At 38.4% G+C, this 288,358-nt stretch overlaps 4 protein-coding genes and 1 pseudogene across 4 annotated transcripts; 4 read left to right on the plus strand and 1 right to left on the minus strand.

The window, feature by feature from the left end:
- Positions 1-3,214: 3,214 nt before the first annotated feature.
- On the plus strand, positions 3,215-133,813 carry LOC143363920 (two pore potassium channel protein sup-9-like; the record flags this gene model as incomplete). The annotated part of the gene is made up of 4 exons (XM_076804450.1): positions 3,215-3,500; positions 127,951-128,156; positions 131,227-131,512; positions 133,533-133,813. Coding segments are annotated over 4 exons (1,059 nt in total), but the record flags the coding sequence as incomplete, so codon positions are not given.
- A 44,983-nt stretch (positions 133,814-178,796) lies between these two features.
- Positions 178,797-187,278, plus strand: LOC143363921 (uncharacterized). The gene is made up of 2 exons (XM_076804451.1): positions 178,797-179,193; positions 187,223-187,278. The coding sequence occupies exons 1-2, from the start codon at positions 178,797-178,799 to the stop codon at positions 187,276-187,278; spliced, it is 453 nt and encodes a 150-aa protein (XP_076660566.1).
- Positions 187,279-192,545: 5,267 nt separating this feature from the next.
- LOC143363922 (putative ferric-chelate reductase 1 homolog pseudogene) lies at positions 192,546-193,321 on the minus strand (annotated as a pseudogene).
- Positions 193,322-206,777: 13,456 nt separating this feature from the next.
- On the plus strand, positions 206,778-207,959 carry LOC143363931 (uncharacterized). The gene is made up of 2 exons (XM_076804459.1): positions 206,778-207,197; positions 207,435-207,959. The coding sequence occupies exons 1-2, from the start codon at positions 207,163-207,165 to the stop codon at positions 207,715-207,717; spliced, it is 318 nt and encodes a 105-aa protein (XP_076660574.1). The 5' UTR covers positions 206,778-207,162; the 3' UTR covers positions 207,718-207,959.
- Positions 207,960-249,005: 41,046 nt separating this feature from the next.
- On the plus strand, positions 249,006-250,967 carry LOC143363923 (uncharacterized). The gene has a single exon (XM_076804453.1). It carries the CDS (start codon positions 249,006-249,008, stop codon positions 250,965-250,967), a length of 1,962 nt encoding a protein of 653 aa, XP_076660568.1.
- Positions 250,968-288,358: the final 37,391 nt, after the last annotated feature.

Here is a 288,358-nt window from a genome sequence, read left to right on the forward strand (position 1 = left end):
ATATGAAAAAATAACACGCCTTCTACTTTTAAATACAAAACTCGTACTGAAATTCCTATAGCTGAACTGCAGATGTTCATGCAAAATAACAGTCTTCTTCATTAATTGTAAGAAGCAGGAGTGAAATAAAGGTGTTTCTTATTTTACTAATTATAATAAATTGAAAATAATGTAGGATTATACCCTTCTTTTTTATGTATTCACTACTCTGTATTTTATTTACGTTTCTGCTATAAATGCATAAAATCCGCAGTCTATCTATGTATAACTTCACAACAATGTTCGTACTTCTCAACTTTTTATTCTTATTATTTCAAATTTTGATTCTGCTTCTTATACACCGATTTGAAATTGGTCACGTAATTTCCAGACACTGAAATAATTCTTTGCTGGACAATTGAAGTGCTCAGGGCAATAAACGGTCAGCTCGATTTCGACGTGACTGCCCACTTAGATCAATCGTTCGGAGTAACAAATAGTCTGAGCGACTGTAAACATTCGGGGCAACAAACAGTTACAAACATCTCATGATATGACCGTTTGTTGCACCGAATTATCGAAAGAATTTGTTCTTTTACCATCACGTCGAAATCGAGCTAACCATTTGTTGCCCTGAGATCTTCAATTGCTGGTATATAAACTATCTGTTAGGATTAGGGATCAAGAATGCACAGTGATGAGAACACTTGTGTGTTAGAAAAACCTTTAATTAGATATAACTTTGTCTCTCGCAGAGTAGTGGGAGGACGCGACGAAAACGCGGGAAGACCGCTCGACGCGGCAGTTATACCAACTCAAACGCAATGCGATGGTTGCATTCGGTGATTGGTGCTGACGTCGTACCAACACAATCATAATTTGACAAAAAAAAAATTGATCAACGATCCACCTGAAATCATATTAAAGCGTTATCGAAGGCTGTACTTTCAGAACTCTTCGTTAGTTTGTGGCTTTAACATTTGTACATCATGTAGCAGGGAGGGGAATTATAGTCTTTTCGTCAAAAAGTTTGCGAATTCAAACGACACTATGGAGATGGAAAAATTTTTGTCATGCCTGAACCCAAGAACTGAAGCTTCTCTTTTAAAATGATCCCTCAATTACTGTATGACGTTTTCAACCGTTCTATTGAGCTTTCAAAAATATATGTACATACAGGGTGTTAAAAAAACCATTCAATATTTATTTGGTATATAGAACACATTGTGCTGAGTAAAAAAGCCTTAGGAAACATAGGTCGAAAGGTCAACACAAGGAAGAAAGTAACAAGGAAGTTACAAGGAAGTAAGTAAGCTGATCATAATGCTAGCAAACAAAAATATTCATGTCTCAGAAACGGTTCACCCTTTGACCTATGTTTACTAAGGCTTTTTTACTCAGCACAGTGTGTTCTATACCCTATAAATATAGTCCCACTTTGTACAATACTTTTTTTCGCAGAATTTCATAATTTATCCGAATTTGAGAAAAAATATTAGACATTTCATTCAAAAAATTGAAGGTGATTCTCATATCTCGATAAAAAAGCAAAGTAATAAAATCAGATTAGAACACTGTATGTCCCTCAAAAAACCATGCAACTTTTGTTCGCAACATTTTTTCGTACAACAAATAACTTACGAGTTATTTGAGATCGTCACGTTACGAGACTCACCCTGTATAAACGCATATGCAATATCTGCCGCAATGTTCTTTAAAACAACACTGCGGTGTTCGCAGTCTAAAATGAAATATAGAAGGCATTTTTGCAGCCAGCTCTAATGCTTTTTTTGCATTTCTTCCTCTTTATACTTTTATATCGTTCTTTATTTTCACAAGTATAATTGAGTTTCTACCTGTACCTCTACAGTGTGCATTGCACCCAAGTGGAGATTAAAATTCAATGGTCATGAACAGTTCTTATTTTTGTTAGAAATTTAATTCTTCAAGACGTACTGCTCTCAAAATTTTACCTATAGTAAAATGCTCTACATTTTCGAAAATTGTGGCAGTCGTTTTATGTCGTAGAATAAAATTTTGTTCATTACAAAACCGTGTAGGTATCAGACAGGACGGCACATGGCACCTAGCTATTTTCGTAAAATACGGTTTTTAATATGAAATAAACAAATTATTAAAATAGGTAAAAATGCTACTTTCTACGACTCTGATTTTAAAAAATGTTACTTCTTCATAAAGTTTGTTGATAATGAAATATTTTTCTTTAATAAGTTTATTTAGGAAAGTTTTATCAATATATTTGTGATATTTTTCTGATTGAAATGACACCAAACATGACACAATTTGGATTATATTTTCTTATATAATTGACGATACAGTAAAACCTCGATTATTACCGATCGATTAGTACCAGTCAGTGGAGTTGCGCGTTCATTCTGTCAAATCTTTACTAATTTATACAATAAATTTTGTTGTGCACGAATCACTTCGGACTGAACTGTTTACATGTGTACCACGTGTCTGAATAATGGAGAATTCAAATATCATCAGTTCGGATAATCGAGGCTCTACTGAAACGTCAATTGAACAAGCGGATATGCTTCAAATTATAGCATGTTTGGACTCATTTTAATAAAAAAAATGTCGCGAATATATTGGTAAAAGATTCTTAATAAAATAATTAAAAAGTTTTGTCATTGGTAGACTGCGGATTTTATGCATTTATGACAAGAATGGGGTGGAATATAAAGTGATAAATACATGAGAAGAATTTACGGATATTGTTACATCACTTCTGACCTATTAAAACTATTAAAAATAGAAATAAGTTTCTATTACTAAGATCAGCAGTCTAGTCAGTAGACTAATTTTGTAGGACATTCACACTACGAAGCCTATTTCATTTATTGTAAGGACAGGGAACTTTATAAATAAACCTCATTGAGAACTAAAATTAAGTTAACCCTTCGCACTCGAGTGGCGACTCTGAGTTGCCACTAAAAATGGGCATATAATTATTCAAAATATTTCTTACATTATTAAATTCCTATTTTATAAACTAGTAAACATTTCAGTATTGTGCGTGTAAATTGGATCAGTGCCGTACGAATAAAATGAACAAAATCGTGTAAAATGGAAATATTCTGGGTCGGAAGAAAAATTTGGTTTTGGAATTAAAATAGCTCCGAGCGCGATGGGTTAGGAATTAGATTTAAAATACGTTCGGTTGGATTTAAGTGTGCAATATTTCAACGGGACGTTTTCTCGTGTTAAGGTTAATTACGAGGCCAGAGCAAAGACCGTGGAGAACATTTGGATAATCACGGAGAGCCTGAACGTTCTTTACCGTGAGAATTGGACTAGGCTGGCCGCGCAGGAGATCGCACGTTTTCAGGAACAACTAGTGAAGAGGATCACCGAGGACATGAAGGCGACCCAGAACGTCGGGACCTACGTTGGAAGTTCCGCCAGCGATCCTGTGACCGAGCGACGTGCCCCAGAGTACGAATGGAACTTCGCCAAAGCATTCTTGTATTCTCTCACGGTGGCGACTTCGATCGGTAAGTACTTAACTGCATTAACGTGATATTAGGTGTCACGGCGGACGTCGTCCTCATTGAATTCGTGACTCGATTACTGTAACTTCGGTATCAGCAACTGCTCCAAAACCGGGGCTGCTTATGTTGTTGATTGACTATGGTCACAATAATTTCTTGTTCTTCGAAAAACGGTTTTGAAATACTTAGTAAAATTTTATTGCCGCGGTAATGGGTCTCCTTTGAATTAGTAAGTCACTTCTATGATAATTGTAGGGTATTCCCACCATTGTGGTTTACATGGATTTTAGGATAAATTAATTGAAGGAGAAAGCCGAAAATAATTTCGTTGGCAAGGCTGTTTCATCGCTATGGCATGTGATAAATGAACTATATTTGCCACCGAATTGTCAAACATATGATGTTCTATATACTAATTACTGACATCAAATACATGCTAGGTAGGAATGAAGAGAACTAGATAGAAAATAAGAAATAACACTTAATGGGGACTTTATAAAACACTTAATAAAACACGTAACACAAATAAACCTTAATACTTAATTAATTAATTAATTAATTAATTTATATTAGATTTTCTATCTTGTTATCAAATTTCGAAACTTTAACGTTGAGGATAGGTTACATTTGTAATTTAAGCACATAGATATTTAAGAAATAAAGTATAATTTTTACATTACTTTACAAACATTTTTAACTACAATATTCAATAAAATCTAATGTTTCTAATATTAGTAATATTAGTAATTCAAAGCGAACAGAAATTTAAAACAAATATATATATATATATATACTTATAAACAAAAGTCGTGAAATATACTTTCTCGCTTCTTCTTTTCATTTGTCCTCGCTAGGAGCTATATATTTTGTTTACCTCGCACTCGTGCGTCCACTTTCGTTATTAATCACTGTTAAAGCAAGTCAGTTGTATAAAACCAACTAAGATACATTAAGTGGTGCAATAAAAAATATGTTTCCATTTTTAAAAAAGAGTGAATGACCTTAATATGTTCTCTGCACGTCCACCTACAAAAAAAATCTGTTATTGTCAGAATGTGCCCCTCTTGATACCATTCAACTCTACGTGAACGATTTTCCGCTACGAATAATAAATAGTCATGTAAATGGAAATGATAATATGTGGTAATCCACCCTGTGTATAAAATTCAAGAATCATATTTTATATATAAAATCACTGAACCGTAAATTCCACGGAAAACAAATCTTGTAGTCTGATCCATAGGAAGCAAATACGCAAAGTAATTGAACCCGGGGAGCGGAATGAATTCGACTATCTCCTTAAAAATATTACCATTATTCGAGCCAAATCACAATGGGTTAATGCAATTTGTGCTGGCATGCAATCAGCGAAATAACCATTCAACGTAAGAATGGTGAGTTTATCATCAATATTTTCTCGTGGGCTGTGCCGCTTCATACAGGCGGAAACCAGGCCAAGAAAATTGCAAACGTTACAGCGCGATGTAATTAGTAGGTCGATAGACCAACGCGACTGGTAAACTATGAGGAGCCCGTTCAGAAACGAATAATTACTGGAGGCAAATACTATAACATTTCTAGACGGTGGCAGTGAAGCAGCCAGTAACACAAGATAGCGATAATGGTACCACGGCGGGAGGGGGGGGGGGGGTGGTGGTGGTGGTGGTAGCGAAAGATACTTATCTCCTCTGATTTCAACGCCGGGTTTTCGCCCGTTTTACCCGGGGTACATTATTTAACCGGTTAGACGCCAAGTTCTTACGGGCGTGTAATCTCGTCGCCAAACTCTAGTATTTCGCCTCCATGATTTTTGCCGACCGATTGAAAATTTCTCGCCCGCTCGAAATTAACTTGCACAATTTGCTGCGACGTTCTTTCGCTGCGCCAGCGTTTCGTCGATGGTATTTATTTCAAGGCAGACTAGAAATTTATAGTCTTCTATAAACACGTAAAACATTGGCCAATTTGTCATCCAATTACCCCCTTTTTGTCGAAAGAACGCGTGTTTACTCGTCCTCTCATTGCTCGCTGACTTTCCCTTTTGTAATTTGAGCGTTTGCATTATTTTATAAAATGTAAGTATTTATAAATAATTCATTACTGCTTTAAAATAAAATTTCAGTTTGTAAGAATTGTGATCGTTACTATTGAAACTTTATTTTGCCCGCCAGTGTATAACTTGGTACAATAGGAGGGATGCCTGACTAATGGTAAATTATGCCACTACCGAAGGAGCTACTATAAACAAGTACAATTCGTAAGGTGCCCTATAGGCAATACAATTTTTAACAATAGAATCACAGAATCCATTTGGGTTATCAAGGAGGATTTACGTAAATTTTAATCAGCGAAATGTGTATTATTTATACTTTTTTATTTCGAATATTTCTATATTATATGCGTTTGTATACGTATTTCAGTAAATATAGGCAGAAAATGTTCGTAAATCCAATGTTAAATTTATAAATTTATCGCTATTAAGCCTTCGCATGACACGTGACAAAGGCATTATAATGCCTGCCTTCCTATTATTTATAAATAGCATTACTTGCGCACAGACACATACGCTATATGAAAAGTCTGGAACAAAATATATTAATTACAGTAGTACTCATTTTAATCAATATGTTGATTTATCAGCTAGGAGTTGAAACACCATTTCACACGTAACATATGTAATTTTATTGACGAAAATCTGTCATTGGTAGTGTGAATAATATGATTCTTTAAATGTGAGTGCAAGTATCCAACAACTCATCATTTTTGTAATTTGATTTTTGAGTGAAGATGCCCAACATACACTAACAAATGCAACAATTTATCAACTTATTTCTATTATATTTATCCTTTACTGTTTTGATGTCTTTCGGAAAATGATATTCAACTAATCCTTCAACAAATTTTCAATAAAATTGATTAACTCTTTCATTGCCACAGATATTGCAAAAAAGAATTCTTACAACTTATGTTTTTTCCTTATATTTAATGGAAATTATAATTTCGTTGGGTGCAGAAATCGTATATCACGCTTAACTTGTCTCACGAATAGGAATTATGAAAAATTTACAGGTACGATCACCGCAAAATACTAACAATAGTTTTGTTGAGAAGAAAGCTTGTATAGGAAAGGTTACATCGCTTTATAATGTGGCCTGCAGTATTGTTAAACAAATATTTGCACATTAATACTTCCCAAAATACTTAACAAAAATAAAAAGATTTCAGTGTAGCTATATTTGCATACAAAAATGAATTGTTTAAATATAAATTCGTCAAATTATGCTAGTAGCTCTAATAGTTTTATTACTGTTTGATTGCGGAACTTTATGCCAAATTAAATTTGACAGAATCAATTACGAGAAAAGGGGGTCTCATAAAAATTTATACTTTCTGTTAATAATTTTAATCGGTTGTATATAATGTACCAGTCATATTAACACTTTCGTTACCATGGGCGAGATATCTCGCTATCACTATGTCGCGTGTACGACGCAACGGACGAGATATTTCGCGTCAAAACGGTCGTTTTATCGAAACACGAACTTATCAGTCAATAGTAGCCCTTGTTCTATTTTTCAACCATTTTTTAACCATGAACTTATAGATTTAATGATTATCAGAAGTAACAGATACTTGCGTCAGGAAGGTTTTTCCTATCTTGTTTTCACACGTAATGATATACAGGGTGAGTCACCTAACGTTTGTACCTCAAATATCTTTGTTGTTTCTTAAGGTATGTAAAATATGGTAAGGACAAAGTTGAATGGTACAATGGAGCTGACACGATGCCAAAAAAAAATTTTGTTTTTATGTCATTTTTTTAAAGATATCAAGGTCACCTTGACTTTTTTAAATGGAACCACCCGTTTGCGTTCGTGCGCGCGGTCGATCCATCGCTTGTCGGTTTTTCGACGTACATCAAAGGCCTCGTACAAACCTGAACGTTTCGACGAACATTGCGCCGAACATAGCGCCGAACATCGCGCCGAACATCGCGCCGAACGGCGCGCCGAACAGCGTCTGAAACGCAAAATCGCGCCGAAATGAATGTAGACTTTGCGTTTCGTTCGCTGTTCGGCGCGCTGTTCGGCGCAATGTTCGTCGAAATGTTCAGGTCTGTACCAGATTCTCTAGTATAAGATACCATATCAACGATACGCGAGATATCTCGTCCATAGCAGCACGAAACAGAAACTGCAACGCGAGATATCTCGTCCATGACGTTGAGTAACGACCGTTTTGACGCGAAATATATCGCCCGTAGCGTTATACACGCGACATAGTGGTAGCGAGATATCTCGTCCATGGTAACGAAAGGGTTAAATTCGGTTGAACTTCACCTTCTGGGACCAAAATTTTTTAACTTCCTTTCTATTATCCTGTAGATCTTGACTTGAAAATGCTAAAAATCGAAGTTTTAATGAGTCAAATTCACTAGTTCGAAAGTTATGCGTGTTTATTGGTCCCAAAGAGTGAAGTTTTTGTCATAAATGCATAAAATCCACAGTTTATATGATCCCCCACTGTAAATGATAAAAGTTGCATCAGTCCTATCTAATTTTCTGAACTCAATTTAGAGAACGCTAAACAGTACATTGCTATGAATACGGTTGCATTACAGCAATAACAGAGCGTAGAGCACGTCCAGCACGTCCCACGATCAAATATGACTGTTGAGAAGTTTGTTAAACGTTACTATGCAATCCAAGACTCAAAGTAGCCTAAAGATGAGTGTGTTCCGCCATAGATAGTATGTCCTTGAATAAACACCGTGCTGAAACGGTAGACCAGACCGGGCCGAACAGTTTAAACAGACAATTAATCGGATGATTAAACATTCAAGTGCCGCGTGACGCTTCAAAGGTAAGTGGTCATCCCCTTCGTAAATACGAAATGAGACGACGAAGAATTTCACGCCCGGACGATCCCTGACAAAACCTACTGGTTTCGCACATGCAGATATCGACCGATTTTCATTTGATGGCGGGTGGGAATGCACAATGGAAAAATAGCGTGGAAGCAACAAGAGTCAATGGTCGGCGGGGCCGGAAGGGTGAAACAGTGGTTGGGGAGGGGGAGGAAGGCTAGTATGGCCAGCATCAATTTTTAAGGCAAACAAAGTCCAACATTAACGTGTAATGGCCACCGACCTCGGCCGGACATCTGTTGTCCGCTTTAAATATCAGAACCCGCCTACCATCGACTCGGTGCTCGACAATTCCAAACCGGTCCGGCTTACCGATGTTCGAACCGAGTGACGTCACGTCCGATCGTTTACTCTGGTTATTACTGAAACAGATTGGAAGTTTATGCGTTTTGTGGATATTACGAAAAAAAGGGAGGAGAGGGCCAGAAAAAAATCGAGGTGAAACGAAATGGAGGAACGAATGGGAATACGAAGCAGCTTATCGAATTATCGTTGGAATATATATTTCGCTTACTCCTTTTCTGACTTTCTAATGCATCGGCGATTTATACTGCGGATATTCGGCTGGCTTACGCCACGGAAGCTCTTTACTCGCGCTTTGTATGCGTGAGGGTACGGTATATATGCAAATTCGCATGGTAGTCTTCGACTTGGTTTAATGAGTGGAAGTCATAAAAATATGTCTTTCTCGTACAAACATATGTACGTACACTCGATCGCCAATACTCGAAAAAGGGTGAGGCTTATATTAATATAGGTTAGTGTGATTAAATGGTTACTGTAAGAAATCACTCTTGATAAATTAGTACAAAATTTCTGGAAGTTATTATTAGATTGTGGATCTTTATTCAGAATAAAAATTGCCCAGGCCAATTGTAGGAAAGTAAAGGTAAATTGGTAAATTTCAAAAAGTCAAAAATAATAGAAGAATTACTTGAAAATGATCTAATACCTTTTCAGGTTTGTACTCGACCAATTTGTCATAAATGCATAAAATCAGCGATCTAGTTATTATTGACTGTCTGTAGCTCGAATTTTTCTTACAAATGTAAAAAAATCTATGTAAATTTTTTATGAATTTTCATATTTGTTTGTCTAGGAAAATAATTCGTCTGTATTACCTGTAATATAAGATTACACTGTCGAACACCAAAATCGTTTTGCAATACCTGTTAGGTGATTCTTATACACTTTGTCATCCTAAAACAATGAAATCAACAATTTGTTTATTTTATTAGGATTAAATTTTTATTGAATTGTCTTCAACTTGAAATTCTACTAACAATAAATCTCTACAAACTACATATTCTATAAATACACAAAATCTAATTAATTTAATCTAAAGGTTTATTTTTAGATGTAAAAAGAACACAAAGTTGAATAAAGTCTTTGTAATATATCACTTAAAAATGGTATATGCACTTTTATTTATTGATCAGCTGTGTACAGTTTGTGAGAATAATCTGACATAACAAATGCACATAGAGTTACAATAATTCGCCACTAATTCACCATTTCAGAGATCCAGTGTGTTCAATTCTTTTAAAATTTAAATAAATATCCAGTGTACAATATTAGTTGATTATAAAAAAGATAGATACCAAATTTAATTGATTGTAATTTTTTTTTATTTTCTTTGTTTTTAGCATCAAGATCTCAAAAACATCGCTTCGTCATTCTATAGAATCATAGAACATGAATCATAGAATCATTGTTAAATGTTTCTTTCTCTCATCGATACTTTCTTCACGATTTTCTTTCTCACTGTACTTTGAGATTTCTACCTTACCATTCTACTAATTTTCATTTTCTCTATTTTTCTCTATCGTCTAAGCCCTTCCTCAACTTTCTGTCGAACCTTTATTTTGTCTTAATCCCTTACCCAACTCCTCCAGTTTCTTTTACTTCCTTTCGCAGATGGAAAATGGCCAGTCACAAGATGGGACAAATTTAAACTCCGATTTAAACTTTAAGAAAAGCACCATTATCTTCACAAGAACTAGGTAGATGATTCAATTTAATTATAAAATGATACCAAATACATTTGAAGTTCTTACAAATGTACAATATTTTGTTCATTCATAGGATCCATACCAGGGTGGCTCTTATTTTCGACTTTTGAATTTTGTTTATGCTCCCCTCTCCCCAAGAATGTACCAACTAATAAAAAAAAAACTGTGCAAAGTTTGAACACCTGCGAATAACGGGATAACGTGCCCCGGGCCATTAAACATTAAAATAATTAATTAAATGTTCATAAAATCGTTTTTCTCGAATATCTTATATATATATATATGTATAAAAAGTATTGACTGTATCGAAAACTAATTAACTTTTCAACGAACATTAACGAAAAATATGAATTTTTTTGAACTTGCGGAACTTACTTTGTTTTAATTGTATATTATTTTACAGGAAATTGCATATATTTCTTTTTTTTTAATTATATGTCACAAAAATGTTTAAGTTCCACTTTATCAAGGGTGAAGGTCTTATAAAGAGAACTACGTTTCAAAAAGCCCTCTAAAATGAACCGTTAAATAAATATAAGCGAATCCGTAGGATTTCCGGTTCGTAACATAAAATAATTTCTATTTACCGGTATCTTTCATAAAATATTCGACAAGAACGTATATTCTCCCAATAGTAAAATTTGTTAATTTGGTGAATCATCTTTGTTAAATCAGACATTTTCTCACCTTAAAAATTACTTTTTGTTATTATATCAGAGTAATTATTATATCGTGTAAAATCATATAATATGAATTTATAAATTATTTTCTGACTTTAACAGTGTTTGCACAATTATATTAAAATTTTATGTATACAGTATTTATATTTTTATAGTACAGTTGAAAAGGTGGTACTGTCTAAAATTTTTTAGCCTTGTTTTAAAAATTGCTATTTAGGAAAAATCACATCATATTTTTCACTACTTATCAAGTACAGCTTTCTTCAGGACATATTTTCATATGTAGATTATGTTATGAATGTTGAAAAGTATTTTGATGATACTTTTCAGGAATTTACAAAGTACAATAAACATTGAAAAGAATATCCAAAGACTATGTTAAAGTCATTCAAATAAGAATATTAAATTTTGTAATCATGAAACAACATATATAACTATAACTGGTATGCAAAATTTCCATTCTATATTTGCCTTGAGAAGAACCAACAAGAATAACAAAGTGTTGAAAAGCTAGAGGTCACTATATAATAAAAGAGGAAGCAAAATTAGCATAAAGAACATATTTACTTCATTCTTAAAACACATTTTTCAGAAACTCTTAGCGTATACACTTAACGTTTACGGAGTATACAGTGCTTCCACTTTGATTAAGATTTTTCACATAGATTAATATAGGTAATATAGGTATATGTAAAAATTGTCATCACTTTAACAAAATTTTTAAGTGTAAATGTATTATATTCAAAGTTACGTTATACGTTATCTTGTGAATTAATATACAAATAGAATTCTATGTAACTCATGAATAAGGAATCTTTAATTAACCTTTTAACTGGAAGTGACGAGTTAATTCGTCATTAAAGTTCGCCATCACCTTTCAGATTTTTTTCATTTTCTCTTTATTTAACGAATGTCTCTATGACGATGAGTCGTGTTATATCGGTATAAATAAATTATGTCTTTGTATGCATTCGCAATTGTATAGTCAGCCAGTAAAAAGGCTACAAATGAAAACAGTTATAAAACCGTTTAAACAATTCTTTAGTCGTCTTGTTATAAACAAATTTCATCGAATGCAATAAGTAAAACATAATGGTTATTTTATTTTAGATTCAGTACAATGCATTTATTTCAATGACACATTCGCTTCGAGAAATTATAATTGAATAAAGCTGTGCATTTCGCACAACACGATACAACCATTTCCAAGTTTGGGTCAATCACAACTGTGCGCGCGTTAACGTGAAAGCCAGACTAGAATTAATTTCAGGAACCATATCCACCAACCCGAATATGATTAAATGCTTCCACAAAAACAACGTACGCTTAGTTTCTCAGTGGTACTTTGTAATATGACAGCTGATGATTGATGAAATCGAATATCAAAAGCTACAGGGCGTTTATTGAATAACTTAACAAAACAACGTCAATACAAAATAAAATCATGTTGTCTTGTGGATGGTGAGTACTGTCGGGATAGGTTACGGGTATTAAAGGTGTACCGCTCGTGGTTCGACTAGACTTTATTCTGAGAGGGACAATACACCCGCGTAGCCCGCGTGTCCGCTCTCGACGAATTCTCTTACAGAACTAACTTACGAACTAACCATTCGCTCGCTAACGCATCCTCACAACAATCCCTCTTTCTTCATTCTCATGGTCTGCATTCGCTCTTAACTAAACTAAACACGCTCACCCTACGCGACACTCGACCCAGTCATCTAAACATCCACTCGACGCTATCGCGCAGCACGCAACCCGATATTCATTCTTACAAACATACTTTCTTAAAACTAAACACATGGCGGAGACGTGGCGCCAGCTTGTCGCCGCCACAGTCTCTATTTGAAGCTGTAAATATAATTACAACTGTACACGCAGAGTAATAATTATTTAACCAGATCAATTTTCCTTCTAAAGCGACTTTTCATTTATAACTAAAAAGATATAGCACTTCTACTAGTAAATAAAAATAATCTCATATTTCTAAAACATTTAGTTTTGTTGTATAGTTAATACTAATAAATCTTTATTAGTACTATTGCTTGGAAAATAATGTTTCACAAGTTCTATGTAAAATCATAAATATTTACCAGAACTGGAATACAAATTTTTAAATAAAAAAAAGATTATTGATATTGTATAAATGATTTTGTAACAATGATATCCCATAATTCTCATGAAGTACAAGCAATGCGCACAATTAAATATTAATGAATAACAAAGGCTTATTAAAAGCTACACACGTACAATAAAAGTGTATAAACTCGCTTTATGCAAAATTCGTGATTTGAATTAATTTTAAATTGACTTTGTCTACTAATCGAGTTTTTTAAAGGCTATATAAGGGACCACACGACAAAGTATTTCGCCAACACAGTCATTCAAAATGTCGTTTTAAAATCACAAAGAACTACTTTCTACGAAAATGAAAAATGTCTAGTTTCAGGAACAATTACATAGAAATGTAACTTGGATGAGTGAGTAAATGAATAACGCGAAGTTACTGGTACGAAGTAATTTGCATTAACGTGTCGCACTTAATTATATTCCCGGGCGCGGTTGAGTACGAGCGTTGTCGTGTTTTGTCTCGTCGGTAGCCTCTTCTAAATTAACTCTTAGTTTTCCAACTAAAAGTTCCCGACGACGAGCTACCCCCAGTCTCGTCTTCTTTATTCCGAGTAACGAACTTTTTAATTGGTTGCCTCTGTATTCGAAAAATTTGATCTGCTCGTATGTCGCGGCAACGAGTGTCTTTCTGGAATGTCATAAAGAGCGGTATGAACGTGCTTCGGAAACGATGGTTACACGCGATTCGTGACGCTTGTGATTACCGTAGAAACTTTCCTCATACATGTCATAATTAATAATTAATAATAATGTGTAACGGTACGCGTCTCGTACGGGAAGCGTAGCGAGACGGGTAAGCCCTCCCCGGATTGGCTCAGCGGCCAGGGTTCTTTGGGGAGGGAGGAGAACAGGTGAATAAGTGAAATACCTGGTTGCGGTGAAAAACAAAAGAATATTTATTCAACTCGAGTAACTAGGTTCCTCCCGGATTGCCGGTGGGTCCGGTCCGGGTCGGTCCGACACTCGGATCCGCCTCTCGGGCGGCCTGGTACACGAAAGAAAAGAAAAGAAACTATAGGTGGACGCTTGGTGCGTGATGCAAAACAACTTACTGGTCTAAGCTTAATTGCTAAACGAATTCTTAATCTACTGGTTACCCCTAATAACGAAGGAACCCTTAACCTACTCGTTAACCCCAAAGAACGGATGTTTCCTAAATCTAGACGCTAGTATTAACGCGGGAGCGGCGGAGCTCCGTATCGGTGGACGAGGTCGAACCTCGCGGCGGTTCCCGGAATTTCTCGGCGGAGCGCCGTCCGCCGGTGGACGGCGGCGGCAGGAAACGGAGCGGTATTCGGTGCGGTACGCGGTGTTCGGCGGCGCGCGGAGCGCGGGGCGAGCCGGGCTCGCCTAGTGTCGGTGCGAGAGAGACTCGGCGCGGCGGTCGGGTGTTCCCGTCACGGGCCCGAATCCCCACGATTCCTTCTGGCGCGGTCGCCTCGGCGAGGTGATCGGAAATCGCCGCGGCCCAGCACGTGGTTGTGGATTGGCGACGTTCCTTACGTCGGCTGGGCTCGCGGGGCGCGGGGAGGATTCGCGGGACGCTCCGTTTGTCGTCCCCGGATGGCCGCGGCCCGAGTTCGTATGCACAGACGTATACCTAGTGCCTACGGCTCGATGCCGGCGTGGTCGGTTGGTGACTAGACTCCTGGAGCGCGAAGCGAAATCTCCGGTCAGGAACGCGGGGTGCAGGAACGGGCCCGAGGGGTGGGGATGACGGCCGGAGTGTCGAAACGACGGTGCACTGAAAAGTACAGGCCGTCGATCGACCGCCTCCCAGAACCTACTCGCGGTCTCGGTTTTCGACGTAGGGGACGAGAACTGCGTGTTCGTCCGGTGGTACACCGAGGCTCGCACGTTTCTGCGCGGCTGCGAGAGGACCTGGGCTCGGGTGTTCGCCCGAGAGCTGCTCCAGGCCAACTCCGCTCTTGTGTTTTTTTTTTTTTTTTTTAGTTGTTTTTCACTTGTGTGTGGGGTTGTACAGTACCTGGGGAGAAGATTCCCTTTAACCTGTATTAGACGTGGAGGGATGAGGTGTTATGGGCGGCGTGTTGGATGGGGAGGGGTCTGTATGACCTTCATGAGTGGATACTAGGATAAACTTTCAAAAACCTGTATACATGGTGGGGGGGTGGTGGGGTTTGTTTAGGTTAAGGTTTATTTGGGGGTTTTGGGAGAGTGTGCTGAATCATTCTGGGGGTGGTGCTGTATCTGCGTGTTTTGAGGTAGAGGTTGTGTGGGTTGTGTTGGCTATGAGTGGGTTTGGGTGGTCGGGAGTGAAAGCTGTATGTAGGGAAGCGGTGATGTATTGTGAAATGGGGGGGATTTGAAATGTTTCGTGTAGGATGTGTGCCGGGGTTTCTTGGTCTGCGTTTAGTATTATTTTTAGGAATTTGTTCTGTCTTGTTTGGATTTTTTGGAGGTGTGTTTTGGCTGCTGTGATCCAGATTTGGTGTCCGTATATGAGGGCTGATCTGGCGCAGGTTTGGTATAGGAGTTTTTTGGTGTTTAATGTGAGAGGGCTTTTATGGGAGATGAGTGGGTATAGGAGTCTGAGTAACGGGTTTGTTTTGTGGATTCGGTCCTGTATGGTTTTGGCCCAGTTGAGCTTTTGGTCTAGTGTGAGTCCGAGGTAGATTACTTGTTTGACCCACGGGATTGGGATTTGGTTGAGTGTGATTGGAGCCGGGGTAGGTTTTTTGCGGGAGGGGTGGAAGATGATAGCTTGAGTTTTTGTTTCGTTTAGTTGGAGTTTCCAGTCCTGGAAGTATTGTGAGATGGTGTTTAGGTGATCCTGCAGGTTTTTTGCGGCTTGTGTAGGTTGCCAGGAGGAGGAGTATATGGCTGTGTCAGTCTGTGTCAGGCTGTGTCAGTCTGTGTCACTCATGGCTGAGTGCCTTTTGGCCCATGGGCCCAGTTTCTTGGAGTCTTCCTCCCCAAGCTCCCAGCTTGGGGAGCAGCTGATTACTGTGATCGGAGGGAATTGCAGGAGAGAGGTCCGCAGTAGGTGATGGTCGTTGTTGTCCGGGGGTGAAATTGGGTTTACCGTTACGGTGCGCGTGTGATTTTTCGGGGTGCGCGCGCGAAGTGGTTTACGGCGAAAGCCTGCGAATTTTTGCTCGAGGTGTCAGGTATAGACCTGTGTGCTCACGACGAGGGGTAGCGCGAGACTGAGAATGCCCCGATCTGATGTCCGCTCTTGTGTGGTTCCGTCGCGATCTTTATAGCCCGAGCGCGGACCTCGTGTGCTCGTTCGCGAATCTTCGGCACACGTCGATTGGTCCGCGCCCGGGCCGGTTTCGCGGATTGGCGCGCGGCTGGTCCTAGTCGTTGATTGGCGCGGGCCTGGTCGAAAACTCGATAGCAACGAGACGTACGTGTCTCGTTGCAAATGTATAATTCATTGACTCGACGAGTAGCTTTAAAAAATTGTGAACGCATTATTTTTTGGCGCAATCGACGAGAACCGATTCATTTATAATAAATGCAGATCGAATAAATTCGAGAGCAATATTTGTGTAGTTTTATCGAACAATTTTCAATATTATTTTGTATTGTAAGATTATCGTTGCTTTCAATTACGAATATTTACATATAACACTTTACATATAATACTTGTGGGACTCATTGAACGCATTTAGTATACATATCGACAATGTTCTCATCTGTTTATTTCTTATGACGGTTTTCATTCAGTCCCTTTATCGATCCACGGTACGCAAAACGAGCCGCACCCACGATCCGTCCAGGCAGAACGTTTGGTTTCTTATTTTACTTTAAATTATTGACAGTTTTTCTATATGTTGCAAGCAATTTTTGAGTCAATGTCACTATAGTAAATATCGTTTACGTAATATGATAAGAAAATGAGAAAATTGATTAAGAATATATAAATGGCAAAAAATTGTTATGAATCGTATTCCCAAAGCCTGGAGGATCACAATCTAGAATTCCTCTAAAACTAAATGCAAGTTTAGAAGAGGAACACAGTAATCTATAATACAGAATTTCCCTAATCACCTTGACGAAAGCCCCGCTCTCCTCGCAAGTCAAACGCCGCTCGGATATCGGTCGGATATTCCACAAGAATTTCCACGGAAATAAAAATTAATCGACAATCGGTAGAGATCGAGCTACCGAACGGAAATTCATGAAATTTCATTTGCCACAGGTTCCTAAATACTCGAGGGAGCCGAGATACCTTAGGAAAAGTTTCCCTAGAACCCGCAGCTGTTTGTATACCAAAGCCATTTGCAAATATCACGCGACACTTACGATAAATCTGGTCCGGCCCTCAGGCACATAATCCGGTTTACGTATCGCGAGAGACGAATCGTCTGTTTGTATTTCTCGATATGAGGTCGCATAAATATTTGGCCGATTGCCTCTCCGCGAGCCGGTATTACGTATTCAGAAAACAGTTCGAGTGTCTCTGCGCAAGGACCAAGGCCTGGGAAATACGGATCTCTAGGAACCAAACACAATTTTTATCCCCAAGGACGATGTACCTTGTATATCATCTACTCTACGCATTCTTCGAGTACGTCCAGTTTATCGTCTAGCACTTCCCAGAAGCGTTAATTCCAAATACGATTGGAGAAGTCTAGTTTGATGCTAGACTATGAAGCAATTTTCTAAAACTGAGACTTGGTACACTTGCTATCTAAATAAAGTAATCTAGTAAATATCTACAAGGAGGTTTGCAATTATTTACAATCTCCACCGATTTCAATGTCCTTCACGCATGTTGTTAAGATCGACACTATAAAAAATTTTTTTAATTATGCATGGTATCCCAGAAAGAGTATAGGAACAAGAAATAGGCGATTCCCGAGGTAATTTCTATATAAACATTATTTGGTTTAAAGCAATAAATAAATAATAATAATTATATAGTGGATCCAGAAAGTATTTGAACACTCACTTTCCGATTCTTGAGGAATAGTTGATATTTGAACTGTGATAATTTCCTTTAAAAAATAGTACAATAATATAATTTGGTTTAATTTTGAAGCTCAAAGCCTCTACTTTGTAAACCGCCACTCATTTTTTCTAGGATATTGTTGCATGATATAGCAGGTGAAAAACTGAGGGCACGTTTCTGATCGAAAGTGCTACAAATTCAAACGTCTATAAAAGAACCAAAATATTTATTTCTGAATGAGTCTATTACAGATTTGAAGATTGAATCTTCCCCTTTACTACGATTGCATAAAACTTTATCTACGATTTTATTTTTGCTGCTTTATAGTACAAAAATGTAAAACATCATTTGATGAGTTTATGCCGACGGTGTACGCATAATAAGTATAATGACTATAATAAAAGACTACGTAAACAAATTGCAACGCCACGACACACAGTGCGGACAAGTCGGCACATCTCACTACATTTTTATTTGACGATGCACGAAAATTTCCTTTGGCAGAATTGCATATTAGCAGGAAATTCATATTATTATTGATTTAAAAATCATTTAACAATTTTTTTATGCATAAAAATAATTTTTTTTCCAACTTATTAATTTTATTGTTAAATTTAATTTTTTGTGACTAATTACCATTACATATGCATTAGTAACCAAATTTAGATTTTTGTAAAAAAATTTGGCCATGGAGGCATTCTCTAAAGTGCCAAAAATCGAAAAATATTATATTAACTGTAAATGAGTGTGCAATAATAATTCTATGTAATGGAAAGTGCTTACCATCGAATATGCATTCTTCATACATTTAATAAAGTAGATTTATTTTTTGTACAAATTTTCAACGGTGGTTTTATTTGTTAATTGCATATAAAACTTCAAATTAACATAAAACAAAAACGGCAAAGTATATCCTGAGATTCATGCATATTCGGATACATTACTTATTATAGTTTAAGAATTTCATAGTTTTGTCTGCGACTTTTTGCGACTCTCAATTTTATAAACTTTTTAAGAAGTGTCCATACCTTTCCTTTAGGATCTATCGTGGAAAATTTGTTATTTCCTTTTTAAATGTATTAGTTATATTGTTAAATTTCATTTTCTGTGAATAATTAACAATAAGTATACATTTGTAAACAAATTTGGTTGTAAAAAATTTTGCCATTTGTTCGCCACAGTTACAGTGGGGAATTTACTGGGAAAGTTCAATATTCGTGTATATCACGATATGAAATACATTTCTTTTGCAAAACATGCGTATTAGGATGGAAATTGTTAATAATAATCATATAATAACCATTTTTATGCATAATACAATTTTGCAATAATTATATATCAATCATTTTTATATATTATTAATTTGTTTTTAATATATGTTTTATAACTATTGAAAAAGTAATAAGTATGTAAGGATAGATCGAGATGTGCAAGATCACGAGAGTCAATGATTTTGGGTCGCAATCAAAGTACTGAGAATGACTCGGATAGCGAATAGCGTTTTGTTAAGTTTATTCATTTTATTCACTAGTATTATAATTTGTTTAAGTTTATTATTGTTAATTTTACATATGGTTAATTTATTATTAATTTTGTTCTAAACTTGTTAGTTTTTAAACATAAATTTGGTAATTTTTAATGATAAATTTTTTTTTTTTGTTAAAATTAGTAACTATATTGGTAAATATAATTGTCTGTTAAAAATTTCCTCTATATATACATTAATAACCAAACTACGAGAAGTGGCGAAAACCGGCCTTTTGTCCGAACTGTGCGACGCACGTTGCAACGTCCATCGTAATGTCCGTCATATCAACGTTGAGAGCAGTTTACATGGGATCTACTCGTAAATAACATTATCGGTAGTCGAATCACAATCTAATTAGCTTGGGAAAAGTTGGTTTTCGAAACGAATGAATCTACGCAAAAATTTTACTTTGACCCTCTAATTTTTCATTTCCCGCCGGAATGGAGCGAGGTTAGATATGACAAATACTTTATGAACTTTTTATATTATTTTTGTCCGCTACCGACAAAATTATTGCCATATATTGTGACACACTTTGTAGTCACCGACATGGAGCTTTCTATTAGAACTCAAATGGAACAGAAATGGACACAGAAATCGCTTACAAGCTTTTCCATATGATGTAAAATGTATATTTATTGCTACAGGAAAACAAGGTGTGAAAAATATGTTTCAAAATTCGTCAAATTTTTATATCAATTACATTTCATAATGGAGGTACAGCTCCGTGAGACTACTTTATTTTACTAAACTCCTACTAACTAAGAATATTGTAGCGAATTTATGAATCCAGATGAATATTAGTAATGTGTAGTTACGTGCTTCATGCGATTCGTATTTATCTTTCTCTAAGAGACAAAATTTCGCCATACCTGATGTCAATACCTGTGTCAATTTTTTGTATTTACATTATTTTTCGAGAAATGAAGGTGGCCTTGCGTTTTTTTAAATATAACGCTGTATGTTTTTTAATGTCATATGGAAGTGTGCATCAAGATGATTTCACTCATACGTAGCACAATAACTTTGAAGGTCAGGAATGAAAGAAATACGTAAATTGAACATTTTGATTGAACGCTTCTGTTTTCTCCTTTACATGGGATAAAACTAGACAGGATCATATCAAAACTTCCTATGTATCAATCTGTTCAGGCCTCCCCTAAATTTCTTTCGATCCCGCACGTTTCATTCCGATTCCCCTTGATATCCATTACAATCCTAAAGGGTAATTCATTTGTAGTCGAACAAACTGTCTCGGCAGCACGGTCTGCCAGTCTTCGCAGCAACGCATAAATCACCATTAAATTAGCCTGTGTTTGGTCTCGATGCATCATGCCAGTGAAATCCACACTATTCGCAATATAATAGATGCTGGGTGTGCGTTTTCAGGTTTTGTCGGATCTTGTTCCCTGGCACGAGCAGGCTTCGAATGGTGATAGTCAGATGAGGAGAATCCATTAATCATCTCAGGTGGTTAGTTTCACGTCGTCGTAATCTCCGCACTTGCGTCCCACTGTTCGTTGTCAAGGTTGTCGCGCATCCATGGCGGTGTTTTATCCAAGACGGGGGTGATAGAAGGAAAAGAGATAGAGAACGAGAGAAAATGAGAGTGGGAGAGGGAGAGAAGAGAGAGAGAGAGAGAGAGAGAGAGATAGAGTGAGGAAGCGAGAGGGGGAGGGGAGAGGAGAGGCTGATCCGTGGTTCTTGAGCCGGGCGTGTCACATTTTTCTCTCCTATCATCTCGGCTGCTTTTTACCGAGGACACTACGTGGGCATTTTGTATGGACACTATAATTTCTTCCGCCGTTTTCTGTTGGCGTCGCACACAGGCTCGAAGAACACGGGAATGGAAAAACGAAGCGCGAACGAAGGTGACATCGACAACCGACCGGCCGCCAGGCCTGGCGAGCGCCAAAGACACGGCCTTTCATTCTCGGCAGTTTCACGAATTTTAATCAGAGGATCCGAGGCGTCCTAAGACGGTCGGGAGCATTCGACCTTTCCGCGACTCGCTAATGGATTGCTAGGCGAGAAGAGGTCGCGAACTAATCGCAATTTTGTTCTCCGTTTCAGTGCCGTGTTATCTCATCGACCTTTCGCCACTCTTTCCCAACCCCGTCCTGCTCGTTGCCTCGTAACACCCTTTTCTTTTCCTTCCGACACGGCTGATTGCACTTCAATATTGCAAATCGGTGCTCGGACGTGCCACGCCGAGCCCACCGAACCCGCGCCGATCCCGCGCCACAGCGCCATGCCGTTCATTCGATAGAAAATTGAATAGCATGGAAAAATTGGAGTGTACTCGGTTTTAGCAAACGACTGCGAATTAACGAAATAGTGGGATCGGAGAATATAGAATATTCGGGGAAGATTGCTAGTCCTCGGGGCACATCCGAGGATCCCGTCGAAATTCAAGTGATAGAGGATGGTCGTTAAAACGGAAATCAATGGAAAAACTTATACCGACGATGCAAGGACTGGTGATAAACAAAGACAGACAGTTGAAAAAATCCATACACACTTCAAAATGATAGACCTTTCTTGAAAATGGGTTAAAAAAAACTTGAGGTCAAACACTGACATTGTTTTAAAAATATTTCGATTCATCACATGAATCAAATGAAAATCATAACAGTAAATAATAGTTACTAATTTTGAAAGAACGATTGAATGGTAGGCTCTTTCCAGGCTCTTTCCTGGTTTTCCAAAAAGTAAATAAAATTTTTGAATAATTTAAATAAAATGTAACCATAAAAATTTTATAATACAATATTATATAGGTAATGATACAATATAACGTATATTTCACCGAAAATATCTCCGTTGTTTTTAATACCTGATATGAGAACATGTTTCAGGAAGAAAATGTTTGCTTCAGTGGGGCGATTATTATGACGGAAAAGATTTTTTTCTCTAGGTCATATTTTCCGTTACTTCAAGTTCATTGCCATTTTCTTTTAATAGGACGCGTTATTTTGATTAGTGTGACGTTATAGTTAATGAAAAGACAAATTCAAGAATGTATAAAAATGTTGACCTTTAAATGACCTTCGAAGGCATTATTCTCCAAAAAGCATAACTATAGTTCCGGTGAAAGTCTTAGGTGACCCTGTATACACTTTCATGACAGAAAACATGCATCTATTTGTTATTATGTCATTTATCTCTTTCGCATAAGTGGATGAAACATCTTGTCATGCAATATGGTTTACGGCATGCTTTAAAAAATATCTTGCAATGCAATGTCTTGTTGCATATTATATGCAATAAAAATAAAAAAAAAAATGAAATAAGATAAATATGGATATGAAGATGATTATTAATGAAATATTCATAAAACTAACTTAAAATTCAATTATATAGGTCATAGGTAATAGGAAAATGGAAAATTCATTTAATATTGTTGTAATTATATTCATTAAATAGTATTCAATATTTGTTATAGTATTTAAGAACTTTAATTATATTGATAAACGAAATATGCGATCCTGCCAGGTATAGGAAAACTTTTATTTTTGTATTTTATTAGGTTTTTTCCAACCAAAACTATGTTAATGTTAATGGTTTCTTGTTAATGGTAAAATCCCGATTTAACCGTTTTTTTTCTAAGCACATTTCCGAACGTGCATCTGCGAGATGCGTTGATCTTCTTATTAAGCTTTATGTGAACGAGCGACAGCTTAGGTTCGCAGCCAGAACCTAAAAAGTTGGGTACATAAAGCCTTTGGAGAGCTAGATCAAAGTAGACCGAAGCGCTGCCGTCGGCGGATTAATAAAAAATAAAAATTTTTCATGAAGGAGCTCGTTATTTTATGTTGAACAAGCCCGTCAACATTAATATTCTTAAACGAAAACCACGACTCAGAAATATTTCGTATATCGTGTCACTCGCAGCGAAAATCGTACAAGACACATCATAGCAAACGCTTAATTACACGTCGCTTGAGTGTAACACGTGGATTACAATAAAACTGCCATATGAGATCATTCTTAAACAAAAATGTTTCATACGTGTTTCTATATTCAAAAAATCTTTTCGGTTAGGACTAAAAAGTTTTTCCTCGGTATACCAACAGCTATTTTATCTAAAAAGTGTTTCAACGGAGCTGCTGTATTATTTGATTTTAAAATTTGATTCCGAAATATCCATTTGCTTAGTAATGTGTAAAAATCGTATTTATTGTCTATAATCTTTTATTTACATATTGGGTTCAAATTTAGAAAAAGAAATGCAGGAAAGCAGAAACCCTAATGATTAAAAATGCTTTTCAATATGAATGTATAGCAACTCAGAAATTAATAATATCATATTCTAGATAAAACTACAAAAATATTGTTTGTAATTGCCCAAACTATATTTCCAGTAATATTGTAAACTGGTTTACAAAACATGTATACAAGGGATATTACTTGTTGTCAGTGTATCTTCTTCAAGGTCTATTTGTTTATGTATTTTTTTACATTGTATATCTTAGGTTCTTCCTCAATAACTAATAACATCGTTCTGCTTGCTCTAACATACAGTACACGCATAAAGAGTAGCATACATTTCTTGTAATTCAACTATTATTGTTACATAATTACGGAAAATAAGTGTCCAAATAAATAGAGTAATATAATAATAGAAATAATAGAATAAATAGAATAATAAATCATGTGCACGTAATGAAAAGTTACCACGAAAATATTGTTACGGGTTCGGGGCATCTTTAAAGAATAAAACGAGTGAAATACCAAAGAGACCTTTATTAAATAGAGGAGGAGTACTTACTTAGCTTTGCGACTTCCCTCAGCGACGTTCGTCAACCGACTCACTCTTGTCTCCGTTGTATCGTCGTCACTAAGACGACGCGGCAACGAAGACCATTCGGCGCAATGTCTCGATATCGAAACATATCGATACTCGTAAGAATATTTACTGTGCCAACAACTTTCAACCACCTTTCAATACGGCCAATCAAATTTTAAAACATTGAAATATCAAAGGATTTACTTGGCGATTGTCAACAAAGGGATGTTACACGTTCTTTCTGTTTAAACCAATTCTTGATTGTTGGTACTTCGGTTTTCCGCTACGGTGCATCAATCGAATCTAATAGCGAAGCACAGAGTAAGGAGCGTAAAAAAAAAGAGATAAAACCGTTTGAGAGGATCGTGGTGAAGTTTCGTAGTGGCAAAGAGGTTGGCTTTTCCTTTCGTGTTCCGTTGAGTTCGAATGACGCTACCCTGTGTTTTCCACGTGTCTCTTTCTTTCCCTTTCTTTCGCGTTACGCAACGCTTCTTCAACGTTTTCTACTTCGTTTGTTTTCGCTTGCGTCTCACCACCGTGAAATTCCAATTTTCATTTTCTATTTTCGCTAGCCCTGACTACGAGCACCATCGCGAAATCCATCGTATCGAAAGCAATTTAACGTAATTCCAATTGAGAGTAGATCGGATTGAGACAGAGAGAAAAGTTTCTGTTGCCTTGCGCTTCCTCCTTTCTTCGTCTCGTCAAAACAAACGAAAATCTAATCGGATGCTCACCAGTTTCTCCGATGCGCGAAATTTAGAGATGCTAATGTTTAGTAGTACATGAAATAAATAGAATTTTAGAGAGTACGAATTATTTGATTAATTTCAAAATCAAATAATGAAATGATTTTAAAACATTATTTGGATGTTCCAACGAACCATTATTTCAAATGGCATGTAGTCAAATAAGATAATATATTATTTTTACGATTATTTTTCAAATAATTTACTGCGATAATGCCCAAGCCTGGTATCAATGACCAGGCAATATGAAGTTCTTTTTTACTGGTTGAAACTGTTCTTTTTAATCATAATAAATAAAAAATGGTGATAAGGGCATTATTTTTGGTTTAACTTCACCTTGGCAACCCACAAAATATTCAACTTTTTACTATATAATCCTGTACATCTTGACGAGTAGACGCCAAAAATCGAAGTTTTAAGGCGAGGAATTCACTGATTCAAAAGTTATGCGTTTTTAAAGTTGAGCGATTGCACTTTGTTCTGGGACAAGCTGTCATCGAACAGTAATTAAAATATATAGAATCATATACGCGATTTCAAAGAGGAGGTATAATCCAGGTTGGTTGGGATTAGGTCGTTGGGTGGGGGGGGGGGTGGGGAGTACCCGATCACGCTTGCAAATGTACGTTATCGAAATCAGCGCGTGCTTGTGCTGCTATGCAGCGATTCCGCTCATCAAACGTCGCGCAGTGCCGAGCACACACCAACATGGCGGCGCCCCTACCTGTCAAAAACTCTTCACACGTCGATCGACTCGGAGAAGTGACTTCTGTTTGTGTCTACACACTTGCAGTTATTTGCAGCGTGAATGGAGAGTCCATAGATACAAGCTCCGTTCCTAACGTGTTAAAATCGCTCAACTTTAAACACTCATAACTTTTGAATCAGTTATTACGAACCAGGGCTGCGAGCAACGCGAGAGGTTATGACCCTAGGAATATTCACATAAAGAAATCATACGGTATCTTTCCATAAATAAAAGGGCCTGTTGGGGCGCTTTTCGTTCTCAGGAAAAGAGATTAGAAAATTCTAGTCGAAACGAACGCGGAGAAAACCTCCATACATAACACAGTGAATTCCTCGCCTCGAAACCTCGATTTTTGGCATTTTGTCGTCAAGACGTACAGGATTATATGTATAGTAAAAAGTTAAAAATTTCTGGGTTGCCAAGCTGAAGTTTAACCTGATTTTTTATTCGTTCTGTTACGAGATAACGTGACCGAGGTTTGTTCGTGTGAACGGGATTTGTCGTGATCTAGCAGGTGCCTGTTTTATCACCGGGTTTCACAGGTTGGGTAGTCGTGAACTAGCCGGTGTCTGTTTCATCACCGGGTTTCACAGGTTGGGTAGTCGTGGACTAGTCGGTGTCTGTCGCACCACCGGGTCGTCACTAAATAGAAAAGAAAGGGATAATCGTGAGCTAGCCGAAGTCTGTTGCACCACCGGGTCGCCACTAGATAGAAAATCGTGAACTCGCCGATGTCTTTTTCACCATCGGGTGTCACAGGATTTCGGTGAAGGTAAAAGGTATTCGGAAAAAGTCGGCACTCGTAACCCTTTAAGAATTGTCGATAAACCTCGTGCGGTAAAGGTTTATGGAATTGGGAGAATTGCTAGTTACTGGAGTTTTAATGGATATGGAAATAAAGTTAAAGACTCTCAAATGTCTAATATCAAACTACCATATATTTTGTATAGTTATATGTGGGTACACTTGTATCAAAGTGTACGTAATTGTAGTCGTGGAATTCTATGCTCCCGAGCTCTCTGTTTTGACGCAATGGGAAATGCGGGGGTTGATTTGGTCGACTTGCCTTGACGGTAACGGTTTGTAGCGTTTTAAAACTGATTAAACTACTATGACTATGGGCAAGCTCGAACCCTTTATATAGTTGAATTCTGTTAGAAATGACAGTGAGGGTATATGGAAATCTGGAAGACATTTCTCAGAATTTTCCCAGATGCATGGGATGTTGTGCAATGGGAGAGTTGTTTATTTGGGCGTGTGAGCCGGACCTCCTATATGAACACGTGGTTCCAAGAAGGGAGTAAGAGAGTTAGGTAGGCAAAGTCTTCGTACGTACCAGCCTTTATAATACAAATGGGTTATGAAAAAAATTGTAAATTACTGAAAGGCGATTGGGAACACGAACGACGAGTAAACTCGGCTTCCACGGCGAATAAGTTAAAATAACTCTGAGGATGATGTCGAGCAGACGGGCGCCAAACAAATCTTATATTCTCATTTGTCTTTTTGAACGGTACAAGTTTTCTCCACTCTACAATCCCAACAGAGACATTCAGTTGTTCCGTTTCTCGTGATTCACCCCTGACACGAATGATCGATCGCTTCTGGAATTGTAGCCCTCGCAGGATATATTTTTTAATCTCGTTCTCTTCCCTTCGAATCTCCGTCTCGCAGATTCCCTTGCTTCCTTCATGACATTACCGACAGGGGCAACTTTCCGATTACGCTTCTTCTTCCGACAGCCATGCTTCATAAATTGTAGATTGAATAGGTGAAACGAACATCTGAAAATATATCTCCCCTAATTTTTCTTGTCTCATGGAACGTACGTATACGTGGCTCGCGGAGCCTCGGACGACCTGCACGGTTTTTCTATATCCTGCCATTGGGGTCCGCATTACGAGAGGAAGAACATTTCTTTATATTGTGCTTCACTTTAACTCTCCCCCGTTTCCTCCCACCGATTCGTTTTTGTTTACTCCGAAAGAAATATTGATAGTTTGCTACTAAACGTCTAGCGGCGCTACAACCTTCCTTATCGAAGAAAAATCCGGAGAAATGTATTTCACTCGATATAATTAAACGCTCGCTCATGCACACAGATTTCTTCTTCCACACAACCAATTTCACTTCATACATTTTTCTTTCACTCGCTAATCACGCATATCCACACATTCACTTCTCTTGTTTTTATTGAATATATATTTCTCGTTTACAATAAAAGTAATAATTCTCATACATAATTTATTTCGCCGCAATAAAAACAATAATTTTCATGCATTACATTACTTAGCTAACAAAAACAATAATTGATTTTCATGCATTACATGCATACACATTACCTACTCACGCAGAGAAATATCAAGCTAAGATATGAGGCTAGGTTTATTGTTGTTCTATTTTATTTAACAGAATTATCACAGTTTAAATGTCGACGACTTTTCGCAAATCAGAAATTTAGTAATTAAATTAATTTTGGATCCACTGTAAATGCCTTCGGTTCCTTCGATTACAAATACAGATAACTATGATTAAATAAAAACACTTACAATCAACGATTTTATAATAGATTGATTGTAATCCTTTATATCGTTAATAATATATCGAAATTCTTAAACTCTTAATTTTTATGCTGTTTTAAATTCCACCAACTCTTTCTTTCCATAAATGCATATAATCTGCAGTTTACTTATGAAGTTCAGTTGCTGTTAGAATTTAACATATAAATAAAAAATGGTAATTTACAAGAAACATAATTAATTTTAATGTAAAAACCCAATTAATACATGCACATAAAAAGAAATCCCCAATAATCACTTGATGTTTATGCGATCTACAAATAAAATTGATTAAAAAGAAAATGAAATATTATATGATAACATTGTACTTCTAACTAAAGTGTTTATTGCACATGTTGTCAAACCATGGCATTACACACTTCGAGTAAAATATGATGACAAACATAATTTTATAAGAATTAAAGCTATGTAAATGTTATATATGCGTACGAATATATATAGAAAATAATTATACTATAATATTTAAGTTCGTTATTATGAATATTTAGTTTATAAAGTATTTAACGTAACATCTGTGTACGTGTTTACAGTTGTAATATGAGAGTGCGATTATGTTACGTATTATCTTTTTCTAATCAATTATTCGTCCACTCGCTCATGTTTTAAAATATATGCTACGAACACAATAAATAAATATTTTTATCTATGTATATTTTTTCTTCTAAATATTGTTTCAATTAAGTGTAAGATATAAGCAAAATACGGAATTTATGCATTCAAGATAAAAATGGGTAGGTGGAATTTAAAACAATGGGAAGATTAAAATAATATATTTACATCGTATACTATTGTCAACTGATTGAAATAACTGAAGAGAAAAGAACATTCTATGTGGCAAACAATTTCTATTTTGCATAAAAATTCGTACTGTAGAAATCAGATGTAAAGTACAAATCCAAATAACATCTTTACCATTTCAAAATTGCTAATTAATTTTTAGATTAATCGAGTTGAAGAACTCGCTATCTAAAAGGGAACAAAGGTATCGAAATTAAATCGATTTATTGTCACTATACAGAAGGGAACCATATTCTTTTTTCTTCTCTACTTTTCTTTTTCGTGGATAATTCACGCGTGAAAAAATCCGCACTCTGTGCCTACACATACTCATCTTGATGGAAGAAATAATAGTAACATTTTATGCTATCTTGTGTTTTCACGAGGTGATAACTCTGGTACCCTAAAATTATGTCTGCGGCAGTAATGTATTCATGACTGCGTAGAAAATTAACTAAATGTTGCAGCATAAAATTACACCTGTCGGTGTAATTCCGTGATTTATTATATTAAATCACGGAATTTTTATAATGTTCTTTGTAGCTCCTTCGAACTTTACTCTCATACACTAATATGTGAATATTGTTGCAATGTTATAAATAAATTTGATATTGATAATTTTCATGTGCACAAACTGAAAATAAATGTTTTCTTAAGTACTGTTGTCGAAATAGACTTTCAATTTGATCATTATATTTATATAACCACATAAAAAGATTGTATTACAAAAATCGTTAACAGATATGGAAGGAGGGTGTTCGGAGGTAAACACAATAATACTATACAACTTTCGTTTCAACTATTTTTAATATCACTTGTTGTTCTTGAGATGCTTCACGAAAAAAATATCGAAATTTTGTTAAGGTCTGATTTCACCCCTTTAATACGAGAAGTAGCACGTCAAAAAATAGGGTTGTATGAGGCATAACTTACTCTAGTTATATGCAAAGTTTCATCTTAATGGCTCTAATAAGTGGAAAATAATAGAATAATACTCCTAGATTCTCCACCCATTCGTTATTAATTACAATGTAGTGATCCTTTACTTTTCTGAAGTAGTATATTACGGTAATAGCAAATGTATGTGTTTAGGGCAAAATTGCAAAACAAAGTAGGTAAATAAAGAAATGAATTTATTGTTATCCTATTTCTAGTGGAACAGGGCGATGAAAGGGTTTATATTCGACAAGTGTAACCGCGATAGAACAGTTCATGAAAATAACAATTCTAAGCAAACAAGCACTTTAAAAGAGACGATAGAACGGGTGAGAATTGCTCGGTAGAAAGATTGCAAGGGGGTTGAACGATGTCGACACGAGACAAGATAGCGAGAATAGTTGCCTTTGATTAATGCGATACGCCTCTTGTAGGGAAAGTTAGTTCACGTTCCACATGAAAACACTTTGAGACTCGAATACAACAGAGTTTGAAGAATAAAGCGTTAAAAATTTTTTCCTTTCTTGACATTTGCTTCTTTCCCATGAAGATCATGCATTAAAATGCAAAATTTTATAAATGATATTGAACCACAATAATGCACGTTCATCAGTACAAAAAAGGACTTCTTAAAAAAAATACCGGATTTTATTTAAAAAATTGGAGCCTATAAATATTTTAATACAACATCAAATATTGATGCCGTAAAATACATCTGACGTATTAAAATCAAGAAAACATTGAATCTGATATATACATATGTAGTATGTCGGATCTCAATTTTAAGTTGAGAAAATGAAATTGACAACCTTAAGCACTTTAAAAACAAAATGTCTTTCGTAATACGCTTCTACTGCTTTATTGTTAAATAAAAATCGTAAGATTAAGAAATTAAAATAACGCCGGTATATGTAAATGACAATCTTATTTTATTACAGTTTTAAATTAATATTAATCTATTGAAACTTTTGATATAGTAGGTCACAATTTATTTTATTTTGGATTTTCTGCATGAAAATAGCGCGATAAAGTCTGAAACTTCTAAAATTACCATAAATCTTGTGCCCGAATGTAACAGCTCAAGCCTATATTATCTCGTAAAAATGAACGTGCCATAATTCCATGTAATATTGCAGCAACATGCTTCACAAAGACAGTCGGACAGTCAGACAGTCTTGCACATTCATTGTACCAGCAAATACAAAGTTGACCGTCGATTTGGACTCTGTATTTCTTTCAACAGTTTTCTCCGCAAAAACTTAGCCATGTAATCCACCGTGTTTCCCAGAACCGTTTCGCGCAGACGGTGTGCTGCCTCACCCCGTCTTTTTTAAAGGTATTTATCCAAGAACAACAGCATAAATCCATAAACAATAAGCCTGTCATCAGGAACCGCTGTTTGTTGGGAGAATTCGGTCGAGAAGAAAATGTTGTCCCCTCCATTTCCATTTATTTGTAGCTCATTATAATTAAAAATACGTCACGATTTGAAAATGTACGATAACGAGCTCTGAATACGATCTGCATCCACAATGTTTCATACTTTTAAGTTTTGTAATTTAGTGATCTAATACGTTTGATACAAAATTACAATATGTTGCAAATGATTTTCCTGAAGTTGGTGAATTATGCATTTCCGTTAACATATTCCATAACTCCATAACATACTTCATAACGACTCTATAATATTGTTGATATGAAAGATCAATTTAGAAAATGATTTCTGTACTTAACATTTATTTCTATTGTATTATTTCTCAAATAACGTAGTATAAGGGAATAGTACCCCTTTCAATTTTCGTTTCTCTCTTCCGCTACTACTCAAGTCGGCATTTCATATATTCTTTTTTAACGATACGTTGTAGATGCGACGTAGTTCCACAGAGAAAATTTTAACCATTCCACAATCAGTTCGAGGACCGTTCGAGGATTGGCGTGACAGTCAAGGCCAAATCCCTGCCGGCTCCCTTAATATTCGATTAAGGGTTATTGTGTGTCCAATCGAGGCGAACAGATTCGAAGTAGCTTGAACTCTAGTAGGCACTCGGTCGCGCCCTGAAAATTGCAATTGAGCAAGGTGGCAAGTAGCACCAAAGAGGTATTCCGTCGATATGTTTCGACGTTTCGCTAGACGGCGTGTTCAGTAGACGGGGAGAAATAGAACAAACGAGAACCGAGGTAGCTCTTGTTTTAATTCCAGGCCCTGGGTATCCTTTGCATATTCAGAAGTTTTGCGCCGCATGGCAGCCCGTTGTTATGCTAAGACCGCGAGGGTGGCCTGGTCGGCTTTTAGCATATTCTGACGATATTTCCGGCAGTGCCGTATCTACGGAACTTCCGGCAGTACTGTTGCTCTCAAAGTCTCCCCTCTTTCACCCTGCCTGTTCTGCTTTCTTCTTCTTTCAGTTTCACGCATCTTGGTATTATCATCTTTAATTACCTACCACTCGGTTCGTTGTGTCTTCCGTGTTCTCCTGCGTTCATGTCATCAACCGGGCTCGACTCTGTTTGCTATTCGATTGTTGATCCACGAAACATGGGCAGCTGTGATTAGTAGACTGTGTCTGTTTTTATACGAAATCAAGATACATGAACTGCGTAGACATACTTTGTTTTTTCTTAATCTTTCGAACGAGTTGGAAACAGTGAAATAGTATATTTCGAAATTCTTCAAAAAACATTCAAGGGGCCAAGGGTTTTGAATGCCATTTTTTTTACCAAACTTCACGAATTTTTTGCATTGGTGGCATTATTGCTTAGTTTATTATCATTTTTAGCACTGACAACATTGGGTGGATCCATAGTTTATACATAGATAATCCCCTGTCCAGACCCCCCTCAGTTCCAGAAGTACCATCTTTTACGTTTCATACGCGCTGCCCACGAAATTTTTGAACACAAGTTGTATTTTAAGAACATAAAAGTGCAAGAACATATAAAGAATTTACCTTCAAACGACGTTGCCAGAGGGAATGCCCTTAGACACTAGAATTTGTAGAAAGATCTCCGCAGTCTACTAATGAGTAAAAGGTACTGGTGAGACTTAATCCTAAAACCACGGAAACTGACCTGTCTGCAACTTGTTGCGACGGGGTGTCTCGATGGGATCGCATACCTATCTAGTCAAAGCTTGCGCCGCTCTCTTGAAATGAATTAAAATGTGAAGATGATAATCGAAGAGCATATCCCAAGTACTACTGCATAGAGAAAAGTAGTTACATAGTCTAGTATGTCGTAGGTACTATAAATTATATTGCATGCTAAACTCAATCCCTTTCTCCCAGCTACACAATATATTTCGAATACTGTTTATTGTTCTAAAACACCGATTATAGCAAGTGAAAATACTCATGTTAGTGTTTGGGTCGAGGCGGATTTGACAGTAAATCATTAGAAACATTTGAATATATTCTATGAGAGTTTAAGTGTAATTTAGACTCAATTCAATTCGCAAGAGTTATAATTAAACAATTTCTATTTCTACAGTACACGAAAGTATGTTTCATTTATTAGACACATTGGTGTATGGTTTATAGACGATTAAAAATCATGAAAAATTGTGATTTTCACCAGTTTTAATCGTTTGTAACCAATTGCAACATTAAACAATTTCTATGAAATTTACAGCATGCGTATTGGGTTGGTGCAAAAATAATTGCGATCTTTGTTCTTGAATTTGGAGTTAATATTCTGCTTTATTTCCTCTTCGAGATATTTTTCGATAATCTGATTTAATAATAGCACAGTAAAAGTAAACTTCTTTTCTCTGTATACACCCCAGTCAACCAAATTCGCTTCGAGCAAATTTTAATCAATGTTTGTAATTGTACTTTGCGAGCAAAAGGCGGTCATTTTGGTGCCAAGACCATGCTTGGAGCAGAATTTGGTCCCTATTTGCTGGGAATTTGCCGACCAAAACTTGTTGACAAATGGGGTGCTATACCGATACGGATGACCGCCGCAGTTTGAGGTCAAAGTTTGCATTCGAGGCCAAATTGAAGGCAAAATGAGGACAGAGGGCCCTCGTGTAGAGGGCAGGTCGGGCATATTAAGAGCGGACTTAAACCTTGCTGTAGAAGGGGGAACGGAATTTTATTTAAACTTCTAAATTGTATAATTTTATGTTTCGTGTATTTTCAATAGTTTAGTTACCTCCTACAACAAGGTTTATTTAGATTTTACCCTATGTTTACTCTAAGAGCAAGGTTAGGTTCGCTCTTTGTGCGACCGACCTGCCCTCTACACTAGTCTGCCCTCGCTTTGCCTTGGATTTGCCATCGAATTCCGCCTGAAACTTTGCACTCAAATTCGAACCACATGCCGAACCAGATGGATCGCAATTTGTAGACAAATTTTCGTGGCAAATTCATAGCAAATCAAGAGCAGATTGTTTATTGGGACATTATTCGAGTTTTAAAAAAAGAACACATCCTTAAAAATAATAAAACTTTAATTGACAATTATTGCTAAAACAAGAGCATTTATAATTGTATAAATTAATTTTTTTCATTCGAATTTATCACCGAGATCCACAAAAATGTAGAACTTGTATTTTATTTCTGCCACAGAAATGATACGGGAACGAAAAATCGAATTATGTCTATAGGTTTGAAAAAAATATGGTGATTAATGTGAACGGTAAGTGATATAGTTTGTGCTCCTCGAAATAAATTTTGTTCTTTGTTAATTAAAAAAAAAAAAGGTTGAAAAGGTATTGTGATAAAATAAATTTGTGTTTGTAAAAGGTGAACTTTTTATTATGATATTTATATGTTTTTAATCAAATACAGAATAAAAACGTAAATGAACAATTTATTTTTAAATCTACTGTAATTATAATTATTAACTGTGTGTGTACGAAGTACTTACATGTATGTAAAAGAAATCCCCTACACTATTTACAGTTCCTACACTAGTCGCCAAATAGTCACGAAGTAGACAGCGGATTTTATGCGTTTATGGGAAAGGTGGGTAGGTGCAACTCGAAAGAATACAAAGATTGAATGAATTTAATTTTCATTTCACTTTTCAAATATTGTTATCAGCTTTCTGAAGTTATCAAAAAAGGAACGAAATTTCTGCTTGGCACCAGACTCTTGCAATTGATAAAACTTAAACTGCTGAAATTCGCAATTATTTTCGCACCAACCCAATACATAGTTTATATGAATCTACAAAACATATTTTTTAAATGTTAGCTACAGATTCAGATAGACATGTCTTAAACTTTTAAACGAATCCTTCTAACTTTGCAAAAAACTTGAAGTGCAATTACAAAAAAGTTATTCTGATTTAAAGCGTGTATGGTTAAGTATGTGTGTCACTATGTGTTCAATCGTTAGCGTTACACCACAAGAAACAAAGGCTCTCCTAATCCAAAATTGTGAGTTTAGGTTCCTCCTGATAATTGATTTTCGTAACGTTACGTAATTTTACTTGATCACTGTTGATCCTTGTGAATTTAAAGGAATCAAATCATTGTCTTACTGTCTTGGCATTTTGCACGTTTATCCTAAACTGTTCTTCACTCAAGGTTAGTTTTAGTGGCAGGTTTGTCAGCTGTTTAATTGCCGATAATTCCTGCGTGTTTCGAAATTCGTGGAAGATAGATAATCTCACCATCATTGTTCAGTTCAATATTAGTTTATTGAATATCGGACAGCAGAGTACTAACGAGACATCGTACTAATAGAAACAAGTGACCGAACATGGAGTAGTACAACCAATCTGGAATATTGCTATTTGTAAGAATCATACAAATGAACGTTTGTCAATCGACTACAGACTATTTCATATATATTGAAATGCTTAAGTCAAACCAACATTAGTGACGTGACAGCAACGTTTCATTTTGCCACTTCTCCGAAGCCGTCAAAAGTATATTTTGACGTATTTCTCGAATTTAATACTATTTTACCGTGCTTACTGTAATTACTTTTTTCTGTTTATTGCTGGTATATGAATATAAGTATCTTTAAGCGACGGTTTTCTGGTAGTTTTCCTTTTTTAAAGGAAAGAATATTTTTCTCAGGACATCGCGTTTTTAACTTCGTGAGATTTCAAATATGGACACTCAGTGGTGGTTGAATTAAGAAATATTTGAATTAAAATTTTTCTCTTGTAGGTTATTTTGTTAGGTATCAGGTTGCCTTCTAGCATGAGAAAATGACGCCCAAAATGAATAGTAGAGGGCGAAGAAAATATGGCTGATGCTGAAAACTGATTCGAGAAAACTATATATTTATTTATTTATTTATTATTGCTTTAAACCAAGATATGGATTTCCATGACTGGAAATCATGACTTCATAACCGAAATCTTAGTCGATGAAAAGACTAGAATTGTTTTTGTGTGTTTTCTATGAAAATATGTCTTGTTTTACAGCGAATCTATATTAAAAGTTATTCACGTAGTAGAATGATAAAAACTGGAACCACAAAAATTCTTACTTCTTTTGACTGATTTTGAAAGAATTGACATTAGAAAATCAAAATGGTATTCCATATCGAACTACTTTTCTCTAATTGTACGGACACTTATAGGGTCAATATTCGTGGCGACCTAGAACGAAATATCCGGCGCGATTGCGAGACAAAAATTTCCGGTCAGCTTCAAAAGTGCCATCTTTCTTCATCGAAATTTGCATTCAAACTAGTCTAACTCCACCTCTAGCTCCCTCAGGTATTCAGAAAAAGTGCGGATAACGTGGTAAACTTCTACGCAGCCAGCGATGAAGAAGCTGAACGAGGCAATGTGAAGCCGGCACCGTAAGCTTGCAGTCATTAACATGGCAATAGCGATTGTTACGGTGCAACGGCCCGCTGCCATGGTGGGACGACAACTTTGTCCTCGACGATGGCTGCGGCTGCGAGGACGAAGAACTTGTATACCCTGGGGAATACATTAAACGCAATCTCCACCTTCGTCCTGGAAAATAACGCCGCCGCCTTCCCTGTCCATTCTCCACCAGAGTTTGGACGTTTCGAATTAATCTGGGTTTTAGAAGTTGTTCGTTCACCCCACCAAAGACATATCTTAATTACCAACTGAAATAAGGATGCCCTATTAGAATCGGAACTTCAGTTAATGATGTACGATACTACTATTTTAGTCCCAATTCATAAAACCAATCACAGAAAAACGTATCATAATTGTGTGTGTGTGTGTGTGTGCGTGCGTGTGCGCGTGTGCGCGTGTGCGCGCGTGTGTGTGTGGCGGGAAAAGATCGAGGGAATATTAAGGTCAAAGAAACTCTGGAAGAAGACAATGGGTGTAAAGGCACCGGAAAACCCGGAACCGGAGGATGCCAATTATCACGAGAAATTCCGCATATGGAACGAGTGGTATAATTATGTTGAACACCATGAGTGAGGCTCAGTTGAAGAAATATAACCATGAAAGAAACGTTGAGAATTTGTGGAATTTGGTAAAATTCAATATGACGGCTGAGACGGAACAATTAAAGACGAAATCTCTAAGCGAATTGACTAACTTAAAAATGAAAAGAGGGGAACACATGGACGACTACATAAATCGAGCGGAGGGAATGAGAAATAAATGCAGGCAATTGGGTAAGGATATCGAGGATTATGAGTTAAAAATGTTTTTGTTAAAGGGTCTGAGAGCTGAATTTGAATCGAACATCCGAATTTTGGAAAGTCAATCAAATGTATCGATAAATGATATAAGACATGCTCTCAAACAAGAGGAAATACGCAGAGAAAGGAAGAGAGGTGAAAGGACTGTCTGGGACAAAGAGAGTGTCCGAAGAGTACGAGAGAACATAAAAGGTGACATTAAATGTTTTAACTGTGGGAAACGAGGCCACTTCGCAGATCAGTGTCAAGCACGGCAAAAATGCTTTAACTGCAATGAAATGGGACATATTGCTGCGGAGTGTAGAAAACCGAAACCAAATATACAAGGAAGATGAAGAGAATATAGAGGAAATCACCATGGGAACACTAAAGGAGGGTGAGACTATACTAGAAGAGAGACAGCGACAAGAACAAATGAAACTATGATGAGTATAAGAGAGTGTGAGCGAAAGAGTGTATACGAGAGTGAGTACGTGGATCTAAATAATAAAAAGTGTAGCGATAAGAAAAGAGATATAGACTGTAGCAAGACACATGTTGAATGGCTCTTGGACTCTGGCTTGACAAGCCATATGCTGAACGAGGCCAGTATGTTTGACAAATTAGAATGTGACAATAGGCAAATAATTATAGCAGACAAAGGGGAGAGAAAAATAGTTTCAAGACGGATAGGAGACGGTAGTGATAGACCAAACAAATGTAAAGATTATCTAGTGTATTACGCGTTCCAGATTTAAATTCAAATTTACTGTCGGTTGAGAAGTTTACAGACTTTTAAGGTGAAAATTGATAGTGTTCAGATTTGAATATCGCGCCGATTTCGCGGATCAGCCGTCGCGAACGTGATGACGCGATTTGTCGACTCGGCCGCGACCGCGACGTCGTAATTCGCGATTACCGTGCGAGAGCACATACGCGTGCCAAATAATTAGGCCGGTGGTCCCCTCCCCCCTGACTAGGCAAGACGAACGTCGGTTCGTTACGCGTTCGTCTCGCTCTCGTTCCGTCTTCCGCTGTAGCGCAACCACGTGCGACCGAGAATTAGTTTCTTAAAGTTTAATTCAACCCACAGGTTATTCCAGCCACATTTATTGTTCACCGCTAAAATACATAAGTTCACATTAAGTGCGCGACCGCGTAAAACACAAGAGAATGACACAAGTAATGACACAAGAGAAGAAAACAATGCAAGAGAATTAGAAAATCTAAATGATGCGAATGGAACAGGAATTGAAGAAGGCAGCGATGAAAATAACGAAAGAATACAAGAAATAAGGGATGAAATGTCACGAAACAGAGAAAGACCTAAGGGATCAACTAGGGGTCTGGAGAGAGAAAAACAAGAGCAGAGAGCCAAAGGAGAAAATGTAAAGTCATTAAGAATTAGGAGTAAAAATTCAGCAATGTCTGTAACAGATATAGAAATACCAAAGAATGTAGAAGAGGCAAGAAATTTAGATCAATGGTCAAACTGGAAGAGAGCAATGGACGAGGAAATGGAATGTATGAAAAAGCACAGAGTTTATTATTAAATTAAATATAAGTAATCTGTCTGCAAATGTAAATATTGAATTTCAATATTGTCAGCGTTTTATGAAAAATAAAAATTGAGCAAACTAAAAAATAAAAATTAGGGAAGTATTTCCTAATTCTATTTGTTAGGTACTGTTAGTTATCTACTGTTACTAATGTCGTAATAAATAAGTAGCTAACGCTGGCAATAAATAGAAATACAATATATAGCGATTTTTGTAATTCTCGATCTAACAGGAAAAAATATTGTTCGGTGAATCTTATGAATGGTCAGAAAGTAGAGAACAGCACCTGACCGGTTATAAACGTCGTTTCATTTATCTGACTGCGTTTATTATTTCACGCACAACCCAACCTTTGAAAGCAACTGGAGAAAACTTGAAAAGAACGAGGTTAAAGAAAGATATTTCCACTTCCCTCCTCCCTCGTTGTCCCGTCATTCGCATTTATGGTTTTCACTTTCTATAAATGTTCATCGAGCAGACAAAAGCGTCTTTTCAGACGGAAACGTTAACCTCAATTTCGTCGGTGTCCGGCGACGAACTTTTATTGTAGTGGACGTGAATCGAGAGTAAGTTTCCACGGGTAAAAAACTGGCTAAACAGAAGAAATATCGTGTCTACTTCTTATTCCGTTCACGAGCCGCTCGCAATCTAGAACTGCGTCGAACCGACATGCTTGAAGAGACCGAAAAATCGAACCCAGGACGCGATAAACTTCTACGGCGAATGCTTCCTTAATGCTCGAGATACACCGCCAGTCTCGAAGTTATATTGCAGGCCTCGTGAAAATAAACTCACCCCTTTCTCACGATTTGCTGCAGCACCGACGGCGCCTGATCCCTGTTCCACCAATCCCGGATCTGTTACTTATCCCTTCCGTGAATTGGACGAGTGCTATCATTTTTATCCACTAGATTGTACCCGGTTCTGTAACGAGTTCTTTGTTCGACTTGCGACTTCCGATTTTAATGACGCACGGAACGTTTCACTCTCGAACCCTTCAGAGCGGTACCGTTGATGTCACGAGACCAGAGAAATTTACTCGAATTGAGGAGAATACAGTTACCCTCACTCTCTGCCAGTACCGGATTAGTCACGTAACAGTGTGACACGTGCACGACAGAGACGATACGCGTCACGTGACCGTGCCGTGGCGGTAGCGTGGCGAAATAGAAGGAGAAGGATAGAGTGGGAGACAAGTCCTAATCTGACGACACTGGGCACAGTAGTCTCACCGTAACGGTAATATCGTCGGACCTGCCGAGCGACAGTTCTAGTAGAGGTGCTACATTTTTTTGTAGCCTGCCGAACGTAGAGAAGGATAGCGATTGAAAAAAGAAGAGGAACTGAGGTTCGACGTTTCGACTCTGTGTCTCTTTTGCCTCGATCGTAACTTATGTCGCGTTTATAGTGTCACTTTAATTAGAAAAACGAAACGATTACGATGGTAAAAGTTTCATAAAAGAAATAAAAATTTAGGAAAGTTGCAATCTTTTGCTTCGCTTGCATTAGTGCTAGCCTCACGGATACTCTTTCCCCTGCTAGCTTCGTCATCGAGTGTGTTTAACGCTTGACTGGTTCCAACGAGGACCCCCCCCCCTCCCCCCTACCACCGTGGTGGGAATAAAATTTTGACAGTTACGGTAGAGGCCTTCATGACAGTTACGGAGTGAATACTGTATTCCGATTTAGAGTCGTCAATATTTATACTGAATATGATTGTAAATGGTTAGGTTGTTATAGGTTAAGCGTTTTGAAATGTGATATACAGTCACTCGCAATAGTATTCGGACACTTTTAAACAGGCGATAAATTGTTTAATATTAAATCATACGGCTTGGATTTTTTTTTAGCAGTTAGAACAACTAGTCTACTACATGACTACAGTAATATTATCTTAATTTACATTACAATAAAACAAACCAATAAGAGAAATCAAAGTAAATAAAGATTCAATTACATCTGGAATTTTTGTATCTCGGAATGAAATTTGTGGTTCTTAATAGCTTCGCTTTAACAATTCGGGTGGCGGATGACACCTCAAAAGATATGTAGGGCTATGGATTAACCCTTAGCACTCGAATGGCGGCTACAAGGCGCCACTAAAAATTGCTGTCTCATTATTCAAAATATTTTTTACATTATTAAATTTATTAATTATTATTATTATTAAATTTGTAAACAAATTAAATGTTTAAATTATTAAACATTTCAATACTGTACGAGTAAATCGCACCATTTTCTTCACTTTTCATTGTAAATGTTTCGTTTCGGAGTTAAAATGGCTTCGAGTGCAAAGGGTTAATAATGGAAATAAATTTCTATTGGACACTTATCTGTTGTAATTTAGGTACAAAACTTTAATTTTGCATAAAGATCCGTAGTACATGTAATCATAAGACAAGGGGTTAAGAGGATATCTATCCTGATATCGAACTTTTAAGAAATCAATTTTCTTGCATTTTTTAAAAGTGTAAGTGCCGTTGAACATGTTTACAAAACGATTTGTTCGAATTCATAAAATTAATTCCGTTATAGGCGTTCGAAGACTGGAATTCAAAATCTGAATTACGAGTCTGACTCGATAGTACAGGGGAGGGGGTTAAGGGGAGAACCTGATATACATATTGTAGAAGGTCGAAACACTCGAGTTCTTTTCCTTGGACAAATCTTTTCTCTATACCCTAAACTAAGTAAAAATATACCTTAGTATTCGTTTGCTTCTTTCATTCTCCATTCATGGAATAATGTTCAATATTATTCATTAATGTTCAATTATAGTATATACAGGGTGAGTCACCAAACGTTAGCACGTCAAATATCTTTGTTGTTTCTAAAGATACGTAAAATATGGTAAGGACAAAGTTGAATGGTACAATGGGGCTGACACGATGCAAAAAAAAAATTTTGTTTTTATGTCATTTTTTTGGAGATATCAAGGTCACCTTGACTTTTTTTAATGGAACCACCCTTTTTTAAACACCTACAATGATAGTCCCTTTCATTAGGAATTCAGTGACTATAATTAGTCCAAGGTCATTCAAGGTCAAGGACAGAAGAGTCTTAAAACTGTGTAATGGATTTATGCTCGTCGTTATGTAATTGAATGATTACGTGGTACCTAAACGTGAAAGTTAGTCTACTCTGATATGGGGTCCATTTAGCATTAGCATGTCAGAATTGCTATTTTAAATTTTCATTTGTATTAATGAGATACAGGTTAAATTTCACCTAGGCAACCCATACATTTTTAAATTTTTATTATACGTATATGCATAAACCTGTACAATTGTACATCTTGACGAAAAAATGTCAAAAACCAAAGTTTTGGCGAGGAATTCACTGGCTTAAAAGTTATGCGTGTTTAAACCACCATTTAACCACCATATATCTTCGCCAACTGTATACCACCATTTTGTTCAATGTTGTATGTTATTTTCGTTTAAGGAGGTACAATATTTTTGGATTTTAATCTCTCACAATCATAAAATTGCGTGTCTTCTGATAATTGCCTCAGATAACTTTCAAATGAGAAGAGAACTCACGGTATAAACTAAACTAGAAAACATAATCAGTGGAAAAAAAGATTATACCCGGAACGAAGTTCACGGTAATAATTCGGAGCTCGTCTTGTCAGTGGATTCGCATAGATAACTGGAAACCCGTAATTACCTGTCCGATACAAAATCGATGTCAAAGCGAAAAGACTAGATAGCGACAGTGTAGCGGACGTGATCGAAAACAAGCATCGGCCGAGGGTTCACGGGAACTGGATGCGCAATTTGTTATTCCTACAGGTAAACCTTGGGTTAAACCTTCTACTGTAAAGTCCTCTGATTTTTCGTTACAGGATTATCGATACATTTTTAACAGCTAAGTGCGAAACGAAATCTTTCGGTATTATATATTTCCCATTTTTGTACAAAACGTTACGCGACTGTATAGAAACTGTGGGAACACGATGGAGAAGAACAAGAAGAACATTTTATAAAATCGTTTAAAAAACAAGCTTTCTATGTAAAAATTAATTTTCAATGAAAGATAATACAAGGATGCACATCTCTATATGAAAGTAATATTTACCTTGCAATGTAAGATTATAAAACGTCTAAAATGCACGTTTTGAAAAAATCTTAAGAATCCCGTTTTGAAAAGTGAATCGGGAGACTTTCTTGAAAAGTTAGAACAATTAGTTTACTCTAGATGACGTGAAAAAAATTTTGGGAAACTTTGCACTGAGCTGTGCAAAAGACTGAAGGTTGTTTTTTAAAACTCTTCCATGTGGTTCTGTATCGAAAATTTAAAAACTGTGTTTTGTAGATATGTGTCAAATAGTAAAACAAATAATTAGTTTTATATAGCAAAGTAAACTGTAAATTTTATTACCTGGTATTAGAAAAAAGTGTCTATATCTTTTTATTGCGATGTATGCATTATAGTGTAGTACATCAGAACAAAGTATAACAGGAGTACCTCACATATTTGATCCAGAGTGCAGCTTTAAAATAGTGAAAGTTATACGAAATTTTGTACAACAAAATTACATTGTTTAAAAAATGTTACTCTGAAGTACAAATTCAGTTTCGAAAATGATGGACAGAAGAGAATTAAGTATATGACTTATTGTTAAGTTGAATATAAAATGTTTTCGCAAATTAAATACATTTTTATTTTCTCGTTGCAAACCAATAAATTTCACAACTTTCAAATTATCGATACCGCCACTCGTCAGCTGTTGAAAATGGAACAGTATAACAAAGCCAGTGAATTTCGTTATATCAATCACTGTAATCCGTGTCGGACGTTAAAGAATGAAGACACTTTTCGGCTACTTTTTCTTTACCTTAGGAGATCCCACTATCTGCTCTATGGATCTCTCGTTCCCTTTCCATTTACCTTTTTGTTTCTTCATCTACGAAAGAAGCTTCAATTGGTACTATGGATTACGCTACCATCATCGGCGACCTCAAACCGTTCCATTCTTACCAAAACGCTTCTTCCCGAAGTTTTCGTCACCCTTCATTTATTATATAAATTCGATCGCTTTAGTCGACTGCTCGTAACTTATCAACGTCATACATCGTTCTTTTCGATTAATCAGCTGACGACGACAACGTGTGCGTTTCAGAAAATGAAAAACTTCGAACTACCACTTTAATTAATGTTAATAAATATTTTACTCAATTAGTATTACTCGTTTTTCTAATTTGAACATGCTTTAATAGGATTATAAACAAATGCTTTTATAAGAACATATTTTAAAAACATATTGGTCGTTTGCTGCAATAATGACATACGGTGGGTCCAAAATGTAGTTGGACACTGCTTTTCCGGTTTTGGAAAAATTGTTGACATATGAATTATTATAATTTCGTAAAAAGAAATAGAACAACCATAAGCCTTGACTCATTTTAAAGCTTGAAGCCTGTATTTTTTCAAAGCAGTGTTCATTTTCCTCCAAGATATTCTCGCATGATGCAATAGGTGGAAAACTGGAGACCCGTGCTTCCTTTAAAAAATGCTGTAAATTCACGTCTCCGAGAACTTTCAAAAATTTGTATCGTAAATGTAATTGCCATAGATATGACAATTGAAGCCTCATCTTTTCAACGACTCCTTAATAATTGATGTACGATTTTTTCCACTGTTTCATGGAGCAAAAATGACGAACAAATTCGGTCGGGTCAAACCCTCATGATGTAACTTATAAAGTATTCTTTTTTTTTTTTAAGTATTCTATCCCCTTTTCTTCTTTTGAAGTTGTCCGCTCGACACCGCTTAGTGCCATAACGAGAGTATATGTCATATTCTATCCTTTTCCAACGGAAGATATCGCTGCACGGCCGATCGCTTTATGGTCTTCCGGACATCTTTACGGAACCCATAAACTCTCTATCCACTCAACCCTCATCCACAATACGTCGGAAGCCGTGCCGAGCCGTCGTCTTATATCGAAAGAAGACTGTACTACTATAAAGCTGGCGGCACACCTCTCACTGAAAGCTCGACAAAACGGCTAACAAAACTCGTACATCAATTTTTTAAATATCGTTGTGAAGAGGAAGCTTGAGTCCGTAAACTTCTAATGGTTTCAGTCAGGGAAAAAATTTTTCAACGTTTTCACAGGAAAAAATCACATCAGGAAAAAATCTTAGAATAAAATTAACGATGGATTATGAAATTAGAAGGTTCTAGTTTTAAAATAAGACCAAACTTATTATTATACGATCATTTTTTACGAAATTATCACAATTTTCCGAGGATCGGGTATTTAGTGTTGAAATACTTTTTGGACCCACTGTAACTAAAAAGGCACGATTTTATGAAAATACTCTACCATTCAAATGATTGGCAGCGGTTATAATTTTTAGTTAAACAAGTCCTTTCTATCTCAAATAAATTTCATTTCATTTTAAATATAAGACTACTATTTTATTATTTTTTTTTTTCAAGCTGATATAATTTTTCTAGTACGTAGGACCATGTTTTTTTACAAAATTAGTAAATAGAATTCCAAAAATAGCTTAAAACGTTATCAAAAAGATGGTCATTTTGACGAAGCAAATTTCTTTGAGAACTAATGTAATACAAAATAAAGAATAAGTTAAATATTTAAAAAATACTTATTTGTTAAAAGGCTCTTCGCATACAGGAAATCGGAAAATTAATTAGCTTTGCAGAAATTTCATTTACATATTATATTCTTTTGTAAGAGATTGTGAATCACGGCGCAGTACCAGATTAATAGTAATTAATAAACGAGTCACGTTTTGAACTTAGTTAATGACATTGTAATTGTATTAATTGTCCCATAGTAATTCATAAAGTGATTTGCCTGTTGCACAGGAATTGGTGGACTCTAATTAATTTGTACCGTTCCGATCGCAATCGTCAAAATAATCTATTCTGCAAGTGCATCATTTACATTTTTAATTAAGTCGTAAACCGTGAAAGATTGCCAATTATGATTGGCCAGGACGAATGACTGTGACGTCGAAAAACAACGTTGACATTTCAGGTGTATCATTTTGCAATTAAACCGTCAATTATTCTCTAAATGCAAGAAGATATATTACGACGAAATACATAAAATAAAACCAAGGATTTTGTCAGTTACTCATATATTTCTTGAGGATTGGACACATTTTTTTATAATATTGCCTAATCTGTCGAAGTTACAATTTTTAAGTCAATTGATTAGCAAAAGATAAAATTACTTATATCTAGACTGTAAATCATTGTGCAAAATAAAATGTTTGTACATCAATTGCAAGGTACAGAAAAATAAATAAAAAATTTCTATCAGTAAAAATTGATGTCTATTGAAATGAATACATATACAGACATTCTTAAATTATTTTAATCTCTTTATACTATTATAAATTGCACTTATTATTTTTTGTCATAAGTGCATAATTTAAATCCTTATCGTCTATTTGTTTTTACAGCTCTATTTCTTGTTTTCGACTCAATCAATAAACGAAATTCGTTACTTTAAATAAGCAAAATAAACTCGTTCGGTAAAAAATATATTAAAATATTGAATATAAACGATAAGAACGAATTTATTATAATAAAAATAATACTAAATAAATTATCACTTTTGACAAGATTAAATTTGAAAATTTTTGCAGTTCGGACACGTTTGAACACTGCAATTCACAAGAGCTATTTCTTTCTTTGAAAGGAGGTTATAGTAGGTAATATACTATAGACATAGTTATTAAATTATTAGGGCCACAGTACGAAAAATATATTTTTTAAATACATAATGAATATTGTTCTGTTCAGGACTGCTAAATACATGCGATTTTAAACATTAGTACTTCCTACAAAAATAATAAGAATTCCTTGTAATTACTCAACTTGTGCGATTGGTGTCAATTTGGTACAGAAGTCTCCTTGAGAAATTAGTAACCATGTTCTGGGATTCCAGCACATTAATTGTTTAATACTAAATGTGAGATTCATTTACGCGGGTTATACAGATGCTAGGGAACCTTGGTTAATGACTATTTGAGCTTGCGTGAACGGACCGGAGGTACCAGTGCTGGATAGACTCTCGACTAGCCGAGTTAGGTCGCAACAGTGGGTATAACTGATTAACGACTTCGTCGTTCACGACTACGCATGTGTTCGATTGGCTAGAACAAAATGACCAAAGCAATGACACTGTCGAGTACAGAATTGCTCCCTGCGGTGACATGCATGAAAATTCTCCGCGTACCTTACACATAACTACATCCGAGCAATTAGCAAGGTCATGAAGTATGCAGATGTAACGGAGATGTTAGTAAACCCATGAGATATTACCATTGCGTGTGCAAGGCGCATCTAACATGGAGGCCAAAAACCAAAATTCTAATTCCATTACCCTAACCAGTTAGTATAGCACACAACTTGAGTGGGATGTGCCTTCTCAAACTTAACAGTATTCAACGATCTTAACCTGATGTCTTAATTCCTATCGAACAGAATGTAACTAATATCGTTCTATCATTTTGACAACGAAGTAGCCCTATATTATAGTGTACTATTTCTCTGAAACTAACATATCAGTTTAGGGTTAAAATGCTATGTGGAAGACCTACCTCCCATCACTTCAACTTTAATATACGGGGAGGACCATTTAAATGGGAACACCCCATCTCTGTTATTGATGATTTTATTGGAAAAAGTCCTAAGGGCAAAGTCATACTATTTTAATAGGTAGCAATAAGGTTTTTTAGTCAAGGTCACTTCTTTCAGAAATTTCAAGGCCACCGAGGTGCCCCTTGAAATAATGCAACTTTGTCCTGAGGACTTTTCCCATAAAATCATTAATAACAGCGATGTTTAATTGTTCCCATGGCTTGTCCTGTATATTGTGAAAGATACCATCCTGGGTGACCTACAGAAAATTTTTACTATTGCTCGCTAAATTATATTTACAAGTAGAAGGCTATAATAAATTCCAAAAATGAAATATACTCATTTTTCATAACAACAAATGTAAAATTTTCGCTATCTTCTTTACTGGTTCTGCAGATGTCTAATATTGATTCTACTTCTTCTTTTGTTACTATAATTTAAAAATATTTGACAAGCTTTTGAAGTTAGGTGTTTAGTACTTTTGCTATCATCTCGTTTTTCGTTGACTTCGAACTAGCTTGTACACCAGTTGTCTAAAGGGTTGAACGCTTCCAGTTGAGGTTATTCTCTTGTCGGTACAAATGGAATATTATTTTTCTCCAAATATTGAACTTTTAGAGTTCTACGTTCTCGGTTCATTGTTTGAGCGATGTAAACTGGGACATTCGGACGACTAGTTGTCACATGTATGGATGTCACCTCTGTATGTCCAATGGGATTTTTGTTGTTAGAGGAAGTTTGAAAATTTTTGACAAAAAGTTCTGCAATAGTCTTTTTACCCATAGCTATGTTTATCAAGGAAATCCCATGATACACATTCTGCACGGAGATTTACTAACAACTGTCTGGGTAACTTCGAAATAATACTAAGCTCTCAGAAAAACAAATTGTTTCCTTCAATTTTTGCGAATACGAAAGATTAAAAATAAATTTTGCAAACATATTGGTATTGCTAAATATTGTTAGTACTGTTGCTGACAAGAGAGATCAAAGTAAATATCACAGTAGCAAACATTTATACTCGTTGCCAATATTCTACATATGAACCAATCATTTATCAAATTAACTAAGTCCATGGTATATAAAGTAGAGAAAACTTAAAAGGATGATAAAATGATAAAACAATAAAAAAAAAAATAAAATTATGGAAACGATAAACTGATAGAATTCAAATAACTTAAAGATGCTGTTATCTTATGTTAATGTATCTCGTGTATCTTAAAATCAATGCCAACTATTTCTATTCCGCATAAAAATTCGCAATCTGACCATATATCGTACATTATGATTTTGACCATTTAATTTATGGTGTTCGTATCGAGTCAATAATGTTCATGTATAATGAACTTTGAAGTAGGCATTGATCATGTACTTAAAAATAAGTGTATCTGTAAAATTATAGTCATATACTCAACAAATTAAAAAAGTTATATTAAAATAAAGATGTAGCCGGATGAATAATAAAGTAGTTCTGATGAATGTAATTGCAATTGAAATTACAAGGCGCAAGAATAATTAAACTTTTACACACCACCCTAAAACAAAACCAAGTTTGCGAAAACAAATGGTACCAGCAGAGAAATGCAGAATTTACAATTCGGCGTGTTCGGATGGACAAAGTGTATACTATATTATTGATTGCAGAGTAAGGGTTGTCCTTCGAGCGTTTCGGTTTCAACTCGCTGAATATTTGCTAGCGGCAAACACGCCCCGACGACTACAATCACAACAATTTTCAAGTTCGTGTCTGCCAAAGGAAGCTTTACACCGGGAACTCATTACTAAACCTCGAAGGACGCACGAGGCAATTGTCGCGATGACCTGCGAGCTTCTTTACAGAGAATTCCACTTCCCTTTGTACGCATAGAACTGTGTTAGTTGCAAGATCTATGGCACCGTTTTACCACCCATATGTCAAGGAAGCCTTTGCGGTAAAGGCGACCCAAGTAAAACTGATGTATGTAGATATCGAACACATAAATGGAAAACTAGTGTGCGCACGCGTTGATCGTGGTCGCTAACATTAAAATGTTTCTCTATATAGTGTGTGACTGAGCTTCCTTACTTTTCAAAACTTCAGTAATCTTCAAGTCTAGATTTGCATTTGGGATTTCTTTAAATTTTGTTCCCAATAATTCCCTATTATTTTAAGTGTATTATTTCACATCCACTTCAACAGATAGTTCCTCCATATTCAATTGGTACTCATTCGAAACCATTTTCCATACTAATTTTATTCAAAATAGCGAAATACTTATGAAATTTACTATTATAAAATATAATGCATATTTAAACTGGTGAATTATGTAAAAGTGTTGAGTCACATTCAACATTCGGTACAAAGAGTTAAATGGAGAAGTTAACTTAAAAATTTCCACTTTTTGTTAACACTAGATTTACGGAGTACTAAAATTGAGTATTTTACATTACTTTATAAACATAAGAAGAATGTGTCTATCCAAGTTTTTAGCCATTTTTTAAATGACACATACCTGAAGAAATAAATTTGTTGAGTAACTCCACATAGATGGATCTTCACAATCTCAACAATCGTAAATTAAAAATATTAGTGTATTTTCCGACGTTTCGGGCAAGTCTCGCGGCGCAGACTCTTTTGGCGTAGAGCCTATGAGGAGGCGTAAATTCCTCAATCGATGTTTCTCGACGACGCTACTCGGTGCGACCTTACGATCCCTTCGGATGATAAGGATTATAATTAATTCTATGAATGAAAGTTACTGTTGCAGTGTGCAACACGGAACTACAACGGCTGGTCCGCGTGGTTGCCAGTTCCGGAGCCTAAACAGTTGTTGCTTATGCGGGAGTTGCACTTAGACTGATTTTTACCCCAACTCCACTCCGTGCATTCGGTGTGGAGTGGGGGTATTCAATTTCGGAGTGCCAACGTCGCTGGATTTCGGCGGGCGAAATCACAGCTGTGGGCCCGATGTTCACCGGCCGGGGACCGTCGGATGGTCCCGCGATGCCACCTTTGTAAGTCCACGTTTTACGACAGTACGGTTAACTGTTGAGGGCGCGAAGAAAATTCTACCGAGCAATTAAGAAAGGTTTCATGAAGGCGACTTTCTCAAAAGCAGCCCTAGAGACCCGTGTCATAAAACGTGTTGACCATCTGCACACCAAATGTTGGGTCGTGCCGATTTTTCAGCCGCGAGTAAAATGATAAAACTATTGTCAAAGGGATCGGTCCCTGGTCCCACCTTGAAATAGCGTGCCGCGGATTTTCAAGGGGATCTCCCGTTTACTCGCGGCTGAACAATTAGAACCCGTCATTTTGACGGGTCCCGTAAACCTAGTGTTAAAAAAAGAACCACATAACATGAAGCAACTATCTTAGCCTACTATAATACAGAAACACGTACATTCACATATAAGCCTGTGTGGAAATTCGGATAATTTGACCATATGAACCTAGTGTTGCTTATTGTTAATTAATCTTCTCAAAAGTCAGGCAAGTTGTAAGTTTCGAGGTCAGACTTCAATTTCATCCAACGTTAGCTGGTCAGTGATTAACAAACATCTGTCCGTTCCATTTACATTTGATCGTTTTTCTTCCGCTAGTGTTTCTATTATTCTTCCACACTGCGCCTTTTATTTTTCTGTACTGTGTTTCTATTTTCATATGAATATTTGTGAGTTCGCGAAAACGTTTCAAACCAGTCCTGTTGTATCCATGAGCGTTGCGTGTGCGTTGTTTGGACGAGGATAGTGGACTATATTTTTTTGCAAATCCAACTATAAAACTTTAATTCGTATATGGAAGAAATACTTAATTGTTAGAAATACAAATTTTTGAGGACGAGCACCTATCCTAATACATATCAGTACATGTCAAAATTCAGAACAATTACATTATTTTTATATAATTAAGAAAGGGTTTTCATAAACTATATAAAACGTAAGATATTAAGGTGAAACTTCACTTCCGGAACCCATCAATTTTTAACTTTTTTCATATGATCCTGTAGATTTTGACGAGAAAATGTCAAAAATCCAAATTTTAATGTTAGGAATTCTCTAGTTCAAAAGTTATACGTATGTAAAGTCGAGTGATTTTAAGCGTTCCTGACTGGTAAGACTGCCACCATATGGGTATGTACTCAATGTCCTGGTTTAACGATCAGAGCTGTTAGATGGCACAACAAGCACGCAGGTGATGTCGATAACGCAGATTTGTATTATTTACTATGGCTATAAAGAATTTATAATTCCAAAAAAATATTTATTTGTTAAAAATCAGGAATTAACCAGGTAAATTGCATACACACCAAAGTACATGCGCATGAAAATATTTACAAGTGACATTTTAAGGTTGTTCGTGGTTCGTTATCTTCACGCATCTTTCTGCACTGTAGGACGCAGCAAAGTCGTGTTTCTTTTTCATGACTGCAAGTAGGGTTGGAATAGTGACCGAATCTATTTTGGCACGAAACTGGTTTTTGCGCTTCATTACAGACGAGAGGCTCCAAAAAATACATGCGGCATATACGCGACTTGTCACAAGATAGTGTACAAGCTAAAGTATCGATGTGGGGATTAAATATTCACAGCAAAAACCGCTAAGCTTTTCACGTGCTGTCGTGTCGCGTCCTGATTATTTATGGTACGAATATTCCGTTGAATACGCGACGCCGAGGAAATTGAATGATCGAAAAAAGTTCTTTGACACGCGCATCGCTAGAAAAATTGCTTTTTCCCCTTGATCGTACGTTCATGCTGTTACATCAAACCGATGAATATACATAGACAATTATAAACATATTTAATCCCCTTCGCGCTAACCTACGACTATTCCGATCTTTCGATTGAACGCGCTGTTGACATCAACGTTTTGCAAGCCATTACGGAATCGATGTTAGAATTGAAAACGGAGTGATATTGCATAAAGCTGATTCTAATTTTGTGAAACATATACTCGTGCAAAGCTTTGCATTTTTAATGATTTTACATTTAATTTTCTTTTTCAACTGTTCTAATCGCTCAACTTTAAACACGCATAACTTTTGAACCAGTGAATTCCTCGCCTTAACACTTCGATTTTTGGCATTTTCTTCTCAAGATGTACAGGATTATACAGGGTGAATCACGAATCGTGATCAGTAGAGATTACATATTCTGTCATTAGCAGTCCGCTCGAAAATATTTTTATCAACTTTTGCATGGTTCAATTGAGCTTTAATGTGATTATAAAAAATTATTTGTCAACGCTTCTTTCAATGTTTTTTCAAGGTCACCTTGAATTTTTTGCAAATAAACATATATTTTTTTACGCCTATCTGTTAGAGGATTTCAAGACGAATTCGGTAAATATCGGAACATAACATTTTTTCATCTGAGTCGAGAAAAAATTAAAAACTTTGTATTACAAGGAGTATCATATGCTACGCCGTTGTACGCGTCCCAATGTTGTTGGCAAATCGAAATTTGTTCTGACCTCTTGTTTACTGTTCGTAAACATTTCGTTCTGTACGTTGGAACATACCTAAATGATATTTGAACAAGTATGTCATTAGTACAGATTCTAATGATGAGTTATAGTATCGACGAAAAGTTTGGGAGTGTATAACGATAAAAAGGTTCTAGAGTGTATAACAAGATGTTTAAGTATCATGCAATACAAAAATACAAAAATTTATCACATATCTAAGGCTAGCCTTTAGCGCATCCTTTGTTATTTTTTTTTTTAGGAGAAGCGTGCCTGTATTTTCCAGTGTCAAATGATTCATTAGTTCAATAGATCAAGTATTATGAGGTAAATATGTGCGTATTCATGTAGAGCAAGCTCTGCTTGCCTAACATTGTTCTATCGCAGACTAGTGTGCTATGCTGCGACAGTAACAAGCATAATCAACCGCTCAGTAGGTTCAACAAGCGATATTCAGCATATATTAATTATAGGTCCATCCCCCCTTCTGTGTCGTCTCGATTCGATTGCCTGCATAAATTCTGCTCCGTGATAATGATAGCGTCGGCCTCTGAATTCAACTATTCAGATAATTTGTCTTCTGCAAAACATAATTCACTGATTTTGATTCGAGTAGCGAGAGATATTATACAATAATCTGAGAAAAAACAACGAAAATTCAGGATTAATTGCAAGAAAAGCGGAATTCAATAATTTCGTAGAACACTTTAACTTTATAACAAAACAGAGAATATATTTAGACGTAATAGAGCGTGATTTCCAGATTATTCTGAAAATTATTTTATAGAAGCTATCCTGGCACTTTTAAACAATACCTCGAATTTGCATAGATATAATGTAAAATTAAACTTAGCCACTGAATGAATCGTGAACATCTATACATAATACATAAAATAAATATAATAATATAAAATCAGTATAATATAATTATATTAGTATCCCAATAAAAAGTCTTTTATTGAATAAGAAATTGTTCAAGAGGAGAATAAAGAAGTAACTTAATGTAAGGCCAACAACATTATCCAGTTAAAAATACACAGTTTACTGACATTTTATTTAAACTTCTTTACACAACTTGTCTCCTAATTTCCTTAAAAACGCCAGAAGATTAAGAAAACACAGGAAAAGAAAAAGGAAAAGTTACAGGAAAAATGTTTTAATGTTTTTACAGACGTTTCAATTTGTGATATTCTGGACTAAAAAAGTGACTTCAGTTTCCCAGCCGCTGTATCATGCGAAAATATTCTAGATAAAAATGAGATTAGATTAGATTAAAATGAGTCCAGGTACATTGTCGTCCTATATTTTTTAACGTAAATTATCATAGTTCGAACATCGACAGTTTCTCCAGAATGGAAACTTTGCATGTTCAAATACTTTTTGGATTCATTGCGCGAGGAAAAACAACTTTCTTCAAGTATACATGCAGTGAATGAAGAAAAAAGAAATTTTGCGGTATTGAATATAGATTTTTCCCCACTTAAGTGTTAATGTGATTTTAAAATGTCCCGTAGGCTAACTACACAGCAGCGAATATCTTGTTTGCGCAAATATTCTTGCTCGAAACAGTTTCTCTTCGAGACAGTTTCTCAAATTCTCTGCGTCATCGTTGGGAAGTAGGAAGGAAAATGGTGGAAGGTACACGATTCACGGAGAGAGAGAGAAAAAAGAGGGGTGAGAGAGAGAGAGAGAGAGAGAGAGAGAGAGAGAGAGAGAGAGAGAAGGAAGAGCACACCTCTCCCAAAGGCCACTACCACGAGAAATATTTTTCACCTTAGCAGCTATCAAAGCCAGACGCCTCCTTTCCGATTCTAAGGCTTCGGCGTTGGCCCCGTGCATCCTTAGAATCGGCAAAGCTCGCCAGATTCAATGGGAGGGCACAAAGTAACGGAAATCGTTAACTTTGATGCCAATTTTCAGAGTTTCGTGAGGTTAAAAAGAGTGAAATACCTCGAGTTTTTTTCGCGAAATACCGCAAAAACTTTCGAACCCTACGGATTCCCACTGTTTATACAAAGGATCGTTTATTTCCTTTTCCGTTGTGTCGCGTCCTCTTTCGTTATACATGCTCGGTCCAGCTGGTTTCATGGGATTCTACCTTTTCAAAAATATCTTTTTCGATTCTGGAATTGGACATAAGTTCCCATTCAAGAGCTGTTTGACGACTAAAAGTGTTATATACATATGTATTTCCGTTGAAGCTGAGCGACGTGAGTTGCTTGTGAAAAGTAAATTGCCTCGTTTCCATGAATGTAAAACTCGAACGGACGAGTTAACGATTCAATTGTTCCGCCATTTTTCTATGTAAGCCCTCCCACGGTAAATTACAGCACGGCTAATATATTGGAAAGAAAATATTTTCGCACACAAGGCAATGAAACTATTATTCTTTGCACCCGTTTACTATTTCGTCATGCCGCGAACAAAATTTGCTCCTCATTTCTTTAAAGACGCTTCAATTTGCTAGCAATTGGTGTGACTAGATTCAAAATCATTAGGTATAGTATGCTACAAGCATTGCTTATTTTTAGGTTGTGTACATATTACATAAACTTAATGATTTCTCTGCAAATAATTTTCCTGCTTGCAAGTAGTACTAACTGATGTTAGAAATTACATGATGTTAAATGTTGTATTTGTACACAGATTTTATTGAAATAATGAGATTCATAGAATTTTATGAATTTTATGTTTAAGTTTGCTTTTGTAGGTGAAATGTATGTAGGATTTCCCTATTTTCACGATGTTGCGATCGAATTAAGTAATCGATCTACGCGGGCAGGGATCAATTAATGAGCCGACTCGCAACGAGCATATACTATGATTTAATGGAAAATAAAATGATGGAACAAAGATTGGGTACAACGATACAACCTTACACGGCGACGACCGACGCGAGACTCTGTCGATCGTCTCTCCTTCGCATTTTTTATCGACGTTGTTCGATTGTCTTTTGTCTCGACGTTATTCGTCCGTTTTTTCTCTGAACACGCGTTCGCCTGTTCTTCGCGGGAAGCGCGTTTCGCCTGTTTTTCGCTGGAATCTAGACATCCCACATGTATGATGTTAAGGGCCCGGGATAGTCACATGACTTTTTAATTAATAATTTCCATTCACTGCCTTCAGACACAGACTTAAGATCCGTTTTGGTCTTGATCTTGGTCTTGATTTTTCGTCCCCGAACGCGTACTGAAGTTACTGACAAACATTTCACAATTTCCTCGCTAAATGTGACGTGGAGGTCAACATATTGCACCTAGTTGGATTCGTTTTTTTTTTATAAACTATAAGACTTTTGTAGTGAAAATATGCAGTCCCATTAAAAAAAATACGATGACCTTGAAATCTCGAAAAAATGACCTTGAGAAAAAAATTCGATCCATCACCGTATTGGCGGCTTCGAACAGAATATTTTCTCTCCCTGACATTTTTTCTATCACACAAAATAAGCGATATACTTAAGTTGGTCAAGTTAGGTGAAATACCCTGTATAAGGACGAAAACTTGAGGCACGTAAAACCATTTTTGGACGGTAATGTAGTCACTCTACCTTATCGCGAATCTACGAAGACCGGGTACTGTATTCGTAAATAGATTTTATTGAAATAGTAAGTGTAATAGAAGTTATACATATACAGTGGATCCAAAAGTATATTTCACCTGATGTAATTTCGCAAAAAATAATCGTACAGAAAACAAACCTGAATAAATTCACAAACTACTTTGTGTAAATAAAATGACCGGAGAGAATCAAAAATGTGTCCAGTATGTTAACAATTTTGAAAAAGTGAATACTTTGACGAAGGAACTGTTGGTTCATTAGTTCCATTCCATTCTTTACCTTTACTACAAAGTATCAGTTCGTTCAATTTCGTTTCAGTACACAGAGCCATGTTATACGATGAATTCGTATTGATATGATATATCATAGCATAGCTCTGTCTGCAAGCGAAATTGAGCAAACCGATATACATAATTTAGGATCAATGTGCTGTGAACGTTCAATTTTCAAGTAAAATGAGAGCGAAATGAAACAAACGAATAAAAAATATTGTTACTACATTTGAACGGAAATTTTGCCCGTTTTTCAGTGACACAATTGTGACTAGATAATAGAGTACGATATTATAGGAATACTATTTTTTATGCAACACAGATCAAATTTTATTATAGACGATATATACCTTCTTTTCTTTGAAAAATTTATAATTTGATATCAAGCAAATTTTCATATTATGCTACGAAGAAATGAGTTCTACATCTCTACACAACCCCGACCCTTAGAAGTTATCTGTTGTGCATGCACTACTGCATACAATAGGAAACCGCTCGTGGGAAACAAACACATTAGTCGAGCATAATTTAACAAGCATTCGGTGAATATTCAACGTGTAATCTCGAAAATAGACCTTTTCGTTCACAATACATTTGCACAGGTTTTAACATACATATGCTTTTCTAACATACATATTTTTGTGGTTATCAATAATTGATGATATATAATTTGGTAATTTTCTTCTTCATTTTAAAAATTTCATAATGATTTCATTTTCGAGTGAATCCGAGTGATTTTTCTCGTGTGATTGTGTTTCTTAAGGATTTATGGTGACAATACAGGAATATTTATATCCGGATTCGTCCGGATTCAAGGATAATAGTTAATTTTGTCCAATCTGACATTCGTCTAATTTTTCCTTCATTTTATTTAATTAAAGTTTTGTTCATATATGTTTTATGCTTTATTTATTTTTATTTATATTGTTTATTCATTATTTGTTGTTATTTTTTATAATTATTTGACTTATTATTATTTCTTAGTACTTTCTTTATGGACTATAGATTGCTTACCGTTTTACCGCTGATTGCAGCCTGTGTCGTATACAAAATATTTGTAATACATAGATTCTTTTTCAAATGTTGATATCTTTGCTAACAATTATTTTTTCAAATTAAAATTTGGCTTATTTTAAGGAGAAATCGCCAAACTTCTCGATCATATACCTAAAAATTACAGAAAATATTTTTGGGTGATCAAAGCACTAAAAAACTATGAAAAAAATATTTACAGTTTGATACACTCACCTTAAAGGTGAAATTTATCCCCAGAAAACCATTTAGACAAAATTGACATAAAAAATCAGAAACTAGAAACTTCAACCTTCAAAATGATGTTTGGATTACCAGGTACGTCAAAAACTTGACGTGAAACTTAAGTGTTTTGTTATACTACATAAGTGCCTTCTCCTTGTTAGTGCCAGAACGAGAATGTCATATTCTATCCTTTTTCAACGGAAGATGCACAAATTGTAAACAAATGTAAAATGAATAAATTAATACAAAATTAACACTATTTATGCATAAAATGATTGTTGAATGATTAATAATATAAATTTCCTCCTAATATGCAGTTTTGCCAAACGAATTTATCGTACATCATGATATACACCTGTAGTGAGATATGCGCCGCTAGTCCGCAGTGTGCATCGCGCCACGAGAAAGTAGGAATAATCACTTAACCGGTCGTGTAACTGAAATTCTCGTAAGCGACAACGCAACGTGACCCGAATCCATCAGGAATTGAACTGTCCAAAACACGGTTGATTGGCCGTCAACGCGGAAACATTTAAACGTGAATACCCAAGTTGCACTCATATAATATTTGCGTGCCGTCCGACGCAACGGGGGAAATACGGCAATGTATATGCATATGTATCGGGGGAAATCGATGGTTGACACCGTGACCCTATTACAAACAGTCACCGACCCGATCATCTTTCATGGAAACCCCGAAACGGATCCCGCGCATCTTTCCGACATACGCGCAAATCCGAGATGTTATTTATTTATTATTTGTTGCAACGATCGCGCCGTCACAGGTCTCATACGCAGGCTGATAGTTCCCGGCCGCGAACGTTGCATTGCTTTTACGGTTCTAGACGCAGTTGCACGCCACACGAATATTCCACTGCACTGACGCGAGAACCCGTCTGTTCCACGCGTTGCACCCGTGTAAATTTAAATTTTTCTGTTGCACAATGCACACGGCCCGCCGATAAATGGCAGAAATAACCCGTAAAAGTATCAAGCTACTTTGAGCAATATTCGAAATACGTGGAAATGCTATTCCCGATGGCCACGATACTAGTAAATATGTATATTATAATAAAAATTTTAGAGGCCACCTCCTCCGCTACGGGTATACGCTTCATTATGAGATCCCACATATTTCGATACAAACGGTTCAATAATTGCTTTAGACGAATATTGGACAATTTTCTCGAAAACGACGCGACAAATGAAAAAAATTGATTTTATATTTTCGACTTATTTTCTCATGTAGGGACAGTCAAATCGCGGGAGCGAGAACACAAAGAGACCGATTCCTTTGAGACTTTTATTTGTCGCGATGAGTATTATACGATGCAATAAAAAACAATTTCGACCTTGAAAAAAGGACCGAGGTCAATTATGCGGTCCATTTTTTAAACAGATCTCCACCTATCCAGAGGTGCAGAATCACACTATAGTGGTCGCGACATATAATTTTGAGACACCCAATCATAAAACGATGAAAGTCATGTGTTGTCAGAATTGCTCTTGGTTGAAATCCTGTCGCAAGTAGCCTGATGACTTCGAGCGCAAGTGATCAAAGTAACAAGTTGCTCGAGAAGTTGGCACAATTAAAGAGAACGTCAATATTTCGCAATTATAATTGGACCGATTCGTGGCTAGCCTTTACCCTGGCAGAAAACGATACGAGCGTTGCATGGACACCCAGAATTCCTTGAAAGATCCCCAAAGCAATTCCAGATCTGACAGCACCGATTCCAGTTCCATCGATCGTCGCGGAATACAAGACGAAGGCAAACTGCGAGCACATCGTATCACTTTTCCTCGTATAGATTGTAAGTGAAGCTTAGAATCTCGACGCCTGAACCGAACGATGGAAGAGAAAGGACGGTGTGTAACAAGACAATCCAATATCCTTGTACCAGAAACGCCTCCGGAACTGACAGCTCTACATACTGGATAGAGGTTTTCCCTACCTCTCCGTAAACACTGACAGTGCCCTTTGTCCCTTGTGTGCCTTCTGGAATTCTGATTGACAACGTTATCGAAGGATCATGCCCAAAATTGGTAGCAACAAGACTATTAATTTCCCGTCAGGTCAACGGACATTGTGCTAAGAAACTGACTAATACATTATTATTGTGTATTGTTGAAACGATAAGTGCTAGAGTTATTTAAAGTTAGAGTTATTTAGAGTTATTTATATGTAATGGGCTAAACGCACCATTCCATATAACAGTACGCGTGTGTTTTATATTCTAATTACTATAGAGAATATGATAAAACTTATGGTAGTCTTCAACATTTTTAAAAAATTTATGCTTTGAATATTGCACTTTACAACATTATTAGCGTGAACTGATATCGTCAGCGGAAACAATGTAAGCTTATTTGTGATAGTGAAGTTGCATCATTGTAGTCTGCCTACGAGCATCTTCTGAATGCATCGTTAAGTATCCAACAGCACTGTTAACTTTTAATAATAGTAATTTTATTAACAAATGTTACACGAGATGAGAAATTGATAGAAAAATACTGAGTAGCACAAACAAAGAAAACGACCTAATTAGCGAAAAGCGTAAGGAGATAATATACCTGTACAGGGTGCGGCCGAATAACATGTACAAGCGGGCACGAGGCGATACCTTATGAGAAAATAAGAAAAAAATATAGAATAGAATTTTTTCATCCGGAGCTTTGTTTTCGAGAAAATCCAGTTTGAAAACTCAGCGAATAGCATACTATTCGATATTCATCGTCAGACGTGTATGATCGTTATTTGGCCGCACCCTAATTTCCATCTTTTTAATATTTTCTGATATGTGTATACTGGTTTGTTTAGAGCAGTACTATGAGTAGAAATATATCTGTTCAACATGTTGAATAATATATATATATATAATTAAATAGGTCACAAGTTATACAAAAATAGTTTAGCACATTTTTATTCAATAATGCAATTATTTATATTGCGAGATAAAAACAAGAATAGCTATTTGAATACCTGTACTGAAAAGGATACCACACATAACTTTATAAAACTTGTGAAAACACAAATCATTGACTGCGGGTTCTAATGCAAACAAAAATTTTGTGTATCAATTTCAAGATACAGACACTACATAGACATCTATTTTTGTCCTAATAATCTTAGTAAGCAAGAAATGATGCAATACTACCTTTAAATTCTTTAAATTTTGTAGTGCTTTACAGTTGATCTAATTTTTTCATAACGCATAGAATCCACAATGTAGGAATCATAATGTAATATGTTGAAATTGTCTTTTATTTTTTTGTCGATTATAGAATGTAAGGGGTGTATGACACATAGTGATAAACTAATGTATCATAATCTCTAGTTAACAATGTTCAACACGAAAATATTTGTACGCGTCTTAGAAATTGGGTGTTACAAAAAGTTAAATAATATTAATGAAATTTAAATGATCTGCTGCGAGCTATCGCTGTAAGAAAAGCGAACACGGAAGCGATATTTCCACTTTCCCTACATCATGCTCCGGCAACCACCTAACCGAGGGTCGCGTCTGAATTTCCATAAAAATTAATACCAATCTACGGGGCTCGTTTTAGGAAACTCCTAACGCGACGGTTTGCGTGGCCTCTTTCACTTCACGGCTACAGCCCATCTCGTAATCATATAGAACGGAGCCAAAATTGAACGATTTGTGTTACATTAATGCTCGTCTCTTTCCACTACATTCTTAAAAATGTAAAAATATCCATTTTTCCCTACAGGGGAGGAAGTGCAGCATATTTGGAATACCAGTTTGTATAAGATGAATAAAAATTTGCAGCAAATACTGGGAACGAATAAACGTGTATATCGTAGGGTAACTAATCAACTAATATACTTCTAACTCTTACGATTAGTAGGCTCAGTACTAGAATTATAATTATATATTTATATTTTTACATACAGGGTGGGCCGGAAATTGTAGTACAAGCGGACAGGGGGTGATTCTACATAAAAAAAAAAGGAAAACATTTCGGTATAACATTTTTTCATCCGATGCTTCGTTTTCGAGAAAATCGAGTGAGTACGAGTGAAAATGCAGCGAATACGCGTGCTATTAGATAGGAATCGTCTTGCGCGTCTGATAATGATCGACCAATTCTACTTACTTCCTGCATATATATATTAAAGCACACGAACCTGACTGATATTTAAAATCGATTTTCTCAAAAACGAGGTGTCAAACGAAAAAAATTTCTTTCTTTCTTTCGATTTGAACGTAATATTAACACGTTATCTGCCGGCGACTATTGCATACTTTTTTAAAATCTATGGTCCATGGCTGAAGATTGTTAGACACTTCGACAGCGATAGCAATTTCAATCATGAACCAACAGGTCAACCCAAACAACGTAATCTATTCGTTTAGGATTACTTTTTCAGACTGTTAATTGGACATACAAGGTCAACACTAAATGTTCAACACATAATTATAACATGCAAAAACGTGCAAAAAAGTCCCTACAAACAAATCAACGAAATAGGAACAAAACAAATACTTCTAACAAAATATTCTCTATTGTTCTTTTCAGACAAAGGACGTTTATTTACCGAAAGAACAGCAGAAAATTCGAGTATCTAATACATCTAAAGTGATCACGGCCAGACAAACTCTGCGATTAAATATATATGATTACACAGGGAGGAAATTAGTCCGATAAATCAAAGGGAGAGTCAAAGGACCACCAGTGTTTGACAGAAATGGTATGAGGTGGGGATCATGAGATCTGCGCAAGTAAGGGTGGAAAGGCAAAGAGTAGCGTAGGTTGAGTAGAAGGGGTTATTGATATTATTATAGGTCCCTTTGGTTCTCCATCACTCCGGCGAATGGTTATGTACCCTATTGGATGATAAAACGAGAACATATCTATTGCAAGTTGAAAGTATGCTCTAAGTGAATTCGCTTTCTGATCCGCACATTGGTTGTAAATATTAACAGTATTAACATCGCGACTACATACATTTTGTATAATTTCTGAAACAAAGTGTTGGTGGGGTAACTTAATAAAATGTAGAAGCGTTGTTATTATTAGTACACCTTCACGCTTGCACCGACAGATGAAACGTTGTTTTACGCAAGACAATTTTGATACATAGAACGTATTTTAAGCCATTATAAAGAGAATATTACGCAGTTACTATAACACGAAAATGTTCTATTTACACATGAATGTTCTAACTGACTGATTGTGGATATTGCAAAGGATACAGTAAAATTATTATTTATAACAAACATTTGTTATATTTTCTATCATCGTTGCAAAAATATAGTTTAATTGCTTAATATTTTATAGTATATTGCAATTCATAGTATACTATATTTCATGTACAGACTCTGCGATGTATCGATTACTATAACTTTTACATACATGTAAAACGTGGATGCGAGTTTTCATGAAAAAGATAGAGCTGCAGATATTACTTTACCTAGCGTATTAAACTCACTTTCTCTTGAAACCTTTGCACACAGAAACACATATAACAAAGAATTATTATATTGAAAAATACGAGAAAGAGTTTGACAAGGAGCAAACCTTTGGTATCGCGTATACGTTGGCGCCAGTAACTAATGGTTAAATATACGAAATGTCATAACTGTGTGAAATAGACATAAAAAATATCAGGTAACACCAAAAGTTTCTGTGGGTTCTTGTTAATCATAACTAAACTACGGATCTTTATACAAAATAGAAATTGTTGACTACAAATTGACGAAACAGGAGCTGAGTAGAAATTTCTTTGATTTATTAATGCTTTTAATCAATCTAAACTAATACATTAATATTTTTACATATTTTGAATCTGTCAACTGCTTTAAAAAGAAGGAATATAAATATTAAAATATATGGTTTAAATTTTCTCTGAGTATTCTAGAGATATTTTAAAATTACGACAAGCAAAATATTTTTATTTTAATAATTGGATGCATAAAAGTAAGTTCTTGTATTTCATCTTGTCAGAACGAAATGTTTACAAACAGTAGGGAAGAGCTCAAATCAATACTTTGGATCTATCAACAACATTGAAACGTATACAATGGCGTAGCACACGATACTCTTTGTGATATTACAGTTCTATTCTAGAATATGTGTTTCTTTAATCTTTTCTCGACCGATATAATAAAAAATACACGAATTGAATGCACGAATTGAATATTTATTATTAGATATTTAAAACTATTTTTTACCTAAAACTGATCGTGGTGTCATATTACGTACTGTGATGTCTGAGTTATGAGAGATTATTCTACTTGTATATACATGATACGTAATACATTTCGTGTTCCTTCTACGCATGCATATCGATTGTATTTATCCACATACATATACGAGTTATTAAATTGGAGATATAAATATTAACAATATTGATTACAACATGTTCAAATAATTGTTATAAATAGTGATATAAATGGTGTAAATTTGAACATAATTCATCGGATACTTTCTGCAACAAGTAAGATACGAAAATTGGAGGTACTTAGAACTGAATAACTAGAATGGTTATTGTCTTTAAGTTGTTTCTTATTATTAGACTCCGAATTTTATGCATTTTTGACACAAATGAGTAGGTGCAATTTAAAACAGTGAACACATTTTAAAAAGACTTTAAGAGTATTAATATATTATTTTCGCTACATTCAAATTATTTGTGAAAAATATAAATTTATATTTAGCTCCTGTGTCTTGCAATTGATGCACAAACTTTTTATTTTGTATAAAGATCCAGAGTCTACTTACTATGAATAATGTTTCTTATTATCAGTCATATTATGAAATTAAGAATACCATGAAAATTATTTAATTTCAGCTCTGAGGAAGACATTTATAGTGCAGAGAATGGGCGTAGCGATATTAGACTTTTTAAAACTGCATACAGTGTAGCTCAGAGATCGAAATAACTTTTCTAGAAGACATTTTTTTATGTTTTTAATTTCATGTAAAATATTTAGTCGTTCTCACACTACCTTAATATACTGTACACACATTTTAGGCTCAAATAGCACTTGGAAGGAAGTACGCGCAACACGTTACCTATTGTTTTTATCTAAAAATTGGAAAAATAATATTCTTCTTTAATGCAATACGACCACGATTTGTCAGACAAATTCGCTGAACATTCATGAACACTGGTATTACTTTCGTTTGGATGCACATTCATTGAAGCACATTGAATGCATGTCTGGTTCTCAAAAGGTTTCCAGTTACATATTTTTAAAGGAAACAAGGTGACAGGTACATGGAACGTAAACACGTAGACGGAAAATAAAGGTGCTGGAGAGGTTGCTGGTAAAAAGTTGGAGCCACGAGTTTTACAATATTTGGACAGCACGACACGGACTAGCTGCCGAGCTTTCTGCAAAGAGAAAAACCTTTTCACGTAGTTTATGCAGAATGTATTCTGCACTACTAGTGTACTAGTATTTAATTTTTCTAGTTTGTTCTTCCTTTTATATGTCGGACAACTGAAAAGCATATTCATGTATGTGATATTTTCCGAAACTAAGTGGACCATTGCAGTCTTTCGAGCAATTCTCTGCCTGCGCTCACAGATGATCACCAGAAAATTATGGTCTCCTCAGTTAAAAAAAAAAAGACAATATGATTCTACAATTTGGCTCTATATTTTTTAATTTACGATTATTGAGAGCGTAAGTCCAATAGGTTTATTTCTTTGAGCAGATATTACAATAAAATTCGTTGATAATCTAAATACATTCTTTTTTTTTTGTTTATTAATGATTTACTTTAACGCGGTTGCATTAACTGCCAGATCTTGTTATTTTTATAAAGTAATGAAAGTAGTCACTTTTAGTGCTCCATAAGCTTGGTATTAATCAAATACGTAACCACAACTATTTTGCACAGAGTGTCGCATTAACTCTACTTACCACAAATATCACCACTATTTTAAATCATAAACGGGAACAGTGATTATGAAAATTGAATAGCCGGAAGAAACGTGATAGAAATCGTTTTATTTTAGTGTAAAGCAAATCTGAATGCCAATTTCAGTGTTTAATAAATTAGGTAAAATAATAATACAGTAATAATGGATATGACTAAAATATTCTTTCCATCTATAAAGTAAAAGATCGTAAACTTGACCAGAGAGAGAAGTTTGACATGTATGAACTTGGTACGGAAGGATAATCGGAATTTTTTATAGTTAAATTTAACAGCATCGTGAATTCTCAGTATAATAGAGCTGAAAAACTTTTGTCCTAAAACGTTGTCCTTATCGTTACAGAGTTGTTTGACTTCACCCATCTTACTACATCCACTGTGAAGCTTACACAAAATCACGGTCGATATTTCGAAAAGTACTATGCTTTGCTGGAATACTCTATAATAGCGTATGAAGTAAATTATATGTATATCATTTATGCATTTCCGATTTTAAAAATCGTATCAATAATTTCCACTAACATTTCATACTGTAGGACGTTAATAGTGGGCCTTAAAGCACCATTTGAATCATCATATGCTGGCAAAACATGATAAGTTTTACGATTACTTTTTGGTCGTTCACCTTCTTCATTTATGAGATTGTCATCTCTATTTTTGAGCTTTTTCTATCATTGACAAATGTCGTCCTCAATATGTTTGTTTTCTTACTCATATAAACAAAATAAACAATTAAATCAACTAAATAAATAATAATTACTAATACTTAATTAAATTAAGTAAACAGAATACATAATTTACATTTGAAAGTAAAGTTGGATATGTAAATAGAAACTGAACATGGGACTTAAAAGATTAGCTTGGTATCTCCAAATGATATTTGATGGGAATTTGTCACACATCCAGTAACATGCAAGCGAGGAGCGAGTGTGCGCAGCAGCGTGTGCGCGTGAGCAGTATTCTTTTGTGTGTGACTATCGCAAGGCATCGAATGATGCCACGTGTTGTATACATGATCATTTAACATGTATCAATTATGTATCGTTTATTAACAATTAAACAGTTATATAGAAATAATCCAACAATATTATAACAAATCTGTGGATTATAACAGTATTTGTCTTGATTAAAATAATTCATAATATTTGCATTCTGAAATCGGATATTTCATATCCAACGACCTAATACAACAGTTACAATATAATTATTATCGATTTATACAAGGCGTTGACATTTGTTGACCTTCAATACATCTCCATAAACATCGCAAATTTTCTTTGTTGTTACCGTTGCATTAAATCCCGCATGAAAATGAAAAAGTACGCAATGACGAATATGATCCTCGAAAGATACGGATGCCGCCATTTTATTACAGGGTTGTAAAAAAAATTTTACTTTTTAGAATATTTTGAACACAGGCTGCTTTACCGAATGCTGTAAAAGAATACGTGCTTCCTCCTCAACGATCGGTACAGAACTTAAGGCAAAACAAATTCTTTGCAAATAATTGATTACTTATGGGTACCCCTAATAGATCGATTTAGATTGAGCTATGTCAATTTGAAGCTTGTTGAGATACTAAAGACTTCAGACATCTGAGATTCGGATAATCGAGGTCCTACTGTATTTAATATCCTGAGTGCTATTTTGATAAAAAGGCTATGCTATTGTTAAGATCTTACATAGGCATAGGATTAAAAACTGGCTAAGTGGTGAATGAATGGAACAGTATTCCAGAATTAAGCATAACAGAAAATATTTTTAAAAAGATAAGAGTCAGTTGATATTCAATCGTAACTGGATAGTCCTGGATAAGCATTTTCCTTCTTAAATTGCTACAATATTTACAGAACAATTCCCGGTGTGTCTATTGTATCAGCTGCGATCTATGTGGGTTTAAGTAGAAAAATAGCAGGGTTCCAAGGATACAAGCATGCAACACTTCAATACCGAAAGGATATATTGAAATTCCGAATCCTTAAAATAGCGAAGGTGTCACATCCGCATCATGAACGCAGATCCCATCGTAATCCGAAACACAAACTGTTCCTCTTCCTACGGCACTCGGCCGCGAAACACGGACCTCTGATATCCAATGCATCCAATATCACACGCAATTGTCTTTCCACGATGTAAAGTCGAACGAATGATCTTTGATCCGTGCATCGCTATCTCCCACACGCGCGCCCACAGACACACACACACACACACACACACACACACACACACACACACTCACTCATTACAAAAATACTCTGGTCTCACGAAGCCAATTCGGAGATCGGGCGGAACGGCGATAAATCAGGAACGAAAGAGAATGGAAACGATACGATCGAGACGTCGACGGACGCGTTTCTCCATTATTTGGACGTGGACGACACAAAGGTACACTCCTGGACAAAATGATAGCGCATGTGTGTTATCTTTAATTTCTCGAAATCTACATAGAATTTATGAATGAAGCACACAGTATTGTAATTGTTACCACACAGAAAGGAAGAACCTGCTAGTACATAAAGTTTATATAGACAAGATTCATATAGACAGTGGATCCAAAAACTATTTGAACGCAACATTTCCAATTCTCGAAAAATTTCTGATAAATATTAATTTCGTGAAAACAAATAGTACAACCATAAGCCTAGAATCATTTTAAAGCCTCTGCTTTCGCAAATCCATGTTCATTTACCGCTTTTCATATTTCTACATGATGTAGCCGGTGGGAAACCGAAGATCCATTTTTCCTACAAAATGCTGCAAATTCAAACGTCTCCAATATCTTTGAAAAATGTTTCTCCTAAACGAAACTGCCAGAGATCTGAAGATTGGAGAATCCTCTTTACAACGAGTCCTTAAAAATATATGCACGATTTTTTTCACTGTTTTATGGAACAAAAAGATGAGGTACAAGTTCAGTCGTGCAAAGCCCTCGTGGTGTAATTTATACTACTGCAAAGTTCGCGGCACACTTCTCATACAAAACTCGATAAAACGATTAAAAAAAGATCGTACATCAATTTTTAAGGGGTCGTTGTAAAACGGAAGCTTCAATCTTTAAATCTACGGTAGTTTTAATCAGGAAAAGAAATTTTCAAAGTTTTCACGGACGTTTGAATGTATAGCATTTTCGAGAAAAAACGCGTCTTCAGATTCTCACCCCAAATATTATGAAAAAAATCTTCGAATAAAATTAATGGTGGAATATGAAACTAGCCACTTGTAGCTTTAAAATGAGTTCAAATTTATTGTTATACGAATCATTTTTTTTTTCGAAATTACTACAGTTTAAATAGCAGGAATTTTTTCCGAGAATCGGATATTTAGTATTCAAATAATTCTTCGATCAACCGTATATTTTCGCAAAGAAGAAAGTTACATACTACTTACAAGGTAATTAATAACGGGTATATTTGCTTTTGCTTTCAATTACTTCAAACGTTCTATTTGATAAGGATTTATACATGGTGTTCGATAACAGGTGAGAGAAAATTTAAGTCATGGTTCTCCATCACCGCCTCCACTCGATAATTCCATAGGTCGGATATTAGAAAAGCGGATTTTAACGAGAAGACAGGCTCAATGTTGTCCAACGATTAAGTTGTAAATCTTTAAAACACTTTCACCTCGTTGAGGTCCCAAATGACACCTGAGGTAAGCAGGTATCTTTTTCTTGATATGTGACTGTCGCGCGCCCTGTCACACCAGATTAAGACTTGTCTCTGTGGTAAAGGTCTTGTTCAATGAACACGGATATTTGTTGTAAGGATTTATTTCAGGACGGACAACTGGCAGAGTGACGTCTAGACTGGTAGCTAATGACTGACTGACCAGGTTTCCATCGCCCTGTCTACTTATACTTCTCTCTGTCCTTTGTGGAAGGGAAAAATCTCTTCCAAATAATGCTGGTGTCCTCCAGACCTTACGCACGTAGGGCTCTTCCGGTCGTGGACGACCGCTGCCCTCTTGTCGAAGGTCCTTCGGCACTCCACGATTTATGGTACCCGTGTGCAGCTATTGAGACTGTGACTAACTCGAACTAAAATCATGCTAGGGTCTGAAACTAAACAGTTCTCTCAAAAATAGCTTTGTCTAGTCACGTATACCATAAATCGTATTCAGCAGTTTTCTAACTTTCTCTAGTCCCTACATCTCCCACCCTTACCCCTTACTTTTCCCTTTCTGCGACACTATCCCCCCATTTCCGGCGGTGAGCATCCCCACGCTTCTGCCATGGCACGGTCACGTGACGCGTTTTACCTCTGTCGAGCATGTGTCACGATGTCACGTGTGACTAATCCGGTATTGGCAGAGAGAGGGTAACTTTCCCCTAAATTTCGAGTCAATTCCCCTGATCTGGCGACACTGATGGGAGCCGAAAGGAGAGACCTTCCGAGACAGCTCGCGGGGTTAAAACCTTTTCGCCTTCGAATACACAGGGTTTATTGACTGTCACAACTCGCGTGGCTGCTTGACACGCCGTGGTTATTGGTTTCGAGCCGTTGCCACGCGCGCAAATACGCACCAAACGGATGTGCATCCATAAGGATACGCACGTATAAAGGTGCAAACACCACGGGCTGGTCTTGCGCTCGCAACTAGGGACATGCATTACGGTCACGTAGCAATATTCAAATAAACCGCGGCAGAAAGCAGCCCAGCATAATAAGTTTCTGGCTCCCCTTCATCTATCGGTCCGTTCTTCACCCCCCGCATCAGCACGGGGAAAAATAATCGGGGACGGGGTTGGGGGTTTGCTCTCGGCACGGTGAAGCTTCCGACGGAAAGCGGAGAAATATTGCGATCTTCGACGTTTACCAGGCCGCACCCGTGGAAACCCGAGGAATTCGAAAGGAAATTACTCATGGACGGTGATTTATAAGTAATACGGCAGATATTAACGCATGGATGCACCGCATTGTTGTACTATGAAAATAATTTCAGTCGTGCATTATTTAAGAGATCTCGGGGAAATTGCAGCTCGTTTAAGAACGATTCCATGCCCGTTTCAGATGATTGCCGATTAACTTTTTATGATCGGTGAATGGAATTTTAGTTTTGTTGCTTTTCAATTTGCGTTTGGACACGTTGCAATGATTGCGAACGCTAAGGAAACATTGCCCTAGAATCTATCAAGTTTACAGTGAACGAAATTTCTGGACGAACCTTACTGGTTTCAATAAAACATGTTAAGTAATTTTCAAATTCAAGTGATAGATACTTAACACATCTTGCGCGGGAAGCGACTAAAGTCGCTTTTCACGGATTATCGATGGGTTTTTGTGATCGATGTGTTATTACAATAAAATCGCGCGTTGCAAGAATGAATGCAACACGGTAAGACTTTCGCGGCAAAGTACCCGCGCAAGATGTGTTAAGAAGTTTCAAATTTATAATATAATTTCTAATGTTTTGTAACAGTAAATAACATAATGTGATATGTCGTTGAACTCGTCTCTGAAAATGCTATCGTATTATGACAAAAAAAATATGGTCAATCCATTTAAAAAAAGTAATTTGACTTTGAAATTTCCCTCCCCACCATTCGAGTCGTGGAAAAAATGACACCATACGATTGTTTCCTTCATACCAAACAATTTTTATAAACAAATTTTTTTGGAACTTCAGTGCGTCACGAAATATTTCCGTTTTCAGATAAACGAAACACCCTGTATAATAATTTAACGTAAAGAAACGTGGCAAAATTTTTATAGAAACAGTTCAATTATCACAACGACTATACGCTGTTATAAAAATTACACGTCAAATATGTTATAACCAAGTGTTCGGTTGCGGATTTCAGAAGCGATACGCGGACGATAGTTCCACCCAAGGTCGTAAATCTTGGGCCCGGTTTTGGGCAGCCTTTCCAATGGTCGAGTGATTGGACTGCTTAGGAAGCGCGTTTCGTCCCAGACCTGCTAGAGGATTCGTCAGAGTAAGCCCAATATAGCAGGCCTTGGCTTAGACGCGTCGGATCTCGTCGAGTGTGATCCGTTTTTGTGAACGATTGCGAATAGCGTTTAGCGTCAGATCTCGACCGATGCGATCCGTTTGCGACTAAACTGAGAACTGGGTGTCACGATTTTCAGAGTAAAACTCAAAGTTGTGAAAGTCGGACTTCCCCTTCTGCAGTCATGTTTCGTGAGGCTGTTGTATGTATCGAGAGGGTGGTTCTCATGGAAGAGGAAATGCACTGATTGGTTCTGCCGAATGCTGCATTACCCAATCAGCGCATCCTTGATGATTTGTCACCCTGTTTAGGTGAACTAAGTGGGCCTTGCCCTGGAGAGCGTAAATTGATAACTGTCTGTCAACAAGGCTAACCCTCGACACTTCAAAACAGTGGCTTTTGGTTTGGGTGATCCTTCGTAAGGACTTAATTTATGACGTCTCGTAACCATAGGAAGTGAAAACAAACAAAAGGCAGGGTATGGCTCGAACGGTCGCCACATGTTGCACCGTGCCTAATCGTTGAAGGTGATCACTTAGTCACGAGCGTATCATAAATAATCGTCCGAAGGCAAACCCCACTTGTACGGTTCTTTTGCAACGGAACACAAGTGTAAACGGTGTGGACACTATCGACCTCGCTGTTAATGCCATCACGCTAAAATAAACTGAAAATAAAAAAAATTATAATATTAATAACTTTTTCTGCGCACAATATATCTATCAATACATAAGTCTAAGTCTAGATTGTAGTACTTCCATATAATACAATTCTATTCTGAGTTTCTTAATGTTAACCGTGATATTATCCAACTAACTATTCATGCAATAAACAGAATGAGAAGTTATTGATAAGTATAATTAAATTTCCAATTAATGACAATTTTCATACAAATATTATAATTAGAGTGCATAAGATTTCTATGAAATAGAAACATTCATCTCTATCGGTATAATCTTAGATGTAATTTCACCAAATTATATTTTACATTTATTTCAGTATTAAGACCAATGGAAAGTGAAATAAAAATATTGAAAAGAAATATTAACACCATTATAGTCGGTTGCTTGTGCTCGGAGAAAGGGCTGTGACTGTGAATGAACTGTGTGACTGTTCGAAATTCAACAACTCGTGAAAACATGGTAGAACGCATAAGGAACGCTTGCGCGGAAATTCCCGCAGATATGCTTCTGTCCTGTGTACAGTCATTTGAAGAAAGGATCAATAAGTGTATTGAAGTTGAAGGTGAAGGGAATTATACGTGTTCGGCAACCACAGCGATTTATTCTTTATTGAGAGAGGTATCTCTTTTAGGAGTTACACACAAGAAGCTCTTAGCGCGCGTCCGCTCGCGTTTATATACGTGCGCTGGGTCGAACATTCTAGATGTCCGACGTTTGAACTCTTTATCGGAGTCGCAACCATCAGCTATTTTGCTGACGGATTAATGACCGTTGGCTGATGCGTTTACGTGTTCGCACGTCGCTGAGTCCTCGCGGCCTCGCGGATTTGCTTACGCGAATACATGTTCTCGGTTTCTTTCCTAGCTTTCACTGTCAGCTGTTTTTGCTGACGGGTTAACGGCCGCCACAAAGGTCAAAATTTCGAACACTTACTCTAATTAAGTGAACAGTAAGAGGCAAGGGGACTCACATTAAAAAAGCACCTCGATTTGTGACAGGCAAGGGAACTCACTTAAAACAAGCACCCCAAAGCGAACAGAAAAATACTACGTCCACGTCGTTGTTCCCGGGTAACGCTAAAAGTAGTTTTTGTTTCATTGATAAACAAACCAATGGATTTGTCCAATTGCTTTCGATTACAGCCACGTCTGTGAAAGAAATTACACCAATAATATCAAATCAATGGAGAACCAAGATTTGCTATAAAAAAGGGGTTTCCTATTGAAGACTTTGAGATAAATCCCTCTCCCACCCCCCAGGAGGTGTATTTCTCGAGATATCCCCAATTTTCAACGATTTTTTACCCATTTTGATTTTTGTCGATTACAGCGCCATCTATGAACCAAAATGCAAAAACTCGTAGGTCAAATTGGGGTACTTTTTTCTGGAGAATCCAAAACTGCAATAAAAAATGGGGGTTCCCATTTAAGTTTTTTATCTTCCCCCAGGTCGAATTTGCTATCATTAGGTGTCCCCCTTCGAGACGAACAACTTTCACTACCCACTTTTTTTGATCTGATGCATAGTTCTCGAGATATTTCAATGTCTTCAGATAAATTGACCACCCTGTATATGAAATTATGTTTCTTGAAAAAATCAATACGTACATCACATTATATGATATTTAAGTAATATTTTCAAAAACATCGAGCTAAATTTCTTGAACTAAAAAGACGTGGCAGCCATTTTCCCAAAGTTATCTCTGCAAAACTCCTTTTGTGGTACCAGAAATGTTTCCATAGGGTTTCATTTAATGCACATATAAAGAATTCATAGGTATTATAAATGCCAATCGTTTATCACAGAAATGTCACAATATACTAGACAACAATTATAAATAAAAGAACATAAATGTCCTATTTAAAACCTGGTGCATTTAAAACAGAGTGCGTCTATACAAAAGTGGCGCTTGCAAATAGTATGCAAATTAAATAGTGCAATTTTTGGACTTGAAGAGCTTAATCGAACCTATACTAAAGAAAGTACAATTTATTTGGCAACTCCAATTGTCACGAACAAACAAACCATCACATGTCAAACGCGTAGCACATCCAACAGTTTCAACCATTGTTCGACATGGCTGGAAACGAATACTTGTCAGCTGTTAACAATTAGAAACGAAATTGCATTTTTACAGTGGACACGTGAAATTTCTAGTTTTCCATTTTTTTAAATGCCCAGTTCTTTCTAGATATATCTTTGGGAATGTCCTTTTCCTGTTTTGTCATTCATTTGACATATTCTTTATATTTCTCTGATATTGAATATAAAATCGATTTTGATAAATGAAATTAATATAATAATTATTAATATTTTTATTATTAATTTTATATAATATATGTATATAATAATGTCTATCTCAAAATTGTGTCTCCTTTTCAATATTATACTTTAATCATAAGTACAAGGTGTTGTTACAAAATGGACGATCATCCATCAAGATGTCATAGATAATTTTATCATTCCAGTTTGCCTCCTGTGTTAACATTTACAGATCTAAATCTGTCGCAATGCAATACACGTAAGTCATTAAATTCAATTAAGAGCAGCGTAGTAATTGAAAGGGCCTAGCCGATTAAGATGGTCAAAACTGCCCTTAGAGGTTTTTCAATGATTAATGAACCATTCGAAAGCTGACCAGAAAAAACCCCCCATCTTGCCCGTGAGGGCAGTTACAGGGTAAATTGGATTTCGCGCTTTTCCGCACTCTGATGCTTCCTAAAATTCTGAAAAAATGTGGCATATTTTGGATCCTAAGGCAGATTTTTGAGAATTTTTTCAGATTTTTGTATGTGTAAGAATAAGAAAAATGTGTTCAGATTGTATGTGTAATATCGATTATATAAATATTGGGGTTTAGCGAGGATCATAGGTGTAATGAAGTACACTCTGTAGAAATTAAATTTTATTTGCTGTGGCGAGTGTATGCTGATTATCTAACTCAGTGTTTTGCAAATTGCAGATTACAATCCACCGGCGGGTCGTGAAATCAATACAGTCAATCGCGACGGTGTGGCGCACTCTTTTTCATACATTATACAAAGTTCGCATTTTTTAATATTCGCGAAATAACATTCTACAGAAGAAATTAGAGGGGAAAATAACCTACACTCGTTTTAATTTACCAATTAACTTATCCAAACATCAGAATAGAATCTGTAGAACTGTATATTAAAAACATAAATGGGGGAAAAATGTCCCACACTCATTATAACCGACCAATTAGCTTATTTACATATCACAATAGAATTTGCACAAATGTATATTAGAAATTTTTATAATCTAATGCTCCCAAATTGTAATTCAATGATACGAACACGATTTAATGATACATTATTCTGCTATATAAATGCGAAGAAGGAGCTTATAAAACCAAATTCGAAATTCAGAAGGTCGCCATTTTGGTAAATAATGAAGTATTTAATTTCGTTTTGTCTATGCCATAATTATTATTCATACCGATTGAAATGTTACTTTGTTTTTTGCTATAGTGTCAGCCAATGAAGCACTTTTCTTACATTTCGACTTCAAAAAATTACATTATATATAGCCCAAATACAGGGACAGATCAGTAGTGATCTGCGTCGGTGGATCGTTCGTCGTTATACAAATCGTGCGGTTACCAGTAATTCGTTACGACACAGTAAAAAATGGGGTCGTACTCTGCCCGAAGCCGACGAATTAAATGGCGCCCCTCCCCCCGGTTGTTCGAACGCAGATTGGAAAAATCGAAACGCGTTGTGGACATTTCTCAGTCAATGTCAAATACACTATCGGCATCCGCGGGGGCAAACAACCAAAAAGGAACGGTTCGAATCAAATCGAATTTCCGATCTAGTCGAAATGATTTGAACGAATAGTGTCCTTCTAATCGTAACTCTGCCGTGCACTTCCGGCATAGTGCGCGTGTCTCATGCTTTTTTCATACCGCTCCCTTCGAACGCACTAACCTGAGATTGTTGATTCACTGGGCGCATCCGAGTCCGTTCATATATTGATGGCCACGCCATTTACATGGGGTCAAAGCGACCTGCTCGCAAACTTAATTTTCTTTTTGTGAAAGCTTTGTCTATGTGTAACGATTACATGAAGTTTAATTTAATATAAATAATACTTGCATATGGAAATAATTTTACATTTATTATTACGATGTTCAGTAACAGTGAAACGTACACTCGCGCCGGAAAGTATGTTGACACCTTTTCAAGCGGAATAACTTTTTTAAAATTGGTTCAAATGACTTGAATCTTTTTTAGATGTTACACCAACTAGTGTGCTAGAGAATAACTAAACAAACATTTTTTAGATTGCAATTGATTGGAATGATAAAAAAATGAAAAAATTATGATTATTTACTTTTTTATCTGAGCCTATAATGATAATTTAAAAAATGCGTTTTTTAGATTTCGATAACTTATATGCATACTGAAAATTTCAAAAATCGGTCAATGTTGCAATGAGCTACAAACGTTTCAAGATGATCACATAAGGAACGAAAAATCTGCGACTTTCACCCTTAAACTCTCATCTTAGGTGTTGGGGGATAGGGGAGATAGGGGGTTCTATCTTATACCAGGCTATTGGTATAATTATCATTCATTTTAAGTGCCACATTGTATAATACTTTTTTACGTAGTATTTCATAATTTATCCGAATTTGGGAAAAAATATTAGATATTCCATTTAAAGAACTGAAAGTGACCCTCATATCTCGAAGAAAAAGCAAAGTAATAAAAAACTGATTAGAGCACTGTATGTCTCCCAGAAAACCATGTAACTTTTGTTCGAAACATTTTTTCGTACAGCAAATAACTTACGAGTTATTTGAGATCGTCACGTTACGAGACTCACCCTGTATGCATTGAAATGTTTTCCTCCATACAAATGCAAAATTTCATTTACAGTACATACAATTCTACGTTGTATACCTTTGCAGTTTAATAATTTGAAAAAACGTATGTAATAGGTAGACTAACGATCTTTATGCGAAATAAAAATTTTCTGTATTAATTGAAGAAAACAGAAGTAAATAAAAAATCGATTTCATCTGTTAATAAGTTTAATCAATTATGAATACATGAAATCTGCAGTCCAGCAATGAACTATTATGAAAGAAAGGGTAAATATGGTTTTCGATCTGATACGGTGTCTCATGCAACGAACATACTCTTTCAAAGTCATGGAGTGTCGGAGTGAAGCAATTAAATGACCGCAAACCATAAAAAGAGCAACTTAAATGAATTAAAGAATAGGAAATTTGTAATCGTGTCATTTGCTTTTTCATTGGAAAAGTTAAAGATTCCGCATGCTCATCGAAACTGCAAATGCATTATATCTGCAATCTTGTTTCCAATTTTTCGTCGAAATGGGCAAACAGTTTGTAAAAGTCAAACTCGATTCTTGTCGGGCAATCTATAAATAGCGACGTTGTAATCATAACAATGCACCAAACTTTTTTTTTATTTTCGTTTCATCAATCTGAATTCTACGCGTCTCGAATTGCTAATTGGATAACGTTCTTAATTAAATTCCATCAATTTATCGACAGCACGTTGATACGATCCAATTTAAGCTCGGATCTCTACTTTCATGAATCAAGCATTTCAGAAGAGTTTCACAATTTTGCAAAAGTTTCGACAATTTTTTTTTATTTCACGCGTCACATGCCACGATGTACGCGTGAGTTTTACACAACTCTACTAGTCCGTGTATAGAATAAATCCCAATCAACGTTTTATTCCACACCGAGGTTTGTTTTTAACACTGGAACTACTGATGAGCCGAAATGCCCAGCTTTTAACTTTTTATAAAAATCGCAAGAGTAGATTTGCTGAAATTTAATTTATGTCATAACGTGTATCGATAGATCAGTTCGTTTGATAATTTTGAACAAAAACATTTTCATATTTGCAATCATTGTCGAACAACAATGTGTGTCATCGCGAACTGTCTGTTAATCCTAGTATTAACAAAGATCTGTAATCAATTGGATATTTATGTCTAATCATTTCCTGCATTCAAATACGTGTAATAATTGCTTAAGACATAAAATATAAAGTGAACTACGTACATAGACTATAAGTGATACAGACTACTTCCCCATACATGTTACAGATTAATATTTATACTGCTATAAATGGTATCGAAATATTTTTTTCTAACTTTTCTAAGAAAAGACCCATTCATATCATAAAGATATGAGTTAACGTCAGTTTAAGCATAGAAAACAGAGAGTGAGTTCACTTTTTACATTTACTTTTACTTATAAAATGTTTGTTTCTATTACAATCTACAGGTTAATTATATAAAACTTTGAGGTATAAAGCTAATCCCTAGTATCCTATCTTCAATTTTAATTTGGATGTATAAGTTTACTGTTAAATAAAAAAAAAAAAAAAAAATGAGAAATAACGTAATGACTATTATGTGTTTTTTGGCTAAAATGTGGTGATTGATTAAGGTACTATTTGTTCATGGTAAAAAGGACTACAAAATAGAGATAACAATCTTGTAAATGAAGAATGCGAATGACCAAAAAAGTCAATTTTTAGCGTAATAGAATCAAGATTGACAGAATAAGTTGATTACAATGGTGCTTACTTTGACCAATATGTTCATTTAGAAAGAAAGTTACGTTCGTTTAATGTTACTGTTATAAATTGAACATTTCATATGCAACAATCTAATAGGCTCATGTAGTAGCATGTACAAAACCATACAAATCTGTGTTGTGAAAAGATTAGCTCATAACATGTTATTTGTCGTTAAATTGTAATTTATAATCATACGAACTATAACAGAAATACTAATAAAAATATAAACACCAATTTCGAGCTGCTCCAATACTGAATAGAAGACTGCTAATGTTTTTCTAAAAACCAAATGCTCACATTTTGTTTTTATTATTCATATGGTAGGACGTACTGCTATTTTTATTTTTTAGTGCATTACAATCGTTACAAGACGGTTCGTCCACGACATTAATTATATTGTATAAATAAAGTTACGAATAATAATTCACACTTCTATTACATATTAAGTGGACATGGCCCCTTGGTAGAACAAGTTTTATATTTCCGTATTATTAATGTTCATGACGCAGCGAGAACGTTCTTGTAACTTCAATAAACGGAGCTCGTGGTGGAGAACTCAGACTATATTTTGTCAGCATCTCTATACTTTCTTTTTTCGATCATACTTCGATCGGTCCCCGGAGAACGGAGGATAAGCGAACTTTTGGTAAAGGTAGACGAGCAGTTGCAGCCACGTGGTTGGACAACCGGGTCGAACAGAGGAAAGTTGGTAGTAGGAAATGCGAAGAAGGTTCTATCTGTATATTCGTATTATCTCAAGCTCGGTGACACTTTGAAAAAGTTCCAAGTATCGATCAGCACTGTGTCGTTCGCTAAGAAAATCATCTTGCACCAGCTACTTCGGCTTTGTATTCCAATCTTTCGAAAACTTGCTGCCCAAACACGGTTACGTATAATTAACATTATAATCACACACCAGACACCCAGCAAACAAGATTCTGGTTCGACAATGATAATATAATAACTGGAAATAAGAAATACGAATTTTCTAAATTAATTGTGACAGTCAGAATTCTGTAATAAAATAAAACTGTACCTTTTCATTTAATGATATGAATAAATTTTGTCAAAGTCTGTGACTAGACTCTTAAATTCTTCTAATCTCAGTCAATCTACATTTTCAACAGGCTTCTAATTTGAGGACAAGAAAAAAAGTTTTCCTTTCAGCCGTTTCAATGATTGTCAGCAATGGCAGTCATCCATCGATGTACGGGGAGTAAAGAAATATTTGGTCTTGGCTCCCATAGGAAAATTTTACATCTTCATATCGATGTAGATCTGTAAAAAATAAGTGCCACAAAATTGTCCTTGATCTTGAATTTCAAGGCCAAATTTTGTTTTATCGACATGACGCGTAGAATACAATGCAATAAACAAAAAACTTGACCTTGAAATTCAAGGTCAAGCACAATTTTGCGGCAACTTTTTTTTACACATCTTCGTCGATCCGAAGATGTAGGATACTCCTATGGCAGCCAAGACCAAACATTTCTTTACATCTTGCATCAACAAAAGGCCGTTTAAAAAAAAATGGCGAATACAGTTAAGAGTTGTGTCAATGTTACTGTTAAAAATCGTAATGTTTCACTGACTAATTATCATTGAAAAAATCCGGAAAACATTGTACGTGCTCAGATAGTCGAGATGGTCTACTCCCTTAATTCGGACACGGGAGTTTCTTCTGTAATTCATTCCACTTCAACGAGGAAAGCCGTCAATTTGGAGTGATATATGATAAACCACTTACGAATTGGTTATCGCATCAGTCTTACTTTTTCACCCGTGCAGTATTGCACTGTCAGTGCGTTTAATGCAAGTACCATCTGCATAATATCCACTCGTAAATCCAGGGAAAGCCTGCCGCTAGCCCAGAAACCCCCCGCTATGTACGTACGAGGCTAGCTGGATGATCCCCGGGATTTTATTTTCAGAATCTCCCGGGAATATAGGAAGGGACTTGTCGGCGTGAGTAAACGGGTGTGAGGTGTAATATCGGCATTAATTATATTACCCCCGCATAATAGGCAAGCCGCTTTAGTGCCTAATTATTTCGTGATTGGTCTATCCCTTTCGAGAAGCGGACGCCTTCTCGGAATAAATTGCAGCCCGTAATATTTTCCGAATACAGAATCCCCTAATGCGCCTGTTGACGGGACTGACATATTTTGTTTAGTATATCGTTGATGGAATAGCCGGACAAAATACACGCTGCCTCACCACGCTGCCTAACCTAACCACATTATCCCATTTATCGTTCTTAATAGATAACTGTCGAAAGAAAGCTCTCTTTACAATAGAATAACTTGCTTAACCCCTAACTGGTATACTAGGGTCTTTTGTGACCCCAACAATATTTCTGTACACTAACGTTCTCTTTTGTATTCTACTATAATTGCAATTATCATGTTTCTTCAACTTCTTTCCAGAACATTTGGACCATTTACTCTTACAAAGATCAAAGACTTATTTAGTTCTTCAAGGTGGGAATATTTTCCATCGCGATTGACCTTCAACGATCTTGAATGACCTTGAGCCATAGGTCACTGGTACGTGTCATACACGCCTTATTAGATAGTACATAGAAAAGTACGTCATTCTAATTTAAAAAACGGAGTTGTCCTGCATTCATCCTCTACGCGTCCATCTACAAAAAAACTATTAGCGTAGAATTATTTTCACCCTCGAAACCACGCAAGTTTCGTCTGATGCATTTATTCCATCGCCAATAGCAATCGAGTTATTCAGGAGGTCTGTTTTAGGTGTCTCACCCTGTACAATTAAAGGAATCTGAGAAGATTTATACAGAACTTTAGAAAGGTCCCAGTACAACACTTCGTAATCTGAGTGAACACTGTACTGCTTAAGGGTTGAAATGTAACTAAACGACTTGAATCGCTTTCGGGAGTTAGAACGATTAGTTGACGCATAAAAGAAATTTTTAAGAAATTTTCAATTTGTCGGAATCGCGAAAAAAATATTAGTAGATGCTTTTTAAGTTTCTTGTCTGGGCCTATATTGAAAATTTGAAACTTCCGTTTGATAGATTTGTGTCAGATATACAGAGTGTGTCAAAAAGTATTGAAAATCCGGAAAGGGATGATTTCTTTTCTTTTTATTGTTTTGAGTAGAGGGGGTTGAAATGCATTTACGCACTACTTCCAGGGATCATCGCAACCCCGGGAAAGCGAGGGACTCCCCGGTGATTGTTCCCGTGAGGGGTACTATTTGCAAACTGGGACTACCCTCTAAACATTCTCCCTCCACTGACCTCCTCCTAGTTACCCTGGGGGCTATGCTTCTTCATCGAGGCACCTTTGCCATCTCGCGCTGGAGCATTTTCATTTCGAGATATTAATGAAAAATACAAACCAATTAGAGTGCGGCTAACACCTACTCGGCGAGAAGCCACGCGGAACGTACCGTCAGCGTCGCGCTGTTGTTGAGTCGTAAACAAGAGAAGAAAAAGAAATTGATTTTAACTCTTTGCGGGTTAACTTTGTTTTTTCAAATGGAAACCTATATTTTTTATTATGGGATCTTACTCTACTTAAAAAGACCAGCAATTTTCGTAGGATACTTTTTTTTTATCCGCGCACTAGTTTCGGAGATATTTAAAGAGAAGTAGAGCGAGCCATAGTTGTACTGCGAGAAAGTTTGTAATTACTTTATAACTATAACAAATTTTCAAAATGTTTTCCGTTTTTTCTAAACAATAAGACAGACGATTCTCAAATTCTGAACGAACATTTTTGATGGTATCTGTCGGAATAGCTCTACATTCCTGTACAATTCTGCGATGCAAATTGTTGACGCTTTCTGGCTGTGTTCTCTAAACAACAGACTTTAAGTGTCCCCACAAAAAGACGTCGACTGGAGTTAGATCTTAGTGGGAATCGATTGTTTAACCACTGGCGAACTGGTAACGTGGGGGAGCACTATCGTGTTGAAAGTACAAAAGTTTTTCACTTAACAGAAAATTGCCGTCTTCATCTGTTTGGTTTTCAAGATTTTTTGTTATAAGTGGATCAATGTCGTCCAGTGAATTTAAATACAGATTGCCATTCAAATTCTCTTGGAAAAACAGAGGACCTATAATAACATTTCCTAACATAAATAAATGTTTTTAATTGGATTAGGAGTGACGTTGATCATATTTGTTAATTCCTCAGAAAACTCAATCCGCCTGTCAAAGTCATCTTTCAACAACTTTTGATGCAACTGCATTTTATAAGGATGAAACTTGTTATGTTTAAGTAATTTGTGCACAGATCCCACTGATACAACAGTTACCATTGAAACTTGTCGAATTGAACTAGTAGGATTCACAGTGAACTGTCCTATAATTCCGATTTTATCAGCTTCTTTTATGAATTTTGGCTGGTTTCTTTTTAAATTTGTCACCGATCCTGTTTCCTTAAACTTTGCAACTAATTGTAACACGTACGTATGAGAAACATGTGTATCAGGATGTCTGTCATTAAACGTAGCAGCAGTTTGACGAGCACACTCATCAGGTCCATCAATAAAAATTATTTCTACTCATTCTTTTAAAGAATACACCATTTTATACAATTGATTGTACTACGATATAATATCTCTTATTACGATGATTCACACTTGACTAAATAGTACAATCTTATATTGAAAGACAGACAACATAAACAAGAGATCAATAGAGGACAATTTTGTTTTCAAAAGTACGTGCTAGTACAACTGAAAAAGATCAACGATTTGCGTCAAAGAATTTTACACAATAATATGCTTCGCTCTACTTCCCTTTAAATATCTCCGAAACTAGTGCAAGGATAAAAAAAAAAGTATCCTACGAAAATTGCTGGTCTTGTTACGTAGAATAAGATCCCACAATAAACAATATAAGATTCCATTTGAAAAAACAAAGTTGACCTTAAAATGACCTTGAAAACGCCACCCAAATAAAAAACTGATACTGCCTCCCTCTTTCCCCCTCGAAATCCTTGGACACGTGTTTTACACTTTTTTAATATCTTTCATAACTTTTGTAGATATTCGGCTGGAAAGTTATCAAATGAACACCTTGTATATGAAGCAAAGTGTTTATACGATGCTATAGGTTACTGAAAAGTTGAAATATGAATTTGATACTCGTTCCACGCGCTAAATAATATTTCTATACAAGCGCAGTCATTCATAGTGTTTGCACGTATGTATGTATACTATTCCGGCAGTCCTCACCGAGCATTCGTAGCAAACACATAAATTTTAATTGCGAGCGTAATATAAATACTCCGACGAAAAAGAAATTGAATTGCTCTTCGGCTTAAAAAATCGGTCAGTGAATTTCATTTTGTTTAGCCCGGCCGCATTTCATTACACCGGCGTCGTTGCGTTATCATAAATCTCATTTGCCTGGGTAATTCTGCTCCGGAGTATAATTTTGGCCGCGCACGCGTGAGCTTTTGTAATTACGGAACCATGCAAAAGAAAAAGCGTGTTCGCCAAATTAATTTCCTTTGTAAAACACCGACGGATTGCAACGTTCAACGTGCGACGATGAACTCGAATTTAGTTGACAGCCGAAGTGAATTAGAAGGGCGGACACAAAAGTGTCCGATTACCTTTTGTCCAATTCGTTCTGTAAACCGAAATTAAACGGCCGCCGTCACCGTTGCACAATGTTTTTTCACGAAATTATAATCCTCGTATTTCCGTACCCTTTCTACGGCAGCATATTTCAAGCACCAATGAAACACCGATCAATTTCTGTCTGCGACGAATAATTTATATACCAGTGCCCTTTCATCTGTATTTCGGATATTCCTCCGACTGTAACACGCCATTCTGAATAACGAAACTGTAGACCTGAAATTCTCATTTCACAAAAATAACCAGTCCCGCCATTAGTTGACTACAGGGTGTTTCCGAAATCGCGGTACAAGTGGCTAGATGGTGATTCTATATGCAAAAAGTAGTCGAAAAGAAGGAGCAACATTTTTTAGTTCGACGCCTCATTTTCGAGAAAAACGAGTTTGAATATTCGCCAAGTTCGTGTGCTCTAGTACAGGCCTGAGCAACATCTTCCCCGCCGTCGCTTCACGACCCCCACTACCAGTATGCAGATTCCAAATGGAACTTCATATTACCCTACCGTGCTTTAACCTCGTATATAGGTTCCTATATGCCCCCCCTCCCCCTCTCCGCTCTCTTCTCCAGCACTCAGTTATAAACGATTAAAACTGCGATTATGAGAAGAAAATCTTGAAAAACGAAAATTTTTCCCATTTTTAATTGTCTATAACTCGTAAACGAATTAGCCAATATGGGTAAAATTTTCACCGTGGATATAATTTATTCGAGTAAATAAGGCACATTTTTTAAATTTTCAATACAGGCTCGGATAAAAAAGTTGTAAAAGACCAATTCAAATTTTTAAAAAATATTTGTTACACCTCGTCTAATAAACTAATCCCTCTAGCTTCTCAAAAACGCTTATATCATTTAGTCTAATTTTAAAAATGTTATGCTCTTTCAAATAGTGTGGACTCAGTTTTGCTCTTCACTGTATACTGTATCTGTATGCATTGTTTTATCAGCAATTTTTGTAGTAATATTCATATTGTTGAAGTATTTATGCAGTCTTTGCCACTTACGATGGAAAAGCGTATGTGCAAACAGTGAAACAAATAGTGGAAAATGGTATGTTTATGTAATGAAAAGAAAACAGTGAGAAATTTGGGGAAAATCTTCTAAAAATGTAATAAAATGAAAGAAAGAAGAACGACCAAATTGTGATGTAAAATCACAGACAAAGGAAAGAATAATAAGATTATTTAATGGTAAAGATTAGTAAAAGATTAGAGAATCTAGAAAAATATAAAATTAGCAAACAGAAGTAAGTGTAACGAGTAAAGGAGGCAGGAGAGATACAACACAAAAAGTACAAGTGGGAAGAAGAAAGAAAGTACAAAAGGTTTATAAGAAATGTAGAAGTAAAAGTGAGATAGAATGAGAAAAAATTATTCAAGGATTAACAGAGAAGAAAGAGGCGCACTAGGTAAGGAGTTCGCGGCAATATTAAAAGAAATTAGGAGCGAAATGAAAGGGATAAAGCGGAGAGTAAGAGCGGAGAAGGCCATAAAAATAGAAGTAAAAAGCACGTGGGAAGAGCTAGTAGAGCTGGAATAAAAATGTAACTAGAGAAAATTGTAGTAAATGAGAAAGGAGGTAAAGGAACAGAAAAGATGGGTGGAAACAATTAGTGGGATATAATGGAAGTTAGGAATTATGCAAAAAAGAAGAATGGAAACAGATGGTTGAATGAGTTGTAAGAAAGAAGACAGAAAATTGTGGAAGATTAAATGAAGAGTGAAAACAAAAAACGGATACTGTGACAAAAATGCGCGAGAAGATGAGGATTTCGAAAAAGAAGTAATGAAAAATGTATTATTATCTAAATGTAACATATTACCCCTGGGAGGAAATACTCGATCAAAATCGTGAACATGATTGGTAAACAAATTATACGGGTATACTACTTATTATTATACTAATTATACGGTTATTATACTTATTTTATTTTTATTAATTATTATTATAATTATACAATTATTATTTTTATACGTATATTAAATATGAATAATGTACAATACACAGAATGAATCCCAGTAATATTCGACTTATTTAAAAAGGCGATAACTTTGTTTAATAATAGACCATACGAATTTACAAACTTTCACCATAACAACTTTTTCTGTGGATCTATATTGAAAACATAATAAATACATTTTGTAGATCTATGTCAATTACACATATTCTGAAAATTTCTTCAAAATTGGTTGATGCGAAAAAAACGACCGGCATGAAAGATATAAAAATCCTGATTTTCACGATTCTTAAGTTTGCAGTTCATTGCAACGTTGACCGGAGTTGATGGAATATTCAGGATATGTACATATAATGGACACAGATCAGCAAAATTAAAAATTAGTAATATTATTTAAATTTTCAATACAGACCCACCGATTGTTGGGGGTATAGTTGTGAACAACTTTTTTACATGATACCGCCGGACGACCTTCGTGTCCGAGATATTTGAAAAAAACTGTTGCTACTGCACAGACTCCGTTTTCTAACCTACAACACGACCTAACCCAGATTTAAAAAAAAAACAAGCATATTCATTTTTATATTAATATTTTCTTCATATGTATGTGACAAGTTTCATCATTGGATTCACTCTTATCGGTCAAAATATGAATTGATAGACACTTGGTTTGTTTGATTGAATAATTTTTCGCAGGGGTAGTATAACACAAAATGGTATAACAAGTCATGAGATCATAAGATTACTACTTTCAGTAGCACCGTTTATACGATAATAAAGTTTTACCGTCTAATTTAATAATCAGAGCAAAATATGTAGGTCGTTAATACTTTTGATCCTCGTTTATAAATGACCCTGAAGCTATAATTTTCCGGATGACGTTCAGTTTAATTAGATTCCATCTTTAAATCAAATATCTAAAATAATCTGTTTAAAAGCAGGGCGATAATGGCGATAAGAACAATTTAATTTTGGCATACAAATCCATGTTACTCGTCGATATACAGCTTGCGTTAATTACATGCAGTATCAGATTAATTCGGCGACTTTGATTTCGCGTTGAGTTCGCTGCTTTTTAATATTTCATACGTCCGCCAACGTTTGGATTCCGGTAACAATGGCGAGATTCTCGCATCATAAATATTGCTTCGAACACCGTTAACCGTCTGCGAAGTATCCTATCATTAAATGATGACATTCTGTAATTAGTTTCCAAGCACGATTTTCATAAATTTCGTATTACATCTGACATTTTGTCGCGAATGAATAACAGCTGTCGTGGGGCAACGAAGACGCGAGACACCAGCGAACGCGACGAAGGTGCGTGCTGCAGGAAAGAGAGGTTGGTGGGAGAAGCAGCAGAAATTTTTATAAACTGCTTATCAAGAAAACTATAATTTCTTTTTTCATTTTTAAAGGAGGGTTTTGAGAGGAACACAGATTAAATGAAAATGTGTTCCTTCTTTCAACATTCTTAAATTCTTCTAATGTCTTCACTGTTCACTAGTACACCTACAGTGAATCATAGTAATATTCGGACGCTTTCAAAAGGACGATAACTTTTTAAATATTGAACCATACGACTTGGACTCTTTTGAGAAGTTAGTATAATTAGGTTACTACACACATGGTATGAAGACAGAAAAATTTTGAAAAAATTGCAATTGGTCGGAATTCCAGAGAAAATAAAGGAATGAAATACAACTCTTAGTATTTTAGCTGTAATTCCGACCAATTGCAATTTTTCCAAAATTCTTTTTTACACGTCATGTAGTAAACTAATTGTTCTAACTTCTCAAAAAAATTCAGTCCGATATTAAAAAGGAGATCGTCCTTTTAAAAGTGTCCGAATATTACTTTGACTCGCAGTATTCATTTTCATCGTAAATGCATAAAATCCGCAGTATCAGCATTGTGCGTCTTACGATGACATGTGAAAGGCAAGCTCCGTAAAAAGCTAATTTCTAATTATACGATAACGTGATGCGAGTAACGCGTGCTAAGAGCAGACGAAATGCTTTTGCCATCATCGCGGAGCAATACCGACCAGTATCATGTATTATGCGACAGTTTCCGGAGCAAGGCGATTTTCGCGTTTTCTGCACGGATGCTTTTTGCTCTTGCGATTTTGCAACGTCGCGTTTCGCAGCGTGGATTACAAACGTGTTTTATCAGGGAAAGGGTTTTATCCAACACACACACCCCCCCCCCCCCCCGCCATTACCCATGTACCACTATCGTCTTCTTTGCACGTATTTTCCACGTTTTTCTTAATCAGGAAGAATATTTATTTTATACTTTTCGTGTGAGCACACGCCGTACAAATAAATCTGGAATGTGCATTTAGGTAACAACGAATTGGGAAATTTCTGGTTTCCAATATCCGATAACCAGAGAACCTGGTGAAGACTAATCCAAAACCTTTATTCAATACAACGACAAAGTACGTTGAGGCATGCTGCAAAATAGTTTCTATAAAAAAAGGTACGAGCAAAGATACTGATATGAACGTTTAGTACGTCTCTTGCATGTTGTTAGCGATGTATTTGTAACTTTTAAATGCACTATCGCAATCATAAATGAAATAACGAAATCGTTGAAAAATAAATACTCCTATTTATGCGATGCACACTACGTGATTACGTTATATTTAATTACAATATACATGGTCAAACATGCATAGACGGTGTGATGAGCGACGGGGCATGCGCGCCCTACGAGTGTGTGTGGTGGGGGGTGTGCGCTGAAACGCTCTCGGATGATGTACGCGCTCTTGAATGAGAGACTCACCGCACCCATGATCCCAACAAATTATATTCTTTATTTAAATTATACATTCAAAAGTCTACAGAATGAAAATTCTGTTCGCGCGATTAATAATACATTCACTGAACTTTATATTTATGCTCCGGACAATAGAGTCTCAAATAATATTTCGGCACGGCGACGGGCCCCGCTGATTGTGGCTTTGGCATTGGCTTAGTCGGAAACCGATCATTATTGCCACACCCTGATTGGACCATGTTTTTCGTTAATAATACCTTGACAAAGCGGCGGAAAACATTTTCGCAAAGGAATAAGTTATTTCACGTGACCTCTTTCAAGGAAATACAACATTTTTGGGACACTCTGTAGTTTGGATCTAAATACATAGTAATTATTAGGTATCTAGGGTAAGAGACCCAATTACTTTGGGGTGCAAATTACTGTGCCTATATTAATTATACATATTTTTAAAGCATAACGAACATTAACGTTGTCCGGAAAGTTCGTGTTGTTTTTCTGTAGGTGGCATTAGGATAAGTCTGAATATGTCAGAATGATTGAAAACAAATGGTATGTGTAACATAGTCCAAAAAGGTGATCTCTCAGGCATTTTTAGAAATAAGTTTGATTAGGATACATTAATTTTTTTAGTTGTATACGCTCTTAAATATGGAAGGGAACAGAGTGAATTCTAGGCATTTGATGCTTTTTTCTTCCAAAAGCTGTTGGAGCTTGGTTGGGATGTGCTACCCCATTCGCCCTATTAACCAGACATTACACCCTCAGATTTTCATCTCTTTAAGTCAATACAAAATTCCCATAATGACAAAAACTTTAACTCTTTGGTCGACATAAAAAAACACATTTACAAGTTTTTCGCCGAAAAACACAAGTTCCGTGAAAGATGGAGAAAGATTATGGGACAAAATGGCACTTATAATAATTCAATAAATGTATATCGAAATTTAAATGTACTGCGTTTGAATTTCCTTTAAAAATCGGCACAAACTATCCGGACAACCCAATACAACGTACATGTATATTAACTGATTTGAATGAAAAAAATTTAATATCTCGTTTTTAATATTCATTATGCTTTAAAAATAAGTATAATTAATATAGGCACAGGAATTGGCTCCCCCATAGTAATCTATCTATTACAATTAGACTATACATTTTCTCAGAAATTTATAAATTTATAGTAAAAAATTGTGAAACTGTGGTACAGTAAAATTTTAATCTTCTATTTATGAAGTATATCATTATTCTGTATGTGGAGAGTTGTAAGCTATAAATAAGTTCATACAAAATGCAATTTACAAAGGAAATTGAATGTACTATTTGAATTATATGAATATATGTACAGAGTGTACAGAGCCATAGGCGTATTCGGCATCATCGAAACGATGAAGATCTGCAAAAAAAAGTTGTCGCAAAATTGTCCGTGACCTTGAGTTTTAAGCTCAAATTTTTTCTATTGACATGACACGTAGAATATAATACAATAAAAAGAAATTTGACTTTTTACAGATCTTCATCTCTCCGTAGATGAAGAATACGCCTATGGCAGCGAAGACCAAACATTTCTTTACACCCTGTACATATATATTAATATATGTACATATAAATTATATTAATACAAAATATGTAATACATTATATTAAAATGTATTACTTCTAGTACTTATACAGAATGAGTTAAGTGTACTGTTACTAAGTATTTGTTCTAAAATTATTTCAGCTATCGACTTTATTTCTTTTAAATTAAATGATGGCTGATTATTTAGTCTACATAAGATTTTTCTAAAATGTGAGACATGACAAATTTTTAAGACTTATCGAACTGACAATGAGTAACATTTGCTTGAAGTATTTGTAAAGTAAGTAAAGTAACTATAGACCTACAATAAATTTTATGTTTCTACAAAGAAATTATTAAGGACAAAGAAGTTCTAATGATTGCAGCTATGGAGAAAATAATATAGAAAGGGCTTAATATGCTGACGCATTCTAAAAAATTGTAGATATCTTATTTGTAGCCCTTCCTTCTTACAAAAATTTCTTCCCACCCCTCTTGCCCCACTTAATTTAACAAATATGAAGTTAGTAGCTGCTACAGATTTGAAAAAACAGATTGTAACATATTGTATAGCTCACACTGTACATTTCACTGTATTCAGAAAAAAACGCTTTTAATCTTCGGCAATGATACAGGAAAAATGTTTAGGGTTTGCTAATCGTTCATGTCAAATATTTCTGAAGCTGTTAATCGTAACAAATTAATAATTCGAATATAAGTAAAGAACAGTAATCAAGAAAAGTACTTGAATAACAGGCTATGCTCCTTTCGCTCAAGATTCTGATTTACTCTAATGATTAGTAATACATTCTTGCTTCTCCATTTTCTTCTTTCTTCTTCTAACACCGCTTTAACTCACCTCCCGCGTGAACCATTCTCTTTCCAAGCTTTTCTCCTTATCTTTATGTGTTATTTCCCTCCCCGATTCGATTCTCCGATTTTATCACTTGCGGCAGTCGTCAAGCTTCTAACCGACTATGCACACATTCCCAATGGAAACATCTATATACATAGGACGGAACAAAAGCCAAATGTTGGTTGATAACTCAACTGTTAAAGAGAACCGCTAATCGTGACTGATGGAGAGACAGGAGAATAGAACCGAGGTGCGCGTCGCGAATAAAAATGTGACAGATAAAAGAGAATGAATGTCGGGACGGAAAAAAGAGCAATAGAGAAAGAATTATAAAAAGAGGGGCGTAATGGAGTGAAGCATGTTGAAGAATATCTAAAATGATAACAATGAGCGGAAAGAAAAAAAAAGAGCACAAGTAAAATGGCGGGAGAAAGGAATTTAATACATTAAATGCAGTACTATTAGCAAAGTTTAGTAGATATTAACCTCAAAGTCAAATCATTACAGTTAATCAAATCGTCAGGCATCTTTATTACGTAAAGCAAATCTAAAGGTGTTGATGATTCTCTCTCCTCATTTACGGGAGACACGATTTTTCCAACAGTATCACGGAAATTTTCATTCATTTCAATCATTCGTTTTCACGTTTATATTTTATCTTATAGCAATGTGCAAAATCTAATTAATGATATTTTTTGTTATAATTAAGTAAAAAAAATGGAGTACTCTACAATATTGTATATGTCAGCTTAAATGTAAAATGTTATTGTCGTATTTATTTTCTGTAATAATTACTCTTTCTGACAATAAATAAAGGTTCACACAAAATTTTTAATTATTGATTCAGTTTTGCTATACGCATCTTTAGAATCAGATTATTAGTAATTCGTTTGTAGTTATTCACGGCATATTGGAAACACGATGATTACGTATTTCCATACTTCTTTCCTGTACTAAAGTATTATATTGACGTTACTATTAATAATATCGACACATGACCGCCACAGCTGCATTTACAACGGCTTCTGACATAGACTAATGAATCCCGGGGGAAGAAGATGAACTGACAGAGTTCTAAGGGTGTCGATTTACTCTTATTACACCGGAAACTTGTCTTCACCGCAGTGGGGTACCGGTTGGTACGACATTCAAATGTCGATCAAAATTAGTCGAAAAAGATGGAAGTCTGCTAGCAGCTTGAACACCATGGAGATCCCTAACATGGTAATGAATTGCATTATATGAATTTTAATTGAAATTTAGAATTTGCTACGGTAACATCTCGACTTATTTCATCCGTATAATATATTATATATAATATAATAATGGCATACATCTTTGCCTAGATTAATTCGTCTACTATTTATTCGCAAAAGATATCTAATACCTGCAAGTTACAATTAAAGTAACAATTCTATGATATCAAGTAATTATTCATTTTTTATTACAAATTATTCTCTGAAAGTTCAATTTATTTTTTATAACAAATTAGTAGTTTATATAAACAGATAGGAGAGGAAGAAAGAAAGAAGTAGTCTGAAATATTAATCAAAATAGGATTACCAGTTTTAATATCTTTTTCTTTTTCTTGCATTAATTAGATTTAAGTTAGAATAGTATTGATAGTATTGATGAATAGTAATCTTTTATCGCAGTAAATAGAAAAGCAAACAATTAAACTTTTGCGGAACACATACAATCAAAATATATTATTCATCCCACTATTGTATAAAATATGTCTTTTCATAATGTAGAATTTATATGTAAGAAAAATGTGTGGATGAGTACACAGATGATGCTAAACTTTTCATCAAATATTTAAAAATAAATTTAAGGGATAAAAAATCAATTTTCTCAATAGATTAAAACAAATAAAAAATTATAGAAATATCAATATTTTACTAAAAATTGATGTTAATATCAACTAATAATTTTGTAATTGTTTCAATCTATCGTGTAGATTAATTTGCTACTCGCTCAAATAAGCTTACGAAAGAATTCACGTTTACCAAAATGCAAACTCTGAAAACCGATTTGATATTTTTAATTCAAAATGATAAAAAAAGATAGCTACCGAAATATATTGAATATGCAAAATCATATCGGATTAGCCTCCTTCCTTTTCCATTTTCAATTTGAAGAAAAAAAAATATTCAATCCTGGTTAAGGGGGCCGGCAGGCATTTGGCCTTGACTGTCACGCTATGTTATCCTGTGCCTTTTTTCTAGACATTTTACGTCTTAAATAAGTAAGTAATCAATTAAAAATGCATACCACCGCGTTTGTACATGTCTTCGCTATGTCTGTATAGAGCCCTTTTTTCGATAAGAACACTAAATCTCGCGAAATTAAGAGAATCTCTCAGCGGCAGCCATCTTGTGACGTCATACTTGCTTCAGAATTAGAATTTTCTGCCGAATATTGTTAATTACTCCCCGATGAGGTAGAAATTCGAAATTTGGGCTCTATACAGACATAAATTGGACTTTTAGGAAACACAAGTGACCAATTTTAAACTGCTCATTGCAATATTGAAGCGATAGTTTGAAAAGGTTTTGACCCATGCATAAGCATATGGATTTCAAACCCTGCCGGCCCCCTTAAGTTGAGCAAATAGGGTGGGGGTAACCAGTTTGTACACCTTTTGTCAAAGCTTTTTGATCGCCGCTCTTTTAGCCCTTTTTGAGAAATCGTCAAAGATGTAACCAGAATTCATGCACTTCTGGCACACACGGTTTTTATTTATAGAGAAAACAACATGAATAATCCACAACAAAAATAGACGATCTTTTACGAAAATTTGCTACCGCAATCTCTCTCCCAAAACTTTTGGGATAAATCATAAATTAAATCATTCGACATACATAGGTTAACACCTCTTTATAAAGAATAAAAAGCAGCATCGATCGGTGCATAAGAAAATATGTAGTTCCATTTAAAAGATCAAAGTTGACCTCATAAGTCCTTGACGTGTTCCCCTACAAAAAAAAAAAACTAATAATTCCAGTATATTCATCTCTAGAAACCATTTAATATCCATCCAAACATTTTTCGGTGCGAATAATAATGATAATGACCTAAATCAAGGTGGTAATATCTGGTGGCCCACCCTGTATATATAGTTTTCCTAAACAGTTTTTTGATCGCGTTATGCCGGAGTCTACCGGGTTAGAGCATGGCTCGATAATCGGAATACGGATCGAGATTCGAAGAAATCGTTTGAAAAAAGGAACCAGTCCTGTTCAAGTTCTCGATTTAACGACACGCATGGACAAGAGGGGAGAATGAGAAAACGTTGAGCTGCAAGCGACAAGTCCTGCTCACTGTCCCATTCTGCTTGAGCTGAAACGAAGGTCGTACGGACGAGAGAGATTTTGCGAGGAAGGTCGGCAGAACCAGCTGGAGAGTGGTTCACACCCCCGGAAGACGACGGTGGTGAGAGAATATCGTCTCGGATAGGTGAAAGATGAAAGGGGTGCGAGCGGGAGGTATTAAGCTGAGACTTATTCCTCCAGTAATTACGACTAATAGCCACCCCCTAGCGCCGGAGGAGCGAAACGAAATAGAGCCACCGGTATCTTGGCGCTGCCTGAGAGAGCCCGAGAGAATTCAGCGCGTCGGTAAACATCCGGACCATAAATTTTTCCAGGATTCCGAGGAATTTTCGTGCACTCCTCGAGCTCCTTGTAGATGTTCGGTGACGCTCCTTATTACCCAGAGAGGAAATGTCTTCGAGCGATTGTCGTGTTACTACTCGTCGTCAAGAGTGAAAAGATGCGACTGACTGAAGTATATCGAAATTGGAACAAATTCGCGCCGAATAAAATGCGAATCGATGGTTACCATCGATACCATATGTGCGAGCGCTATGATGAGTTTGTCTTCGACAGTTTCTGCTCGCAGACTCCGTTCCATCGAATTTGAAATTTTCGTCAGAAAATTAAGCAGTTTTTTCATTATCGGTAATATTTAGTATTTTCCTTTCTAATATTTAAAATGTATAGTATTTTAAGTTACAGAAATCGTGAAAATTCCAAAATGCAGTACCTAAAATATAAAAATAAAGAATTTGATATATGATACAATTTATTTTTATTGTCTGTTATAAACTAATGTTATATTACGTTACAATATTATATGTATAGTAATATCTATAATAATATTATAGGACAACATAAAATTGATTATCATTTATACAGTTGTAAGAAATCAGGAAATTAAACATTAGATTAGTGAACAAAGTTATGAAGTACCTCAGAAATTATAGTGATGGCCTCATATTGTATTTATAGTAAACAGTACTATTTGTGGGACTGTAGACAATATCTTTACCAGTTTTAATCTGAATTAATCAGATCATTTTAATCAGATCTTATAACAGATTCTGTTTGAAACATTCATTGCGAGTCTGGGGTTAAAAAAATTGTAATTACGAAGACTATCACTGAAATAAATGCTAGTAGCGAACTTGTTAAATTGTCCGTTATATTTGTGTGTGATTGAAGTAAAAATGTTGGTCGTTACTAATAAGATGGCGCTAGATACACATGCTAACTAATCTTGGGCAGTGTCCAAGTCTGAATCTGATAAACGATTACTCTTCTCGAAAGTTTCAATATAGGATAGAATATAATGGGGCATCTTCTGGAAAAGTTTTTTGATCCCCATCCAAATTTGTACGACACACTTACAGTGTCCCCAGAATTATTTACTTGTCCTTATTTCGGGGGCTAGGTAGATACCCCTGCCCACGGAAACAAGGATTACATAAATCTTCCGGGTACTCTTTTCTACCATTTATGTTCTTCCGCACTTTACCAACTTGCAAAACGTTGCAGACCTGTTCCTCGCCGGTCTATCTTCGATCTCGGCCATATTTCGCAAAAAGTCGGCAATTTGCTTCGACCCGTTCACTCGTAAAACGCTCGGCGCCGGTGAGAAAATCGCCACAATAATGGCAACCCTATAGACAGCCTGCAATGTATGTAGCACCGAATGGCTTTCCCCCGTGATTTATGCGCCGATCTTATCGCGTCTTTATTCCCTCAACTCATTGCAACGTTCCGGGCACGACCAGCGGGGCTTGCATTTCGATGAGACGCGAGCATCTTGCGTTCCGTACGAGAGAAACAATTACAGATTGGAAATTGCCAACAACGGTTCGAATTGATAGGTCACCTCCGCTATCGAAGTTATCGACGGTATCGTTAGTATCGATGCGACACGTTTCAGCGATCGCACGAATGTGGAACAAACTATAGCGTGATTAAAAGTTTCAAGAGTTTTGAACCATTGAGTCTCGTATAAGGGTCACCTTCGATTATGTCAATAGAATGCACAATAGTTTTCCTCGAATTCGAATAAAGCACCAAGTTCTGCGTGAAAAAAGTATTATACCACAGAGGGCTCAAAATTAATAACTGCAGGGACTTTCTCAAACTCGTTTCATTTTTTAAACATTAAAAATGAAGTTTATCGCGAGCTATCAACGATGGCCGTAAATTATTAGGACGTATTATTATTAACTGCAGAAACACTAGAAAACATTATTCCTTTACTCATAAATTTGTCTTAAAAATATTTTAGAAATTATCCATTTTAAGCCCTATCTGGTGTAATATATTTTATGGAGAATTTGGTACTTTATCCGAATTTAAGGAAATATATTAGACATTTCATTCAAAAAACTGAAGGTGACCCTCGTATCTCGATAAAAAAGAAATGTAACAAAAAAGAAGTTGCAGCACTGTACGTCCTCCTGAAAACCATGCAACATTTGTTTGAACAATTTATTCGTACCACAAATAACATAAGAGTTACTTGAAGTCGTCAGGTTACGAGATTCAGCTTATAATGATATCCAAATGTGAGCATCTTCTCCAGTACTACATTCATTTTCATTGGTATTAAATTGTTTGCATCTGTGACTAATTATTCAAATATATACGAAGAAATATTTTTTCGTGACTTTTTCTCAGCATAAAAGTAGTTTTGATGACATTTTATTAATACATAAAACATAAATAATAGTAATACAATTGTACTTTACATTCGATTATACAAACCCACAATACCAGATGTATCCAACAATTCTGGTATGTATTTCCCGATAGAATATAACGATCAATCATTATCTCAAGTCATATTTACTTTTACGATACATAATATTTACGAGTGTAGCCAAATTTCTCGTTTTAATGTGAAAACAGATTGCGTTGTGTCTGAACATAGATAGTACGTTATTTATTGGGCTTTTGTTTTCGCGTAGACGTTATTTTACGGACATTTGAATGTAACGTACATCTCTCCGCAATTAGTCCGTTAAATCAAGCTTTCACTGCAGCATGCTTTTATTACTTGAGTCCGACCGAATGTTTATTAATCCATTTTAATCTACTCTGCAAAATTATTCGCGCGGACTTAACGTGTCCCTCCATGAATGTTGATTTACAATTATCCACGTAATTTACATAATTACGTACACAAACAGTTCCAATTTGAATCAATAAACAAAAATTGTACCGCATGTTTAGCAAAATATAATCAACGTAACAGGAGAACAACCTTTTTGTTTAATAAAATATATTAATTAAAAATCGTACAAATTGTAGGAAAAGAATTAACATACTATACATGTAATATGTGTAATAATTAACATAAATAATTAACATACAATTATGTGAAACAGAAGCCAAGAAATTTGAGGCAACTCGAATAATCGTTTCCCCGGTTTTTGATCATGTTAACGGTCTACCACAACTGTTTCCTTTCATAAATTGCAAGATCTTTTACCAAATTACCATGCGATTTTTTTTTTAATATTTGAAATTATGGGAACAGTTGCTTGCTGACTTTTTTATTCAATCATTTTTGCAGTTTTGGTTTCACTTGATTTCTCGTTGCGACCCATGTCGACGTAGGTTAGGCCTACCTGACTTCTTCTTCGTCGCAGGCCACACGGTTCCCACCATCAATCTGTCCGCTCCTCCGCAGACTCCTTCTTATGTTATAATACAGGTGTTCGGTTGCGGATTTCAGAAGTGATACGCGGACGATTGTTCCACCCAAGGTTGTAAATCTTGGGCCCGGTTGGATCGCGGACGCGTCACTTCCGATACCGCCGATGTTTACTGTCCGCCAAATTAATCTTGAACAGCCGTTTCAATATTTAAGTGATTGGATTGAGTCGGAAGCGCGTTTCATCCAAGACCTGCTAGAGGATTCGTCAGTAAGGCTGATCTAGTAGACTCTGCCTTAGACGCGTCGGTTCTCGTTTCGTGTGATTTGTTTGTGTGTGTACGATTGCGAGAGCGTTTCGCGTCGGATCTTGACTGTCTGAGATCCGTTTTCGAATAGACTCAGAACTGGATGTCTCACGGTTCGTGTTCGATCCCACCGAGTTTTTCTTTTACATATTGTCAATCATCGCGAGGCAACAGCTGCATAGAGTACAAGCTGAAAGCCATTTTATGCCCTTCTCCGATTTCTAGCCATCTTTCGAAAATTAGAAGAATGCTAATAGGCCGTGCTCGAAGGCCGTACGCACGGCTCCCGAGGGTTTTTTAGCTGATGGCATTGAAAAGTGGCCATAAATGTCAATCCGGGAAATCCTCACTCCGCGTACCGCCCGCAATGTACCGGAGGTCCCGGATTCGAACAAAGCGGGCCTTATAGCCCGCACAAGCGTCTAACAGGCCAAGAGCCCTCTCTTGTGCCACACGTGCGCGTGCCCCTTAACCGTCGTCACCGGACCCAAGCTAAGGGGCAATAAATTCGTTAGCGAGCCACTTAGGCTAAATACTCGGGTTGTTCCGGGGTCCTGCAACTCGTTTTTTCCAATTTCCCTGGTTTGACTTGTGGGTGGAGACTTCCTCCTTGTTCCGTCGCAAGGAACAATTCAAGTGGTGCTTGCCTTCGGACAATTGTTTATGATACGCTCGTAACTAAGTGATCACCTTCAACGATTAGGCACGGCGCAACAGTGACGACAATCCAGGCTCGTATCACAGCCTGCCTTTCGTTTGTAGTCACTTCCTATGGTTACGGGACGTCATAAATTGAGTCCTACGAAGGACCACCCAAAACAAAAGGGCACTGTTCAAAAGTGTTAAGGGTCAGCCTTGTTGAGAGATCGGCATCAGCTTACGCTCTCCAGGGCAAGGCCCATTCAGCTCACCTAAACAGAGTGACAATCAGTCAATGATGCACGGATTGGGTAACGCAACATTCAGCAGAACCAATCAGTGCACTTCCTCTTCCATGAGGACTGCCCTCTCAATACATAGAGGAGTCTCACGAGACGGAAGAACTAAAAATCAAACGCTCTCACTAGTTTGATTCAGACATGAAACATTCAGTTCCAAGTCTTTTTCGAACATTCAATTCCAAGTCTTCAAACGTGAAACATTCAGTTTTGCGAAGACGGGGTTTCGTCGTCGGGCTATGCGAGCCTGGCAAGCGATCAGCTTTTGTCCGAAACGATTCTCGCGAGGACGAGCGGTTTTTGTCAAAAACGATGCTCGTGAGGACCGCTCGATCTGAGCTCTCTTCTGTTCGTGATCGCGTTGCGATAACATCGTGCGTCGCGCGTGCATCCAAGGTTCGATATAGCTCAACAAGTTTCGACGTGAAACATTCAGTTTGAAACGTGAAACATTCAGTTTCAACGTGAAACCTTCAGTTTCAAATCTATTCAAAAAGATGGATCTCCAATAACCAAGATCCGACGCGGAACGCTCTCGCAATCGAAAACAACGACCAAGCACGAGACGAACCGACGCGTCTAAGGCAGGGCCTGCTAGATCAGCCTTACCGACGAGTCCTCTAGCAGGTCTGGGACGAAACGCGCTTCCAATAAAATTACTCGATCAAATATTGAAACGGCTGTCCAAAATTAATTTGGCGGACAGTATTCCTCGGCGGTATCGGGAGTGACGCGTCCGCGTTTCATTTCTAAAATCCGTATCCGAACACTCCTCCACCGGGGAGGGTTGTCCCGGAAGATTCTTCCCCCTCGGGTCAGCCAGCGAATGAGAAGGACTTTTCCCCCAAGTTGGGATTTTTTCTTGGCACCACCGAGGTGACCAGCGAGCGGACCCCGGGACGGACCGGGACTTAGATTCGACACTCGTTCGACTTACACTCGACTTGCGTATGACGACTCGTTAGAAACTCGTCTCTTTTACTCGGAAATTCTTCGATATTCCTTATACCGCGTGAGTCTACTGGCTCCTTGAATTAGTTGCCTAAAGTTAGTTCTGCAGGCAACAGTTGTTATGTTATTACGTTATTAATAAAGATCTATTTATACACGAACGAAACAATTCAGTTTGAGTAAAACTCGAGAGTGATTTCGACTTTCAGTTCTTCTGTCTCGTGAGGCTCCTCTATGTATTGAGAGGACGGTCCTCATGGAAGAGGAAGTGCACTGATTGGTTCTGCTGAATGCTACATTACCCAATCAGCGCATCCTTGAATGATTGTCACCTTGTTTAGGTAAGCTAAGTGGGGCTTGCCCTGGAGAGCGTAAGCTGATGCCGGTCTCTCAACAAGGCTAACCCTTGACACTTCAGAACAGTGCCTTTTGGTTTGGGTAATCCTTCGTAAAGGCTTCATTTGTGACGTCTCGTAACCATAGGAAGTGAAAACAAACGAAAGGCAGGCTTGTGACTTGAATGGTCGCTACATGTTGCGCCGTGCCTAATCGATGAAGGTGATCACTTAGTCACGAGCGTATCATAAATAATTGTCCAAAGGCAAACCCCACTTGAACCGTTCCTTGCGACGGAACAACAGGCCTGGGCAACTTCTTCCCCGTTGTCGCTTCACGACCCCTACCAACAGTGTACAGGTTCCTCCCACTACTGGCTACTTCATATCACCCTTCTTTTATCATGGAGGTAATCAGTATTACGGATAACCCCCCCACCCCCGAGAGGAAGTCGGGGTTATGTGGGACTCCCCTCGGCCTGGCGGACACCCGAAGAACGGCCGACGGGACAACGTATACCGCACTAAATCCTCCATGTCCGTCCATAAGCTCCTGGGGATACCCGTGATCCGGTGTACTCGTCCTCTCCCTCCTCCGAACCTATGCTACCTGAGACCAACCCGCAACGAGCGACGCGATGGCCTCCTCCAACTTCATACTACCCTACCGTGCTTTTATCACTCCTGGAGACAACCTTCCACATAGGATTCTAGCCCAGCGACCCCTTCTCCAACAATCCATAGGAGCATGGTGGGGGGTGTATAAGGAGTGGGAACAAGACTCGCTTATGGCTCGCGAGTGTTATAGTATACGATAGGAATAGGGCCGCGATAGAAACAAATGCCATGCGTTTCTGGTGATACGACCGTCTGAAATAGCGGGGCAACGTCACTTCCCACCTGAGCGGAACGAAGAAGTGGGATACATAGTCGCCAGATCAAAACTTATTCCCCCACTCTAATTTCTCCTTCTACCACGCTATTCCCCCATGCTTCTGCCACGACCCGGTCACGTGATGCGTTCCGTCTCTGTGGTGCCTGTGTCACAATGTCACGTAACTACCGCGGTACTGGCAGAGAGAGGGTAACTTTTTCCCCTCAATTTGTGCTCCCTCCCCTCATCTGGTACAATGGTGGGAAAACCCTGACTTAGGCCTGACTTAGGTTACGTCTGTTGAGCTGAACTATACTTTTAAAACACGAAACTAACTGTTGATTGCGTGATCATTCGCAAATTAGCGACCGTTAATTTTGGGGCACTGGTCTAACACTGTTTGGGGACCAATTAACCCAAATTAACTCAAGTACCATACATTTTAGTATAATTTATTTTTTCCTAAGATTTTCATTTAAATTGATTTTATTTTTATTCTTTCGACCGCGAAGGGGACCCTTTGACTGAATTAGATCCTGAACTGCAGCCCATAAAGAGCGAGGTGAACTTTATTTGCTAACACTGTGTGTTTCATCCTGAAAATCTACATATGTAGTTTCCGAGACATTAAAAATAGTACACTTGTGCTATCACTTTGTCCAGGAGTGTATTTCATGGGATCTCAATTAAAATGTGAGCCACGTCTTTAGTGTTCTGCAACACAGGTAAATAATCCTCACCGGATGATGAAATTATGCGCGTTAACAGGGAAATTTCGTCAATAATCTACGGTAACGTTCTGACTAGTGTTCCTGATTTCTCAACATTTTTCATTTCTCGAGAAATGAGAAATAAGACTATATTTCTCGATAGTTCTCGATAATTCTCGAGAATTTTTAATAAAATAAAAAAATATTGGGAAATTTTTACCAAACTTTTATAAAGTGAAACATTACGCTTTTCTTTTGAAATGACTTCTTAAGAAGCATAATGCTTCTAATGTAGAATCAGACGATCTACTTCTTTTTTTTTTTGTAACAAAATCTGTAGCCGTAGAAAAATTTCTTCCATTTTGTGCGGATGTTGGCTTTATCGTATACAGAACAGAAGATTGGGTGTCCTGTTTTCAGTGGACTAAAAAATTTGGAATTCCTTTGTTAGAGCCTGGAATTTATTTTCTTCTGCCGCTAAACTCTTCACACTAAATTCTTGAAGGCTATCTGCAATTTCTAATTCTAACTGTTTTTCCAGTGATAGTTCCTCATTCTGAGAATCTGAAAGTTTTTCACTATTTTCATAAGAATCATTGTTATATTTTCCAAAAAGTCTGCTTAGAATTTGTTTTGCGATTTTATACGTGTTTAGTCGTGCACCTTTTGAGTGGTGCAGCTGGTGCAAGGAACACTCTTGTGCGTGTCGGTTTGCACTTTCGACTCTGACATTAACAGAGCCGAAGAAATAAAAAGAAGTACGCGGATTTGGTGGTGGACTACGACTCTACGGTTGCTCGGAGGAGTAGTGGTTTATTCGAGGCTACTTGGTTGACTGGTCTTGTCGTCTCTTGTCTCCTTGCAGCTAGTCTCGGTGTGGGTGGGGTCTAAGAATCTCTGTCTTCTAATTTGTTCGTGATTGGTTGACGCCTACCATTGCCAGAGGGAGGGTGACCTTGTGCCGAGGTGGCCGCGTGGTACCCTCACTCGATGGGTCCGGAAAGGCGTTATAAACCTGGGCCCGGTAGGGTGTTGTAAATTTTGTCCCGGGCCGCTACCATAAATGCTAGTGCATTACAAACGTGGTAGACTGGAGGTAGGCCGAAGTCTGCCACCCAGATGTTTGTTTTCGTCTTGTGACGGAACAATACGTATCTGCCTTGGATGTTAAACAAAAAAATGTATCTTCTGAATCTTTTTACAGAGATTCTGGATTATGCAGATATTTTATAGGGGATACAACAATCTTGTCTCTTCATTTAGATATTTCTTCTTTAATAACAACAAGAAACTCATTACTCGATTCAGTATTCAGTTTTTCTAAAGTTTTAAATAAGAAGTTAAGAGAATTTAAGAATTTATGTTATAAAATAAATGAGATTCATAAGAATTTTCCTAAATTTAAATTTCTTGAGAAACACTGGAATTTTTCACGAGAAATGAGAAATAATCAATTATAAAATTTCTCGAGAAATTCTCGAGAAGGAAGACTAGTTCTGACACAGAAACTGCGAAACACGGTGACGCATCGAACGACCCCCGGGTGGTTTATCCTTCAACCCTATCATCAACCTTATCTTTTGACGTGTTGCCTGCAACACGCTCAGCTAGAGAATGTGCGTTTCTATGAAGTATCTAGGCGGCCTCTGCACAGCAGAAGCTAACGCGAGAGAGATATGTTTTATGGGGTAACATTTCCTTGCCGGTGTTGGCGTGTACAAGCAGCTACGGGGAAGTATCTCATACACCAGGAGTACACACCGTCTCCATGAAACCCCAAACAATCTCCCTATTCCATCCACATACCCCTCTATTTCATGTTATTTCTCGATCTGTATACCTTTTTGCCGTGCTCCTAGCGCTCCTTGTTTTCTGCCCCATCGTTTCCCCCTTATCTCGATACACTTTTTCGTCCCCTCTTTTCTGTCCTATGTCCTCTTCTATATCAACTTCAAATAGCTTCACGTGTTTGCAGTGACACGTCACACTCGAGTACTTCAGCGGCCGGCGCGGCGGCGCGACGGTGGCATCGCGTTTATGTGACTTTTTTCGCCCAACGGTTATCGACTTGCGTCACGCAAACCGGACTTTATTAATCCCCTGCCTACCAAATTAAAGCACAGGTTTTTAGCACTCTTTCTTTCGTTCTAGGCTACAACCGCCACTGGTTCTCTGATCATTTGCATTCTGAGTATTTAACAGTGAAAAATAATATACAGCGGATGGTAAAACTATTAGATCCATTTGCATTAGTTGACGATTTTACGTTAGAACGATCAAGTTTTAACCGCAATTGTATCCTAGGGTTTCTCATGACTCCAACAAAATTGCTGTATACAACTAATTCTCGCTACTGTGTTGTACGATAATTGTAAATATCAAGTCTCTTTCACTTCTTTAGAACATTTGGATTATTTAGTCTGAAATTATACAAAATATATTCAAAGGTATCTTAGAAAATTTATACAAAATTTTAAAAAGGTCCTAGTACGATGCTTCGTAATCTAAGTGAGTGAACATTGTTTAAAAGTTAAATGAAAGCTTAGCTACGCTGAATTTTTAAAATACAAAAGCACATTTAGCAGCACTGTAGACAACATTAATCACCACATGGTAAAAAAATGTATTTTTGTACTGTGACTCTAATATTTTGATTATTACATAAAGTTCATCCGACCAAGCTTGAGTTCCAGAAATATCTTACGTATTAATAATAATAGAAAAACTCGCCCGACAAGAACGTGATTAGGTTTAAAGCGGCACAAAATGGTGTTAACAAAAAATTAAAAATTTCAAGGACACCGATGTCATTTAAAAAATAACTGTATATTTTTATTACTGTCACGTAATAGCAAACGTCAAAATAAATTCAATGAGAGTTGATATTAAGACATCTATGTGACCTTGAGTATGAAAGACAAATCGAAATAAATATAATAGAAAAGTAAATGCAAATAAAAACTGATAAAGAACTGCATTTTAGCATCGTTCGTTTATCGTCGTCACAAATTGTGCAATATCTACTAACCCCTAACTTTGTTTTGCAACCTAGGCTACACAGAATGTTACATAAAGGTCCCGTGTGCAAGGATCTTCGTCCATAAATCATTATCACGTTTCCACTATGTGTAAGCTTACGATGTGTCAATTGCCACTGACAATGAGTGAGGTATGGTTAATTTCTTTAGTTCCGTAAGCAAAGCTGCAATGTTCCGACTGTACTAAAATTTTTAACGAAGATTTTGAGGTCAAGTACGGTAATGAATATTTAACACTACGACCTTATTTACCGCGGTCAAATGACCGGTTTTAGATTTTACAATTATTGAAATTAAAAAAATTCATTTGTAGAAAATAATGAAATAAACCTGTCCAAACGTCTATTTTAAAAATTGCGGACAATCTCGATAAATTTAGCCATTTTTATAAGGCATCCTTTGCCAGATACTTCTAATGCTTGGTAGATTTAGTGTTAAAAGATAAATGGACGTACACTAGCCTCTCGACTGTACCGTAAAATTGTAGACGCCCGGAAAATAAAAATTTCTTTCTGTAATTGTTTTTTTATCTGTTTGGTCTATCTTTGAACATATATGAACCATGTTTTACTGTACATTTCTTATAGATTCAAGGTTCATAATTATTACAATTTTATTATTTTATACATTTATTAGACTATCATTATTTTATGTAGCCATTGAATTGTCATACTTTACATATTTATGAAACTAGTATATTGAAAACATTTTCATTTCTACGTTATACTTGCGACGTACAAACATAAACTTATTTATTTTAAACAATTTAGTGATATAATAATTGTAGACCATAAATGGGGAAATAATTACAACATACATACAGTCGCGTCTGTATTTAAGTTGACGCGGTCGAATTCCAAGAACCCGTTGCTTTGTTTTTCTAATGCACATGTTGTACTTGATCTTCTCGTCCTTTGCTTCTGTTACCATTGAGCATGACCACTGTCGCAGTTAAGCACAAAGTTTCGAATCGAAGGATCGCAGTAAGCGTAGTAATTACAAATATCTGAAATCCTTGTCCATATTTTACCAGCCGGAAAGTAAGTTGAAGCAAATAATTTGTTCATTTTCCAATCAAAATTCATGGTGTATAATTACTTTTTGATAATAATAGTCATAAAAAGTTTAATTGTAAACCTAGATAAAACCATTTCAAGCATGATCATGCTTGCAAAGAAGCTATTCTGAAACGAAAACTATAAACTACAGAATAAACTATCACTCATTTTTCCTCGTTATCGAGTTCAATACGTGCATGCACCTTCTGCATTCCCTTGCTAAAGCCAGACTGGTTATCCGGTACCATTTCATTTCCTTCTTTAGCCTATTTGCAAATACTGACACGTACGTATATTTTATATCCTGTCACATTAACGTCGCTTCTCTATAATCCTCTAGTCTCCTGTGCATCTGCCTCTTTCATTATTCGAATCCCTCCTCATCGATTCCTCTTATATTTTTGTACATTATTTGTAGAGTATTTTCCTTATCATAACTCACGATTCGTTTTATATGTGATTGTAGCACTGACGCTCTACACTCGCACGGCCGTCAGCAAGTCTTCCTAGACCCAGCTTCACAGTTTCAAGGAAAACGACAAATGTTGTTCCGTCTCAAGACGAAACATATGTTTTATTATATGCAAACATCTGGATGGCAGAATTCGGTTTACCTTCGGTTTGCCACTTTTCCAATTGTACTAGCAATTAAGGTAGCGGCCCGGGACAAGGTATACAACACCTTAAGAGCCCATCGAGTGAGGGTACCACGCGGCCACCTCGGACTCTTCCCATACCCAAGGGGGTGAGATTGCTGGTAAACGCGCGCACGAGGTTACCCTCCCTTTGGCAAAGGGAGGCGTTGACAAAAGTCAATCACCAATCACAGGCAAATTAGAAGACAGCGTGACTAGCTGCAAAGAGACACAAGAGACGACATGTCAATCGATCAACCACTCTAACGCAGTCAAGTTCAAGGCAATTAGTCTTCCTCCAATCGACTAAAAGTGTAGAATCGGAGTCCAGTATCGAAAATTTCACGTATTCTTTATTCTTCGGCTCTGTAGCGTCAGTGTCGAAGGTGCAAGCCGACACGCACAAGAGTGTCCTTTGCAGAAGCTGCACGAATCACAAGGTGCACGACTAAACAAATGTAGAATGTATTGAATAAACTGTGAGGTGTCATGAAATATTTTGTAAATGTTTTTAATGTAAACTTTTTAAAAATAGTGTACTCTAGTATATATTATGAAATAAATTAACTAAATAACCATTTTTACGTAAATATTAGAAATGTGTCTGGGTCTAAAAAGACCTACCGGTGCGACTGCCGTCAGCGTAAAATTTCGTCAGAGTCAAACACAGGGTGAGTCACGGAAAAGATAACACTTGATTTTCTCTGTTGGTATGAAAGATAAACGTAAGTTTCAAAAGTGAAATGAAACCGTTCAAAGGGGGCAATATAATGATATCGATCGATTGTGTGATCAACATTTTATTTTACGTCATTTGAAGGTCATCGATATTTTTTTTAATGCAACAATGTATTTTTAATCTCATTATGCGATGGCTAATGCCGAGACGAGTTCAACGACCTAGGGCACTATGATCTTGAAATGATCTTAAGTCCATAAATCTGAGTTCCATTACACAAAATCCCAACGTTTCAAATTGAAATTCCTGAGCGCCTGGTGAAAGATAATCTCCATCTAAATGTATTCAAACAATACACAACTTTGAAACATTTACTACGTGTCATTGTCGTCTACTCATTGCAGCAGTGTATCAGTATCAGTTCGTCGATAGACGTCTCAATGTGCATTCTTCAACACAAGAAAAGATCGATTTAATTGTTGTGTATAATGAGAGTCATCAGTGACTTAGAGGAGCCGTTTGTCTGCATGAGGAGCAATTGCCTGAACGCAATTGTCCGTACCCTTCGAATTATTCAATTAAAAAATTTAATGAGACTGGTAGTGTCGAAAATAAAAGATATGGGCGAACGTAAACTGCAACAAATTCAGCAAATACGGTGAATATTTTAATTACAGTAAATATGAATCCACACATTAACAGTAGACAGCTCGTTCGAGAAAGTGGAATTAGCCAGTCAAAAATTATGCTTTTATACGAATACTGTATTCCCAAAAATTGCATCTCTATTACATATCAGTTCATCAAGAATTCCAGAACCCCAGGGGTTCGCAGGCCAATGCTAGAGCCTGGCAGGTTCCTGGCGTGGCGGCACGAAGGCAGAATGAACAAGATGTATTTATTTAAAAAGCTATCAACCAGCACTTTTCAGAGTTCGTCGTGGTAATAGATGAGGAATACGTTGTTAAGGAATTTAAACGTTATAACAAACAACATAACAATTTATTACTACGCTAATAAACCTATCTGCGCCTCAGCCGCGCCTGTAGGAGAGTCCCCCCTATCTTTTGACTCAAACCTGAACTTTCTCGCATGTTTAGTTTTTGCGTAACACGTCATTTTTTATCAAAATCATGCATTTTTACAGAAACCAATGTTTATCGAGAACGATGCGTGATAGAGCAATTCTGCTTTCTAGACTTCGTTTTAGAATGACAAAGTTTAGAATCACCCAACAGGTATTGCATAACACAAAAAAAGTTTTGTTTTGTTGGACAGTGTAATTTTATAAAATAATTCCTCATTTTTCCGTTTTTATCTTTTCAGGTTCCTCCCCATTTTCCTTTCTCTCATTATTAAATATGTTCGAAAATTATGTGTATTTACGTTTGCCTCTTCTGCCTCCTTCGATATCTCTTCTAATTATTCTTCTCCGTTTCTCTCATAAATAGCTGCTGGTCCATTTTCGTATTTATCCTCTCTTCCTTTCCTTCTCCTCAATTTCCTTAATTCCCTCGTCAGCTCTGACCCCTTGTCCAATACAGTCCCTCCGTTCCTTCTGTTTCTCCCTCTCCCCTCCCCCTCTCACTCCTCCTTCAATCATCCCCTGCATTTCTTTCCTGCTCCCCCCTGCAAATCTATATCTTCCCCACCTTCCACTCTTTGTCTCTCCCACTTTACCTCTCATCCTCACACATTAGGTGCACCTCCGCTGGTTAATGGTCGAATTCCACTCCCTCCCCGTCTACCGTTTTTCTACCTCCCCATATGGATGTCTATCTCCAGCCGCATAATCTATTACCGATTTCTCTCCTACCTCTGTAAGAACCCACTTTCTCACGTCTTCCTCATCTCTTTTCTTTTTTTCGCGTCAACATCCTTCCTCTGTACATTCCCCATGACAATTCCTCTATCCTTATTTATTAACCCCTTGCCATATAATATCGAACCCGACCCACGATGGACATTTCAAATAGAATTTCCTATACAGGAGTGATATTCGCTTCTTTCAACCCTCGAACAGCGGACCATTTTTATATAGTTTAGGACCATTCACTGCTCCATTTATAAATTTTTTGAAATATATTTTTGTAGGTACTTCTTGTATATTAAATTCGTAAAAATAGTTTAATCATAGGCATTAAAAGAATGCAACTGAAGGAAGTATTAAGGATTTCGAGACCGATCTTACACACAAATTTTAGGAATTTTTTTCAGAAGAACTATTGAACTTTGGGCATCAGAATTTTGCACACGCATTTATGGATATTTTGGAGTATATACGTTATTTTTTAAATTAAAAATATATTTTTTATAGAGTATGTTTTAAGATACATGTGTTGACTGCTGCCATTATTCCGGTCCATCTACTGATCAAAAACAAAAAAATGAGGAAATATATTAATCGAACCTTGATTATATAGAGCCTTGATTGTATAGAACCTTGATTATTTACAAAATGGTGGCATTTTCAATTCAGGTTATTAATGTTTTTATATTTTCCGTCTTCAGCACGTTAAACGAATAAGAAGAAAACGACGGATTTTAACAGGGTATGTGCTGAAGATCCTTTAGAACTTTCAAGTCAATTGGTTAACTAGAAGTTTTCAGCAGTTTCGGAAAAAGAGTGGTTTCGAGAAAAACATTCTTCAAACGCCTATAGTTATGTTAATATTATGAAGTCAAACAAATCCTTTTGCACACATATCCTGCAACACTTGTACTTGAAAATGAAAAACCAGAATAAGTACTGGCGTTAAGTGACTTGCGATTATATGAGAAAGAAAAAGAAAGGAATCCCTGGTCACGGAAATGTTCGGTGGATGATATGAACTTTGGTGACGGCTTGAACAGTATGTGTTATCTTAAGAGCTCTCCAGCAGCGAGCATAGAAGGTGACACGAAGTCCTTAGATTCAGATCAAGTTGAAGTTTGATGGGTCTTCGGATACGAGCGCAAATCGTAAAAGCTTGAAACAGTACCGCCTAAATCGAACGAAAGATCTTTATACCTGAAGGCTTAGCTACTATTCAGTCTGCCGTCACGACTTTGCTCCTCTGTTCTTGGTTTTATAAGAGAATCTAGAGAGGGAAAATAAGATGAAACGTTAACTTACGATCAATGACAATTTTAGGGCAAATCCTAGTTTACCCAGGGTCTTCAATTTCGGTGCGTTTGACCTGCAAACAGGATTGGCCAGACGTTGCCGAGGCTTACTTCTGACGTCAATCCGTAAATCATGATCTCATTTTCATTGAGAGCTACAGTGGATCCAAGAAGTATTTGAATTTTTCATTTTTATTATTAATTTTATTCTAGTCATGATGTAGTGGACGAGAAACTGAAGGCGCGTTTTTTCTCAAAAAATGCTAGGTATATACATTCTGCGGAAACTCTGAAAAATTTTTTTCGATCACTGAAATTACCATAGATTTAAAGATTAAAGCTTTCTATTTACAACAACACCTTAAAAATTGTTATACGAATCTGTTTTCGGATACGCTTGAATGTGCAGTATTTTTTCATCGGTTATTTTAGAATTTTTGTTGAAAGACAAAAACATAAACAATCTTTGAAGTATGAATTATTTACAAAACGAAAGAGTGAAAATGAAGAAAAATAACATGTTCGTGCTAATCCCGAAATCTTTGTACGACTTCGACAATCGATGGAAATGCGCATCCCTGCGTGCATGGAATGACGCAACACCTTCCTTCAATTCAGCTTTCAACGTTAACCGTTCCGGAACCTACATACATACGTTTGAATAAACACTTTTGCTATTTCAACGTGTACAATATGTAAAAATCATAATAAACCAACCTTATTTTTTCAACTGGTATTTTCTGCCCCTTTTTAATCGAATTTCACATTTTTTATGTACTAGCATTGCGCATAGCTATCATGCCTTATTTTTCACGACCTACGCAGCCGATTCAATGCGCAATATTGAATGTCGGTTTTATTCTCAGTGACGATATAAAAAAATCATATTATCTTGCGCAGCGCTAAAATTTCTCACTATTCCATTTCGAGGAAGAAAAAAAAATCTGAACTAATAAACATTAGTACATTGTTCGCGTAAAACGAAGAAATAGAATACATTCGAGAAAGATTCGAATAGCATTTAAATATACTCAAGACAAATTGTTTTCTGGTGTTTTTGCTTATGAATAACAAAATATATTAATTTACTTCTAACAAATACTGAAAATACGGCACGAGAGAGATACGAGGCTTTTAATACTTCTAACAATTTTTCTAACATTTCTCGCTGTTAAATAGAATTAGATGACTTTCTGTGATATTTTGCAATAAATATTCAACTAATTAGAGAGTTTTGAAAATTTACAAAAACGCGGAACTTAATTCATTTACTTCAATTATTTACTCTTAAGGGCCCCAATAATTTTTAGATCACATCGAACTGAGAAAACAATTTTTTTAGGACAAAAGGACCAAAATAGTAATATACAGTAAACATCGTCTGAACACGTCATGAAAAATATATATTTGTTGTCAAAACTTCTTAGTTCTACCAAAGCGTCATCTACATTAATCCCCTCCTTCATACTTTACTTAAATCATCAGTGGGTGTCTTTCCAATTTTGAACGCCAGCGATGAAGTAAAGGCCGCCCACACACTCTCCGTCTTATCGTCCCTTTTGCTTGTCACAAGTCACAAGTTGCACTGCAAGACGGAAAAAATCAACATCATGGTGATTGCGTTCATGCCGGACAATATTGACGGAACGCACGCTCCGAAACGTACAATTTTGCCACACATAAGCCCCGCTTTGCATTACAACTTATGACTGCGCAAGCAAAAGGGACAACAAGATGGAGCGTGTGTAGCAGCCTTTAATCGTCCTCCTCAAATGAAAATAACAGAACGGTGTTTTTAAATTTGCCCGACATTTTCAGCGGTTCGTATTTCATCCACTCATTTTCGCATAAATGCATAAAATCCGTAGTCTAGTAACAACAAATTCGATGACAAATTAACTCGTCGTGCTCAGTTAAAAGTTCAATGTACAAAAAATTTCAGTGTATATTGTATATGAAAAATTGTCTATCCAAAAACATTTATCCGGTACTATATTCCTGTAAACGATAAACCGCTAGTAAAAACAGTTTTAAAACGGAAATTAAATCAACCCGGGATCCATTACTTAATCCCGGACAAAAAGCATCAAGTAAGTTGAGGGGGGGGCGGGGCTGTTTGTTATCCCACAGCCGTTCTCTTCCGTCCCTCTTTGTTCATCAAAACGAAGAATCAATATAAATCACCTGCTCGCAAACAGCTCCATCCGAGCTAGAAATCAAAGCGCATGCAACGGCGTGCCGGGCGCAACGCAGCGCAATGCAGCGCAGCGGCCAGCTAAATAATATCCAACGTGGAGCCAGCCGGTTGCTAGACGATACAGCCGTTGTCCCAGATCGTAATATCGCTTTAATTATGTGCACCGTATTTGCGCCAGGTCGCGTTATTAATTTCAGGTCCTCGTACAGAGAGACTTACCATTACGAGCTCGGAGGTTACGTTGGGGATCTCGACAGGCCTGTGCCATGAAACGACGCCGACGAGCCGGGCAACGAAGGGGGTGGCGCAGGTTAGGGGTTGTTGGCTCCTCTCTCAGAGTACTAGTCGACAGCGTGTGCTGCTGGCCGCATTGCATTCGCCTAACGCGACATACGGCTCATCTTCGAGATGTTATTGCGCAACGAAAGCGCCCCGTCGTCGTCCTGCCGTATGCAAATTATTTCGAGCGGCAAACTAAACAGCTCAAACTGGGACGTAGATGCTACCCGCAAGATAAGTCGGTCCCGTCGACGACGCAAGTCGAGAGAATCCCGTTCGTAAATCATCGTGTACCAGCTCACTGTTACCTCGTGACACATACCGTTACGTTACTGCAAAAATAATTGCGGTTTTATGTCTTGAATTTCAAGGAGGCGAGAGGGGAGGGGCAATACACCTACGAGGTCGAGAAGTGAGCTTACTTTGAGAATTTATTAACCCAACAAATGGTTACATTAAAAAAACATTTGGTACATAAGTTGTGTCGTACTTTCACTTATAAAATACGACATTTTCGTTAAAAAATATCCAATAGAAGTGGAACGGAAACCACGTTTATGAGGCAGTTTTTCAAAACGGTAACCATCATATCTCAAAAACTAGACCAATATTTTTTAAATATTTTACAGGAATACTTGACATAATTATCTATTTTTTGTAGAAATGTAGAAGTTTAAAACTTACGTGTTTCAGCAAAGATTGCGCGTTGTTTACGTCGGGTTGACCTTTACATATCATAGTAAATGTTCGAAGGTCATTGGTAATTGAAACGCTCAAGGTCATTTCAAAGTCAAAAAGGTGGTATCCACTAAATTCAGTTTTTTATTGTCTATCGTGCTATCGTAAAAAAATATACTATTCCATTTAAAAAAACATCGGTGACCTTGAAATTTCATTAGAAAACACGACATCAAAAAAATTTTTCTTCACCATTATATTGCCCCCTGCAATAGTGTCACTTTGTCCTCCGAAGTTTTCTGATAGGACTGTAAATACGAAAGATATTTAGGTGGGACTCCCATTTATGTGGGACACCCTGTATAATTCATTACTAAAATAGCAATATTCACACATCCCAGGACAATCGAGTAACGCAGGAACTTCCCAATCGATATAACTAAACCGCCTTTATGCGTTTGACAGGTAAGTTTTGAAAACGTTAATGAAATGGAACATTTAATAAAACAATTTATTAAACTGTTACGAAACATGCAGTGCAAAAAGCACTGTTTTCGTGAATGTAAAAGAAATGTAAGGCCTCAAACTGGCTGTATAAAAAGTTAATTGCATTTCAATTGACCTTTTTACCGTTTCAATTCCATAGCCACTGACACACAAGTTATGAATACGCTGACCTTTCCGCGTTTATAGCGGATAAAATTTATTAAAAATTGATTAAAGACAAAGTTAATTGCAATTAAATATACTTTTATATTGTTTTTCATTATTTAATTATTTAATATTAAATTTAATATTTAATATTATCTAATATTAAAACGTCCTACTAGATAATACATAGAAAAATATATCAATCTATCCAAAAAAACGGAGTTGACCTCCATATGTTTTCATTAAACATAACGCTTGGACCAGTGAATTCCTCGCCTTAAAACTTCAATTTTTGGCATTTTCTCATCAAGGTGTACAGGATTATATAGTAAAAAGTTAACAATTTCTGGGTTACCAAGGTGAAGTTAAGCCAAATAATCCAATCACGCTTTCTACTGATATTGTACCTTCGATACGAATACAATAAAATACACGCTTTGGAAATGAATTTCGCTGTGCTGACCTTTTGACTTGGAAGGAACGGTGTCGTGTGAAAAGATTGAATTCTTCGCTGTGGCATGAAATATAGATATCCTCTATCGTTCTGCTGTTCATTGTGCAGGCGCAAATTGGTCACGGGTCCAACCAATAGTGGCCAGGTTCTATTATTTTTACCGATGTAATTTCTCCTCGTTTTCCAGACAGTTTGGTTGGTCGTCTCGCGGAAAATGCAGCCGCGGATTGCGGTTACCGTGAAAATAAATAATCCCCGAAGTCTCTTCCGTTTCTCGTTTCGTTCCGCTTCGCGTGTCTCGTGTCTGTTACCTTTTTTATCGTGATACCGTCATCTCGTTACACTGTTCCGGCTTTTCCGTCCTCGTTTCGTGGTTCTGCTGCTTCTATCATCCACGCATCCTTCTACCTGAATGTAATATGGTGTTTTTGAAAATCATCGGATGACAAATCGCGCGCTTGTTTATCGAGCCGTGGCCCAAAAAACAAATCCGGAGAACACGGCGATGACCCGGATGGCCGTTTCGAGGAAGGCGATAATTACACGGGTCTTCATTTTCTAACAACTGATAATAAGTTCATAAAAAAATTAGTTCCAACAAAATTTTAATTTAAATTATTAGTTATTAGTTTGTGGGGTATTATGGTATATTACGTATTTATGCAAATAATCGGCAGTTCACAAACGTAGCGGAAAATGGTTCACGTAGAGTTGAATGGTATTGAAGTGGGTAAGGAGATATAAAATAGCAGAGATTGTCCTCGCTTCGTTGATTACTAATATCGATAAGCGCGAATGTCAGTGCAGTGCTGGTGTTGTTGTCTCGGAAGCTTACAACCGACTGGCGACTCTCGTTGCAATCTTAAACACGACGGAGTTAGAAAAGGCAAAAAGATAGGGGAGAAAAAGAAAAGAGAATAGAAAAGGAAAAATTGAGAAGACAGTGACAGCGATAGGGACAGCGGAAAAGAGTCATAAACAGACAAAGCTAAGAGGTAGGCGAAGGACCGAGACTAACGAAAACCAGAACCCTCGACGTTCTCAAGGATGCATTGGAAATTCGTGAAGGGCCGGTTACCAAACGTGCGACTAGCAGACAGGAAATAGAGAATAATAGCGTGACAGAGTTGGAAAGGAAAGAGAAATTCTTAGAAGAAATATATGCATTGGCGTACGTGGTGATATTGCCACCACAGTATCAAGAAGGGCACATTCTGACGTTAACAGTCTTTTTATTAATTAACATTTGATAATTAACTTTTTCAAAAAATGGAAACCTATTTTGTTGCCTCATTTAATGCATCTTGATATTCTTTACAAGAAAGTGTTAACCTACTTACATGAAAAAATGATTTATTTAAGAGATATGAGAGGTTCAATGTGACGATCATTTACAACTTAACATCCGCAAATATTGGAGAAGTATTTTAGAAGAGAAGAAGAGACGGGAAGACAAATAATGAAGAAGTATCGATTTTTTCACATAAGTAGGTTAACACTTTCTTGTAAAGATTATCAAGATTCGTTAAGTGTTACAACAAGAAATATATGTTTCCATTTTAAAAAAAGTTAATGACCTTTATATATCCTGTACGTGTCCACCTATAAAAAAAACTATTAACATCAGAATGTGCCCCTCTTGATACCATGTAAATCAAGTGGTAATATGCGGAGACCTACCCTCTATAATTTCTTTTGAACTCTTTCCACGTAACGCTATTATCATTTGAAAATCTATATGTATAAATGTTCAAATCGCTTGATAATTTTAGTGGTGCTGTAGTTATGCCAGACAGTGTATCTAGCTGTATACGTGTATGCGTACCTAATCCATATGTACTACCATAAATTAAAAGTTTCATGAATAATTCTGTTTCTGAATGAAAATAATAAAACGAATATTGATGTTCTTAACGCGAAAAAAGAGACACGTGGTCCACATTCTTTTAAGCGTGAATAGAAGTGATTCAGACGGTTGTCCTTGCCATTATAACAGATTTTTTAAAATTCTTAAGGAAAGTAATCCGAATGAACTATGAACTTTCGGTTACCACAACGGTTTCGAGAAGGGGTCAAACTTTCAGACCTATGTACTTACTGTATATTATAGAAATGCAGCAACGTCAGGAGCAGTTGTTGCAAACTTTACTCCGTAACATCACATCGTCCTATGCTTTCGACGATGCTCCGGAAGTTTCGGTATCAATACGCTACGTACAGCCTGGTGTAAAGACCTTTAATTGATTTCTCATCGTATGTCGTTACTACCGACTAAATTCCGTTGGCAGAGTTGAAGTTGTGGGGCTAGTACATTAACACTAGATTTACGGGACCCGTCAAAATGACGGGTTCTAATATTTTTAATTAAATATTATTAAGATTTTAAGGATGCATACATAAGAAATTATTTAGAAAATTTATTTCTTTAGGTATATATTATTTTAAAAATATTACTAAAAATGTGGGTAGCACGTTCTTGTTATTTTTATGAAGTAATGCAAAATAGTCGCTTTTAGTGCTCCGTAAACCTAGTGTTAAACTGAATTAGAACTCGTATGTTCCTAAACGAACTGCACGCGCAAACTTATACAACAGTCAAATTCTTTCGACAGTAATCAACTTTAGCATCGTACGATTCCTCTATCTTCTGAGGAATTATAAAAGCATAATTAGTTATCGAACCTACTTGGTTGTCTCACAAGTTTGTTTTGTCTTCGACCACTATGCGCAATACGAATCTAGTATATTATCGAAATAAAATTTCGATAAGCTGAAATAAAATATCAACAAACAGCTACAGTATATAAAGTTTAGATTGTTTTTGGAATAAATATGATTTTTCTCCTTTAAGGTCATGTGAAGGTCAACATATATTTGTATCGTTGAACTCGCCTTTCTATGAGCTGAACGGTGGAAAACCCTATTAAGTTCTTAAAGGAAACAAAATTACTGACAAAAATATCATAATAGACTATATGTCAACCACGTGTTTCTCAATCAGACTATATGCTACTTTGCACCGGTCATTCTCTCTGAATATTTTTTCCCGTATCATGAAAAGCAACCGAGACACATATTTTAACTGCTCAAGTTAGACAAGACACCCTGCGTGCTATACTGCATGTAGTATAGACTGGAGGTGCGTGTGTTTCTGTTGTTATGGGGTCCATTACATTGTACAAAACTGAGACTTGAAATTGGGCACTGGGTTAAACATATTTGATTTCTGCTGCATTTTCACTGTGTACAGCGAATAACATTCTTCTGGAGCATTAATCTGGGATATGTTTAATTGAAATCAACTGTCATTTACCGGGATCGAGTGGAAGTTCAAAAGGCAGGCGTAACGAGACTTTGAGTTTCGCTACACCACGTTCAAGTGAATTCGAACTCGTAAAGCATGAACAAGCATCTCACTTTGTGACGGTGACCATACTTACAAGGGAACATATTCAGATGCGAAAATCCGATTTTGATGAAACTTACGGGAGCTTATAGTTCTTTGAAAAATATTTGACACGTGTTTTTTTTTATCGGCAGACATCCACTTTGAAGGGATACAGTTTTATACATTCTTAAGACACTTTACGTTTCCCCCTCTCTCACCCTAACAACCAATAGAAATATTTGAAAATATTCGTGTTCTTCTGAAATGCTATATATAACCGAGGTAAAACTGATGTGCGGCATTTGCCACCAGCTCTTTTCAGAGCTATCATAAACGACGAGGGAAACTCCAGCTTCGAGGATTCACAGTTTAAAAAGGCTGCAGGTATATTTTAACCGAAGGCCCAACGACTGCAGAAATTCACAGGCGAATTGGCTATAAAAGTCGGTACCCTTACTCCACCGCGGTAATTAGCACCGCGTCACGCTGCTACCTGCGTCACCTTCTTTAGCTACTAATAAAACAATAAACGACACATAACCCAGTGGTATTGTTTAAAATACTATACACGTTTATACTAAATGCTTATATTTCGATGAAACAAGCCAGAATTCCTTCCTACGCACGCCAGGTGCAAGACTATCTTCCATTATGCATAATTATTGTTAAATGGCAAAAACAAAGAAAATCCTGAAACATGTATCCCCTATTTTGGATCAAAGATCACACACCCAAGTTTACATTAAAATGAACTAACAATAAATAAAAGAAACTGCAAAAAAAAATCAAATTTTTAATATATTGTTTAAACAAAAAACTTTTGTTAAAATTTTCTTGCGCGACTACATTTCCCATTGAAAAACACACAATTTAAAAAAAAAATTCAAATTTTTTCGACCTCTGGTTTCCGAGATATCTCAAAAAATATGGTTTTGACCCCCAACTTTGAGGGCTGTTTTCACCCCTTCAAAGTGGATGTCTGCCGATAAAAAAAAACACGTGTCAAATATTTTTCAAAGAACTATAAGCTCCCGTAAGTTTCATCAAAATCGGATTTTCGCATCTGAATATGTTCCCTTGTTAGCCAAACAAAAATTCGTCAAAGTTTCGTGGAGACACATTTTTCTAAATCCTGGATATAGTAAGATCAATCGTCTCTTATCAACTCGTATTATTTTTAATTTTTAGATATATGAATTATATTTAACCAGTTAGTAAAATGAAGGAAGGCTAATGCAATGAAGTGACAGGGGGATAGGAAAATTAAAGACTACAGAGGTGAAATAAGTAAGAAGAACAGTTTAGAACAGAGCTGCTCAATATGCCTACACTCCTCGTCAGAAAGATAGCCCAGGTGTGCTATGTTTAATTTCTCAATGACGCATGTAAAGTTTTACGTTTGTGACGTATAATATCAAAACTTTATGAGCTCAGAATATGCGGGTCGTTGAAAATAATTAAGAATATTATAAGGTTTAGTGTGCAACAAAAAAAAAATTGTTTTACTTTAAGAAAGAAATGATAGCACATGTACAATAAGAAAATAATAATGAATATAAATTTTAACTAACAATAATTACTTATCAAACGTATATACTTATTTAATAATGGGTACATCCTCCTTTATTTTCTATTACTTCTATTGTACGATTTGGTATCGATTTATATAGTTTTTGGATGTAATTTTGACATTCGCGTACAATTGCATTTTTTAATTCTTGTACGTGTTGATACTGCTTTCCATTCGCGTATACGCCGCGAACAAGTTCTGCCCAGCAATTTTCAATAATATTAAGGTCCGGGGAGCGTGCAGGCCACGGCAAAACAGATATATTATTTTCATTAAAATATGATTGGACCAATCTTGATGTGTGTACAGATGCATTATCTTGTTGAAAGATGTAATCAGGTCCAGAGATGCATTCTGCATGATTATTTATTTGTTCTTTGATTAAATTTATGTATTGGACACTATTCATTCTCCCATTGATGAACTTGATACTTGTCGTGCCGAAATAACCGATGACGGCCCAAACCATTACGCTGCCTCCTCCCATTTATCGTCGGATTGCTGACATTGTCCCTTTTCTTATGTCATGAAAATAATATTGGAACCCATCAGGACCATCCAGGTTAAATTTTTTTTCGTCCGAAAATAGTACTCTTTTCCATTTTTTTCCCAATGCACTCTTTCTTTTGCAAAGCGTAAACGTTCTGCTTTGTGTTTCGTTGTTAACGGAGGTTTCTTTTTTAATTTTAGCCTCTTAATATTTTTGCAGGATAGTAGAACTCGACGAACACTCGAAACACTGGCACTAACACTAGATTTTCCATTATTTGCTTCGTTGTTAACTGCGAGTTGGAAGCTACACGCATAATTGCTCGATGACGGCCGACCAGTACTTTTCTTTTTGCCATAATCTTCAACATTTTTTTAAGAAATTGTGTATTACTTTACGACTTCTTTTTATTACTTTCGATATTTTCGCTACTGATAACTGTTGCTGTTTTAGTTCAAGAATTTGCTTTTTTTCAGACTCGTTTAATTTTTTTCCGCGTCCCATACTTACAAATTTATATAATATTGTACTGTAATCTTTACTCGTTGATAGATCATGAAATACTGAGCATTTCTAAACATATTAACAGAGTGTGCTATCATTTCGACCTTAGTATGGAACAGTTTTTCTTTGTTGTATACAAACATCTACGACATTGTGATTTATTTCCAGCAAGCCGCATATTCTGAGCTCATAATATTGTTTTGATATTGTACGTTACAGACGAAAAATTTTACATGCGTCATTGAGAAATTAAAGATAGCACACCTGGGCTATCTTTTCGACGAGGAGTGTATTAGCGGGCAAGTGGGCACGCCGATGCCAGTGGGTACAGCAACGGGCAAAGCTACGGACATGTGACTTACAATTAGCGGAGTCGGCAGCTTAGCCGTAGCTGGCCACGTAGCTGTGACAAAGCGTGTGACAAATGCATGCAGCCTTGCCCGCAGAGGCGTGGCTTCGCGTCCGCCGTGCCGTTCTGTGTATGTGCCCAAGCAGAGTCGCCAGATCAAGACTTGTTCTCGCACTCTAATTTCCCCTTCTACCGCGCTATTCCCCACACTTCCGTCGCTGCCCGGTCACTGTCTCTGTCGTGCATACTCCGGTACGAGCAGAGAGAGGGTAAGTTTTTCCCCTCAACTTGTGCTCCTTCCCCTCTTCTGGCGACACTGTCCTCGGGGCAAGAAAACCGCTGCCCGTACGTGCAGACATTGATCAGCTCTGGTTTAGGGACTATTATATGTGTTGTATTTGTGACCAAATACTTTTTGAATTCACTGTACATCTTTAAACAAACGTACCTTTCTTAAGTGGTACTTAAAAATTTATTCCCTATTCTGTGTTTACTAAATACTTAATAAACACAATTATAATTTAAACGTATGTTAATGCGTTCTTGAATACACACCTAATAGAATTCAGCATCAGGGAGAGGGGCATTGTAATAAGACTTCCCCTAAGAAGCATTCGTGAATCGAACTATTTACGGATTTCTAGTTTCATTTTTGCTCTACACATTATTGCTCTTCGACTAATAAAACTCGAGCTGACAATCTGCCGTAGGTTCTAACAAATGGTAACAGATAACGGATACGAAAAGAGTCACACCGTTGTGAACGATAAGGCGGAACGACATTGACGAATAGGCTTCCGTGCAGTTCCGCGAGGTTTTCGCGAGTGCAATTCCATTGGCAATGGACTCGAAACCGCTATCATGCACGGTCCAGAGCAATTCCAATAGGCGATCCATTATCTTAAGCGGCGTCAGACCAATCGATTCGCCACTCTCCTTTTTCTGATTCCGTCCCTCCTCCCTCGTAAGGGCCTCCTTCCGTCGCATTTTCATTTTCGCGAAATGTTAAATGTCATTTATATATACATATATATATTTTTTTCTAAACCGGCTACAATGCGCCGCACAGACAAATTTTTGATTTTTATGAAAAAAAATTGTTTTTGAATAGCCTAATAGTACAATTTTTTTCGGAGATACACGCCTGGGAAATAACCTTTTGTCTTCTGGGAATTCATCAGTTTTCAGAGCAATAGTTATGTAATTACTCCGCCTATAATTGAATACTTAGGGGTCTATAAGTTATATGGGTTATTACAAATAGCTTAAACTATTAACTGGCAAAATAAATTTTTCACAAATGTTGTTTAACAGTAAGTAATATAGACTAACCGGAAGCCACGTTGCGTTGCGCTCATTTTTCATTTATGCAGGAATACAAAAAATCCTTTAAGAGACATCGATGTGACACTAATCATTTTGGCAAGGTGTAATACTGATCTAACTTTGAGACCCTTGGGTGCAATGTAAGTTTAAAAATCAACTTTCAGAATTTCTGAAAAATTTCTGAGAAAATCTGAAATAGTTAATTAGAATTAATTTTTTAAATAAAAAATTTAATAATAATTTTTTTACGTTAAATAAACAAAGTTTTCGTTCACTGGACCACTGTCGCAAAATTGCAACAAAAACGGAAAAACGAAAGAAGAGAAGTGAAGAAAATATATAAAAATAAACTATAATAAATAAATAATAATAAATTAACGATAGATAATAATAAGAGGGACTAACGGCACTCCATTTGAAGGCGTTGCCTAGTTATGCATTTGGATTGTCTCACTGGTCAATAAAAGAAATGATAATCGCTTCTTGAAATCACTGTTGTTACGAGCCAGGGCTATGAGCCGCGCGAGAGGCCGGCCAGGGGATTTTTACCCCGGGAATATGGTTTCAATTGTTAGTTAGGTACGCGGACGCACCCGATGCGAAATCGAGGAGCCGCTAGGATAGTTGACGTCGAGGACGCACCTGATGCGAAATCAGGGAACCTCTGGGAGGTTGGTGTCAAACGCAGACGCACCCGATGCGAAATCGAGGAGTCACTAGGGAACACGCGGCGAACCCGATTCGAAAGGAGGTTGTATAAGAGCGCGGACGCACCTGATGCGAAATCAGGGAGCTGCTAGGATGCGGAAGAACCCAATGCGAAATCGGGGATCCCCCTAGGATGGTATAATTTCGTGGACGCACTCAATGCGAAATCGAGGAGCCACTAGGTTGGAGAAATCTTCGTTGAATCGAATTTAAGTATTAGTAAGCCTCGTAACTTCTATATAATAATTTAATTGATACAATCCGAGCGGTTAGATTGTATCGTGTGGGAACGTTCAATTATTATATTAGGATTTTAGGCAATAATTAAGGGTACGCGAGTTAACAAACAAGACAATTTATTCTGAATTGAAATTACTACAAGTGTTGTTGTTTGTGTCGCGAATGAATATAATAAATGTACAATTAGAGGAATTGTTTACCTATGTTGCACGGTGTTGACGCACTGGCAATGCGGGGTTAGATGGCGATTGTTGAATGCCAAATAGAATATATACCGAACTAACGGAATCTATAAGGTTATGAATTGATTCGAAAGGGACTTTAACCCGATCTCACTAGACTTGACGCGACGTGACTGCACGAGTACTGAACCGCGTCTGAATCTTGACTGAACCGCTTCTCGACTAACCGAAGAGGATGAAAATGAACGGGTTTATATACCTTGAAAATGAAAGGGGTACTCTGTTTAAGATCTAATGTCACGTAGGGTCACAGTCACATTTTTTGTCGTTTCTAATGAAAAGCAGGCCTCAGTTAGATTTTCGTTGAAAGGGGTTAATGAAGGTTATCCGGGCTATTTCCTATCAGAATATTGATTAACGGATGCCAGAAGGGAGTGTTTAGAGATTTTGGTATAAAGAAGGCATACAGTATCTTTCGTTAATAAAAGGGGCCTGTTGGGACGCTTTTCGTTCTCAGAAAAGAGATTAGAAATTCTAATCGAAATAAACGTGGAGAACGTCTCCATACGTAACACTGTAATAATGATCGTTGTTTCAGTGATAAGTAACTTTTTGTAATTAATATTTGTTGTTAATTTATTATCACTCATTTCTTACAATTTATTTTTATATATTAAAGATAATTACTTTTTATCTAACGGTTTTGTCATTCTCTTCCCTCCACTTTCCTCCCGTTGTTCCTTCCATGTTCATTGATCCCTCAAAATCAAATCAGATTCTGATAGTATATTTAATTTGCATTTTTGGTCATAAATATCATTGTCATTATTAGACCAAAAACGCGTGACCAAGAACGCAGTAGAATAAAAGTATTGAAAAGTTTTTTTATAAATTCATATACAGGATGTCTCACCTAACTCGAACATCTAAAGTATCTCGCTTGTTTTTTATGACAGAAAAAATTGCAGAGGAAAACATTAGTTGGTTCAGAGGGGCAAATATTATAGTAGGCAAAAAAAACTGTTGAAGGTTATATTTTTTGAGATTTCAAGGTCATCGATGTTTTTTTAAATGGAATGATATATTTTTATTATCGCTATATGATAGCCAAGGTCAAGACGAATTCAACGACCTGTAATATTATCACCTCCGCGTGACCTTGAGTTTGTTATCACCAACGATTCTACACCACACATTTACACTCCATAGACGCTGGTGTACAACTTGTCGAAGTCATTTCGGGTTTTCAATGCACCAATAATGCATATTATGTGTATTCAGTTGTCCATGGTTAGAAAAAGTAGCTTCGTCAGTAAAGAGAACGTCATAAAAGAAATGTTCATTTCTTTGTATTTGCTGCAATGCCCATGTACAAAAAGCAACACGATTCTCAAAGTCATTGCCACCAAGCTCCTGATGTAAGGAAATATGGTATGGATGAAAATGACGTTGCAATATTCGGGACACACTTGCTTTGCAAATGCCTAAGAACATCCAATTTTTCGACAACTTGTAGTAGGATCAATATTGACTGTAGCCAATACAAAAGTTTCGGCATCTTCTCCAGTTTCAGGCTTTGCTCGTCTTCTGTTTAGTGATTTAACACTCCCTTTTCTACAAAACAATTGACCTATGCGGTCAAAACTTTGTCGAGGACGATGATTTCTCTCAGGGTATTTTTCTGCGTACAGTTGAGATGATTGTACTGAGTTACTTTTAGCCTCACCCATAAACTAAAATCATCTCTATCTTTTCTGCATCACTGTACACTATCGTTTCAGAGAAGTAACGTTATCTTTCACAATCAAATAAATCCCGAAGAATTTCTTAAACGTACTGATATCAGTCATCATAAGGAGAAGAATTTGTATCAGTGTTTACAATTTATTGTAAGCGTGTTTACAGTCAATAGTCAAAGTTCAAGAACATTTCGTGAAACCCTAGGGGACATGTCATCGTTGTTTCACTATTTAGGTCAAGTGTCCTACTTTTATGAATTTTGCGTACTCGACGTCACGTGAAGGTCATAATATTACAGGTCGTTGGATTCGTCTTGACCTCGGATATCATATAGCGATACTAAAAATATATCATTCCATTGAAAAAAAACTTCGATGATCTTGAAATCTCAAAAAATATAACCTTGAACACATTTTGTTGCTCATCGTAATATTTGTCCCCCTGAACCAACTAATGTTTTCCGTTGACATTTTTTTCTATCATAAAAAACAAGCGAGATATTTTAGATGCTCGAGTTATGTAAGACACCCTGTATAAAAACGTGCATGAACTTTTCAATCTGTATAGTTTACACTTTACTAAGTTTCAATTTATAATATTTTCGAGAAAAACCGTGTCTTCAGTTTTCCACCCACTACATCATGCACCACATCTGAAAAAAATGATTGATGGGTTATGAAAGCGTCAGCATTATCCACGGTTTATTGTTATACGATTTCTTTTTACGAAAATATAATAGTTTAAATATCGACAACTTATCGAAAATTGGAAATTTACTATTCAATTATGCCTTCTGGTACCGCTGTACTTTGAAACTGAAAAAAACGCTTTAAGAATTTAGACCTGAAGTATCTCTTTTAAAAAATTCAACGCTTGAAAGGCTACCAGATAATTGATATTTTAAGGGTTAAATACGTGAAAGGCGTTTCGACTCTTTAATAAACTGATGAAGTTTATTGAAAACTTAAAAAGTTTCACTTTGGAAGCTACTCAAGCTTCACTTGAATAAAAACACACTTTCCATTCAGTGTGTACTTACTTGGGAAACCTAACGTAATTTCGGCAATACTTACCCTATCTAAATACTTAATGATCTTTCTCCAGGTTGCGGTAGCATAACGCCGAAATCCACGTGGGGTAAAATCGCGACCATGGGTTACGCCAGCCTCGGGATCCCGTTGACTGTGGTTTACCTATCGAGCGCCGGAGGTCTGTTATCCAGATGTGCCAGAGGTGTCTTTACACGTGCTCTTTGCTGCTGCCTTTGTTCGAATTGCGGCTATTGTTGCTACGATGAAAGAAGAATGGAGGTGAGCGAAGAAACATTAATTGATAGAATATTTCTCGTAAAATGTCAAATGAAACACATCTATAGTACAGGTACAATTAACTATTACATTGTCCCGAATCTAAACTCTGGAAGTTCCATATTATTCGAATTCAAACGAGCATTGATTAAAGATTTTTTACTTTTCATACATATACAATACATATATTGCTCTTTGCTTTGTTGCTCTCTTCCAATTAACAATGTCTTGATAGGTGGAAGTCATTTGTATCCCAAATAGATACAGATTTTGCATGAACTCTGCACTCGTACAGGAACGAAAGGACAAGGAAATATATTTGCTGTTTATAAATGAATATATTACAATTTAAAGATTATTAGAAATTATTGGAAGTTTTAGTAAAACAATGTGATAACCTATTAATTTTAGAGGAATTCAACACGATCGTGAAAAAAAAGAAAATAGTGGAGAGTCTTGCACACGTAAATTCCTTAGGCATATGTATATACAGTCAGTCAAAAAAGTCTCCGTACACCGTACAAGAATTTATTTAAAGTTGCATAATTTTAAAGGAAATGGTAATAAATAAATAATTCTTTCGTTGTTATATTCAGAAATATAACATTAATTATTAGTGCAAACAAAAAGATGTTACATGCATTTGTTAACAAATAAACGAACTAAAATGACGAGCATAACAAAAATGAGGTCAAAAAAGTCTCCGTACAGAGACTGTGAGCGTGTAAATTTATTTCCTTTGTTAACGGTTCAGCTGAATGTTTACAAATAACTCTCAAGGAAACACTCTATGGTCAAGTATAATTTAGTTGCTTGACTGTTAGCAAGAATAAAAGACGTTTTCGCGAAAAAATTTCTCCGAAATGGAAGTACCACTTGCGACCAGAGATTTAATTATAAAATTAAGAGAAGATTCATTATCCATTAGAAAAATAGGTCAAATAGTAAAAAGGACACATTCTTCGGTACAATATATTTTTGAGAAATACGCAAAAACTAAATCTATTCAAAGTTTACAACGTACAGGTCGACCACAAAAATTAGATACTAATCATAAACGTGCAATCCTACGAACAATTCGTTGTGATCCACAAACGAGTGCACCAATATTGGCCAGTATGATAGAAAATGACTATAATATAAAAGTAGTGCCTGAAACTATTCGAAATGTTATGAGAAAAGCTGGATACAATAGTCGTACAGCCAGGAGAACACCGTTCGTAAGTAAAGTTAATAAAAGAAAACGTTTTGAATTTGCGAAGGCACACGTTAATAAGGATCAAAGCTTTTCGAATAATGTTATATTTAGTGATGAATGTAAATTCACTATTTTTACTTTGGAGGGAAATGTTAAAGTGTGGAGAAAACCAAATGAACAGATGAAACTCAAAAAACTCCCATCGTTTAAATAAGGAGGCGCCAGCGTGATGGTGTGGGGGTGTATGAGTGTAGCAGGGGTGGGAAATTTAGTCTTTATTGACGGTATAATGGATCAGCATAAATATTTGAACATTTTGAAAGAAAATTTAAAAAACAGTGCCAGAAAATTACATCTTGAAGAGTCGTTTATCTTCCAGCAGGATAACGACCCTAAGCACATGGCTAAGAAAGTAAAGGAATGGGTATTATACAATGTCCCGAAACAGCTGCATACACCTCCACAATCTCCCGACATTAATGCAATCGAACATTTGTGGGGAGCAATAAAAAGAAATTTGAAAAAATACACAATAAAAAACAAGGAAGACCTAAAATCTAATATATTGTTGGAATGGGAAAATATTCAGCCAAGTACAATACAAAAATTAGTTCAAACAATGCCAAAGAGGATGCAAGAAATTATAAAATTAAAAGGCGGTCCAACTGATCACTAATTAACAAATTATGAATAATAGTGTTACATGTACAGAGACTTTTTTGACCTCGTTTTCGTTGAGTTTTACTTTTTCCTTTGTTTATTTGTTAACAAATAAATGTAATATAGCTTTTGTTGCACTGTTAATAAATGTTATGTTTAGTGAACATAATAACGCAAGAATTATTTATTTATTACCATTTCCTTTAAAATTGTGCAACATTAAATAAATTCTTGTACGGTGTACGGAGACTTTTTTGACTGACTCTAGGTACTGATGCATGAAAAGATGTATGATGTTCAATCCTCATGAGACCGAAAAGCGATACATTTCTCTTGCACGGTAAAATATGAATATCTTCACTATTATACAGAGTGAATGTAAACTGTGGTACAGCAGGAAAGTGGAGTTATATTTCTCAGAGGAACAATAACTGATAAGTAGAGCAAATGAGAGATTAAATATTTTAAAATACATGAAATACAACACTTATTATTTACGTAATGTTAAAAAGGCACCTACATCATATTCATACATATATTATTTTGATCAATATACATATATACAGGGTCCCCCCGTTAAGTTATGTCACCATTTTTTAGGCATTTCCGATAGTGCAATTAAAAAATGGTTTTAGACAAAAGTTTGTCAATACTTGGCGAGTTACACGTCCGCATATTCTTAAATCTAAAAAAATACTCTTTACGTAAAAAAGTAAAGGTCACCTTGACTTTTTTAAATGGCACCACATGTTTTGGACATAATAGAATTGTTGCTGACGTCGAGATGAATTCAACAGTGTTTTATACTATGACCTTGAAATGACCTCAAACTCGAAAATTTTGTGCTAACGTAACTTTAATGAAAAATTATTTCTTCGTTTTTTCATTGCATTAATGTTTATCGTAAATGAAAATATTTTCCACATTGAAAAACTGAATAATGATAATAATAGAAGCATAGAAGAATTTGTTTGAGCGAAATTTCACGAAACAATTCTCAAGTATAACCCTTCCTTTGGCGTCTCTAGATGTATGTAATCCTCGAATAATTTGTGTATTTTTTTATTTGCAAATCCGTGTACACAAAGTTTATCTTTCCATGTTGATCTTGATAAGATAAATTTGGAAAGGAATATTGCAAAACAGTGCGGGAAAGTGAAGGCACTTTCTTGGTAGATCGATCTTAAAATTGCTTTTAAATTGACATGGGCCCAGGAGAAGGAGAGGCGAATGAGGAAGAAAAGGCAGCAGGAAGAACTGGCTCAGCAGCAACAGCAATTGCAGTTACAGGAGCCCTTTTATGTCCGCGCAAATGCGTCAACGTTCACGAGCACAGTGGAAATTAAGGCCAGCCCAAAGGACGAAGTGTCGAGTCTTGGCTCCGGTGACAGGCCAAACGTTACTATACTCGCACCAATCAGCATTTGTCTCGGTGCAATACTGTGCTACATTGTGGCAGGCGCTTTTACTCTGCACAAGTTGGACGACTGGTCCTTTGTGGGTACGTTGCAAAAGAGAATCCCGATTTTTCCCGAACGAAACGCATTGCCTCAAAAGGGATATATAGTCAACGATATGCATCAGAAAATGTCAAAAATTATTTAACGTGCCTTACCTACCACGGAAGTGAATTTCTAATTTTCATAGAGATTAGTATATTCCAATTAAAAACGATTACCTGATGAAATATTTACTGATTTACTGATTGAATGCGGACAATAAAGAATTCAGATAGCATCGGTTCGGATAATCGAGCTTATGCTACATCGTCAATTAAACAAATAAATATGATCCAAATCGTATTAAGTTTGGCCTCTTTATGTTCAGTAAAATGTCACAACTATAGTGGTGAAAATCTCATGAAAAAATAAGTAAAACCAATAAAGTTTTGTCATTACATTAGTAATGTCTCAACGATATATCTACTCCTATATCATGTCATACTATCGTGGGAAAATTTTTCTCTCCCATATATTTATAGGGACATTACACTGTGGTCCTTTATTTTAATAGCAATATTGTGTGTTGAAAATCAGTAACAAAAAGAGTCCAATTTTTCCAAAATTGAGATTTTGATACCTGTAAAATGTTTCTAGAAAATGAGGCCAAACTTTTTTAGAAAAATCCCAAAATTAACTTATTTTTGGAAGAAATTTTTTCAGCAGAACTATTATACTTTTTACATTACGATTTTGCGCACACATTTATGGGTATTTGAAGTACATAAATTGTTTTTTTTTTTAAATCAAAAACAATAAAAATGACGAGTTATATACATTTTTATGAAGTATGTTTTAGAAAATATTTGTTGAGCGTTGCCATGATTCTGGTCCTTTTGCTTCTGTTGATTGAAAACCAAAAAATGATGAATTATATTTAATCAGTACACATAAATGTGACTAAGTCCGAATCAAAATAAATTGAAAATCTTGATTATTTACAAAATGGAGGAATTTTCAATTTTGATTTTTGTAATATTTCTCCGCGTTTAATATAATTATTTAATGTGTAACTATTAAGAGCCAAGACTCCGTAATTCACAATGAGGTAGAGCGACTACGTTACCGACAAAATTAGGCGGAACATGATTTTACGTGTCTCAACTTTTCGTCCTTATATGAGAATATTTTTCACTGGGGAAGGGCTCACTCTAAAGAGGAGTGTTCAATCTAACGCGCTGGTCATGAACAGACGAAACTATGCAGATATTTGGCAATATAAATATTAGAAGTAGACCAAAAACCGCACAATGTACATGCCGTGCAATCCAAGCATTTTTATGCCATTGGATTAGTTTTCTGGATGAAATCGAGAGTAGCGCACGCTAGAAAATATCTCCAGAAACAAATTGAGCTATTTTTTGTCTTGATTCTCTGCGAAATAAAGCCAAAAACTTGAAACACGTTTCTGGCGTCAGAATTCATAATATCGATAATGCAGAGCAAAACATGTGACAACGACCCGTCGGATCAAACCAAAACGGATCTTAAGTCTGTGTCTGAAGACTGTGAACGGAAATTATACAGCAGTTACCGACCTGCTGACTCTGAAAAAGTCACGTGACTACCCTTCGCCCTTAATGATATAAACATTTGTGTATTTAGACGATTTATCTGAAATGAATATTCGATAGAATTGAATTGAATTGTATTTTTAATATATTCAGTTGTAATATTAATAATGTACAATTATTGAGATTGTACCGATGCATCTATGAGAATTTGTTCAACAAACTTATTTCTTTGGGCATATATTATTGTAATAATGGCTCAAAATTTAATAGATAAATTCTTGCTATTTTTATAAAGTATTGTAAAGTATCCCATTTTAACGCTCCGTAATCCTAATGTTAAGGATTAAAGAAAATGGATTCTTCGAAAGTTCAAAACCAAAATACCCCCTTAAATCTAGAATCGGAAGGCACTTTGATTGAAGAACCGATAGATTTTCATTTAAGATTACGCCAGCAATGAAAGGGTTATATTGTGCATTTAACCGTCTTGTTTCTTATTTGATCGCAGATGCAAGCTACTTCTGCTTCATGAGCATGAGCACGATTGGGTTCGGCGATATGGTTCCCGGTTCCTACCCCCGTCAGAATCTTTACGAGTCGAGGAACGTAACCATTTGGTTTTGCTCCTGCTACATAATGTCTGGGATCGCAATCACCGCGATGTGCTTCAACATCCTCCATGATGAGATCGTCCATAGGCTCAGCCATCAGGTGGAAAAACCGGAGCCGATCAAAGCCAGTCCAAGTGTGGACGAGCTGTCAACGGATCCTTTCGCGTTGACCTCGTGACAATTTCCGTCTGGCAACCTGTGCCACAGGAACAGCAACGACGAGAACGACATATGCGGAACAGATCCACCTACCAGTCTGTTCGCCCACGAGAACGAAATCAATATCTTAAAGGACTGTTTCAATCAGGTAGACGTCACTAGAGACTGCAAGCCGATTCTGAAGCTCGAGGATCACGTGCCGTCGATTCCTAGTGTTTACATGTTGCCGAAAGTTGACGAAGAGACCGAGGAGAATACGGAGATGTAAAACTTTACACTTCTTGTAGTCCGAACAAGTATGCTTGATCTAGGCAACAATGTGAAAAGTAACCCGGCGGATATAGATGAAACGCAAGATATATGTATGTTAAAAATAGAGTAATACTCGTTCTATTATGACGATATAACGTGTGCACGCGCGTGCTTCAGCGTATAGCGAAAGGTCGTTCGATAAAGTTCATCGTTCGTGTTGATCGCAAGAACAATTTTTTTCAATCGTCTTTCCGACTGAATCTTCTCGGGAAGAGAAATACTCCTTCTAGACCAGTGCCGGGCACGTTTGCTTCAATTCAGGCAAAATCGTCCCCACCATAGCCCGCCCACTATCCCCTTCCAGTGAGCGCCGTTACCGTGGGGCAACGAAAACGCGAGACACCAGCGAACGCGACGAAAGCGTGCGCTGCACGGAGGACCGATTGATGGGGGAAGCAAGCGTTCGAGGGGCCCCAAACGTGCCCAGCACTATTCTAGAGAATCAAGGAATCCATTGTTTTTAAACACTCATTTAAATAACAGATATTTAACTAGCGTTGTCGTGCAGAGTTATTTTCGACTGTACATTAACTGCTCCGAAGAAATAATTCCGAGCGAAACGCAAAATACAAGCAATGTATTCGCATTGCACACGAGAAACACAGAGATTTCAAAGAAAGTACGTAAGTGCAATGTCGGTTCCGAGATTAACATGAAAGTGCTTCTTTATCCCAGTCAATTTCAATCTTGTCGCTCTTATCGAATACAATGTTTCACAATTACAAACTAACATCAAACTTTTTTTACAATTACTTTTCAACTTTTGTGTTACGATAAGAAAAGGGGTGATTCCACATTTAAAAAATAAGTGGGAAATGTAGAATGAAATTATGTCATATTCTGTTGAATAGGTATCATGTGACAGGTCTGTTCACGACCGACCGATTCTACTCTCTGCAAATGCTAGGCGCGCGGACTTTACGGGTTTTCAAAGACAATTTTCTCGAATACAAAGCCTCGTGTGAACAAATTTTATTCTACATTTTCGACTTATTTTATTACGTAGAATCGCCCCCTTTTCAGTTGTACCACCAATTACACCGATCAATTGGTATATCGAAAACATATAGCAGCCAAGTTCATTTGTTTCAGTCAACCAATCGAAATGGCGATATCCGTGTAAACCGAGCTCAAGCTTAAGCATATAGAGCTAGTATACTCATCGGCACCATGTTTGATAAGTCCGGTAATGGTACCGTAGAAGTTCTAGCAGCAAGTAGGATGTCTTGAAGGTGCACGAAGTGTATCCTAAATGTTCCACGAATTTCGAGAACTGTCTACAAACGTTTCTACGTTAATTCAAGATTGCTCTTAACGAACTTTGTTACTGTACATCAGTTTTGAAAATGAATGACGACATGAGAAATCAAATGAAATATTTTCTAACTGCTGATATAAAAGTGATATAACAATATCGCTGATATAACAATATCGAACGACTTTCTTTTTAATGTGAGTTCAGCAGCTGCATAGTTGTTTCTATTCGGCACTCGGAAATGACATACCAACTTACATTGAAACGGACTCAATGTTTTTACATTACATCCCCACACAGATAAACCTTGTAACTCCATATTTAAACATTCGCAAAATAAAAACATTCTTACTTGTAATATAACTGTATTAATTTCTGTGTCTAGTCCGTGAGATGGAACGTTTCTATGTAATAAAATACGTATGTGCATGCGTATACACATGTACCAGTGTTTCTCATGTTCTACGCATTAAACGATTGTTCACGTACAAACGATTTGATTGAAATATTCTCCACCACTGCCGTAAACAAAAACTGTTACCTGTACGAATTTTAACGTATAAGCGCTGATAAATCTAATACCGTAACGGATGAATTTTCTACGAGGAAGGGAATTCGGTAAGCTTTTATACCCGTAATCTGTAAAAGTTCAATTTTTCAAGGAAACTTTAACTTTTGTACATATCTACCATTATTATCGATTTTTACTCGAAAGTTTTTATATTCTATAATACTTTTAACAAATTGTTTGTACTATAAGTTCGCAGGTTGCCCACAATACCGTGATCGATAATCAAATAACAATTATGAGAATGGAATCGATCACTCCTAGTATAAATATTCCACCGAGCCAACGACTAGACGCAGAAATTATCTGTGACAAATGAAATCACATTCCACTACTGTGCTCAAGAACAATAACTAAAGTACTGTTACAAGATAAGCACTAATCTTTAAGAGTGTTGCGTATGAAACTACCCATATTGTTTAATATTGATATTTGTCATAGACTATGAGATTATGGAGTGCGTAATGTATAGTCTGTTACAGTTAGCTGTAAAATACTGTTGTCCTCGTCGAGTACAATGCAGATCGCATAAATTGCAGAACACTCGCGTAATACTTTTTGCTAAATTATAACAATGCAATTGTTTTCCTTCCTTCTCCTTGCCGGTAACTTTTAAAATATTACTTTTACAAATCGAAGAATATTCGATTAATTTCTGATATTTTAGCTACGAGGAAATCCAATAAAAACACAGTGCACGTAATACAAACAGTAATTTATCAACATTTTACTTATAATCGATCAATCTTATGACACACGGCAAAATTATTGAGGTAATATGTGCTCAACATTCTGGCATTTTCCTACTAACAAGCAAACTTTTTAGTCATCCAAAATTCATACTGCAATAGATTGCTAAGATTACCTTGATGACGGTAACATAGTATGGTAAAATGCGCTACGTCACTTAAACTACGCCAAACTTAAATACCAGCTATGTATGTTGCACGATTAATCTGCAAAAGGAGAGTTAATTCCAACGAGCCTACAATAAAGGATAAACGATTATTCTGCAATCCTGAAAATAGTGTGTGGCATCTGCTCGGTACGTCCGACGAAAAAACATAGTGTGTAGTGGTGACTTAGAAGTGACCTTTTTCTGTTTCTTGTAACATATCATAAGATGTAAGCGAATGAAATGCTGAGATCTTTTCGCATTGGAAAGGAGGAGAAGAAGAAACGAGTGACCGATAAAACAATCGACACAGTCCCAATCTTTGGATCGCCTAGCATCGGGCCATTGGTTTCGACTGTGCAGCAAAATTGGCAAGCGAATTTCGTACGGCGGCGTCTAATAACAATCGATATTAGCTTGAGCAGTTGCTAGAGTTATCGTTATCACTCCGTTGGTGATTCGATGGAGGATCACGGACGGTAACCAAGCCAAACTTTACTTTGGTACTTGCACCAGCCCATCCAGCCACCGATTCAACCCAGCTAACCGAGCAAACTTCCTCACACTCATTCGATATCATTGTGAAAGACCATATGCGGCGTTTCTAGGTGCCGACATTTCGACAATTTATAAGTGAGTCACAATTATACTACCTCTGTCGGAAAGTATTCCACCGAATAAATCGAGCATCTCTTCTAAACATTATTCACATACAAAATCTCAATGCTAATGAAATGGCCATCTTTAGTAAAAATAAAAATTTAATCTAGAAATATGTTTTCCTTTTTCTCGGTGGTACGAAAAAATAATCGAAGCAATAAGGGTTAAAAGTGGTCTATATTTATCACATTGCTTACATCATTCTCTGTAACGTTCACATTCAAGTGAAACTGATTGTTTTCTTTGTATATGGCCGACTGTTCTTCTCTATTTCTTTAAACTACGAAAGGATCATTTTTCATTTCGAACAGGGTAAGGGACCCAATTACTGTGACGGTAAGAATTACTGTGCGCCTATATCAATTATACTTATTTTTAAAGCATAATGAATATAAAAAAGAAATATTACATTTTTTCCATTAAAATCAGTTGATATATACATATTTTTTAATATTCATTACTTACATATGCTTTAAAAATACGTCTGATTAATGTAGGTACAGTAATTGAGTCTCTTACCGTATTCATTCAAATAATTGCTTCAGTTATCGCCTAATTAATGTAGGATTGAGACGGGTAATGGGCTAACAAAACTTTGTTTAATAAAACAAAATTTTATTATAAAATGTCCAGAAAATATGATCAACGATACAATCAACCTCTCACGCTCGTGGTTCGGCGACAAAAGACCGCGAGGCCCGGCACCTCTGAGCATTTTATTTGTTTTTCCGAGTTCTCGAATTTTCCATGATCGTAACGGTCGCCATGCTTCTCGAAGCTTTCCATCGCAACGTTCCGAAACGTCGCATCGAGACACCTTCGAGAGGGAACGCTCGCGCTCCCACATTAATTTTGATTGGAACTACTCTACCAGGAGTAGTAATTTCCCTTTTAATCTCGTAACAGTGGAGACAACGAATCAGCGGACATATCGATGATTTCGTTAAGTTTAAAGATTTGTGACAGGCACACTTGTGAAACAATCTTAATCCTCATATAGTACATTCAGAGTCATTCTGAAACAGTTGTGGCCGTGTTTATTTATGTACTGATTCTTTATCCATTTATGCGATGATTAACATAATTTTATATAAATACAGTAAAAAAAGTACATGAACAAATTGTCAATAGTTGGATTATTTTGTTTAAAAAAATAGTACAGCAATACATATACCTGGACTGATTTTAAAGCTCCAAGCCTCTACTTTCGCGGACCACCATTCATTTCTTTTTAGGATACTTGTGCATAATATGAGAGGTGAAAAACTGAGGACGAGTTTTTGGTCGAAAATGCTATACATTGAAAAGTCTGAAAAAGCATAAAAAATTTTGTTTTCTGAATGAATCGATTACAGATTTCAAGATTCAATCTTCCCTTATACAACGACTGCTTCAAACTTAATTTACGATTTTCTTCTGACTCTTTTATAAAACAAAAATGAGTAATGAGTTTCATTGTGTGAGGATATTGTTCCTTGTATTATTGCAGAGATGGCAATAGACCTTCCATTCGAATTTCTGTAAATCGGCTAGAAAAAAATCGTAAATCAAGGTTTAAGCATTCGTTGTAAAGAGGAAACTTCAATCTTTAAATCTACAGCGGTTTCAGTCGCGGGAACAATTTGTCAATGTTTTTTCAGACGTTTCAATTTGCAACATATTGGAGACCACAGATATTTTCAGTTTACGAGCGATTGTGACATACAAAAATATCTTAAATAAAAATGAACGATGGATGGCAAAAGTAGAGGCTTCTATCTTTAAAATGAGTAGTCCAGCTAGATTGTTGCAATATTTTTTTAACGAAATTTGTTTAACGAACTTTATTTGTTTTCTATAGCAATCGGAACCATTCGTCTTTCGGATAAGGTGAAACTAAATCTAAGCTGAAGCAATTAAGATTACTCTTTTTAAGGACAACTACGTCGAATTTGTTCGGTGAACCAAAATTCTTTCCTCAAAATAATTCAGAGTATCCAATAAAATTCTTGAAACTGCAGACGGTCCGGAAGTAAAGCGAGCATAGCTATCGAAGTAAACAGTAAAGGAAAGTTTATAGTACCAACGTACTCGTTTATACGTCGCATAAAATTTGATATCAGAACGTAAGGAATATGTTTTAGAAGCTTCGTTACGTTATTTCAGTTTTAACGATAGGATTGATGGCGTACGCTTCTCTGCTGCTTCAAGACGTTATACGGTCTGACAACGGAACTTGTTTAAAGAAGTTGTAAAATTCTACTATTCAAACAAGTAATCTCCCTTTTTCAAATTGTTATAAATATGAAGTAAAAATTATTTTATGAAATTACATGTTCTGTTTAGAGAATGCTTTATCTGTTGATAAAATTTTTCATCTTAACATACTAGAATAAGGGAAGATGAAACACTGAAGATTAAATAATTACTAGACTGCGAAACTTTATTCAAAACGAACATGTTCTTCATCGATTATGAGAAGCAGGAATTGTATAAAATGTATTTCATCCCTTAATAATTTTGATACATTGAAAAAAACGTATCGATCTTCTTAGATTGTTCTAATCTTTTACTGTTTTATTTAACGCTCGGCCAATTTTTCGTAAATGCATAAAAATCCGCAGTCTAATAATTAAATTAAATTTATGAGCATATGCATCATTAAAAAGAATTAATGACGAATATCTTGAATTTCATACCTGCAGAGATGTAAGAAGTTTAGTTTTACAACAATTGTATTTCTAATTTGAATTTGCAAAATTGTCAACAAGTACCCATTGAGTCAAACGATATTTGGAATTGCCTTCTTAGATTGGCAAAAATTACGTTTAAAACTCTCTGCAAAAAAATGTTAATTTCGCTAAAAATATGTACACCCTTTGATCGTCTTGTAGTATAATTTCTGGTGTTGCAACACAATATGTAAATCCCGGAATTAGGCCACAATAAGAATTAAAATAAAATTATGAGGCATATATGTGCATTATTAAAACTAACTTCTTTTTTGTTAACCCTTTCGGCAAGAATGCCGGATATATCCGGCATCCATCTGATGACCTGTGTGTGTACGAGCGTCGGATATATCCGGCATCCATGTGACAGCCTGTATACACGAGCGCCATCTATAATGGCGGATTTTATATAAATGCCTTTTAATATTAAAACTATAAACGCCACTTGTTAGAGGAAACATTGTTTAATTAAACACAGTTCTTATTTAACGTTTAGGAAAATCTTCATACAAAAGACAACTGACCACGCGCTATGTGTGCATTTTCGGAGCGGCGCACAGTGTGGACAAGCGGGATATACATATGTATCTCACTACACGTGCATATCACGATGTACGATAAATTCCTTTGGCAAATTACATATTAGGAGGAAATTGATATTATTAATCATTGAACAATCATTTAACAATCAATTTTATACATACATATTGTTAATTTTTTTTTTTAATTCATTAATTTTATTGTTAAATTTCATTTTTTGTGAATAATTACCATTACATGTACATTAAACTTGTATAAATTTTCAACGGTGGTTCTATTTATTAATTGCATATAAAACTTCAAATTAACATATAACAAAAACGGCAAAATACATCCTGAGATTCTTATTCGGATATATTACTTGTTATAGTTTTGTTTGCTTAGGATCTATTGTGGAAAATTTTTTAATTTTCTTTTTAAATATATTAGTTGTATTGTTAAATTTTATTTTCTGTTTCCAAACAAATTTGGATTTTTGTCGAAAATTTTGCCATTTATCCGCCACATTCACAGTGCGGAATTTACTTTTATAGAAAAATTCAATATTCGTGTATATCACGAATTATTATTAATAATCAAATAATAATCATTTTTACGCATTCTGAATTTGTTTTTAATATATGTTTTATTTTATGATCACATTTAAAGTACTGAGAACGAGTCGGATAGCGAGTAGCGATTTGTTAAGTTTGTTAATTTTGTTTACTACTATTATAATTTGTTTAAGTTTCTTATTATTAACTTTACGTATGGTTAATTTATTTATTTATTTATTTTAATTTTTTAGTTTTTATAAATACATTTTTTTCAATAAAAATTGTTAATTTCTTGTTAAACTTATTAATTATATTGGTAAAATTCATTTTCTGTGAAGAATTACCTTTATATATACATTAATGACCTTTAGAGAACTGCCCAAAAATAGGCCATTTGTCCGCAGTGTGCTTCGCTTCGTACAGCCGGAGTGTCACGGCGACAGAGCACTCGTACCGAAAGGGTTAATTGTTCGAATAGCATTGCTTAAGTATATTTTGTTACAACTTCGACATAGAAAACTGTAAGCCTTTTTAAAAAGATATCAGTCTGTTTCTTACTTCAATCGCCAAACAACTATGCATCTGATACTATACTTCGATTATAAAGGTGTCCCAAAAATGTTGTACTTCCTTGAAAGAGGTGATTCCCGAGGTCATTTGATGTAACTTTTTCTTGTGTGGAAATGTTTTCCGTGGCTTTGTTAAAGAATTATTACCGAAAAACACGTACCAATAAGAACGCGGTTACAGCGCCTCACGTTGAGTGTGGCGTCAGCATTGGCCGAGTTGTAATCTGTCCACTGTAGCCGCGCTCTGATTGGTTCGTGTTTTTCGGTAATAACTCCTTAACAAAACCGCGGAGACGATTTTCTCAAAGGAAAAAGTCACTTTAAATGAGCTTGGAAATCACCCCTTACGGGGAAGTACAATATTATTGGGACACCCTGTATAACTAATAACAGTGTTCCTTTATAACACACGATCTATGTCCTTTTATCTTAGTCGGTTCCTCTCTAAATCAATATCGTTGATTAAACAAATATCTTTTTCCGTGATTTGGTTCTGTTAAAATTAGCGTAAATCTATATTCACTAAACTCTGCCTGACACACGTTCACAAACCTGAACTAACAATCCACAGCAGACCTACATAATTTTGGAACTACATTCGCAGTTTCAATAATATCTCCTCTCTCGGCTCAGTATTAAACTTTAATAATTCCCAAGTGGATAATCAATCTATACTAATGTACTTGTGCTAAGTACTTTAGCTTGATATTGTGTACAGTGACGATAGCAACTTATTTGACTTTAAATATGCACATTATATTAATATATGAAATATCCCTATCAGTGTCGGTACACAACTTAACTATGTCGAGTCACTTGACACGAACATTGGAGCAGGTAGCGATAAAATTCTGTCTAGAGTTTTCCAATCTGTAAACTTGTTATGCCTTGAGTATACCAATTTGCACAATGAAATTGAAACAAGATCACAAGTGCATACCGTTAATAAAATATTAAGGTAGTTAACAAATCTTATACCTAATAAATTTAAAATAATAAAATTCAATCATTACTTTTTCAAATGTATACGAACACACCAAACATTCTATCTTAAACACTCTTTACTTAATTTGTTTATCAATGAAATCACCGAAGGTATTGCAAATGGCAGTTTTTAAATCTATGCTGATAATTGAACGTTAGAAATAGTTTTAGAATTAAATTTTTCCATATTTTGAAATATAAAAAAAATTAAGTTTAGATTTTAAACGGGTAGATATGTGTATTATTAAGTAAGGTCTATCTAAAAGAATTATTTATTGTATAGTATTTCTACTTATTATAAGCACCAATACATGTCCATTAGTCAAATTTTTGATAGTTACTGATTTGAAAATTAATCTCCGTATGAAAATATGGCATATATGTGAATACACGTATATATCTTTCTGTATGTTGCGTAGAATCATTCTTAACTTATTTTACATGCAGCTCCTTTCTTCATGGGGTTACTCGAACGATTTGGTCACAATATCTAACATCTATATTTATTTTATCTTACAATTGCTATTCCGTATTGCCTCACTTGAAGTTGTTAATATTTCTTCAAAGATAAAAAACTGTGCCTTTATCCTTCTTCACTCTGGTATACATATAGTATATAGTATAACAAAATTCGTTTTCTGTGAAATACAAAAAATTCATATTGAACAGCTACAAGTAATCTTATGTAAGTATGTATCGGCAAGTTTTCTTTTAAAAGCTATACAGGATTCAACTAAGTGTGCCACCTAAATTATATGTAAACTATTTGGTATATGAAAAAATGGTTCAAATGAAAGTTGTATACTATCAAGAGTAGAATAAAGGTCACCTTCGAGTTTCTTTATCGTGAAGGGTAATCTTCTGGTCAAAGGGAGAAATGAATCCTAAATAAACAAAACTATAAGTGTATGTGGGATGAAAAATGAATAGTTACTGAGATAAATAGATAGATATAGATTAGAGATAGATAGATATTATTTCTCTATTAATGATTTTTAATGCAAGTAATGCTCAAATTCCTTGAAAGTCTTTGAAGAACCTTGAAGAAGTCCTTGGAAGAACCCTTTAAAGAAACTCAAGGTGACCTTTATATCTCGATAAAAGAGCACATTCATTAGCTGAATCACCCTTATAATCTGATAAAATTTTTCTATTAGCATTATCGGGATTAAGTAGTTCCAATGTTATTTTACAGAAGCGCATACTGCGGTTAACAATACCGACACGTCGAATCCATTTTCACAAAAGAACTATCTTTTTCATGACCGTATACTATTATCATGTTCCGGTCCAGCGTGTATTCCCATTGAAGATTTTCTTCCCACAAATCTCTTGACCTTGCGTCCTTACGTTCTAGCTTCTTCCCCTATACCTGAGAGAAATATAACCAAATTCAAAGCACTCGTCGACCGCCGTGAAAGTTTAACGCAATAATTTTGCAAAGAAAGTGTCCAGCCAGATTCTAATTTATAGATTTTCGCTTTCGAAACAAACAGGAAAATCTAAACCTCGTCTGGCCACCTTACCGAGTTAATAAATCTACTGCGCTGTTTGTAGTTTCCAAAGGGAATCATTTTAATACTCCACCGGAGATATCATTCACTTTAATACAATTTTGGTTAAATATCTTGTGTTTCTGTGAATTTATTCAGAAGAACATTCAAATCTAAATTAATTTAAATTTTAACCAAACTTTATAGTCATTTTTCATGTTTGGGTATTGTACTACACGAATGTCAGAAAATTAAATTAAATTATTTCGTTTTGCATTGCATCAACTTAATGTCTACTGTTACACCCGATCATTACAATACGGGTGTTATGCATTCATGACAAGATCGAGATGGAGCAATTTAAAACGGTAGAAACATTGAAAGAATTTAAGAATGTCAACATATCATTTGCAACTTATTAGAATTTTTAAAGAAAGGACGAAACATCTATACAGCTACTACTTCTGACAATTGATGCAGACAATTTTTATTTTGCATTGAGATCCGCAGTCTAGTGATAATATAATTTTTATTTATTTTAGATCGTAAATCATAGCCGGGGAACTTCTTCTGCATGACCCCCGCCATTAATTTTCGGGTCCTCCCACTCTTCAGCACCACTCCTAGCTTGACTTTATCTTCAGAGGCGGAGGACTGGCGCGGCGGCACGCGGGTCGCACGCTGTTTCTATCATACGATACCAGTCAAATGGTGGAAGACGCTGGTAAGCACTGAGAACGAGAACAGGGGAAAGAAGCAGTGTGTGTCTCGTGGGTCAAGAGTCACCAGATTAAGACTTGTCCTCCACTCTACCCTTCCCCTTCTACGACGCTATTACCCCACGCTTCTGCCACTGTAATCCGTTGTAATAATCTGTTGTGATCCGGTACTGGCAGAGACAAGGTACATGTTTCCCCTCAATTCGAGTCAACTGCCCTGATCTGGCGGCTCTGGGCGGTCGGTTCCCCGGCTCTGTTCTAGATTATTCAGTTTTGTTTTGTCTAGAAAAACGGCCACTGATGTTCAATATTCTTTTATAATCTAAAACTAAAAAAATGCAAAAGAAAATGTGTGTCCATTGCTCAAGCGAAGGTGCGAATGAGGTGTTAGACGGAAAGGATGTTTGAAGGAAAGAGAAATGATACAAATAACTTTATGCCCGTTCAATTTGCACAGTTATCGAATTGGAGGGATTTGCTTCTACCGTCCTTCCGATGCGGCGAATTCTATAAGAAATCGCGGCGTACATACTGTACTCAAACTCGACTCGACATTCTGCCGAATGTAACTAATTGTAAGCACACGAAAACATTATTAACGGGTCGTAGACAGACATTGATACTCATAACGAGATGAAACGTTGCCGAACTCTTCTGTAATACCTTGTATATAAGATTGAACGTTGTATAATATGAACGATACATAACGTAATATTTAATGTTAGAGAAACGTTATCGATACATTAGGACTAAATTTCTATTTTCACTTTGGAAACATTTTCGTCTAAACAAAAGCTGTAAGGACTCACATAAACACGTGCTATCAAAGTTTCTTATAGACTGATCATGGTTTATCGACATTCCGAAAGAACACTTTTATGCACTTCATAGAATTCACTATATTACTCGTTCCATTGAATGTAAATCTTTGTACAGGAGGATCAATGTCTCGAATTAAATGGTATTAACAATAGCATTAAAGTTTATTTACATCGTTGTTAAAGTCTATTTCACAAACAATCCATTAATTTTTAGTACCGTTTTGTTTATTTGTGTAATGTACGCACGTGTATGATTAATAGAAACTGATGTTAATATTTTACACGATGATGACAGTGAGCATAATTATCATTTCGTTCGAAATTATAGAAATTAATATTAAATACGCAAACGATTGGGCATCTATTACACAATCATATTGTTGTATAAAAGTGTGGAAATTTCGAAAAGGAAATTAACAAGCAAATGCTCCTAATTTTATAAATTTATATAAACATCACTTTTACACTTTTTGACGCATTCGATTATGTACAACAAAATGTTCATAACAGTCTATTAAAAAAGAGGGAGAGAAGCCAAGTACTCACTGACATAATGTTAAATTGTACACATATAAATATATTTTATGAATTGTCGTTTTTATTATAAAAGCACTGTAGCATTTGCACAGTCGCATTTGAATTTTATTACATTAACTTAAAATACCAAACGTTTGAATGGAGAAATACGCCGATCCTAAGAACGTTAGGCTAAGAACGATAACAATAATAATGTTCACAGTTCCCCCATACCCTCACTTTCATTAATAAATCATCTCACATATTTGTACAAATCGAACGAGTTTAAAAGAATGGCAAACGACATACCGAAAGAATAAAAATACGATAACAAATATTTCTTTCAAACTTGCCGCGGATCGTCGATCAAAATGAGTTTCGTGGAAAATGGAGGCCGAGTGCCATACATACTTATACGTAAGATTTATTTATTTATCATCAAGTTATGCAGTTTCGTTCACTTATGAAAATTTCTCCTTTCATCCGTTATCTTTGTACGTATCATTTAGTCTTCAGATTTTTTGCGAAAATCGTGGTGTATGAAACACATTGGAACGTCTCCCACACTTTTTCATTAAATCGCTTATATCAGCGCCCAATTTTTGTAACGGCGGTATATGTACATTGACAGAAGTATGTGTGAAAGCGAATAAAACAGAGAGGAAGAATACTATTTGGAACCTATGAAGCAGTGTTTCCAGTTGGTATCGTGTAAGAAATATAAACATCAATTAATAATTTGTAAATAGTTAAGGAAGTAAACGATATGGGAGCGCAATCGGCGTCATTGTAAATACTCCAAAAAAAAAAAACAAATTGCTGAGTACTATACGTCTGTATAATCGTTTGTCGAACAATGTATCTTATATTACAGGATAATAAAAGAAAACTAACTTATCAAATACTTCGTCTCCTATATTTATACCCCAAATCCCAATACATGATTTTAATTTATTTTCACTTTACAACTGAAATTTGTTTCCATAGACTATTTCAAGATACGTTTAATAACATATATTGAATAAGTAAAATCAATTTGGGTTTTACCAACCTGTTTAGTTTTATTTGACAAAAATAACATTTTTGCCAATATCTGGCGGAACAAAATGATAGCACACGTGTATAGAAACTTAAAATATCTACAAAGTGAATGATATTGTGTATTTAATATTTTGTTGCGCTTTTTTTATATTTAATGACAGGAGTGGTTCTGTTGGGTGAAGATTTATATAATTTTTTAATACTTTTCTGGATAAATTCTTCCCACTTATCTTGAGTACATTATTTAAAATCATTCAATAGTTTCAAATTGTCTGCTATTTTTGTATACTACCCTGACAAGATTTCTTGAACTATTTGTAATAATGTTGAGATCAACACTAGCGATCGCTTGCTTATGTAGCGTGGCCAGTTGACCACGCGAACATAGTTAGATATATATAGTATCGATTAATGGCGCGGAGAGGCAAATTTAAATATAAGATGTAATCGCGTATTTCATACATACGTATTTTATTTGGGCGCGATAGTTTAGAGTAGGTAAAGAAAGACCGGGAGAGTTCCATAGAGATCCTTGACGAAATTCGAGTCGGCGAGACTAATTGCGGAATTTAGAGAAAGTCACGCAGCCTCTTAGAGTAGCTTCTCCAATTCTACATAAATTAGGGATAGTCGAAGTCCGGAATCAGTTAAGGACAAGAGGTCATAAATTCTCAGTCAAGGACCTCTTGGAACTCCCTCGGACCTCTCTCTTGTTCGGTCCCACATGGCCCCACGTCCCTTGTTTTGGCGGGGCTTCACCCTCATGCGTACCCCACTCCCGTGCGTGCGCTATTAAGATCCATCCACTGCCAATCACCATCAAGCAGCAACCGGAAGACGAGTCATCCGACGAATCAACGCCTAGCCAGAAGATCCCAATTTTCCTATTGGCTAAGGAAGCGAGACGAGAAGGAAGAAGCGGGGAAAGGATTTGAAGCTCCAGGATGAGACAGAACTCATTGTAGAACCGAGGGAGTTACATCCCAAAGAACTACCAATAAAATCTATAACAATTTTCGCCATTTACTCTGTGAAGAAAGTTTATTTCTTAATTTCCACGAGCAGACAGAAAAATGCCATAGCATGCAATGCCTACATATATACGTGTACCTGTACATAATACATAATCTAAAGAGTTCTTTATAAAATTGTCTTAATAACTTAACATCCAGCAGAGTACCAATGGTGAAACCCAATGACATTTCCTTTTCTTATAAAGAGTTTTACTCACTGCAAAACGTGACGTAAATTGTTTAAGTAATAAAAATGTGTTTGTTTAAACAATATTTTAAGTAATAAAAATGTACTAGTTTAATCATTTGTTTCAATAATACAAATGTACTGGTTCAAACATTTGTTTTAATAATAAAAATTTATTTGTTTAAACAATCGTTTAAATAATAAAAATTTAATTGTGAAAACTAGCGTTTAACTAGTAAAAATGTACTGGTGCAAACATTTGTTTCAATAAAAATTTATTTGTTTAAACGATTGTTTAAATAATAAAAATTTATTTGTGTAAACTAGCGTTTAACTAGTAAAAATGTACTGGTGTAAACATTTGTTTCAATAATAAAAATTTATTTGTTTAAACAATTGTTTAAATAATACAAATTTATTTGTGTAAGCTAGCGTTTAACTAGTAAAAATGTACTGGTGTAAACATTTGTTTCAATAACAAAAATTTATTTGTTTAAACAATTGTTTAAATAATACAAATTTATTTGTGTAAGCTAGCGTTTAACTAGTAAAAATGTACTGGTGTAAACATTTGTTTCAATAACAAAAATTTATTTGTTTAAACAATTGTTTAAATAATCAAAATTTATTTATGTAAACAAGCGTTAAAAGTTTAAACGATAAAAAGTGTTCGATTATTAATGGTAGTCACTGTACCGTGGTACGTATTTACGTATTATGGTTTGGCAACGTCGGATAAAAAAGTCGGCCATCAGAACATCGAATACAATTTCGAATAAAAGATACATTTCATTTTCATCTCTGCCAAATACTCGTCCCGAATAAATCCTCAAATAAATCGTCTGGCCACATCGAGCTTCGGATATCGAATAAAAGTTACGAATAAATTTCGCCGCGACATCTGCCTTCGAATACATTCTGAAATTAATTTTTATTCGACGCCTAAAATCGTTCGGATGGTCGGCGGACGCCGAGTATCTACAAATAAATCCGTCGAATAAATGGGGGCGTTGCAATCGACCATCCGAATAAATCCTGACGTAGCCAGAAAATCATCCGGAGGCACGTCGAATACAAATCTCGAAACCAGACGCTCGTCGAATAAAGATACAAATAACTGCTCGCGATTCATCCGACTTCGAATAGAAACAAAAGAACAGAGAACTTGTATCCGAAGGCGCTTCAAATAAATTTTTCATCGGATACTGCCCAACTCTGTTATCTACCCTCTTTGTGCTCGAGAAGCAAGGGTCCGGACTCGTCGGCGAAGCCGACGAGGCGCAAAGTCGCCGCGATGCAGCAACTTCGCGCCGAGGAGGGGCCTAATCTTCCGAAACAAGTCTTAAATTGATCTGTGCGTCCTTCTCCTTCTTTTCGACCCCTTCCTTTTTTCTCCTAAAATCCTTCGTTTCCGAGAAAAAGCATCTTCCTGCTATTTCTAAGCACTTTTTGGAAATTTTTTCTTGCTCCCCGAAACCTCCTACGCCGTGACGTATTGGTTTAGCATCGACAAAAAATTTTTTTTTTCCCGCTCAAAATTGGTAGCTATTGATAAACTATTGATATGAATATTAATGAACTATTGATGTGTGTATTGATATCACTCCCTACTATACCACTTTATTTTATTTTGTTTAGAAAATTATTAAGAAACACTAAGATTGTTCATTCCTCAATATTTCTACTCTACTCCACTCGCGGTTTATGCAATATCAAAACTCTAACTAACTTTCTTCTCTAATGACTTCCTACAGAGAAGTTTCCTTACACACAATAGTCCTAACCATAACCCTAAAAACTTAACCGTAACCAACAAAAACCTAACCGTACCTCCAATAAACCTAACCCTAACCATTCACACTAGCCCTAAAACCTATCCCTAATCCTAAAAGTTAACCCTAATTATCGAAAACCTAACCCTAATCCTAAAAAGTTAATCCTAACCAAGGATACGCCGTGTGTCCAATTGGCGGGTCCTTGATGGAGAGACCTTGTCGGACCACTGCTACGTCCTGATGGACGTGGCCGTGGTCTCGGACCCGCCGTTGGACACGCCCCTCCGACGTGGCACCCCTTCAGCGCCAAGATGGGCGCTGAAGCGACTAGACGGGGACCTGTTGAGGGCCGTGATTATCGGCTCCGCCTGGCCTTCGGCCAGGGAGCGCGGGGTGAATGAGGGGGCGGCCTGGATTCGGGACACGTTACAAATGATTTGTGACGTGGCGATGCCCCGGGTCCAGGCTCAGCCCCCGAGAAAGACCGTTTACTGGTGGTCGGGCGGGCTGGCCGAACTCCGTTGTTCGGCCGGCCGTGCCCGCCGCCAGTACACCCGCGCCCGTCGCCGCCATTTCCTGGGCGGCGACGCGGAGCCGAGGGTTGCCGAGCTGTACAGGGAGTACAGATCGGCGGCCGTGGCCCTCAAGCGAGCTATTGCCGCAGCTAAGGCCAGGGCCTGGGACGAGCTCCTGCTCACCCTCCGTGACGATCCGTGGGGACGCCCATATAAGGCGGTGCTTGGGAAGCTCCGCCCCCGGGCGTTCCCTGTCACGGAGAGGTTGGACCCGGAACTTCTGGGGCGCGTTATCGATACCCTCTTCCCCCTCGCGGAGGAGGGGAGGTGGGTACGCGCCCCAGGTCCGACCATGGGATGGTCGGACGAGTTCCGGGTCACCGAGCTGGAGCTTGACCGGGCCGTCCGGGAGCTCCGGGCCGGGGGCAAGAAGGCCCCTGGCCCCGATGGGGTTCCCGGGAGCGTAATGGTCTTAGCCATAGAGGTCCTCGCCCCGGCGTTCAGGAGCGTCATGGACGCGAGCCTGCGCCGGGGAGTCTTCCCCACTGTTTGGAAGCAAGCGTGCCTGGTTCTCCTCCACAAGGAGGGGAAACCCGCAGAGTCTCCCTCTGCATACCGGCCGGTATGTTTACTCGACGAGGCGGGCAAGCTATTCGAAAGAATAATTGCCGCCCGCCTCGTCGAGCACCTGTCGCGGGGTGGTCCCGACCTGAGCGACAGCCAGTATGGATTCCGGAGGGGGCGCTCTACAATAGACGCATTAGAGCGTCTGCGCCTCCTCCGGGAAAGGGCTGTCGCTCGGGGCGGGGTGTTGATGGCTGTTTCGTTGGACATATCTAACGCTTTCAACACCCTGCCCTGGTCGGAGATAATGGGGGCCCTGGACCATTTCCAGGTGCCCCCTTATCTCCGGGAGGTGGTCGGCGACTATCTCCGCGACAGGGAGGTGGTGTTCACCGGCCGGTATGGCATGGTTTATACGAGGGAGACGCACCGCGGGGTTCCACAGGGGTCGGTCCTTGGGCCACTCCTGTGAAACCTAGCGTATGACGCGGTGCTGCGGGTTGTCCTCCCCCCGGATACGGGTGTCATCTGTTATGCAGATGACACCCTGGTTTATGCCGAGGGGGAGGACTGGAGGAGGACCAGGCACCTTGCTGAGGCCGCCCTGGACTGCGTGGTCGGGCGAATCCGCAGAATGGGTCTGACGGTGGCCGCCGCAAAGACCGAGGCGATCTGGTTATACGGATCGTCTCGGTCGCCGCGGCCACCCCGTGGTCGGGACCTGTGGATTCGCGTCGCTGAAACCTCCGTCGCGATCGGGCCCAGGATGAGGTACCTGGGCCTGATCATAGACGGCCGCTGGCGATTCGATGGACACTTCGAGCTCCTCGCCCCCCGACTAGAGAAGACGGCAGCCGCATTGGCGCGGCTGCTGCCGAATGTCGGGGGGCCGGATTTGAATGTACGCCGCCTCTATGTGGAGGTGGTGCGGTCTATAGCCCTGTATGGGGCCCTCGTATGGCACCGCTCGCTCGAGGCCAGCACGCCCAGCCGCAAGCTCTTTGAAAGAGTGCGGCGGCGGCTGGCCTTGCGGGTCATACGGGGGTACCGCACCATCTCCACCGAGGCGGCGGGACTCCTCGCCGTGATTCCACCCTTCACTGTGGTGGCGGCGGAGCGGGCGAAGCTATACCACATCGCCCGCTCCTTCCGCCGCCCGCCGGGGGTGGAACTCACGCGCGAGGAGGAGTCGGAGCTCGAGGGCCAGAATCGCCAGGCCCGGACGGAAGCTTTTTCGGAGTGGAGGGCGCTGCTAACGCCCTCCACACGTCCGATTGTCCGGGCCCTCCTGCCCATATTTTATATATGGTGCGGGAGGCGGGGAAGGTTGACCTTCCGCCTCACGCAGGTGCTCTCCGGCCATGGCTGTTTTGGAGAGTACCTGCACAGAATGGGGCGGGAGCCGACGGCGCAGTGCCAACACTGCGGCGAAGATGTCGACACGGCGCGGCACACTCTGGAGGAGTGCCCTGCTTGGGCCGGGCCGCGCCGTGTCCTGCGAGCCGCAGTGGGCGGGTGGGACCTCGCGCTGCCGACCGTGGTCGACCACATGGTCGACAGCGTGGGGTCGTGGAATGCGGTGGCCTCCTTCTGCGAGGACGTTATCAAGCAGAAGGAGGCCGCCGAGCGGGCCCGGGAACGGGACCCGGGCTCCGCGAGGAGGGTGTGGGCGCGGGGACGACCCCCGCGCCGGCGTGTGCCCCCCACGAGGGGGGCGGTGAGGGATGGGAGGGCGCGGGGGTCTCCCCCGCGTCAACCATTGCCCCCGGGAGTGGGGGGCGGAGGGGGTTTGGCGCGGGGAGTATCCCCGCGCCCTGTTTCGCCCCCACCTGTGGGGGCGCTGAATTTGGGGGCCCGGGGTGCGAGCTGACCCGGGCCCCCGGGGGGGAGCGTAGCTCCCCCCGTGATTGGCCGACACCCCCGGGATAGTTTTCCCGGTTAGTGGGGGGTGTCGGTCCCCCCTCCCCCCGATAGGGGCGGGGGACCGTGGGGGGTTTTTGGGGAAAGGAAGGGTCGGGGCGTGCCGGATCGCGCCTCCGACGGCCCTTCCTTCCGGTGGCGGCGTCCTCTTGCTCTGGCCGGGGCTGGTTCCTTCGAGACACCGGCCCCGAGCGGGGCACGAGGACTCCGGGAGCTGTGGGTGGACCGAGCTGGGGCTCGGGAAGCCCAATCCGAAGGCTCCAGGGATGGGGACACCGGGCGGGTCCCTCCGCCCGGGGTCTTACAGAGTAGGCAGTGGGGGAGGCTAACCGCCTCCCCCGGGGTGGCATGTATTAGCTGGGAGGTGTCCTGTTGAGTACTCGCGTGATCCAGGCACCTCCCCGGTAGCTTAGGTGGGCGTGGGTTATTAGTGGGTACCCCTTGGGGATTTCCCCCAAGGGCAGTCCCACATAACCCCGACTACCCCCAGGGAGTCGGGGAATGCGTAAAGCATTTTCCCACGGAAAAAAAAAAAAAAAAAAAGGGTTAGGGTTAGGGTTAGGGTTAGGGTTAGGGTTAGGGTTGGGGGGTGTCGGTCCGTCCCTCCCCGATTGGGGAGGGGGATCCGTGGGGGGATTGGGGAAAGGAAGGGTCGGGGCGTGCCGGATCACGCCTCCGACGGCCCTTCCTTCCGGTGGCGGCGTCTTCTTGTCTCGGCCGGGGCTGGTTCCTTCGGGACACCGGCCCCGAGCGGGACACGAAGACTCCGGGAGCTGTGGGTGGACCGAGCTGGGGCTCGGGAAGCCCAATCCGAAGGCTCCAGGGATGGGGACACCGGGCGGGTCCCTCCGCCCGGGGTCTTATAGCGTAGGCAGTGGGGGAGGTTAACCCCTCCCCCGGGGTGGCATGTATTAGCTAGGAGGTGTCCTGTTGAGTACTCGCGTGATCCAGGCACCTCCCCTGTAGCTTAGGTGGGCGTGAGGTTTTAGTGGGTAGTCTCCGGGGGCTTCGCCCCCCGGAGAGAATCCCACATAACCCCGGCTTCCCCCAGGGAGTCGGGGTATGTATAAAACATTTCCTCACGATAAAAAAAAAAAAAAAAAAAGGGTTAGGGTTAGGGTCGAAAGAGCCGCGGAGAGTCGAAGCGTTCGGAAAAGATGAAAGACTGGCGTGAGCTCAGGCCTTTTTAAATAAAAAAATAAACTTTTTCATTATTAATTATTTTTCTATCGGACTTTCACCAACATACTCGTGGCATTTTTCTAAGGAAAACGGTACCAAATATGACAAAATTCCGATGATATTTACTTGTGTAATCAACGACGGAAGTTTCGGACGCAAAGAAGGACAGCATATGAAAAGAAAGAGACGCGGCGAGTCCTTCCCGTCTCGAGTTCGACAGCTTGGTTTTCGCCGCGGACAAATAGATGTGGTTACTAATGTATATGTATTGACAATTACTCACAGAAAGTTAAATTTAACAATACAATTAATGATTATACATAAAGTTTATTGCTTATAAAATATAAAGAATATTAAATGTAAAGAAACAATTCTATAAGGTATAAAAAATAGCAAACAATAGAATTATAATTAAAACTTAAAATGACAGACACTTTTCAAAACTTTTATCTCTAGCTCTATGTTAGGGATACACAAGCTGAAAATTTCATCGAAATCGGTTGACGGAGAAAAAAACAACGTGCGTTGCAAGATATAAGAATCTGTGTATCTGTGTGTTTGTACAAATAGCAATAATACTGCCACCAAATAGCTTTATATGGATAAGATCCGTCGAAAGTTAGTTTCATTACATAACACTTTTATTTCGTTACTACCTTTACTTGAATAATTGCAGTCCAGCATTAGAAGTGGTATTATCGGTTAAATAAGTAAAAAAAAATAATTTTCTGTTTGTTACTACGGATCACAATAAGAACGATTGAATTTTGTCATTACTTGAATATTGTATTTATTCTTTTTGTTTATTCTATAACTATTACAGAATATATTTTGTTGAATAATCATTATTTTATAAATATCGCCATAAGTTCCAAATTAATTAATTACACCTATAAACTATCGATTATAAAATAATGATTACAATGGTGAATAATATGGAAAATAAGAAGGCAATAATAGTGTAATGAAATTATACAATAAAAAATAATTATTTTCATTCTACGCATTATCCGTTTATTTATTGCCTATGTCACTGACGTTTCTTCCGTAATTCACGAGCAAATGTTCTATTTAGGTAGCGAGCGCGGCATGTTTAGCGATGTTGGTATTTGAGATCAGTGATAGTTCCACTTTCTTAGTTCCACAACCGACGAGAGTATCTCGACATTGGGGCCGTTACCGACCGATCCCAGCACCCACCTGGGACCCACTTTGAGACACGCAGTTTAACACGGGGGCTGGCAGTCTTTATATATATCTCGTCGGTGCTGGCAGTCTTTATATACATCTCGTCGGTGGATCAGTGATAGTTCCACGTTCTTAGTTCCACAACTGACGAGAGTATCTCGACGTTGGGGCACCGACGAGATATATATAAACAAAGATTGCCAGCCCCCGTGTTAAACTGCGAGTCTCAAAGTGGGTCCCAGCACAGACGAGGTATAGGACTAGACCAATCACCATATGGGGCTTCGTGTCTCATATGTAAACAACTGGTTTTCTTACGCCCTCTACGCTGACGAACGATAACTGCTGGAACTAGATCCACAAGAATGATAAAATCTGGTCAAATACAAATGATTGACGAGTTATGTACGGGATGACTATATGTTCAAATTATATTTTTTTATTAGATGTCATAAAAAATATAATATTAATTATTACAAATATAACATTAAATAAATATAGATACCACATTTTCAAATTATAGAAATACAATTTTCATACATTTATTTTATACATTTTATTTATACATTTCTCCATACGTATAATTATTATTCGTATTTCTATAATTTTTTAACACTATTGATGCGCATCCATTTTGAATATACAGGGTGGCCCACATAACTCTGAACAGCTCAATATCTCGAAAACTATGCCATCGATTTTAAAGTTCTTAGTTTTAAATTGCATGGAACTGAAGGGCCTTTCTGACTACATAAACGTGAAGTGGCCTCCCTTCCCCTTTAATGGGGGAGGGGAGGTGCCTTTGTAATTTTAAATGGAACCCCCTATAAAATGTTACATATTTAGATTCTACCGGAAAAAACAAGTCAATTTTGTCTGAAACATTTTTTTGTCAGATACATCCATGATGAGATCTAACAGTTTGAAGTTTCGAGTTGCAGGTACTTGAAGCGCTCGGAAATAGCGTTATGGAATTATACGCGCTTGAGTCCTTTGCTTATTCATGAAGAAACACAAACAACAATATTTACAATTCTTGAGTTTGACTCACATATCTATGAAAATGTTTTCAGTTTAGAGCTGTTATTCAAGCAGTAACATTGTGATTATGGCTACTTTTGACACAGAAGTGAATATGTTATTAACGTTAGGTGTTTTTTGAACGTTATGGGATCAAAAAATGTCATGCAACATTTCATAATTTAGAAAAGCGGCTTCGCGAGCACGGTGAATTGTGTAAAAAAACTCGCAATAAACCTAAAGCTGTCACTAATGAAAATAATAGTGCCAGTATTCTTGCTGCAATTACATTAAATCCTCATATTAGTCAACGTACACTTGCACAAACATCACATATTAGTCGTTCATCAATTCAACGAATTTTGAAACGGCAAAAGTATCATCCATATCACATGGTTTTATCACAAGAGCTTTCGATAGCAGATTACGATCACCGCGTAAGATTTTGTGAGTGGCTGCAGGGTGTTGTGGAAAATGACTTTTTGTGCATAATACTTTTTTCCGATGAGGCCACTTTTATGAATTCAGGGCATGTAAATAGACATAATCTGCATTATTGGGCCGTGGAAAACCCAAATTGGATGCGATGGGTTCCCTTTCAACATCGATGGTCTTTAAATGTTTGGTGTGGCCTAATAGGAGATTTTGTGATTGGACCTTATTTTTTTCAAGAAACTGTAACATCTGCAAGTTATTGTGATTTCTTAAAAAATCATTTGCCTGCGCTTTTGGAAGATGTGCCACTGCACGTTAGAAGAGAAATGTGGTTCCAACAAGACGGCGCTCCTCCACATTTTGCAATCATCACCAGGCAATTTTTGAACGAAAAATTTGGGAACAAATGGATAGATCGTGGGGGACCTCGTCAATGGCCTCCTCGATCCCCCGATCTAACACCATTAGATTTTTTCTTATGGGGATATGTAAATGACAAAGTTATGTTTGAACCGCCGACGACAAAAGAGGATATGAAACAAAGAATACATGACGCTTGCGCTTCAGTGACTCCCGAAATGTTAAAAAGTATTAGAACAACTTTGATGTTTCGAGTAAATAAATGTTTACAAGCCCGTGGAGGACATTTTGAACATTTAATTTAAAGTACATTTTATTTCTTCACGAATAAGCAAAGGACTCAAGCGCGCATAATTCCATAACGCTATTTCCGAGCGCTTCAAGTACCTACAACTCGAAACTTCAAACTGTTATATCTCATCATGGAAGTATCTGACAAAAAAATGTTTCAGACAAAATTGACTTGTTTTTTCCGGTAGAATCTAAATATGTAACATTTTATAAAGGTACCACCCCTCCCCCGTTAAAAGGGAAGGGAGGCCACTTCACGTTTATGTAGTCAGAAAGGCCCTTCAGTTCCATGCAATTTAAGACTAAGAACTTTAAAATCGATGGCATAGTTTTCGAGATATTGAGCTGTTCAGAGTTATGTGGGCCACCCTGTATTTTGTAACTGAATTTGAAAAAGAAATTAAATTGAAATTTACTATATATTTTCATGTATATTTCATTTAAACAACATAAATTTTAGCTTTAAAGAATCATGTAAAATATCAATTAATATTAATTGTGAAATTCGAAAGAGTTAAGAATTAATTAATCAATAATTATGTAGTTGATCGTTTTTTGCGAGATGTCAATCTATGTGACTCAGAATGTAGTTGCGTTATTTTCTTTCACGTTTGTAGTGAGAAAATAAACGACGAACGCAATATGTAGTACGACACGTATGAACACAACTGCATTCATCGAGCTCGATCAGACTCGTCCAGTCGTGATGCCAGAATCATGGGTCGCCGCGGCGCGGCGCGCCGTCCCACGCGGCGGGGGTGGGGGCAAACCCTTTCGCCGGCTTGGCCCCACTCAGACGTATCGTCGTCACATTACCAAAATATCGAGCGCCTGAACCGCAATCGATTCCCGGTTCGGCGAGAGGCACATTTTGCTACAAATTTAAAACTAAAAAAGATACCAATGCGATATTTGGACTAGAAATTTTTTTTAAATCGGGTTTGATGTCGTATACTGAAATATGTTCTATATTTCTGAAATAATTTTTATTGTTGATTTTTAAGATAAAGCCGGATAAGATGGTCAAAAGTGCCTCCAAACCAAATTAATTTTTAGTCGCACCAGGCTCAACAAAAAATTACGAAAAAATTCATGAATATTCTATCTAATATCATACACGACTGAGATTTTTTTCATAATTTTTGGTTTGCAAAATCGTTTTTTCGAAAAAAATTCATATTAATAATCACGATGAGACACAAATAACATAATAACATAAACGTGGTCAACTGAAAACTTCGATATAAAATCGTCAATTTCATGCTTTCGGATTTGTTTAAAAATCGATTTTGCAACCAAAAATTATGAAAAAAATCTTAGTCGTGTATGATATTAGGTAGAATATTGATGAATTTTTTTTATAATTTTTTGTTGAGCATGGTGCGACTAAAAATAAATTTGGTTTGGGAGCACTTTTCATCATCTTATCTGGCTATATCTTAAAAATGGACAAAAAAAAATTACTTAAAAAATATAGAACTTATTTCTGTATACACCATTAAACCCGATTTTTAAAAAGAAATAGTCCTAATTTCGCATTGATATTTTCTTTTAGTTTAAAAGTTGTAGCAAAATGTGCGCTTCGCCGAACCGGGAATCGATTGCGCTAATCGGTGGAACGCGTCGAATAGTCGAGCAGGCAGCTCAGACGACGTTACGAGTCGGCGGAGACCGGAAACCGTTTTCCATAAGAGTTTTCAATATCAATTTAGTCTTCGTTATTCTCCGATTTATAGCGAATTTAGATTCGTTTTTATCAGAAAAACATCTCCAATCGGCTCATAATATTTTCATTACGATATTTTTAATAATAAGACAGTTGAGTTCTGGTTGTTCATTATTAATAGGCAATGTGTTACAATGTTGCCTTTCGTCTTCCGATCGTGGTCTTGAGAATTTCAGTGGCTCATTGTCAGTCAGGCAAGCAGCTGCCGGACACAACAATGCAAGCTCATAAGCATTGCTTGCTAATAAAAATCTAATTTTTGTAATAATTTATTGTCATGTTATGAAAATATGAACAATAAATTGTAAATATTTTTCTGGTAAAAATGAGTCCAAACACGCCATAAATATTATAGAATGAAAAGGAAGTTAAGGAAGTGTGTAGGAATAAAGTGTAAATAAATATACATAATTACGCGGAATATTTACCAAAAAAGTAACATTAATAATGATATATTTAAATACTAGCAAAAATACATAATAATGTTTTTAATACGAATTCCTCCGCATGTGGGTGAATTTGTGCTTCTTGATGCTCCCTACATATACGTACATGTACATTATATATGTATATGCGCAGATGATCTCCTAGAAAGAATACATTACAATTAGACATAAAAACATACTTTTACATATGTAATAAATTCTACTAGTTATTGGGCTTTAAAAATCAAGCCACGTTACTATTAAAACCAGATATACCATTATACGTATAATGCAATTGTAATAGCATGCCACTCTTTCATCTTAGTTCTTCTATTACTTCCCAATGCAGTGATGTAGTACATGCAGTGGTCAAAGTAATAAAATTAACCGGATGGGCCACGCGAAGGCGTGAAAGAAGGTCTTATACATCCCAGAGTATGTACATTAAATGTTTACCAACATCGGCATACGTGTACAAACGTATACACCACAATAAAATACACGAAGTTATATATTTACACATTTTATTAAGTAAAAGAACATTGAGTGTACTCCGAATCGTGAAAAAAAGAATAAATCAAGCAAAAAAATCGTTAAGAATATAATACAAAGTCTTTGCATGATAATAAAACATACAAAACAAAACTGCTACAATCACCATATTCCTTGAGCCAAAGCAACTACAAATGTATTCCAAATATTACAATGCAGCTGTATATATTTCTTAATTGCTTCTATAAAAAAATCATTTACAAAATGTTTATTAACCTAGTTTCCAGAATTTCATATACACAACGTATACGCAAATCTCTATGCATGATATTCCGAAAATATGATTAATAACTGATTTTAATGAATTTATTATAGACACACTTAAAAAGTATATTGAAATACCAACAGGATTATCGATAAAAATGAAAAAATTTAAACATGTCTGAAATGCGATAATTTGGAAAATGTTTTCGCGGAATTTTTTATACATCTACATTTCTTGCCGAGCCACACTGTATCCTTATGAATTTTTACTGTTAATGTAAAATATACAATGTCTTTCTTATGTTCAGCGCATTCGTCTTGGTTAAAGCAGTTTGGATATTTCTGTTCCACAGAACGTGAAATTATCGAAAATATCGATAGTTTATCTAATATGAATGCCTCGCTGCGTATGGATGGGTAAACCATGTCGAAAGTTTTATTTATAATTTTAAAAATGGCCGAAAAATGTACACTCGGGACACAAAGATGCCCAAATTCAATGTTATCGTGTACAATATATGCTCTAAAGGATAACAGTAGTTGCTCGTCTCGTGTGAACGTTGCATTATTCTCCAAAAACATATCGTAACACCTACGACATCCCGATTTTTCAATACATTTTTTAGCGATATACCCTGCAAAGTATTCAATCGCACACGATTCTAGCTAGCACACCGATGTTGACAGTTCTTCAATATTATCGATTTCAATATTGTCATCAAAACTATCATCATCTGTGTTCTCTTGGATAGCAGACAATGAAGCATCTGATTCCAACGTGGCTGATTCACATTGTGCTATCATATCCCCCGGCATTAACGGTGCATCGTCATCAGGCATGCAGTTACCACTATGTATACTACGATTCAAATTCAATAATATATTTTTTTGAATTGCAAGACGCACCGCTTTTACCGAAGGATTGCGATCATAGGTGCCACCGTGCATTCGAAGAACGGAAAAAAAATTTTCAATGCAATCGCTGTTTAAGCGTGATGTTATAAGGAACATACTGCCTTCTTCTTTTAAATCGTTCCACAACTGCAAGGTGGCATTTATAGATTGCCGTAATTGCAAAAGACATGGATGTGTTTTACGACCGTTAGAAGAAAGTACAAACCAATTGCTCATGTTGGTAACATGCGCAATTAAATGTTGATCAATGTTATTAAAACGCGAAATAGCACGCTTCATGGGATTTGGATCACTGGTAGATCGACTGTTTAAATTACCAAACAAATCATTAAGCGTTTCAAAGAAACTAGCTGTGTGTTGTACAGTATTTGTATTAATGCTACCAGTGAGTGAAGCGGTAAACATAGCAGCTGACACTCTTTTGCTAAAAACTTGAAGAGCAAGCTTACACTTCATTTTATCAAAAGAATTTGGAAAAAAATGTTTATCGGATAATTTGTAAGCTGCTCGCGTACTTTTATCTTTCTCCAAACTCCAGAGAAGTACTACATCGCGCCACGAAACTATACAGTCATTAATAGAAAAATCATAATTTAATAAATTATTCCTAATGCTCTTGAATAAATGTAAATAATCAAAAATGTAATAAATTTTTTGACCATTTCTTATAAAAAATGGCTTCTCAACAGAAACACGTTCATCTGCTACGCTTTGATAACTACTTCCCTGATCGGAAACAACTGCTCTGACTTTCAAACCTGTCTCATGCAGTGCATCTAATATTTCATCTAAAGTAATTGATAAATCATGTTTTTTAACACCAGTTTTTGATACAAAGAAAGCCAAAGGTTGTTTCCAATTAGTGAACAGCCCGCGTATCATAAATACAAGAACCTGTGTACCCACAGCTACATTTCTACCCAAAAATCCTAAATCTTCGAAACCTTCAATGACCTGCCGTTTTGGGTGGAAATCGAGACACTTTTTGATGGCCATTTCATCAAATACAAGGGTGGAATTACGATCTGCAATTTCCATGTAAGAAGATTTTAATTTTATCGCGTTAAATAAATTTGGACAAATTCCTGGCCAAATGTCGATTTTCCCGAACCATCGACTAATTGTGGATGGACTTGGCAAATGAAAACCAAAAATTTCACGCATTTTATGGTACAAAACGGGAGAAGTGTAGTGCATTGTAATGCATAATTGTTGCTCCTTTTTCGAAAAAATTCGCCACGATTTGAGTTTAAACAATATGAGGATGACAAATGTCAATAAGTACCCGGAAATTCTTTTAGAAATTGCGTTCTTCAAACATGTATCATCGATATTGCCTGAAGAAAGCTTATCTTGCAACCGATTCATTGCCTTACACTTTGCCCGCAATTGCAAGCGAAGAGCCTTATATTTTTTCTTCTCTTGCTCTAATTGCACCTGGGTTTCCATTAGCTGCTGTTCCAAACCATTACAACTTTGTATAGACATAGTGTCTGACTCAGTGCTAAAACTATTATTATTCATATCGGACGAATGAAAAATTTCCGGTACGGCATCTTTGCGCAGTCTACCCGACGCGTAAAAAGAATGATTAGAAAAATGTTGACTGCACACATATTGATTTTGTAATTTTTTATCAGACATTTCCACCCAATCATCTACGCCACAGTTAATCAGCCACGTTACGCACCTATCACTATCTCTCGTTGGAAATGAATGAAAAGAAATATTGTTCGTTGTAGTACGGTTTGTTAAACCACAAAAGGGATAGGCACACTTTTTATAGTGAGTTTTCCGTTCATTCCGCTTCATTGTATGCGAGAAATAGGATAGCAAAGTGATTAGAGAGAAAATAAGCAGATTACGGAACACTAGCTTTCTATAATAGTAAATGCGATATTTACTAAGCGCATGCAATATAAAATATAAATCCCATAAGCTCAACGTTTAAAGGTCCCTGAACTACCCACACCACGGTGGGTACCCAAAACTTCTTTATTCTTCATTATTTTTTCATGGGACTTCCACCAACATATTCGTGGCAGTTTTCGAATGAAAATGATACCAAATATGATATAATTCTGATAATATTTACTTGTGAAATGATGCGGAGAGTCGAAGCGTTCGGGAAAGATAAAAGACTGGCGTGAACTCAAGCCTTTAAATCAAAACTTGCACTCTTTTTATTATTAATTATCTTTTTATGATACTTTCACGAATATATTTGTGGAATTTTTCTGATTAAAATGATACCAAACACGATATTATTCGGATCATGTTTACACTAATTTTTGTTAATATAATTGTAATAGAAGGTGGCTTTAATTGTTCATTACACAAGTAAATATCATCGGAATTATATCATATTTGGTTTAATTTTAATTAGAAAAATGTCACGGATATGTTGGCGAAAGTTTCATGAAAAAATAATGAAAAATAAAGAAGTTGTGTAATTGGATTAGTAGTGGTCTTCTGGTCTCACACCGATATACCCGACCGTGTTATGTTACACACTTCGGGAGCGGCGCGGCGGCTCTCGAGCTTCGCTGTTCTTTTCTACATGCAACATTGTATCGGAGAGAGAGAGAGAGAGAGAGATTTTCTTTGCTTTCTTGTCCCTATCCGTCTATATGTCCCGTGTTTGGGACATTCAATGTGTAGGATCATTTACGATTCCGGCGTACACTGTGTGATGCAAATGCAACATTCGGCAAGAACCACAGATTTCGTCTAAATGTCCCTCGCCAGAATCGCGTAAGGGACTTATATCGAGAATTCACTGTATTATCGCCGTAACTGTTGCAAAGGTCTCTACCGTAACTGTCCAAATTTTATCTGCACCACTGATCCCCTTGGAAGCATTTAGTCAAGCGGTAAGCACGCTCTACGGTGCAGCAAAGGGTCGAATATCGGCGAGACTCACACTAATGCAAGCAAGGCAAAAGATAATAATTTTTCTAATTTTGTAATTTCTTTTATCAAACTTTTACCATCGTATTCGCCTTGTTTTTCTATTTCACATGACACCAAACACGATACAAGTACGATTCTAATTACTCGTGTAATAGGCGATCAATGTTTCAGGCGCGGAAGATGTCGGCGAATGGAAAAGAGAGAGACGCGGAGAGTCGAATCGTCGAACGGCAGTCCCTCCTTCTCTTTTAATCGCTCTCCTTCTCTACGTTCGGCACACTACAAAGAATGTAGCATCTCTACTAGAACTGTCGCTCGATAGACCCGACGATACGAAAGTTACGGGCAGACTACTGTAACACAATAACTGAAATCTGGGGCTCAAATACGGGCATACAGGGTCAATAAGTATGGGGATTGATTTTTTCCTGCCAACGGGAAGCTGTGGAAACCCGCTGGTAACTCTGCATTGATGCAGCAGGGCCATATTTTGAAGATTATCAACCCAATGTAAATATATCTTCAATAATTTTTTTTATGGCTTCAGTCCCGATACTCATTGGACAGATATTAATCATTAGCTTGCCTTTTGTGACATTTATCCAGGATCTCTTGCGGCACAAGACGGGGAAACACCAAATATCCATTCTTCTCGTAAAACGCTCGTTGTTGCAACGACAGAGACTTATTCTCCCTCGTGAAACGCATGCTGTTGGACATTTTCAGCGATACGCGTCTGCCTGTTAACATACATTTTGACAAATCAAAAGAAATTTTCAACATAGACATGTTTGCAACACATGAAATAATCTTCATCTGTATGCATTTATGGCACATGGATATTTGTTCCTATCGACAAATGCAGAAAATGTATATTTTGTATAAATATATCTATGCATCATTAAATATACATATGCATTTTTTTCAAGTTTGAATATGTTGTAGTTTTTAGTAATCTATGAACTATGTTTAGTATCTATGAACTGTGTAGTTTTTAGTAATTTATATTGTAGATTTCGTTGATTTTACAGACAAGTAAAAGAAAGTGTCACTCTTTTTTCATTAAATTATATGACTAGAACTAACAAACCTATAAAAATAAGTTTTTAGGACCTTATAGTGATAACTAGACTGCGGCTCTTTATGCATTTATGGCTTATGAAAATGTTTAAAAAATGCTATAAAATAAAATTCGATAGAATTTAGCATGATTTTCATTTGTTTTGGATTTACAGAGGCTGTTCCCATAAAAAGTAGTTTTTTATTTCATTTCATTTTCTGGAAAGTCTGCAAAAATTGGAAATTGCATAAACATTCGCAGTCTAGTGATAACATAAGAGTGTGTACTCAAAATGTTGTCATTTGAAAAAAATGTTTCTTTCACCATTTATTTTGCAACTGTTTTAAACAAATGCGATGTTTTCATGGCAGGAATATTCTTAAAAATTGAGGATTTGATTCTGAAAAAAGGAGGATATAGCCCAAAGTGTCTCCTTGGCAATTCTTTTTTTAAGAATTAAAATTATTTGAAGTGAATGCTGCACTTATGTTACCTCGTTCGGCCGCAGTTTCTACCGCCACCCGTCGGAGGCTGCATATCATGGTGCAGCGTTCATTTCAATAACTTTCATTTCGTCAATTTTAAACTGTCCGATGTTTTGAAAAAGGTCCTCGTATTCTTCAAATTTTGAAAAATGTTCCTGCCACGAAAACATTGCATTTGTCTAAAACAATTGCAAAATAAATGGTGAAGAAAACATTTTTTTTATTTCAAATGACAACATTTTTAACGTACAGTACACTCTAAGACTGTGTGTGCATTTGAGAGTAAAACTGTCGCGAGTTGCTCTCCAGAGTCAAATTCGTCAGTGTTTTATTATGCACGAAAGGAATAGCCCTCTCCGGTAGCAAATACTTCCGATGCAGACATGTATATATATGCTTCCATTTTATATATATATTGTTAATATTATCTAACACAAACTGTTATGTTTTGTTTATCACATTCACCATATAATTATTATTACCTAAGCCTTATCATTCAATTGAAAAATAGGTTGTATTATCACGTTTTATGTAAAACTAACGAAGTGGGTTTACACTTTTGCTCGTCACTGTAATAGTTTTAACCCTTTGCACTCGAAGCCATTTTAACTCGAAAATCAAACATTTTTTCTGACTTGGAATATTTCCATTCTATGTACACAAGAGCCGTCGGACCAATACACCCAGTGGAACTGAAATTTTTCTTTTTCAGTAGGACTTTGAAATTATAATTTTTCTTTTTCATTTTATAATATACAAACAAATTTAATACTGTAAACGATACTTTTAATGGCGCCTCAGAGTCGCCGCTCGAGTGCTAAGGGTTAAATTTAATTTCCGTTTATACACTGTTTTAGGTTCACTTAATATACGTACATATCTCCATTTATCGTTACGATAAAAAATACAATTACGACTACCATTTTTAAATTTCAAAGCTTCGTTTTTTTCGAAATTTTATCGTTTTAAATCCCTTCCATTAAAAGAATCCTTAATGTTCTTAACACTCGTTGGTGTCAGTGGAATCTATATATGTTTCAATATAATATACATATTCCTTTATGATCCAGTTACTCCGTTTAAATCACGTTGAAAGTTGAGAAACGAAATATTAACAAAATCTCATTTGACAGAGGTTGACAATCTGTATTTGACAGAGTTTCCCGGTGAATCCTGGAAAGCAGTTGCAACTGAAGCTGTTTTCTCCGTCGATGCAGGTGCCGCTGTGGCAGGGGTTCGATTGGCAGTCGTTGATGTTCGAGATTAAGCAGTTCCCGACAAAAAGTGCGGTTTATCGATCGGACCAGGTGAAAGTTGTAACGGTACCAAACATTTTTCGGTCCTCCAGCCCCAATCATCCCGATCGCTTCTTTCCGTGTTATAAGCGTAACTCGGAAAATTACAAACATTCTCAGGGGAGTGAAGTCGTCAAAGAGGCGGCTACCGTAATTAGCCTTAATTAGACGCATACAGAAGAGGAGCGCGAAGGAAGAACAAAACTGGTTCGGATGGTGGCACAGCTAATTGCATCTTTGATCGATCTATTCCTTGCGCTTTTTTCCCACCGTATTCTCATCTTCGTTGCACAGTGATCCGGGGATGGCGATAATAGCGCCAATTATCGGGAGTAATTAGACTCTACGGATCGCTATCTGTGCAAAAAAATTGCCAGACCAGGTGGTCCCAATGATCGCCGACATTGCTAACAAGAAACCTGAAGCTTTTCGCTGTTTTGAAGATCCACTTCTTCGAGAAAATAATTGAGCGTTCGAATGATTGAGTTATTACGCGGAGAGTTTTAATTTTACTGAAATTCTCAACTATTCATTTCTGTCTCTGTTCATCATTGACTGTTTCGACTAGCATTTATATCTATAAATTGGTGAACATATTACTAAAGAAACAAAGGGTATCACGGATTTATGCGAGTGACTGGAAGCGGCGTCTCGTTAAAAAGCCGCTAATCGAGTTTTACCGATCTTCGAGCGCGCTCTACGAATGCAGCAGGAGGTTTTAGGATCTCCTCATAGTGTCGAGATCATAATCTAGCTTCCAGACTGGAGCCAGACGAATCGCAGCCGTGCCGGTGGAGAAAGACAGGAAAGAGGAAGACGAGTTATCGGCGAACGGTGTTGGTCTCATGCGACGTGTCCTCGCCACAGGTGGTCTAATTAAATTACTACTATCCCCGGCGAAATAAATTGCATTAATTACGATCGAATTAAATTATTCATTGAAAAGGTGGTCTCCGAGGAAACGGGTCAACTAAATGCGGAGTTTATCTTCTGGGAACCGCGGAGAAGTTCTCTCTGAAGTCGGCCCCGACGACCGGTGTCCTGCCAGCGTGTGGTAATCTTCGGGTTTTGTGAAATAAGATAGCAGCCGGGTTGTTGTAACGTATGAATTAATTGCGAATCAAGCACTGGGGAGCGGCGCGAGGGGCAAACGGAATCCTCGGTCTATGCGAAAGTCGATCGAGCTTGATTCGTAGATAAACCTAGGCCGCATCCGCTAATTTCGAGGACGCGTTGCTTCCGAGCGAGCCCGAGACAATGCCCTTAATTGGAGGAACACTAATTAAGAAGTGCAGAACGGGGAATTCGACGTAACGAGAACCGAGGCACGACTATCGATAGATTCTTTAGCCGTGTATGGCAGACTTCTCAATGGGAGAAAGTTGTCGGTCAGGACGCTTGGCCTTCCGCGTTATAAAGGTTCCGTGCTGATCCAACGGCAAGTGGCTCCCCGCTCGCGGACCCAGAAACTTGATTTCGGCGTTGGATGCAACCAGCGATACCAGCTTCTCCATAGAACGTGGCATATAATACCGAAGAACTGACATTAAATCTTTTTCATTCCATTATTTTGTTCTTACTAGATTCAGAATGTGCCTCATTCAATTTTTTCTATATTATACGTATTTTCTTTCTGTTGAAAATCTACCTGACAGATAAACTTTCTCTCGGCGGAGGTAACAGAGGCAGATATCCTTGGAGACATCAACGATTGTCAACCGGATGACGCGCCGATTTTTACCGTATTTGCATTCACTTGATATTTCCCTGTCTCTTTTTTCCCCATTCAGACAATGATCCAGCTAATTCAGTTGTGAACGCACGTACAAGACGCCGGCGTACCGCCTGTCGCTTCCTTTCGAATCCTAAAGGCTGCGTACACAACGGATTTATCGCATTGAGCATCGAGCACTAATCCTTTAAATTTGTAAGGAATTTAAACAGACGGGAAGCATAAAATCATTTATTAACAACACGTCTTTCTCCGGTATCGGACCTGACGAGACTGCTCGTCCTTTTATCGTCTCGTTCGTTTTTCGTTTTTCGACGTTCGTTTTATCAATAACATGAACATATGAGTATTTACATAAACAATATATACAGTGGCGGATTAAATCTTAGCTTACAAATTTAAGCGTATGCCGTACGGGCTCACCGGAGACCCTGCGACCTTTCAAAGATTATTACATCGGCTCATCGGTCCGGAAATGGTGCCGAATGCTTTTGCGTATTTAGATGACATTATCGTATTATGCTTTTGCGTATTTCGACGACACCACGACTTTCGACGACCATGTCGCGTGGCTCGTGAAGATTTTTAAGCGACTTAAAGGGAAATGCGAATTCTGTCGGGAGGAGGTGCGGTATCTGGGGTTCGTGGAGAGCAGGGAGGGGTTGAAAGTCGATGTCGAAAAAGTCGCGCCTGTTCTGTCCTTTCCTGTTCAGCGGAATATAAGACGATTTGCGGCGAGACAACTGTGGCGATTTCTTGGTATGGCTTCGTGGTATCGGAGATTCATCCCGGATTTCGCTACAGTCGCGGAACCGCTGAACATCTTCCTACGGAAAGGACAGGCGTGGAAATGGGGAGACGGCCAGCAATCCGCCTTCGAGCAAATTCGAGAACTTATCGTGACCGCCCCTACCCTCGCGTGCCCCCACTTCGATATACCGTTTGTCCTCCAGACCGATGCGAGCGTTGTAGGACTGGAAGCCGTCCTGGCGCAAGAAATCCAGGGGGTGGAACGGTATGTGGTAATCGCATTTGCGAGTCGCGCGTTAACCAAGGCCGAGCGAAAATATTCCGCGACAGAACTGGAATGCCTCACGATAGTCTGGGCCGTGCAAAAGTTCCGGCCGTATTTGGAGGGTTACCGCTTCATGGTAATTACCGATCACCATAGTTTACGTTGGCTGCGTACACTGAAAAATCCCTCCGGGAGACCAGCGAGATGAGCATTACAGTTATTGGAGTATGATTTCGCGATCGCGTACCAACAAAGCGCGTTGAACCACGTACCGGATGCGCTCTCGCGAATGTACGAGACTACCGTTGAGGGGGAAGGGGAGTTGACGATCGTCAGCGCGACTAAATTGGGGTGGTGCGAGGAAAAATTCCGTACGGTCGAGGGAAACCCGAAAGGGCACTTGGGTTGGTCGATCCGCGAGGGGCAACTCTACTATCGCAGAACCGATCCATTAATAACTGAGATGCTTGGAAGCGATCTGGACGAGTGGAAACTCGTAATACCCGGAGATTGCGTTACCGAAATTTTGCGAGAGGCTTACGACGAGGAGCAAGCGAGCCACTTAGGGGTGGAGAAAGCTTACCACCGAGTCGCGACCCGATATTTCTGGCCGGGCATGTTCCGAACCGTGGTGGAATACGTGCGACGTTGTCACACGTGTCAGCTGACGAAGGTGGAAGAAAAACTCCCCTCCGGGCTGATGGGACGACGTCGTGACGAAGCCCCCCCCCCGTGGGTGGTCAATGCCGCCGATCTCATGGGCCCGCTTGCTCCGAGTCGCGCCGGATTTTCATACCTCCTGGTCGTTCAGGATTTATTTACTAAATGGGTCGAATGTTGTCCCCTCCAGCGAGCCACCGGGGTCAAAATTTCGGAGGCCCTCGGGAACCAAATATTCTCGCGTTGGGGTACTCCCGAAGTAATTCTCACCAATAACGGGACCGAATTCGTTAACAAAGCGATACACGAGCTCGCGAGAACGTACGGAATCGCGATCACGACCACGCTCCCGTACCAGCCTCAGGCTAATCCCGTCGAACGGGTAAATCGCGTACTAAAAACAATGATCGTGTTGTATATCGGCCGCGACCATCGCGATTGGGACGTAAATCTACCGAGTTTCCGATTCGCCTATAATACCGCGTACCATACTGCACTCCAATCCTCGCCCGCATTTTTAAACTTCGGACGAGAACCGAGACCGCGGGCATGCCGACGAGCAGACGGGGAACCGGCGCTCGAGGTAGGAATTTCCGGTACGGAAGACTAGAAAAGTAGAATTGCGCGTTTATCGACCTTGCGCCACTGGGTGGCGGAAAATTTGGATCGAGCGTACGAATCGCAAGCGAAACATTGTTACGGGTTTGTAACCGTATCGATTACATGTCGATATGTATCGATCGGGCGACGTGTCGCATGAGCAACGCGGACCCCCACCACGACGTCCCTGGGCGTCCTGTCATCCTTCTCTTAAGGAAGGATCGCAGGATCCCCCCACTAATTAGCGTGCGCGCGCATCGATCCCCACGCGATACGGATCGAATGAGGTCGATGCGCGAGAGAATTAGGCCACTCTACGTCTGGTCGCGAGTTTGTTCGGGTTCGGGAATTTCGGGCTGTTCGGTACGCAGCGAGCGAGTCAAACCGACTCAGGGGCGATACAGTCAAACCGACTGCGTTCCTTCGTCTCGTGATATCCTCAAACTGAGGAAGTGTCGTATAAACCGCACGACACGGATCCATAAAGTCCTACGAGCGGCAAGCATCGGCCGTAGCGATTAATTAAATAATAACTCCAACGAGACGAGGGAAACTGCATCGGTCTCGAGCCGTATTCTCCTCAAAAGGAAGCCAATTCTCACGTTCGTTCGGGAAATTCGCGATACGGTAATCAGAGTAAGTACGGTTAACGTCTTTCCACCGATACCGGATAGTCTCCGAACCCACTGACTAGTGACGACGGAGACGATCCTCAGGGTCGGGTGTCTGACCGACGCCTTGTACGTGTCCGTCATTCGGGCACTTCCTGCGCCAGCAACGAGTGCTCGTATGCTACGACGGCTCACGTTCGTTCGGGAAATTCGCGATACGGTAGCACGATCAGAGCATCAGAAAGGGACCCAGACGTGGAGCCAGGATAGGGCTCGGGCAACTGCCTATGCGAAGGCACTATTCGACGTAGTCGCGATCGACTAGGCGCGAATTGCGAACAATATTGATCCCGCAACCGTCGTACTGAGGTTACTGTACTTATAAAGATTTCGATTATTGTATATATATCAAGTATAACAGAATATATCTTACTTCTACCTCCAATATCGTCTCCGAATGATTCAAGTTAGTTTGAACCTCTCCGTCTTCCAGTGCCTGGAGGCACGAACCTTATCTTACTAGGGTTGTAACCGTCCCTATCTATCTATCAGAAGCTCAACGTTGATACGACTTCTCTCACGTGCCTTCATAGTGTGGAGGCGATAGCGTGCGCGTGGAAAGACACGACAGGAACGGGGAGAAGAAGAATAAAACGGTTACAGGTTCGGGGCATCTTCAACTCTCTCAATCAACAAGGCCAATGGTACCGCGGGAATAAACACAAAGAAACGAAAACCGTGGACCCGTCAGCACCACGACTAATTTGGCATTTGCCCAAAAAGGACGTCACAAGCAAGCCCTTCTTGCCCCAGGGAAAACCACGGTTTAAAAACCTGGGGAAATTAGCGGCCCACCAAGCAGAATAACATTAACAGAACATTAAAAGAACAGTTTAACAGTAGGTATCTTCTTATCCTGGGTATCAGGTGTCCTCCTTCCCCTTCCTTTGAAGTTGTCGATTCCAACAAAATTTCGGGGTCGAATGTCACGAGTACCACTGTAACGTAGGTTATATTGAAAAGACACGATATGGCAATTCCAGACTTAGCTCCGCATCATCACTCGAGACTATCTCCCCTTAACTATCAAAATTCGTCTGTCCCCTACTTCCGTCAAGGTGGCCATTGTGTGCATACGCGGAGTCGAATAACCCAAATCGAAGTTGAAACTATTCGAAATTATTCGAAATTATAAACAATGTCCATAACCGAACGTACACTCGCTCTCTCGTTCGAGTCATGCATCGTACCACTCACGGTACACTTCGATCAAGGCGTCTGCTAATGTCGGTCTCGACATGCAAGAACCGTAGACAAAAACTGCCCTGATCTTCCTCCCATCTGCCGTTCCGTCTCTGGAGCATCAATGACCCCAGATAGGATGCGGGGAGTAAGTGTACCAACATTCATTCGCCTAAATTTTCACCTAACTCCATGGTACCCCTAAACCTTGGCGTACGAATGAAGCGGGGAATCCTGACTACCTGTAATCCTTTCTAGTTAACTGTTCTTTCTCTCGACCACAATCATATCACAATCTTCCCAAAAGTCCAGAGCAAACAATACAATTTTTTCAAAAAAAAAAAAGTGATTTAAGCAACACAGTCAACCCAGAATCTTACGTAAACCAGTAATATCACCTCTCGTGGTACTTAGCCAAGCGGTCGACATGCACCACTTTGTACCCACTCTTAGGATTCTTGCGAATTCTATATACTACCTCACTCAATTTTTTAACAACAACGTAAGGACCTTCCCAACTGGGCTGTAATTTAGGACATCTACCTTTAACCCTATGAGGCTGATAAAGCCAGACCGATTCCCCTTCTCGGAAAGATCTTTCTACAATTCTGGAGTCACGATGACGTTTCATTTTTGTGAAGAGATCTCTAACTGTGCGCGGACAAATTTATGAACAGAATCCATCTTATCTTTAAGATTAGTTGTTTGGTATGTGTGGTAGTTTGGGTGTTAAGTAAAGATTCACCCAATACAACAATAACCATTTATTAATAAAACAACAAAAACTCAACAACGTAACAAGGAACAAATAAAACAACGAACTAACGACGCGACAAAATGTCAACGCTACGGAACGTGTTAATACTCGGACGGATGACTACAAACAACGGACGACAACTGACAACGACTGACTGACTACGACTCACTGACCTCTGTCATCCGTCAGAATCCGCGCTTATATCTATTCCCCGTGCCTCCAGGAATTTCCTTCGAACAAGGAAACTTCTGGAGTGGGGATGTCGCTTCCTGTACGTGCCCCTTGGAGAAAGTTCGTGTCCTTGCACCGAACATCCGTGTCCTGGCGAAAGTCAAGGGTTGGCGGCCAAATGTGCACGCCAAGGAAAAACCCCGAACCTGGTCGCCAAATGTGCACCCCAGGTAGGAACAGACTTCCGGCGACTAAGTGTGCGCTCGGGAAAAGCTTGGGCCTGGCGACCAAGTGCGTCCAAGGTCCCAGCCCGCGGACGACGCTCCTACCTGGGTCCGATCAACCCTTCTCCAAGGGGTCCGCCACAGTTGAGAACTCATCTAGACCGTAAGTCCCTTCTAAAGGACTTCCTCTAATCAAATCCAAGGGTAATAAAATTTCTCGACCATACAACACCATAGAAGGAAACAGTTTCAATGTCTTGTGTTCTGCTGATCTATATGCTAAAAGGAACAAAGGAACTAACTCATCCCAGTCTCTCTGATGATCGGAAACGAACATTGAAAGATATTGAAGAATTGTTCTATTCAACCTTTCTACTAAGCCATCCGACTGAGGATGTAGTGGGGTCGTCCTCGTTTTTTTTTTTTTTTTGATACCTAGTAATGCTAATATTTCTTTAAAAACATTCGACTCGAAAGTACGTCCCTGGTCAGAATGGACTTCTCGAGGGACACCATGACGACTCACAACATGTGTAATAAAGGCCTCAGCAACCGTCTTTGACTGAAAGTTGGGCAAACATACCACTTCTGGCCAACGTGTAAAGTAATCAGAAACAACTAACATAAAGCGGTTCCCGGCAGTAGATTTAGGAAGGGGGCCTAATATATCCATGGCCACTCGTTCGAAAGGAAAGCCCACATTATAAATCTGTAGTAACCCTTTACCAAGATCACGTGGACCTTTCCTCGATACACAAACATCGCAACAGCGACACCATTTCTCAACATCCCTAATACAGTTATACCAGTCAAACCTTTTCCTGATTCTACTCAATGTCTTATTCACTCCAAAATGACCACCGGAGACTGAATCATGGGCCTCTCGAAGAATCATCTCCCGTTTACTTTCTGGAACGATTAACTGCCAAACGATCTTACGACCACCCGCAGATTCCCACCTTTTGAATAACAGGCCGTCCTTAATGTGGATACAATTCCAAATAAGAAAATAAAATTTAGCTTCTGGCGTAAAAGATGATAAGGTTTCCTTAGAAGGCCTCTGTCCACTACTCTTACTTCTTAAAATCAATTCTAAATTGGGGTCGTTCTGCTGGGAACCGAACCAATCTTGTTCATCAAACAAATCACATTCTGTACGAAAAACAGGAATCTTTTCGTTCCGTAGACTCGCCTCTTTCTTTTCCAAACCAGAACAACGCTTGCAGTCCTCTTCCGAACAAGGCCTCCTAGACAATGCATCAGCATTAGAATGTACCCTTCCACTCCGATGTACAATCTCAAAATCATATTGCTGAAGACGCTCGATCCATCTCGCCATTTGACCCTCTGGACCCCTTCTTAAACGATAACAACCAAATCAACGGAAGTTGATCACATGGAAGTGTTCCATGCCCTTAGTCATTGCCAATAATTCCCTTCTAGTAATGCAGTAATTCCTTTCCTCCTTGCTCAGAGATTTATTAAAATAAGCAATCACCCTTTCACCACCATCCTGGATCTGAGACAAAACTGCCCCTATACCTACATTAGAAGCGTCGGTATCTAAAATAAACGGCTCTTGTGGTAATGGAAATGCCAGAATTGGGGCCGAAACTAAACAACGTTTCAGTTTCACGAATGCTTCCTCGCAATCAGATGACCAAAAAAAATCCTTATTCTCGGTCAGATCAAAGAGAGGCCTCGCAATTGTAGTAAAATTTTCCACGAACCGTGAAAAATAAGTACACAAGCCTAAAAAGCTCTTAACACCAGACTTATTCTCTGGCCTAGGCCAACCTTCGATAGAAGCAGTCTTATCTGGATTCGTCTTAATACCGTCTCTCGAGATAATATGCCCCAAATATTTTACTTCTTCTTCGCTTTCTGTAACCTGGTAAATACTAACCGCAAATTTTCTAATTCTTCTTCAAAAGTTCTGCCAAATATAATGATGTCATCCAAATAAACGAGGCATTTCTTCCAAGTTAACCCTACCAAAATACTATCCATCAGTCTCTCAAATGTAGCCGGAGCATTGCATAAACCAAACGGCATGACCTTAAATTGCCATAAACCCTCGCCGACTGAGAAAGCCGTTTTCTCACGGTCCCTCTCTTCAACCTCTATCTGCCAATAACCGCTTTGCAAATCTAAAGTTGTAAACCAAGACGACCCCGCGACAGCATCCAAGGTGTTGTCACGTAATAATCAAGAAGAAAATATATAAAAAAAAAACTTTATTGCTCAACCGGAGTTGAGTACTACTGAGTTAGTTACAAAGATTATTACAATGATTGAAATACACGGAGAACGTACGTAGGCGATACTAAAACAAAACTGAACGCTCGTGCCCTGGGGCGGCGGCCTCTTATACCGTCGGAGACAACTGACCGCTGAGGATATTTGATCCCTTCTTATCAACAGGACTTCTCCGAAGGTGGTGCCGTGTGCAACGAAGGTGTTGCCGTGTGCAACGGGCCATAATCAGGTGTGGTCCCTGTGACATTCCCCCCTTCTTAGAGTGGAGCTGGTCCCGCAGCTTCGATGTTGGAGGCTTTTCTTCAGGATGCTCTTTTTGAAGCGGACCCGCTGGGGCTGTATCAAGACTCTTCCTCCCTCATTGTCTTCGATTGCCAAAGGGCGGCTTACAGTGGTGTACAGGTTGATTGGCGCACTCGGTTGCGTTGGTTGGAAGTCGTTGTGGATTTGTGGCCCTTTCTTGATCTTACAGCAGAGCAGGTGGAAACAAAGTTTTCTGGGGACGCAGTTCTTCAGGCAGTCGAGTAATCCTAACTTGTTGAGCATGTACAAACCTATCAATCCTACCGATACATATCCTATTATTTGTAATGTACTCATACCATACGATCGCAAAGTCTTTATTCTATGTTCGAAATTTAGCTTTGATATTTCGCTATCGAGTTGATCCGCGGAAGTTCGGTACGAGGCAATGTTGCTTATAATTTTCGGCGTGTTTTTGATCTTCTCCAAAATGTGAATGTAACTATCATTGTTATTAAGTTCTATGGTTTTCATTTTCATATCGTAAGCTAGTTCGGTTTTGCTTTCGCCTATTCGCATGTACTCGTTATTAAACAATAAATCGCATGAATCGTTAGAACTAATTATAGATGGTCTGTCAATGGTCTGAATATTATGTTTTGTGGAACATATCGCGTCAATTTCTACTGGTTTAGAGGGTATCGCTAAGAATTGATTTTCGGCGTGCAGCGGTATGAAACTGATGTAGTCGATCTTATAAATGGATATCTCGCAATTGTTGATGTTCTTCTTGTAATTAATAATTTCGCTGTGACAGTCGTTGTCGGAATTACTGTTGTGGATCGGCTGCGTTTGTTTACAAATCATGACTATCTTTCGTTTACAATGTTTGGTGATATAGTCGAGATCAGTGTTTATGTAAAGGAGGTTTGAAGTTAGAAATACTGGATTTTCTATCACGGGTGCCATAAATATATTGTTTCTTTTATGCGGGATGGGGTATACGCGTGTAGCGGCTAGCGGGGCGCCGGAAGAGAAATCTTCAGCGCACCAGCACCAAGAAAGATTTATGGTTTGCACAGCATAAGACGCTATTTGTGAGAAAACGTCTTTAACGTTTTTGGCCACTTAGCGGACAGATGTGTCCTTGTAGTTCCTAGCGACGAACTCAATAGCGCAAGTGGACGCCATAAATTTTGGGTAGTCTAAGGGTCTCCAGCCTAGAGTGTCCCAGCGACGCGTGCCTGGTTTCTATCACCCGGGAAAGCTGGGCCCGTTGACGTAAGCCAGCAGTCACGTACCGCACTTAGCACGGGGCCCGGAAGACACCCCGCTGCATCACCAAAATTAGATTTTTAACAGAACGACACGCTCACCCTTCCCACGCACGAGAGGCGTGGAACGTGGGCGTGTTATGCAAAATGCACGGATTGGTGGAAGTTCCCCGCAAGGACTTCCACCAATCAGCCGACAAGCATTTTTGAAGATATAAGGCAGAGACTACCGACGCGAGGAGGAAGTCACGAAGTCGAGACACAGCCGCGTATCCGCCGAGTGACTTAGAGCTAGTCCGGTCGTTGCTAAGTCGCAACAACAGTTCAACCGCGAGTCGAAGCGAATCGCCGGTTTTAGTCGAACCACCCCGGACGCTCTCGCGACATCACTCTTTATTGTAAATAAACGATTCAGTCACGTACACCTGATTTGAACACTCATTCTAAGGCACCCGCCTTATATAACCCTGTTCCTTCATTGGTGACCCCGACGTGATCAGGGTGACTGAGTCGAATCACGCGCATATTTTTTTTCTCTCTCGAAGTGCGTGTAGTGCAGTGACATTGAAATGGAGACAACGACGCCAGAAGTCAGCAAGGTCGCCATCAGGATCCCACCTTTCTGGCCTGAGCAACCCGAACTGTGGTTCCGCCAAATCGAGGCACAGTTCGCCCTAAACGGGATTACAGCTGACACGACAAAATTTTATTACATACTGTCTCAGCTCGAGCCCAAATACGCGGTGGAAGTGCAGGACATTTTTATAAACCCACCGGAGGCCAACAAGTATGGGACACTAAGGTCCGAACTTCTGAAGAGGCTGTCGGCGACCCAAGGAAAAAGGATCCGGCAGCTGCTGGAGCAGGAGGAAATAGGCGACCGAACCCCGTCGCAATTCTTACGCCATATGCGGAACCTCGCAGGTACCACAGTCAGCGACGAGTTCCTGCGGACCCTGTGGTCAGGTAGACTACCCAACGTGACCAGAGCCATCGTCTCGGCTCAGTCAGACCTGCCATTAAGCAAGCTAGCCGAGATAGCCGACCAGATCCACGCGGAGGTGCAGCCAGCCCAGGTAGCCAGCACGTCGGCCCCAACGCAGTCCGACCGCCTGGCAGAGCTCCTGATCGACCGATTGGAGAAACTGGAGCTTCGAATCGCCGAAACATCCCGACCTTGCAGTCACAAGGGAAGCAGGACGCCCAGACGGAGTCGGTCTTCGTCCAGGTCATCGGGTAAGACGGAGAACGTCTGCTGGTACCACCAGAGGTTTGGGAAGGAGTCCACCAAATGCCGCCAGCCGTGTTCGTATGCGGGAAACGAGTCCCTCCGACACTGACCGCGGCAGCCAGTGACGGAACATCCACCTGCCGCCTCTTCGTCACGGACAAAGTGACGAAGACCGAATACCTCGTCGACACTGGCTCGGACCTTTGTGTGTATCCACGCACACTCGTCAAAGGCCGAGTCAGCAAGACGTCATACGAGATGGTTGCGGCAAACGGATCGACGATCGGCACCTACGGCATCCGCGTGATGGACCTCAACCTGGGACTACGGAGGGCCTTCCAGTGGAGGTTCATCATCGCCGACGTGGGAAAACCCATCATTGGCGCCGACTTCCTCACGCGCTACGGCCTACTGGTGGACCTCAGGCGACGACGCCTGATCGACCAGACGACATCACGGATGACAACGGGACGCACCGTCGTGGGTTTCACGGACTCCATCCGGACCATCGCGGGGAACTCACGCTACCACCAGCTGCTAGCCCAGTTTCCCGACGTGACCCGACCCACAGCGACTCCTAGGCAAGTCAAACACGATGTTGTACATCATATTGTAACGACTCCCGGCACTCCCGCGTATTGTAAGACCCGCCGATTGTCCACCGATATGTACAAGGTCGCTCGCGCAGAGTTCGAGGAACTGTTATCTCGGGGTCACATCCGTCCTTCTAAAAGCCAGTGGGCTTCTGCCCTACACATGGTGCAGAAGAAGGACAACGGATGGCGGCCCTGCGGCGATTACAGGACCTTAAACGCTCGCACGATCCCCGACCGGTATCCCATACCACATATCGAGGACTTCGCGCGAACATTAGCAGGGAAGACAGTGTTTACTACGTTAGACCTGGTCCGCGCGTACCACCAGATACCGGTAAACCCTCGCGATATTCCGAAGACCGCGGTAACGACGCCGTTCGGGTTGTACGAATACACCGTCATGCCGTTCGGTTTGCGCAACGCGGCGCAGACGTTCCAACGCTTCATCGACACCGTCTTACGCGGTTTCGATTTTTGCTATGCATATCTAGACGATATTCTAGTAGCGTCAGTCGATGAAGACGAGCATATGGAACATCTGCGCCAACTCCTCGAGCGGCTTAACGAGTACGGTGTCATCGTCAACCCGAGCAAATGCGTATTCGCCGCTACCGAAGTCAAGTTTCTCGGGTATATTGTGAACGGCAACGGCACGAGGCCTCTACCTGAAAAAGTAAAGGCCATAAACGAATTTCCGAAACCAGAGACCGCGAAACAGCTCCGTAGGTTCCTCGGTATGTTAAACTTTTATAGACGGTTCATACCTAACGCCGCGGCTGTACAAACACCGCTTCACCACCTGCTCAGTGGTCGGACGGCGAAAGGCAACGCCCCGATCCAATGGTCAGGTGAAGCGGAAACAGCGTTTCAAGCATCCAAAGATGCACTTGCCAACGCTACGCTACTAACGCACCCATCGAGTCGTTCGCAACTCGCGATTATGGTGGATGCGTCGGATTTCGCGATCGGAGCAACGCTGCAACAGCGACAAGGAAATTCGTGGAGGCCACTAGCCTTCCACACGAAATCCATGTCGCCCGCACAGCGTAACTACAGCGCATACGATCGCGAACTTCTAGCGATATATACAGCGGTTAAGAAATTCCGACATATGGTCGAAGGTCGTTCGTTCACGATATACACCGATCATAAACCTCTGACTTTCGCGTTCAACCAGAGATCCGACAAATGTTCCCCTCGACAGTTTCGGTATCTGGATTACGTAGGCCAGTTCACCACTGACATTCGGCACATCAGCGGCAAAGATAACGAGGTGGCGGACGCTTATCGCGAATCGAATCCATCGCGTCGACTATAGACTACGCGGAATTAGCTCGTTCGCAAGAAAACGACAAAGAAGTCGACAAGTTCTTAACCGCGTCCGACACCTCATTAACGCTCAAGCGCGTCAAATTAATCGACAGCGACGTCGAAGTCTATTGCGACGTGTCAACGAATGTCGCGCGCCCATTCGTAACAGCACCGTTTCGCCGACACGCGTTCTCAGCTGTCCATAACTGCGCCCATCCAGGTATCAAGGCCACCGCGAAACTCTGCAAACAGAGATTTGTTTGGCCGTCGATAGAACGCGACTGTCGCGCTTGGGCTCGCAGTTGTACCGAATGTCAGCGCGCTAAAACGAGTAGACATGTCTTCAGCCCGATATCGGAATTCAAAGCGCCGTCCGCCAGATTCGAGCACATCCATCTCGATTTGGTGGGCCCGCTACCGATATCAGACGGCAAAAGATACTGCCTCACATGCGTCGATCGCTTCACGCGTTGGCCCGAAGCCTTTCCGATCGCCAATATCGAGGCAGAAACGGTAGCGAAAGAGTTTGTCGCCGGATGGGTGGCTAGATTCGGTACCCCCATCCGGATCACAACGGACCAGGGTAGGCAGTTCGAATCGCAGTTGTTCAAACACCTGAGCAATTTATTAGGCGCGAAGCATATTCGAACTGCAGCCTATCATCCGGCGGCAAACGGCATGGTCGAGCGCTTCCATAGACAGCTCAAAGCTGCCATAAAGTGCCACGGCACGCAACGTTGGACCGATGCGTTGCCCGTAGTACTTTTAGGTATTAGGGCAGCGTATCGGGACGACCTGCTGGCATCAACGGCAGAGCTCGTCTATGGCGAGAGCGTTCGGCTACCTGCCGAATTTTTTACCAACACGGCGAGCAACGAAGACCCCGCGAGCATGGTGAGGCAGTTACGCGAACACTTCCGCGACGTTCGCCCGGTGCCGGGATCGCGTCATGGTGGCAACAAAGTGTTTGTCTACAAAGACCTAGCGACCGCCTCCCACGTGTACCTTCGTACCGACGCAACGCGGACCCCATTGCAAAACGCGTACGAAGGACCTTTCCCAGTTATTTCGCGTAACGGGAAGAATTTCAAGATTCGAGTGCGCGGAAAAGACACAACGGTAACCATTGACCGCCTTAAACCCGCGTACACGGTAAACGGTGACGAGACCGTACGATACAAAGACTCGCAACCGACGACCGAGCCGACCCCCGCGCAGGTACCTGTCCACACGCGCTCAGGTAGACGCGTTAGATTTCCTGACTACCTGCAGGTCGGAACGTGAGACAACCTTGCCACGTTGTATATATATTGTACATTTTGTAAATAGCCAGCTACAATAAGAATAGGTATAGATTACCCGGTAATTAGGATTAAGTTAGGATAGCGTTAGCACTGGTAAGGGGGTGATGTAGCGGCTAGCGGGGCGCCGGAAGAGAAATCTTCAGCGCACCAGCACCAAGAAAGATTTATGGTTTGCACAGCATAAGACGCTATTTGTGAGAAAACGTCTTTAACGTTTTTGGCCACTTAGCGGACAGATGTGTCCTTGTAGTTCCTAGCGACGAACTCAATAGCGCAAGTGGACGCCATAAATTTTGGGTAGTCTAAGGGTCTCCAGCCTAGAGTGTCCCAGCGACGCGTGCCTGGTTTCTATCACCCGGGAAAGCTGGGCCCGTTGACGTAAGCCAGCAGTCACGTACCGCACTTAGCACGGGGCCCGGAAGACACCCCGCTGCATCACCAAAATTAGATTTTTAACAGAACGACACGCTCACCCTTCCCACGCACGAGAGGCGTGGAACGTGGGCGTGTTATGCAAAATGCACGGATTGGTGGAAGTTCCCCGCAAGGACTTCCACCAATCAGCCGACAAGCATTTTTGAAGATATAAGGCAGAGACTACCGACGCGAGGAGGAAGTCACGAAGTCGAGACACAGCCGCGTATCCGCCGAGTGACTTAGAGCTAGTCCGGTCGTTGCTAAGTCGCAACAACAGTTCAACCGCGAGTCGAAGCGAATCGCCGGTTTTAGTCGAACCACCCCGGACGCTCTCGCGACATCACTCTTTATTGTAAATAAACGATTCAGTCACGTACACCTGATTTGAACACTCATTCTAAGGCACCCGCCTTATATAACCCTGTTCCTTCACGCGCATTATATCCCACTCTTGTTCGAGCACTAGAGGTATCGAAATCTTGAAAAATAATTTGTCATTATACGTGAAAACGGTTAAGTCACTGATGTCGAGTATGAATTGAAAGTGTTCGATTTTGGGCGCAATGGCAATGTTATAAGTGTGATGTCCTATGATCTTCGCGTAGTTGCTTACAAACTTTTCGGGTTCTATAATCTGTGGGCTAATGATACCTTGTTTACCTAAAATGATCGCGTTTAGTATTTCGTCAAGTTGGAAGTGCGAATCCTGTATGGCATTATCGATTTTCATTATGAGTTTAGTAAATATGCTTTCTGTATTCAATTGCTGCGTTAATTGGTTATATGAACGTTCTAAATTCTCTAAACTCTTTGTGTTAAGCATTTTCTTTATAAGCGAAGTCTGGTTAGCTAGTATGATTTTAATCTGTTTGTCGTCGTCAAATAAGGTGTCAATGTTTTTATTTATCAAATCCAAATCGTCTGTGTCTAGTGTTCCGAATAAGCTTTTAGAGATTGATCCGACAAAGTTCAATAATCCTCGCTTCGTTCTCTGGTGTATGAGGGTTCTTACGTGACTGGCTAATTGTCTAATATTATTAATACGTATGTCTAAAGTATCTAATGCTTCGGTATAGTCGAAGTTAGTAGCTGATTTACTGATTTCGTTCTTATATTGTGCTATGTTTTCGATTTGCTTAAACATCTCGCTCGTGTCTAGACCTATTATCACATTGGCGGTACTACTGTATAAATAACCCTTATTTATCTTTTCTAAAAATATGTTATTCTGGGTATCTAATGGTGTTATAGTGACGTGTGGGCAAGTTAATCCCGCGAAGAGGATTGTCGTCCTGGAAAATAAGATTTTAGTCTGTTACCGTGTACTTTCTTATCGTTAATGACATAATACGGTGTGCATACTTTATCAATCGTGAATGGTCCTAACCATTCTATGTCTAATTTGTGTTCCTTATGATCATTGTGTATCAAAACTTGATCTCCTTCTTTGAAAATTGATTGCGGTTTAATAATTTTACGTCGCTGGTCTCTTTGATATCTTTGTTTACTCTTTAGCAAGGTGTCTCGGGCTCTTTTCAATCGTGAGTCCCATTCTTTTTTTCGAAAGGATACTTCGTCTTCGTAACTTCGCTGAGGATTTTTGGAAATGGTTGAAGGTAGGTTAGCTTTGTGTCCAAACGTTAGTTCAAAAGGTGTGTAGCCTGTGGCGTCGTGTGTCATTGTGTTATACGCTAAGCAAACAAAGTTCAATTGTTCGTCCCATTCGTCGGTGGATGTTTGTTGTATCGATTTTAACATGTCAGTGACAACTGCGTGCGTTCTTTCTAGGGATCCGTTGCTTTGCGGGTGGAATGCGGTAGTTTTGATATGTTTTATGTTAAAAGCTTCCTCGTATCTTTGCATTAGTTCGGAAATGAAATTCTGTCCTCTGTCTGTTAGTATTTTCTTGGGTGCGGAGAATACATAAATGTAGTGGTTTAGTAGGGCGTCCCATATGGATTCGGTTCGTTGCGTCTTGAGGGGTACTAGTATAAGATATTTAGTCAGTTCGTCATGAATCGAGAGTATGTACTGATTACCGTTCTTCGTTTTTTGTAACGGTCCTAACAAATCCATAGCTATTTTTTCGTTCGAGTCTATCGGGGTGTCGGTTATGCATGGTTCTTCTCTTGGGCGAATTCGCGTGAGTTTAGCTCGTTGGCAAGTGTCGCATGTCTCAATGTATTCCTGAATTAGTTTAAACAAGTTCGGTATTTTGTAGTTAATTTTGATTCTGTCATAGGTTTTCTGTATTCCGGGGTGTCCGATTAATTCGTGATTTTCTTTGATAATTTGTTTAATTTCGTCGTCGGTCAATTCTTTTACTGGTTCCCATGCAAATTCTATCTCTTTGTCCGTGTCGTTAAAGAACATGAGCATTCTCTTGATCGTATTTCTATCCTGAATTGAAATATCATTGTCTCCTATACCAATTCGATTCGTGTTCCTGATGATTTTATTCAATATGTTTAGCCATTTTTCTTTACCTTCGTACGCGCCTAATTGGTCTGAAGTTAGTTGGAAGAAGTTCTTTTTATTGGGTACGATCTTTAGTGGTTTCGGAAGTTCGTCTGAGGTTTCCCAGGTTTGGTATCTGGACAGTAAGTCTGTGGGTTCGTCTTGTGCTGTAATCGCGTGAATTCGGGATAAACAGTCGGCAGCGGTATTGTCTTTTCCTTTAGTGTACCGTATTTCGTATTCGTATTCCTCTAGTCGTAGTCTCCATCTGATCAGTCGAGATGAGGGGTCTTTGCAATTTTGTAACCATGTCAAGGCTTGGTGATCGGTTCTAATAATGAATTTTCTTCCTAACAGGTATTGTCGAAGTCTTTTAGTTGCCCATACAATTGCTAACAGCTCCTTTTCGGTAGTCGAGTAATTTCGTTCGGGCGGATTGAGAGTTCGTGAAATATAGCAACAGGGGTGTCCGTCTTGCGAAAGGATGGCTCCTATTCCTAAATTACTTGCGTCAGTCGTTAGAGTGAATTGTTTTTCAAAGTCAGGGAATTTGAGAACTGGTGCGGTACATAATTTCTTTTTTAGTGTGTCAAAGCTGGTCTGCGTCTGTTCGTTCCAGTGAAACGGTACGGTCTTTTTCGTCAGTTCGGTCAATGGTTTCGCGATTTTGCTAAAGTTTCGTATAAATTTTCGATAATATCCCGCGAGTCCTAAGAATGATTTTACGTCGGTCGGTGTTTTAGGGATTTTGAAATTTTGAACGGCTTCTAGTTTCTTTGGATTGGGCTTTATTCCTTCAGAGGTTACTATGTGGCCTAAGTACTCTAGTTCTGGCTTTAGAAATTCACATTTGTCCGGTTGCAGTTTCAATCCTAATTCTCTTAATCTTTGTAACACGATTGCTAAATTTCTGTTATGTTCTTCGATGGATTGTCCGAATATTACAATATCGTCTAGATACACGAAGCAATGTTTGTTTATAAGTCCACGTAGGGCGGTATCCATCATTCTCTGGAAAGTTGCTGGGGCGTTCTTCAGTCCAAATGGCATTCTATTATAGTGATAGTGTCCTTGGGGAGTAGAAAAGGCGGTGTATTTTTTGGATTTCTCTTCCATCGGGATCTGATGGAAACCCGAGGATAAGTCTAAAGCTGAGAAGAATTTCGCGTTTCCGAGTTGTGATAAAATGTCGTCTATGTCGGGTAAGGGGTATGCGTCCTGGTCAGTCAATTCGTTCAGTTTTCTAAAGTCAATAACTATCCTCCACTTTTGTTCGCCTGATGCGTCTGATTTTTTCGGTACCACCCAGACTGGTGAATTGTAAGGGGAATCGCTGGGTTCAATTATTCCTTTTTCTAACATCTCGTCCATTTGCTTGCTAATTTCTGCTTTGTGGCATTCAGGTGGTTTGTACGATTTTGTGTTAATGACCTTGTTTTCTTTTAGTGTTATCGTGTGTTTAGTGAGGTTGGTGCAAGGTAGGAATTCTTTTTCTAAATTGAAAACATCGATATAAAAGAGAAGCAATTTTTCTATAGGTTGTTTCAAACTGTTTTCTATATGTGAAAGTCTAATTATTTCTTTAAAGGTGGATATTTGATCGTAGGTGTTAGAATTTTCAATATTGTTAGTAATTTGTTTTTCTGACTCACCACAATTGATAAAGCATACCGTGGTAGGTTTTCCCTCGAGGTACACAAGTTCGTGGATTCTCTCGCCTGGTTTGATAGTTTGATTCTGAAATGTTAATATCGTGTCGTTTAATTTCAAATGATCGTTAGTGATGCTGAAGTTAAATTGTTTCATGGCTGGTAACCCGAATATGCCGTCTTCAATGATAGGAAAAGTTTCGTCTACGATATACAATTTTATAAATTGACCGGCTATTCTAAAATTAGTGAATTCGTTCGTTCGGAATTTAGAATGTCCCATAGCAAACTGTTTGGTTTCGTGGTCGGTATAGATCTTCATTCCTGCAGGTCTTCGTCTGACAAGGTTGACTCCTGCTCCTGAATCGACGAGAAATCTCCATTGTTGTCCGGATGGGGATCGTAATAGGATTGTTGGTAGTTGCCCGGTGACGGTGTTGATTCGTAATAGTTCGTTTCTTCCTCGGTTGATACCACAGTGTTGTTCACTCGCGGTGGTCCGCGTTCCTGTGGGGCTCGCACTTGAAAATTTGAGCACTGGTTGGCGGTGTGGCCGATTTTTCCACATTTGAAGCATTTAACCTGTTGTCGGTCGATGAGCGGTCTTCTCTCCATCTGGTTGAACGGGCTGGGTCTGGTGACAGCGGTCGGCTGAATCTGCGGCGTGCGCGGCGGTACGTAGCTCTGGTATCTCTTGGCTGGAATAACGGGTGGTCTGACCATCGCTGGGTGTTGGCGACGGAATGAGTCGTGGCGTTCTTCTCGAAGGTATCTCTCCACATCGGCAGCTTCCTTTTCAGCTTCGATCAAAGTCGTGGGTTTGCTGGTGAATATCATGTGTCCGATCTCTCTCTTGAGACCGTTTATGTAGATTTTCGTAACTCTCTTCATGGTTGCCTCCATCATTACTCTTCTGGTTATGGGTTGTGGATACTCGTTAGTAATGGCGTACGTTAGTTTATTCAAAGTTTTACGGAATCGAATGTTGAAATTCTGCACGGTTTCGGTAGCTCCTTGCTTTATTTCCCGAAGTTGTTCGCTAAATTCGTCTGCAGAAGCCTGTGTGGCTACATTAGTACGCAGTGCTTCGTAAAGCTCGGCATACGTTTCAATATTCATGTTACGAATGCTTTGTGCTGCTTTGCCTACTATCTTTTCTACTTTAATTGCTTTCAACAATAGCATCCGTTCCATACACATGCTTCGGAGTGATTTGACTTCTTTAATAAAATCTTCAACTCCTACATCATCATCTCCGTTGAGCGTCGGGATGTAACGTATAGCATCCTTGGCTCTCAGGTTAGAGCTCTGCGAGCTCGTTTCGCCAGGTGCATTTTCTCGCGTTGGGGCAGGTGGTGCAGTGGTTTTGATTTTAGATCTAATCACGGAATCGTCTTCGGTCATGACGGAAGTATAATCCGCATCGTCATCTTCAGTCATGCTCAAGCCCGTTAGATTTCTGCCTAATATCTCAATTTCTTTAACGCGTTTCTTATTCTCTTGGTCTACCGATTGTAAAGCGGCTTCTAGCATGGAAATTCTTTGGCTGTACATATCTTGTTGGCGAGTAATAGTCTCATTCTGTTTTCTAATTGTCTCCAATAATTCTTTCACTTGAGCGTCAGAGGTGCTCGGTTGTGGTTTACTCATGATTCTAACTGAATCTACACTGTCTCTCGAACTGTTGCTAGAGAAGCTATCTCTCCTAGTTCTGTACGTTATAAAGGGATCCAGAGTTACTTACTTCTGGTTTTTTCTTCGTTTTGCGTGGTTCCAAAGGTGCACGTATGCAGCTCGTGGTGTGGTCCGCTGATCCTCTGGGTCGAGTGTTCCCGTGGGCCGAAACGCGTGATTTCGTTTACACTGACTCTAGTGGATCCTGGCAGGATCGCCAAAATGTCACGTAATAATCAAGAAGAAAATATATAAAAAAAAACTTTATTGCTCAACCGGAGTTGAGTACCACTGAGTTAGTTACAAAGATTATTACAATGATTGAAATACACGGAGAACGTACGTAGGCGATACTAAAACAAAACTGAACGCTCGTGCCCTGGGGCGGCGGCCTCTTATACCGTCGGAGACAACTGACCGCTGAGGATATTTGATCCCTTCTTATCAACAGGACTTCTCCGAAGGTGGTGCCGTGTGCAACGAAGGTGTTGCCGTGTGCAACGGGCCATAATCAGGTGTGGTCCCTGTGACAGTGTCGTCGATACGAGGTAATGGATAAGAATCCTTCTTTGTGATATTATTGAGTTGACGATAATCCACACAAAATCTCATCGACCCATCTTTTTTTTTTTTAACAAGCACTACTGGAGAAGTCCAAGCACTATAAGACCTTTCAATAACTCCTTGGCTCTCCATTTCCGCAATCAATTGACGAACTTCATCCTTCCGGTTAACAGGAACCCTGCGAGGAGCCTGCTTAATCGGAGGATGTTCTCCAGTGTCAATTCTGTGTTTAACCCTTTCGCTACGGGTGCCGTCTATAGCCGGCATCCACGCGACGACCTGTGTGTACGGGTGCCGTCTATATCCGGCAACTTGTAAACACCGAAAAGACTACCGACGTGCATCGTGCACACTTTTCGGCGCGGTGCCCCGTTCAGTGGCGTCACTCCGGCGGAGCGGACTGCCGTAGCGAAAGGGTTAACGACCTTACAGCTGCCTATCTGAGTTCTATCTTTGGCGAACACACATGTTGGAAACAAATCAAAAATAAACTTTCAAATATCGATTTTAAATATCCAGGCAAATCGGACTGTTCTCCTCTACCGGCCGAAGTTGATCCGTCAGGTTGCGAAAACTCAACATAATCGTCCCTTACTTCCACGACATCGACCTTGGCCACTTCAGCCTTCTCATTCATCCCTCTGTCCTCTCTGACAGCGCTACATTCGTTGCTCAACGTACTCAATGAAGGAACTACGGATTCATTAGCAATCGCAGAATCGACTACGGCTATATTTGTTTCTTTCGGTCTTCTAAAACTACAGCCCACAAAATCAACGTTCTCTCCTCCATCAAAAGAAAAACAATTCTGCTTCAAATCTAACGAACAATTATGTTTCGTCAAGAAATCCAGGCCTAAAATACAATCGTCCGAAATATCAACAACATAGAATACATGTTTAGTATTAAATTTTCCGATCCCGATTTGAGCTTCTTTGACGCCGAAAACTCGGACAGATTCCCCCGTAACTAACATCAAGTTCATGTCAGATCCTTTCGTGTCACTCTGTGACGTACCTCTCACAAGCGAAACCGCCGACCCGGTATCTATCAAAAACTTCTGTGCAACCTCGTTAAAAAAAAACCTTCTGCGCAGATACCGTTAGAATTTACCAAGAACGGGGGATTTCCTTTATGTGCGATAATCGGGGTCTCCGCAATCCCCTTTACGCAGACCCCCTTTCGTTTCCCGAAAAAGGAACTCTATCCTCTTTCAATTTTTTGCTCTGCAAATTTTGAAACCGTTGACTTCCAGAATTTGAAACTAAGTTAGCATCGGAACAATTATAAGATAGATGGCCTGGCTTTCCGCAGTTACAACAAACGATCCCGTTATTTTTGCGATCCACAATGTAGTTTTGAGGACCATTATTGTGGCCATTCCGAAATTCCTGGCGCCGAGACTGAAAGCCAGACTATGCCTTAGTAAAAGGCTCAACACGACGATTACTCGAATGATACAGAGCTTCTGTTCTCAACGCTACATCCAGCACCGCCCCCAACGAAGTGGCATTAATCGAAGCGAGGGTGACGTCCTTTCTCAAATTATTATCTCTTATTGCTTCGACAAATTTTTCTCGCGCCTGTTTATCCTGACAATTGAGAGACAAATCTGCGAAGACCGAGCGAGAAAGGAGGCAGATCTGTTCTGCCATAGCTTGAAGAGACTCTCCTGCCCCTTGTTTATAATTATGAAATTTGTAACGATTTAACTGGGCCAAGTGTTCAGTGCCGTAACGAGCATTCAGACCAGCAACCAACGCGTGGAAATCGGTCCGTTCGATTCTTCCACGCATGTCAGTACCGAGAGAGCTTCCCCTTCGAGCGAATCCAACAAAGCTATTACTTTTGTTCGTTCGTTCCAATTATTGACCTTAGCCAAACTCTCAAATTGCGTGAAGTACTGTGTCCACGAACACGACCCATTGAATTTCGCGGGTTTAGCGCGATAGGGGACAGAGGACATACTATAAACATTACCGGTCCCACAATCCGCTACACTGTCATCCACGCGAACATCACTATTTCCATTATTTGAAACACGCTGACCAGAAAAGTGAGAAGTAAAAGTCTCGAAAGAATTTATAAATTGATCAAATCTGGCCTGATATTCCGCCAATCTCTCCTCAGAGCGCCCCGCCAGTCGTTCGACCTGCCGTTCCAAGGCAGCAAACCGCTCCTCCATGCAAGCCTCCGAATTCAAAATCTGTCGGCTCCGGACGTTGCCGGTTCCCTCACAACTCGCCGCCAGAGAAATCCCACTTCTGACACCAGTGTTACGGGTTCGGGGCATCTTTAAAGAATAAAACGAGTGAAATACCAAAGAGACCTTTATTAAATAGAGGAGGAGTACTTAGCTTTGCGACTTCCCTCAGTGACGTTCGTCAACCGACTCTGTCATGTCTCCGTTGTATCGTCGTCACTAAGACGACGCGGCAACGAAGACCATTCGGCGCAATGTCTCGATATCGAAACATATCGATACTCGTAACAATATTATAACCTTCGCGTTCATTGTTTATTTTCTCATTACAAACGTGAAATAAAATAATAAAATTACGTTCTGAGTCAATAATTGTTTTATTAAGTATAGTAATTATTTAAGACTTAGAAGAACGTATATACAAAAATCACGCGCACTGTGCACATTTCTGGCGCATGCTTCCGTTCGGTGACGGTTCTTCGGCGGACTGGACTGCCGAAGCGAAAGGGTTAACGTTGCAACATTGCAAACAATATTCTCTTCTCGACTTCGAAAATCGATACTGTTCGGATGCTATCGTGGCACTCGACGGCCGGACAGCATCGACGGAGATCGAATACCCAAAGTATTGTCACCGGGTGCCCACCTCTCAGCGGATGCATTGGCATTCCCGGTGGTGTAGAGGGGGGTGTAAACTGTTCGGGTGTTAGGTAACAAACACCCGCCGTGTGCGGCTCTTAGCGGTTGACGCGTGCATCTCATGTTTCTCTCAAGTGGCCTTGCTACGGTTCGGGTGCGTATGAATATAGAAAACATGGTAGTATCGGAACTAGCGTTCGTCTCCGGAAAATATGAATAGACCCTTATCCAGATCCACGGTCGCCGGAACCGTCTGGACCCGTCTGATCCCGGTCAGAGGAAAAATTGGATACTTACGGCGAACCAATGGTCCTTTCCGCACAACTGCGAGCCAACCCACGCCTGCCTGTAGTATCTGGCCAGCAGGATCCCGATCGACGCCGTGCCGATCCAAGAAGCCAGCATCAGCGCGCCGTGCACACGAATCAACACGTTGCTCGCCGTTGCGTAACCACCCACGTCCGATAACCATTTTGCACCGCCGGTCGCGTCGAACGCCGTGTCATGGAAACCAACCCCGTTACCTAAACATTCACACGTGCATCAGACATTTTTGTTCCCCGAAGAAAGATTTGACTACCAAAAACACGCTATTGCATAGCCCCCATTACAAGGCCCCCCTACCGCACCGACCCTCATTGCAAATCCTCCCATTGCAAGTCTCCTCATTGCAAGTCCTCCCATTACATATAGTCCCGATTTCATAGGGTCCCAATTGCATTAAATCCTAATTTTGTAGGGTCCCAATTTTATAGAGCCTCCACTCAGTGGATACTGAGAATGTATGGCATAAAAATTGAATAAAGTCTTCAGGTGTCCAATGAGCTAATAAATCCTGAGAATTTCAATTGAGATGAACAATAATGATAATGTGAATGATGATGGATATTGAAAGGGGATAATTGCATACTTTTGAGAGTCTTGCCAGCAGCGACCAGAAGATTGTACGGTGTGTTGACGAGATCGTATTCCCGAGCCTGAACGACCGTCGTTTTCTCTCTCCAAAAAGCACAAGAGATCACGTCGTCCTTGATGGAGCTCGACTCCATCAGAACGGCTCCTTCCTGCTGTAAAGGAAATCGGAAATAGGAGCAAGGTCGCCACGGTGTTTCTTACAAAACCGCGGCCCGCGGCCCCACGCAATCGTTCCCATGGAGTATAAATGAGTAGTTCAGATTATACCGAATATTTCGTTAGTTTTTAATAGGAAAATGAGCGAGTCTCTTCATCGTCGATCGTTTTCTCTTACGGTATGGTTAAGATGAATTGAGAAATGGCGAGTCCAACGAGGAATAAATTAGTGACAGCATCGGCAGTGTCCACAGCAAGTAGAAACAACGATGGCGAAATATATTAGCGAGATTTTATTCAATAGCACGGGTGCCCGATGAATATTTAAACGCAATTTCCTTCTAAATGCTGTCGCGTCTGCAGAAACCCCCTCTTGCTTTGTAGTCTTAATTTTGTGTGCTCTCCAGAACCGTTGCATATACCTAGAATTACAATGTAGAAGCTCCTTTCTACCTGCAATCATCAGGTTCGTGGCGAATAAACGATAATTTGATATGCGTAAAATTACCGTTGCCAATATTAATTAAACTCCATTTTTAACACCATTTCCTATGTTCCTTTTTCGACAAGAAACCCCCACTGCGTACGACGTCGTCCCACAAGCTAGGCAGTCACAGGGGAAAGGAGAATCGTAGCTGTCTCATTCTGCCGCGCTCCGTTTCGCTCGTGTGCTTCTCTACGCGATGGACGTTGGTGGAGGGGATTGGGCGCAACGAAGAAAGCAAGCGAGGCGAAGCGCGGCAGAATGAGACAACAAGATTTCCCGGGATTTGTTTAGAATTTTGTTTTCAATTGATTTTGCTGTCATTCCGAGGAGATTGTAGAGGGGGAATGGTGGGAGCGTCGTGTGACTCGCGGCGGAAAAGAAGTTAAACAGCCCTGATTTATCTGATCTCAAACCACCTGCGTGTCACAGAATATTAGAAAATCGAGATCATTTTCAATTTTTAATTATTCCAAGCACTTAAAACATCTAAAGAATTTAAATAGATAAACTATTGAATGCAATCTATATATTCGCCAAGAACTGGATTAATTGGAGGACCTCTCTGGTGGAGCAGAGATATCAAAATACATCAAACTATATAAAAATTCACGATGGAATCAACGTTGATCGCATCCTCTCGAAAGCATAGCAGTTTTAACCGTTCCAATTACAAATCGAACAAGTTTCAATCAATTGTTCGTTGCGGTGTTGTAACCGAGCTCATTGTTTTGACGGATCGTTATATCGCGTAACGGTATAATCGTGTCCAGGGGAGCGTTTTGCAGCATTGCGAACGGCGTGCAAACGCAAGTATTGCGGTACGTACCATGGGCTGCCGCATATTCTGTTTGCCAGAGTTCCAAGACACGTGTAATGCAATTTCTCCGCCTTCGTTCGTACACTCGACCACGCTGTTGTCACAGGGACCACACCTGATTATGGCCCGTTGCACACGGCAACACCTTCGTTGCACACGGCACCACCTTCGGAGAAGTCCTGTTGATAAGAAGGGATCAAATATCCTCAGCGGTCAGTTGTCTCCGACGGTATAAGAGGCCGCCGCCCCAGGGCACGAGCGTTCAGTTTTGTTTTAGTATCGCCTACGTACGTTCTCCGTGTATTTCAATCATTGTAATAATCTTTGTAACTAACTGAGTGGTACTCAACTCCGGTTGAGCAATAAAGTTTTTTTTTTATATTTTCTTCTTGATTATTACGTGACACTGTCATCGCCCTGCGTCAGACAGAAAGGATTACATAATCGGTGGCTTTCCAGTTATGGAAATCACGGTTACTACGGCAACGCGTACGCTTTAATCCCGTAAATTCAATTAGCATGATCGTTGCAAAACGCCTCGCGTTGAGCAAGTGTCTCGGTGCGGGATCCGTGGTAATTAGCACGGGACAATGATAAAAATTGGCATGTTTATATCTATAATGAAACAGTGAATTAATTTTCAAATAATCGAGTTGTGTGCGAAGATCAATTAATTTTGCAAACGCGTATTTTTACTGGAGTAAACATTTTTGTACAGATATGTAGGATCTCGGGAAAAATGAGGGCACCGCCGCACAGTGGGCAATTTGGACGAAATCGGATTCAAAATCAAGGAACTTTCGATAGGAATGCGGTAGAGCGATGAAATTTTTTTTAAGTGAAAGCTGAAACTTAGTAGAATATGGGAAAAATAGAGAGATTGTGGTCCGAACGTTTTTTAACCTCGAGAAAATTCGTTAAACGCGCACAAATTCAAGAAAATGTTAGTTTTTTCAATACCACGCCCGGAAAAAAATTTTTTCTAACATGCTATACATCATTTCCCATAGATTTTTTCACGCTGATTTCAAATCTGGTCTCAAAATTTGTCTACGACCTCAGGATTTTGCAAAAAATAGATTTTTGTGACGAAAAACTAATGAAGTCATTTTTTCGTGAAAATGATTTTATAACACTCTAGTTTGAAGGTATATTGTATTTTCATATATAAAATTCAATAAAAGTAATAATAATGACGTATTTGAACGTTTTGAGTTACTTACGGAACATGAAGCTGTTACGTATGGAGACGTATCTCCACGTTCATTTCGATTAGAAGTTCTAATCTCTTTTTCTGAGAACGAAAAGCGTCCCAACAGGCCCCTTGTTTAATAATTGTACTCCGGCTGGACGCAGCTGGCACGAAGCATGATTCAGTAACAGCACCGTATGATTTCCTAATATGGAAATCTTCAAAACATCCCCTTCTGGAATGTTTTGTCAAGATAGTCTTTGATAGGAAACATCCTGGCTAACCCTTCGTTTTACCCCTATAAACAAAAGATCCAGCTGCAAACCTTAAACTCACTAGAAACGACAAATACGAGTATGCGACCGTAAAATAAAACAGATACATTCCCCTCTCATTTTTAGGGTATATAAACCCATGCATTTTCATCCTCTTTGGTTCAGTCGAGAAGCGGTTCAGTAGAGATTCAGAAGTGATTCGGTCGCGGTATAGTAATCGTGCAGTCACGTCGCGTTACACGCGTAAGAGTCAGTTCTAGTGAGATCGGGTAAAAGTCCCTTTCGAATCAAACGTAACCTTATAGAATCCGTTAGTTCGTGTATATTCTATTTGGCTTTCAACAATCGCTCTCCGACCCCGCATTGCCAGTGCGTCAACACCGTGCATCACTAGGTAACAATTTCTCTAATTGTACACTTACCACATTCACTCGCGACACAGACAATTACACTTGTAACTATTCCAATTCAGAATATATTTGTCTTGTTTGTTAACTCGCGTAATCTACAACCTTTAATTATTGCCTGATATCCTAATCTAATAATTGAACGTTCCCACATGATACAATCTTACCGCTCGGATTGTATCAATTAAATTATATATAAGTTACGAGGTTTACTAATCCTAATTCAAATCAACAAAGATTTCAATATTAACTAATAATAGAAACCATATTCAAGGAGTAATAACCCCCTCGTCGGCCTCTCGCGTTGCTCGCAGCCCTGGCTCGTAACAAAGCGCTTCACATCTCGTCACCACTTGACGTATCGCTGTTATTGCTACTGGCACTTTCTGCAAACTGTTTGTGGTTGTAATGTAGTATAAATTAGATATCTATTGTCCATAATTATATTTTCGAAAATCCGACAATATTTGCAGAAGCTTTGGAGATCGACGTGCAATTTATAAAAAATATTGCTACAATATTATCAGTCTTCAAATGCAAGCAACCCTTAAAAATAAAAGAGCTCGAAGAATTCTGTTGGGAGACATATTGTTTTCATTATACATTATTCCCGTGGGCTCGAATGAGTCCTACCTTGCATAAGTTATTAAAGCATGGTTGCGAAATAGCAAAACAGTTTCTATTGCCAATAGCTTATTATTCAGAAGATGCAAATGAATCGTGGCATAAACTGTACAGAAAAAACATGATGCTTCACTCACGACAAAATAGTCGAAAAAATAGAATCTTAGATGTTTTTAATCGCGCAATGCACTTAACCGACCCGAAAATTTCTATCATATTACTAAAAGATCGATTAAAGTTGTACCGAAGAAAGAAAATAGCAGCAGAATGTAGAAACTTCGTCGAAGAAAATGCGTAAGTTAAAAAGATTAAATACTTACCTTACTTCCTCTGTAAATGAAAATATAATTATGGACAATAGATATCTAATTTATACTACATTACAACCACAGACAGTTTGCAGAAAGTGCCAGTAGCAATAACAGCGATACGTCAAGTGGTGACGAGATGTGAAGCGCTTCATGTTCCGTAAGTAACTCAAAACGTTCAAATACGTCATTATTATTACTTTTATTGAATTTTATATATGAAAATACAATATACCTTCAAACTAGAGTGTTATAAAATCATTTTCACGAAAAAATGACTTCATTAGTTTTTCGTCACAAAAATCTATTTTTTGCAAAATCCTGAGGTCGTAGACAAATTTTGAGACCAGATTTGAAATCAGCGTGAAAAAATCTATGGGAAATGATGTATAGCATGTTAGAAAAAATTTTTTTCCGGGCGTGGTATTGAAAAAACTAACATTTTCTTGAATTTGTGCGCGTTTAACGAATTTTCTCGAGGTTAAAAAACGTTCGGACCACAATCTCTCTATTTTTCCCATATTCTACTAAGTTTCAGCTTTCACTTAAAAAAAATTTCATCGCTCTACCGCATTCCTATCGAAAGTTCCTTGATTTTGAATCCGATTTCGTCCAAATTGCCCACTGTGCGCCGCCGCGGGAACCGAACCCACGGCCTCACTGGTGGTAGCCGATCGACTAATGCGCTCACCCACGGAACCCTCCCGTTCTTCCCGATCTCCTACATACTTTTGGTCTGGGGGTCCTGATCCCACACTCGGCCATCCTGCGACGACATTCGCCCTCGAATGTCCGTCACAGCGTCGTCTCATCGTTTCTCTTTCGTGTTGTGGCCATACACAGAGCCACCAACACAACTCGTAATTTCTCGTAAACTCGTAATTTCTCGTCAACTCGTAACAACTCGTAACACAACTCACAAATTCGCAGTTTTTCTCACAGCGCCATCGTGCGGCGATCGGTGTTCCCCCAATCCCGGCTGAGCCCCCAATTGTAGGATCTCGGGAAAAACGAGGGCACCGCCGCCGCGGGAACCGAACCCACGGCCTCACTGGTGGTAGCCGATCGACTAACGCGCTCACCCACGGAACCCTCCCGTTGTTCCCGATCTCCTACATACTTTTGGTCTGGGGGTCCTGATCCCACAGATATATAGATTTTTATGGATTATTTTGCAAAAATTGCTGTTGGAAAAGGTATATCTGATATTGGAGGGTTTATTACGCTTCAAACGGTGTAAGGATCGCGTATGATCTCTTTTTTATTTTTCTGTAGTGAGATTTAGGTCAAGGATGCCATGAATGCATTATTCGCGATCTTTTTGTGACAAACTCAATTTGTAGGGACTCGCATTGGGCGACGGTTTTATGGCAGGGGCCTTGACATTTGCCAGCAGACCAGGTACGTGACTTTTCGTAGTTTGGCTACGGCGATGGGCCTGTCATGGCCACTTAGCTAATAATGTTACCGTCCGTGCCTGGGTCCCGTCAATGCGTCCCTTGTCATAAAACACTCGAAACCGTTCGCCCCTTAGGCTCAGCGCATCCGGGTGCTTGAAACTGCAGTTTGAATAGTTTGCACATGTTTCGAAAAACCCAGGGTTCGGTCGCCAAGCGTGTGTGGCCTTGGCGCACCCTGGGCCTGCTTCAAGCACCCAGCCCCTAGATCCTCCCACCAAACCCCCGAAGCAGGGTTAAACTCTAGAGTAGGGGGGAGAACCGAGCTTAGCTTTTCGGTAACTCGTGTTCTCCCAGTTAGATCGCTCTGGAAGTCCAACTAGCTCGGTATAGTTCTTTAGATACATGGTTTGTAGCCTCGACGGGATTTGGCTCCTTCCAGCAGCTTTCTCACATCCTTAGTTTGAATTATAGTTTGTTTGCTACAATATCGAATTCCATTCATTTATTTCCTTTCGACCATTGGAAGGTGGTCCTTCGAGTTATCCATAGTTAAATAGCGGGCACCTCGCAGTGCAAAAACATTGTTACGTCCCAGGTAGGACGGATTATGATTTTTATGAGATAGGACGCAGTTTTGAACCTACCTGCATTCGCCGGCTACGGTTCAGGAAATTGAGGATTCTTTAAATAACTTGTATTCTTATTTTCCAAAAACAAACAAAATTATTGATTTATTCAATATTAGATGCTGAATCAGATATTTTAAATATGATTTGACAAATAGAGATTATGTGTAGTTAACGCATAAACTAGATAGCTTACAAATATTTCGTTCAATAATAATAATGTTAATTTACCGAGTTGTTGGGTTCGCTTCGTTAAGTGGACACCGCAAGTCCACAAGTCTGTAACCGTTTTATTCTCCTTTTTTTTTTTACTGCCGTGTATTTATACGCGGTCGTCCCGACGCGTCCGAGCGATCTCGCCCGCTGTATCGAGGTCCGTCGCAACACCCGTACACGCTGCCGATCTCTCGGGAGGCGCACACGAATGCCGACTCGTGCGAGGCTACGATCGCTCAGCCAACCCTGAGAAGATCATTCGCGATCACTTTGCAGCGGGTCAGAATGATCTCCGGTGATGGAGGAGCGACTTTGACCGCATCCAAACCTTGTCGTCGCGACTCCGCCGGACGACTGGGGTCGTTGTAACACCCGTACACCAAGCCGAGGTTTCGGGGAGTATGCACGGATGACGACTCGTACAAGACCTTAGCTCACCCGGCCAACCCTGAGGACTGTCCCGTCGTCACTATTCAGTGGGTTCGGGTACACTCCGGTGTTGGTGGAATGAACCAGGCAATACGGAACCCGTCCCCGACCGGCCGCGCCTCCACGCGAGGTCGTGGACGCACGCAGACCACGCGCACGCTGTCGCCTCCTCACGAGGAAAGCGCGTGAGAGAAAAACGTATCGATGTTGAGTTTCCGATAGAGAAATAGGGACGGTTACGACCCTAGTAAGATAAGGTTCGTGCCTCCAGGCACTGGAAGACGGAGAGGTTCAAACTAACTTTGAATCATTCGGAGACGATGTTGGAGGTAGAAATAAGATATATTCTGGTGTTCGTTGTATGTACAATAACCGCAATATGACGGTTGCTAGATCGATGCTGTTCGCAATTCGCGCTTAATCTATCGCGACTTCGTACAATCGTGCCATCGCGTAGGCAGTTACCCGAGCCCAGTCCTGGCTCCACGTCTGGGTCTCTTTCTTATAATTTCATCGTACGTTACTCACGTCACGCTGTCCCGGGGGTTACGCGTTCTTGTCGTGATTCTCCCGAACGAACGTGAGTCGTCGTAGCATACGAGCACTAGCTGATTATTCAGGAAAACTGCCCGAATGACGACACGTACGAGGCGTCGGTCAGACAGCCGACCCTGAGGATCGCCTCCGTCGTCACTAGTCAGTGGATTCGGAGGCGTTCCGGTGTCGGTGGAATGACGTTAACCGCACTGACTCGGTACGAAATATACCGCGAATCTCCGCACGGAAGTATACCGAAACGAGCAAGAAAATCAACTTCCCTTTGTCGAGAATTCGGCTCGGGACCGATACAGTTGCCTTCGTCTCGTTGTAGTTATTATTTGATCAACAGCTACGGCCGTTGATTGCCGCCTGTATCGATGCGCGCGCACGCTAATTAGTGGGGGATCCTGCAATCCTTCATTATGAGAAGGTTGACAGGACAACCAAGACGTCGTGGTGGGGGTCCGCGTCGCTCATGCGACACGCCGCCCGGTCGATATGTAATCGATACGGTTACAAGTCGCAGGTTCCGCAGATCGCAGTTACCGCAGGTCGGAAATACCGCTAATCGCAGTTGTTGCGGTTCGCAGGTAGTAGGTTGCAGGTTCTACCAATTCCAATATCGCAGCCGCAGGTCGCAGATTTCACCAATTCCAATTATCGCTTCTTTTAAACTTTATGAAACTTTCACTGAACTTGAACTTTACTGAAACTTTATTAAAACTGAATGGACACTTCTATGACGGACTGGTCTGGTCCAAACTTTATGACAGAATGATTGGTCTTTGAAGTATTGGTTCCCTTTTATAGGATGGACAGTCCATTGTTTCAATAGGATATTGATTTGATTTTTTTATCTAATGCGCGTCATTCTTACCATGGGATTAGTGTTCCTTCTTGGAACTTGGCGCAACTGGACACACTTTCTGTTTATTTGTCGGGGTGACATCGATCTTTGCTGCGTCTCTCGCAGGAGGATAATTGGAATGGTTTTGTTCGCTATCTAATTTTCTAGAAATTTTAACGCCTATCCTAATTGTAAGAAAGTATTAGAGAGATAGATAACGCGATATCGTTAACTTAAATAAATGTGGGCGTATTACAAAATACTATGAATCTTTATTCACGACAACTGTACACGACGACAGTCAGAATCAGAATGTCCTGCTGTCCCAAAAATCCTCAGCCGTGAGAACGCCTTCGACAGTATGCCTCCTTGTTTATGACACCCCCAAGCTAAAGGACTTTCCCTTGTGGAAGGGCAACGCGCTGACAAAAACCACATGGCCTGCCTCGACCGTTTGCTTACTTCGATTTTTCTAACATAATCCTATTTATTTCCTTCTCCTTGCGTGACATTATTGGGTTTCAACAATAGTTCATAATAATTCTTTGTCTGAAGTTTTATTCGTTTGATTCTTAAGCGGTCGAATCACCGGACATGACACCGTCTTACTTCCTAGAATCTTATCTTAATCTTATTTATTCTTCTCTCCTCGCGTGGCATAATTTTTATTTGAAGTTTTATTTGTCTTATTCATGGGCGATCGAACCACCGGACGTGACAACATCAAAGGCCTGAAAGATCACCAAGGATCAACCACGGGCATAAACATATTGCCTCTATGTTTAACCCGTTGTCATTCGTCTCTTGCGCATGTGTGGCCTGCCACAGCGGTGGCTTACCAGACACTTTCAACTCATCCAGTAACACCTCGTCGTCAGAGATTAGGTCGTCATTATTGTCGTTGACCATCATAGCATCCATATCGTCCAGGTCATTATCTAAAGCTAACGTTTTCCTCTAATGTTTCCCTCTATCTAAACTTTTAGATTTTTCAACATATCCTCAAAAAATTGTGACGAGCGAATGGAGAGGATTTTCCTGATGAAAATGAGGTCAAACTCCAGTATAATCGAACAAGTTTCACTGATACGTAATGTTACGATAAAAATTACAATCTCATTAAAGATAGTCCAAATGATGTCGTGTTTGGACTCGTTTTCATCGGGATAAGCTCTACAACTTATTAGAATTAAAATTATTATTCCCATTAAAAATATAAAAGCTTAAATTGCCAATAATCCTCGATTCCCTATCAACATTAAGTATTAATAAAAATTGTTCGATTACACTCGAGTTTGGACACATTTTCACCAGGAAAAGTCCCTCATCAATTCACTCGCCACAATTTTCTGAAGGTGTATTGAAAATATCTAAAAATTGAAACTTTTTCATTCGATGCGGGATTCGATCCCGGACCAACAGATTCTCAGCCGGAGATGTTACGACCAGCGCCAACCGAAACTGTTGAGAGTCACAGTCATATATTGAAATGTAACGCAAAAAAAATATTTTATATTGCAGGTTCTACACTGTTTTCCTGAATATAAAAATGTTCAATATTACATAATACACCTACACCTTTTTTTTTTAACGACGATGCAATTTATACAAAATTCTGAAAAAATTCGGAAAAATTGTTTCAATAATATCTAACTACTGAATTTTTATAAAACTGGTATCTCTGAAACTTCAATTCGAAATGTGCACTTTCTCCAAATGATTGGACATCCAACTATCCAATTTTCTTAAACGCGTTTGCATAATCTGGAAAATCTGTAAAAAATACGACCCATAAAAAATAAGACCAATAAACGTGGTCAACTGAAAACTTCGATATAAAATCGGCAATTTTATGCATTCGGATTTGTTTAAAAATTGATTTTGCAGCCAAAAATTCTGAAAAAATCTCAGTCGTGTATGATATTAGGTAGAATACTCGTGAACACTTTCGTAATTTTTTGTTGAGCATGGTACTGTTATGCGAGACTACCAGACTTATCTATTCTGTATAGATAAGTCAGACAAATAGATGAGTCAGAACTCACGGGCTTTCTCATCTACTAGACTAAGACAAAATTACTCACCGGTACAGAGATTTCAGATTAAAGTCCAACCCTGCGAAAACTCCGACCTCCACGTCATTCCCTATCTCTAAGGGCTAGTGTCATCCATCCCCACCAAACTTCCATAGTTGTACTCTTATATAAGGCCCTGCGAAAGGGCGCAGACAGAGACAGAGACAGAGACAGAGAAGAAGCTACAAGTAGCCCGTCAGTCGACTCGTTTGTTACAAAGTATTTCGTCGTGTACAAAATCGCTTGTATTCTTGCTTGGCGACCTATTCCCAAATAAACCTAAGTTGTGCTGGAAGAGTTTGGAGTTTATTCGAGGATACTCTTCATCTACCCCTTCCTGCGGCATAACAGAGGACTAATTTTTGGTGGCAGCGGTGGGATAGGCCGCAATTCAGCAAGAAGACCGAGGTCAACAAGGCGACAAGACGAAATCTGGAAGGATATAAGACGATTATGAAAATTCTATTCGGGTAAGTGAATGCCTTTTCACACATATTGGAACCCGAAATCAGAAATTCACACCGAAAGTGATAGCAGCGAGTCGTTACATAGTTTTATTCATAAAACTCTCGAGAAAATGAGTCGACCCGCGAGCCCTGTTAGAAGCAGCCTTGAACAACAAATGGCTGAACTACTGAGAAAATGTCTTAAATTAATGACTCTCTGCGAAGAGCAACGGAAAGAAATCGACGAACTACGACATGGGGAAACTTCAGTACCACTAGAACCTGTAAACGTTAGAATCAGAGATGATGAAAGTGACAGCTCCTTTCGGTCAACGGACGAACAACGCGTTTTGCTCAGGAGAACGAAAGAATCAAGACAGGTTTATACAGTCAACAAACCCACGGGATCTGACCGAGGAATTACAAATCGAGGAAACCTTACAATCGCTCTCCGAATGGGACAAAGCAGGTCAAGTCGTGTATTCCTCCTAGACACAGGAGCGAGAATAAATTTAATAAAAGCAGCAGCAGCAGTTGTTTTACCTACACGAGCGCGAATCAATCGTTTTTATGGAATTGATGATAGAGAAGTCGTCTCAACCAGAGAAGCTAAACTTACAGTAGGAAATCGTGAACATATTTTAGCAATAGTACCTGACTCCTTTCCGATAGAAGAAGATGGATTGCTAGGGATGCCCTTTTTAGAACGGGAAGAAGCAAAAATTGATACCAAAAACAGGATAATAGAATTAACGGGTACTATGCACAGGGTTTTACATTTACAAATACCAGAGGAAAGAATCAAAGCGCTAGATTCCAACACAAGGGTTGAGCATTTAACCGATCCAAAGGCTATTGATTTAGTGAGACGAGTCTCAAGAGAATTTGCAGATATATTTTTTCTCCCAGGCGACGCGCTGCCCATGACTAATTTAACCGAACATGCGATACCTGTTACCGATGAGCTTCCAGTGCATACCAAACAATTTCGTTATCCCCCAGGGCATCTCGATGTAATAAATGAACAGGTTACCGACATGTTAGACAAAGGAATCATTCGTAATTCAACTTCTCCTTACAACTCGCCACTTTGGGTGGTTCCAAAAAAACAAGACGCCAGTGAAAAGAAGAAATGGCGTGTTGTAGTAGATTTCAGAGCGCTTAACGAGAAAACTAAGCATGATGCATACCCTCTACCCAATATAGAGGAGATCCTGGATCAGCTTGGGCGAGCCCGCTGGTTCTGTGCATTTGACTTAGCGAGCGGTTTTCATCAAATTGGAATGAAAGAACAGGATAAGGCGAAAACAGCGTTCTCTACACCGTCTGGACATTTCGAGTACAATCGCATGCCGTTTGGTTTGAAAAATGCTCCAGCAACGTTCCAGAGAATGATGGACCGGGCACTGAGGGGTCTGATCGGAAACATCTGTTTCGTCTACCTAGATGATGTTATCGTCTTTGCGGAGAATCTGGAAGAATTGGAGAAACGCCTGAGGACGTTATTCCAACGCTTTCGAGATAGCGAATTGAAACTGCAACCGGATAAGTGTGAGTATCTGAAACCAGAACTCCAATATTTAGGACATCTTATTACAAAGGATGGTGTCAAGCCTAACCCTGAAAAAATTCGAGCTGTGGCCGAATTTCCAACCCCTAAGGATAAAAAGAATATCAAGCAGTTCCTAGGACTGGCAGGATATTACCGGAGATTTATCCCAAATTTCTCGCAGTTAGCTAAACCAATGAATACGCTCCTGAGAAAGGACAGGAAGTTCGAGTGGAAGCAACAACAAGAGGAATCTTTTCAACATCTGAAGACAGAACTTTGCGGAGATCGTGTACTCATGTACCCAGATTTTAAAAGACAATTCATTTTGTCTACTGATGCCTCCGGTGAAGCTTTAGGAGCGGTACTGGCACAAAAATATGAGAGCGGAAAAGAAAAACCAATCAGCTTTGCAAGTCGGACCCTAAACGAAGCTGAGCAAAAATATTCAACCACGGATCGCGAAATGCTTGCCATGGTTTGGAGTGTAAAGCACTTCCGCCCCTACTCATATGGTCGAAAGTTCGTTATAATTACTGATCATCAGCCACTGAAATGGCTAAATAACATGAAAGACCCAACTGCCATGCAGACGCGATGGAGGATCATTTTAGAAGAGTATGATTACGAGATTCAATACAAAAAGGGATGTTTGAATTCTAACGCTGATGCACTTAGTAGAAATCCGGTAATTAATCAAACTTATCGTCTCCTACACGAACGTTTTAACCGCGATATTAATGAAAAATGGCGTATGTTATACAGTATAGGCATAACTTTACCTAATAGAAGTAAACATGTAAAACGTGGTTGGTTGAATCCCATTGGAGATTTAGCCAATGTATTATTCGGAACCCTTAGTCAAAAGGACGCCGAATATTACGATTCGGAACTTGATAAACTTTATACAGATAGTAAAAGTTTAGCCGTACACCCAGATAAAGAAACAACCATTGTAAAAGGCATTGTTAAAGACTTTTCCAATTATCGTGATAGAATTCAATCATTCATAAATGTAACCACTGAAGCAATCTATCAGGTTATAGATAAGATAGAACAGCGACAAATTCAACTCAGTACAGCAACTTTATTATCTGAACTTGTAACTGAATACGGGGAATTAACGCACAAACTCAGAAGTTTAATCAACAATGGAATCCAAGGAAAATTGGACCCCACATTGCTAAATTCAGTAGACTTAGTAACAATTCTAAAAAGCATTGAATCCAAATTTGGAGCTGAAAGGATGCTATTTCCTGCCACGAAAGAATCAGCCTTCCTATATCAACGAGTCATCGAAGTTAATATTTTTGTCTTACATGATACACAACTTTGCTTTGAAATGAAAATTCCAATTCTTGAACCAGAACAATATAACCTTTATCAACTAGTACCAATCCCCCTTATTCGGGACAAACTAATGTATGTAGTTAGCATAACTGTTCGATATATACTACTAGACAGCACAACTAAATACTACAGCCCTGTCGAGTCTATGGATATTCACAAATGTAAAATCTTCGAGAAAATCCGAATTTGTGAAAGAACGACTCCAGTTCTCACTTCATCATTTCAAGACCAATGTATAGCGCAAGCAATTCATATATTCCCAGAAAGTAGGAAATATCAAATATCCATCATCAAAATTCTAAATCCCATCTGGATACAACTTTACTCTAAACGTGTAAAGAAGAAGAAGATATTTTAATTCATCACATATCTTTAGAGCACTTGCAAATTTATTCCAAATCATTGGACGAAATATCTAGAGACGCAAATAACATAGCCACGCACGTAAGAAGCGCGACGCGAACCGAAACCATCTGGACCACACTTAAAATTATCAACGTTAGTTTAATCCTACTAGCTCTATTATATGTATTATGCAAATTAAAAGTCTGGAAACTCATAAGTTTATGCTTCAAACCTTGCAATCAGTATGTAAACTGTTTCAATACAGGAGGTACCCACGTTTATAACGAAAATGTAACGACACCGTCACCTCAGTATTCTGTCAGGTTCACATCAAAACCTCAAAATGAGCAAGCATTCACTGTCGAGGAAGTTAGCGACGAACCCGTACCAATTTATGTAAAACCGTCAAAGCGTAAAACCGTACTCAAACCAATCTTGTAAAAAGAACATACCTTACCAAGGTATATTCTTTTAAAATAAGGAAGGGGATGTTATGCGAGACTACCAGACTTATCTATTCTCTATAGATAAGTCAGACAAATAGATGAGTCAGAACTCACGGGCTTTCTCATCTACTAGACTAAGGCAAAATTACTCACCGGTACAGAGATTTCAGATTAAAGTCCAACCCTGCGAAAACTCCGACCTCCACGTCATTCCCTATCTCTAAGGGCTAGTGTCATCCATCCCCACCAAACTTCCATAGTTGTACTCTTATATAAGGCCCTGCGAAAGGGCGCAGACAGAGACAGAGACAGAGACAGAGAAGAAGCTACAAGTAGCCCGTCAGTCGACTCGTTTGTTACAAAGTATTTCGTCGTGTACAAAATCGCTTGTATTCTTGCTTGGCGACCTATTCCCAAATAAACCTAAGTTGTGCTGGAAGAGTTTGGAGTTTATTCGAGGATACTCTTCATCTACCCCTTCCTGCGGCATAACAGTACGACTAAAAATTAATTTGGTTTGGAGGCACTTTTGACCATCTTATCCGGCTCTGTCTTAAAAATCAACAAAAAAAAAAAAATTATGTAAAAAATATAGAACATATTTTAGTATGCGCCATTAAACCCGATCTTTAAAAAAGATTTCTAGTCCAAATTTCGCATTGATATCTTTTTTAGTTTAAAAGTTGTAGCAAAATGTGCGCCTCGCCGAACCGGGAATCGATTGCGGCTCAGGCGCTCGAAACTTTGGTAACGTGAATTCGGTGGAACGCGTCGAACAGTCGAGCAGGCAGCTCACACGGACAGAATAGGGGTACGCTTGTGTATAGCGCGTGCATAGTAGAAGCAACGTAAAGGCTCGTACAGACCTGAACATTTCGACGAACATTGCGCCGAACGGCGTGCCGAACAGCGAACGAAACGCAAAATCAACATTCATTTCGGCGAACCGAAGGGCGCGATCTTGCGTTTCGTTCGCTGTTCGGCGCAATGTTCGTCGAAATTTTCAGGTCTGTACGAGCCTTAAGGAGACGACGGTACGAGAGAGTGCCCCCCCCCCCCCCAAACCCTTCACGTGGGATGGCGCACAGTGGTGCCAAGGCGGCAAAAAATCCTTTTTATAAATTTTTGATTTTTATAAAAAGAAATTATTTTTGTATAGCCTAATAGTACGTGCATGATGTGCCAGTCAGATTTTTGAAAAAATTTGTTTTATGGAGATATACGCATGGTAAATAACCATTTCCTCGTTCCTGAGAATTCATCAGTTTTCAGTGCGATAGTTATGTAATTACTCCGCCTATAATTGAATACTTAGGGATCTACAAATCATATGGGTTATTGCAAATGGCTTCAACTATTAACTGGCAAAAAAAAATTTTCCAAAAAAAGTTGTTTAACATTCAGTAATATGGACTAACCTGAAGCCCCTTTGCGTTACGCTCATTTTTTATTTATGGAGGAATACAAAAAATCCTTTGAATAGCTTCGATTTGGAACTAATCGTTTTGACAAGTTATAATATTGATCTAGCTTTGTGCAAAAAATCATGAGATACTTCGAGATGCTTTCGTTGCAATTTAAGTTCAAATATCAACTTTCGGAATTTCCAAAAATGAATCGCGCGGAAGTCACGATTATTTGATGTTTCAGGTGGAATTTTTAAGGGATACATATCAGATAATAAAAAAAATTACATTCATACATATAAAAAAATATTTAATAACAATTTTTTATGTTAAATAAACAAAGTTTTCGTTCACTGGACCACTGTCGCAAAAATGCAACAGGTATTTTTTGGTAGTGCTCCAATGAACGCTATAAAAATAATTTATGTAAGATAAAAAAAATTGTTATTAAATATTTTTGTATACATGAAAAATTAATCAATCATATGCACTTCACATTTTTCTTTATTAATTAGAAATATTCCTAAAAAATTTCACCTGGAAAATCAAATAATCGTAGCTTCCGCACGATTCACCCTTGGAAATTCTGAAAGTTGATATTTAAACTTAAATTGTGACGAAAGGGTCTCATGAATTTTTGCACAAAGTTAGATCAATATTACACCTTGCCAAAACGATTAGTTCCAGACCAAAATCTATTAAAGGATTTGTTTTATGCTTCCATAAATAAAAAATGGGCAGAAAACAGAGATTTTCGATTAGCCCATATTACTTAATATTAACAACTTTGTGCAAAAATTTTTTGCCAAATAAGCGTTGTAACTGTGGCAATCTTTCCACAGATTTTCAAACAAATTCGTTGGACAGTTTCATTTTACAGATTTTTTGCCGCTTTTTGGCCATTTGGCACCACTGTGCGGCGTCACGCGATTCTGGCATCACGACTGAACAAGTGTGATCGAGCTCGATGAATGCGGTAGTGTTTGTACGTGTCGTACGTTGCGTTCGTCGTTTATTTTCTCATTAGAAACGTGCAAAAAAATAATACAACTACGTTCTGAGTGAATAGTGAAATAGATTGACATCTCGCAAAAAACGATCAACTACATAATTATTGATTAATTAATTCTTGACTCTTTCGAATTTCACAATTAATATTAATTGATATTTTACATGATTCTTTAAAGCTAAAATTTATGTTGTTTAAATGAAATATACATGGAAATATATAGTAAATTTCAATTTAATTTCTTTTTCAAATTCAGTTACAAAAGATATTCAAAATGAATGCGTATTAATAGTGTTAAAAAATTGTAGAAATGCGAATAATTATACGTATGGAGAAATGTTATTTACGTTCAAGATTTATGAAAATTGTATTTCTATAATTTGGAAACATGGTATCTATATTTATTAATATTGTATTGATAAAGATAATTGTAGATATATAACATAATGACATCAAATTAAAAAATATAATTTGAACATATAGTCATAACTCTGATCATAACATCAGATATGTACATTAGGGCTGTGCGAGTACCCGAAAATGCGAGCCGAGCTTAGCTCGGCTCGATTGTGCGAGTCGAGTCGAGTACTCGCACGATGCGAGCTACTCGCACCGATGCGAGCTACTCGCAACGAAGCGAACGGCTCGAAATAAAATCAGGCGTAAAATGACATGATACGAGTTACAGCGGGAAGATCAGCACATTGTTACGTATGGAGACGTTTCTCCACGTTTATTTCGATTAGAAGTTCTAATCTCTTTTTCTGAGAACGAAAAGCGTCCCAACAGGCCCCTTGTTTAATAATTGTACTCCGGCTGGACGCAGCTGGCACGAAGCATGATTCAGTAACAGCACCGTATGATTTCCTAATATGGAAATCTTCAAAACATCCCCTTCTGGAATGTATTGTCAAGATAGTCTTTGATAGGAAACATCCTGGCTAACCCTTCGTTTTACCCCTATAAACAAAAGATCCAGCTGCAAACCTTAAACTCACTAGAAACGACAAATACGAGTATGCGACCGTAAAATAAAACAGATACATTCCCCTCTCATTTTTAGGGTATATAAACCCATGCATTTTCATCCTCTTTGGTTAGTCGAGAAGCGGTTCAGAAGTGATTCGGTCGCGGTATAGTAATCGTGCAGTCACGTCGCGTTACACGCGTAAGAGTCAGTTCTAGTGAGATCGGGTAAAAGTCCCTTTCGAATCAAACGTAACCTTATAGAATCCGTTAGTTCGTGTATATTCTATTTGTCTTTCAACAATCGCTCTCCGACCCCGCATTGCCAGTGCGTCAACACCGTGCATCACTAGGTAACAATATCTGTACACTTACCACATTCACTCGCGACACAGACAATTACACTTGTAACTATTCCAATTCAGAATAAATTGTCTTGTTTGTTAACTCGCGTAATCTACAACCCTTAATTATTGCCTAATATCCTAATCTAATAATTGAACGTTCCCACATGATACAATCTTACCGCTCGGATTGTATCAATTGAATTATATTAAGTTACGAGGCTTACTAATCCTAATTCAAATCAACAAAGATTTCAATATTAACTAATAATAGAAACCATATTCCTGGGGTAACAACCCCTCGCCGGCCTCTCGCGTTGCTCGCAGCCCTGGCTCGTAACAACATCGATATTATCAAGCATTTTAGTATATTGACAATGCTAAATGTTTGCGATGTTTTATTATATATTTTGATAGTGAAATGTTGATTCAGAATTTGTATAACCCTTATTGAAAATAATTATGCAATAACAACTATTTCCTAGATTTATGTAAATAACTAGATGTGAAGAACGGTATTTTATATATTCCTTTATATTATACTCCGGTTCAGTGTACAGTCGTAAAAATGTATTGTCGCAAAATTGTTTATAATGTTGAAAATTAACGTTAAACTTCGTTAAATAGTTTTTGAAGGAATGGATATATAAATATTGTATAATATTGATGTGTATTTATACGAGGTCGCCGCCGCGTCTACAATGTATGCTGGCGGTTCGTCGGCGTGCTCTTTGCACAGGCCGCCACACTGGTACTCGCACCAAAGGTCAAAAGACTGAATTCTGGTAAGCTGAGAAAAACTGTTTGATAGAATCTGAGCTAACTAACCTGAGAATAGATTGTCTTAGACTTTTATATTTTTCGATAATGAATAACTAGCTAGTGGCTCGATGGGGAGGGAAGAGCAAAACGCATACGCGTGCAGGTAGATCAAATACTCAGAGCAGGTGACCTAAGTGGGCGCGTGCAGGCGAGCCGGTCATAAACCTTAGCACGCTGATGAGAGCCCTACTGTCCCATTGTACGGAAGTGCACTTTTTAGAAGAAATGGTCGAGATAACGAACCAAAAAGGCAGTAAACCATTTTCACACTACACAATTATAAACATGGAGATAGCGCAGGTTGCTTAGCGAGAAACGTGCGGCCGCTTCTCGTTATACATTATGCAGTCAGTCTCATAATTGATGGCAGACACTTTAAATCAGAATAACTTTTTTTATAAATCGACCAAACGACTTCAGCTTCTAGACAGCTACTAGATGACATGTAATGAAAACTCAGGAAAAATTGCGTTATATAATTGCGTTAATTGTCGAGCTAGGAAGTAGATTTAACTTTGCTGCCACTACGAATTATTTGGTAGTTAGCATGATTTTGGACCATCGTATAAAAGATCGACTGTTATCCACGGAGAAGAGCCAACAATTGCAAATTGAAAAAAGATTTCGAGATGAGAATCGGTAAACTTTTTACAAACATTAAAATATTAACTAAACAGAAAGTATGACGAGTGTTGAACGTAGACATCAGATCCTTTTAAAAGGGCCTAGCCGATTTATGGTCAAAACTGCCCTTAGAGGTTTTTCAATGATTAATGAACAATTCGAAAGCTGACTAAGAAAAACCCCTCTGAGTAAAATTTCAACCCCCTATCTTGCCCATGAGGTTGGTTACAGGGTAAATTAGATTTCGCGCTTCTCCGCGTATTTTCCGCACTCTGATGCTTCCTAAAATTCTGAAAAAATGTGACATATTTTGGATTCTAAGGCTGACTTTTGATAATTTTTTCAGATTTTTTTGTTACAAACTGTGGTCGTAAAAAAATGAAAAACCTCCAAAAAATCGGAAAAATGCAGATTTCTCAAAAATGTGAAAACATGCTATTCTACTGTTTAGTTCCTTGTTAAAGTACTATAACAGGCAGTGTCGTCAATTTTTTTTAGATTTTTTGTTGTGAGACATCATCGTCAAAAAACAATAAAAACCGAATTTTTTCGACGTTTTTGCTATTAGGAGGAAAGTTACATTTGTTGGTTTTATCGCAGATATATATTAAGTAATTTTTAGCATTATTAAATTGAAACAAGTAATTGTTTGACCTAAGAAATGTGATTTAAGAGAAAGAGTAAATTGTATTTTGTGTGATATATACCAGAATGTTCGTAAAGTTTTGTAACATCGCCAGACGTCGAACTAAGGAGCGGATACGCTGGGGTTCTTATCCCGTCGGTGGTAAATGTTTTTTCCCATACATCATCTTTATTTTTTCAATTTCTTATATTATTTATTCATGTGATTTTAACAATATTTTTTTAATGTTCTAAAAATATTGAAGTAACATTGATTAGGCCATGAATATTTATATTATTGTGTTCGTCCACGATTTCCGCCAGATATGAAATTGCTTGTGAAAATTGGTAAGATTCCGTGAAAAGAATTTTGAAATCCACTTCTGTCATTTCCAGAAAATCAAGAAATCAATACTGTTTGAAATGGAATCTTTTTGCGGTTCCAATTGTTTTGACCATCTTAATCGGCTATGCCCTTTTAAATCTTATCACCTATACGTGCACAGTACCGAATGACAGGCTGTTGGAACTTCCAACTTGTGTGAAAGGTTGTAGACTGGCACATATTGGCACGAATGCGTACAAATACATATCAATATTATACAATATTTATATATCCATTCCTTTCAAAAACTATTTAACGAAGTTTAACGTTAATTTTCAACATTATACACAATTTTGCGACAATACATTTTTACGACTGTACACTGAACCGGAGTATAATATAAAGGAATATATAAAATACCGTTCTTCACATCTAGTTATTTACATAAATCTAGGAAATAGTTGTTATTGCATAATTATTTTCAATAAGGGTTATACAAATTCTGAATCAACATTTCACTATCAAAATATATAATAAAACATCGCAAACATTTAGCATTGTCAATATACTAAAATGCTTGATAATATCGATGTGCTGATCTTCCCGCTGTAACTCGCATCATGTCATTTTACGCCTGATTTTATTTCGAGCCGTTCGCTTCGTTGCGAGCAGCTCGCATCGTGCGAGTACTCGACTCGACTCGAAAAGCGAGTCCCGGGTCGACTCGACCCGAGCTCGGCTCGCATATGCGAGCTTGGCTGCAGGCCTAATGTACATAACTCGTCAATCATTTGTATTTGACCACATTTGATAATTTTTGTAGATCTAGTTCCAACATTTATCGTTCGTCAGCGTAGAGGGCGTAAGAAAACCAGTTGTTTACATGTGAGACACGAAACCGCATATGGTGATTGGTCTACTCTTATACCTCTTCTGTGCCATAGACGAGGTATGGTATTACCTACAGATGTGTAGCTGACTGATGAATACGAGATGGAAACACCGGCGTGTTAGATAATGAATAAGAAAGGAACTGAAAAGGGAATCTTTCAATTTTATTAAATGTTGGATATTTATAGGGAGGAGGGTCCTAAGTGGACATGTTTTTTTTTTTACCCGGAGTATGGAACGATCAGGTGTCAGACGTTATAACAGAATAAAAATTGTAATTGTTACATTACATTTATTTCAGTATCACTGTCAAAAAGTCTACGTACATTTGCATAAGAGTATGATCCTAATAATGATAATGTATGATTAGATTAGGTCCGGATACGATGTTTTGTGAATGTTATAACTTAAAAATACTTTACCACTATTATTCATGCACACACCTCGGTCTCTCTTTTTTTATTATGAAATAAATGTTTACAACAGAGTCAATAAATTCATGTGTAAAGCTAAATTAAACCAAAAATGAAATGATTCAAAATTTCAAAGGTCTAAAAAGAACTACGATTCATAAGTGTCTATATATAGACTATAGTTTTATTTGATCCTTGCTTTGTCATTGGGCGATACAACCACATACATTGCAACGCGCGCGCCAGTCTTTGACTGCTCGTCCTCTTTACAGCATTCGAACGCGTTTCCGGAAATTATTCGAAGTCAAATAAACCGCCGAAAAAGACAGATGAAAATGGACATGTGGCAGCCTGGGCATCGCGCAGCGACGAGCACGCCGACGAACCGCCAACATACATTGTATACGCGGCGGCGCGGCGATGGTCCACGGGAAGCTGCAGAGAAAGATGCGAAGATCGGTTCCGAAGGCGGTCGAAGGAATGCCATCGAACATTCGCTCGCGAGCGTCGGCCAGTATTCACTTCAGAGCAGCCATTCGTGTCAGTGCCGTGTGTTGTAAGTACGTATTATGGCGATTAGGTTTGGAGTACACATTTTGATTAGTTTTCCCGAAAACAGGCCATTTGTCCGCACAGTACGGCGGTCTCTTTATTTTCCGAGATATTTGCAAAAACTGTCTATTTTGATGTAAACTTCTGCCTATTTTGAATGACCGAATTTGTTCTTTAGGGCGCGGGAGGGTTCTTTGGTTAAAATGTACAAGGAGATTTTTATTATCCACCCTATGCAATTATCGAGTCGATGTTCTCCCATTTTGCAATCAAATTCACAGAAGTTATTTATTCATGATCACTATAAGTTGTTTCTATATATGTATTCATTGAGTGATACATGTTATTATTTATTTCCAGTGTTTTCAAATGGGTGAGGTTGGCCAACGGATGCAATGCTGGTTCGCACTTTACCTCACGCACTGGTTCCTCCGTCACCCCAGGGGTCTCATGTTTCCTTTTCAACGGTTAAAGGTCGATGCACATCTCACCGGCCGGCCGACCGGCCGTTTTTCCCCGTTTATAAGCATTTTGGGGTCCGGGACAGCTATTAGAGAGGGTTCGAGAGGCTCGGAACAAAGGCACAGCGTGTCCTCTGCTACCAGAACCCCAGGGGTTCGCTGCCCAATGCTAGAGCCGGCTAGCATTCTCGACGAGAATGTTCGCAGGCTAGCCGGCCGGCTCGTAGCGTGGCAGTACGAAGACAGAATGAACATGCTGTATTTATTTAAAAAACTATCAACCAGAACTTTTCTGAGTTCCTCGTGGTAATAGATCTTGTTAAGGAATTTGAACGTTGTAACAAACGAAATAACAATTTATTACCACGCTAACGAAAAAGAAAGAATATCATCTGACAATCTGTGCGGTGAAACAATTCGTCATTATTTATTTCAAAAGCTGTTAACTAGAACATTTCAGAGTCCCTCGTGGTAATAGATGGGGAATACTTTGTTAAGGAATTTGAGCGTTATTAGGAAAAAGCTACCAGAATAATTAATAATACGGTACTCCCTTTCGGAGCTATAGGTTCGAGCTACCATTTGTTGGGTTTGAGGGGAACATCTGTCGTATTTTAAATAGGCAGGTAATTTTTCTTGTGAATCAAAAACACATGTTGAATGTGAAAAATTATTAGATCTCGAGATATTTTCAAAAAATGTCATACATTTTCTTGTATTAAGTGAAATACAGCTACACTTTTTCAAAATCTTAGTTTTCGTACTCGAGTTACGATACGTGACTTGCTACTGAATTAGGAAATGCTCACTCGTACAAATCGGTTTCTGTTATGATAACAATGTGGAAAGGGTGTTTACCTTTACAACATAGTTATGAAGTGTTTGAGTATCTTCTTCAATAAAGACATTTTTTGAAAATATCTCGAGATCTAATAATTTTTTTGCCATGGTACCCTAATCATTTTTTACGTAGAATGAAAGGAAGAATCTATTCTATTTAAAGAAATGATGCAATTGTTAATTGCACATGCACTGCAGCATCTAAAAAAAATTTAAAGGCCTACAGATGTAGTGCTCTTCGAACCATTTATCTTTCTCCTTTATCATTTTTTCGTAAATGCAATAATAACGGAGTTATGACTTGAAACAATTGTGTGGATCACCCTGTATAAGGATGTGCGATGCTGTTTCACTAATTGTAAGTGCCAGGAACGTTTCCTATTTCCATGGTGTTGTAAAGGAGAGGTACGGATAGATTACCTAAGGAGCTGTGGAGCCCCTAAAAACATTTTTTTTGTGCCACGCACAGCAGGGAACTGTCAACGCGCTCTCGAAAGGCCATCTGGAAAGGGTCGAGAGGCCAGAGAAGAAATTCGGTTCCAAAGCCTGACACGGTTGCCGCCAGTAAACGCTAGGGCCAAAACCAGGGTTATAATTTTGAGCCGGCCGGCCGGGCCGGTGAGATGTGCATCGACCTTAAGAAGTAATTTTGCAGGTATTTCCTCATTATTTCTTTATCAATGTTTTAATTTGAATAGATTTTGTTTTCTTGAACTTGGAATTTATGGGATATGGGTCGTAGGGATTGGTATTTTCTTATGACTTCTGTGAAATATATTCTTTAAGTTCCTTGAGTTTTAGCGCCTTATATATATATACATTATTACGTGAAGCGAGGTATGAAATTATCGAGTCGAAGTGGTCAATGTTTTTTCACTTTGCAATCATATTCACAGAAGTTATTTATTCATGATCACTATAAGTTGTTTCTATATATGTATTCATTGAGTTTATAAACATTAAATGAAGTGCACAAGTCGAAGTATTTCAGGTAGAGACAATTTCTAATCGCACCGCAAACGATCCCTTCATTTATTCTCAGGTTGTCCCTATAATTTATTTTCCTTACCGCGTGTAGTAGCTTGAAAACTTTACCTTATGCCGTTGAATACATGTTATTATTTATTTTCAGTGTTTTCAAGTGTGTGAGGCTGGCTATTGGATGCAATGTGGGTTCGCTGTTCACCTCACTGACTGGTCCCTCGGTCACCCCAGGGCCTCGCGTTTTGTTTTCAACAGTTAAGAAGAAATTTCACAGGTATTTTCTCATTATTTCTTTATTAATGTTTTAATTTGAATAGATCTTGTTACCTTGAATTTGGAATTTATAGGATATGGGTCTTAGAGATTGCTATTCCCTTATAACTTCTGCGAAATATATTCTTTATGTTCCTTGAGTTTTAGCGTTATATATACATACACTAATGAGCAAAACTGAGTCTACACTATTTGAAGCAACATAAAAGGTTTAGTTTATTAGACGAGGTGTAAAAAATTTTTGAAAAAAGTTTGAATTGGTCGGAATCGCAAAAGAAATAGTAAAAGTTGGTTTTTCTAGCTTTTTTACCTGAGCCTGTATTGAAAATTTAAAAAATGTGTTTGATTCGTTTGAATAAATTACATCCATGCTGAAAATTTTACCGATATTGGTTTATTCGTTTACGAGTTATAAACGCTTAAAAGTGGAAAATTGCCGTTTTTCACGATTTTCGACTTAAAATCGCACTTTTAATCGTTTATAACTCGTAAACGAATTAACCAATATCTGTGAAATTTTCAGCATGGATATAATTTATTCCAGCGAATCAAATACATTCTTTAAATTTTCAATACAGGCTCAGATAAAAAAGCTGAAAAACCAACTTTTACTATTTCTTTTGCGATTCCGACCAATTCAAATTTAAGAAAAAAATTTTTTACACTTCGTCTAATATATATATGTCGGAGGCTGGGCGGACTCTTCCGTCCTCGGACCCGTCGGAGATTGTCCGTCGTCGTTCTCCATCGTTTCGCTCCTTTCGCGCTTACGCGAACGTCGTATGGACTCTACACGTACACGCGATGCCGGATCGCGTAGCGCAACGAGAGACACGTCAACGAGCACACGGGCCGCACAGAATGTTCGCGTACGTCTTTCTGTTCTTTTACTCTCGAGAAGTCGCTTTCCTCAAAGCTAGTCTTCGCTCTACCGTCCCGGAAACTATTCTGTCGCCCGTGGTCACGTTCAACAGGTTCCCAGCCCATCATTCCAGGTACCCTGTCTCGCATCTCCCTTTGCCCCGCGCGCGAAGAGGGGTAGCGCAGGTACGCAGGGACTGTTTTATTGCCCCTTCGCAGGGCAATTATCAGGGTACGGTAAATCGTTATTTTACAATTAAACTAAGTCCTATAGGCGTTACGCGTTGTTGCCGACGGGGTGCATCGCTGCCATCACGCCCCGACATATATATATATATCAATTATTGATTCCCCTCGGGTTAAAATTTTAATTACATCTCCCGCTTTCGCTCGCTCTTACCCTAATCTTAACCTTAAACTTATCCTAACTTACCCTAACTTAATTAAACGTATCCTAAAAACACGCCATAGCGAGAGAGAACGATCTTACACTAATGTCCGCCGCGTTCTTATTTTTCCCTCTCCCACACACACATGCTTCTCTGCTCTCCCCCCTCCTTAAACCTCACACATCCTTCCCCCGCCTCCTGGACCTCCTCTTCCGGCTGCTCTCTCTTTCACTCCATTCCAATGCATTCTCTCCATTTACTTCATCTCCCATACCTCTTCCATTCCTGCTCTTCCTCCATTCGTCCACATTCCTCATCCATGCCTCTCCTCCTTCATCCCCTAATACTTCCCCCACCATCCCCTGCCAACCACTCCCCTCAACCCTCCCTTACACATTTCCAACACATGCTCTCACGTTTCCTCCTCCCACCCACAGACCAGAGTTGGGCATTATTTAGATAAAAAATTATTTAAATAACGATTCGAATAAAAGATACTTTATCTTTATTCGAAGGTTCGAATAAAAAAAGTATCTTTATCCGACGAGTATCAGATAAATACTTTTATCCGACGAGAATTTATCCGACGAATAAAGATAATTTTTTTTATTCGAAGCGGATTTATTCGAACTTCGAATAATTTTTTCATCTTTTATCTGTATCTTTTATTCGAAGGCTTCGAATAAATCTTCGAATAACTTTTGCCGAGCGCCGAGCATCAAAGACCCAGCGACGACAGACGACATACAATGTAAGCGGATGGAGAATCGCGCACGAATGAAAGTTTAAACTTTTAGATTTTTCAACATATCGTCATCAAATTGTGACGAGCGAATGGAGGGGATTTTCCTGATGAAAATGAGGTCAAATTCGAGTGTAATCGAACAAGTTTCACTGATACGTAATGTTACGATAAAAATTACAGTCTCATTAAAGGCAGTCCAAATGATGTCGTGTTTGGACTCATTTCGATCAGAACAAGCTCTACAACTCGTTCGTCTTAACAATATTGTTCCGATTAAAAACATACAAGCATAAATTGCCAATAATGCACGATTCTCCGTCTGCTTACATTGTAGGCTGTTGGTCGGACGCTGGTCTTTGAAGTTCCGAGCTCGCAGAGCGCGCGATATCGGTGTCAAACAACTACCAATCCAATTGCAAAACTTCATTGTTTTTCATGATTTTTTTGTGGGTCTTGCGCCAACTAATTCGTGGCATTCTTCTGATTAAAATGACACTAAACACGGTACAAATTGGACTGTATTTAGCATTTTTATCCGTAGATTTATTCGAAGCCTTCGAGTTGTAGAGCTTATTCCGATCGAAATGAGTCCAAACACGACATCATTTGGACTGTCTTTAATGAGACTGTAATTTTTATCGTAAAATTAGGTATCAGTGAAACTTGTTCGATTACACTCGAATTTGACCTCATTTTCATCAGGAAAATTCCCTCCATTCGCTCGTCACAATTTGATGAGGATATGTTGAAAAATCTAAAAGTTTAAACTTTCATTCGTGCGCGATTCTCCATCCGCTTACATTGTATGTCGTCTGTCGTCGCTGGGTCTTTGATGCTCGGCGCTCGGCAAAAGTTATTCGAAGATTTATTCGAAGCCTTCGAATAAAAGATACAGATAAAAGATGAAAAAATTATTCGAAGTTCGAATAAATCCGCTTCGAATAAAAAAAATTATCTTTATTCGTTGGATAAATTCTCGTCGGATAAAAGTATTTATCCGATACTCGTCGGGTAAAGATACTTTTTTTATTCGAACCTTCGAATAACGAATAAAAATATTTTTATCTTTTATTCGTTATTCGAAATTTTTATTTAGATAAATATTTTGCCCAACTCTGCCACAGATCCTACATACTTTCTTCTCCTTCTCCAACCAATCCTTTCCACCTCTCATGTCGTTTCCCAACCTGTACCTGGCCACCCTTTGCCACCTGCTCTCTGCCCACCCTTTCTTCAGATACCCTGGTATCCCCTCTCCCTTCACCCTCCAGTACTGCATGTTGTACCTTGCTCTTCCTATCTTTTCCCATCTCTCCCCCTGTTGCTTCTTCGTTTGCCTTTTCACTATCTCTTCACTCACTGCCTCTATCCTCTCCTCCATAATCTCCTCCGTCTCCTCCGCTGTCCAGCCACACTCTTCTCAAAAACGCCGTCTCTCCTTCACCCCACCTACTGCCACCCCACCCCTTCTGCCCTTCCTCTTACCTGCTCCCAGCACAACCTAGCTAGCTACCCCCCTTTTCCCTCCCGCAACTTCTTCTCGTACCGGTATGCCCTCAACCCCGCCCTCCCTCTCAACAACTCCCTCTGCAGCTCTTCCCTCACCATATTCCCGAGTGTGTACCTCTCTACCCCTAGGACCCACCTCAGAAACCTCTCCAGCAACCTTTCCATCCCTTCCCATTCCTTCCTACACCTCGTCTAATAAACTAATCCTTCTAACTTCTCAATAAAATTCAAGTCATTTGATCTAATTTTTAAAAAGTTATGTTGCTTCAAATAGTGTAGACTCAGTTTTGCTCGTTAGTGTACATTAATATAAACAGTAATAACCAAATTACGAGAAGTGCCCGAAAACAGGCCATTTGTCCGCACTGTGCGGCGGTCTCTTTATTTTCCGAGATATTCACAAAAAACTCTATTTTGATGAAAAATTCTGCCTATTTTGAATGATCGAATTTGTTCTTTAGGGCAGAGGAGGGTTCTTTCTTAAAATCCACAAGGGCATTTTTATTATCCACCCTATGAAATTATCGAGTCGAAGTGGTCAATGTTTTTTCACTTTGCAATCAAATTCACAGAAGTAATTTTTTCATGATCACTATAAGTTGTTTCTATATATGTAATTATTGAGTTCATAAACGTTGAATGAAGTCTTCACAAGTGGAAGTATTACAGGTAGAGACAATTTCTAATTGCACCGCAAACGTTTTCTTCATTTATTCTCAGGTTGTCTCTACAATTTATTTTCCTTACAGCGTGTAGTAGCTTGAAAACTTTACCTTCTGCCGTTGAATACATGTTATTATTTATTTTCAGTGTTTTCAAGTGGGTGAGGCTCGCCAACGTATGCAGTGCGGATTCACTCCTTATCTCGCGGACTGTTTCCGCGGTCACCATCTCGGTTTCCTGATCTGATGTGGAATGGATCTTCAATGTAAGTAACATTACATTTTTCCTGTTGGTTGTCAGGGTGTAAACCGATCTTCATCTGCGTGTCTTGCAGGAAGATAAGTTGGAGTATTCTCCTTATCTGTTGATCGTTTTCCGCGCTAATTTACTGCATAGTTAAAGTCTTTAAATATATTTAACGGGTGGTCCATAGTAGTGGTTTCCGGAGTTATAACATTGTTAAAATGTATTCGAAGTCGTTAAGAAGTCATTTCGCAGGTATTTTCTCATTATTTCTTTATCAATGTTTTAATTTGAATAGATCTTGTTTTCTTCAATTTGGAATTTATAGGTTACGGGTCTTAGGGATTGCTATTCCCTTATAACTTCTGCGAAATATATTCTTTACGTTCCTTGAGTTTTAGTACCTTATATATACAGGGTGAGTCACCAAACGTTAGCACCTCAAATATCTTTGTTGTTTCTAAAGATACGTAAAATATGGTAAGGACAAAGTTGAATGGTACAATGGGGCTGACACGATGCAAAAAAAATTTTGTTTTTATGTCATTTTTTTGGAGATATCAAGGTCACCTTGACTTTTTTAAATGGAACCACCCTTTTTTAAACACCTACAATGATAGTCTCTTTCATTAGGAATTCAGTGACTATAATTAGTCCAAGGTCATTCATGGTCAAGGACAGAAAAAACGTATAAAACTAAAATATGGGAGCAGAATACCTGTATTTTATAAATGTTCGAAATGATGGCCGTCTGCGTCGATACATTGTTGTAAACGAGCTCTGAAGGAATGTTGAACTCTGATAAGTGTATCCGAATTGAAATTCGTACATGCTGTGATGATACGCTGACGCATATCTTCAACTGTTGTTGGAGCATCCGTGTACATGGTCTCTTTTAGCAGACCCCATAAAAAGAAATCCCGTGAATTTAAATCAGGCGAACGTGCGGCCATGAAACTGTTCCGCCTCGTCCAATCCATCGGTTTGGATATCGAGAATCCAACGTTTCTCTTGCTACTCGTGCATAATGAGCAGGACAACCGTCATGTTGGTACCACATATCGTAGCGATTTTGTAAAGGGACATCTTCTAACAAAATTGGCAAATCTTCTTGCAAAAATTGAGCGTATTTCTGTCCCGTCATCATTCCGTTAACGAAATATGGTCCAATTACTTTGTTGTTCAAAATACCACACCACACGTTTACGCTCCATTGTCTTTGATGATCAATTTCTCGCAATCAGTGCGGATTATCCACAGACCAATAATGAGCGTTCCGTAGATTAATTGAGCCATGATTAGTAAATGTTGCTTCGTCCGTAAACAAGACACTAGAAAAAAATGAATGATTTTGAAGCAATCCCCATTGACAAAAGTTAATTCTATTTTGAAAATCATTCCCGTGCAATTCTTGATGGAGCGATATGTGGAACGGATGAAATTTATGTCGGGCCAGAATTCGTATTACGCTACTTTGACTTATGCCTGCTTCCCGGGCAATTTTTCTCGTACTCACGTAAGGATTGACAGCTATAGCTGCTAAAATATTAATTTCATTGTCTTCATTAGTCGTGGGTTTCTTCCGTTTGTGCTGTCTTGCATGTACACTTCCAGTACTTCGAAACAACCTGTACGTATTAGTGAAAGTATGTCTAGAAGGAGTGTTTCGCTCGGGGTACCTTTTTTCATAAATTAGTCGGGCCTGCACTGCATTTTTTCTACATTCACAGTAAATCGTGATCATATCACACTTTTCAGTCATCGAATATAACATAGCGGAATCGCGTTTGGAAACATACTGATAGTAAATAAGAATGCTGAATTACATTGAAGAACCTTAGTATGTTTACTTTAACTACGACCATAGTATGTTTACTATTTCCTACAAGTATCAACCGTGATAAACGTATTCTGCTCCCATATTTTAGTTTTATACGTTTTTTCTGTCCTTGACCATGAATGACCTTGGACTAATTATAGTCACTGAATTCCTAATGAAAGAGACTATCATTGTAGGTGTTTAAAAAAGGGTGGTTCCATTTAAAAAAGTCAAGGTGACCTTGATATCTCCAAAAAAATTACATAAAAACAAAATTTTTTTTGCATCGTGTCAGCCCCATTGTACCATTCAACTTTGTCCTTACCATATTTTACGTATCTTTAGAAACAACAAAGATATTTGAGGTGCTAACGTTTGGTGACTCACCCTGTATATATTAATATATACATTAATAACCAAATTACAGGAAGTGCCGGAAAACAGGCCATTTGTCCGCACTGTGCGGCGGTCTCCTTATTTTCCGTGATATTCGAAAAAACTGTCTGTTTTGATGAAAAATTCTGCCTATTTTGAATGACCGAATTTGTTCTTTAGGGAGGGGGAGGGTTGTTTCGTTAATACCTGCAAGGGCATTTTTATTATCCATCCTATGAAATTATCGAGTCGAAGGTGTCAATGTTCTTGAACTTTGCAATCAAATTCACAAAAGTAATTTATTCATGATCACTATAAGCTGTTACTATACTATATGTATTGATTGCCAAATGATTCCTTCAAATATCTCGATGCTTTAAATTTGACTGTGAGTTCCGACCTGACATGAGTATAGAAATGCCGCGAGTGGAAATACTGGAACATTTCGGCAAGAAAAAAACGTAGATAAAATGAAAATATACGAAATAGACATAATAAACGATTTATTTTGTACATATTAAGAAGCAATATTTTATTCACTATATTGTCTTTTAATCTATTCCTTTTTTTTACTAATTATTTCGCCAGTCTTTGAGAATACTCTTTCGGAAGGAACAGATGTTGCCATAACACAAAGATACTCCTTTGCAAGCTTTGATAGTGTTACGTCCCAAGTGGGATGAATTACGATTTTAAGAGGATAGGACGCAGTTTCAAACCTACCTGCATACACCGGCTATGGTTCGGGAAATTGAGGATCGTTTAAATATCTTTGTACCCTTATTTTGAAAACAACAAAATTATTGATTCATTCAAAGTGTGGTTCTGAATCAGAGATTACTTTGATTTTACAAATATGGTTTATATAGCGCATATACTGGAGTACTTACAAATAGTTTGATAATAATAATAATAATATTAATATTACCGTGATCACGGGTTCGGATTCGGTTACAATATACTCCTACTGCTGACACTGGTCTTTGAAACGGTTTGTCGCGAAACAACTGAATGAACTATTTTAACTTCGAAAGAGACCACTGGACTATTGACTATGACTGAATAACTGATTGTTCACGATTGCCTGACTGACTGACTGACTGTTTATAACTGAATTTGAGGAATTGGTCCCCCTTTTTATAATATGGACAGTCCTTTGTTTTTCAAAGATGCTGGCACAGGATTCTCTACCTTATATCTTTTTATCTTCTTGATGTCTCCTGACTAGTCAGCTGTATGCCGACAGGATCTTTTTACCATGAAGTCGGCGTCTTTTCTTATAATTTGGCATAATTAGACACCTTTCCTGTTTGTTCTCGGGGTGAGAACTGATCTTCATCTGCGTGTCTTGCTAACTTACTGCGTAGAATTTTTAACATATATCTTAATCCTATTTTTACTTCTCCTCGCGCAACATCATCGGCTGTCCATAATAATTCATAATAATTCTTCATCTGAGGGTTTATTCGTTGGCGGTCGAACCACCGGACGTGACACCTTTATAAATTTGAGGATTATAAGGACTGCTAATATTCCTGTACTGAAGGATCCAAATGTAATGAGAAGAGAAGAAAAAAACTGTGTACATGGTGTGGGTGCGCTTGTCACCATCGGGTCACTACTTCTTGGGCGTAGCCAGTGTGGATCAGCCACCACTCGTCCACGTTCATTTCGAAGTGCTCTTCGATGCATTCCGTGCACTCCCATGCCTGACGGACCCTTTCTAGTTGCCGACCGCAGTCTTGGCATTTGGAGTAGGTCTGGGCCGGGTTCAGCTGACACATGATGTGCCAGCCCCGTTGCTCGTAGTACCAGTGCTCTCTTGGGGTTAGGCGGCCATAACATGTCCGGCATATCCTATTTTGGTGGTACACGTACGATGCTTCTTGCTGTGATGTACCCACGCAGTATAAATTTAGAAGATTTCGGTACGTTTCAGGGTAATGGGGTGGTATTACCCCATCTATCGGCCCATAAAATTCCTCCAATACCTCCTCTTCGGGGCGGTAGTCCATACGTCTCCTCCGTACGTCTTGGTCCGGAAAATTCCCGGCGGGCAGTCCATATTTGGAGTAGGTTTGGGCTAGATCTAGCTGACACAAGATGTGCCAGCCTCCTTCTTCACAATACCATTGTTCCCTTCTGATCAGGCGGCCATAACACGCACGACATATCCTATTTCAGTGATGTATGTAGGACGCCTCTTGTCGTGGTGCGACGACACAGTACAGATTCAGGAGGTTCCGGTATGTTTCTGGATAGTGGGTCGGTATTAACCCATCTATAGGCCCGTAGAATTCTTGTAACACCTCTTCCTCTGGGCGATAATTCGGCCTTGGTATAGGCATTGTTGTCTTTCTGAATTGATCCTTTGTCCCGCTATTACCTTCATCTATTTTATATAGTTGGTCTCTGGGATATCAGGGTTTCTGATGTCATTTATCACTGGTTTACCCATACAAGTTGATGTGCTGAGGATTGATAGCAGCTTCCCTGGCCTAATTTTCCGATATACACACTCATATATTGAATGTTCTTTCCAAAACTTTCTAATATTTTGTTGATCAAAGGTCTTTGTCACTGCGCTTTATCCCACCGCTGTCACCAATTTTTATGTCCCAGTTGGGGCGGATTATAATTTTTTGGGGATAAGTCGCAGTTTTGAACCTACCTGCATTCATCGGCTACGGTTCGGAAAATTGAGGATTGGTTAAATATGTTGTACCCGTATTTAAAAAAAAAAAAAACAACAAAATTATCGATTTATTCAGAATTAGGTGCTGAATCAGATATTCGAAGTTTGACTTTACTTTACAAGCAGGGATTTTGTATAGCGCATAAGCTAGAGGGCTTACAAGTGTTTCGCTTTATAATAATATTAATTTATCGAGTCGCTGATTTGTGGAGATCGCTCGCAAGTTTGTAGTCGCTGATTTCGGAAGGGCGCTCGCAGGTTGTAGTCGCTGGTTTTCCGCAGTGGCTCGTAGGTCGAAGTTGCTGAACTTTCACGAGCACTTCGCGGGACTTATACGCCGAAACTCATAGATTTTAAAAGGAACTGTTAATAATTGCGCGACGCGTCTACCGTACGGATCTTTTACTAACTGACTGAACTCATTTTGAGGAGTTGATCTTCTCAATGTCTCCTGATTAGTCAGCTGTGTGTTGCCAGGGTTCTTTTACTTATGAAGTCGACGTCTTTTCTTGTAATTCGGCATAATATTCTTCTTGTTTGTTTCCAAGGTGTAAACTGATCTTCGTCTGCGTGTCTTGCAGGAAGATAAGTTGGAGTCTTTTTCCGCGCTACCTAACTGCGTAGAATTGCTAACATATATTTTAATCTTATTTTATTTCCTCTCGCGCGACATCATCGGGTTTTTCTATAATAATTAATACTAATTCTTTATCTAAGCGTTTATTCATTTACGGTCGAACCACCGGACGTGACAACGCATAAATGCACTGTCCTGAAGGAAGTTTGTTTTTGCTAACAATTACATGAGCTAAAACAACTCTAACAAGTCCTTTGCAGAAAAATATAAACGGCTGTTTCGGCCTAATTATAAACTGCTCCTTAGCCCCAGCAACAGTTGTCGAGATCATCCAATATGTATCAGTCGCTCCATAACACCTAACGCTGGGGTTATTTGCTTCTATGTCAGGATGTATCTCATACATACTAGCGCCGACAACATGGGTAGGCCACACATTCACTTCTGTACATTTCAATCCCCAGAGATTATCGGATCCCACTTTTTGGTACTTAGTACCCCATGCATCTTGATTAGGCTCAGTCTGTGTAGGTATCCGCACCAGTTTAGCGTTGTGACGGTGATCTCGCTTCGAATGTGCTTGTGACACGCACCAATCTCTGCTTGATACGCGTAGGAAAGCTTCTTGTTAAGTAACAGAATTACGATCTCGCACACAATTATCTCTTTAATTAAAGGGCCTAGCCGATTAAGATGGTCAAAACTGCCCTTAGAGGTTTTTCAATGATTAATGAACCATTCGAAAGCTGACCAAGAAAAACCCCTCTGAGCAAAATTTCAACCCCTTATCTTGCCCGTGAGGGTAGTTACAGGGTAAATTAGATTTCGCGCTTTTCCTCGCATTTCCCACACTCTGATGCTTCCTAAAATTCTGAAAAAAATGTGGCATATTTTGGATCCTAAGACAGATTTTTGAGAATTTTTTCAGATTTTTTTCTTGCAAACTGTGGTCGTAAAAAATGAAAAACCTAAAAAAAAAATCGGAAAAATGTACATTTCTCAAAAATATGAAAACATGCTATTTTGCTGTTTAGTGCCCCGATAAAGTACCATAACAGGCAGTGTCCTCAATTTTTTTAGATTTTTTCTTGTGGGGACTTTTTGTCCAGACAAGAAAAACCGAATTTTTTCGCCGTTTCTGCTGTTAGGAGGAAAGTTACACTTGTTGGTTTTATCGCAGGTATATATTAAGTCATTTTAAACATTATTACATTGAAACAAGTAAGTGTTTGACCTAAGAAATGTTTTAAGAGAAAAAATGGATTGTATTTTGTGCGGTATATACCAGAATGTTCGTAACGTTTACAACATCGCCGGTTGGCACAGCGGTTAGGGCGTCGGACTACGGAGCGGATACGCGGGTGTTCGAATCCCGTCGGTGGGAAAGTTTTTTTTCCATACGTCATCTTTATTTTTTCAATTTCTTATATGGTTTATTCATGTGATTTTAACAATATTTTGTTAATGTTTTAAAAATATTGAGGTAACATTTTTAATTAACTTTTATTTATATCACTCCGATTTTACTTCGAATTTAATGATATTATTTTCTTGGATTAGGCAATTAATTAATATTTATATTATTGTGATCGTCCACGATTTCTGCCAGATATGAAATTGCTTGTTACCTCAGTATTTTTAAAACATTAAAGAAATATTGTTAAAATGACATAAATAAACCATATAAGAAATTGAAAAAATAAAGATGACGTATGGAAAAAAAACTTTCCCACCGACGGGATTCGAACACCAGCGTATCCGCTCCGTAGCCCGACGCCCTAACCGCTGTGCCAACCGGCGATGTTGTAAACGTTCCGAACATTCTGATATATATCGCACAAAATACAATCCATTTTTTCTCTTAAAACATTTCTTAGGTCAAACACTTACTTGTTTCAATGTAATAATGTTTAAAATGACTTATGTTACGTATGGAGACGTGTCTCCACGTTCATTTCGATTAGAAGTTCTAATCTCTTTTCTGAGAACGAAAAGCGTCCCAACAGGCCCCTTGTCTAATGATTGTACTCCGGCTGGACGCAGCTGGCACGAAGCATGATTCAGTAACAGCACCGTACGATTTCCCAATATGGAAATCTTCAAAACATCCCCTTCTGGTATGTTTTGTCAAGATAGTCTTTGATAGGAAACATCCTGGCTAACCCTTAGTTTTACCCCTATAAACAAAAGATCCAGCTGCAAACCTTAAACTCACTAGAAACGACAAATACGAGTATGCGACCGTAAAATAAAACAGATACATTCCCCTCTCATTTTTAGGGTATATAAACCCATGCATTTTCATCCTCTTCGGTTAGTCGAGAAGCGGTACAGTCAAGATTCAGACGCGGTTCAGTACTCGTGCAGTCACGTCGCGTCAAGTCTAGTGAGATTGGGTTAAAGTCCCTTTCGAATCAATTCGTAACCTTATAGATTCCGTTAGTTCGGTATATATTCTATTTGGCATTCAACAATCGCTATCTAACCCCGCATTGCCAGTGCGTCAACACCGTGCATCATAGGTAACAATTTCTCTAATTGTACACTTATCTACATCCACTCGCGACACAAACAATTACACTTGTAACTATTCCAAATCAGAATATATTTGTCTTGTTTGTTAACTCGCGTAATCTACAACCTTTAATTATTGCCTGATATCCTAATCTAATAATTGAACGTTCCCACATGATACAATCTTACCGCTCGGATTGTATCAATGAAATTATATATAAGTTACGAGGCTTACTAATCTTAGATTCAATTCAACGAAGATTTCTCCAACCTAGTGGCTCCCCGGTTTCGCATTGGGTGCGTCCACGAAAATTATACCATCCTAGAAGACCCCTGATTTCGCATTGGGTTCTTCCGTATCCTAGCAGCTCCCTGGTCTCGCATCAGGCGCGTCTGTGAGTTATCCACCTTCCTTTAAATCGGGTTCGCCGCGTGTCCATCCTAGTGACTCCCCGATTTCGCATTGGGTGCGTTCACGAAGTTTCATCCTCCTAGTAGCTCCCCGGTTTTGCATCGGGTGCGTCTGCGTTTGACTCCAACCTCCCAGAGGTTCCCTGATTTCGCATCAGGTGCGTCCTCGACGTCAACTATCCTAGCGATTCCCCGATTTCGCATTGGGTGCGTCCGCGTACCTAACTAACAAATGGAAACCATATTCCTGGGGTAACAACCCCTCGCCAGCCTCTCGCGTTGCTCGCAGCCCTGGCTCGTAACATATCCGACGAAAAAAGATAATTCTTTTTATTCGAAGCGGATTTATTCGAACTTCGAATAATTTTTTCATCTTTTATCTGTATCTTTTATTCGAAGGCTTCGAATAAAGCTTCGAATAACTTTTGCCGAGCGCCGAGCTTCAAAGACCCAGCGACGACAGACGACATACAATGTAAGCGGATGGAGAATCGCGCAGGAATGAAAGTTTAAACTTTTAGATTTATCCATATATCTTCATAAAATTGTGACGAGCGAAAGGAGGGGATTTTCCTGATGAAAATCAGGTCAAATTCGGGTGTAATCGAACAAGTTTCACTGATACGTAATGTTACGATAAAAATTACAATTTCATTAAACACAGTCCAAATGATGTGTTTGGACTCATTTTGATCGGTATCAAACAAACCATTCAAACCATTCATTTATTCAAACCTGTTATATCATGTTCTATAGTGAGTTCTTAGAATAATTAGTTTCACTTTGAATTTCAGAATTTTGTATTCAAAACGTTACCCTCGATTCCACAATTATCTGAAATGAATAATATTTTGGATTTTTAAGGTTTGAAGTGTTTTGTTACTGTATAGGAAAAAAGTTTTTCAAAATCTTGAACCGAAAATTGATTTTTGGCCAGTAAAATCGCGTTCTCAGACCACTGTGCGCCGCTTTTGCGGCCGCCTCCGCAGCTTTCGCTTTAACCAAAGCCTCCTTGGTTTCAACAACGGCCTTGGACGACGCCGCCGTCGCCGCCGCCGTCGTCGCCGTCGCTGCCACCTCCGATTGGTTCATTTTTTTTAAATCTGTAAAAAAACAATACATGGTTATTAGTGAACAGAATAATTTTGCCTAATGTGATATTCTTGTAATGCATTATACTTACGTTCGCTGAGTGTTCCTCGAGGACTGTCGAGCAGCGTTGTAGGAGTCGTACTGTGGAAATTGTACCCGAATGCCGACGCTTTTATAGCAAAATGCAAAGGTAGGGGCGTGGAAGGTTCATGAACGGGCACGGGCAGGTATTGCTGGTGACCTGGTGGTGTAGAGTGTTGGACAAAATGATGGGACGTTTCATATATTTGTTCATTACATGTAACATAATAGAATGTTGTGTATAGGAACTCTTTCACGTCGGAACGATCTTGCACGCTCCGTGGTTTCGCTTCGTAGTGGAAGAAAGAACGCTCTTGAAATTGCGTGGTGTTTATTAACTGATTTATCGCTGCGATGAAGTTATACAGAGATTTACAGAATGCTAATTCGCAATACGACAGTCTAGAAGGTTCTGGAGTAACTAACTTCGGCACGGCCCTCCCGACACAGTGACCAGGTTTTCGTTCAACTGTTTATGACGTAACGTCGATGACGCCCGGGTGTCGCGTTCTCATTTCCATTGAGCCTGTGCACAGGACTTGTGTTTCCCCGTAATCGGCCATGATTTGTCGTGGGAGAGTCCCGCGAAGCGAGGCGCCCTTCTCAGGTCGCCCGGAATCTGGTTGGTGCGTCGTGCACGTCCCTGAAAACTTGGCTGTGCTCGGCGCGCGAAATGTATTAGTTCCTCGGGGAGCGCTTCCTAACCTCACGAGCAGTCGTTTAACGCGAAATTCGGCGGTCCGGTCCCTGCGCTATCTCGTAACGGGCAGGATCAAAATTTGCAACGTCACAATATATATATATTATTGAAACAATATTCCATGTGCCCGTTGCTTTCACCCTTCCGAGTAGCGCCTGGGCACGCGAGAGGATTCGAGCAACGAACAAGGAATCTTAATATCCTGAAAATCCTAACTAAAAGAATTTTTTAGATTGTGTACGAGCTGATTTTCATGCATTTTTGCAAAAAGACTCTACTTGAAATTAAAAGTATAATCTCAATGTATGAATTAAATATTTAATTATTGAAAAACTGACTGAGACAAATTTAAATTTATTTGATTTAAGGAAACTTTAAGGAAATATTAAAAAACCCTCGGATGATCCTTTCGACAAAGCAAAGTTTCGAAAAAATGGAAACAGTACTCTACTAAGTGTAAAGTACTCGTGAAAATAATACGGTTTAAATTTATGTGCGTATTTGCTTTGTCTCGAGGATATATCCGTCGCGAATCGTCTTTTCGTACGTAAGATGTACTGCTTCCGAGCAATTCAAACTAATATTAAAACACGTTCTTAAAAATAAATAATTATCTTGATGATAAAAATCGAAAATTGGTGATTACATTATTGAAATTATTTAATTTATAAAAAAAAAAAAAAAAAAAACAACGCGACGTACAAAAAGACCCTACCTAGCTAGGAAACAAATTACTACCCGCGGAAACGCCTGGCGTTTCCTCGGTCGCTGTACTCGTCAAAATCATCTATTACTAATCAAATATTGCAATAAAAAAGACATTTGTTTGTGCACTCTCTACTTGTTGGAGGGATGAGAAAGCTGCGTTAGAGTTCTGGAATCAAAAAAAGATACAAAAAGATATTAAAAAAGTGATTCGTAAAATTCCATCGGGGTATAATAAGGGTTTATTTAAATGATTTCTGGATTATAATTGAAAAGATGTCCTTTGTTACTTACATTCTTACCCCCTTGAAGTAAGCACTACACGTTGGCTCTGAATCTGAGCTATCGATGCGTAGTATTACGTTAGTTTTACTACTCTTGTTTCCAATGATTCCAAGTGTTTCCAAATGTTTCCAATCCCATAGAATCCACCCCGGATTCAAACGCGCTACAACGCCATCCACCTGCCTTTCTGAAGTTACGGATGATCTATCGGTCAATTTCGTATGACCGGTTTCCATCTGGTGCGATGGCGATGAATCGGGCTGAACGTAGTCCTGGATCATCGCGATATCGCGTGCAGGAGAAATCTCCACTGCAAACAAAATTAGCATTGATGGTGGTCATCCAACCATCAAGAGGCGTGTGCTCCACACTCAATGCGCATGGTCCAGGAGCGACTCTTGATCGCTTCCTCTTTATTCCATGGTTCTGCATTATCTGTACGATGGAAGAACCGACGTTATTGCACGTCAAGACGGCGGCATTAACATTCGCCAAGTCTTCAGTGCTCTCAGTAGGTTGTGTCACCTCCAGTTAGCCAACAAGGCCTGGTACAACCTTCTTTTTCGTCATGTCCGACGTCATCTTATATTTTTCTTCCATGTTACTCATAACATGGCTAACTCGGGTCATCCATTCCCGGGAGAATTGGAGGCGTCCCTCCAAAGTGTCGGCGGTTGCGGGCGGAAAATATACCCCCGTAAGAACATTCCTTCCTTCCGGACTAAGATCTTCAATTGGTCCGTATCCTAGGAAGTTCGATGTTGGAACCATTTCCAAGCCCATCAGGTCTTCGGGCAATGGACGCCAGTTCCTATTCCTATCAAGAGTGGCTTCCACTCTTCTTCGCGTAACCATCGGGGCGACATAGCACTCATATGCATTATGGTTTTGTGCAGTCACTGGTACAAACGTGCCAGCATGGTTCCCCCTCCGCGGAATAGCAACGTCCGGAATGTTAACTCGGACGTGCTCACCAGTAATCGTGGTGACATGTGATATAAGGGAGAAGTATTCTCCAATCTGACTAGGTACCATGTAGTCAAGATATCGGTTTTCGTGTTCAAGATATTCGTTTTGGGAGACGTCAATAATAGTTGCATTAAGCAACGTGTTGCAATAATGCAAGAATGCACAAAACGGCATCTTGTGTGACAACCGTTCGTCAACGGTGAGTAAGTCTCGAAATGTCCGCTCAACAAGGAGCGGAAATGTCGAATAGTCAAGATTGTGACCCTACTGCTGGGCGATGGGCGTCAGTGGCACCATTGACCCCACGGAGTACAAGTCCTCGACTACTTCAGGCGTTTGTTTCTGTGCCCGGAACATCTTCAAGTCCACCACGGTGTCACGAGACAATTGTCGTAATCCGGGAAACGACAATGATTACTTCGCGATTTCGCGTATTAGTACTTCGAAATTACGTATTCTGAACCGTAGTACGAGATACGGAGTCGGCGGGGTAGAATAACAGTGCGTGGCGTAAGGTATTCACAACTGGACTGGTTTATTGAACTGGCGTGGGCTTTATATACAGTTTTGGGGGTCCGAAAGGACACGTTATCTTCGATGATGAGTCTTGAAATCCAAAGGGCATCTTAGTAATTGTTGTATGCATTAGGAGGAGATGACGGTGAGCCAAGGAGCAGTTTACTCTATGCGTCGGATAGGTGATAAGATTGGCTTCACAACGGACTCGGCATCTCTAGAAGAGGGTTGTTTATTTGCTGGTGTTCTATCTCCCTCCTTCCAACGGTCGGAACGAGATTTGTTATGTTGCTGGCGGCTAGGAGTTACTCTTTTGCCTGCACCGACCGCAGCCTCATAACGATCTCTTACATCGACCTCATCTGCCCAGCTAAAACCGGCAGATTAATTTTTGCGATCATTAAAGTCTCGGATACGCGCATAATCTACCATCCACCTGCCTGGGGTTCGGACACGGAAATAGCGGGGACAGCCCTCACGGCAGGGCAGGTCGCGCAGGTTGAAAGAATCGCAATACGAAATGGGCTCTAAAAGATTTATTCCCTGTCACATGTTACAAGGTACGCGGCCACGTGGCCGCACCCGCGCTCTTTGTACAAGATTGGCGAATCGATGGAGGGATCGCAGCGCGTGGGAGTCGTTCGATAAAATCTCCCACTCGCGTGCGGTAGATTGGCACGGATTAATGTTCTCGCCGAGACGAGAACTTCGCGGCGCGCGGATGGTCGGCGCAATTACAATGCGACTGTCGTGGTGTGGTTTCGGTTCCAACGGACGGCGAAATGCTCGGCGGAAGGTACGTGTTAAGATTTTCAAAGTGCCCGCACGTAAGACACCTGAACCGCGTGCGGTATTTTTTTGTTTTGTAACGCGTTGACCGCTGCCGCCTGATCGCCGAGCTCTCTCTGCTCTCGACCGCCGAACCATGAGCACGTGCGCGACCGGCAGTCTATTCACGTACAATTTACGTACAATTACATATTTCATTACTTGCATATCTGCACGTCCTGTCATAATCATGTATTTCTAACCTTTTCGTTTCATCGTGCAACACTGACATTTGAAATTTCAAGATGGCGACGTGTAAAACAGTCACAGAGATTGTGTATAATTCATTTTATTAATTTTAAAAGTGCTAATGCATTTATATGTTTGCAAATTATTTGTTATTTTAGTAATACTATCTATCCGGATATAAATTTTTCTCATGCAAGTCAAAATACTAGTGCCAGCGCCGACGCCAAGTTCCCTAGGTTGTAAAGTTTGAATTAGGTAAGTGCAACAATCATTGGCCTCTGGGAATTGGTCCTTCCCGATATCACAGCCCTTATAGGCAAGAGGAACTTGGTCCATCCTTCATATCACAACTTTGATAGGCGAGAGGAACTTGGTCCATCCTTCATATCACTGGGGTTAGGTTTAGTTGGATAGCATTTCTTTCTATTACTTCAAACTATTTATTAAATTCTACTATTTTGAAACTTTTTTTCTTATTATTATTGCTGTGCCTTCGCCCTTCACAGTCCGTCTGTCATTTCTGATTATGTGGTAGTCCTTAAGGTAGAATGTGAGCTTTCGTTTAAGGTGAGTTTCATTTAGAAGCAGGATATCGGAATTATTATCCTCTATTAGTTTTTTTTTAGAAGTGCTACTTTTTTAAAATTGCTTATGAGCTAGTTTGTGTTTCAGGAGGTAACCATTATATTTCGTGCATATGGGTTAAGGGTCGTTTCTGAGTGCTGATATAATATGGTTCAGTTGTGCGCTAAAAAGCTCAAACTTATTTGTGAGATCAGTAATTGTGTTTTGAAGGCTCTTTGTCCGGGACTTTAAAAAGGAGATTTTCGTGTTGTCTTCGGATTGACTCGAGATTTGGGGATTTGGTGGTGTTAGGTGTGGATGTCTATCCTTTCATCGATCTGAGGGTTATAGTGGCGTACAAGATCCCTGGTTTAGTCAATGGTTGCTTGAATTGCCTGACTGGGGCAATGGAATGAATCCAAAGATGTTTGAATTGTTTAAAAGTAGGATCGTGTGTAGAGACGCAAAATGAAAGACTAGAACAATGTTTTCAGGTGACGCAATTTCTTGATCAAACACGACACGAGTATAAGTGTAATTCGCACGGTGCACAGTGCGGACAAGTCGGCACATCTCACTACATTTTTATTTGACGATGCACAAAAATTTCCTTTGGCAGAACTCCTTATTAGCAGGAAATGCATATTATTATTCATTTAAAAATCAATTAACAATTTTTTTATGCATAAAAATTGTTTTCTTTTTTTTCAACTTATTAATTTTATTGTTAAATTTAATTTTTTGTGACTAATTACCATTGCATATGCATTAGTAACTAAATTTAGATTTTTGTGAAAAAATTTGGCCATGGAGGCACTCTCTAAAGTGCCAAAAATCGAAAAATGTTATATTAACTGTAAATGAGTGTGCAATAATAATTCTGTGTAATGGAAAGTTCTTACCAAGGAATATGCATTCTTTATACATTTAATAAAGTGGATTTATTTTTTGTACAAATTTTCAACGGTGGTTTTATTTGTTAATTGCATATAAAACTTCAAATTAACATAAAACAAAAACGGCAAAGTATATCCTGACATGCATGCATATTCGGATACAATACTTATTATAGTTTAAGAATTTCATAGTTTTGTCTGCCACTTTTTGCGACTCTCAATTTTATAAACTTTTTAAGAAGTGTCCATACCTTTGCTTTAGGATCTATCGTGGAAAATTTGTTATTTTATTTTTAAATGTATTAGTTATATTGTTAAATTTCATTTTTTGTGAACAATTAACAATAAGTATACATTTGTAAACAAATTTGGATTTTTGTAAAAAATTTTGCCATTTGTTCGCCACAGTTACAGTGGGGAATTTACTGGAAAATTTCAATATTCGTGTATATCACGATATGAAATACATTTCTTTTGCAAAACATGCGTATTAGGATGGAAATTGTTAATAATAATCATATAATGACCATATTTATGCATAATACAATTTTGCAATAATTATGTATCAATCATTTTTATGCATTTTTAATTTGTTTTTAATATATGTTTTATAACTATTGAAAAAGTAATAAGAATGTAGGGATAGATCGAAATGTGCAAGATCACGAGAGTCAATGATTTTGAGTCGCAATGAAAGTACTGAGAATGACTCGGATAGCGAAGCAGCAGCAGCATGCTCTGATAGCATTTTGTTGAGTTTATTCATTTTATTCACTAGTATTATAATTTGTTTAAGTTTATTATTGTTAATTTTACATATGGTTCATTTATTAATAATTTTGTTCTAAACTTGTTAGTTTTTAAAAATAAATTTGTTAATTTTTAATAAATTTTTTTTTCTAAAAAAATTTTTTTTTGTTAAAATTATGAACTATATTGGCAAATATAATTGTCTGTAAAAAATTTCCTCTATATATGCATTAATAACCGAACTACGAGAAGTGCCGAAAACAGGCGATTTGTCCGCACTGTGTGGTGCCTCAACGTGTTAACATCATCCACGAGGACCATCGAATTTCGCGGTGATCCGATTAACGCGTGGGCAACTTTGTTATTGCGACAGACGTCGTAACTGTACTAGCTACACGGATTAGCGAATACTTTTAATATTTACCTCTTTGTGCAGGCAGAGCATCACAAGCAGGTTGAATCCATTTACGAGCAGACCCAGGAGAGCATAGCAGCAGAGGCACGTCAACGAACGAACACGGCCATCTTCGAGTCTCTTGCTAAAACACGTGATTCGTAACTTCATCTTAGTCTTAAACTTCCAACAACTTTTCCGAGTTCAGACGTATCCGGGTCATTGGTCCGAGGTTGATTCTTAGAGGTCGCGTCGTCAGGTGGTTGGGTCGTGTGTCTTCGCTTGTCAGCTCGTTGAATTAGGAGGTGCGTCAGCGAATTCCATGCGGCTCCACACAAGGTGAAACTGCACCCGTATAGCGAGTGCAGCTGATAGCCGTGTATTATTGCGTCAGCAATTGCCTTTATAAATTTGAGGATTATAAAGACTGCTAGTATTCCTACACTGAGGGATCCAAGTGCGATGAAGCCGTGCCAGAATTTTTCGGCTGCGTTTTCCGCTATCTTGTTGAGTGTTTCCTCATTCATCATGTTCATTATGGAAAGTGATCCATCTGGTATAGCTTTACCAGTTATGCCTCGAGCTACAGAGTTTAGTACGGCTGATTTTTCGGCTGGGAACATGATATGGTCTCTCAAGTTGTTGAGATCACCTTGAGTATAGATTCCACTGGTAGCCAGATTCGATGGGTTAACGTAGTGCCATGCTGGTTCCTTGAGTGGTGTAGTATTCGAGGTGGCACGGCTTCTATGGGTCCTGTAAGCGTTTAATCTCATCCAGACTAGCTTTTGGAATGCTAGTTACAATAGGCATTAGATACTCTGGACGTAGTGTGTGAGAAATTAATCACCTGAAGGTAAACTTCCCACAATATCTATTATAGTGGTCTCAGCGAATGACAGTGCCAGGGGGTGTTTCCCCATTTCAGGATAAATGAATGATTTATTGCCGAGAAGAGATGTTGGTGTTATCACCATTTCATCAGGCAATTCTACATCATTTATTCTTTCACCAATTCCCCCTTGATTTGTGACTAGAGGTTTAGTCCCATCCTGGTTTTGTTCATCAATTGATGACCCTGTCACCTTGAATTTTGCTGTATTAATGGCATCCTCCTCAGATATGTAAGGCTGCTCAGTTAGTATCATACATGCTTCTTTCAAAATATCCCCGCCAGTCATATGTTCCCTGAACCATAGATAAGGATTGGCTTCCAGATATTGGGGATTTCCTGTAGCTAACAAACATAATTTTGCATATGTTACATGGTTTTTAAGCGATGAAAAATCCTTCCCTCTTTTTAACCATTCATTGGCCCTTTCTTGTAGTATTTGTTCAGTGGGGATATAGTCTGTGAATCCAGGAACGCTATATAATTGTATAAGAAGTTTAATGGTCTTTTCTCCAATAAAGGTTACTTGTTCGTTCTGCATTGAGGTATATACATCAAAAAATTTCTTAAATTCACCCATTATGATGATTGCCTTTTATAAGGTGGCCAGTCCTTTGTTTCCCAAAAGTGCTGGCTCAGGAGTTTGCATCTTTTAATATGCCCGATGTTTCTTGACTAGTCAGCTGTATGTCGCCAGGATTCTTTTACTTATGAAATCGACGTCTTTTCTTATAATTCGTCATAATTGGATACCCCTCCTGTTTGTTCCCAAGGTGTAAACTGATCTTCATCTGCGTATCTTGCAGGAAGATAAGTCGGTTTTTTTCCGCGCTACCTAACTGCGTAGAATTCTTAGCGTATATCCTATTTTATTTTTCTTCGCGTGACATCATCGGATTTCTATAATAATTCGTAATAATTCTTTATCTCAGGGTTTATTCATTGACGGTCGAACCACCGGACGTGACACAATCAATGGAAAGCATCCTGAGGTGTGACCAATGGAAAAGAGCGGTTGCGGCCTCAAGATTTGCTTTCTCCTTCTCGAGGCGCTCGAAGCGCCACGATGGCACGCACATCAAGGACTCTGCACATCAAGGTAGCCTTGAGGGAGCCATGAAACCTCTCCACCATTCCATTGGTCTGAGGATGGTAAGGAGTGGTATGGATTCATTCCGAGCCTAGCAGACTCTAACCAATGCAGCGAAGAGGGCTGACTTGAACTGGGTTCCCTGGTCTGTGGAGATGGTGAGCGGGGATCCAAAGGAAGCCCTGGCAACGGTTTCGGCCTGTATTACCTTGATGGTTATCGCCACTGACCAACTGGAGTACCAGCTGGAGTGCGGCCAGCAGCTTTTTGGAGGACTTAGAGGTTCCAATAAGGAGTTCATTTAGCGGTGCCTGTATACGGGCAGCATCCGCGATACAATGCCTGTAATAATTTAACATTCCCAGAAAACGCCGGAGTTGAGTGTTGGTTTCTGGTTTGGGAAAATCCTCTATGGCTTTCACTTTGGCAGGAGGGGGGCGATAGCCCTCCTTCGAGTTGATTCGGTGAATTTATTTTATTGAACTTTTTATGGTCTTGAGAAACTCTTTTTACTCCTATACTATTTCTTTTAGAATTGTTTATACTTTGTGCTTGAAGAACTTTCGTGCTTGTGAGAATACTTTCTGCTTTTAATTACCTTCATTCTCATGTTTTCCATCTTTAAATGCACTCAACACTATACGGGGTGAGTCACCAAACGTTAGCACCTCAAATATCTTTGTTGTTTCTAAAGAGACGTAAAATATGGTAAGGACAAAGTTGAATGGTACAATGAGGCTGACACGATGCAAAAAAAATTTTGTTTTTATGTCATTTTTTTTGAGATATCAAGGTCACCTTGACTTTTTAAAATGGAACCACCATTTTTTAAACACCTACAATGATAGTCCCTTTCATTAGGAATTCAGTGACTATAATTAGTCCAAGGTCATTCAAGGTCACAGACAGAGAAAACGTATAAGATTTAAAATATGAAAGCAGAATACGTTTATCACGGTTGAGACTTGTAGTAAATAGTAAACATAGTATGGTCGTAGTTAAAGTAAACATACTAAGGTCCTTCAGTGTTATTGTTGTTCAGCATTCTTATTTACTATCATTATGTTTCCAAATGCGATTCCGTCTTATTCAATGACTGAAAAGTGTGATATGATAACGATTTACTGTGAATGTAGACAAAATGCAGTGCAGGACCGATTACTGTATGAAGAGAGGCACCCCGATCGAAACACTCCTTCTAGACCGACTTTCATTAATACGTACAGCTAGTTTCGAAGTACTGGAAGTGTACATGCAAGACAGCACAAACGGAAGAATCCCACGACTAATGAAGACAATGAAATTAATATTTCAGCAGCTACAGCTGTCGATCCTTGCGTGAGTACGAGAAAAATTTCTCGGAAAGCAGGCATAAGTCAAAGTATCGTAATACGAATTCTGGCCCGACATAAATTTCATTAGTTCCACATATCGCTCCATCAAGAATTGCACGGGAATGATTTTCAAAATAGAATTAACTTTTGTCAATGGGGATTGCTTCAAAATCATTCATTTTTTTCTAGTGTCTTGTTTACGGACGAAGCAACATTCACTAATCATGGCCCAATTATACATTTATAAAATACAGGTATTCTGCTTCCATATTTTTGTTTCATACGTTTTTTCTGTCTTTGACGCTTGAATGACCTAGGAATAATATAGTCACTGCATTCCTAAGGAAAGGGACTATCATTGTAGGTGTTTAAAAAAGGGTGGTTCCATTTAAAAAAGTCAAGGTGACCTTGATATCTCTAAAAAAAATGACATAAAAACAAAATTTTTTTATGGCATCGTGTCAGCCCCATTGTACCATTCAACTTTGTCCTTACCATATTTTACGTATCTTTAGAAACAACAAAGATATTTGAGGTGCAATCGTTAGGTGACTCACCCTGTATATACCAGAGAGGAATGAGATTGCTCACGCCTGGGTTTTCGGCGTACCCGATATAGTGCTGACATCTGCTCAGCCTTAGCATGGCACAGAACCGGTCCGTCTTTCCTGGAACAGAACCGGTCCGTCGTTTAGCATGGCACAGAAAACCAGTCTGTCTTTCCTGGAACAAAACCGGTCCGTCTTTTAGCATGGCACAGAAAACCAGTCTGTCTTTCCTGGAACAAAACCGGTCCGTCTTTTAGCATGACACAGAACCGTGTCGTCTTTCCTAGAATAGAACCGGGCCACCGACGAGATATATAGAAAGACTGCCAGCCTTACGGGAGAATGTGTCGATCGAAAAATGCGGTGGTCTTCTACCGCCCTCTAGGATAGATTTTGGCTGGAGTAAGAAACAGAAGGCCAACGACGGTATTTCGTCGGTGCAGAAGACCACTACGGAAATTCTCATCGGTGAGAAGGTGAATCATCACGGACCTATATCGATTATCAAATGTTACATTCTCCGACCAGAGTTGGGTAAAATATTTATCTAAATACAAATTTCGAATAACGAATAAAAGATAAAAAAATTTTTATGTCCTTATTCGAAGCGGATTTATTCAAACTTCGAATAATTTTTTTTTGGACTGTCTTTAATGAGATTGTAATTTTTATCGTAACATTACGTATCAGTGAAACTTGTTCGATTATACTCGAATTTGACCTTATTTTCATCAGGAAAATCCCCTCCATTCGCTCGTCACAATTTTATGAGGATATATTGGACAATCTAAAAGTTTAAACTTTCATTCGTGCGCGATTCTCCATCCGTTTACATTGTATGCTGTTTGGTAGTCGCTGGGTCTTCGACGTTCGGCGCTCGTCTGTCCTCGTCGGCCATCGTCGCCGTTTATTCGTCGAGCTGGCAAAAGTTATCCGAAGATTTATTCGAAGCATTCGAATAAAAGATACAGATAAAAGATGAAAAAATTATTCGAAGTTCGCATAAATCCGCTTCGAATAAAAAGAATGATCTGTTTTCGTCGGATAAATTCTCGACGAATAAAATTATTTATTCGATACACGTCGAATAAAGATACTCTTTTTATTCGAGCCTTCGAATAACGAATACAAATTTTTTTATCTTTTATTGGTTATTCGAAATTTTTATTTAGATAAATATTTTGCCCAACTCTGCCATAAGAAACCTATGGCACACCAAAATGACTGGTATTCAAACGGAGAGAATATCCGTCTCCGATATAATGTTGCACGGAGAAGCGGACAGCGAAACTCGAGAACCGTCGTCGAGGAGTGGGCCACACATGGTCGGCTATATCGGTGTGAGACCAGAAGACCACTACTAATCCAATTACAAAACTTCTTTATTTTTCGTTATTTTTTTGTAAAACTTTTACCAACATATTCGTGGCTTTTTTCTGATTAAAATGAAACCAAATATGATATAATTCCGATGATAAATACTTGTGTAATGAACGATTGAAGTTTCGGACGCGAAGAAGGACAGCGTATGGGAAAGAAAGAGCCGCGGAGAGTCGAAGCGTTCGGAAAAGATGAAAGACTTGCGTGAGCTCAGGCCTTTAAATAAAAAAATTAACTTTTTCATTATTAATAATTTTTCTATCGGACTTTCACCAAAATACTCGTGGCATTTTTCTACCGAAAACGGTACCAAATATGACAAAATTCCAATGATATTTACTTGTGTAATGAACGACGGAAGTTTCGGACGCAAAGAAGGACAGCATATGAAAAGAAAGAGAAGCGGCTAGTCCTTCTCGCCTCGAGTTCGACTGCTTGGTTTTCGCCGCGTTGCACAGTGAGGACAAATAGCCGAATTTCGGGCAAAAGTCTAGATGTGGTTACTAATGTATATGTATTGACAATTACTCACAGAAAATGAAATTTAACAATACAATTAATGATTATACATAAAGTTTATTGCTTATAAAATATAAAAAATATAAAATGTAAAGAAATAATACTATAAGGTATAGAAAATAGCAAACAATATAATTATAATTAAAACTTAAAATGACAGACACTTTTCAACACTTTTTTATTTAAATCCGCAATAAAAATTTCAAATATGTGTTTTGTACATCTATGGTAGTGATACACATACTGAAAATTTCATCGAAATCGGTCGACGGAGAAAAAAACAACGTGCATTGCAAGATATAAGAATCTGTGTATCTGTGTGTCTGTACAAATAGCAATAATACTGCCTCCAAATAGCATTATATGGATAAGAGCCGTCGAAAGATAGTTTCATTACTTAACACTTTTATTTCGTTACTACCTCTACTTGAATAATTGCAGTCAATGCAGTCGAGCATTAGAAGTGGTATTATCGGATAAATAAGTAAAAAACTTTTCTATTTATATATTTATTCTTTTTTTAAATTCTATAACTATTACAGAATATATTTTATTGAATAATCATTATTTTATAAATATCGCAATAATTTCCAAATTAATTAATTACACCTATAAATTATCGATTATGAAATAATGATTACAATGGTGAACAATATGGAAAATAAGAAGGCAATAAGAGTGTAATGAAATTATACAATAAAAGATAATTATTTTCATTCTACGTATTATACGTTTATTTATTGCCTCTGTCACTGACGTTTTTTCCGTAATTCACGAGCAAATGTTCTATTTAGGTAGCGAGCGCGGCATGTTTAGTGATGTTGGTATTTGAGATCAGTGATAGTTCCACGTTCTTAGTTCCACAACCGACGAGAGTATTTCGACATTGGGGCCGTTACCGACCGCTCCCAGCACCCACCTGGCACCCACTTTGAGACTCGCAGTTTAACACGGGGGCTGGCAGTCTTTATATATATCTCGTGGTTCTTGGAGAGCTCCGCAGACGCAAGACAAAATTTTTTTTATCGCGAGAATACCCAAGTGAAAATACAAGAAAACCGGTGTACCAACTCCCACGGACGCTGCCCAATCTACCTGTACAGACATCTTTGTTATCAAAATCTCTGAATCCCTTCATACTGTTCCAGGATTTAGAAGAATTAGAAGTCCCAGGCAACGATGAAGCCATAATGGCGTCCAAAAACAACGCCAATGACAAAGGCATGGCAGGACACCCCACGTCGTTATCCAAGAACCAAACAGTGACCAAAACAAACAATAACAAGAGAAAATCACTTGAACCATCCAACTCAGCGCACACGGGAACAAAGGTAACAGACACAAAGAATATAATAGAGAATGAATACTTATTCAAAAGAAGACGCGAATATGTCATCAACCAATACCCAGCCTCTCACAAGGGCCCAGCATATGTCTCGGCCACATTCAGTAGGACCCATGCCAAACCCAGGAACTCCCAAAACGCCCTCATGTTAGCCAAAGCCTTGAGTAAAAACCATGAAGGCGTAGACGAAATCAAAAACGAAGGATTTGGAAAATTTAATATAAAGTTCAGAACAGGCACCTAGGCAAACAACTTCGTGAAATCCGACAATAAGGACCTACAGGGAATCAATGTATATATCCCCAAATTCCGAATCACAAGGAGAGGCCTCATCAAGGGCTTCTCCACTGATTGCGATTTGGAAGATATAAAGGAATTCACAGACTCCCCAGTTTCCATACTAGACGCCAGGAGACTCAATAGGAAAATAAGAAACCCACAAACAAACACATGGGAGTGGATTCCTAGCGAATCCATAGTTATCACCTTTGAGGGCACGACTCTTCCAGATTACATTAAACTATACAAACTAATCCAAACACCGGTAGAACTATACATAGATCCGTTAAAAATATGTTATAACTGCTTTAAAACAGGACACACTGCCAAATTCTGCCGCAGCGAAAAACTGTGCAAAAATTGTGGAAATCCAGGACACAATATCACTGATTGCCCTACAATAGATACACCTACCTGTGCTCACTGCAAAGAAGCACATCCTACTCTACATCCAAGCTGCTCGTCACTCCAAACCAACAAGGAAATAAATAGACAGATGTCCCTACTAAACGTAAGCTTCTACGAAGCCAAGCAGTTGGTCACGAGACATTCGCTCAAGAACAATTCCAGAACTATACAGGACAACAAGGAGAACTTTCCTCACCTACGCCAACCATCCCAACAACGCATCCTTCAACTCAAAGAGTTTGGAGGACAAGAGGTTCCTGGTTCGGCTTCGACCTCTTCCTCTTCCAAAGCATGGTCTCAAGCAAACCCAGCAAACAATACCTCAATACAAGATCCAGCTGCAAACCTTAAACTCACTGGAAACGACAAATACGAGTATGCGACCGTAAAATAAAGCAGATACATTCCCCTCTCATTTTTAGGGTATATAAACCCATGCATTTTCATCCTCTTCGGTTAGTCGAGAAGCGATTCAGTCGAGATTCAGACGCGGTTCAGTACTCGTGCAGTCACGTCGCGTCAAGTCTAGTGAGATTGGGTTAAAGTCCCTTTCGAATCAACTCGTAACCTTATAGATTCCGTTAGTTCTGTATATATTCTATTTGGCATTCAACAATCGCTATCTAACCTCGCATTGCCAGTGCGTCAACACCGTGCAACATTAGGTAACAATTTCTCTAATTGTACACTTACTACATCCAATCCCGACACAAACAACAACATTTGTAATTATCTGAAATCAGAATATATTTGTCTTGTTTGTTAAACTCGCGTAATCTACAACCTTTAATTATTGCCTGATATCCTAATCTAATAATTGAACGTTCCCACATGATACAATCTTACCGCTCGGATTGTATCAATTAAATTATATATAAGTTACGAGGCTTACTAATCTTAGATTCAATTCAACGAAGATTTCTCCAACCTAGTGGCTCCCCGGTTTCGCATTGTGTGCTTCCACGAAAACTATACCATCCTAGCAGATCCCTGATTCCGTATTGGGTTCTTCCGTATCCTAGCAGCTCTCTGGTCTCGCATCAAGTGCGTCTGCGTGTCATCCACCTTCCTTTTAAATCGGGTTCGCCGCGTGTCTCTCCTAGTGACTCCCCGATAACGCATTGGGTGCGTTCACGAAGTTTCATCCTCCTAGTAGCTCCCCGGTTTTGCATCGGGTGCGTCTGCGTTTGACTCCAACCTCCCAGAGGTTCCCTGATTTCGCATCAGGTGCGTCCTCGACGTCAACTATCCTAGCGGCTTCCCGATCTCGCATTGGGTGTGTCCGAATACCTAACTAACAAATTGAAACCATATTCCTGGGGTAACAACCCCTCGCCGGCCTCTCGCGTTGCTCGCAGTCCTGGCTCGTAACAGCAGCATCAGTCAACCATCAACATCTGGTTCTTTTACAAAAAACAAGTAGCTCTGACCAAAAAACTTATAAAAAAGAAAAAAAGGGAAAACTTCCGACAATTTGCTGCCAACCTCTCCCACAAAACTTCACTCACCTACATCTGGAACCACATCAGGGTACTTAAAAAGTAATTGGACATCCACGAAGAACAAAGAAAGTACAAACTCTGAGCTACTCAAGGAAAATATTAACAAAGCCTCAGACAAACTCTCCCCTCCTTGGGTTCCAATAAATCTCATCATAAACGTAAAAGTTACTCCAAACCCATTCCTAGACTCCCCGTTCGACTTCACCGAATTCAACAATGCCATAGACCGATCCAACCCCAAATCATCCCCTGGACTCGATGGAGTAGATTATAGGATGATACAAAAATTATCAACCAAAGCTAGACTTGATCTACTTGACATTTACAACGAATTATTCACAAATCATCGCACACCAGAAGACTGGAACAAAACCCAGGTACTATTCATTAAAAAACCGGACAATCAAAACTTTAGACCCATCTCACTCACGTCTTGCATGAGTAAAATCTTGGAAAGATTAATAAACAACAGATTACTGTGGTGGTGTGAGATCGTAGACCTCATACCCCCAACTCAGGCTGGCTTCAGAAAGGGCCGCTCATCTACCGACAACATCCTCAACCTAGCAACCTACATACGGTCAGGCTTCGCTCTTACCAACTTACAACTGCAGCTTTTCTCGATGACAGCGCTGCCTTTGATAACGTCCAATGCCACATTCTGCTGAATACTCTAGCCAAGATGGGAATCTCACGCAACATCTTTCACTTTATAGCCAACTGGTCATACTGCCGCTTCGCTTGGCCCCCCAGCTTCCATGGCATGAGGGTAATCTATAAGGGCCTGCCACAAGGAGGAGTCCTCAGCCCACTTCTCTACAATCTTTACGTCGCCAACATCTTCCAAGATATTCCCAAGAAAGTGCACATCTCCCAGTACGCAGACGACATAGCCATATACACAAGAAGCTCAAGCCTGGAAGAAGCCAAAACAACCATTGAAAAGTCTTTTGAAAAGGTACGAACCAATCTCTCTGCAATAGGCCTCGATCTTTCATCAGAAAAGACCAATATAGTGGTCTTTAACAACGGAAGACTACTAGCCGGACGCACCCAATTTCGATTAGGCACTACAGAAAAGACGGATCTAGACTCTGCAAAATTTCTGGGAATTCACTTTGACAACAGACTAAACTTCAAAGCTCACATACTTTCTCTCCACAACCGCTGCTTACGCACCATGAACATAATTAAATTCCTTAGAGGCGTCTGGTGGGGAGCCCACCCAGACACATTAATTGTACTATGTAAAGCCCTGATCAGATCCAGGCTGGATTATGCCTCCCACATATACTTTCCAAGCCAACAATCTCTCATAACCAAACTCGAGTCCATTCAAGTGCGTGCCCTCAAACTGGCCCTCGGACTTAGAACATCTGCTCCTACTAATGTAGTTTTGGCAGAAGCAGGGATACCATATTTCGAAAACAGAGCATCCTTTTTAGGTAAAACCCATCTCATCAAGATTACTTCCAACGTAAACCACATTTCCAACAGGTACATAAAAGAATTTGATCAAATAACCTCCTCGAACCCTGGCAGTTTACTCCATAAAGCCTCCAATGTTCTCATGCACTGCATCAGCAATATTCAAAAGATCTCCCATACTTGCCATAAAGACGATAACTTCCCCTGCATAGCCGCATCTTACAATGCCATGAATTTCCAAATTTCCTGCGACCTCAAAACAGGATTTCAATTACAAGGATCCCCATTTCCAAACACAGAATTTATAGACCACATTAAAACCCACTATCCAAACCATCTTTGTATTTTCACTGACGGCTCTAAAGTTCAAGGCGGACTCTCAACAGGTGCAGGTATCGTCTGCCTTGAAGGAAAGTTCTCACTCCCTATCCATATTAACCCCACAGCTTCAGTATACACAGCTGAATGTGCAGCTATATCAATAGCCCTAGATCTCTTTAACAACTCTGACAAACCTCTGCTAATCTGCTCCGACTCTCTCAGTGCCCTTACCTCACTAAATAACGCCTCCCCAAATACTAGAACCAACTATCATATCATTGTTATCAAACAAAAAACATACAATCTAACAACCAAATTTAACAACCACAAACACGTTTCATATATATGGATCCCAGCCCATAGTGGAATACATGGGAACGAAGTAGCAGATAATCTTGCAAAAGAAGCCACAAAAAAAGCACCGTCCTTACAACACAAAATCCCTTACACAGATTACAAAGAGTTTTTCAAAAACGAAATGTGGAACGAGTTCCAATCCCTCCTCAGGGATAGGTTTCATAGCAAAGGAGTTAAATATTTTCAACAATTCTTCAATCCGCATAAGAAACCCTGGTATAGAGATCTTGACCTTCCCAGAGAACTGATAGTAAGATTCGGAAGAATGAGGACCAATCATGTTAACACACATGAATCCCTGGCCAAACTCAAAATAATACAGCATGCCACTTGTGAGTGTTCGCACCCCACCCAAGACGTAGACCATCTAATATGGTACTGTCCTCATCGTCGTAAGAACAGAAATCTAATGGTCTCCAAATTACTGAAAAATAACTGGAAACCCCTGTTTAAAATAGACACCTTCCTAAAGAACCTCAACGCTACGGTCTTAAACCCCATCAATACCTTCTGCGCTGCAAATAACATATTCTTATAACACCCCAAATCTACAAGCACTCCTCACACTGCTCAATTAATCAGTATTAAATAGTATAAGAATAGTAAGATAAGTCCGATAATTACCATTACAAATAAGAATAGATATAAGGCAATATATGTGCAATACAAGAACCAAATCAAATAGGTTAATCTAGTATCCAGATACCAGATATAAGAATATAAAGACTAAGTAAATGTAAGAGCGTAAACTTAAGGTATATAGACAATAAGACAAGTAGAAGTGACCTCGTAAAGAAAATGTGATAGAAACCACATAGCTAAGTACCAACCCGAGAAAACTGTAAACAAATACTGTATAGGAAATAAGAGATATACATAGACTTACATATAGACAGAGAGGAAATATATATAGATAGATATAGATAGATATAGATATATATAGATTTATAGATATGTATATACATATATAGATAGATTTATAGATAGATAGATATATATATATATATATATATATAGTATATAGGCATATAGGTTTAAGTACAAGATGAATTTATTATGTTCCTTATACAAACCAGGTCATGGGCCATATTAGGCCTAAAGCTTTATCAATAAAAAAATATATATATATATCTCGTTGGTGCTGCCAGCCTTACGGGAGAATGTGTCGCTCGAAAAATACGGTGTTTTCTACCGCCCTCTAGGATAAATTTTGGCTGGAGTAAGTAACAGAATGCCAACGACGCCAACGACGGTATCTCGTCGGTGCAGAAGACCACTAAGGAAATTCTCGTCCGTGAGAAGTTGAATCATCACGGAACCATATCCGACGAATGTATTCGAATTAAACAGATATTTTTTTTAGTGTTGCTTTTTAAGGTTTAAAATATTGAAAGTAAAACTAACATCAAGGACAAAAAATTCGTAAAAATATTTTACGTAAGAAATTATTAAAGCATAATTTTAGGAAAATCAATTTCTACTTCTTTCATATGAGATACCTTAATTTGTAATTTAAAAATGTTTCATGAACAAGCATTATTTCCTTACACTTTTTTTATAGATAATTGTTCCAAGGATCGATCTGTGGGAACAGAAATATGTTGAAAACCAGAGTAGCGTTTATTTAACGTACTATTCCGAATAATATAGAGTTTTGAGAGAGAATCACGTGGATGAATTAATATGTATAAAATAATATAATTGTAGGAGCAAGGATGAGCAAATTTTTATTGAAATAGCCATTTCAAACAGCGAATAAAAGATAAAAAAATAATTTGTTACGCGTCAAATAAAAATAATTATGTTATCTCTATTCCACACGTAATGACTTTATTCGACGAATAAAGATTTTTTTTTAAAGACCGACCAACAGCCTACAATGTAAGCAGATGGAGAATCGAGCATTATTGGCAATTTATGATTTTATGTTTTTAATCAGAACAATATTGTTAATACGAGTGAGTTGTAGAGCTTATCCCGATCAAAATGAGCCCAAACACGACATCATTTGGACTGTCTTTAACGAGATTGTAATTTTTATCGTAACATTACGTATCAGTGAAACTTGTTCGATTACACTTGAATTTGACCTCATTTTCATCAGGAAAATCCCCTCCATTTGCTTGTCACAATTTTATGAGGATATATTGGAAAATCTAAAAGTTTAAACTTTCATTCGTGCGCGATTCTACATCCGCTTACATTGTATATCGTCTGTCGTCGCTGGGTCTTTGAAACTCAGCGCTCGGCAAAAGTTATTCGAAGATTTATTCGAAGCCTTCGAATAAAAGATACAGATAAAAGATGAAAAAATTATTCGAAGTTCGAATAAATCCGCTTCGAATAAAAAAAATTATCTTTATTCGTCGGATAAATTCTCGTAGAATAAAATTATTTATCCGATACTCGTCGAATAAAGATACTTTTTTTATTCGAACCTTGTAACCGTGTCGGTTACATATCGATGTATCGCGTGTATCCGACAGCAATACCGACCCCACCACAACATTCTATTACGGTGCTCGCGAGTCCGAACGTAGAGAAGGACCGCGAGATATCGCGATACCGTTCGAGTTGCGCACGCATCGATCCCCACTCGATAACGAACGAAGGAGGTCGATGCGAGCCGTAGATCCGGCACTCTACGTCTGGAAGCGGCCCGGGAAACACCTAATAGTAAATTGTGTCAGAGAGGAAATGAGAGTGCTCACGCCCGGGGTTTTAGTGTCCCCACTTTTTCTGCATCATCTTTAGCCTGGAACAGAACCTGCATCATCTTTAGCCTGAAACAGAACCTGCATCATCTTTAGCATGAAACAGAACCTGCATCATCTTTAGCATGAAACAGAACCTGCATCATCTTTAGCACCGATCAGAATCCGTTTAATTTTTGTTTAGTCTGTGGCGTGAATCAGAACTATATTGCAACCAAACCTTTATGCGACATTACCATGCATTAGAAACTGCTTCGTGCGACATTTCCATAAACAAAAATCCGTTGAATTCTATGAAAAATGTGAAACAAGTAGTTTTTATTTTTTGATCTTGCCAAAGTAGTATGCATAAAAGAATTATACAAATGATTATGATTACAATTACTTGAAATCCAATATACAGGGTGTCTCATTTATCTAAAAGAATTCGTTTATCTCGTGAAAGACTACACCTGTCAAAAAAAGTTTAGAAATAACTTGTTTGATACGAAGGGGGACATAATACGGTGTACGTTATTTTTTTGCAGGGTAGGTTGTGCGGGAAATTTTTAAGTCGATTTTAGTTTTTCAAATGCTACCCTATGTTTTCCTGTATTACGTACACCAGGGCTGCTTAACTGGTGGCTCTTTCCGCGATCTTCCTTTTTCGACAAGAAACCCCCATTGCATACGATGTCGTCGCACAAGCAGGCTGTCACAGGGGAAAGGAGAGTCGTAGCAGTCTCATTCTGCCGCGCTCCGTTTCGCTAATGCTCCTCTCTACGCGATGGACGTTGGTGGAGGGGATTGGTTGCAACGAAGAAAGAAAGCGAGGCGAAGCGCGGCAGAATGAGACAACAAGACCTCTCGGCATTTGTTTATAATTTTGTTTTCAATCGATTTTCCTTCATTCCGAGAAGAGTGTAGAGGGGGAATGCATGGAGTGGGTATTGGCGAATGGTGAGAGCGTTGTGTGGCTCGCGGCGAAAAACAAGTTAAGCAGCCCTGGTGTAGACATTTAACATAACAAATCCAATGACCTACACTCTACACTTCTTGCGACCTGCACGTCCTAACTTTTTGTATTCTTCTCATTCTACTCAATTTAACGTTCGTAATGTTCAGAAACCTTGAAAACAAAAGGAGTTTATTCGGCATATGTTTTGACACCGAAAATGCATTGCACTCAGTCTAGTCTACGGGCGAGTAAGCAACATTGTCGCGGACGCGTTGTCTTGTTGCGCGACGCGACGGCACGATAGCTGTTCACGAACGATAAGGCTAAAACAGACTAGGATATGAGAAAATAATTTTTTTATAGAAACAAATTTCTATACATCATAAAAATTTATTTGTTTAAACAATTATTTTTATAATAAATCATTATTCAAATAATAATTCAAATAATGAATAAAGAAACATTATACAAATTTATTTATATAAAAGTTGTTTAAATAATAAATAACAATAACTAACTACTTATAAATAATAAACATATAAGGCTGAACACAATACACATTACAGAATAATAATAAAAATTTATAATAAATTTATAATAAAATTTATAAAACTAATTTTATAAAAGCAAGAGGAGATCGAACAACATTTTAACGAGAGCCGCTGAATGTTTAGATGTAGCGGCCGTTGCCCCGCACATCACCTTCGCGTTGGGAGTCAGCTGAGCGAGCGGCAAAACAGCACGCAAGAAGTGCGCTGTTTGATGAATTTCTTTTCTCCCGACCAGAGGAATCGGGTCACTGCTCGTTGTTCTTCTTTGGTGCAAACTTTTAACGGAGCGGCCATGATCTATCTGCAACACAAGGAAGAAAAATGGCGGAATTAGGATCTTTTCATAGCATTAGCACAACAGTATAACAATAAAATAAATGAGGACAGAGGTCAGTGTGCACAAGGTGAAAAGGATTATGTCAAGACTGTAGATAATTTTGAACTTACTCTCGTACATGAACGGAAGATGACTCGTTTCTGGATTTGTCGCAGATTTCTTGAAATTGGACGTAGACGGCGGCAGATCAAGACGACTTCTTTTTTGAACTTGTAGATGAATTTTTCTCTCTCTTTCTCTCTCTTTCTCTCTCTCTCCCTGTGTTGAATCCTAGCTTCTCCTGGCTCGCGTTTCAGCTACTCGGTCCACCTCAACGCGAGTTCGGATAGCCGTACAGAGATTGGCGACTGAGAAAGACTTCTTGAAATTGGACGAAGACGGCGGCAGATTACGAGGGCTTCTTTTCGGAACTCGTCGATGAATTTTTCTCTCTCTTTCTCTCTCTCTCCCTGTGTTGAATCCTAGCTTCTCCTGGCTCGCGTTTCAGCTACTCGGTCCACCTCAACGCGAGTTCGGATAGCCGTACAGAGATTGACAGAAGCTCATTATTTGTTTAATACCGTTTTGAGCTTGCGATGCTTCGAGAGAGACTTTTCCTCTTCGTTTCTCTTCCGTGCTTGGTCATGTAATTTGACTTTATATAGATGTCTTAATGCTGCTACTCTATGTTTGTAGCAGTTATTGTCTTCTTGAAACCAAGCCGGATCTTGAACATTGATCATTTCTATTGCCGTTGTGTATAAATGATCTAATACATTTTTCTGCCGCCAAAATATCTTCCAGTGGTCGTTAAATATTTGTAACTGCATTGTTATTATTTTCACAAATGCCTCCGTAGGTCTTGTCAGTTTTGAAACATCAGGTCCTTCTTCATCGTCGTCGTCGTCGTCTGAATATTCCCTGCTTCCAATATACTCCTCTGCAGGTTCCATCACGTCCAACGGCGTTTTCATCATTATATCGCGGCAATCAGTGCAATTATAATGTCGCATTATGTGATGCACGATATAGCCCGCGAAATATGTTATTGAAGTCAACTCGTACAACGATGTTTCTTTACTTGATCCGGCAGAAGTTGTCTCCTGTTGTTTATTGAGATTAAAATCCCTTGCGCATTCCAACGCTCCATCGTCTTCCTCGTCTGGTTGGAAATTCTCACCCACTATAAAATTATTTTGGGTGAGAATCAAGTTTTCAACTTGACTCAATGTTCGAGTTTCTTCGTCCTCTTCTTGTGTATTTGTCCGATCTCCAATTTTTATTAATTTTGAGCACATTATGTGCCGTAAATTCAATCGGACCATACGAGAGGTTGGATTGAAATTAAATCCCCCTCGCTGCCGTAGTTTTGAAAACAAATGTTCTACGGAATTTTGATTTGCTAATCCTATAGCAAACTGGAAGTTCTTTGTGACTTCTTCCTTGGTAATAGAATCGAAAACGCTTAAAAATGCCCTCAGAGTCTGGGTTAGACCCTTGAAGCAGGGCGGTCTTTTCATATACCATGAATCTGGTGTATATGGCAAAAGACTCCACGTTTTCGACCAATCCATCGTATCTTTTAATGTCTTGTACACATCATCATGCCGGTTGCATAGAGGCATCTTCTTGCAATTGCTGTTAATATAATAGCAATTGCAGTAATCTATTAATTTATCCATTCTTTTAATATATTCTGCCGTCCTTTCCCACGTCGTACTTTGTTCTTTGAGTCCTCTTGTATCATGGCCCGCAACTTCTATTGCTGCAGCAAATCTTCTTCCAAACATTTGGAATGCCCGCTTAACATTCATTGTTTCGAATGCATTTGGATGTATATGTACTTGCGTGATGTGCGGCAGCAATCGTGAGGAGTTCATCGTCCTATCATAGTTCCATGTTGCGTACATGTCGGAAAACGAAATGATACTCTCATTTTTAACGTATACATTTCCGTGTTTCCTCAATTGCGCCACTAGTCGCTTAATTAGATGAGGGAAATCGAATGTTGCGTAATATGTGATTCCCTCGTAGGTGAAAGACGGATTGTCTTCGGTTGCTCCTAAAGTTTTGTAGACTTTTTGATTCGTGGCGCACTGGTCGCATGTTAAAATCTTGACATGTGCTCCACTCTCTTTCAGTCGTCACAGACATATAAACAGTAGATTAATAATATCTTCTGCATTTAGTCCTCCTTTTCCTGCCAGGAAATAGGCCAATGGCTGCCTCCATCTATTTTCAGCGCTGATGCTGTCGACACAAAAGACGAAAACGTAACGAGCTTTTTCGTCACGTCGACCCAAAATTCCTAAATCGACGAGTCCTTCTATTTGATCTAGGGAAGCCGAATATTCTTCCCATGTCTTGATGGACATCTCATCCCATTTTAGCGCACATAGCCTCTGTTCCAATGGAAATTGGGATAGGCGCGTCTGGATGTCATTGAAGATGTTGTCTGCAAATCCAGTATTCAAATTGTGGATTGCAATCCATCTTCGCACTGTGCTTTCTGCTGGAAGATGACAGCCACTTTTCCTCAGCTTGTTGTATACAGATGGCGAATTATAAAATATCATTTTCGCCAAATCCTGTTCCTCCATTGTGTACTGCACGTTGTTCTTCTTCAACTGTAACTTCACCATGGTCCGTGCAACATTGTTGACACACTTGTGTCGATTTAAAAATTCGTCGACAGTTTCTCGTTTCTGTATTTTCTTTTTAGTGCCATCTCTGGCTTCGATGACTCTTCGAATTTTTTTCTTGAGATACTTTAATTGCATCTTCAAATTTCTGTTCTCCCTTATCAGGCTCTCCCTTGTCAGGACATTTTTTACCCTGAATCCTGTTGAAGGAGAAGTTTGCACGGATTTGTTTGTTCGTGCAGGAGAACTTGTGGACGGTTCCATTCTGGTCCATTCCATGTCTTCGTCCTCATTTTCTGAGAAATATAATGGCCGCCTTGAATAAGTCCGCGTAGGCACATTAATATTCTCTTGTATATTTTGCATATTCAGATTTTCTTCTTCTTCTTCCGAAATAATGTCCTCACTTTCTTGAAATAATTTCTGTGCCGTATAATAGTCTTCGTCTCCTCCGTTCATGTTTTCATCCAATATTACGTTGTTATTACGTTGTTGCTCCTCTTGTTCCTCTTGTTCCTCTTGTTCCTCTTGTTCCTCTTGTTCCTCTTGTTCCTCTTGTTCCTCTTGTTCCTCTTGTTCCTCTTGTTCCTCTTGTTCCTCTTGTTCTTGATGTAGTCCCCGATCTGCCCATGGTTTGGGCACAGCATTCATTTTCAATCTTCTTCGTAGAACCGGAAGTTGTGACCTTTTTTGAGGTCGGAACATTTCGGGGGAGAAATGTTCACTACATATACCTGTAATATAAAATTATTCAACCTTTGCCGGGCGGATACAGGATCCAAACGAATAGAAAATTTCTGCGATGAATTAGACTAAATAATTAGAAAAAAACTAATAAGGTTAAAAAGTGAATTGCAAACAAGACTAAAAGTATTATAGAATGGGACTTCTTGGGAATTTTTTCAGAAAATTTTTTAAACAATTATTTATAATATGCCCAAACGGTTAAATGATGTTATTAAAGAAAACGGGTTTGTAACGGTTTATTACGATGGAGTTCACAACTTACTTATTTTTCTCAAAATGTCCGATTATTAGTGATACATGAAAATGTGAAAACTTTTGATTCATAAAATGTACTGTATTGGTAAATATTGCTATTAGAAAAAAATGATTTATGTGTTGTAGAGCAAATATTTATTTGTTACTCACCCAACCGTCTTATCGTAGATGGGGCGTAGCGTTCCAAATTTGGATTACCTATTGAAAGAATAATGAAGGTTGAAGTATACTTATTTATACACAGAATCATATAACAACAAACTTTTGTCAAGCAATTATTTTACTTTATTATTTTTAGCTATTCTTTTACGAAAATTTGACCAACGTATTTGTGAGATTTTTCCGATTAGAACGGAACCAAACACTGTGGAATTTCAACTACATTTTCGAAATTAACACTAAACATACCGAGCATTAACACTAGAACTACCAAGCAGTAAATGCAATTGATATACATTGCCTTATAACAACAACAATACTGTAGTTGTTTAGATTTCGTACCAGTTTTGTTTAAATATCTACTGCCATAGAGAAGTTTGTTAAAAAATTTTCTCGTAAAAACATATTTACAATTTCGTTATTTCTAAAAGAAAAAGTTAGGAACAAGTCATTTTGACTCATGCGATAGTTCTAGTGTTAAGTGTAGCTGGTCTACGTTGCCTTATAAAAATGAAATGCCTGAATTTATTTAATATTTGTGTGATTTTTATTGTAATATATGTTTAAATGAAGAAATGTATACATATTTTCAGAGTTGGGCAAAATATTTATCTAAATAAAAATTTGGAATTACGAATAAAAGATAAAAAAAATTTTTATTCGTTATTCGAAGGTTCGAATAAAAGAAGTATCTTTATTCGACGAGTATTGAATAAATAATTTTGTTCGACAAGAATTTATCCGACGAATAAAAGAATTTTTTATTTGAAGCGGATGCATTCAAACTTCGAATAATTTTTTCATCTTTTATCTGTATCTTTTATTCGAAGGCTTCGAGTAAATCCTCGAATACATATGTAGGAGGGAAAAAACTGCCTATCGTGGTCTGCCGTTAGGACGCCCCGACCGCGAGCGTGTTTTTCGGAACAACGTCAATGTCGTCAAACATCGGGCGACGGTTGAATGTCCTAATGTACGCGTGCGAATGAGTGAGTGTGAGAGAGAGAGCGAGCATGTGTGCGAGAGACACAGTATGAAAGGTGCGAGGAACTATGTATGAATGTGATCTAGAGCGTATGTGTGTATGTCGGCGATCGGCCTATATAGGCGAGGTAGGGAGGGAGAGAGGGAGAGAGGGAGAGAGAGGGAGAGAGAGGGAGAGAGAGGGAGAGAGAGGGAGAGAGAGGGAGAGAGAGGGAGAGAGAGGGAGAGAGAGGGAGAGAGAGGGGGAGAGAGGGAGAGAGAGGGAGAGAGAGGGAGAGAGAGGGAGAGAGAGGGAGAGAGAGTTGTAACACCTGTATGTGTAATCGTTGTCATCGGGTAAATAAACGTCCATAGACATTTCTCACTGTAAAATCCCACCGCTTGGCAATTATTTCGAAAACAATTCCTACACATAACTTTTGCCAGCTCGAATAAACGACAACGACGCCCGACGAGCGCCGAACGTTGAAAACCAAGCGACTGACAAACGGCATACAATGTAAGCGGATGGAGAATCGCTCAGGAATTAAAAAGTTAAACTTTAGATTTTTCTGTATACCTTTATAAAATTGTGACGAGTGAATTGAGAGGATTTTCCTGATGAAAATTAGTTCAAATTCGAGTGTAATCGACCCATTATATTGATACGTAATGTTACGACAAAAATTACAATTTTATTGAAGATAGTCCAAATGATGTCGTGTTTAGACTCATTTTCACCGGGATAAGCTCTACAACTTATTCGCATTAACAATATCATTCTGATTAAATATATTAAATCATAAATTGCCAATAATGCTAGAATCTCCATCTGCTTACATTGCAGTCGTCGGGCATCGTCGCCGTTTATTCGTCGAGCTGGCAAAAGTTAAAAATACTAGATACCGTTCAATTTATACCGTGTTTAGTGTCATTTTAATCAGAAGAATGCCACGAATTAGTCAGCGCAAATTCCATAAAAAAATAATGAAAAATAAAGAAGTTTTGTAATTGGATTAGTAGTGGTCTTCTGGTCTCACACCGATATAGCCGACAATGTTGTGGCCGCGACGGCTCTCGAGCTTCGGTTACTCACATTGGTGGTGTGAGGTTCTTTAAAGAGCTCGGAACTTTAAAGACCAGCGACAATGTAAGCAGACGGAGAATCGAGCATTATTGGAAATTTATGCTTTTATATACAGCATGAATAAATAATAATTTTATACTATCTAGGCAACTAATCCTTCTGGCATCGCAAAAAAATCAAATCATTTGGTTAAAATTTTTAAATAATTGTTCCGTTTCATAGGATGTGCTAGTACTTTAGTTCGGCACCATATATTAGAGTGAGTTACGATTAGTTATTAAATAATTAAATATGATCCGAGCATTAATACAAGATGTACCCTCCTCAATTATGTGTACATGGGGTATTGACTAACAAGTAATCAACATAAAGCATAGTTAATAAATACAGCTCATGCCTTCTGTAAACCGTCTTAACTCCAGCAATCTGGCGGAGGGTGGGGGGGGGGGGCTCGTCGAACGCACAGGGTGGAAAACTTTAAATCAGGACTATTTTTCATGAATGAAAAATTTTTGAAAAATTATTTATTGTTGTTTGCACGTTCACGTTTAATATTTCGAAGTCCCGTTGCTATAAGACAGGGCTGCTTAACCCATTGACTACCACGCAAATTTAGCGCGTCTTGCCCTGGGTGCCACGGTTCGTATATATTCGTGTATTTTAATAGTTTTAATAATAATTTTAATAATAAAATGCGGGGGATCGGTGGGGACGATCACGTAAAGAAGTGACACCGTTGAGCCAAACAACAATGTACTACTAATCCAATTGCAATACTTCTTTATTTTTCATTATTTTTTTATGAAAATTTTACTAACATATTCGTGGCATTTTTCTGATTAAAATGATATCAAATACGATATAATTCCGATGATATTTACCTGTGTAATGAACGAAGAAAGTTGCTTCCCATAACAATTACATTGACGGAAGATTAGTGTAAATGTTATCCGAATTATATCGCGTTTGGTACCATTTTAATCAGAATAATGCCACAAATATATTGGTGAAAGTTTCATAAAGAAAAATTAATAATAAAGAAGTTAAATTTTTCATTTAAAGGTCCGCGCTCACGCGAGCTGTGATCTGCGCCGGTGCGGCGCGGCGGCCGCGACTCTCCGCGGCTCTTTCTTTCCCATACGCTGTCCTTCTTTGTGTTCGAAACTTTTATCGCTTGTTAGTAACAAGTTGTTACACAAGTAAATATCATCGGAATTATATCGTATTTGGTATCATTTTAATCAGAAAAATTCCATGAATATGTTGGTAAAAGTTTCATAAAAATATAACGAAAAATAAAAAAGTTTTGTAATTGGATTAGCTGTGGTCTTCTGGTCTCACACCGATATAGCCGACAATGTTGTGGTCGCAACGGCTCTCCTGATTCGCTGTCAGCACCTCCGTACAATATTGTATTTCTAATGGGACGCTCGGCGAGAACCACCGATCTCGTATTTGAGGCAGTAAAAAGAACCGCGAGATGAGTATTCACGTATATCCGCGGCCTCCAGGAGGGGGGGGGGGGGGGTGTCGCGGATACATTTTCCAATTCGCTCGGTGCACGCGACCGTTTCGACGGGCGCGCGCGTTGTTTTGGGACCTCGGAGGTCCTCCCGGTCGCTCGATCGATGCTCCCGATTTGTTGTCGGACTCGGCCGACGGTTGAGCCCGAACACAACGAATTATGTCTATGTTCTATTCCATAAATCTAAATGCAACGTAAAATGTTCATGAAGTCCGCGTAACGGCTCGAGGTTTGGGAGTGCTAGAGTTAATACATACCCAGTAAGCAAAATGCTTTGAATCTGCCACTAAAATTTGACACGGAAGTGCCATCTATCTGCCGCCGCATTACCATATGTGCCTGTTCGTGCCACACTTTGGCTTCGATCAGCCTTCGTTATAGAGGGCAGGTCCGTCGCAATAAGAAAGGGGTAACCTTGTTCTGAAAATAAATATCGGGAAAAATCGGAATAAACGACGAGAGGGAAAATTGAATTTACAAACGTATTTATTTTAATCTTAATTTATTTTTATTTTACATATATTTGTATTATATAAATTTATTTGTTTCATATTTATAATCTTAAGAAAGAAAACGAATAGACAATAAAATTTAAAAAAATGAACTGTACAAGTTACACGAAGGAAATAAAAATGATATAAAATTCAATTATCATAACAAAACTGTTATAAAATAAAAAATAAATATTCAAATCTTAAAATAATGGAAATAAAACCCTCGAATGGAAAATAAGGTATGGGGGCGCTTAAGAAGAGTTTAATTAATTTATAATACATAATATAGGTCATTAGGCATGGGCAGCACGGACAGCACACCACTCTTTTAGTTTCTCCTTCCTACAAACAAAAAGGGCCTTACATTAGGACGCAATATATGTTCTGTTCTCATTGTACAATAGATATATTTCGAAGAAAAATTTTTTTTAATTCTAGAATAATGTATATACTCACTTTCAATTCATTAATCAACTCAAAATAATACTGTTTTGACATTTGTTCCAAATTACTTACGGTGGTAATCCTGGTAGTAAAGCATTCTTGGAAAAATAGGTATCTGAAATAATTAAAAATATTTGTGAGTACTATATAAAGTCTAGAGTACTAAAATAATACTATACAATACTGCACAGAAGATATTATTGATTATAACATAAAGTTATTTGTTTTCCATGCGTATCTATATATAATAACAATACAATTTATCATAACACGAGAAATATGTAATGTACAATGTGCAACTTGGAATAAACTATACTGTTTCAAAATGAACCAGCACAGCGATAACCTACTGGGACATTCCCAATATGTTACCGTCTTCTTCATCCATCGACGATTCGCTGGTGCATCAGCAATAAAACATATAATGTTTTAATACGACTGGAATTTTTTTCTCGTGGAACGTAATGCCTCCATTTGAGATTATCAAGTTTATGTCAGAGACAAATTTTTGAAGACAATTGTTACAATCCTCTGTTTTTTGAGTGCCTTTATAAATCCCTACTACAATGGGTTTACTATTTAAGATATTTACAATTCTGACTTAAATAGGCCAAATTTGAATTGTATTGGAACTATCTAAACTACATCCATCCACATGAAAATATAATTGCAACTCTCCAGGAATTATTGGAGAACATTGAGATAACTGTTTAACTATTTCCAACTCTACATCAATATGAACATACTCTCCTGGTTCTACCACAGAGGTGACGACACTGGTACATGGTATACTAATGAGCGTTCTTATATCTTTCGGCAAACTAGAAAAACACGAATGGGTACGTAGAAGAGATAAGATGTTGTTCCCCTGAGTGTGCGTTAAATTATTGTCCACAAAGCAAGATGCTAAACCATCACGAAATGATACTTCTGAAACAGTACCAGCATATTCCCAAACCACATCATCGCATGAAAAGGTAGAAGACGAATCATGCGTGAATGAAGATGTGGTGGGAATATTAAGAAGACTTTCATTACTATTATTACTGACAGGCACGGATAAAGAAGACGTGCTGGGAATGTTCTGTAGATTATCAAGATTAGGGGGACTTTGTAATTTATTGTCACGTGAAAACTTCCTCAAATTTGAGGTTATTTCGCGCCGAATATTTCGTTTCTGCCTAGCGCTTAATTTATTATAGTCGGTTTCGCGAAAACCGACTTCTTCAAAACTCTACGATCCATGGGGGTAAAAGAAAACTGAATAAAGAATATACAAAATATATAATAATTTGTTACGTGTATTGGTAACAATACCACGTGGCAATACTTATCTGGCGTCTTCTCTGCTTCTATCCTTCCTTCCTTCGAATCCACTGCTCATCCAGTCTTCACCGCTTCAGAGTTAATTTACGAACTTAATAATTAGTAATTAACTAACAAAGGAATCACTAATCAAACAAGACGGAATCAGTGCGCGTGTCGAAACACCGACACCTTCGTCGTGAGAGCTGTTATTCCCAGTCTGGTGTCGCAAACTGCACTGCGCATGATCGCGTAACGCGCAACACCTAACATACGCGCATCATAAATTAAAAATTATACATATTATGGCTTTAAAAGAAATTAATGAATTAAAAATATTCCGTCATCCCTTTCCATATACTTCTTTCAATCTTCTTCGAATCCACTTCCTCTCGCACGCACACTCTTCGCGCTCTTTTCTCTCTCTCTCGCACACTCGCGCTCTCTCTGTCTCGCACGCACACTCTTCGCGCTCTGTTCTTTCTCTCTCGCACGCACACTCTTCGCGCTCGTTCTCTCTCTCTCTTTCTCGCACGTACGCTCTTCGAATTATACAACACGGCGCTTTGTCTTTCACGACACATTGTGGTGTTTACGCATCACTTTATCTTTATTACGCATTGAAACTTAAATAAAATACCTTTTCCCACCCTACACAGGAAGATTTACTTCAATTTTTACCGATATTTACTGTTAGAACAAGGTTACGTCCGTTCTTAGTGCGACGGACCTGCCCTCTATAACGAAGTCAAAGTTTGGCTCCCATGCCGCATGATGCCGCATGGAATTTTACCTGTAGGCTTCGCATGGATGTGACAAACATCTGCCGCCGCATTGCCTTATGAATTCCACGACACACTTTGGTGTCACAATCAAAGCACAGGAGTTCCAAATTCTGCTTCGAGCAGGGTTTGGTACGAAATACATAACTCTTCTGCTTCGAGCAGGATTTGGTCGAGTAGGCATTTGGCTAACTGGGTACTGTCTTAAAAGAGTTCGCCATTTAACTGCTAATTATATTTGATTTTTTAATTCCATATTACTGCAGGAATACCCTATCTTATTTTCTATTGACGTCTCCTACTATTTTTTCAAATCTTTGAAATGTTTTATAATTTTCGAGAAAAGACCGTGCACTCACCCACTCTTGCAATCCATTCAGCACGTAAGGGATTGTCAATCTTCGGAAAAATGTAAAGGTGGTGTCCTTGTTGTCTTCTGTTGCTGCAGTCCTTGTACACACATGTATCCATAAACGTCTGCGAAGATTTACTGGTTGAAGCCATATCCTAAAAAACCTGAAACAAACTACAAAAAACGCACAAATCCGCGAACACTCACGAGGCCGCGAACACGCACAAATCCGCGAACACGCACAAATCCGCGAACACGCAGAAAACCGCGAACACGCACAAATCCGCGAACACGCACAAATCCGCGAACACGCAGAAAACCGCGAACACGCACAAATCCGCGAACACTCACGAGGCCGCGAACACGTAAAAATTCGCTAATACCTAAAAAGACTAAAAGATAAAAATATAAAAAAACGAAAAAAGTGGATAAGAAAAAGAAAGAAGGAAAGATAAAAAAATAAGAGAAAAGTAGATAATGAAAAGTGATAGTGAAAAGAAAGTTAGCTTTTAATTTCGACACCGCAAATTGTGTGAAAAAAATCACTCTCGATTGCTGTGGGCTTTAAAGCTAACTGGAAACGTTCGTGCATAGTCACGTAAAGTGGGGAGAGCTGCGTTGCGCCGTTGTCACAACATCGGTACTCCCACCACCGCGCTTCTGTTGCCCGGTCGCTGGTCGCGACTCGCGAGTCGCGGCCGACGTTCATTAGGCCAAATCGAAGAATTAGCTTAGAAAAAATTGAATTTCTTTTTAAGTTGTGTGTTTTTGAATAGGAAATTCAGTCGGCGAAGAAAATTTTAATAAAAGTCATTTACTGAAACAACATATGAAAATTCGATTTCTTTCGCAGTTAAGGTGTGTGATTTTTTTTATCCAAAATAGGGAATACGTGTTTCAGGATTTTTATCTTTCTGTCATTTAACAATAATTATGCATAATGAAAGATAGTCTTGCATCTGGCGTGCGGAGGAAGGAATTCTGGCTTATCTTGTAGTAGTATAAGCATTTAGTATAAACGTGTATAGTATTTCGAACAATACCAACTGTCTTCTCTTAATGTTATTGAAGAAAAAAAAGATTTGAAACCAGCAGAACCCAAAATAAAATCAGCTCTTTTCAGAGGTACCATATAAAATGGGGAAATTCCCATCAGGCTACCTGAACAAGCCTTATAGAGCGAATTCTCATTTTATGGCAGTCTCGCCGTTTTTTTACTGACACTCATACGAAATCGGAGGTTCTCGCCGAGCGTCCCATTTGAAATACCGCGGGCACGCTGGAAACGTAAGCATCATACGAAATGAAACCAAAAATGATATAATTCCGATGATATTTATTTGTGTAACAAGCGATAAGTTTCGAACACAGAGAAGGCCAGCGTATGGGAAAGAAAGAGCCGCAGAGAATCGCGGCCGCCGGCACAGATCACAGCTCGCGTGAGCGCGGACCTTTAAATGAAAAATTTAACTTCTTTATTATTAATTATTTTTTTATGAAACTTTCACCAACATATTTGTGGCATTATTCTGATTAAAATGATACCAAACGCGATATAATTCGGATAACATTTACACTAATTTTTCGTTAATGTAATTGTTATGGGAAGCAACTTTCTCCGTTCATTACACAGATAAATATCATCGGATTTATATCATATTTGGTGTCATTTTAATCAGAAAAATGAAACGAATATGTTGGTAAAAGTTTCATAAAAAAATAATGAAAAATAAAGAAGTTTTGTAATTGGATTAGTAGTGGTCTTCTGGTCTCACACCGATATAGCCGACAATGTTGTGACCGCGACGGCTCTCGAGCTTCGGCTACTCACAGCGGTGGTGTGAGGTTTTCCATTTTCGTGTGCATGGGAGATTGACTATACAGTGAAGATTTGACTTATGATACTCTCTCGGTTCTTTAGAGTGTCAAATCCGGGGAACGTCGGAGGTTCTCGCCGGCGTCCGAGGTGCTGACAGCGAAACTCGGAACCGTCGCGGCCACAACATTGTCGGCTATATCGGTGTGAGACTAGAAGACCACTACTAATCCAATTACAAAACTTCTTTATTTCTCATTATTCTCTCATAAAACTTTTACCAACATATTCGTTTAATTTTTCTGATTAAAATGACACCAAATATGATATAATTCCGATGATATTTACTTGTGTAACAAGCGATAAAAGTTTCGAACGCAGAGGAGGACAGCGTATGGGAAAGAAAGAGACGCAGAGAGTCGAAGTGCGTCTCTTTCTTTCCCATACGCTGTCCTCCTCTGCGTTCGAAACTTTTATCGCTTGTTACACAAGTAAATAACATCGGAATTATATCATATATGGTATCATTTTAATCAGAAAAATGCCACGAATATGTTGGTAAAAGTTTCATAAAAATATAACGAAAAATAAAGAAGTTTTGTAATTGGATTAGTAGTGGTCTTCGGGTCTCACACCGATATACCCGACAATGGGGTGACCGCGACACGACGGTTCTCGAGTGGTGTGAGGTGTTCCACTGTCATAAGTAGGGAACGTCGGTACTGACTTCAGTAGAATCTTTACTGTATACCCTATTTTGGATCAAAGATCACATACCCAAGTTTACATTAAAATGAATCAACAATAAATAAGAGAAACTAAACAAAAAACCAAATTTTTAATGTATTCTTTAAACAAACAACTTTTGTTAAAAATTTCTTGAGCGACATTTCCCATTTTAAAAAAATTTAATTTTTTCGACCGCTGGTTACCAAGATAACTCAAAAAATGTGATTTTGACCCCCAACTTTGAGGGCTATTTTCACCCCTTCAAAGCGCGTGGTTGGCTATAAAAAACACATGTCAAATATTTTTCGAAGAACTATATCTCACATAAGTTTCATCAAAATCGGATTGTATCAAGTGAGTATGTACTTATTTAGAGTGTGATCATGACACGCTATGATACGTAGGTAAATAGTGTCAGACACTGCATATACTATCTTATACCTGACCTAGTCTGTACCTTCTTAACAATAAGGGCCTGGGCGACTCATTTACAGCATATTACAGCGAGTCCCATCGTCAACCGATTTTGTACCGGCGATGGTAGTTTTCTAAACGCAGGGTTTCCTGCGCTCGTAAAACCTAACCGTCCTCTTCACTCTTTTTTCTCTCTTCCTCTTTGCCTGTCCTCTCATACAACCGTTTTCCTACAAGACTTTAAGCCCATCCTTGACATAGACGAAAACCAGACATCCTCGCCAGCGACCATCCCTTGTTTCATTACCAACTTTCACTTTTCCTCTTGTACAATTGTCCTATCCTAAAGTGAGTCCACTAGTTTAAAATAACGGCTTTTAATTGAACCACTAAACTACTTCTCCTTCCGGGATGACGACAATATGATTGAAACTCTACCGAGTTTGGTCTGCTTTTAACCAGAAAAATCTCACAAATCTGTTGATGGAAGTTACGTACAAATAGAACTAAAAATTTAACTTAAACCGAAAATTTAATCGCTTATTACACGAGAAATTATAATCGCAATTATATCGTGGCAGATGTTGTTTTAAACAGAAAAAAGAAACAAATACGATGGAAAAAGATTCATGAAAGAAATAAAAAATCATTAATTCGATCCACCGTGATCGTATCAGAGTGGAACAATATTTTCAAGATAGCGCGACGTCGGATTTCTTACTATTTCCTACTTTTATTCTCTCATAAATATTCGTGTGTCGTTCGATAGCTGATTGATCAAATAAGTTCATTTGCTTCTATCCGACGTAAGTTCTAATTAATCTCAAGCGGTTCCATTCAAGACTGCACACAGTCTAAAAATATTTTCATAAATCCTTTTGAAGGCTTTGGCATCATTAAAGATATTGTAGGAAAATGTATATGATCAAAATTGTTGGTTAGCGAAGAGATAGTTTTATTTAATGCTATTTAACATAATCTACTATTACAAAGATCGGTTTTTCTTCTCTTACAAAGTAACATGATCTCAAGGTCTGCCTCACATTGAATATTAAACTATTATAATTTATATTATTACCTGAATTGTTGCAAAAGTTACTTAAAATATAAATTAATTTGAGAGCAAAACGTGCTTTATAATCTTCGGAATTTTGTCTCTATTGGATATTGGCAGCGGATGCCAAATAATGCCAGGCGTGGATGCTATTTCTATGTTAAAAAATGATGTAGGCTCTGATCCAGCCTAAGATGATGCAAGTTATGGTGCAGGCTAAAAAGATGATGCAGGTTTTGTTTCAGGCTAAAGATGATGCAGGTTCTGTTTCAGGCTAAAGATGATGCAGGTTCTGTTTCAGGCTAAAGATGATGCAGGTTCTGTTTCAGGCTAAAGATGATGCAGGTTTGGTTTCAGGCTAAAGATGATGCAGGTTCGGTTTCAGGCTAAAGATGATGCAGGTTCTGGTCGAGACTAAAAATTAGACTAGAGGGCAGTACTATACCGGGGACACTAAAACCCCGGGCGTGAGCACTCTCATTTCCTCTCTGATTGTGTCTGATCGACGAAAACCGGTACGCGTTCGAGAAGTCAAACTGACTTAGCAGGGCAAGGCAAACCGTCCTTCCTGCTCTCAACGTGTACGCGCCTCAAACCGAGGAGTCGCGATCGAAGCGTCGAACAGACACAATACATTCGTCTCGCGATACAAATCCTAATTCAAGGTTAAAGCATAGTTACTGGGTACGTAGAAGCACAGACGAGGTATAGGAGTAGACCAATCACCATATGGGGCTTCGTGTCTCATATGTAAACAACTGGTTTTCTTACGCCCTCTACGCTGACGAACGATAACTGCTGGAACTAGATCCACAAGAATGATAAAATCTGGTCAAATACAAATGATTGACGAGTTATGTACGGGATGACTATATGTTCAAATTATATTTTTTTATTAGATGTCATAAAAAATATAATATTAATTATTACAAATATAACATTAAATAAATATAGATACCACATTTTCAAATTATAGAAATACAATTTTCATACATTCATTTTATACATTTTATTTATACATTTCTCCATACGTATAATTATTATTCGCATTTCTATAATTTTTTAACACTATTGATGCGCATCCATTTTGAATATATTTTGTAACTGAATTTGAAAAAGAAATTAAATTGAAATTTACTATATATTTTCATGTATATTTCATTTAAACAACATAAATTTTAGCTTCAAAGAATCATGTAAAATATCAATTAATATTAATTGTGAAATTCGAAAGAGTTAAGAATTAATTAATCAATAATTATGTAGTTGATCGTTTTTTGCGAGATGTCAATCTATATGACTCAGAATGTAGTTGTGTTATTTTCTTTCACGTTTGTAGTGAGAAAATAAACGACGAACGCAATATGTTGTAAGACACGTACGAACACAACTGCATTCATCGAGCTCGATCAGACTCGTCCAGTCGTGATGCCAGAATCATGGGACGCCGCGGCGCGGCGCGCCGTCCCACGTGGCGGGGGTGGGGGCAAACCCTTTCGCCGGCTTGGCCCCACTCAGACGTATCGTCGTCACATTACCAAAATATCGAGCGCCTGAACCGCAATCGATTCCCGGTTCGGCGAGACGCACATTTTGCTACAAATTTTAAACTAATAAAGATATCAATGCGATATTTGGACTAGAAATTTTTTTTAAATCGGGTTTGATGTCGTATACTGAAATATGTTCTATATTTCTGAAATAATTGTTTTTGTTGATTTTTAAGATAAAGCCGGATAAGATGGTCAAAAGTGCCTCCAAACCAAATTAATTTTTAGTCGCACCATGCTCACCAAAAATTTACGAAAAAATTCATGAATATTCTATCTAATATCATACACGACTGAGATTTTTTCATAATTTTTGGTTTGCAAAATCGATTTTTCGAAAAAAATTCATATTAATAATCACGATGAGACACAAATAACATAATAACATAAACGTGGTCAACTGAAAAGTTCGATATAAAATCGTCAATTTTATGCTTTCGGATTTGTTTAAAAATCGATTTTGCAACCAAAAATTATGAAAAAAATCTTAGTCGTGTATGATATTAGGTAGAATATTGATGAATTTTTTTTATAATTTTTTGTTGAGCATGGTGCGACTAAAAATAAATTTGGTTTGGGAGCACTTTTCATCATCTTTTCTGGCTATATCTTAAAAATGGACAAAAAAAAATTACTTAAAAATTATAGAACTTATTTCTGTACACACCATTAAACCCGATTTTTAAAAAGAATTAGTCCTAATTTCGCATTGATATTTTTTTTTAGTTTAAAAGTTGTAGCAAAATGTGCGCTTCGCCGAACCGGGAATCGATTGCGCTAATCGGTGGAACGCGTCGAATAGTCGAGCAGGCAGCTCAGACGACGTTACGAGTCGGCGGAGGGGATAGACCCCTCCCCTGCCGTGGGACGGCTCGGCCGCGTAGGCAAGATTCGTTACCGAAACCGTTTTCCATAAGAGTTTTGAATATTAATTTAGCCTTCGTTATTCTCCGATTTATAGCGAATTTAGATTCGCTTTTATCAGAAAAACATCTCCAATCGGCTCATAATATTTTCATTACGATATTTTTAATAATAAGACAGTTGGGTTCTGGTTGTTCATTATTAATAGGCAATGTGTTACAATGTTTCCTTTCGTAATTTCTTCCGATCGTGGTCTTGAGAATTTCAGTGGCTCATTGTCAGTCAGGCAAGCAGCTACCGGACACAACAATGCAAGCTCATAAGCATTGCTTACTAATAAAAATCTAATTTTTGCAATAATTTATTGTCATGTTATGAAAATATGAACAATAAATTGTAAATATTTTTCTGGTAAAAATGAGTCCAAACACGCCATAAATAGAATGAAAAGGATGTTAAGGAAGTGTGTAGGAATAAAGTGTAAATAAATATACATAATTACGCGGAATATTTACCAAAAAAGTAACATTAATAATGATATATTTAAATACTAGCAAAAATACATAATAATGTTTTTAATACGAATTCCTCCGCATGTGGGTGAATTTGTGCTTCTTGATGCTCCCTACATATACGTACATGTACATTATATATGTATATGCGCAGATGATCTCCTAGAAAGAATACATTACAATTAGACATAAAAACATACTTTTACATATGTAATAAATTCTACTAGTTATTGGGCTTCAAAAATCAAGCCACGTTACTATTAAAACCAGATATACCATTATACGTATAATGCAATTGTAATAGCATGCCACTCTTTCATCTTAGTTCTTCTATTACTTCCCAATGCAGTGATGTAGTACATGCAGTGGTCAAAGTAATAAAATTAACAGGATGGGTCACGTGAAGGCGTGAAAGAAGGTCTTATCCATCCCAGAGTACATTAAATGTTTACCAACATCAGCATACGTGTACAAACGTATACACCACAATAAAATATACGAAGTTATATATTTACACATTTTATTAAGTAAAAGAACATTGAGTGTACTCCGAATCGTGAAAAAAAGAATAAATCAAGCAAAAAAATCGTTAAGAATATAATACAAAGTCTTTGCATGATAATAAAACATACAAAACAAAACTGCTACAATCACCATATTCCTCGAGCCAAAGCAACTACAAATGTATTCCAAATATTACAATGCAGCTGTATATATTTCTTAATTGCTTCTATAAAAAAATCATTTACAAAATGTTTATTAACCTAGTTTCCAGAATTTCATATACACGACGTATACGCAAATCTCTATGCATGAAATTCCGAAAATATGATTAATAACTGATTTTAATGAATTTATTATAGACACACTTAAAAAGTATATTGAAATACCAACAGGATTATCGATAAAAATGAAAAAATTTAAACATGTCTGAAATGCGATAATTTGGAAAATGTTTTCGCGGAATTTTTTATACATCTACATTTCTTGCCGAGCCACACTGTATCCTTATGAATTTTTACTGTTAATGTAAAATATACAATGTCTTTCTTATGTTCAGCGCATTCGTCTTGGTTAAAGCAGTTTGGATATTTCTGTTCCACAGAACGTGAAATTATCGAAAATATCGATAGTTTATCTAATATGAATGCCTCGCTGCGTATGGATGGGTAAACCATGTCAAAAGTTTTATTTATAATTTTAAAAATGGCCGAAAAATGTACACTCGGGACACAAAGATGCCCAAATTCAATGTTATCGTGTACAATATATGCTCTAAAGGATAACAGTAGTTGCTCGTGTCGTGTGAACGTTGCATTATTCTCCAAAAACATATCGTAACACCTACGACATCCCGATTTTTCAATACATTTTTTAGCGATATACCCTGCAAAGTATTCAAGCGCACACGATTCTAGCTAGCACACCGATGTTGACAGTTCTTCAATATTATCGATTTTAATATTGTCATCAAAACTATCATCATCTGTGTTCTCTTGGATAGCAGACAATGAAGCATCTGATTCCAACGTGGCTGATTCACATTGTGCTATCATATCCCCCGGCATTAACGGTGCATCGTCATCAGGCATGCAGTTACCACTATGTATACTACGATTCAAATTCAATAATATATTTTTTTGAATTGCAAGACGCACCGCTTTTACCGAAGGATTGCGATCATAGGTGCCACCGTGCATTCGAAGAACGGAAAAAAAATTTTCAATGCAATCGCTGTTTAAGCGTGATGTTATAAGGAACATACTGCCTTCTTCTTTTAAATCGTTCCACAACTGCAAGGTGGCATTTATAGATTGCCGTAATCCCAAAAGACATGGATGTGTTTTACGACCGTTAGAAGAAAGTACAAACCAATTGCTCATGTTGGTAACATGCGCAATTAAATGTTGATCAATGTTATTAAAACACGAAATAGCACGCTTCATGGGATTTGGATCACTGGTAGATCGACTGTTTAAATTGCCAAACAAATCATTAAGCGTTTCAAAGAAACTAGCTGTGTGTTGTACAGTATTTGTATTAATGCTACCAGTGAGTGAAGCGGTAAACATAGCAGCTGACACTCTTTTGCTAAAAACTTGAAGAGCAAGCTTACACTTCATTTTATCTAAAGAATTTGGAAAAAAATGTTTATCGGATAATTTGTAAGCTGCTCGCGTACTTTTATCTTTCTCCAAATTCCAGAGAAGTACTACATCGCGCCACGAAACTATACAGTCATTAATAGAAAAATCATAATTTAATAAATTATTCCTAATGCTCTTGAATAAATGTAAATAATCAAAAATGTAATAAATTTTTTGACCATTTCATATAAAAAATGGCTTCTCAACAGAAACACGTTCATCTGGTACGCTTTGATAACTACTTCCCTGATCGGAAACAACTGCTCTGACTTTCAAACCTGTCTCATGCAGTGCATCTAATATTTCATCTAAAGTAATTGATAAATCATGTTTTTTAACACCAGTTTTTGATACAAAGAAAGCCAAAGGTTGTTTCCAATTAGTGAACAGCCCGCGTATCATAAATACAAGAACCTGTGTACCCACAGCTACATTTCTACCCAAAAATCCTAAATCTTCGAAACCTTCAATGACCTGCCGTTTTGGGTGGAAATCGAGACACTTTTTGATGGCCATTTCATCAAATACAAGGGTGGAATTACGATCTGCAATTTCCATGTAAGAAGATTTAAATTTTATCGCGTTAAATAAATTTGGACAAATTCCTGGCCAAATGTCGATTTTCCCGAACCATCGACTAATTGTGGATGGACTTGGCAAATGAAAACCAAAAATTTCACGCATTTTATGGTACAAAACGGGAGAAGTGTAGTGCATTGTAAGGCATAATTGTTGCTCCTTTTTCGAAAAAATTCTCCACGATTTGAGTTTAAGCAATATGAGGATGACAAATGTCAATAAGTACCCGGAAATTCTTTTAGAAATTGCGTTCTTCAAACATGTATCATCGATATTGCCTGAAGAAAGCTTATCTTGCAACCGATTTATTGCCTTACACTTTGCCCGCAATTGCAAGCGAAGAGCCTTATATTTTTTCTTCTCTTCCTCTAATTGCACCTAGGTTTCCATTAGCTGCTGTTCCAAACCATTACAACTTTGTATTGATGACATGTCATCCTGTATAGACATAGTGTCTGACTCAGTGCTAAAACTATTATTATTCATATTGGACGAATGAAAAATTTCCGGTACGGCATCTTTGCGCAGTCTACCCGACGCGTAAAAAGAATTATTAGAAAAATGTTGACTGCACACATATTGATTTTGTAATTTTTTATCAGACATTTCCACCCAATCATCTACGCCACAGTTAATCAGCCACGTTATGCACCTATCACTATCTCTCGTTGGAAATGAATGAAAAGAAATATTGTTCGTTGTAGTACGGTTTGTTAAACCACAAAAGGGATAGGCACACTTTTTATAGTGAGTTTTCCGTTCATTCCGCTTCATTGTATGCGAGAAATAGGATAGCAAAGTGATTAGAGAGAAAATAAGAAGATTACGGAACACTAGCTTTCTATAATAGTAAATGCGATATTTACTAAGCGCATGCAATATAAAATAATATATATGTATGTATATGATTTACCTGAATATAAGCTTCCCCATGTAGAAACGTCTCCTTCGATGCACTCGCGTAACAGGCGTAACGAAATTAAAAGGACACAACATTCTTTTGTTTCATTCATCATTTATACAATACTAGTTCTGGCTGATACGGTAGGATCTGACACGGAATGGTAAGGGGGCTCTAGAGCCCCCCGAGCGTGAGACAGAAAAATACATTGGGTGATTGGTCTACTCCTATACCTCGTCTATGGTAGAAGTATCGTTTGAGGGATACTGTGTGTACCGCACGGGTCGAAGCGAGACAGTCGATCATCGCATGATCGCGGTTGTTCCTTCGAAACCTCGACAGAGCGTACTCTGAGGCCACGAATCGTGCCAAAGAGTGGACTGCTGGGTCCCGAGGAACTGCCGTGGTTTTCTGCGAGTCTCGTCCGGATCGGGACTATTTCTTTTCACGCAATCGCTGTTTTTCTGTCGTGACCTTAATCGAGCCTACTCTCCTACTTCGTACGATCGCGGCTACTCTGTCGTGACCTAATCAGAGATTACTCCAAGGCCACGTATCGTGACAAAGGGTAGACTCCTGGGTCCCGTAGAGCGACCGAGGTTTAGTGCGAGTCTCCCCCGAATCCGTACGATAGAGCATCGCATGATCCCGAGTATTCCGTCTTGACCTTTGTCAGAGATCACTCCGAGGCCACGTATCGTGACAAAGGGTAGACTCCTGGGTCCCGTAGAGCGACCGAGGTTTAGTGCGAGTCTCCCCCGAATCCGTACGATAGAGCATCGCACGATCCCGAGTATTCCGTCTTGACCTTTGTCAGAGATCACTCCGAGGCCACGTATCGTGCCAAAGGGTGAACCTATTGGTCCCGTGGAATAACCGAGGTCTAGTGTGCGTCTCTACTGAATCGAGACGATCGAGCCTTGCACGATCGTGGGCACTCTGCCGTGACCGGTACCCGAGAACACTCCGAGGCCATGTATCATGCCAGAGAGTAGACTCGTGCGTCCCGTGGAGTGACCAAGGTTTAGTGTGCGTCTCCACCCAGGCCACTTGTACGAACAGCGGGCAGGTGCCTGGATGGTTTGACGGGTACGATGTCGTTCGATCGCGGAATTCGGGTCAGATTGGAGCAATCGGACTTTGCACGATCACGGGCACTCTGCCGCCGCCTTGTCTCAGACTGCTCAGAGGCCACGTTACGTGCTGAAGGGCAGGCTCATTGGAAGCGTAGAGTGAAGGCGATTTTGTGTGTGTCTCCATCCTGATCACTCGTACGATTGTCCGGCCGAGTGTAAGGGTGGTCAGACGGGTCACGAACTGCTTTTCGCGGGGCGTGATCCACGCTGGGTCATTATTCTAAATTGATTCCGAAAACCGGACGTAGAGTCGAGCGAGCGTACCGCGAGCGATCGACACGCGTTGAAACGATTTATTTACGCGTCGCGAACCTTCGACGCAGGAGCCCGACGCGTTTTGTTTTACTCGTCACCGCGGTGGTATTTGTTTTGTATACAGTTCTTGCCAGAATATAGATATCCTTTGTTACCATATCTGGGTCTATAACATCTCATTTAACTCGTCCAAACCTCGCCGCTTTCCAGTGCCTGGAGGCACGAATCCATTCTATCTCGCGAACTCGCGGGTTTTCGAAGAATAGGGTAGTAGCAGGCCCTGCGAAACGATTAAAGATAATTTCGAGAAGCGAAGTAGGGATACAGGTAGCAACGTATTCGGGTAGAGTGAAAAGAAAGGAAAGTACGGTTTCAACCTTCGAATAACGAATAAAGATAAAGTATCTTTTATTCGAATCGTTATTTATATAATTTTTTATCTAAATAATGCCCAACTCTGGTAGATACGCCACGTCTGATGAAGCAGGTATCGATTAGAAAGAAATAGGCAAACCGGCGGCGGATGTAGAACGGAAATAAATTTTTAGACTTTATATGTTTTTGTACGATTGCGACGATTTTGTTAAAATTTGTGTACCGTTAAAATCAATTTTTTAAGAGCTCACAATAAAGGGGAGGAAAGATGTACCTACGTAATACGGAAATTAGTTTTTCGGGCATATTTGATTTCATAAAATTGCCACAATTTTTTTAAATATACGACGAAGCGTACTCTTTGCAATAAGACCAGAATTAAGTCGATTAATTTATCAGCCATATTTATTTCCGTAGAACCACGAGAATCTTTCTAACCAGTCACCACAAGGTAGTCCGTTTCTAATAGAACAAACCTTAAATCGATTCATCGATTTTTCTCGAATAAATTCTCAAAAATGTCCTCTTTCACAATAACGGAGGAGTAAGGTTCGAAACTGAATTATGACTGTGCGGAGACTATATCAATACTTTGCCCCATGTTTTGCCCGTAGCATGGCTCAAATAAAAGGAAGGAAACGAATGATAAATTATCTTGTTTAATTAGAAAATTTGAGAGAAACGAGAAGGTTCAAGAGACAGGGCTGGCGAGCCTGCGAGTTGTAATTCGCTCGTTTGATTTCGTCGATCAATGTCGCTCCGATTAAATGGAATTTTCGCTATCGATACAAGCACTTTAAGCCGTTCAGAAGGTACAAGCCGCCAGATAGACTGCTCCAATGGTGCCAAGATTACACGGGAGAATCTACCAAGGATTCCCGGCGCGTCATGTCGATACGTTCGATTTGGTGTACATATCGGTTTCTTCCACTTTCTCTTACACCCTCCCGCCATCCCACTCTCTCTCGCTCTCTCTCTCTCTCTCTCTCTCTCTCTCTCTCTCTCTCTCGCTGGAATTCATGGAATCCCCGAGCGTAGTTCCAACAGAATGTTCCAATTTACCGGAACACAATCGCCGACTGTCGAATGGCGTCCAATTGCTCCAGAGATTCATCCGTCCGAGATCAAATATCTCAGACCAGGGTTTCGCATGTTTGACAAATTGTTTCTCTCCAGTGCCCATTTAGCTGCGATATTATTCATCAACGAGCTTATCTCCTGCTTCGACAACCGAGCCACTTGTTTGGCTTCCGTGTAGGATGAAGGGTATGAAATCGCCTTCTGGACGGCCATTAATCTAAGAAATTCATTCGTTGATGTCCTGTTCTCGGAAAATTAGTTGGATCAACAATTGCGAAGCTTGTTGGGATCGTTTATCATTATGTAAATTAAAATATCTGCAAAACTAATAATTTTTCGACATGCTCAACACTTTTTTGAAATATACAAACACGGATAGATTCGTGTGGGTTGGTACGAAAATATCCTGTTGTACAATGGCGGGACACGATTTTTCCATTGCAGCAGCTTTGATGAAGTCGATGCTTTTCGCAGCTCATGGAGATTTATATACGATCGTTAATGAGATAGTTGAGTCATTAAAAATAGTATAAGTAGACTGCGGGTTTGTATGCGTCCATAGAATTTATACATTTCAATTCGATGCAAAATTAAAATATGGTATCCGCTTCCAGCATTGAGTTTCAAGACTCTAAGGGATCAATTTTCGAGTATCCGGGATCAATTATCGAGATTGCACGTTGAAGTAGAGAGAAAAGTCATCGAGTAGCTCGGGCGATAGAATTCTAATGCGAAATAAACCAAAGACACACCAAAAAAGAGATCAAATTTATTTCCCTTTTAAATCATTTAAGCGTTTCTAGATTTTCTAAATGCTTCTATACTGTTTTGCGTTTGATCCATCCATTTTTAATTAACAGTCTTGTTAATTATTGTTCGTTTAGCCTGGGATGAATAATTCTTCAAAATATAATTGTTAAATACGATGCTCTCATTCGGCTGATGCAAAGCTTTTAAATTCCGCGAATTTGAATGTGAAGATATTTAATCTCCCGATCAAGGAATTTCGACGGAACATAACGAATAAGAGTTTAATGTTTCCGTAGGAATCGGTGTCAGGCGTGGCCAATAATTGCATTGGTACGTTTTCAGCGACGCACAGTGTGTCGAGGATATGGGAATTCGGGAAAAAAGTCATAACTCTTAAATTATGAAATTTTCGAGTAAAGTATCTTAATACTTTTTGAAATAAAATGCAAAGGCGAATCGATTGGTATATAAAAAATTTTTTTTTTAATTATTAAAAAAAAATTTCTTTTTTAATTGCGATAACTCTTATGTTTTAATAAATTCTTATGTTTTTTTTACTGCATAAAACGTAGTTTACAATTTGAACGAAAATTTAAAAAAAAAGTACAATACTGTATACATTACTTATTCAAATCTTCACAAGGAGGAATTAAAACTTAGGAATCCTTAAGAGAATTCCTTTATTTTACCTAGAAATAAATAAAATGAATAAATTAATTAATTAATAAATTAACATAGATAATATGTTATTAAATAATATGTGTACGTACTATACTACTTCAGCTTCACTATCATCAGAACAAGTGTTTGAGTTGGAATCTGATAAGTAGGATGTTTCATTTAATAATAAATAGTCTCTTATATCTGCAAAATCCTTTTTTTCTTTTTTCGTATGTTTTTTTTTTATAATGGGCAATAATTGGATCCAACTCCAGTAGAAGACGATTTAATAGGTCTTTATTTGAATTTTCTCTTGATGTCTTGCGGGTATTATGTTCCCGAAAATATTTTATATTTTTATGTTGAGCCTCTAGAGCTTCTTCGGATAATTTGCCAATAGGAACAATTGTATTTTTAATAATTTCAACTGCATGGAAAAGTAATTTATGCGTAGTTACCGGCATCACATACCAATTATAATGTTTTAAATATAATTCTCTAGCTTCTTGAATTATTTCTTGGAATTTAATTATATTTATATTTTCTCCGCTTGAGCAAATGTGAGCAGATTTAAACCAATGCGAAATTAAAGTTTAATGTGCCACCAATTACTGTAAAAAATTCACGGGTGTACTTTGATGTACTTTTTTTAAAACTCTAATCAAAGTTGATAAATGTTAAACATAAAAAATTAGGACAAACTGCGATAATTTAAAAAAACTTTTTGGGAGATTGAAGGTCTAATAATGCTAAACACACCCTGTAAAAATCAAATTAAAAAACCAAATAGCTTGCGAGGGACGCATGTTTTAAAAAATGCGCGGAATTTGACAGTGAAGTTTCAGCCTCAATTTTAATAACAAATTGATTTATTCAGTTAAAATTTAAGGCAGTTTTAGAAACTACGTTTTGTTACGAACATTTTAGGATACATAAATTTGCAGATCTTACACTTTGATTTTCGGACTTTTTTCCATTGGACGACACACTGTGCGACGCAAGGAAAGAGAAACATTGTTCCGGTGAGGAGAGGTGTTCTCACTTTTGTTAGTTCCACTGCCATAATTCTTCCAGCCACGAGGCTCAGGGACAAACAGTTTCTCTAGAAATAAAGCATCGCCCATAGAAAGGGCAATTTTTTTTGCGCAACATAAGTCTTTTGCACAAAATGTGTGTCGCGGTGGGCACCACCCACGTGTTCTCAGCAAATACCACTCTTTTCTTCAGTTGAAACAGAAGCATACTCTTTCAGGCCGAACCCAGGCCGAGGGAGGAGAATTTAGAGGGAGAATTGCTTACAGTTTTTGAATTCATCCAGATTTAATCAGATGATTTAATCACAGATTTAATCTGTGACCAATTGATACGATTATAGAAAACATGACGACGGAGAGAGAAATAATTAACGCGTTTGCTACTAGTGTTTGCTACTAGCGGTTGTTTTGGCAACAAGCTTCATCATATGATATTCTTCAAAACGTCCTCTTTTAAAATGTGGTGTCATATACGATCGGTAAAATATCGATGGAAATATTAATAATTACAGTATAACCTCGCCTGTTGCAACCTCATTTATTGCATGAACTCCTCGTTCGTTCCACGTTCAGTGTCCCTAGATGAGGAGGGAGAGCACGAATTGAGGGGACAAAGTTACCCTCTGTTTGCAGAAGACTTGTAGAAGAGGAAATTCAAAAGAGCCAAGAACATGTGGGGAAGAGTTCCGTGAGAAGAGTGAAGGAGAGAAATGCGGACAGTGGGGCCTCATTCTCTCTCATACCACGGGCTAGGAGCGTGGAAGTAGAGGGGCGGTCTATTGACCATCCCTAGTGAGGTTAGGTTTTTAGTGGGTATGGGTACGCCGAACGTCTGCGACCTGAGCCCCACACTACCCCATTCTGGGGTGTGCGTACGGCATTTTCCCCCTCACCCTTAAAAAAAAAAAAAGAAGAGGAAATTCGAGCGGCGACAAGTATTGATCTGGCGACTATGTCCGTTGCCAGGGACGCTGTTACGAGTTGCTGGATCTTGTTGCGCACCCTCGATTTTGCACACATTTTCGTATTAATACAGTGGTGAGACAACACACCGATAGAAATAATTAACGCGTTCGCTACCAGCGTTTGTTTCGGCAATATTTCTTTAAGGTGTAACATTTTATCAAACGCAACACATCCTCTTACGAAATGTGAACAATATATGATTACAAAAACGCGAAGAGTTTCTCTCTGAATCGTTCTATGCTTCATATGTAATATTGAATGTCTACGTGGGGAAAATTAATTTGATTTTTCTTGCACGAATGAAATCGCGATTGCCATACACGCGCGACAATTTCAACGACCGACTCTGTGAATTCATTTGAGGAAAATCAAATAAGAAAAACGAAATGCAGATAAAACAAGATTGTTTGCAGCGTTCGTAACGCGATCGTTATTACACAGTTCCGATGAAATAGTATTTTGAAGGAGAGTGAGAATCGAACGAGTGAATCGTTTTATTGTTCAAATAAAATACTCTGACTTTTCGCAAACGAGGACTTATTGAAATAACAAAAAAGTCACTAAAATCAAACGCGTAATTCTCCAAGTATGCAAACGATTTGGAATAAATTGAACCATTTACTGAAATAATATTTTCCTCTGTCTTTAGAGCAGAGCCTGTTACGAGGATGCTACCTGATAATTGCGTTTCTACCCCCTATTCGATGATAGTGTTATACCAGTATTACAGCGTCGTGTAATGTCCACAACTGTAATAAGACAATTTTTTAATAATTGGACCAAACGACTTTAATCTTTTCGAGATATTAGAAAAATTAGTGTCACAAACCAACAGAATTTTTTTCAAAAAATTGCAATTGGTCACAATCGTAGAGAAAAATTTGAGGGTTACTTTTTATTACCGTTTTTTATTCGGGCCTGTCTTGAATATTTAAAAACTGCATTTGGTAAATATTTGTCCTGAAGACGGAATTTTTCATTTCTCGCTAGAACATTTCTACAAAGAAAATATCTGGGTTGTATGTCTTGTTACTTGATCGTTTCGAGGTACTTCGATGTTTTATTTCGATCAACGCCATGTAGGTCATCTGTGGGAACAGATGCCTGCTCCTGGCAAAACGCTTTTCCCACCAACGTGGTCGGCTAAGCTGAGTCGTACGAGGGAAAAGACGAAGGGGCACCGCAGCCCGGTAAAGATGCGAGCTGCGCGAAAGAGATTTGGTAGGGGAAGCAAGCGGCTCCTACCGTGCCATTCCATGTTTTCACAGCACATTCTTGTGCAGCGTAATTGTTTTATTCTGCATCATTATTCAAGTACATCAATGTTACTGATACGCATACTGAAAATTTCATCGAAATCGGTTGACGAAGAAAAAAACAGCGTTTTCTACTAAGGATCTCCATAAGAACGATTGAATTTTGTCAGTACTTGTAGATTGTATTTATTCTGTTTTTTTTATTCTATAATTATTACAGAATATTTTTTGTTTAAGAATCATTATTTTATAAATATCGCAATAATTTCCAAAGTAATTTTAAATTCTGATATTTTGTTAGATTGTCACCTAGTAATCACTTTCATATTTCCTATATGTGTAAACTCCACACAATCCAATTTTGCAAAAACTTTAACAGCTTCTATCTCAATAACTATTTGTTTGCGACATATTGTTCCTTTCAATCTTTTTCTCTTCTCGATCAGCAGAAGGTGTCAATGTAAAAAAGAAACTGTAACAACAAGTTTCTTCGTTATAAACAATTTTACGGCAAGTTTCTCTTATAAACGTCCACCGATCCAGAGATGTAGATTCATCCCTAGGACGGATGACCGTTACTATTTATACAGCCTGTACATAATCTGCTTCATACAAAGGTAATAGGGGTATCGTATAGGGGTAACAATAAAGGGAACGAGACAGGGGATTCACAGCTGCATCAGAAAGGGGATTCGCATAGTTACAAGACATTTTAAATTCGGGGGCCGGCAGGCATTTGGCCTTGACTGTCACGCTGTGTTACGCTGTGCCTTTTTTTCTAAACATTTTACGTCTTCAATAAGTAAGTAATCAATTAAAAATGCATACCACCGTGTTTGTACATGTCTTTGCTACGTCTGTATAGAGCCTTTTTTTCGATACGAACACTAAATCTCTCGAAATTAAGAGAATCTCTTAGCGGCAGCCATCTTGTGACGTCATACTTGCTTCAGAATTCGAATTTTCTGCCGAATATTACAAATTACTCCACGATGAGGTAGAAATTCGCAATTTGGACTCTATACAGACGTAGATTGGACTTTTAGGAAACACAATTGACCACTTCTAAACTGCTCATTGCAATATTGAAGCGGCAGTTTGTCTAGATTTTGACCCTTGCATACGTATATGGATTTCAAACCATGCCGGCCCCCTTAAGGGTGCGTGGCCGTTTGAGATCTCCAATGCTATCGGAGAGTGCTATTCCTATCTTGCAAAATAAAACACTGACGAATTTTTCTCTCGAGAGTAAATCGCGACAGTTTTACTCTCAGAGACACGACTTATGTTTTTTTAATGTAATTTTTCAGCATCGTGCGATACCGAAATTCGTTTTACAAGGAAAGTTTTCCTTGTGATTAAAAAAATTTGAATCAGTGATATTTTTTAATTTCAAAATTTACGTCCACAATCAGAGACCTCAAAACATTATATTTCAAATTTTTGCGGAAATCAAATAATTTTTGCAAATACACGACCGCCATTTTTTTAAATTTTGAGTGCAGATCTGTAACCGGCGATCCCGAAAACCTTAGAATACTAATTTTTTAACAGAACGAACAATTTCGTAACGTACACGTTCGCCATATTGGATCTGCCATTTTGTTTTTTTAAATTTTGCGTTCAATTTCGTAATCAGCGACTTCGAGCTGATCGACTTTCGAATCAAAACATTAAAACACAAATATTCAATTAAATCTGGGTCCATGACGGTCTTCCTGGAAATTGCAATCCGCCTAGGTAAGGGGCCACTTCTGTAAGGTCCTGGTCTGCGCAGGGACATGATCGTATGCAGGAAAAAGAAGGAGATATTGGTGGAAGATTCGCTTCCTTGTTGGTCTAGTGATGGGATATTGATCGGATTTGTTGGCGCAGGCGCGACGATTGTAGCATGATTAAAGTACAATTTTGGCTAAAATGGGGTACTTTAGTCATCCCGTATAATTTCGCAAAATGATTTGATTATGAAAAATGAATGTATAACATGTGTATGCCAATCAAATGGTAATAATAATTTATCAAAAATATGTAACACGCTTGTTTCGTCGTCTCGTCCTGGACACTTCCGGTTTTTCCTGCCAATAATAGTACCCCACTACTGTCGTCACAATATACATACATTACTGCGCCGGACGCGCATGCGCTAAAACCCCGACGAAAATCCCCCCACTGAAGTAGTCAGGTCATCCGGCTGACGGAGCTTGCGAGTTAGTCTTGCCTAAGCCGTCGAACCGTCGAACCCGATCTACGCGATGAAGGTATGTAACTTTTTAAGTTTTATATAAAAATGTTGTTTAACCCTTTGCACTCGAAGCTATTTCAATTCCAAAATGAAACATTTCTTCCGACCTAGAATATTGCCCTCCTATATATTTTTTTTCATGTTATATATACGAAAATAGTGCAACTTACTCGTACAATACCGAATGTTTAGTAATTTATTAAATACAAACAAATTTGATAATGTAAAAAATATTTTGAATAATGATACAACAATTTTTAGTGGTGCATTACAGTCATCATTCGAGTGCTAAGGGTTAATAAGACTTTTGGACACCCCCACCCCGAACCGCTCTTTTCGAAATATGACATAGATTATTCTAGTCCTTTTTTACATGCTGCACACCAAATGTTGTCGTTTTTGGCGCAAATGTCATCTTATTTATTTAATATATCTTATTTACCCGGTTACCCGAGTGCCCAGGAGATGCCCCCGCGCCGCACCGATTTTGATAAAATTTAAATATACTGTAAAACTCAATATTCTGAACTTTCTCCTATACATATAACCGCTGTTCAGCATTAATTTATGAAATATTCGCGAAAAACTGGAGTTACTACTACATTGAATTTTGCCTGTATGTGTACGTCCGAGGGGTGCGTATGTGTCAGCATGGTACGATCGCGCGACTATTTCTACAGATATATCACGGTGTTTGTGCCCTTCGGCGGCCGTTGTCACAACCAAGTGCGTCGCGGCGATCGATTTCTTCGGTTGTTTTCCCCTAAAAGTCGCGTCGCGGACTTCGCGTTTTTTGTTTCGACCTACCTCGTTTTTAACTTTCCGGCACGTAGTCACCTCAGAGCAGCCATTTGCAATGGTCGCGCTACTAACGAACGCCATTTCTCGACGTGCCGGGTGTAAGTACGTATTATCGGGTTTGGTTTGGACTACATTTGGATTAGTTTTCGAGGTAGGTTTGAGTTAGTCTTGAGTTAGATTCAAAATTTACTGTGCAAAATTCAATGTTAGTCTATATCACCATATAAAATATATTTCTTTTGCAAAAAAATTTATATTAGGATGAAAATTGACATGAATTGTCTCTTTATTTTCTGAGATATTCGCAAAAAACTGTCTATTTTGATGAAAAATTCTGCCTATTTCGAATGACCGAATTTGATCTTTAGGGCGGGGGAGGGTTCTTTGGTTAAAATCCACAAGGAGATTTTTATTATCCACCCTATGAAATTATCGAGTCGAAGGGGTCAATGTTCTTAAACTTTGCAATCAAATTCACAGAAGTAATTTATTCATGATATACTATTGTATATGTATCCATTGAGTTTATAAACGTTAAATGAAGTCTTCACAAGTGCAAGTATTTCAGGTACAGACGATTTCTAATTGCACCGCAAACGATCCCTTCATTTATTCTGAAGTTGTCCCTACAATTTATTTTCCTTACCGCGTGTAGTAGCTTGAAAACTTTACCTTCTGCCGTTGAATACATGTTATTATTTATTTTCAGTGTTTTAAGTGTGAGGCCGGCCATTGGATGCAATGTGGGTTCGCTGTTCACCTCACTGACTGGTTCCTCGGTCACCCCAGGGCCTCGTGTTTTGTTTTCAACAGTTAAGAAGAAATTTCACAGGTATTTTCTCATTATTTCTTTATCAATGTTTTAATTTGAATAGATCTTGTTTTCTTGAATTTGGAATTTATAGGATAGGGGTCTTAGGGATTGCTATTCCCTTATAACTTCTGCGAAATATATTCTTTACGTTCCTTGAGTTTTAGTGCCTTATATATATATTAATATATACATTAATAACCAAATTACGAGAAGTGCCCGAAAACAGGCCATTTGTCCGCACTGTGCTGCGGTCTCTTTATTTTCCGAGATATTCGAAAAAAACTGTCTATTTTGATGAAAAATTCTGCCTATTTTGAATGACCGAATTTGATCTTTAGGGCGGGGGAGGGTTCTTTGGTTAAAATCCACAAGGAGATTTTTATTATCCACCCTATGAAATTATCGAGTCGAAGGGGTCAATGTTCTTAAACTTTGCAATCAAATTCACAGAAGTAATTTATTCATGATATACTATTGTATATGTATCCATTGAGTTCATAAACGTTAAATGAAGTCTTCACAAGTGCAAGTATTTCAGGTACAGACGATTTCTAATTGCACCGCAAACGATCCCTTCATTTATTCTGAAGTTGTCCCTACAATTTATTTTCCTTACCGCGTGTAGTAGCTTGAAAACTTTACCTTCTGCCGTTGAATACATGTTATTATTTATTTTCAGTGTTTTAAGTGTGAGGCCGGCCATTGGATGCAATGTGGGTTC

The sequence above is a fragment of the Halictus rubicundus genome, unplaced genomic scaffold, assembly GCF_050948215.1.
Source record: "Halictus rubicundus isolate RS-2024b unplaced genomic scaffold, iyHalRubi1_principal scaffold0175, whole genome shotgun sequence".
NCBI classification, from domain to species: domain Eukaryota; kingdom Metazoa; phylum Arthropoda; class Insecta; order Hymenoptera; family Halictidae; genus Halictus; species Halictus rubicundus.

Excerpts from the sequence above, each read along its gene's own strand:
- LOC143363923 (XM_076804453.1), top strand. The coding sequence starts at position 249,006 with ATGGGAATCTCACGCAACATCTTTCACTTTATAGCCAACTGGTCATAC.
- LOC143363931 (XM_076804459.1), top strand. The coding sequence starts at position 207,163 with ATGTATAGCGCAAGCAATTCATATATTCCCAGAAA. Across the intron at positions 207,198-207,434 it reads AATTCATATATTCCCAGAAA|TTTAATCCTACTAGCTCTAT; the intron begins GTAGGAAATATC and ends TATCAACGTTAG.
- LOC143363921 (XM_076804451.1), top strand. The coding sequence starts at position 178,797 with ATGGAGACAACGACGCCAGAAGTCAGCAAGGTCGCCATCAGGATCCCA. Across the intron at positions 179,194-187,222 it reads CCTGCGGACCCTGTGGTCAG|GTTTTCCCTCGAGGTACACA; the intron begins GTAGACTACCCA and ends ATACCGTGGTAG.